The 288,358-nt window shown below is 44.8% G+C and overlaps 1 protein-coding gene and 1 non-coding gene across 3 annotated transcripts; one reads left to right on the top strand and one right to left on the bottom strand.

Moving 5' to 3' along the window:
• Positions 1-59,424: 59,424 nt before the first annotated feature.
• On the top strand, positions 59,425-246,215 carry KHDRBS3 (KH RNA binding domain containing, signal transduction associated 3). 2 transcript variants are annotated; one of them, XR_006782360.2, is made up of 11 exons: positions 59,425-59,905; positions 123,570-123,688; positions 143,540-143,656; positions 149,375-149,521; positions 161,391-161,530; positions 178,334-178,529; positions 202,964-203,046; positions 235,588-235,646; positions 237,517-237,666; positions 239,068-239,126; positions 245,951-246,215. XR_006782360.2 is itself a non-coding variant. In XM_045812200.2 (9 exons), exons 1-9 carry the CDS (start codon positions 59,818-59,820, stop codon positions 237,606-237,608), a joined length of 1,041 nt encoding a protein of 346 aa, XP_045668156.1. In that variant the 5' UTR covers positions 59,425-59,817; the 3' UTR covers positions 237,609-238,139. The 2 variants fall into 2 exon arrangements, 1 of the variants encoding a protein (XP_045668156.1); XM_045812200.2 differs by lacking the exons at positions 239,068-239,126; positions 245,951-246,215 and having other exon boundaries at positions 237,517-238,139.
• LOC123801934 (U6 spliceosomal RNA) lies at positions 175,736-175,840 on the bottom strand. Its single transcript, XR_006782373.1, has one exon. It is a non-coding gene; the product is annotated as a U6 spliceosomal RNA (small nuclear RNA).
• Positions 246,216-288,358: the final 42,143 nt, after the last annotated feature.

Genomic DNA, 288,358 nt, shown 5'->3' with positions numbered 1-288,358 from the left:
GGGGAGAGCCACAAACATTCTTCCTTAAGAAAAAAAAAATTAAAGACTTAATTTTCATTTGATCGGGAGTGTCCATGAAACAACCCTTAAAGCCAGTTTCAAACTTCAAAGCCAGTTGCAAAGCTAGATGAAGCATTCATTTGCTCATTCAACAACGAATTGAGAACCTATTACTGCCGGGAGCCGTGCTAGGTGCTGGGGCGGAGGAACTGGTGGACCAGGGTTGCTGCCCACATGAAGCTAGCGGGGACAGACAGGCCAGTAACTTGGCAGGAATGGGTGCTGGTCATAGAGGCATCTGTGGGTGTACAGAATTGGGGCACACTATAATGGAGGGGTACATGAAAAGGGCAGTCCCCAACAGGTAGAAACTGATGTTCTTTTGGCCTCCGTGGGTTTCGTTCATTTGTTCTTTCTTTCTTTCTTTCTTTCTTTCTTTCTTTCTTTCTTTCTTTCTTTCTTTCTTTCTGACCAGGGACTTACAGAGTCACACCTCCCTGAATCTTATTGTCAACTGGCACACCTTCAACCTGATGCCTTTCTAGCTCTTTTTCTAACTTTCTATTACTCCTGCTATGCCTGCTTTTCAATTACAAGGAGAGAATTCGATAGACCTATATTTTTGTTCTAAGGGTCATTTCTGTTGAATTATTTCTACGTTTCGAGAAAAAGTGATTTTGTGACTATTCTGTTATTTTGATTATCACAAATAATATAAAGAGAAAAATGTCAAATTGGAAAAAGTGCTGGAACTTTAAAGCAGAGAATCTTCATCTGTGTGATTAGCTGTGTGACCTTAAACAAGCCAGTCAGCCTCTCTGAGGCTCAACATCTCACCTGTCAAATGGGGATTAACCAGTGTCTGCCTCATTAAATGGGAACTGAATGAAATATTGGATGCAAGGTGCTTAGCGCCAGGACAATATTTGACAAATGCCAATTTCTCCTCGAACTAGAAATTATCTTGAAGAAATATTTTTGTGATCAATTCAGTTCTTCATTAAACATTCTTTTTCATTGTATACGAAGCAGAGTAATAGGGATAAGGAGAAGGATAGCACTCTGACTACCGGAGGCAAGTCCTTGACCATTGGCTCACTGGTACCCATTCTCATGGTCACAGGGTCATAGCACCTCCTTCCTAACTCCTTCATGAAAATTGTTCCAGTGTAAAGGATCCTCATAATTTCCCTGAGACCAATCTGACAGACACTGTCACTGCCCAGGCTAACAGCAACACCAACACCAATGATCACTGCCTCCCAATATCTTCACCCTGTATAAATCTCCTCCAAAATGTATTTAGGGCTGGCATTATGACTCCCTTTGACCAATAGAATGTGGTAGAAGTGATGCCATGTAACTTCCAAGGCTGGGTCTTAAGGTATATTCGGTTTTCCCTTTCCCTTCCTGGAATCCTCCCTCTTGGAACTCAGCCACCATACTTTAAGAAGCCCAGGCCACATGCAGAGGCTACATGGGAGAGAACCAAGGTCCTTAGTCATTAGCCGCAGCTGAGCGCCAGTGACAGTCCATACCAACTACTAAACACGTGACTGAGCTTTCTTAGATGTGATAGCCCAGCTGAACTCTCTTATGACTGCAGTCCCAGCTGGCCTCCCATGGAGAGGAACTGATCCCCCAAGCTCAGTCGACCCACATAATAGTGAGAAATAATGAAATGGTTGTGGTTTTAAGCCTTTATGTTTTGGGGTGGTTTATTACACAGCAACAGACAATTGAAACAGCTAGTGTTTGTCCTGTTCTTTGTCTCTTGTTAATCTGTGTTTGGCCAGTCTAATTCGCCAGCCCCAGCTGGAGAACACAAGAGGGGTGGAGGACGAGATCTTTTCCTCTCCTACAATGCTACGGGGCATATAAGACAACATCCAACCACCAGTATCCAGGCTGATGCCTTTTTGTAGGACTTCGGAGGGCTGATCTGCCTAGTGCCCACTGGGATTTGGGACATAAATGTCCCCATTCGCTTGACCCCCTGGTGGGAAAATGCTGAAGCATATGCTCTTCATCATTTCCCAGAGTTTAACCATGGAGCTAAGGTCCAGGACCTACTGTGGCATTTGGCTTAAAAATGTACCGTCTGGTGGCTTCCTTCTCTGCGGGAACCCAAATTAAGACCTCCATATGGGACAGACTGAATGGTTGTGTATAGATGTGCAGGCTACTGTAATCTTAGAACGGGTATCTATAAAGTCCCTAATATTCTCCCCACCACATAGGTGCCCAAGGAGAGTAATGTACATTTATTGAGCACTTACTGTACACACACATTCTGAGCATTGCACACATATGACTCATTGAATTCTTAACAACCCTCCCAGATAGGTATTATTATCATCATCTCCATTTTGTAGATGAAGAATTGAGGGTAAGAGACGTGAAGCGCCTTGCCACATGGTTACTCAGCCAGTAAGCAGCAGAGCTGGGATTTGAACCTAGGTTCACCGGAGGCTACCCTGTAAAGAAGCATAGTGCTACACAACTTCTTACCAACATAGCGCCCTTAGCTATTAATGGAAATGAAGTGACCCCAGGCTTTAAATGCATTCAAAATATTAAAATTTAAGAGAAAAAAGACAAAGCCTGCTGTTTGATTAAAAAGATGTGTTACCTAGCAGACAGCTGTATAAACTCAACCCAAACACGATTTTGACTTTCTCTGCATAAACCCAACGATCAAAAATGGAAGGTACAGAGCTGCAGACTTTGGCTCATTATACAGGAGAGCTTTCTAATGGTCAAAAATATTCGACAATTAAACAGGCTGCTTGAGCGATTTCTTGAACACTAAGAGCAGACATGTCATTTGTACTGGAGTTGTGGAGGGGTTTTATGATTCCAGTGGTGGTTATACGATAAAATGTTTAAGACCCCTGCCGACCCTAAAATTCAACAACACAAATTAATTGGTGCTTATGACCCTAGACTGTTACTTGTATGTGTCAGTGAGATATTACAGTCTCTAATGTGGAAATTAACACACTTCACACTTTCCTTCCAACCTCCCTTCCTTGCAGGGCTGTTACAAAGATAAGAAATAATGCATACAAAGTCCCAGGCACACAGGAAGCAAGCAGGAAGGGACCATCAGGTGGTGGCTATTATGATGTAGCCTGGATGCTGGCTCCTTGTGTTGACCACGCAGAAGGAGGCCAGATGTGCGCTCAGCCTTCAGATGAATGGTCCCCTTATTTTTCACAACAACCCTCGAGGTAGGTTTCTTATCCTTAGGAGCCAGGGCACTGGGGTTGAGAGAGGTGCCCAAGGTCACACGGCCAGTCAATAGTGGCACTGCAACTGCCTGATTCCAGAGCCCTTTCTGTTCCCTCCGTGCAGCCTCTGAATGACACCAATCAATGCGTATCCATCATGACTCAGGATCTGTTCTAAAACACCCTCTCCTGACTTTTGATAAGAATAACAGGAGTGACTTAATTGAAAGAAAGGACATTTTGCAGGAAGAAAAGGTTGTCATTTTGTTCCTTTGACTGTTGGCCCCAAAAACATATGCACGATTAATGAACTCACTGTCAGCAATCTTTCTCAAATTATTTTTCCCTGAATCCCACAGAAATTGTGATTGTTTTACAGTAACTGCTGCCGTGACACAAAGTGCCTTTAGCAAACATCGAACGTGGTTAATGCCTTCACCCAGGGGAACCGCTGCCTGTGGGATACCAGCCCAGCCAGGTGGGATGGCCAGCGACGGCCTTGGCCTCCTGATGGAGACCTTTGAACTTCAGCTATAACCCCGCCCAGGTGAGCATCTCTTGGAGTCAAATGAATGTATTGAAATGCAACCGAAAAATTTTAGTTGGGTAGTAAGGAGGGCACGTATTGCATGGTGCACTCAGTGTTATACTCAAGTAACGAATCATGGAACTTTACATCAAAAACTAGGGATGTACTGTATGGTGACTAGCATAACATAATAAAAATTATTAAATAAATAAATAAATAAAATTATAGTTGGGCAGATTTTTTTTTTTGCAAAAGGAGTTTTTACTTTATAATTTTGCTTAATGTTCTTCAAATTGCAGCCCTACAAAATAGGACAGAAGACTCCAGACCTGCTGTAGGAGCACTAGCTTCCAATTGGGCAAGTCATTTAACTTGTATGGCCCTCCATTGGTAAGGAATAAAAGGAGGATGGGGAGAAGGGAAAGAGAAAGAAGAGAAAAGGAAAGAGGGAGGCACAAGGATAGGAGTTGGAGGCAGGAGGAAGAGGAAGTGGAGAAGGAGAGGAAGACACAAGGGAAATCCCAGGGACTGAACATATTCCTCAGGCCACCTTGCATCAGAAGTCTAGATTCTCTGGTGACGTGTGAGCTTTAGTTTCCTGTGTCTGACATTGCGGCTGACCCAGTGTCTCAGGGCTCCAACTGTCATTGTAGACATTGCGTGCAAATGAGCCACGTGGCAATACTGTCATCAAGCCCTCAATCCCCTCCTGTCCCTGTAAGAGCAGAGCTATGATATCTGACCTCGAGCTCAGTGATCCCTCGACTGCACCAGTCATGGATGGCTCCAAGCTCCCACTCCCACTGCGGTGGTCCCTGCAAGCGCGTTCACTCTGCGGGTGCCTCTTCTCCTTCCAACTCAGACTCCCCCGACCTCCTCTTAGTTTCTGATCCCAGGTAGAAGCTAGACTGACCTCCCCAGTGGCTTTGTTCTTAGCTCTGGACCCACAGAGAATCCAAGAACTCTCTGTGTGACTGTAACTCTCTCAAGGCACAAAGAACTTGCCAGAACATCATGTTAAGAGACTCGGCTAAGCTTTAGCCTAGCTTCTACCTGCACTAAATTATGCCCCTAAAGGTGTCTCCAAGCTGAGTCAACGCTGCTAAACCACTAAATGTATGCTGTCCCAACCATGCTCAGTGAATCTTTACTTAGCTGCCTTCTACAATTTTCCATTTCCTCGTAGCCCTGCTAGTCCCTCCTTGTTTGCTCGTCCACTTCCCATGTCCTCCTCTTCTCCCTTCTCTGTTCTCCCTTTAGAAACCTATCTCCCTTGTCTTAGGTGGAGTTGAGCTCAGTTTAGCCTGGGGTCTTCCTCCCCTCCTGCAGTAGCTACACAAAGCTGTCTCCCCACCTTCCACAAGGGTCCAGTGTGCTTCTCTTTGACACCAGGGACCCCAGTGTCAGGGAGGTAGGTATCTTTCATCTCTGGGAATGCCACACTGGGATGTTTCCATTTCTTCCCTCAAAGCATCTTCTTTCCATCAAAGGATACTGTTGCCCCCCTGCCTGCCTTTGCGTGCAGCCTGCTCTGCTCTGGGGGTGGGGGTGGGGGTAGGGGGTCCTTTCTCCCATGTTCTGCCCAAGGAGCTCTCAAGATATGCAGCACCGAAGTCAGCCTCGGAATAGCGCCCTCCTCCTGGGAAGGGAAGAGCCAAGCGGGGCATGAGCATTCGACACCTGGTGAGTAGGGAAAGCGAAGGAGGTGTGGATATTGCAGGTAGAAGCACCAGCTGGAGAAAAGGTCTGGAAGCAAGAAAAAAAGCATGCAGGCAGGAAAATGTTAAGACATTTTAAGACAGGCCAGGCAGGAGATGAGACAGTCGAACTGAGCATGCCCAGAGCCACGGGAAGGCTGTAAGCAGGAAGAGTCAGATGCGTCTTTTAGAAAGATCACTGCCTTCATCCCAGGATGGCCGGGAGAAGGGGACGGTGGAGGAAAAAGATCCATCTTCCTGACTTCGCACGACCCAGCATTCAGCACAGTGAGTGGCACGCGGCGCTCAATGTATACAACTATTCCCTAATTCATTAGCAAATGTCTAAATGTTAGCATTTACCAAAGGGCTACTCTAGGCCTTATCCTCGGCTAGGTGTTGGATACACAGGTCTCATTTTATCTTCAAAACAAGCTGGTGGGAGTGACACTGTACTTAGCCTCGTTCTACTGGAGGTCGGGTGGGGGAAGCTAATGCTTCTTTTGGTTCCGTAATTCATTCAGGGTTACAGAGCAAGAAAGTGGTAAAGCTGGGATCGGAACCCAGGGGTGTGCTTTAAAGCATCTGTGTTCCTAACTCCTGGGACCCAGTGTCCCCAAGCCCCCTGAAGATAACAATCCTCCAAGGCGCTCCCTAAACCTCCAGATCACGGGGGGGGGTTCTCAGTGGGCTCCCAGAGTCTGCTACATTTTACTAGTCTGTTCATTATTACAGGAGTCCCAGAGGATGCTTACCCTTGGGGAACTTTGGAAAACAAGGGGAGAATTATGCATCCTTGTTGAACTGGTCCAGAAGGTGACAAAAATGCCTGGTGAGAAATGACAGTGCCTCACCGGAAGCTGATAGCTGGGAGGCGTGTCAGCCCTGGCCGAGGAGAATGCCAGGGACCCCTGGGTGTCAGGCTCCGCTCAGACACCCGCCCCCCCATGAACGAAGCAGCAGACAAGACCAAAAAAGGCAGAGAAGAGTCCTCCAAGCCATCGCTGAAAACATCCTAAGTTTGCAGGAAGACCTGGGCACTGCCCAGCAGTGAGGAGTTCTCCTAAGACCCTTCTCTGGGGTACAGACCCCGGGTGAGCCAAGTCACTCGGCGGAGGATGGGCTCCCAAGTCCTTCCAGGTACAGTCGAGGTCACTGCCTGGGACTCTTTCCCCCTGGGGGACCTGACCCTCTCCTTAAAGCAGCCCCACACATCCCCAGGTACCATCCCGGGGCGTCAGACAGGCCTCGGAGCCTCCCGGGCTTTGGTTGGTGATGTTCTTCCTGTCCCTCTTTGCTTTGTTTTTCTCTTCATCCCCGTCTGGGTTCCCTAGGCTCCCCACTCTTCATTTCAGCCCCCATGTCTGGTCACATTCCTGACCTCTCACCCTGACAACTGACTGGGGTTTTCTCGGTCTGGACTGCAGCATCCATAGGGACTCTGGCTCGGACACCACCCTCAGGTCTCTCTCATTTCTTGTGGGGCTCACCTCCTGAGCCCTGCCCACCGGTGCCCATGGACCTGCCAGGCCCTCAAAGACTGAGGCCCCTCTGCGAAAAGATCCGTTGGCCACTAACCCAGGGCCTCTTCTTTCCTTCTTTCTCTTTCTCTCTTTCTCTCTTCCTTTCCTTCCTTCCTTCCTTCCCCTTCCTTCCCCTTCCTTCCTTTTTTCTTTCTTTCTTTCTTTCTTTCTTTCTTTCTTTCTTTCTTTCTTTCTTTCTTCTTTCTTTCTAGACTTTATTTATTTATTTATTTGAGAGAGAGAGAGCGAGCATGAGTAGGGGAGGGGCAGAGGGAGAAGGAAAGAATCTCAGGCAGACTCCCCGCTGAGTGGGAGCCCCACGTGAGGCTCTGTCTCACAACCCTGAGATCGTGACCTGAGCCACCCAGGTGCCCCCAGGGCCTGTCTTATAGGCCATGGCCAGTGTGAGAACTATTTTGGTGAGGGCACAAGTGAATGTAATTGGAACATACTTTGCCTAAATCCAAGCTTTTTACATTTAATGTGCAAACAAATTACCTGAGGGGCTTGTTCAAATGTAGGTTCCTGCCCGAGAAGGGAACGGGTGGTGGTGGAGAGTTTTTACTGCTAACACACGCGCAGATGACCTCAGGCCCACGGCCCTCAGTTTGAGTAGAGAGGCGGCACTGCTTCTCAGGCAAGCTCAGCAGACAGAGGCCATGTTGCCCGGAGGCCCACCCTGACCTCTCCCTGCCCCAGCTCACCTGGACGAGGTGTCCCCGCTCTGCCTACCATTTCCATGGTAATCCCCACCTACCCAGCAAGAACCAGGAGTTCTCTGAAGGCAGGAATGGGATCTTCTGGCTCTCCCTTCCCAGGTCCTGGCACATTTCATATTAGCATTTGTTGCTTGAATGAATGAATGAATGAATGAATGAATGAATGAATGAATGGGTGAATACAGTTATGTCTAGGTAGATAAAGTTAAGTCTACCAAAGACCTAGAGCAAGGGTCAACAAACTTACACTGGGAAAGGCCAGATTGTCACCATTTTAGGCTTTGCGAGCCATAGGATTTCTGGCACAACCACTCAGCTTTGCCGTGGACGCTACATATGTGAATGGGTGTGACTGGACTCCAATCGAGCTATTTACAACATAAATGGTGGGTTGGATTTTGTCCAAGGACCATAGTCACCGACCCCCGGCCTAAAGAATTCTCTCTTTAATTTGGACAAACATTCAAGTCATTCAAATGTGGTTATTTGTGCTTTGTGTCTTCTTACAGTGTCAACCAGATTCTTGCTGCATTATATCGGGTCTACAGAGATTATTGGGTAGAGGATTGACTTATTTCATCCTCTTTAAAATGAGAACAAGACCCGTCAGCTTCAGGTCCCTTGATTCAGCCTCTGACACGTCCACCTAAAAGAAAGTGGTGTCCCTCTGTGCTTCACTGAAACCGGACCCTTGGATTTCCTCGAAGACCTGGCCTTGGTTCACTCCTCCAGCTCTCGACTTTGCTGGAAGCAACCGTAGGCCTTGGGTCCCGCACAGAGAAGCCACGTCTCCTTATGGGTCCATAGCCCAGACCAGCCCACTCTCTGTGGCCATCTGAGGGAGCTCAGGTAACTGTGGTCAAGGGAGGAGCTGGGAGGACACTGACACAGGAGGCAATCTGGCCACACCCCTTTCTCCACTCTTCCCATCCCTCTCCTCGCCATCCCCCTCCTCCTCCTCCCGTTGTCTCTGGAGGAGCACATCGCTGCTTGCAAGATGCTGGTTGGATAAAAGGGATGGCGGTCAGGCAGGGTCTCTTGGCTTCCCTGGGAGAGTGACAAGAAATGTAACAAGCTCATGGGTCACACCTTCTTGTCCAACTGTTCCCACCAGATTGGTTTCTCGCTTTGAAAGATTGCCCATGCAGGCGACACAGGACAGAGACACCTCGGCGTTGCTGTGCAACCAACTTCCACCGTAATCCTGCATCTCGGGTAACACTTGTCACTTCACACACTTCTCAGGGAGCCCTTTTCCCGACTCCCTGTTTCCCAGAAGCAGATCCGCGCAGACCTGTGAGGTTTGCACCAGTCCAAGGTGAAATGAGAAAAAGCGTCTGGAGCCCTCTCTTGTTACACCGAAAGTGAATCCCCGGTTATATCAATTCCTGTCATTCGGAGCTTTTGTCCAAATCATTAATTATAGATTTACGTGGATGGCTCCCTACCAGCTGATATTTTCCACGAGGAAAGAACCGTGTTTGTTTGGTTCACCTCCGGATGTGCAGCATGAAGAAGGATTTTCAAAATACGGGACAGCGGGTCCTCGCCAATCAGAGCGGAGGAGGGTCCGTTCGCTGTACCAGCGGGTCCCGGCGCCGATCAGCCCCGCCCAGAGCCAAGCACGGTGCCTGACGCGGGCTCAATCCTCCACCAGCATTTTGGAAGGAGTACATGACTGCAGTGTGTTTTTCACAAAGCTGAGTTGAGTCAATTTAAAGAACCGAGCTTTATTCTAAGAGTATGCTCTTCTCACTTTCCAATGTGGGAAATCAGAATACCCTTTCTAAAAGAAATTAGAGTGGTAGTCGATAGTAGAGTTTGTGTGGTTTTCATGTAACGTGTTATTTAGTAAAAATTTTTAAACAATTGGCAAACCTTGTCAGACCCCACATTATTTGGAAACATTGAAAGTTTAACAAATCCAGGGTTCAGGGAAACTCTGCCCTCGTCTACCTTTGTATTATTTTTGTTGCCGTTATTAAGGTACAATTCACATACCAGAATGTTTGTCCCTTTAAAATGTACAATTCAGTGGGTTTTTGCACGTTAATGGAATTAGGCACCCACCAGTGCTGTCTAATTCTAGAATATCGTCACCACTCTGACCACTCTGGTGACAAGAAACCCAGCACCTGTGACCACTCAGTTCCATTTCTCTCCCCTCCTCCCCCGACAATCACTAATTTGCTTTGCGACCCTGCATGTTTGCTTCTGTTGACCATTTTGTATAAATGCCAGCACATGGCAGAGAGTCAATGAATATGTGGTCCACTGGCCAGCACGTCCTTGTATCTCACACAGCCCCAAATACTTAATTTTAAAAAGCCTGCCTGACTTGCCCAGGCACTGAGAGGTGAGGTGAAGTATCAGGTGATTGATTACTGGCAGGGCTAGAAACCAAGCTTTTCCATTAGGCATGACTGTCCTTCTAAGGTGGGGTCCTGCTCTGGGCTCTGGTAAACAGCCCCGCTTTTACTCTATAGCCACAGTAAAATGCATCCGGGAGGATGCAAGACATTTGCAGGGAGGGGAGGAGATGATAAATTCACAGAACACCAGTGTTCAAAGACATTCTAAGACCTCCCAGCTCGGGACTGCAGATTGGGGCACTAACTTTACAGAGCCATCAGGCAATCGCTAACAAAGCGTATGCATAAGCAATTCCCAGCTATCCGCTCGTATTTATACCCTCAGATGAACCCTTTGATGTGGGCATGGAAGACGGGCACACAGAAGTTCATTGTCATGTGTAAAAGCAAACACATTGGAAACTCACCTGTCCTTCCATAAGGGACTGTATCAATGACTTACGGTCCTGAGGTGCCACGGGATACCACACAGAAGATTAAACAGATGTACTGATACACAAGGGGGGATGAGGGTATAGCTCAAAGCATACTGCGGAGAGAAAAAAGCAAGTTACAGAAAGACAAAAGAGACTGGATTGCTGCTTCAGCCAGGTCAGGCTGCCATAACAGAATACCGTAGACTGGGCGGCAAGAGCAACACAAAGCCTTCTCGCAGTTCTGGGGGCTGGGAGTCTGAGATCAGGGACCGACAAACAAATGTTTGTTGACTGCCTATATGCCAGATACTGTACCAGCACTGGGGACTGAAACAATAGGATGTGGTTTCAGCTCTAAAAACTTTGGAGTTTAGTGGCAAATAGATGTAAACCCCTCACTGTGTGCCAGACACTGTTCTCGGCGCTTTACTGAAATGGATGCATTTACCTCACAACATTGTCAGTCCCATTTCACAGATAAAAATACTGAGGCAAAGAGGTTTTGGTCAACTCCCTAAGGTCACACTGCCAACAGATGGAAGAGCCGGGATTTGATTTCTGGCTCCAAAGTCAAGTAAGGATAAACTATCCCCCTGATATGTAAGCAAACAAAGATGGGGCACTATGCTGAGCCGAAGACCCAATTCTCCAGAGGATGTGGGAACCCAGAGGAAGAAATGTTCTTGGAAGGCTGCCTCGAGGAAAGGACCTTTGAGCTAAGTCATGAAAAGGGCCAGAATTCATCCAGGTGAAACTGGACAGATGTTCTCCAGACGAAGCAGAAAGCACACGCAAGGACGTAGGGATGTGAGGGAGGAAATACGTTGAGGGCACTGTGAGCTATTTGGTGAGGCAGAGTCAAGACTGAAGGAGGGAAGATGCTATCCATCCTTTGCAAAATCCTTGCTCTATTTTTTTTTAATGAGGCAGCACAATATAGTTTAGTCACTCTAAGTGCCCACGTTTTAGACCCAAGGAATGTTTGCGTTTAAATCTCAGCCCCAAAGTTTCTTTGCTTTGGATTTCATGGCATCTCATTTCCTCACCTATAACATGGGGATAACGAGTTTCCTGCCTCAGAGTTGGGGTAAGAATTAAATGAATTAACATAGAGCTCTTAGAACAAAGCGGTCTGTCATCCTCATCACCGCCATCCTTTGGCTCATTCATTGTTTGGCATACTTGTCATGTCCCAGGGTCATGCCATGCAGGATGGAGTGTGGGGGCAAGTCCTGAAGCTCGTGTTTCCAGCTCTTCCCACTCAAAAGTAAATCCAAGGCTAGTGAGGGGAGGGACGCATTTTCAGCCTGTCACTTGGAGTAATGCAAAACGGCCCCACATGTCCCTTTCTGATGACAGCAAGCAAGGCCACTGCTGAAAGACAAGGACTTCTATTAACAAGGAGCACAAAGGAGCTGGGCATATTAACGTTTGACTTTGTGGAAGGAGAGACAAGGGCACGGAGTGGGTCTCGGAGGCAGATATGGCTCAGTGGAGAGTGGCTCCCAAGGGGCCTCCCACAGCAGGTGACCCTGGAGCCTGCAGGAAGGACCCAAATCGTAATCATCTCAACACTATCAGCATTGCTATTTTTAGCAATCGGGTCCTAACTTACATTTCTAGGATGTTTTACTTTCAATGTGCACTTACATTCATTAGTTTCTTTAAAGCTCATCATAACCTTGTGAATGAGTAGAAGCTGGGCTTATTTTTCCTATCTCGATTTGTAAACTGAGGACCAGTTACATGACCTACGAAGTGGAAAGGCTAGAATCATAATCAAGACTACACCCGTCAGTTAAAGATCTTTATATACACACACACATATATATATCCCTGCCCTGTGATTGTTCTTGAAGCACGAACAAGAACCATACTGGTTCCTGTGCCACTTAAAAAGGAGACTTCACAGTCCAGACTTCCAGATCCTGAGCGCCCGCCACAAGGGGAGCTGTAGGGAAGGAAGAAGTCCCACGTTCCACCCATCGGTTCCCAGAATTTGGAATTTGATGTATCAATAAAATTTTGGAGAATATTTTGAAGACAAACATAGGGTGACCAATTTTGCATTTTGTAAATTGAGAACATAAAAAAAAAAGTTAAAAAAACTCTTTCATACAATACCACAGAGAGAGGATATTCAGCATTCCCTCAAAAGCCCCCCAAAGTAGAAAGAACTTAACATCAGATGAAGGACATTCCCTGCAAAACATGCAAGAGGAGGGCCTTAGAAAATTGCACAACCCATTCGGGACAGCTGTGAATGACTGTACAGGTTGTACACTGCACAACTTCAGGGTTGGGATTACCATTCATAAGAATTAACCTGATGTGGCCCTTATTTCTCATGTCCCTACAGACCAGCAGAAATTTTTGTGGGAGATAAAATAGCAGATACGAGTCCCTTCTAGCATGTCATTTCTGTAACTCTTCATGTTCCAAAAGGACATATAAACACTATCGGGCCACATACTTCAAGACGTGTTTTGAGGATCAAATGAAATCCACCAAGTCTTCTCAAGGACCACTTAAGCTAAGCAGAACAATGTTCTAATTCCTTTTTTATGTAGTAGCCTTCCATGCCAACATTTCTCAAAGAAAGTGTTCTGCAGGGAACAAAAGTTGAGAAGCCTCTGGTCTTTTCCATGCCCCTAATTTTACAAAGTAAAACAAAGTCCCTGAGAGGTCCTGTGACTTCTCAAAGAACATGTGGTCTGTTAACGGTAAAACCTGTTTGGCAAGTGGCTGGAAAGATGGGGACCCCCTTTGGGCGCTGGGAGCTAACACATCAGTGTAGACCCTCCCTGCAGCCATCTCAACCCCACAGACACTCAGCACTGAGGGGGTCTACAAACACTGCTGCATGCTTCTACACACACCTTTCCAAGTTAAAAAAAAAAACAAAACATTTTGACCCCAAAAGTGACCCTATTTAGACTCAGCCTTAAGTTCAAGTCACAAACATTGATCACTTCCTTACTCTGTGGCGGGCCCTTTGCTGGCTAGTACGGCCTCATTCACTTAGAGTTTCCAGGTAATCAGAGATGGACTTGTTCCTCAGAATGAACTCTTGAATCCTTAGAAGGTCCCAGGAGTGCTATGTTGCTGCAGCATTGAAGGCCTAGGTAATGACCTCCCTGTATCCATGACCTTTACCCTACAACTTGTGGCTCCTTCTCATTCTCAAGATGGCCACATCCACGGGACGTACTCTGACCGTTGGGATGTTGGGAAACTACGCAAGCAAAGGCTCCTTCCCCTGCCAGCTGGCTTTCTGGAGGGACGGGGGAAAAATGAGGACAGTTGGATCATTTTATCTGAGGACCTTCTAGGTCAGCACTGCAGGGGACAAGTAATTGCTTGGAACATAATTTATACATAATAATAAAGATTATTGTCGTTTACCTGAAACTCAAATATAAGTGAGTGGCCTGTAGTTTTATTTGCTAAAACTGGCTATCCTATCCTAAGTCAACGGCTTCCAGAGAATGTGTCCGCTGACTGCAGGCCCACGAGTGAGCCCTGCCGAGATGAGCCAAACCTGGCTGGATTAGCAGAGCCGCCCAGCAATCCACAGGCTCATGAGAAACACCAAGCCAGACTTGTGGAGTGGGGTGGGCTTATTTTGCAGCGTTAGGACAGATACGTCCTCATAGCACCTTAGAAAAATCCCTCTGTTGATACGATGAGCTGTAACAGAAGAGAGCCATCAAAAAATCCTATGCGGGCAGAAACAAAACTTGCCCCATAAACAGCCTCTTGATAATTGTGGATTTTCTGAAAATCTTGCAGTCTACTGTGGTTTGTGTTACCATGGCTAACACACCGAGGTGGGGAATCAACAGAAGGTGTGTTAATAGTGCACGTGTCTTGTGGGCTCCTATGAATGTGTGTGGGAGCTCCCATATATACTCACCTCCAGATCTTGAGAGACACTGGCGGTTTATGTGAATGGTCACTATTGGTCTCTGAGATACACTTTTTTTTTAAATAATATTTTTTTATTATATTATGTTAGTCACCATACAGTACATCCCTGGTTTCTGATGCAAAGTTCGATGATTCATTAGTTGCGTATAACACCCAGTGCACCATGCAATACGTGCCCTCCTTACTACCCATCACCAGCCTATCCCATTGCCCCACCCCCTCCCCTCTGCAGCCCTCAGTTTGTTTCCCAGAGTCCATAGTCTCTTATGGTTCATCCCCCTTCTGTTTATACACTTTTGAGAGCTGAACGGTCAACCACTCCAGGAAGCCGTGATAACAAAGGTGGGGCTGTGCTTCAGACCTTCGTGGTTTCTCAAACCTGGGGGAGGAAGGGCTGATGAAATACGAAAGGCTCCCAGGTAACTTCAGACGGAATGAAGTCACCTTGATCTGGTCCGCCTTTCGTCTTCTTGTTTGCCTTTTTTCTTAGCATCGCAAGAAACATGAGTACAGTTTCACTGGGAAAATTTCCAGTAATACTACAATACATAGCAAAGGGCACAAAAGTCCCTCATATCCTGTCCCCTCCCGGATGGGACGGAGTTAACTAAGCGTAGCATGTACTTACCGTCTTTCTCCAAGCCCTCAAACGCACGGGAGATAACAACATAATCATGCTTCTGCAAATTGCTGTTTTCTCTTAAAATAAGTCTTAGCCATAGTTGCGTGCAGGGTCTGACTCTTTGCACAGATGCAGAGCCTCGCCCCGCCCAGCCCAGGTCATGGATTGTAGAGCCACTTCCCTTTTAACGGGCAGTTAGGTTGTTTCCACTCTTCAATGTTAAGAAACAAATTTCTAGTTAATATCCTGGAATTCATGTACTTGTGCCCAAGAATGATTCTCTAATTAGAATGTTTTCAGAGAAGCAGAGCTTGAGCCAAGGGTACATTTTAAAGTTTGATGGCTATTGTCAAATTTCCTTCTAAAAAGTCGTAATCAATTCATCCCCCATCAGCAATGCCTGAAAGTGCCTATCTCCGTACATCTTCCCAGCCCAGGATTTTTAATCTTTAATCGTTGCCAAACTGAGAGGTAAAAATGTTAACTTATTTCCATTTCAGTGTCTTTAGTAATTAGAGAAGTTGAGTGTTCTCTCCATGTGTTTCCTGGCTGTATGTGTTTCTTCTATGACTCTGCCTATTTTTCTATTATACTTCTTGGTTTTCTGTATTCTGAATGTTCATAAAAATATTTACAATAATCTATTCCAGCAACTTAATTGTCCATTGGGAACTTTATTCATTGTGGAATTTGTCAAATATAAGTTATTTTTTACTTTTTAGAAACAATTTTAAATTTAGAATAGTTTTAGATTTACAGAAAAATTGTGAAGATAATACAGAAAGTTCCCATATACCCTACAATCAATTTCCCTACTACTAATGCATTACATTAGTAATAGGACATTTGTTGCAATTAAACCAATGTTGTTACATACATTATCATTAACTGGAGTCCATGCTTTATTTAGATTTCCTTCATTGTTTTTTTTGCAACCATATCAATAATAATTTTACTTTTGTATGTGTGTTTGCTTTTTTAAAGTTTTTATTTTATTTTTATTTTTTTATTTTTAATTTTTAAATTTTTTTTATTATGTTATGTTAGTCACCATACAGTACATCCTTAGTTTTTGATGTAGTGTTCCACGATTCATTGTTTGCGTATAACACCCAGTGCACCATGCAATACGTGCCCTCCTTACTACCCATCACCGGTCTATCCCATTCCCCCACCCCCCTCCCCTCTGCAGCCCTCAGTTTGTTTTCCAGAGTCCATAGTCTCTCATGGTTCATTCCCCCTTCTGTTTACCCCCCCCTTCATTCTTCCCTTCCTTCTCTTACCGATCTCCCTGCTATTTCTTATGTTCCATAAATGAGTGAAACCATATGATAGTTTTTATTTTAATTCCAGTTAGTTGCCATACAGTGTTATATTAGTTGCAGGTGTATGATACAGTGATCCAACAACTCCATACGTCATTCAGTGCTCATCAGGGACAAGCGTATTCCTTAATTTCCATTGTCTATTTAACCCATCCTCCCACCAACCATCGCCTGTTGTCTATAGTTAAGAGTCTGTTTCTTGAATTGTCTCTCTCTCATTTTTTTCCTTTACTTGTGTGTTTCTCAAATTCCACATATGAGTGAAATCATATGGTATTTGTCTTTCTCTGACTGATTTATATCACTAAACATAATATTCTCTAGCTCCATCCATCTCATTACAAATGGCAAGATTGCACTCTTTGGGATGGCTGAGTAATATTCCCTTGTGTATATATACCACCTCTTCTTTATCTATTCATCTGTCGATGGACACTTAAGCTGCTTTCATAATTTGGCTACTGTAAATAATGCTGCTATAAACATAGGGGTGAATGTATCCTTCTGAATTGGTGTTCCTGTGTTCTTTGGGTAAAGACCCAGTAGTGTGATTGCTAGATCATAAGATAGTTCTATTTTCAACTTGTAGGGGACCCTCCACGCTGCTTTTCATAGTGGCTGCATGCGTTTGCATTCCCACCAACAGTGCGTGAGGGTTCCTTTCGCTCCACATCCTTGCCAACTCTTGTTGTTTCTTGTGTTGTGTGAGTTGTGTGCTGACCCCACATTGTAGCTTTGATTTGCATTTCCTTGTTGACTCGCGGTGTTGAGCGTCTTCTCATGTGTCTGTTGGGCATCTGTATGTCTTCATGGGAGAAATGTCTGTTCATATCTTCTGCCCGTTTTTTAATTGGTTCATTTGTTTTCTGGGTGTTGAGTTTTATAAGTTCTTTATATAGTTTGGATACTAACCCTTTATCAAATATGTCATTTGCAAATATTTTCTCTCATTCAATAGATCACCTTTTGGTTTTGCTGATTGTTTCCTTTGCTGTGAAGAAGCTTTTCATTTTGATGATATCCCAATGGTTTATTTTTGCCTTTGTCAGGAGACATATTTAGAAAGAAGTTGCTATGGCCTATGTCAAAGAAGTTACTGCCCATATTCTTTTCTAGGATTTTTATGGTTTCAGGTCTCACACTTAGGTCTTTGAACCATTTTGAATTTATTTTTGTGTATGGTATAAAGAAGTGGTCCAGTTTCATTCTTTTGCTTGCTACCCAGTTTTCCCCACACCATTTGTTGAAGAGACTGTCTTTTTCCCATTGGACAGTCCTTCCTGCTTTGTCAGAGATTAACTGACCATATAATTGTGGTTTTGACCTGATGAAATTTTTCTCTTCCACGATCGCACCCAGGATACCCCATCGCAGTGAGTCCTCACGTCTCCTTAAGCTCCTCTCGGCTGTCACAGCTGCTTGGATGTTCCTTGTCTTTAATGACCATGACAGTTTTGATGAATACTGATCAGGTATTTTGTAGCATGTCCTTTAACTGGAATTTGTTTGGTATTTTCCCCATGATTAGATTTTGGTTATGGGTTTCTTGAAAGAAATACTACAGAGGAAAAGCGCCATTTTTTATCATATTATTTCAAGGTACATACTGTCATCATGACATAACTTTTAATGTGAACCATGATCTTCTGGATGAAATGGTGTTTGTCAGGTTTCTCCACTGTGAAATTTTTCTTTTCCTTACCTTTTCATATTGTACTTTTAAGAAGAAAGGCACTTAAGGAGTGAGACTGTGCTCTACTTCCTGGGGGCAGGGTATCTACATAAATTATTTGGAATTCTTCTGCACTGAAGGGTTGTCTATTCTCCCCCACTTATTTATTTATTCAACCATTTATTTATATCGGTATGACCCATGAATATTTATTTTACAATTTGGGTTATAATACAAGGGTACTTTAATTTTTTGCTCGAATTGTTCCAGCTTTGGCCATTGGGAGTTCTTTCAGTTTGCTCCTGTGTCCTTTTGATAGATTCCCCTCCATCATCGTGACTTTAAAAAAAAAAAAAAACTTTATGGTATTATAGGGCTCCTCTGGTATGTTTCATGCTCCAGTCTTAGAATCAACTATTTCTCAAAGGAATCTTGGTTCCTTTTATTAGACAATGGTGTTAGCTACCAACATTGGGGTGGTAGGTATGCCTGTTGGTATTGTCCATTTTTTAAGAGGTTAACCACTCTAATAGGTGTGGAGTAGTATCTGATTGTTGACTGAATTTGTAATTCTCTAATGACAAATGATGTTGACTATTTTTCCACATGTTTATTTGCCTCCTGAGTACCTTCTTTAGTGAAGTGTGTTCAGGTCTTTTGTCCTTTTAAAAAATTATGGTAAAATATGCATAACATAAAATTTACCATTTTAACCATTTTTAAGTGTATATTCACATTCTTGTGCAACTGTTACCAATAGCCATCTCCAAAACCCTTTTCATCTTCCAAAACTAAAACTCTACATCCATTTAACAATAATTCCCCCAATCCCCCCATCCCACAGCCTCTGGTAGCCATCAATCTACCTTCCGTCTCTATGAGTTTGACAATTTTAGAAACCTCATATAAGTGGAACCATAAAATATCCGTCCTTTTATGTCTAGCTTATTTCACTTAGCATAATGTCTTTAAGGTTAATACTTACTATAACACGTGTCAGAATTTTCTTCCTTTTAAAGGCTGCATAATATTTCATTGCATGTAGATATTAGGTTTTTTTTTTAATCCACTCATCTATTAATGGGCATTTGGATTGCTTCCACATTTTGGCTATTGAAGATAATGCTGCTATAAACATGGGTGTATAAATATCTCTTCAAGTCTCTACTTTCAATATTTTGGGGTATATGCCCAGAAGTGGAATTGCTGGATCATATGGTAATTCTGTGTTTAATATTTTGAAGAGCCACCATACTGTTTTTCATAGTGGCTGTACCACTTTACATGCCTACCACAGTGCACAGGGGTTCCAATGGCTCCACATCCTCTCTGATACTTACTATTTTCCATTTTTTAATGGTACCCCCCCAACAAGTGTGAGATGGCAAATCATTATGGTTTTGATTTACATTTCTATAATGATTAATGATGCAGATAATTTTTTAATGTGCTTGTTGGCCATTTGTATACCTTCTTTGGAGGAATGCCTACTTGAGTCCTTTGCCCATTTTTTACTTGGGTTGTTTGTTCTTTAGATTGTGAGTTATTTGCTCATTTATTAAGTTGTTTGTTTTTGTATTGTGGAGTTACAATCTTTTGTATGTTTTGGTTATAAGTCCTTTTTAGATATGTGTTTTATAAGTACTTTCTTCTAGTCTGTGGCTTGGCTTTTCAAAATCTTAACAGTATCTTTCACAGAGTGAAGTAAATGAAGATTCTCTCCCATACTTTATTCTAGAAGTTTTAAAGTTTTTTATTTACATTTAGTTCTATGATCCATTTTGAGTTCATTTTTATGAAAGATATGCTGTTGTTATTGCTGTTATTTTGAATATAAACATCCAATTTTTCCAACACCATTTGATGAAAAAATTATCCCCTCTCCATTGAATTTACCTCGCTCCTTTGTCAAAGATCAGTTAACTATGTTTGTGCTGGTCCATTTCTGGACTCTATTCTGTTCTGTTGACTAACATGTCTATCCTTTCACCAATACCATGCTGTTTGATTATGGTAGCTTTGGAGTTTGTCCTGAAATTGGATATTGTTAGTCCTCCAGCTTTGTTCTTTTTCTTCAGTATTGCATTGACTAGTTTTGGTCTTTTGCCTTTCCATGTAAACTTTAGAATCATTTTGTTGATATCCACAAAATATCTTACTGAGATTTGTATTAGGTTGCATTGATCTACAGAACAAGCTCTAAAGAATTAACATCTTAACATTGAGTTAACATCTTAACATTGAGCCTTCCAACCTGCAAACATTGACTAGCTCCCCATTTATTTAGATCTTCTTTGATTTTTTTTTTAATCACAGTTTTGTAGTTCTCCACCTACAGATCTTGCACATAAGTCATTCATTCTCTGGTTGCTACTATAAATACTAATTTTTCAATTATAAATTCCCATTGTTCAATGTCAGTTTGTAGGAAAGCAATTCACTCTTTATATTAAACTGTATCCTGTAACCTTGCTATAACCACTTATTATTTCCAGAATAAGGAATTTTTTGGCTATTTTTAAGATATTCAATATCAGGGTTGCCTGGGGGTCTCAGTTAGTTAAGCATCTGCTTTTGGCTCAGGTCGTGGTCTCAGAGTCCTGGGATTGAGCCTGTGACAGCCTCCCAGCTCAGTGGGGAGTCTGCTACTCCTTCACCCTATGCCCCCCCCACACACACTAGTGCTCTCTCTCTTTCTCAAATAAATAAATAAATAAAGTATTTTATGAAAAGGATTTTCTACATCAACAAACATGTCATCTGTGAACAAAGTGAGTTTTATTTCTTCCTTCTCAATCTGTAGACCTTTTATTTCCTTTTCTTCCTGCCCGTTTTTGTCTTGTTGCGCTAGCCAGGACTTCCGGTGGGATGCTGAATGGGAATGGTAAGAGAGGCCATCTTGCTTTGTTCCTGATCTAGAGAAAAAGCACCTAGTTTCACGCTGCAAAGTAGGATGCTAGCTGTAGGGTACTTTGCAGCTGTTCACTATCAAGTTGAGGAAGTTCCCTTTTATTCCTAGATTGCTGAGAGTTTTTATCATGAATGGGTATTGTCAAGAGCTTTTTCTGCATAAATTAGCATGGTCATATGAGCTTTCATCTGTAACCTGTTGATATGGTGGTTTACACTGATTGTTTTTGAAATGTAGAACCAGCCTTGTATGTCTGAAAGGAATCCCACTTGGTCATGGTGTATAATTCTGTTTATACATGATTGGATTTGATTTGCTAATATGTTGTTGAAGATTTTTACATCTATGTTCATGGGACATATCGAGCTATAACTTCCTTTTGTTGTAATTTCTTAAACTCCTTTTGGTGTTTCGATGATTTTGGTCTCATAGTATGAATTATGAGTGCTCTCTCTGCTTCTATTTTCTGAAAGAGATTACGGACACCTGCTATCATTTGTTTCTCAAATGTTTGTAGAATGCACGAGTGAAACCAGTGAAATAAATGAATCTCACAGCACTATTTTCACTACATCAAACAATTTTTTATAAGTTTGATTCTCAATTTGATTTAGTTCAAAATATTTTAAAATTTCCCTTCAGATTAGAGGAGAACTCAAGGTGAAGGCATTCTGGGTCAAGGACACAGCAAGGAGGAGTGACAGAATGTGCCAAGTTTGTATAATGAAGATTAATTTTGTGTGACAGCTACAGAATATAGGAGTAGCACCCAACAACAGAAAAGAGAAGAGGTAAGAAGTCAGATTACTGGGGCACCTGGGTGGCTCAGTCATTAAGCATCTGCCTTCGGCTCAGGGCATGATCCGGCATTCTGGGATCGAGCCCCACATCAGGCTCCTCTGCTATGAGCCTGCTTCTCCCTCTCCCACTCCCCCTGCTTGTGTTCCCTCTCTCGCTGGCTGTCTCTCTCTGTCAAATAAATAAATAAATAAATCTTTAAAAAAGAAGTCAGATCATGAACACCCTCACCAGTCATGCTAAAGAGTTCAGATTTTATCTTAGAAGTAGTAGAAGATAAAACACCCTACTTATTAGTGTTGACCCCAGATACTGTACTTTAATCAAAATGCTTTGTTGTTATCTAGAACTTTTGCTTCACAGAATGTATCTATTCAGTGTGGGTTACAAGAGCCAATCTTCACAATACCTTCATGTCAGGAAAATGTGGAATGCTAATCTCTCTCCTGCCAATGAAGCCTGAACAAAGGACATAAGAGGAGTCTATTTTCATTTCCCAGATTACAGTAGGTTACCCAGCAGTACATTCTCAGAGAACTCCAGAAAGTATTCCTTATATAGCATGCATTGTGATTTTAAATAAATAAATATAATTGCGATTTACTGTCCATCTCCCCCTCCAAGGGGGAGGAGGGTACAGTGGATTCCCTGACCTTTCCTCCCTAGCACTTCCAATAACTGAGCAAGATTCTAATTGCCTGTATTAAATCCCTTCCTGCTCAGAACACCTGAAAGGCTTTATCTTTTTCTGAAACACACCCCAATAGCTTCAGTGTGTGCCACAGGGATGGATCCAAAGACCAGGACATCTGATGTGGGTTATATCTGAAGGCAGTAATGGCCTCATCTCCGGTAGAAAATCGAATGTTGGGAGTGCTTGGCAAATACTGGCTGTTTGACAAGGCATTACAAAAGCAAGATGTACTCAGGGGACCATTAGTTGGTTTATAACCATATAAGCAAAAATAAAAGAGAATAAAGAGAGTCCAGAAATGCGGGACCTTTGCAGGATTAGAAAAATCTGACTCTAGATTCCAGTTGGTAGAAAATAAGATTTAGAAAGACTTTTATTTAAAGAAGGAAGCAAGCAAGCAAACAATAACAACAGCAAAAATAAACCTTGCAACAAAGATAAGATTAAGAGTGTGGTTTTCCCACTTAATCCCAACAGCCTCATGTACCATGAAGTTAAGAGAGAAAGGTATGGGGGTGAAGAAGCAAAAAAGGAGAAGAAGAAGAAGAAGAAGAAGAAGAAGAAGAAGAAGAAGAAGAAGAAGAAGAAGAAGAAGGAGGAGGAGGAGGAGGAGGAAGAAGGAAGAAGAAGAAGAAGAAGAAGAAGAAGAAGAAGAAGAAGAAGAAGAAGAAGAAGAAAGAAGAAGAAGAAGAAGAAGAAGAAGAAGAAGAAGAAGAGGAAGAAGGAGAAGAAGAAGGAGAAGAAGAAGAAGAAGAATTGAAAATATGTTCAGGAGAGATTTTTGGGTACTGTTATTGGCTCATGGAACTGACTGGAAGCAAAAATATCAGAGAGGTCTACTAAGATTTGGGGAGGATTGTATTACCAAGGAAACCACAATTTCAGACTAAAAAGATCCCTGATGATTTGAGACTTAAAAACAACTCTCACTCCTCCAGCCTTCCATAAGCAAACAGCAGTCTCCAAAAACTGTACAGCCCCCAAGGAGAGCCTCTACTCAGCACCTACTTCAGATATGCTCACAGAAGAAAGTGAGCAAGAAAGGATTCCCCCAGAGGGTTAAAACTGGGGCCATTGAGGAAAATGGACGTGTTGGTTCTGCCCAAAGAATAGAACAAAAGTCTTAGGAACCTCTCTCTCTGCAAGGGCAAGGAAGTTTCACAATCTCTACACTACAGGATTTCCACTTTGGTATGGGTCAGCAACTATTATGTGCCTCCTTTCCTCTCCTCTTGTGAATGGGAGATTTTACTGTGGAATTTCTGTCCCTATTCCAGCATTGTACATCAAGGGAAAGAGATAATTTGTCATTTTAGTTCATAGGTCCCCAGATCCTTAATATCCTACGTGGTCTTCTATGTCCTTTCTTTCCCAACTGCATTTGGAAATGAACACTTAGGATGACCTTGAGAATCATGTACTAAAAATAGTATGCCCACTAGCCAGCCACTGGATTCCTGAATGATGGTAGAGAGAAAGTCTTCTGCTGACCCATGTTGCATGGTGATGTCAGAGAAATAAACATTTAATGTGTTAGGAAGCCAAGATTATGGAATTGTTTGTTAAAGCATCTAGAGTTAAGTATCCTGACTACTACCTTGAAAGATTATCTCAAGCCACATTGTAACTCAGAAAAAAACACACCCAGAGCCCAGGTCTCTTGACCCAAGTCCAGTAAGTTTTCCACTGGTAGAATATGTCTTGGGCTGACTCTAAAATGATAGGTCACTCCCTGAAGGCCCACCTTATTCACTAGAATGATGACATGGTCCTGTTTTTTCTTAGCCTACGATCTTGTCTAGGTCCACGAGCATGATGGAGGTATTGTCTGCTGTCCCAGTTTCCCTCCCTTCACCCTCATCCTTTATGAGCTCTGACAACCTCCCCCCCCCCTTTTATTACATTTACTGTCCTTGCTTGCCCAGGTGCTTTTATGACTGGGAGAACAATTGCCTCGCTCTTGAGAAACTCAGGATTATTCCTCAGTGCTTCATATAACTTGTCACAGTATTTTTTCACAGCTATTCTTCTCAAGTTTGCTGTGAGAGCCTCACGCGGTGTCCCCCCTGATGGCTCTGTGAGGCTGGAGGGCTCTGACAGTGAGGTCATCCCCTCGCAGTGACAGCAGCTACTTCTCAAGCCCTAGCCGGCCTCTCTGTTCCTCTAAACCCACCACCCATGGTCTCTTTGTGAATTCAAAGGCCTGAGGCCAAAGGCTGAAGGTTAAGGGCTTGCTTTGCTTGGGAAGAGGAAAGAAAAGAACACAAAGTATGTTCACATAGTCTGCACCCATAGAACAGTTTGTGGTGGGGCGTGGGGTATTATCTTTTGGTACACGATCTTTGGGATTTTGGCCACCCTAGGAAGATTCTGCTACCCCCAACCGCCATCACCCTATCTTATTTAGATGACTTTCTCTTTCCTTTGTTCTTCCATAATATCCTATGCTTATCGCTCTTGCAATATTTATCTGTTTTGAGAATAAAACAGCCATTCATCTCTGAATCGCGGACAGCTTAACCAGTGCCTGACACATAGTGAGCAATCAATATTCATCAAGCCAACAGTAATTAAGCACATACTATACACCAGGACCCGTTGTAGGCTCTTCAACACAAGGGTGGCTGATACACACAGAGCACCTGACCTCGAGAGGTTTCATTCATGGGAGATAAACAAGAACCAAGGTCACCAGGAAGAGAGTGTTGGGAGCTACTATTGTCATGGAGACAATAAGGCGCTGGTGGTCCAAAGTTGATCAGAGGCAGAGGGAAAACAACTCGGTCAGGGAGCCTCGTTGCAGAAGACCAGAAATTGAAACCCAAAAGAAGGGAGAGGGAGAGATCTGGGTGAAGAAAAGTCCAGGGAGAGGGAATAGTCAAGTCCTCAATGTGGTAGCGGAACAGCAAGGACGGCAATGTTGCCAGATGGGAACAGGCAGGTAGGAGGCTGGAGGGCAGCCGGGGACCAGGCTGGCACGGGGACCGTGGCTACATTCTGAGGACAGTGAGAAGCTACTGGAAGGTTCAAGCAGTGAACAACGTGATTCACTCCATATTTTTAGAAAGATCCTTCCGGACTGCTGGGCAGGGAATGGCTGGCAATGTTGAATGGCCACGGGGATGGGAGGGAGGTGTTTGCTGCTCCCAGCAGGGGCTGAGAGTTTGGGTAGAGGCACAGCAGTGAGGCTGGGCTGTGCTTTCGAGGTAGAGCTGAGGGAATCACAGCTCCCCCATTGAGATGGGGATAATCCAGCTCCCAAACACAATATGACATTTTTTAAAGCATCTGCTCCGTTCCAAGTGTTTTACATTTGTTACCTCACCCCTGCATTCATAAAATATTTATGGCTTATCCTATAGGCCAGACACTAGGAAGTAGAAAGTATCCCCATTTCAATACTTGGGAAGCTCGAGGACAGAAAGACAAAGGGCTCTAACCAAAGTCTTAGAACTGGGAACAGGATACAAGTCTCACGTCAATGTCCCTATCATTTCTATCACAGCAAACTATATTTCCCCCCACGGTTCTCAGGGAGCCAAGAACCCCCCCTGGCTTTATCTCATTCTTACAATTACTGGAACTACAAATAATAATCACACCTGCCATTTCTTGAGCACTTACTATGTCCTGGGCACCGCGTCTAGAGAATGACGTACGTCATCTCATTTCACTCTTGACACCCCTGGGAGGTAGATGATAGAACAGGCTGAGGGAACTAATTAGCCCACATTAATACAATTAATATAGAATGCTAGCAAGAATTAGTAAGTAGTGGGGGCGCCTGGGTGGCACAGCGGTTAGGCGTCTGCTTTCGGCTCAGGGCGTGATCCTGGCATTATGGGATCGAGCCCCACATCAGGCTCTTCTGCTATGAGCCTGCTTCTTCCTCTCCCACTCCCCCTGCTTGTGTTCCCTCTCTCGCTGGCTGTCTCTATCTCTGTCGAATAAATAAATAAAATCTTAAAAAAAAAAAAAAAGAATTAGTAAGTAGTGGAACCAGGTTTCAAAACCTGGCTCTGAAGGACTCTTTACCAACATGGTTTTCTGTCTCCAGTGATACGCAAAAAAGATTGGTATTGTCCTTTATAGTTTTTGGAACCCCCTCCCCCTCCAGGAGCCACATCACCTCTGCAGGGTTTGAACCGTGGGTCCGCAAAGCCTTAGGCAAAAGAATGCCGCAGAGATGCAAGGAGGCCCTGTAGACACAATGTCCGCCGAGACTCCTCCCTGTTGTTCCAGCCTGTGTTCCAGAGGAAAGCGGTAGCCCAACCCAGCATTTGCCCATGTGGGTCAACTTCCAATAAGCACATCAAAGCACCTGAAAATACACCGCAGACAGATATTTTGGACTGACACAGGAGAACCTTCCAGAATGTTATTGAAAACATTGCCAATAGAAGTGATGAACCACCTCTGCGAGTGACCCAAGACTAAAACTTTTTTTTTCTTCTTTGCCTAGAACGGCATCCCCTTCATCTGTCTTATATTGTAATCAGATACAACCTTGATAGAATGAAAGCAGAGGTCACACTGAACAAACTGGCACTTTACGTGCTCAGAAAAAGGCTCCTTTGTAACAGGGAAATTATAGCATTTCTATAGAGGGATTTTTCTTAAAAGGACAGGTTGCTTTGTTCAAATGGTGCTGATTTCAGCGCTCTGAGGAGAGGGCCCTTTCAGAGTGTTGACCTGCTGAAATTTGTGGGGTTCCTTTTGTTTGTGGAAAGCTGAATATATTACAGGGGGGTGTATTAAAATAGAAATGCGAAGCCATTTGACTAGGCAATGTTTTGATTGTCCAAAAACATCAGACCATTTTACATTTCGCTTATACAGTGTCAGATATCCTAGGAGCGCTGTGTGAAACGTGTTTTAACGGCTCTCTGTGGGTCCCGGGTTACACTTTCTGCCCATAGCATGTTGGTTCTCTTGGGAAGAGAGCCGACATTTTTAGCGACGAGAATCTCGATCACAGTGTTACATGTACATTTAAAAGGACAAACAACAACAAAGCAAGACTCCTGAGTTTCGGGGATGTACAGGCAGAAAGGAAATAAAACTTGGACCGGTGGTACTCTGCCATCCGCTGGAGCCAGGCCAAGCTTCAGGAAATCACGCTGCAAAGCAGAGTGTGAACACAGGAAATGTGTTTGAGCTAAAAAACAAGGTTTTGTGTCAATCGAAATGCCAGGCATGTCATGTCTCAACATGTAATGTTATCAAAAATTAAGCAAAGTGTTTCATTTTCCCGGTGTCAGTTTTAACACTTAACAATATTTTTGGCACGGCAATTACTGTTTTCATTCCATTAGGCCTTCTGTGAGTGGGAATGTTTTGTCTGCAATCCTAATAATCATACTTTTTATGAGCAGATGTATTGCTTCATTAAACCTGATTGTTTATAACTAATAATAAAAGTTTTACCAAACCTACTAAACCCCTTATTTGTGCTGCAAGTGCTTTCTTCTCTCCCCCTAAGCTATGCCATGCATATGAAATCAGTACCGCCACTTTTCCTGAAACAGCTGTGCTTGTGGTGGGGTGAAATGAGAGTTCTAATCTCCTCTCCCAGGTAAGAAAAAGAAGGAACTGCCATGTGATACTCTTTAATTTCATTCACAGTGTACAATGCATTATAATTTAAATCTGGGCAGGAAGAGGCTGCTTCCCCCAACCGTCGTAAGGCCACTGCATTATTTCCCAAGAAATAGGGTACGAGTTTCATCAATAGGAAAGCTATGAATGTTTTGTGCGGTCTAGCCCATAAATAAGGAGAAATGAATCAACCCAAAGACAGCAAGATGGGTTTGATTTTAGACTGGGTAAGCAAGACCTAGCTACAGCCCAGAGAAAGAGGACCCCCCTCGGGCATCCATTTTGCTACCCGGGGCCGGGTCTGCATGGCACATTGACTTTCTCCTTGTGAAGCTGCTGGGCTCTCAAAGTTCATGCGTTACTGTGGCGGAGCCTAGCCTATCCTAACCAACAAATACTCGCCTCTCGGGGTTGTGGCAAGGATCGCAGGAGAGGTGCTCCCAGAGCACCTGGGAGGGGGCGGGCCTGACTCTCGCACATGCGCAGTGAATGGTAGCCCCTCCGGCACCCCTCCTGTCCCCACACCTGAAAGGGGTCATCAGCGCAGAGGAAGAGAGGAAGGCTCAAGAAGCAGGTTGTTCCTGCCTCACCTCTCCGAATGTCATGACAACCTAGAAAATGTTATAAAGCCCACGTGGGCATATGCAAATGAAGCGTGTGACTGCCAGATTTATAGAAAGTTGATAACAGAGCTCCCGGGCAAACAAAGGCAGCTCTGGGGTAAAAGGTTGGAGAGCATTCTGATGCAAATGTGGGAAGAGGCATTTTTTCCCTCCCTGTCAAATCTTCCCTGGCTGAGATGATAAACAATGGAAGCATCCTGGTCCTGTCCCAGGGATGAATCAGATGTGGCAGCGGATGGAGGTGAGGTGGCAGGTCAGCCCTGGTGCTGGCCGCGGGCCGTGGGCACACAAGCCAGTGGGGGCCTACCGAGCCCCTTGCTCTGACTCAGGAAATACCCCCATGGCCACAGTAATGCCAGTAGGTTCAGCCTGGAATGGACTTACCCTGTTTGTTCCCTTCTGCACATGAAGGCAGGTGCCAGCTTCGGATCTTTCTTTTGCCTCCAACCAGCTGTGCGCTTGGGAGGGCTGTGCCCTCTCTAGGACTCCCTTCCCTCCCCTGCACCCCGGTGGATGGGAACAGAGCAGGGCTCAGTGTCATTCACGCAGCAACGGCAGAACCCACATTTCAAGTGAAATCTTGTGCAGAAAGGCAACATAAAGCATGAAACAGTAGAAATGTTTCAGTTGAACAAGGAGCAGGGGCTGAAAGGCACTGCACAGCCTCCTCGTGGGGCAGCTCCCCAGCATCCCCTGCTCTGCAGGCTTTGGTTTGAAAACTCCAGGTGCGGGGCATCTTGTAGGTCCTTTTGAACTCTGAAATCCTGCGGCTTCATGGTATCATTAATGCACGGTTTCCCCTCCCCCAGCGGGGACCCGAGCTGCCTGCTTGCCCAGCTCCTGCTTTCCAACACTCAGTTTTGTCTCTGGCTTTCTCAATCCTGAAGATGGGATTCTTTCTTTGAAGGGACTAGAAAGAAGTTCTTTAACAGCTTGGAACAGCCTCTGTTCCTGAGGACCCACCTCTCCCCCGCCACCTCTTCGGAGAAACAAAGAAGATACTGATAGGAAACTTATCCCGTGTTTTCATAGTACTCATAGTTTGGATGAGTAATTTTACTTTTTAATTTTTTATTTTTTTAAAAAGATTTCATGTATTTATTTATTTGAGAAAGATAGAGGGGAGGGAGGGAGAGGGACAAGCTGACTCCCCACTGAGCATAGAGCCTAAGGTGGGGGAAAGCATCCCAAGACCTGAGCCTAAATCAAGAGTCATGGGCTTAACCAACTGAGCCACCTAGGTGCCCCTAGAGGAGTCATGTTAAAGCCTGTCCTCAGTTTAAGAATATGGGAAAGGGTGAGGGAAGGTGAGGCCATCCCCCTTCACCTATTAGAGGGTTCCCAGATACCACTCAAAGAAAGACCCCGGGGCTCAGGGAGGTGCCTTACAGAGGCTGCCACAGAGTGGGGAGAACGGCGCTGCCCAGCCCCTTCCCCGGGAACTACACACAGCATGTCAGCATCCACCCCTGAGCTTTGAACTGTGTCTGAGAGCATCTGTGCTCTATCTCCACTTATTTTGTGCATCTTGGCAAGATGTGTCCTTAGTTATAAGAAAAGACCATGGAGGTTATTTCTTGGTCTGGGAATGCTCAAAACATTTTCCATATGAGTGAAAGGTAATTGCTTCTTTGCTTTACATCATTTTGGCTTATAGACGCTTTCATAGGAACACTCTGCTTTCAGGTGGCGGGGAACCCTGTACAGGGGAAACAGAGTGTCCCTGAGCACTTGGACAGCGTCCGGGAAAACGAATGGAAAGGGAACAGTAAAAGACAGTAAAAGAGGGGAAGAACAGTTCTGAGAGAGAGTAGACCTAGAATGGATGGAGTATTTTCCCAAGAGACTGAATGTACCCAAAAGGGCTGTTTTAGATGGGAAGAAACTGAGTTTATATTCTCCCCACCAACCACTACCCATTACTGTCTCCAACAGCAGGAATGAGGAAGGCTCTGGGGCAAGATGAGATCACCTACAGAGAAGAAATTAACATATCATTTTTGCACTTCTGAGTTATAGCGTGTAAATTCCAATTCTTCTACATAAACCATAGCAAGAACAAGGGGTAGAGAGGGAATTACACAAAAGGGAGGTGGACGGTGGACATTCTTAGCTGGCATGGTCAGGGCGACATTTAAGCGATGACCTGAAGGGCAAGAAGGAGTCAGACACACAAAGAACCTAGAAACAAAGATTCCCGGCAAAGAGAACAACATGCAGAATGGCTCTGGGGTGGACAGGTGCTTGGCATGAGCAGTGGGAGATGGAGGAGAAGGACGCAGATGGGATTGGAGGTGGAGAGAAGGAGCAGATCATTTCAGTGCCCATAACTACGGTGGAAAGTCACTGAGGGCTTTCAGTAGGGCAACGACAGAATCCAACTCATAATGTTTGAAAAGATCACTCTAGTAATGTGTGGTTAATACTGTAGGGGAGTAAGAGCAGAGCAGAGGGTGTGCAGGAAGCTCTGGGCGTACCCCATGCATGAGCCGTTGGGGGCTCTGACCCGGGCAGGAGAGAGAGGGCGAGACATGGATGGGTTTGCAAATACTTCGGAGGGAAACTCACCCAGATTTGCTGATTGCTGGGTTGGATTGGGAGGGGAAGAAGAGAGAGGGATGAAGAATGAGCCCCAGGTTTTTGCCTTGAGCAGCTGGGTAGAAGCTGTTGTCATTTACTGAGATGACGAACACTGGTTGTAGAGATATTAAAAATATGGCTGCAAATTGTTACCATCCTGCCCCCAGGAGGTGGGTTCTGTGTCCTCTCCCCTTGAATGTCATGATTGCATGGGCCAATAAAGTATAGAAGAAGTGACTGTGGTCCAAGGTCAGGCTGCAAAGACTAGGAAACCTCCCTCTTTTTAACTGGAGCTTGTACTCTTGGGTCCCTGGGCTGCCACTGTTCCAGTTACTATCACTGCAAAACAAGTTATACAGAATTTTCCTGATGTCTAGCAACGTTTTATTATGCTTATGGATTTTGAAGACCAGGAATTCACAATGAAGAATGCTTAGAATGCTGGTCTCTGCTTGGCCACACTGGTGACTCAAAGGCGGGGGGCTGGACTGATCCAAAAGTTCTCTCACAGGATTGGCACTTGGGCTGGGAAGACTTGAACAGCTGGGGCCTGGAGCAGCTGGAAGCCTTTGGGCCTGTCTGTCTGTAGTGTCTCTGCCTGTTCTCTCTGGCTTGGCAGCTTCAGGGTCACGGGGCTTGCATGTTTCAGCCCAGTACTCCAAGGCTGAGGGAGTGAGCCAGGCAGAAACTGTACCCCTTTTTTCTAACCTAGCCCCAGATGTCACAGTGCATCACTTTCATTCATTGGAAGCAAAGCACTAAGGCTAGTATCCCATATTCAGGGGGAGGGAATTAGACTTGACCGTTCATGCAGTTTATGAAGAAGATACATAGCCATGGCCGTAGGAGGAGTTCTCTTACCTTAAGACCACCGTGCTGGAGAGGCCACATAGGGATACTCCGTCAACAACAGCCCAGTGGAACCCAGGCTTCCAGCCATCCCCACAGAGCACCGGGCATGCGAGTGGATCCCCCAGAAGAGCCCATCTGCCAACTGAACATCACCTAGTGACCACCATCCAAGACACATGGACGAGAAGAATCACTCAGCTGAGTCCTACAGGAATTCCTGAGCCACAAAATTATAAGGTCTGGTCAAAGGAGAGCTGTTTTCACTAGCAAGTTTTGTATGTCGTTTGGACACAGCAGTAGATACCCATAGCACTGGGGGGGAGAACCTATTTTTGGACTCTGAGGATGGTGGGGGAGAGAGAATCTAGAGTTTACTAGGAACCTCAACGAGGTGGCTGGAGAAGTCCATCAGAGCCGGAGGGAAGGGCAGCCAGGAGCCCGTGGCATCGTCAGTGGACTGTGTCAGGGCAGCTGCCGTTGGAGGCACTGATTTAACACACGCCACAGAACTTGCTTGGATCCAGTTCACCCACACCTTCCTTCCCCGCACAGGCCTGGGACGCACTCAACCACTCTGAGCAGACAACGGGGAGTCCTGGGCTCGCGTGAACCAGTTCTGGCAGCACAAGGGCGTTCGGCAGAGCCTGTCTCCCTCCCTCTTCCATCTACGGCTAAGGGAACCTTATAAATGAGGCCCGTGTGAGGATGGAACCCCCACCCCAAGACGATCTACATGAAGTGGAGAAGGTGACTATTGACGTTACAAGGGTTATAGTCAAGGTGTTACGGGATAATAATGGGAAAAGAACGGAGCTCTAAAATAACAGGTACTTTAAACAATATTTAAAATCTCCAGGACTCAGGAGACTTCCCTAGCCCCCCACGTGCCCCTTACATAAACAATCAGGAAGCCCGGGTTCGTTTGTTTGTTTGTTTTTAACCCAAAACACCCAGAAAAAAAATCTCTTTCTGCTTTTAGACTCCTGAATGGTATCCACATCCCTCCCTATTATCCCTCAGAACTTCTTCTTTCTTTCAATTGTGATCGACAAATCTGAAAAGATCCCTCTGCACCAGAGACCTCCTTTAGGAATGAGAAGGAGTGGGGGCCCTGCTGGGTCCTTCTGTCTGTCTTCTTGTCTCTCATGCAGCCAACCCAGAAAGAGAGGAAGGAAAGTTACACACTGCGAAAGGCCATGAATGCAAAACAGCAAACAGACGCGTGGAAATCAAAACCAGGGTCAGTGACCTTTCCAAGGTGGGTCCTCAATGGTGATTGAACCTGGAGGGCACTGCTTTATTGCAGTTTAGCCCCTGGGGAGTAATCTGCCAGTGACATCACCCGCCCTCACCGCCGGACCCTCCCCCCCCCCCACGAAAGAATTTGTCTCACCCAAAAACAAGATAATAAGGCCATAATGGTTCTTTTTCCAGAGCTAAGGAAAACATCTCAAATCTATTATTGGTATTTGGGGGGAAAGGGAGATTTGGCTGGAGCCTCAAAGAGTGGAGGTGTATGCTAATTGTGTGTTTTCCGTTCAGTTCTCCGGATCCTAAACGCAGCCTGCTCCCTGGCACAAGCATCAGAGGTCTACAGAGGCTGCTTTGAGGCTTTCAGAGGCTCGGAGAGAGCCCTTCGGAGCCCAGGTACGATGATCACTGACTTTTGTCCCAGCCCCTCGGTAATGGAGCCTTTCTTCTGCAGAAGGGAGAGGTGGGGACAGCAGACAGCAGGCGCAGGACAGCCTGGCAGGCTGCCGGGAAGCCTTGGGAGGCTCTGGCTGGTGCTGGGCAAGCCAGAACTGCTCACAAATGAGCTCATCCCTAGCGTGGTGCCTTCCACCCAACGGCCACTGACCGTTTGGGCTGTTTTGAAGTAAGACAAATATATCTCCCAGCGGCTTAGAACAGAGGAGCTCGTGGTACAAAGACCAGAGCGACAAAGCACAAAGTTGAGAAGCTGCTCCTGCTGATTCGGCAAAAGGGAGGGTGGGGAGGTCCAGGGGCAGAGAAGACCCTGAGCTTTAAAGATGCTGTCGGGGAGCATGGCCTTCTTGCACCACTGTTCACCAAGGCCGGGAGCTCGGGGTTAGAAGCCGCCTTGGAGGCAGGCGGGGCCAGGGGGCTGCAGGGCCCGTGCAAGTCTTCTCAGGGCTGGGGAAGCTGGAATCCCATCCTCCTGTCTTCGCTGGAGTTCTTTTACAAAAGACAACGTTGCCCCCCGGATGGACACCCTGCCCCATATTTTCAAGGCTCGGAAGGAATTTATCGTCCTCCTGCTGCCCTTCAGACAGGTCAGGTGCCTGCAACCTCCGCACTCCCCACCCCCCCACATTCTCTTTAGATAATGACTGTCCCGCAACACCAAGATTGGCTTTGAAGGGTGAACTGCTGACTTTGTTTGCACCGGCTTTACGTGCGGATGCCCTCATGCCCTGCCAGGTGACTGGGCTAGCCCACTTCCCCTCGGGCTCTGCACTTTTGGCAAGTTGCTGCCCCTCTTCGCCACTCATCTGTCAAATGAGGGATGGACTGGGTGATCCTGGAAGGGGTTCAGAACAGCCCCCTCCCCTCATGTGCCCATTTGGCATGCAAATTATTCTGAGCTGAAGGCAATCAAGAGCCTGTGGACTCAAGAGAAACTTTTGCCCTCCCTTAACTACGTAGAAGAATCTAAACTGGGGGCGGGGGTGGTCTTTCCCAGAATAAGGGTTATTAGCAGAGATAAATGTTATGGGAGAGACCCCTCTCATCGCATTACTAAACATCTGCTCTTCTCCGTGTCATCCATGAAGTGACTTCCTCTCCTTTGACGTCCCAGACCACTGCCCCCTTTTCCTTAGTTCAGGATGACATACCCACCTCATGTTGACTATCTTTGGAATTTCTGTCTGTCTGGATTTCCAGTACTTATGCTATTACATTTATTTTCTCCTGTTAATGTCTGTCTCTTGTCAATTTGATTCTTAGTCCAGGTAGAAGGATCCTTGAGGGGACAAGAATTCCTGGTCCCGACACCCTCTGGTGATCTTGCATCTCCCATACCCAGGGACACCATACCTGGGCGCCACCGTCAGAACCTGGATATTGGGCTGATGGCTCCCACCCCGTGTGGCTCCTCTGATGCCAACAGGGTTAGTATTGAAGGCAAATTAACGGATTCCTCTAGAAGGGCTCAGAGCAAATGAAGGCCCGTTGTAGAGGAGATGGGAAGTCATCCCTCAGGAACCAAAGACTCCGGACACAGAGAGATGGATCTGTATGAGTTTCCCCTCGATGCTAGAACAAATTACCACAAACTTCGGGGCTTAAAACAACATTTTCATCTTCCAGTTCTGGAGGGTCAGCAGTCTGATATGGGTCTCACTGGGCTGAGGTCAAGGCACTGGCAGGCCGCCTTCCTTCTTGAAGCTCAGAGGAGAGTCATGTCCTGGCCTCTCTGGCTGCTGGTGCCTTCCTTGCTTTCCTTGCCTTACAGCTGCTTCCTCACATTCCAAGCCAGCAGAGTAGCCTCATCCCGGCTCCCTCTGACTCTGACCATCACTCCTGGGCCTCCGTCTCCCACTCTCAAGGACCCCTGGGATTGCTTGGGGCCCACTCAGATAATCTAGGATACCTCCCTTCTTGGAAGGTATGCTGGTTAGCAATCTTAACTATCTGCGATCTTAATTCCCCTTGCTGCATAACATGTTCATTCACAGATTCTGGGGGGATTTGGACATCGGCATCTTTGAGAGGCATTTCTTTCTTTATTTGAGAGAGAGGGAGAGAGAGAGAGAGGCAGGGGGAGGGGCAGAGGGAGAGGGAAAGAGAATCTCAGGCAGACTCTCCCTGAGCACAGAACTCAATGCAGGGCTCCATCCCAGGACCCTGAGATCATGACGTGAGCCGTTATCTGGACGGACGTTTAACGACTGAGCCACCCAGGTGCCCTAAGAAGCCATTATTTTACTGATCATGAGATCTATACCTCGGCTCTTAGACAAGAGAAGAAAAGGCCCAGGCCTGTGGCCTCCTCTGTGGCCTCTGACCCCGTAGGTGGGGTGAGGTCTCCTGCTATCAGCTGCATAGCTCCTCCCTTGCCCATCAGAGAGCCCTGAAGAGTTCATTTTTACTCCTTGTTGCATGGCTGCTCTCTTTCTTACATTGTAACTTCTGTGCTGCAGAAAACAGTGTCCACCACCCCCAAAACAGCGTATTAGTCATCATTTACCATCCACAAACACCTCCCACCAGCAAACCTCAGCAAGTTACAATGTTTTATTCAATGCCACAGACTGAATTCAGGTCTGTTCCATGTGTTTTCACATTCAAAGACCCAGACAATGGTGAGGATGTGTCATTCTCTTACGGAGAAAAAACAGGTAATAGAGAATAATAGTACATTCTACCCTAGCTGGGATCTATCAAAAGTATTACTTACCAAACAGACCACTAGATGAGCTCCATAGGTAGAAGAGGCAATAATTGAGAAAGACTAGGACGTTCCTGTATATTTTTACCTCTTTTAATCTTTATAACAAGTTTGCCAGAAGGTCTTAGAATTTCTATCTTCAGATGAAGCATCTATCGGTTGGGAACCTCCTCTGGAGTTTTGTGAGTGGGACCTGAAACCAGCCCCACCTGTAGAGGACGGGGAGAGACAGAAAAAGGAGGTGGGCCATTCTCACTGGGGGGGGCGGCCATCGAATAAGCGAGAGAACTTACTTCTGAGGTTTGTCTTCGGCACCGCAAGACGAGTAGATCTCTGCACCCATTGGCCAAATCTTAAGAGTTTATATAGAGGCTTGGGTTGTCACATAGACCATCCAGAAGGTCTCAGCACCACATCACTATCTCAAGGCCGTGTCCTTGGGGCAACTTCTAGGAGTTGGGGAGGCAGGTGGAATGCACATTGCAAGGACAGAGGAAGAGGTGAGCCTCCCCCTTTTTGGGGTCCAACTTACTGGTCAACTAGTGGCCATGTCCTTTTAGTGATCTCCCCCAACAGCACCTTTGTGCTGGAGTAAGAATTAAATCTGATTCTCTCTGGCCCTATCGCCCTGCCCCTCATCTGACCTATTTCCCTTGAATAATTATTTGGAGAATAGGGCATGCTAAAATGTCATCTTAAAGGATTGACATTTAGTATATGAGAATAAATTATTAGTAGTAGTGGTGGGTAATTTGATTAATATGAATATGTACTGTGAAAACAATAAGGATCTGATATATAAAAGTTTTCACGTCCTGTCTTACAAACGTGAAGTCATGTTTGTAGCAGGAGCTCGAATCCAGCTTTCTCATCCATTCAGATCCTTTTCAAACACTCTGTCTCTTTGGGCCAAAGCTTCTTTTCCCTATGGCAACATGGAGTAGTTGACAGGTAACTGGTGAAAATTGCATTTGCTTTCTACTGTCTACCAGGATATGAGAGTCAACGATTCAGTAATCCAATTGTCGGGTGCCAATTTCATTTGAAATAATTGCTGATAAAATCGAAAAGAAAACTTCAGCAAATCTGAAAACAGATTATGGCAGAACTCAGTGGCACAATGGGCTGATATTAAATATTGTTTCAGTACTTAGGATCAGACTTCATATTGAATCTCGATGAACGCTGGGTCACGGGATTTGGATAAAAGCCAGGCACAGTCAAGCTTCCCATCCTTCATGCTACTTGGATTCGGAGTGGGAGCTGATCCCTAAAGCCACTGCCCTCACCTGAGTCCACTGTGATGACGGATTTGATTTCAAGAATAGCACATATTGCAATGAGCACTGGGTGTTATACGTAAACAGTGAATCATGGAACATTACACTAAAAACTAGTGAAGTACTGTATGGTGACTAATGTAATGTAGTAATTTAAAAGAAAAAAAAAAAAGAAGGGGTGCCTGGGTGGCTCAGTCGTTAAGCGTCTGCCTTAGGCTCAGGGCGTGATCCCTGCGTTCTGGGATTGAGCCCCGCATAGGCTCCTCCGTGGGGAGCCTGCTTCTTCCTCTCCCACTCCCCCTGCTTGTGTTCCCTCTCTCGCTGGCTGTCTCTCTCTGTCAAATAAATAAATAAAATCTTAAAAAAAAAAAAAAGAATAGCATTGTCTGAAATTAGACTAATCCTATGGAATATTCCTCCTATATATTCATGCCATCCCTCATAAGCCTCACATCCCAGGAAGGGGGTGTTGCTTCCCTCACATAACAGAGGAGGAATTTGATTCTTGCCCAAGAGCAAGATAGTGAGGGACAGAGCAAGGGTGGAAACCTAGGTGGTTTGTCCAAGGGATGCGATCATCCCACTGGACCACACTGCCTCTTAATCTGTCCAGAACAGTAGTAGCCATATCATATAATTGAGGGTCAAAATCTACCTTGGATAATCCTGTTTAGGTTTCTATGCTGATTAGTTTAATTATATTGCTGCCACAGTCCATTTCATAAATGCTGCATAGAAAAAGCTGAATGTAATTAAAATAACCAACTATTCAAACAGATGTGCATCTGCAAAGCTGAGCGCAAATTGAATTTTTAAGCAACATATTGTGTTTTATATGCAAAAACATCTCCATTAATTTGTTCATTCAACAAACATTTATTAGTGCCTTGATGCCGGCAGGCACTATAATAGACCCTGGACACACAGAGATGGATGTGACCCAGCGTCTGTTTCAAGAAGCAGAGACCCCAGTGAGAAGTGACAGACCAAGGAAATCAGTTGCGAGGAGTCTCCCCCTCTACCTAGACCATCCCTCTTCCCGGGTTCCCATCTCGGAGCCACCTGCAGCTCTCGCCCGGTCTCTGTCATAATCCCATCAGTCTGCACCGTCCCGAGACCGCGCTGTGTTCTCTTGCCCACTGCAAGGGTCAAGAATGACGGTGCTATAGCATTGGCTTCTCTCCTGGTGTAACTCACGTGTCAGCCACCGTTTCCTGACAGACACGGACACAATAGTGTCAGCCACATTCCGGTCCTTCCCTGGCCCAGAAATCGCACTTGCCTGTGATTTCTGCTAAGTCCAAGAGCCTCCCTTCCACGGAGCTTTTTCAGCCTCTTGGGTCTCTCGCAGTCTGTGCTGTGTCTGTCCTCTGCCATGCCGAGCCCAACATGACAGCAAGCTCGTTCCCCATTTCTGCGAGACACACACCCCCACACGCATGCACGCTCCACTCACGAGTTTATGAGTTCGAAGCTTGAACTTTAATGAAGATTTCGCAGCTGCAGGAAGGGACAGAACCACATACTACATGGCTTCCTGCGGACTAAGGTCAACATACAGAGGGAGCTCCCTGTCCCCTTCCCTTCCCATCCTCAGTCTCAAGTTCAAGCTCAGTTTAGCAACATCTCCCAAACAGCAGCCACCCCCTAGGCCTCAGAGTGCCTGGAGTGCTGCCTGCCTGTAGGAGAACAGACCAGGGAAGAACCCTAGAGGCCCAGCGGGTGGATGGGTTAGTAGCTGTCCGGGCAGGGAAATCCAGAGTCCCCTGCACCCCAAACCCAGTCTGGCAGGGAGTGCGGAGGGTTCCAGGGGGATGCGAACCAGACTGCCCTGGTCTGGGGCAGGACTGTGCTCTCATTGCCTTGTCTCCATCCTTATGGGTGAGGAAATCAAGGCACAGGTTAAGTCACTCGCCCAAAGTCAAAGGGCTAAAAAGAGGCAGAGGCAGGATTGGAACTCAGGCAGCGTGGTTCCTAAGATTCTTAGCGGTTGTCTGACTCTCAAAGAGAGAGTCCCCTGCCTCCTGAATCTGAGGGCTCAAGAAAATGTGTGTGTGTGTGTGTGTGTGTGTGTGTGTGTGTGTGTGTGTGTGTGTGTGTTAAGTAATTACTGTTCCGAGTTCTGCAGGCGTTATATGCTACAAGAGATGAAAGCCCAACATCTGGGGTTGCCCAGAGGAAATACTCCCGAACTGACTGCTCTTGGGGGAGACAGGCTGGGCAGGAGGAGGTCAGAGAATGCTTCCCCGGGGACGTGACGTGGGGACTGAGCTCTGGGTCATGAAGACTAACACATGCAAAGGCTCAGAGGCATGAGAGCATGATGCTATTTTCCTAGAATATAGTAATAACTGTTATTTATATTTATTGAGCTACTTATTATTCAGCCTTCACTACAGCTTGTCAAGCAGGTGCTGCTGCTAACCCCAGACCGAGGAAAGATGAAACCAAAGCTGAAGTTCAGAGATGTCAGGCCAGCTAGTAATAGGGCCACCCTAGGTCACCCAGCTAGCGAAGGGAGCAGCTCTGATTGTAACCACTTCGCAGTGCTGCCTCTGCGTCATGAAATACTTGTGGAACTGGGTTAGTTGACTGAGGGGGAAGTGGCAGCCAGGGCCTCACCCACTAAGGAAGGCACCTCCCAAGCACGCCCCCAGAAATCCGGCTCAGGACCCGCCACCCACCAAAGTTGGGGAATGTCTTTGAAATGCCAACTTTGATCTGAACAATTCCGTCTGCACACTAGACCAAGGTATCTGGCTGTTGGTTGGTTGGTTGGTTTTAAGTTAGTAACAATGTTAGATTTGTTACCGTTAAACACAGTCCTCCCCAGGCAGGACATCTGTGTGTTGCAGTGTCCTACCTAGCACACTGTTGAGTACCCCAGTTGGGAGCACCAGTATGAGCGGCGGAGGCCCACTGAGGATATGGGGCTGATGGATCAGATTTCCCTTCTAATTAACTCCGTTTTTTTCTCTTGGACTATCTACACTGATCAAGTGAGCATACTTCCTTTGCTTTGAGGGGTGTATGCCGACTGGGTTCCACTGGCAGAAACTCTTATTCTTCAGCCCTGTGTGAGCTACCCTAATGATCTGTGTGGGATGAACATTTCAGAATCAAGCTTTTGTTGGAGCTCCTTGTATGTGTTCGGATCTATCCCCTATCACTTTACCAACTGATGGGAATGAAGCCTAAGGCAGCTGGACTGGAGGCCTGGGAACCTGAGTCCCCTCCTGCCTCCCGATGTGCCCAGTACCTTCAACTCCAGGCACCTCTCCCTGTGCCCTACTTTGATCTGCTGCCTTCACCTGGACGTTAAGATGTTTTCACTTAAAAACTTGACTCTCCAGGGGCGCCTGGGTGGCTTAGTCTGTTAAGCGTCTGCCTTTGGCTCAGGTTATGATCTCAAGGTCCTGGGATCGAGTCCCGCATCAGGCTCCCTGCTCAGCAGGGAGTCTGCTTCTCCCTCTGCTCCTCCCCCTGCTCATCTTCTCTCTCTCTCTCAAATACATAAATAAAATCTTTTAAAAAATTAAAAAATTAGGGGCGCCTGGGTGGCGCAGTTGTTAAGCGTCTGCCTTCGGCTCAGGGCGTGATCCCAGCGTTCTGGGATCGAGTCCCACATCAGGCTACTCCACTGGGAGCCTGCTTCTTCCTCTCCCACTCCCCCTGCTTGTGTTCCCTCTCTCGCTGGCTGTCTCTCTGTCACATAAATAAATAAAATATTTAAAAAAAAATTAAAAAATTAAAGCTTGAATCTCCAATGTTGCTTCTCCTCCTGTGTCTTAGCACCCGTTCTATCTCCTTGGTTCCTATGCAAGGACACCCTGCCTGCTTTCTTTGATCATTCCAGAAAGAGCGTCTGGGGTAGGTGGTTTCCAAGATGGCGTCCGTCCGTCCCTTCCCTCCCTGGATGTGCACGCAGCTCCCACATCGAGAGGTGCAGTTACTGCCCATCCTACTGAACCTGCTTGGCCCGAGTGACTTGTTTGGGTAATAGGATGTAGCACAGTGATATTCTGGAACTTCTGTGGCTCGACTCTAAGAAGCCTTTAAGCTCCACTTGGACATTCTTAGGAGGCTCATTCTGGGCATGCTCGCTGTTGGAATGAGCCACTCTGATGGAGAAGCTGAAGCCAAGTGGAGAAGGTGCGTGTCGATGCTCCTCTTGTCAGCCCCAGATGAGATGTCAGCCGACATCCACCATCAACTTACAGCCACATGAGTGAGACATCCTGGACGTCCAGCCTTCAGGAGACAGCCGCCCCAGCAGGAGACCCCCAGCCAGACCTGCACAGCAGAGCCTGGCCCATCCACAGAGTCATGAAATAAAATGATAAATTTGGGGTTGTTTTCTGTACAGCAGCATCTCCTGAACAACACTGTAGCCGGCCACCTTGTCCGAGGCAAGAGACTCAAGTATGTGTTATCTGAAACTGCTCACCCAATCCCAGGTGGAGGGATGGAAGGGAGCTAGGTCTTGTGTTGGCACAGTCGTTTTGCAAGCAGCCCTTCCACAGGGCTGGGGGGCATCTGTGGCATCTGGGGGGGCCAGGCTGCATACTGCAGGGGTGTAGTAACTCAGGAAAATGGGTATAGGTGCCTCGAGGGTAAAAAAGTCGTAAAGATTGTATATATACAGCCTGATGTTCAAGACATGATGGAGGGCAGGGTTCTCTGATATATCCCGCCCTCTTTCAAGGAGGAAGCCACACTAACTGGACTGGTCAGATTCCAGGTTGCTGACTTACTGCACCCTAAAGGTCAGGACAGGGGTGTGACCCTCTCTCCCACTCCCTTCCTTACTGATTGGGACTCTGTTGCCCTCTCCTCTCTTACACCCACAGCAGAAATACTAAGAGGCTCTCTTTCTTTGACTTGCAGGTGATGGGCAAAGGTGGATAAGACTGGAAATCTGGCTTGGGGATGAGGTGGTAGAAGACCTCTTAGGCCACACTGGAGGCCACTGGCCTAGCCCCACTTTCCAGAGTGCTCCTTTGGGGGTTCGTGTCCAGGTCAGCTGGCAATAAAATATTACACTAATTTCTGCCTTACGTTGTTTCTCATGTACGTATCTTCCTATGGCCCTCATTGGGAATGAGGTCTACGGCTGGCCTAGATTCAGATGTCCCCCCACTCCTTGGCCGTTATGTCATCTTCATGCCACTGAAAAACACCCAAATCCAACCTCTATTCCTTTATTCAATGCGTGTTTGTTGAGCACCTACTATGCGGCTGGCACTGGGAATAATACATCAGAGAACCAAGAAGATTGCTGACCTCATTCTGGAGAGAGAGGAAAGGCACTCAAGGGCAAAACCAAAATGTAAACCACATATCATAAGGTGAAAACTGCTGGCAGGTGTGAATGACTTCTGTCCGTGCAAATGCTGGGGGGGGGGGGAGGCAGGAGAGTGCCGACTCCAGAGATAACGGCTGCCTGCAGCGAGCTGGGGTGAGAGCGGCCAGAGCATTCTGGAGGCACACAGCAACCCACCTACAGTCCAGAGACTGGTCATGAGAAGTGGTCAGTTCTGGATCTATTTTGAAGGTAAAAGGAACTTGCGTTTTTGTTGGCTTGGCTGTGACAAAGGAGAGAAAAAGTCTTTCAGCCTTGCGATAGGCAGAAATGAAATGAAATGCAGAAAACTGTAGGGGGTACAGTTTTGGAAGGCAATTCCCTTGAAGCTCTTAATAAATATAGTAATTGTTATTTACGTACTGTTTGGAATTGGAACTGGGCTCTGCCTCTTACTAATAGAAGCAAAGTTAAATCATTTCCCCCTTTGACCCTCAGTTGCCTCATCTGTACAATGGGTATCATAGTAACCACCTTACAGGTTTGGTATATGGATCTGCCATAATGGGCTTAAGTACCATGCATGGTGCCTGACGCATAGCAGGTGCTCAACTGACGTTAGCTGAATGTGTGCTTGAATGGGTGATATTGGTGGACATGGTTAGTAGCAAAGCCCAGAATTATGTATACTACATGTTCACTCATTCATTTTTTTTTAGTGTGCACTCAAAAAACATAGGGGATTTGTAGGAAGCTTTGATTCCTAGTTCATCCAATATTCCACCCAAAAGTGCATCACTTTGATGGTAGATTTTAAACCTGTAAGGAAATGGGAAACTGCTTGGTGAGTTTCTTGCCCCGTCTCATTTGGCAACTGGCCATGAAGACAAAGCATTAATTGTTCTTATTTCTTCTCCAGTGCTCCAGACAGACAAGGCAGGTAGTTGGAATAAACTATTTAAACTCCTCTTTCCATTTGCATCCAGGGGAGTTTGCAGCTGGCCCAGTTTGTTACCGAGTAATGAGATGGATTAAATGATCTCATTCAAACATAATAGTTACTTCCTTGATGGCTAGAGCCCCATCTCAGTTTTCTCTTGTATCTCACATTGCAGCAACCCTGTGTAGGTACAGCAGGTGCTTAACACATCAGCTGGTGGAATTTTGATTATTCAGCAAACATATGCTAGAGAAGAGTGCCAAGCCTCAAGTCATGGCTCACAACGCCACCCTTCAAGTGGTGGAGGTGATGATGCCGTCGCTGATTGTGAACATGAAGTGGGCACCTACTAGGTGTCATACCCCACGGGAGACTTGATGGGCTTACCTCTGATCTGTCCAGCAATCCAATGGAGTATGATTACCTCTATTTTAAGATGAAGACCCCGAGGCTATGTGAGCGAGATGATTTGTCCAAGGTCCCACCACTGCTATGAAGAAAAGTTTGGATTTGAACCCTGATCAGCCCAAGACTGATCACACCATGAAAAGAAAAGCCTTATTCCCACTTGAATACTTATTTCTCCATCAGCTGCTTAAGCACAGAAGCAGGTTCAAATTCTGTGATTCTCAGCCAGCAAGTCTAGAGTTAACTCAGCTCAATTAGCTTCACTGTGAGCAGGCAGAGGGCATCAAGTGCCCTTCGGGGCACTGCACAGAGGCGAGGAAGACCTCCCCACCACGGCTGTCCTGTTATCTAGGCGAGTGGGGGCCCTAGGTCGTCCTGAGTCTGTGGGCACTTGTCGGCTCCACGCAAGGGTGCCAGTGGTGCCCCAGGCTCCGCTGCCGCAGGATGTTGCGACGTTTTGCTATTTGAGGGATATGGAGACAGGGTAGAAAGAGGAGAGGATCAAAGGAAGGGAGGAAGGGAGGAATAGGTGAGTTACCTCTACCAGGGAATTTCTGCTCAGTTTAAAACAAAGTCTTAGAGAGAATGGAAACAGCACGGGGAAATCTCAGAGAACAGTTAGTGGAGAGGTGGAGAAGACAGTATTTGGGAATTTGAGACATATTCCAGAGAAAACTAAACTTCTCTAATGAGGGCTCTGCCTATTTTAAGAATTTCTTTGCAATCAAGCATTATAGAGAGAAAAAAGAAGGGTCAGGTGCATTATGGGAAAAGCACTTTGTATTAGAAAAATAATGGTGTTGATATCCTTTCAACAGATCTTTAAGTATAATTTGTCCCTTTGCTTAATTAATTGCAGATTGAAGAGAACTTATTCTGTGATGGAGACTTTGTTCTATTGACACTACGATCTGATGAAATATAGATGATTTTAGACTATTTCAGAAAATGTCTTGCATATAGATTCTGATTACATAGATATTAAAATAAGCGTGGATGATCTGGCTATATCTTTCCTTCCCCTAAATTTCACCCACATGGATCTTCGATCAATTGTTTTGTGTCTGTACCTGTTAGCACAAAATTTCATTTCAGAGTAAAATTATGTTGTGTAAGAAAAAAGCAGTTTTTAGATATTATGAGAAAACAGTAAAAAAAAAAAAAAAGCGCATGGGTACGAAAGTAATTCCCCCAATGGAATCACCGTGATTGGTTTTCGTCAATGATTCATAATGAGATCAGAAAAAAGGGAAATATTCAAAGGCATTTCTTTGAGCGGAGTTAATCAAATAAGGTCACAGACTGCTGGAGGTAGAAAGATCTCAGAAATAACCTAGCCTTATTCTGTGCTTGTGAAGATGAGCCAATTAAGCAAGGCTGTGACTAGTGGGGAAATCTTGGGCTTTGGGAAGAGAAGATCTTTGTCTGCCTCATCTCTGTCCCTGGCCTTCTCTGAGACTCACGATGCTCAGGCCTCCATCTTCGCATCTGTAGAATGAGGACACAGGACAAAGTGATCCCCCGCTAGCCGTCACTTCCCCGACTGCCTGCCTTCAGTGGGTCACCCGCTCTTCTTCATTCAGGGCACTTACCACATGTGTAGTTTCCTTCTTGGTGTGTGAGCTTATTGGTGGGAGATGTGTCTTCCCCAGACAAGGAGCAGAGACCATAGCTCCCTGAGGCTGAGGCCATCCCCCTGGAGCTCCGTGGTGCCTGGCAGAGGGACCCCATGATTTGCTGAGTGGATGAATAAATGAAGGACTGAAACATACTCTGATGATCATGGAGGCAGACACGATCACCTGAATTTCCCGAACATTGGTTACAGGAGAAAAAACAAAAACAGAAACAAGATTTGGGCTCATACGGATTTCAGTCTTATTAACAAGGATGTAGATTTCATTTCTTAAAAAAGTATTGGCCTTCTAGACTGACATGTAACAAACTCACCAATTTAACACACTTTGAAACTCTCAGCCGATAAAACCCAGAAATTTGATGCTTCTCACAAGTACAGGAAAAGAATGCCCTGTGTTTGAAGCTCTTCCCACCTCCACTTCCGTAAAATTATCTGGGTAATAGCTATAGGCATTCATTTTCTACCTAAATGCTAAAACTAGTCATACATAAGCAGTTTCCCCGAAACCACCACCTCTCCAAACACATCCGCCTGGTATAATAGGTCGGATATAATGTATGCAGATGGCTTACGTGATGCATGTTAAACCCAATTTTGTTTAACTGATTACGTGGAAAGACTTGCCACAAAGTCACAGCGACAACAATGATGAGTCATTTGTTCATCTACCCAGCTGACATTTATTGAGCACCTATGGTCCCTGGGCTCCGGGAAAACACAGCCTGGTGGGGGTGAAGGCTGAGTGTTTGGAGGAGGTCGCCGTACCAAAGGAAGCCAGAGCCCTGGGAGCCCAGAGGAGGGGGACCTTATCTAGGAAGGGCATGCCGTCCAGAGTTCTCCAGCATGAATGGGAGGATCCAGGGAGGGAGGAGGAGGGTGTGGTGCGGGTCAGGGAACAGGAAAGGTGATCCTTTGGAATATAGAGCAAGAGCAGGAGAACGCAGCTGTCCCAGAGGCCAGAGCACAAACACGAAACAGACAAGCTGTCACAGAGCCCACTCTCCAGGTGCTTCGGACAAGTAGACAATTTTGTCGTAAGATGGACGTTTGACAGGGAGGCTCTGAAATGTGATAAGTCATGGTCTTATGCAGACCGAAGCTCAAACGATCAGTTTTAGGGACCACAGAAGGCTTACACTGGACCTGGCAAGACCAGGTGTGAACACACACCATGATAGTTGTCAGGGAAAAAGAGTTCCAGCATTTCATTCAATGCCTCCAGTGGCTTCGAAGCTGAACGAGCTTTGGCTACAATTTCTTTATCTGTCAAATGGCAATGACGTAGCCTGCAGTAGACTGCCCGAAACACTGATTCCAACGATTCCCCCCAACCCAATCCTAACAGCACAACGTTGTGGCCTCTTCACACCTCCCTTCTCAGAAACGTGTCCTAACTCTTATTTTAGAAAATGTGGCTTCCTCAGAAAAGGTGCTGTTATAACTAAGAGATTATTCAGCTATGAAGAAATAGTGCCATTCCTTCCTCCAGAATCACCGGGATCAATCTTCTGTCCGTGGTCTCCCTCCCATCTCGTTTAGTGTTATTAGGACTTGACAATTTAGCAGGTCTCCAGACCTCTAGAGTGGACAACAGGAGATGCAGTCAGGGAAGAGAGGGAGGCAGGCACAATTTCAGCCCTTTGGAGAGGTAAATCTGTTACCCTCAAACAAGAAAACATCTACGACGAAACACGACCAAGGCTCTGATTTTTCCAGCTCAGCTCAGATCGCCATAGCCCCGCGGAAGCCAGAACCTTCCTGAAAGAGGGGAACATTAATCAAGAGTAGGATTTAGCCTGATGAATGAAGGGAGCCTGAGAACACAAGAGAACACCCCTCTCCGTGCCGGCCCCCAGAAGGAAGTCTGTGCACAGGACAGGAACATGGAAAACAGGCTGAAGACAGTCTGGACAACCTACTGCTGGATAAAGCCGGGCAAGCTGTCACATCCTCAGGGCTCCTCTCCCCTGTAAGATGGGGGAAAAGCATAGAATCCTCTTTACTGAGACATCGGGAGGAGTAAAGAGAGAATTCATGAAAAAGGTGAGTTAGAATCAGTGTTCCAGCTATGTGTTAGCTATTGCAATGGTCCAGGCTTTGACAGAGTGGTGAAGGGGGAAAGACCCAGGGTCTGGTGTTAGACTTGTGTGGCTTCCAAGTCTGACTTACTGGTTATGCAAATTGTCCCAAGAAAGCAATCGTTAATTTCGCAGGATGCTTGGCATGGGGAGCAGAGGCAATCCAGCTTTTATTAAATGCGTACCATGTGTGAGGCTCCCTGGTTGGTGACTTACATGAGTTCTGTTATTTAAAATCTACCACACTGACATTATTTTCTTCGTTACTCTTACCTTCATGACATTGTCATTAAAACTGAGTCTCAAAGAGGCCATGAGGCTCACCTGAGGACACGCCCTGAGGAGCTAAAGAGAAGATGTTTGAACCAGATCTGTGTGCCTAGGACACCTGTACTGGTTCTGCTGTGTCCCAGACCCACATCCTCTGGCTCCGCTGATTCTCATGACTCCTTCACGTCTTGACCATTACCCCTGTAGAGGGGCCTTCCCTGATCATTCCACCTACGCAAGTTTCTCCGTCATTCTTCCTCAGGGCCCCAACTCCTCTCCTGCGGAGAACTGGTTCAATCTGCAGTCCTACATGTCTTCGTTCACATAACAATAATAATGCAAAACTGTTATTTATTGAAGACATTCTCCTGATACTATTCTAAGCCCTTTTCTTGTACTATCCCATTACAGCGCACATCAGCCGTATGAAGTCAGCAATTGACGTATGCTGCTTTGCTTCATTGCATAACAGTGCTGTGAGGGTGACATCTGTATTTTCAGTTTATAGGTAAACTGGACTGGGACACAGGGAGGTTAAGGGACTTACTTAAGGTCATAGAGCTAGGAAGTAGCATGTCTGTCTCCTGCACTAAACTGTAAGCTTTATGAAGGCAGGGTCCCTGTTCCAAAGCCTGAAATAGTAACTGACACATGATAATATATACTCAGTAAATACCAATCAATAAACAGATGAACACTAAGCATTATGAACTGGTGAGGAGATGTGCCCTTTGTTCTCAGAAACAGCTGCTGTATCTGTGGCCACGCTGATTACCAAGTGCTTGTTGAGTGTCCAGGGACTGGCTTGGCCGTGATAGTCTGGGGAGAATTGTGTGCTGCTCTGATGGATTGAGGCTATGGGAGGTTGGTTGAATCTGTCCTAGTTCCCCACCAGGATGTTCTGGTGGGAGGACCAGAGTGGGAAACATACCACCTTTGCAGCCCCCACTGGGAGAGGCCAGCCACAGAAGAGCTTTGGGCTTTGAATGCAAAGAAGAGGAGAAGAAATGAAGGGATGTGGGTCGACAGTCAGATCCTTAGGGGAGGATGGCACATGGGTTAACAGAGTCAGAGTCAGAGGGATGCTTGGAGCAAAAGAAAGGCATTGTAGGTTATGGAGCATAATGAATTCATGGTACATTCCCCCAAACCCATAGAGCCTTGTGGCTGGAGTGAGAAGAGACTCGAAAAGTAGGTGGGACCAAATCACATAGGCCTTTCTTGGCTGAATAAAGGGTTTTGGTCTTCATCAGAATCAACAGCAGTGGAGACCACTGCCAGGTTTTCAGCCAGAAGGAAATGACCAGACCTGCATTGGGAAAGATCAGCCTGGATGCAGAGTGGATAAGGGATAGGTTCAAGGCCAGACAGAGGGCAGGAGGCCTCTGCGGAGAAGGCAAAGCAGGGACAGAGAAGTGGGGGAATCTGGGGAGATTTGGGAGACGAAATCAACAGGAACTGCTAACAGAGTCACTGCGGGGCTGGAGGAGAGGGCAGTGGCCTCCAGGTTTCCGGAATAACAGAGAAGACACTCGATGAGAGAGAACACTGAAAGAGAACAAGATTTTGGGGGCTGGGGAAAAAGAGTAAAATAAAAGCTATTTTTCAAGGATAGATAACTATTTTATGAAAGGCAAAGAAGCAAATGCAAAATAAGACCACATTAATCTTTTAATCAGAGACTCGTTTGTTATAAGGGCTCTTAGGCTAATTTGAGGGGCCTGATATAAGAGCCAACTTGACGTCTTGCAGAAACTATTCTGTGGCTTAACTGCTCTGCACACAGCCTCAGATCCTCCGCCAATTTTCAAGATCTGCCTCGAAGCAACTTCTCCAGCATCGAGCATCTACTTGGACCTTACTTGAAGTAAATTGTCCTCATGTCATTAAAACCTGACAACTTCTTCAGCAGAGCTGGCGTTATTTCTTTGGAGTTTAATGTTCTATTCCATTCTGTATTTCAGGAAATCTAGAAAACAAATCATCAGCGAAAGAAATAATTTCTGTAGATTTTTTTTCTTTATCCACTTTACAGAGCCTGTTTGATTTGACGAAAAGCCTAATTTTCTATCAAGGGGGACATGCATTTACTGTAACAGTTACCGTTCACCAAGCCCCCACTGTGTGCTGGGCAATTTATGAACATAATATTAGTTAATCAACCTCAATTTTCCTGTAATATAGATACTTACAGTTAAGGAAACCGAGGCTTACAGAAGTTAAGTCTGTGGTCTTGATTTTTCAGAAGTGAAAAGACCCTTTAATGCTAAAAAAGAAAGAAAAGTTGTCCCTTGTTAAAGGAGTTGACAGGTTGAGCTCCAAAGTCTGCGCTCTTCCCGCTATGCCTCTGAGGTATGAGCCCAAAGCAAAACCACAGAGCCTTCTTATCCGCACAGCAAGAAGCATGCCTTGCACATGGTTTAGTTAAACAAACAAACCCTTCTGTAGACTTGGCTCCAAATTTGTTAACACTTAAGTCACGGAGCCCGTCTGTGACATTCAGTCTCCCAAACTAATTCTCTTCCAAACTTCCTCCTTGTTTACAGACTTCCAAAGACAAAAGATGGGAGGAAACCACTAGCATTCACTGAGAAACTGACGTGTGCCTGGAGGAATGTTTGATGCAGGAATTAGCAGCCCCGTTTCACAGAGGAGACGATGAAGGCTCAGAGAAAGGCAGCACATCTTGGCCAACTCACACTTTCAAGCTGGGCAGGGAAGAGGTAGGATTTCATTTCCAGTCTGCTAAATCCTTCGTTGGTGGTCGAGATGTATTGGCAGAGCTTTGTTTTGTCCATAAGACAAGAAAGAAAGAAAGAAAGAAAGAAAGAAAGAAAGAAAGAAAGAAAGAAAGAAAGAAAGAAAGAAAGAAAGAGAAAAAGAAAAAGAAAAAAGGAAGGAAGGAAGGAAGGAAGGAAGGAAGGAAGGAAGGAAGAAAGAAAAAAAAAAATCAAAGCCTTTTCAGGCTATAGAATGTGGAACAGTGGATCTCAGTGACTTATCAGTGAAGGGACCTCTTGATTTTGCTGACTTCATCAATTTCTATCTTTTATTCCTGGACAGACAGACACGGTTTTCTTTGCTCTCAGCCTGAAGGAGTACAGAATCTCAGACCAGTACTGAACACTGAGGAAATTGGTGAGCCAAAAACACTATATTTACCAGCTCTGTCCTGGGTGGCTGTGTGTGATACAGTTCTAATGATACGTAAGCAAGGGCCATTACATGGGGCTTTACTGTACAGAGGAGTAGACTCAACAGGTAAGGATCATTTTCCTGTTAGCCCTTCCCGTCTCCACTTTTTCCTCCCTGGAATGAGGTCGGATGCCCAGGGAGGGGTGGAGACATCCCACCCTGACACCCTAAGGTGGGTGAAGTGGAAAGATTGAAGGAGCCTGGCACACTGATGACATCTTGTAGCTACCACACGACTCCTGGGCAGCCAATTTTGGACTCCACCTGGGGTGAGACCGGGACACATCCATGTGGGTGAGCACTGACAGCTGGGGGTTCTATTTTGTGCCCTTGAACCTCTTCTTCTGTTCTGCACTGCCTAATACCATAGTCACTAGCCCCATGTGGCTAATGAGCACTTGGCTTGGAGCTAGCATTTGTGAGGAACTGGTGCTAATGGTATTTAATTTTAAATGAATTTGGATTTTTAAATGGAAGCAGTGTAAGGTATTCTTCCATTAAAGGCATTTTTATAGGGGTGCCTGGGTGGCTCTGATGGTTTAGCACCTGTCTTCAGTTCAGGTCATGATCCCAGGGTCCTGGGATCGAGCTCCACATCAGGATTTTCCATCAAATAAATACATAAATCAATCAATCAATCCTAAAAAATGCATCTTTATAATATTGAAAGACATTTTACTTTAACCATTTGCATGTGGATTGAGAAGTGCTGTAGGTGCAAAGTACACATCAGATTTCAAAAACTTCACATAAAAAAAGATTGTAAAATATCTCTTTAATATTATAAAAGCATTGATTAATGCTGAAATATTATTCTGGATATAGGGGGTTAAATAAACTATCTTATTAAAATGAACTTTACCTGTCTCTTTTCACTTTTTTTTTAAAGATTTTATTTATTTGAGAGAGAGTATGAGGGAGAGGGAGAAGAAGACTCCCTGCTGAGCAGGGAGCCCCATGCAGGGCCCGATCCCAGGACCCTGTGATCATGACCTGAGCCAAAGGCAGATGCTTAACCGACTGAGTCACCGAAGCATCCTCTTTTCACCTTGTTAACGTGGCTGCTAGAAATTTTTAAATTGCACACGCAGCTCCCATTGTATTTCGGTATACTTTACATATATGTCACCCATTCTGTGTGTGGAGTGCTTTACCTATATTTAGCTCCTAGCGATCTTAAGGCAAGCGTTTGTGGGGAATGATACTGTCTTCATTTCACAAGCGGGCAGAGAGAGGCCAGATGAGGCTACTTTACGCAAAGCACTCAGTTGATTCGGGGAGACCACAGCTGGGTTTGGTTCCTCAGCTGGTGGCCTCAACCATTACGTGCTCAAGGGTTCCGTACAACTGTGCACGGATCCCTGTGGTTGGTAGAACTAAGCTGCCGTGGCTTTGCGAGGCTGCTCCCAGCGAACGTGGCTAGGAAACCCCGAGAGAATTGATTCTCAAGCTAGGATTTACCAGAGGAAGCTGGAATTTCCCCCGCGTACCCCACGTACCAGCTGCCATCCCAGGCTGGATAATGTGAATCAAGATTGCCTGAATATATCTGGTATCCCACCCTCCTCCCCCATTAACAGCAAGCAAAGGATTTCGAGGTGTCTATCCAGCAGGTATAAATCCAGACAGGGTAGTGATGAAGGTTGCATATGGGGAAGCTAGTGCCATGTTATACAGACCCCAAAGAATAAAGTCCATAGAGACACTTAGGAAGCCCGTGGGTTCCTGACAACAGTCCACTTCTGTTTTTAGATGTTTTCTCACGCACGTCAGTGGACGTGCGTAGAGAACCTCCCTTCTTCCTCCATAGCCATTTTTGTTAAGATTAGCTCTTCATTTTTTAGCTACAGAAAACACAAGCAAACACTGACATTTTTTATGTGACCTGGATGTGTTTGCTTCGCAGTGGACTCTACAAATGTCATCACCCCCTAGAGGGCTGATTGGACACTAACGTGACACCTCCCAATATGCTTTGTTCGATCATGGCGCCGAGCTCAGACATGTGCGGGTTTATGGTAAAGTATTCTGCTAATGTGACTGGAATTGTTTTGTGGGTATCTCTATGCACACTGACAAGGAAGAGTGGGTTAGGAGATGGACATGGATCTTTTTACTACTGTGGCAATAATATTTTACATTTCAACAGCGACTTTCAAATCCCAGCATCTTACAAAGCACCAGAGGTTGTGATAATTTGATGCATTGTTGAAATATAGCTAGTGCGTTGGCAGTCCAACATCACATATCACCTTTTAGTCCAGGAAGCAGGGGATAGAAGGCTGCTGCTGCACAGAGGGAAATAATAAAACACACTCTGTGATGGTTATACCTGGGAACTCAGAGCACTTTTCAGGGTTTTCTCTGCAAATCTTTATTGTTCTCATCAGATCTCAATAAAATAGGACGAGAACAACAACTAGTAGCTACTCCTTTACAAGCTCAGAAATACAGAGAAAGAGTTGGATTTCAGAAAGATTACCCAGTCAGGCTGTGGTGGTGTCAGTCAAGGGGTGACCTGGCTCATTTGTACCCACCTGACTCGTGATATGCTGACCCTGGACACGACAATTCTTGCTATTTTCCATTACCTCGAGTGCTTCTCCTTGAAACAGAGGCTTAGCATTGAGAAACATCCCTCCTGGAAGCTTTCCTACTCCCTCATACTCTCCTCCTCTTCTGTGTTCTTCCTTTCTCTTCCTTCTCCCTCTGTCTTCTTCTCCCTCACATTTCCCCCTCCCTTTTCCTTTTTCTTTACCTTCCGTGTGTCACTCTTCCACCTAAGAAAATGCTTCACTCTCCTCTTTCATGGGAAGGAGTTAAATCCTATTTGGGATTCCCTTTTGGTGGCTACCAGGACCAACCCGAGTGGTTATCAACCTGGTTCAACTACAACTTTTGGGGGTATGCACTTCCATATTTGGCCACTAGGGGGAGCGTGCGCAATACTGTGGTTTTATCAGCGGCTGTAAGATAGAACCCGGAGGGCTCCCTCCCTGTTGAAAGAAGAGTCTGCTAGAGGGCCTGGAGTTTCCATCTACCAAGCAGGGAGGGGAGGGAATTGACTTTTGGGGAACGCGGGAATAGAGACAGATAGGTGTCTTCAGTATGTGAGTGCCTGAGCTGAAAGGTCCCATTCCATCTCTCCTTGGACGTGGTGGAGTGTGTGTGTGTGTGTGTGTGTGTGTGTGTGTGTGTGTCCAGTTCTCCACTTACTACCTTTGGGTCACTTAAATGTTCTGGGCAACAGTTTCTTCACCTCTAAAAACAAGTGACTTCTGAGCTAGCTAATCTCTGTGGCTCCTTCCAGCCGTATTTCTGTACGTTGAACGCAGGAGGTTTGGGGAGGTTGGTTGAGGAAAATAGGAGAGAGCCACTAACAGACCAGCTAGTCCTCAGGGAAGGCATTCCTGATTTATGAGTGGGCTTTGAACTTTGGAAGGCTCCAGATTTTGAGAACTGCCTCTGTCCTACTCTTCATGTGTTAAGCCTTTTTAGTCTACTCAAGGTTTGAAAATGCATTTCCTGTAACTGTCTAGAGCCAGGGATCAGAGCGAACATTCTTGGTGCCTTTCTCCCTGACATATAAATGACTGATTTCTAGGTAAGGCTGTGCCATCTTTTGGTGCTTGTCTTACATGACAAACTCATTTGTCTCAGGTAGCTGGGAAGTGGTGCTGTCAGAGGCTGTGTTTCAGCAGAATGGACTTGAATGGGTGTCATGGTCTTGCTGTGAACTGAGCGCCCAGCCAGGTGCTAGGGCTGTGGAGGCAGGGGGGGTCTGCAGATGACCGGCCCCCCGTGCAATGTGTGCTGTGTGCATAGGAGTACGAACAATGTTTGTGGGGGGTGGGGAGGAGGGAGAGTCAAAGCTTTCGGCACGGTCACTTAGTGTCCATGATGACCCTTATGAATTTGCTTTGCCACCAACCTGGGAGGTATGGATGTCCTCCTCCGGTGCCCAGAGACATCGAGTACCTGACTCACGATCACACAGCCAGTAAGCAGGAGAGCCAGGAGTCAAACCGAAGCGTCTCGGGCTCTTGGTCCGGATTTCAACTTCACCACCTGTGGTTCTGCAGGGTCTTAGGGGATTTGGGATAGGGCTCACCTTTCTTTTCTTTTCTTTTTAAAGATTTTATTTATTTATTTGACAGAGAGAGAGACAGCCAGTGAGAGAGGGAACACAAGCAGGGGGAGTGGGAAAGGAAGAAGCAGGCTCCCAGCGGAGGAGCCCGATGTGGGGCTCGTTACGCCCTGAGCCGAAGGCAGACGCTTTATGACTGCGCCACCCAGGCGCCCCAGGGCTCACCTTTCTTAAACCAAAGGAATAGGATGCGTGTAGTGTGAACAGCAATCTGGTAACAAACAGGACAACTTGCTCAGAAACCCGCTGCCCGCTCTTGGGTGTTCTCTGATACACGCGGTTGCTGTGGTGATATCTGAGGCTGGCAGGTACTGGTCCACAGCGACATGTGGGTGTGGTGGGTGGGAGCTAGGTGAGGATTCTGACAGACAGCCATGGTGGTGTTTGGCTGGAATAGTGGGGCTTGCTGTGGAACCACAGGCAGGGCAGCTCCTGAGATGGCCTGGGGACAGTGACACTTGATGAGGCTGGTTTTAGAAGAGCCCCCCTGTCTCCGGGGCTGGGAGGTGAACCCCTGACATACAAGTGACGGCCGAAAAGCTTCTTCCTACAGCTCAGGGCCTCTACTCCAGGCCAGATGCGAAGTATGCAGATGGGAGAAGAGGCCCCAGTGCCCCAGCCTGAAGTGGCTTTGTGGAAGTCTGTTTTGTTCTAGGCTAGTCCCTTGTACCCTGCCCTTGGCGTGTGCTCAGTAAGTACTCATGTGTGCCTGGAGAGAACTCTGGCCTCAAATTCAGGGGACCCGAGTTAGAGTACCATCGGCAACTGCTTGCAAAATAATCAGAACTGTGCCCCGCATCAGATTTCCTCATCGTCAAAGGGATCCGAGGGTTAGTGCCCTCAGGAGTGGCCCTCTCATGAAGAGTGACAGAGTCTGTGGCAAGGTGCGGAGAGGGCCCCACAGCCAGCAGCTCAGCCAGGTTGGTGGGTGGGGACAATTTCCTGAGCATCTCACAGAGACATCCGTCTCCTTCCTCCCTGGAGGACCCCATGTGGGTACTCATGGTGCTGGGCACCTGCCCTCTTGGAAGGTTCTGGGAGAAGGAGTGTCCGAAGCAGAAGATTCAGTGCCTTTGCTGTCAGCTTCCTGGTGTACAGCCCTCCTCCCCAGCTGCCAGCCAGACTTGTCTGCCAACCTTGCCGATGGAGGAGGGCTGGAGCCGGGCACGACTGTCACAAACTGATACCTGGGAAGGAAGAACGGGGAAGGGAGGGAGGAGGCCTTAGGGTCCACAAGTCTAGGATCCCTTACTGACAGCCGTGACTTAAGCAAAGTATCAAACTGCTCTGAACCTCAGTTTCCTCATTTGTAAGTGGTGATAAATAGTATCTTCCCTACAGGTTGTTGGGAAAACTGAAAATAGTGAATGAAAGAGCCTGGCCTTTAGTAAGTGCTTAATGAAAACAGCGGTTACTCAAAGTGTGGATTGTTACTGGGGCAGAGGGCCCAAACGGAAAGGAGACTGTAAGACCAAGTGATGATGGGGCAGCTGAGTGTCCAGCGTCTGGTCCCTGTTCTCCACCCCTGGGGCTCACCGACATCCCAGAACTCCCCTTCTCCCTTCCTCTCTTTAAGTGTGACCATGAGGGACTCACACCCTAGCATGTAGGTCCTGTGATGCGGGAACATAAGCTGGAGGTATGTGCATCCCATTCCAGTGCTATAGGAGAAAACATCGCCCCATGAATCCTTCCAGCGGCCCTCCAGGGCTGCTGGCATAACCCTGGTTTTGGAGATGTGGTCTCCGAAGCTCACATAGGTGAATTAGCCAAGGTCCCACAGAAAGTCAGGAAGGGGCTGGGGCTGCAATCATCCATGTTGCTGTCCCAGAAGCCCCACTCTGGGCCCCGGGTGAGAAACAGAGCCCTGGGGTCCCAGGTCCTTCACTCAGTCTGCGGGGGCAGTGCACAGTGTCCTGCAGTGAGGATCCCATGGGGTAGTGTTTGCTAAGTGCTCCTGGGAGCTACGGTTGAGGGGAAGGAGAGATTTGGAAGACCAGGAGAGCCAGGCACGAAGAACCCCAACAAAGACCAGCTAAGCACTTACTACGTGGGGGAGACTGTTGGGGGATTTCATTATGAGTTGCCTTGTTTAATCTTCAGGGCTTTGTTATAAAATAGGTCGTATTCTCACCTATACTTTACAGATGAGGAGACTGAGGCACAGGCCACAGCTAGTGAGCAGCAGAGCCAAAATTGCAAATCCAGGCTGTGGGGTCCCAGAGGCCACACATTTAACCTATTATTTGAACTCTTGAGAGTTCAGACCAAAGAGAGACATGAAGATTCTCACTGGGAACTCTGAAATGACATTTCCACTGGGAGCCACTGCAGTCTAGGGGTGGAAAAGGGGATGGGCTGCTTGCACCTGAGGGCAGTGGGTACTGGGGGCTGGGACTTAGAGCAGCTTAGCGCTCCTTGATTTCCGCTTTCAGCATTTCTGGCTGTGGAGGGCTTCATGTGCATGGGAGGAAGATTCTGCCCCAGGCAGGTGGCCACTGGAGTGGCATTCCACTGGTCTGTTCCTTCAACAAACATTTCTGGTGCCCCCACACCTGTTCCAAAGGCACCAGGTGCTCAGGACCCTCCCCGTGAACCAAAATTCTAGCTCTGCCCTTGGGATGCTCAGGGTCTCATAGAAACAGAATTACAGCTGTGAGCCATGGCTGACCAGAGCAGGGCAGAGCAGGGGAGTGGGGGGCGGGATGTGACTGCTTTGCAGAGGAAGTCTTGGAAAGCTGTCCAGGGAAGGTGACATTGAGGCCAGGACGTGGGATGGAGTTTGGAGGGGGACAGGCATGACAGACTCAGGAGCTTTGGCCTGCTGGGGGCCATTTTACTCCACATGTTCAGGAAACCTGGAAAAGTCCTGAGGGAGGGCTTGTTGGGGAAGGGGGAGGAAAGGGACGGAGGACATCAGCACTCACGTGCGTCCAGGGGACTCTCCCCACGAGGGGACAGGCTCCTGCAAGGCTCCCTCTTCCTCCTAGAGGCACAGCCGGTTTATGAGAGAAAAGAAAGAGAAGCCCGTGGCAAGTCGGTGGCAAAGACGCCCTGAAGGGCGCGCTTTTATGTAATCGACCTCCATACCTAGGGTCCCGCGTTAGGCGCCCAGAGCCCTGGCGCTGGGGAAGGACGGTGCGCCCGCGTATTTCCTTGCAAATAGGAGGGGACAGCAAAGCGAAATAAGTTAGGGAAGTCCTGAGAGCCTCAAAGAGCAGGGCGGCTCGCCCCGTTGCCTCTCCCCAGAGCCCGCTGGGGCGAGCCCGGGCTCCCCCCGCCGGACCTCTCTCCTGGCCAGGCCCCTGACTCCCCTCCCGGGAACGCTCGCCGGGTGACCTTGGGCGAACCGCGCGACCTCTCCGGGCCTCAGTTTCCCGGCCTCCGCGTATGGCAACACCGTGACCGCACCGCGGGACTCCCCCGCGCCTCCGGGTCTGGAGCAGAGCGCGCGGCGGGCGGCAGGCGCCGGGACGCCCTTCCCAGCTGACCGCCGCGCGGCGGGGGGCGGCCCCCCGAGGCGGCTGGCGGGGCGGGGTGGGGCGGGGGGGGAGCGGGGGCGCGGGAGCGGCGCGCAGGCGCAGGCGCGGCGGGCGGGGCGGCGGGCCGGGCTCTTGGCGCGGCCGCTCGGAGAGCGCGGAGCGGCGCGCGGCGTGCGGGTCGCGGCTGAGCTGGGCGCCGGCGCCGGCTGGCGGGGCTCGCCCGGGACTGCCTCAGGCTCGTCGAGCTCGCCGAGGGCCCGCCTGACCGCGCCGGTCCGCGCCCGCTCCTGCTCAGCGCGCTGCGGGGCCGCGGGGGCCGCGTCCCGAAGGCAGCAGCCACCGGCGCGGGGCACTCGGCGGCCACCCCCGGGAGCGGGGCCGCGCGGCCGGCGCCCGCTCCGTGCCGCCGCCGTCGCCGGGTCGACCGCCCGGCTTGGCTCCGCCGCGCCCCGGCCGCGGCGCCTGGCCCGGGCTGCGCGCCGCTGGGGCGCGGGCGGGGTCGGGGGTTGCGGGGCCGCCGCTGCTCGCCCGTCGCGCGTCGGCGTCCCGGGCCCGGCGGCCGGCGAGCATGGAGGAGAAGTACCTGCCGGAGCTGATGGCGGAGAAGGACTCCTTGGACCCCTCCTTCACGCACGCTCTGCGGCTGGTGAACCAAGGTGAGGGCGCACGCCGGCCGGCCGTTAACTGTCGCTGGCGGCCGTTGGGGCCGGGGGAGTGGCGGCCGGGGGCTCGGGGACAGGGGAGGGTCGGGAGCGGGTAGAAAAGCGGGGCGCTTGGGAGGCGGACTTGTGGGGTTGGCTGGAAATAGACCTGGGGAGGCGGGCGGGGACCCAGGTAGCAATCTGGGGGCATTTGGGTGGGGACCTGGGAGAACGTGGGATACCCGGGGCGGAGGGGGGAGGAGATGTGCCTTTGGGAGGCTTGGCAGGGGGGCAGAAAGCTGAGGCGTTGGGATGAGACTTGAAGATCTTTGGGGACTTGAGGATACCCGAGGGAAACTTGTGGGTGGGGGATGGCGAACATCTGGGGGCTTTGGCGGGGCGGGGGTTGAATGATCTCATTGGAGGGGAGTTTGTGAGGGACTTGGGGATCCTAGTGTGTTTGGTTTGTCCAGGGAACTGGAGAAAGAGCTGGAGCAAAATGGAAGGATTTGAGGGGATGAAATGCACACGAGGTGAAGGGAACAGGTGCTTGGATTGTTAGTGAAGTTTGCAGATCTTGGGGGAGGTTTGGGGTCAGACCCCGAGCATTTCAGAGAAGGACCCGGTGGTCCCAGTGGCAGAGCCCGGTTCCTCTCCTGTCCCTCTTTTTCTCCCATGCCAAGGCTGTAGCCACCCTGGCAGGGTGGTCCGCCCTCTCTGGGGTTAGGCAGCTCCAGCCAAGGCTTGCAAGCTGGCCCTGGGACCGGTTGGTAGGGGAGAAGAGGCCCACGCAATTGCCCCCCTTCTTGGCTTGCCTGTTGTCTCTTTGGGAAGCTCTGGGTGGGTCACCCTCACTGGGGGCTGGTTAGGGGTTGGGAAGACTGGGCAAGGAGTCTTTGGTGCCTGTGCCTTTCAGCCCTGCTTTAGCCAGTTCAGGGTGTGAACAGTCCTGGGAAGTACAGGGCACCGGGATACAGAGACATATGGAGGCGTGCCTACCTAGGACAGTATTTCCTGGCTTGTTCTTCCTCCAGCTTCTTGACTAATCTGGAATGGATGGTAAATCAAGCCTGCCTTCCCAGGAACAGTCCTCAATTCTATATCTGTTAATCCATGTTTCAGATAAAGATGGGTTTGAGGGCCGCTGGTCTGCTTTTTCTTTGGGTAATGGCAGGAACATTATCTGGTCAGATCTGTTACCTTTTGCATGAATCACTCCGTGCAGTGACAGTTTGTGGTTCCTGAGTTAAATCGGATCTGCCGATCTCAATGCCGGCCCTATCATTGCCAGTGAAAGATGAGGCAGACATATTCTATTTGTATATAGATGTCTGTATTTTAAAACGGCATCCTCCAGCATTTGCCTATTTCTACCAGTTCTTCAGGGTAGGGTGTGTTGTTGACTGATGGTGGTAGTGGAGAGACTCAGTGTCTCCCAAGAATTTAAGCATGCATGTTGTTAAATTGTTGAACAGAAATCGGTTTACAGAGCTTTCCCATTTTATTTTAATTGCAGGCTTATTTTTATTTCTTTAATAAAGTGGGCTTGTGAAAAAGTAATGGGTTTACATTCTTAAATTAGAGAATTTTCAGCTTTATTCCCATGCTCTTCTGAACAGTTCTGTGCTAGGGTTCTACTCCTTGCTCTTTATGATTTACATATATCTTTTGTTGCCTGCTGGGCTGTCATTTCTGTGAAAGAAATTTCTTTGTACATTGTGTGAGATCAGTGGCATTAGAAATATTCTAGATTGTGGAATCAAGTGCATTTTTTTTAAATAAAGAAGCTGACAAAGTTATGTTGTACTCAATTAAGGAAACAGCTAAACTGTAAGTGTAATGAGTTATCTTATTTTGAAAGTTAGAATTTTTTTTCTCTCTGTGCCATGTTGTTACAGTACCGTGTTGCTAATACATTCATAATTCTTTCAGGTTTCTGTTTGTACTAGTGTTAATGGCTTCTAGTTACTTGAAACAGATATTAGACAGTGTTGCCATTGAGTATTTTTTTTAGATGTTAAATCTGATTACCTTACTTTTCCATAAAAAATGTAATTTGGTAAGAAGTACATTTTTCACATTGAACAGTTACGTAAAAGAAGGAAAAGGTGCTACCGAGATGCTGTTACTACTGTTAATTTTGGTGACTTCAGATGAACATGTTTTCCCCTTAAATCATAAGCTGATACCCAGAAAGCAAAGCCCTATCATTTAAAATATTAATCATGCTCAATTATGTAACGCCCGAATTACAAGTGCATTTTTAGAATAGTATCTTAAAACTGAATTTGAATGGTTATTAGCAAACTTTGATTTTGAATCTGATAAGCGTCTTGTTATTGGCTATAGAAAAGTATTTTTATTCTTATTTAGCTATATTTTTGACCCTTTGCCTCGAAAAGAAACTATTTTTTTCAGAGTTTATTCTGAATCTTGATACTGCATGTTAGTGTTCTGGCAGTAGCTTGTACAGTGACGATGGTCAGCAGTGAACGCGATACCTCATGTTTGTGTGGAGTATGTTCAAGGTTTCAGGGCTCTTTACGGTACACCATGTCCAGTTCCTGTCTCACACTTGCACTCCTGTGAGGTCGACACTGATGTCTCCATTTTTCTGGGGAGGCAGCTGAAGAACCCAGTTACGCAGGCTTGTGGGCAACGGAGATTTAATTTGAACTCAGGTCTTCTGCCTTCTGTCTCCTGAAGCTATTGTTTTGCTACTTATGCCTTCCAACAAAGACAGAATAAAATACTTCGCACATGCTAATTTAAAACCCTGCAGAAATCAGTATGATAAATATGCTTGTTTCTGGTTGACTTATCTTGATTTTCTAAAAAAGTTTCTTTCTATACTTATCTAGTGGTCTTTTTAAACATTGGTAGCAGATTTATCCTACAGGATTTAAATGCTCCGGCCAAGAGGCACTTTTGAATTAGAGCCCTCCTGTGACCAGTTTATTACTTTTGTAATCAACACATTATGTTAATGAAACAGTTTATAAATGAGGTGTTGCCATTTTTTAAAAATTCAGTAGTTGTAAACATTGTCAACCTCCTAGCTGAATTATTTTTTTTCTAATAATCTTTAAGAACTTGAGCTGGGATGACATCAAGATATATGCTCCCGTGCTAACATAGTTCCGCTTTTATACATTTTCCAGGCTTGTGTTTCATGATGGGCATTAAGTTGCTGACTTTTTATTTTCTCAGGCTAACTGGCTGTCCTCTCCCTTTCCCCTAAATGCTGAGTACTTTTGTTTCTCTACCAAATGTAATGGTTAATGTTTACTTGATGTTAAAACTGAATCAAAGAAGATAGGCTTTGGTATCCCCCCCTTCCCCCACTTCCATGCCTATAGAGAATTGACATTGCCGTTTCTTGCCAAGGAGGTTAATTGGAGATGAAAGTAGCGTCCCATGTTTTGTATTATATTTGCTAGGAGGGGATGTGCTGACTCTTACTAAAAACATCTTTAGAAATGTCTTATGCATCATAATTTAATCCAGTTCTCTGGTACTGCTTTGGATGGTTTTCAATCCAAGCCAAGTAACCATTAAATAAGATTACATAACCCTGTATTTTTAATTATCTGATATAATATATGGATTGGTGGCTGGTTCACTGCCAAGTTATAGTTAGTGTTTGGTTACAAGAGGAAGTGGAGCAAAGGATTCAAGATTAAGGTGGTCTATTTGTGTCCAGATTGATAAAATTCTCTGTTGGTATTTCAAAATAATAATTTTTCATCTTACGTCAGTTTCTCTAATATCAGTACTGTTAACATTACTCAGGATATATGTGAGGGTTAAAAATGTGTAAAGGGAGGGTCATTACTTAGCCCGATGTACCATAGGTCTCTTTGTTCAACAGAATCTGATGGCTTACCGTTTCATTTTTGGTGACCCCTTTTGGAAAATGTTTGTGATTTGCTTGACTGTTGTCCGACGTGTGGAGTAAGAGAGACGAATGAGAATGGAAATTGCAGAATTATATTTAGATGTAATGTGTGATTCTCTGTTTCATCCGAAGGAGGCTGTGGTTTTTTAGTTTTCAATAGTTTTTCTTAGGGTTTTCAAAGTTTTTGATTGTTTTTTGTAAGAAAATGGATGGGGTGCCGTTTCCGAGGTTCCCGTAGCATGCTACGATTTGAGGTGATCCAGTCATTGTGAGTTACAGTGTTTTGATATCTGGTCATTAGTGACATGTTGCTTGAGAAGCTGCCATGCCAGGTCCTGGGGCTGAGTCCAGCAGGTGGCCAGGGAAGAACATAGACTCTGCTCCTGAGGAAGGAGTGTTCTTACATGCATTAATTTGAGAGTGTCAGGTTTGTAGATGCCCTCTTCTTTCCCAAGGAATGTCTTCAACTATCCTTCAGCTGTCCTTTTGAAGTGCTGAGTGACTTAGATGGTTTAACTCAGTCAGCCTAGGGACATTTTTGAGGTTCTTCTCTGTGCTGGGTCATGTCTGTAATAGCTCAGAAATGTAGAGGTTATTAGCCCAATTTTTCAGTTGTAGAAACCAAGACTCCAACAGCTAAAGTGACTTACCCAGGGTGACTTACTTGCAAAATGTCCCAGTGAAGGTGCAAGCTTTCTTCTTCTTTCTCGAACCTCACCGGCCCACAGAGGGGTGGGGTCCAGCTGGGCTGGCAGTTCATGGCTGTGCTGGAGTTGAAAGACAAGTTATATGGCAACCCTTTTTATACCTCGCCCTTGGAATTTCTGCTCTAAGGGATCTCCTGTGATCAGTGAATCCTTCCCCTCAAATGGATTGATGGCCGATTTTTTTCCCAAAGCAGCCAGTGCTTACCTCTCTGATGGTGTGTGGTCGTCCTTACACTACGTTATTTGGACCTCTGTCTTCCATGGAAGAGTCAGCTTCTGGGCGGCTGGCCTGGGCTTCCGTGGCTTGGTCTTGAGCACCTCGTGCGGCTTTTGCAGCCTTCCAGCCCTGTCTTCATTTCAGTGTTGTGCTGTGATTTCACGGAGGTGGAAGACTCAGTGTTGTGGCTGTAGGGCAGCTGACAGGGGCACAGACACAGATGAAAGAGGCTTGAGTGAGATGCGGCCTGAGACCAGCAGCAGAAGGCCCCGTACTCTTTGCATGGGCTAGGACTGCGGGCTCTTCTCCAGGAGACCACGAGATGTTAGCAGATCTGCTTTGCCTCAGATGTGTATTTACTTTTCTTCTTCTTAAGGAACTTATTAAGCCAGTATGCTCTAATACAATTAGCTCTCCTTCCATAAATTCCTAATGACAGACTAAAACCAGGAATTTGAAGCCCTCGTTACATGGCAAATAAGCCTCCTTACCTGAAGGAGTTAATCCGCGATCTCAGATGGCCCACAGACACCCCAAACCAGAGGAGCAGCTGGGACTGAGGACTGAACGCCCGGAGAGGCTTCCATAGCACAAGACCCTTTTGCTTGTTGTCATCATTCCCACTGAGTGAAGATAGAATGGTTTATATTTTTTACCAAAAAATAGAAGCGTTCCTTAGCATTGGGGATAATGATTATGATAAAAGCTGCCAAATTGAGGGCCTCTTTGTGCCAGGTGCTTCCTATGCATTATCTGTAATCCTCACAAAGATCTTGCAAGGTAGGTGGTTTTTATCCCCTGCCTGCCTCTTTTGTTTTTTTCAAATGATTCATCTGAGTCTCAAAAATGTAAAGCAACTTGCCCAGTCAAGGTGAACAACTGAAATTTCCAGTCTGCAGTGTTTTGATAGGGTACTTTAAGGAAACAGATAAAAGGACAGAAGTTGACATTGTTTTTAAATAGAAGTTTTATTATAGTAGAAGCCAGTTAGGAATTTCCACTGGCGATGATGCATTTTTAAAAAGAGGTCCCCCTAAAATGTGTTTTACCAAAAAGGCAAGTTCACTTTTTTCCTGTGTTCTCCAGCGCACTTTTCAGTCTTCAGGCATTCAAATTAAGGAGTTTTAATTCTGTGTATTTCAGTGCTCAGGGAGAAAATAGGAAAACTTTCCCTGTGGAAAGTTACTAAGACAAAGGCCCTGGGTGTCTTGAAGGAACCTCTCAGAGGCACAGAGCTCTTTATATTTTAATGCTGTATTTATCACAGAAACAGTTGGTTGAAAGGATGATATCAGGGATTTGTAGTCAGTTTATTGTATGTTTAGGAATTCTCTATTTTCTAAAAATAGGCTCAAAAAGTGGGGAGAAAGAGTGCCAAGAACATAAAAGAACATATTCTCACAGACAATGGTTTTGGCTCTCTGATGGCAGCGGGCTGGGGGTGGGGAGGATGTTTGAATATCCTTGCTTTGCAATCGCTAATCGTCATAGTTACTGTTTATCAAGAACTTTTCCTGGCTTAGATGGTTTAGGTGCATTATGGCACTTCATTTTTCTCACAGTGTTAAGAGTAAATCGTTTTACCTTATTTTACATGTGAGAAAAGTGAGGGCATGAAGGACAAATTATTTGCCTAAGGTCAGACAGCTCAGTGGTAAACCAGAATCCAAATCCTCACCTGCCGGCCTCCCAGGCAATAGACGGTTCACCCCGTGAGCACCAAGTGGAGGTGGGAGCTTTCCCTGCAGCTGGATTTTCATCTTCGACTTCCGTGGGAAATTCTCTGCCATGCAGCTCTTGAGATCAGTTGCTTGGTATCGTAAGGGTGGACTGTGAGTAGGGTGGACTGCGGACTGTGCAGAGGGGCAGACGGTGGTCTGACCAAAGGGGGCAGGAACATCGTGACCAGTGGCAGCCTGGAAGGTGTGGTGGGGACTAGTGTTAGTAAGGGAAGAGCTGCAGAAGGAGCCATGTGATGACGGGAGGTGAAGACTTCCTAGCCAGAGCCTATGCAAGATACTTATTTCTGGGAGCCTCAGTTTCCCATCTTTAAAATGAGAGCGTTTATACCTCCTTTGTAGGGCTCTTGTTTCAGGCATGAGATGAGTACAGTGTCTAACACATGACAGGTGCTTGGTAAGCGTTACCTGCTCTTTTTACACGAGGGCCTGAGACTGATGTATGTGCTGGCTTCACATTCCAGACATAAAACGTATAAAGCTTAATCCTCTAGTTTCAGTTCTCAGGGTGATTTTTTTTTATTAGAATTAGTTTAGTTTTCCAGTGCAGGAAATGCTGAAGGGCAGACTCATTCTTGGGAAGCTTCCTTGGTGCTACCCGGGCAGACTTAGCCGTGCTGGTTGATTGTCCCCGTGCTGCTGGAGGTGTGGTTGCCCCAGACGCTTCCAAAAACAGCTTTGTGATTGCACCTCTTAAAACATAGCTGGACACTCAGCAGTTCCTCTCTACAAGCACAAGCTTTCTTGCTCTGAATTGGTAAGCTGTACATTTCCATCATTTTTTACGTTTCCGTAATGTTTCACCAATCAGCCCCTGCTGCTATTTTAAGAACTTTAAAAGGGGCTCCTGGAGTATCGCTGATGTTCTTCCTTGGTATGACAAAGAGCAAGAGGCTGTGAGAACACCCTGTTTGATATACATCTTCGGGGGCGGGGGGGGGCGTCCCCGTTGATTGGAGCTGCCCTGGAGATCTTAGCGGTGGGGAGCAGGGGCGGTTTGCCTGCTCCGCCTTCTCCCTTGAGCGGCACCTGTGCTCTGCTCCGGCTCCACTAGATGGCGCTGCGCACAGCTGGTTGCCCTCTCCATCCTCCCGGGAGCTTCCCGAGCCAGTGCTGGCTCCGCCGCAGGCCGCGTGGCTTTTGATTTTCCTGCATCGTGTTTCACATTTCTGATTGTAAGGAGCATACTCGGTAGCTGCCTGCACTATTCACGGAGAAGCATGACTTCTGTTCCGTAGGCACCATCTCTAGTGCTTCAGGTGTCCAGGTGCGGCTCACAGGTTGCTGCCTTTGTCCTGGGACCGCCCTGGAGGTTGGTCTGTTCTCAGCTTGCAGAGAAGTCTGCGGGGGTGCAGGGGTAGCTAGGGAGGGAGGGTCATGGTCTGGGGCTTACCATCTCTAGAGAAAAAATACCCCAAAGCGTTTGAACTGAAAACTGTATTGAAGGTGAGTGTTAGGGCAGTCTGATTGATGGGTGGCCGCTGGCCACAAATTTGTTCAGTTTGTGGGGGGAAATTATAGTTCTGTGGTTTGCATTGGAGCATAGGAGTCAACATTTTTGATTCGTGTGAGGAAGCAAACAATAGTAACCAAAACTTCGTCAGCTGCCCTAGAAATTTCTGCTTCCTCCTGGGGGAAGGGGCTTGATCAGTACCAGGTCCAAAACGTGGGCGAGATTTTGGACAAAGGCATGATTACATAGTAATTTTAACAGAGCTGAATACTGGGTAGAGTCCGTAAGCCTTCCACAATGTATACTGAAGTTTCTTTCGTTTTATTCATTTATTCAGCTAGTATTTGTGAAGTACCCACACTGCTCAGTGCAGCTGTGTGTTCCGGGCCGGGCATTTCCCCGAGCCTGTGTTTCCTCATCTGTGCCAGGCAGTGGTGCCTGCCTCATGGGGCCTTAGGGTGGAATGACAGTGTGATATTTATTTAGTTTTACTTTAAGATTTTAACATACAGGATATATTTGTTACATCTAATACGAGTTCACTACACATTTATAGGTTTCTCTTCCTCATGTAGTATCTTTAATATCTGAATTTCCTACCTCACCTCTTGGTTATCTACCAGGGAGTAGATTATCTGCTGGCAGTTTTTTTAGGGCTGGCTTTGTCCTCCCACCTTGTGCCCCTCTGCTCCTTGCTGTGAGTTTGGGTGTGCTCAGCAGACAGGAACAGAGCAGAGTATGTAGAGAAATCCCTCTCGCCCTCTGTTTGCCTCCCAAGTGCAAGCTGCGGCTAACTCCAATAGGGGGTGGGGTGCAGACTATTTGGGAGGAAGGAGAGCTTAGGGATGGTTTTCAGTCAGAGGGGTTTGGAGTTCCCATCTCAACTCTGCCACTTCCTGTAGTGACCTTGGGTACATGATCCCCACCCAGCCTCAGTTTCCATGACTGTAAAATGGTCATTTAAAATAAAGAAGTGAAGCTGGTTGGAGTCTTGGAGTAGTTTACATGCGCTGCGTGGGGAGCTGCGTAGTGTCACGTGGGACGTGTAGTGAGCGCAGGGGAAGTGGCTGCTGCCATCATCATCATCATCTTCGCCATCGTTTCACGTTGTTTATCCAGCGTGTGTAATCCAGAGAGGGAGTAGGACCTGTAGCGGGAACGATTCCCAGGGGGGAGTTAGCGCTGTGGTGGGAGGAGGTGGGGGTGTCTGGGGCCCAGAGAATGTCCAGCTTATCCAGGGCTGGGAGGAGTGCTCTTCAGAGGGGACTTGGCTGGACGCGGCACTCCCGCAGGCGGGAGGGGGACTCAGGCAGGGACGCAGACCTTTCCTGTCTCCCCCAGGTCATGACTGACTCCCGTCTGCCCTGCGTTCCCACCAAGGCTTTGCGTTCACCCTCGGCTGGGAGCTGGCATAGTTCTGTGCGTCTCTCTCCTCTTTCCTTCCCCCTCCCCTTGTGAAGACCTTTAGTTCTTATTCCTGACATTAAAGACTTTTATTTGGAAACAGTTTTAAAATAAAAGAGTTGAAAGAACAGTGCGGAGACCCCATCCGGGCATTTGTCTGGATTCACGGATTGTTAACATGTTCCCACGCTGGCTTACCGTGTTGTCCGTGTGATTGTGTGTGTTCCTGACACCCCGGGGGTAAGGTGCTTGTGTCACCCCCCCCGGACCCCTATGAACCTAAATACCTCGGTGTGTGTTTTCTAAGAATATGGACTATGAGAAACAAACTGAGGGCCTCAGAGGGGAGGGGGGTGGGGGAATGGGATAGACCGGTGATGGGTAGTAAGGAGGGCACATATTGCATGGTGCACTGGGTGTTATACACAACTAATGAATCATCGAGCCTTACATCGAAAACCAGGGATGTACTGTATGGTGATTAACATAATATAATAAAAAATCATTATAAAAAAAATAAATTTTTTAAGTTACTTAAAAAAAAAAAAAAGAATAAGGGCTTTCTCTTACGTAACTGCCTAACTGCCGTCGTCGAGAACAGGGACCAGATTGCGGAAGGTAATCGCTGCGTCCTACGACCGTCTGGGCTCGGCTCTAGGCCGCGCGCTGGTGTTGCTCCCGTTGGTCTCGTAGACGATGCAGGTCAGGATCACGTGGTGCCCTCGGCTGTCAGGTGTCTTCAGTCTCTTGGTTTGGAGGAGCTTCTCTGTCTTCCTTTACTGCTCAGATGTGCATTTTTGATGACTACACATGCCAGTGTTTTCTGGTAGAACGTCCCTCAGTTCGGCTTGTCTGTTCCCTTACTGTTGGAGTCACGCGTGGACACTTGAGGCCGGCGTGCTCGGAGGTGTGGCGTGTCCTCCTCCGTACTCAGGCGGGGAGGCGCACGGTGTCACTGTCACTGTCCTGTTACCCATGAGGCCGAGTTTGGTGACTTGGTGCAGGCGCTGCTGGTGGTCTCCGCTGCAAAGATACCGTTTTCCTTGTGTGAGTCGTTGTGCTTTTGCGGGGAGCTACTCTGAGACTCTGTCAGTCCTGCTCCCTGTTGTAAACTCTTCCTCACAGATGTTAGCACCCGCTAGTGTTTCCTGGCCGAATTATTCCTGTGCTGGCTGTGAAATGGTGATCTTCTTGTTCACTCACTCTGTCTACATGGATTGCTTGACACTGTGCTGCAGGGGACATGTTCGTTGTTTCTGTCCTTCCTTCTTCCGCCCTCTCCCCTCCCTCCAGCTGTCATCTGTCCATGTAAGTTCTTGATTCAACTGGGTATCCTTTACTGTCACAGTATAAATTGACAATTACATTGCCCCAGATTTGGCCACTGGGGAGCCCTTTATCCTGGCTCCTGGCTCCTATCGACAGGAGCCTCCCATATGTCTTTTGAGTATTTTTTTAGTTCCTAACAGCATTTCGTTCCAGGCATGTCTTGTAGTTACTGTGCCGTGGTTCAGAAATCAGCCATTTCTTCCACGGTGCCCGGTTTCTCATAGTGTGGGATGGTCGTTCAACATCGGGATCTGGGCCACCGGGGTGTCCTTGCATCTGGGCCCTTTCACTGGACAGAGTGGGAGGTGGGTGTGTGTCTGCAGGGCTATTGCCACTGTCTTCCCGTGAAGCTCCGTGCAGGCAGCGGACTTCCTGTGAGAGGCCAGGAGGGGGTGTTCTGTCGGCTGTGCGTGCCGCTCAGCTCGCTGTGGCAGCAGAAAAGCAGCCAGAGACAACGTGGAAACGAACGTGGAGGACTGGGTCCTGGCAGCACTTCAGTTAGAGATACGGGCAGCGTGCTGTAGTCTGCCCGCCCTGCCCTGCTCTCAGCTTCTAGAGAGCGCGGGCCAGGCCTCGTCTGTCTTTTCCGATGCCATCCACACTGAGGCCACGGTCAGAGTGTTGCCTGTTGGGTGAGGGAATTAATGATTCATTAATTGTTGTTTCTGTTGCAGACCACTCATTCCTCTTGGATATTTTGGATATCCATTTCTTATGACATGTCTATTTGTTGGGGATTTAATTTGCAAGATGAGAGCCTTTTAAAAACATAGTATGTACAATACTCAATAAGAAAAAATAATTTCATAAAACTCCCGAGGGTGTTTATCTCGCCATGATAAAATGATTATCTTTTTCTTAATGAAGGTGTATCTCAAGACAGAGCCGTGAGGTGTCGTGGGCCTCACACGTGGCCTCTGCTCTGGTCTAGCACAGCTGCTGTTCCAGCTGAGAGGCAGAACTCCAGCCCCAATTGACTGGGTGAGAAATCTCCGAAGTAGGCTCCTTTTTTGTCTCAGAATAGGTTTGTTTCTTCACAATTTTCTTTATGTAATTTATTGCTCTGGTTTATTCAGAAAGGACTTCATTATAGCAGTGACAAGTGGGTTTCATCGGGGAGTGAACCCATTCTCAGAGAAAAGTATGTCATTAGGAAGGACCACCTGTTGATGCCCACTGACAACAACCCAGGTAACGTGGGACCCCGAAAATACCCAAGCACCGGAGTACTACAGACAGCAGTAGCGGAAGCAGGGAGATGCAGATTGAATCGATTTAAAGCGTCTCTGATGACTCTGAAATAAATGAGACTTTTGGTTATTGCTTACATTTTTTTTTAATTCCCCAAACTCAGAAGTCAGTTGTCAGCGTGTTCTGTTCGTCGGCAGGCTGTGTGAAGATCGGAAAAGCACGAGGTTGTTCTCAGTCTTTTCTCAAGACTCCAGAAAGATGGTTTTAAAGTTCTGCGTCACAGAGCAGCTCATGGCTCTGTGCAGAGTCCTAGTCTGGAGGAAAAGGGAAGCCGAGCAAGTCTCCTGCCCCCCTCCCCCCCCCGGCTTTTGTCTCCTGTGTCCTGAGATGACGTACAAGATTTTGATTGGGTTAATGAATTTTACCGCTTTTCACTGTTCCGTTGTTTTTAAGTACGGGAAGTTGTGAGGAAGTTCTGCCTCAGTGTCTGTGTGTGTCTCACACACGAAGAAAGCACTGTCTGCACTTCGGACACGTTGCCCATCACATAGGCACCATCAGTTCAGAACAGAGAGGAAACCCAGACTCCCTGCCCAGTATCTGTATGGTCTGCAAGGACTTAGAAGAACACAGGGATGAAAAAAAAAAAGTCATCTGTCTTAACAGTCAATTGACTGTATTCTGTATTGTTTTTAGTTTCCTTTTGACTCTGTCAGGGTTTTGCTCATAAGTGGTAAATGGGGGTGTTACTTTTGGTAATAATAAGCTCTTTGAGCCTCAGTTTCTCCATCTATAACATGATCACGAGACAATCTGTGAAGTGCCTGGCATCCTGTGGCAGCCCAGAGTTGTTCAGGCCAGCAGTGCACCTGTCCCTTCTTTACACAGCCCCGCACAGGCACGGGGGACAGACTGGACACCCGTTGTGTACTTCTCGAAGCGTTCCTTTAGAAGGCTGCACGCGAGTTCTTGGCTCCCCAGTGGCTGTGAGAGTGCCATGTTACTTAGAGTAAAGGAGTCACAGCAGAGAACAGCGTTTGGGCTTGGACCGTCTGTGAGATATGGCCCAGGAGCAGCCAGATCTGCTAATGAGACTTCAGACTTTTACTCTTCCCGGAAATCACTGTGCAGCTTTCAGGGACGCTTTGGGAGAGTCCTGGCAGGCTGCGTGTTTCTCCAGTGCCCTTCCCCCTGGACCGCAGGGTGTTAGGTTCTTCTTCAGAAAGGATCACGCTCCTCAGCGGGGCTAAGTGCCGGGACACAGAGTTGGGTTGTACGTGGTTCCTGCTGAAGGAATTTTCAGCTCCGTGGGGAAGCAGCCAAGTTAAAAGACACTTATACTTCAGGGTAAGCACTGCAGTGAAGACAAGCGCAGGGCCCTATGGCACTGCCTGGGAGTGGTCCATGATCCCAATCCCGGGAGGGAAGAGGGACCCACGTGTGGGTCCCAGACTTCTTGTGCGGGGTTAGTGACATAACTCGAGACTGTGTAGAAGAGAGACTCCGAGCTGCTTGGATCTCCAGTGCTCAGAATGGTGCCTAACACACAGTAGGCACTCAGTGTTTATTGAATGAATAGTACATGTGAAAGCACCTTCTATTAGTTTGTCTGGAGTATAAAGTAAAAGCAGGAATGTATTGAAGTGGGGTAGCGGGATAGGGACTAGAATGTGCAGGGCCTGTAGATGGCTAAGGAGTATGAATGCATTTTAAAATTTGGAACAGTTGACGGATAGAATGAGGGAGAAGGACATGGTCAGTCAGCTACATGTTTTAGAAAGATCATTTGGGATGCTGAACAGTACAGCTTGAAAGTGTTTGAAGTGTGTGAGTTCAGAATTACATGTGGTATTCCTAGACGTCTGCGTGCGCTAAGAATGCATTGTCCTGTGTCTGAAGTCGTGGTCCAGGAGGGGGCTCCCTGGGGAGGGTGCGCAGAATCAAAAAAGAAAAGGACAAAGAGACCCTTGTGGCCGCACCAAATCTGGAGTTTTGGGCAAAGAAGAAACCCTCTGTTGTTTCCTTTTCTTACTTCATGAAGAGTGTGGAGTCCATTTGTGTAAATCACACTTGAAACCGTGTATTTTAAAAGCTTTTTTTGTGCATGTGTGATGCATTTCTTTTCAAGTAGGAATCTTAAGGTTTGTCACTGCCAGTGATGCTTCAGCAACACAGGCTCTCTGTAAGTTCCTTGAACCCAGAGCTGGTAACTGGTTGAACTGGTTGGTGGACCAGTCAGGTTATCACAGGCTGTCTGTCCGTAGAGCTTCCTGGCTCCTGTTCGCTGCTCGTGTTCCTGACCACACGTCTTCCAGATGACTGCTGACTTGGCTCATGCTTACCCAGTAGAGCTTAAGTTTAAGTGAAATGCTTTGTGGCTTTTAATTCTCACCAGCAAATGCATGTTGAAATCGCTGCTTTCTTTGTGCATGTTTGGTTGGTGTTGCTAGGGTCAGCAGTAAGGGTGGGTCCACAGTGCATCCTGAAGGGGAATCCCCCTGCCTAACCAAGAGCCGAGCCGTGCCCCGGAGGTTCCCTGGGGAAGCGTGCAGAGGGCAGAGACACCATTCTAGGCCAACATACACTCTCGCTGTTAAAGAACTGGGGCCACAGACCTTTGACACAGGAACTGCAACAGGTTGATTGTCCCACCTCCTCTCCTTTAGGGCCTAGGGAAGGAGCAGACTCGTCGTCTGCTTCATGCCGCCTCCCCTAGTTCTTGTTTGGTCTCTGGCCTGGGTGGCAGGGGCCTGTCCAAAATGGGTAGAGCTGTGTGGCTTTCTTATTTCAACAGCCAGGTGGTAAAAATGGGCTAAAAATGGCAAGTTCCAGGAGAAAAGCCTGGTAAGGTCCCCTCATCAGACGATTTTTTGTTCTCTTGTCTACTTGCCCTGGAAGTGTCACCTTCTAGTGCTTGGACCTACTTGTGGCCCAGACGAGTCTATGGGACCACAGTTTTTTCTCACTGGTGGTGATGTCACAATTTTGGGGGGGATGGCAGGGATCCTTGGTATCCTCAGAGATTTGGGTGTGTCAATGACACTTTGTATTTTAGCTCCTTTGCAGTGGACCATACTAGGAATTAATGAAGCACCAGGTACTAATTTACGGTCTCAGGTTGTCACTTTCTACTTGAGTAACCTTTGAAAACCCTTTCCCAGAATAGTTTTGCCATTGGCTTGAAAAATATCAATAATAAACCTTTCTGAGTACCTTGATTCGGGGTCCTTTTTGGAGAGAATATTGGCTTCCACTGTTACTACATCTAAGTCAAAGAAGCAGTATTTCCTCTGATTAAACAAAAATCACAACATGCAGGATAGGTTTCAAACCATAAACTTTGCCTTGAGACTTAACATACAGTATGCTTGGAGCTGGTATGCCCAAGGGGAGTCTGTACCATGTCTTGCTTAGTGTTGAATAATAAAGGCTTCTCCTGAATTGACTGCTTCTTTTAACACCAGGTACCTCTATGCAGTGGCTTATATCTTAATTATATTATTAACACCATTGTTCCAAAATGATAATGAGTCCATTTATATAGTTTAATATCTTAAGTTCTTTATGACAAAGGCCAAGAATCAAGCACTGTTCAGATCACTCATCAGTATAGTTCAGTAAGAAGTGATTTTCTTTAGAGATTTCATTTAAGGCGAGGCTCATCTGCGTAGAGAAAACAAAAATAATTTGCTTTTTCCTTTTTCCGTTTTCAGATTCAGATGTTATTTGTGACTTATTTACAATAAAACTGAAAACCCGGAAAGGAGAATGTATCAGTGTTCTAAGGCTTCTATAACAAATTGCCAGGAATTTCAGTTCTGGAGGGCAGGAGTCTGGAATGGTTCTCACTGGACTAAAGTCAGGCTGTCAGCAGAGCTGTGTCCCTTTCTGGAGACTCAAGGTGGGGAATCATTCCCTAACTCTTCCTGCTGCTGGAGCTTCCCATGGCCCTGGGCACCTGGCCCCTTCCTCCATCTTTGAAGCTAGCAGTGTCAGGCTGGGTTCTTTCCACACTGCTGTCCCTGTAGAACTCTCTCTCCTGCTTTTCTCATCTGTTTGTAAGATTCTTTGTAATTACCTTGGGTTTACCTGGATAATCCAGGATAATCTCCGTAATTTTAAGGTTAGTGGTTAACAACCTTATTTCTATCTGCAACATGCAGTTTTCCTTTGCCATGAAACTTAACTTTCACAGGTTCTGGAGATGAGGATGTGTGGAGGTCTTGGAGGGAGACATTGGCTTTTTCTGCCACAGAGGGATGAAGGGAGGCTGCAGGACACTGATGTTTACCTGTTACCAAGGACCTCTTCAGCCTGGCTTTAGGGATTTTCATGGGTTAGGGTATTATCCCGAATTATACACCAGGGGTTCTGGAGATACTAAATAACTTTTTGGTGTCACATAATTGTTAATAATAATGAGCTATTACTTGTTGAGTTCTTGCTAAGTGCCAGCAGATGTACAGACAATAGTTTCCCCAATTCTTAGTACAGGTCTCTGAGATGAATCACATAGATTCTATTTGACGGGGGAGAAAACAGGCTTTTGTGGAAGTTGTGGCTGAGGAGCCTGGCCTCATGGCACATGGCCAGCTTTTTAACTGAGTGCTCTGGACTTTTTCAGTCCGCTTCCCTATTCCAGCGGATTAAGATGTAAGGGCCTTAGGGAACTCATCATCGTACTGAAGTCGTTACCGGATAATATTCAGAGTACCTGTCGAAGTATTTGTCAGAGATGGTTTGGTTCATGTGTCAGAATGACCAAGCAGTTAATCGACAGAAGCTTCTCTTTCCTTCCCTCTACCCCGTCTACTTCTTACCTGTCTGTAGACCATTCCAGCTTTAACTACTGTTTAAGCTCCTCCTCAGTCACGGCTTCCCGTCTAGTTTCCATGTTGTTTCGTGCGTCACTTTAATTTCCACAACAGCCTTATACAGATAGATATTAATGCCCCCATTTTATAACAAAGCTGGGCCTGACAGAGGTGAAGGGCAAGATTAAAGCCAAGCTGTGTTTTGACTCAAAACTTGGGCTCTTTTTTGCTGTGCTACGAAAGGCGTATCTTATTTGCAGATGTTTGCTTCAGTCCTACATATTCAGTATGATCGCTTGAAATAATTCCATAAAAACTGAGGAAAATACAGAGAAAAGAAACTAACCATGGCTGACATAGCAATTAAACTGAAAAAGAATGCCCAAAGAGCACAAGTTTATATATTCAAAAGTAGGGCTAAAAGGTGCTTGGTTTATACTGACACTGGTGAGCTCAGTGACATGGAACAAACTAGAACTTGATTTGACAATTTGTGTCAAATTTGATTCAACAATTTGTTTCAATTAATGTTTGTGTGAGCTGAATGGTGTTCCCCAAATTTATCTACATCCTAAGCCCCAGAACTTATGAATGCTACCTTATGTGGCAAAAGGGACTTTGCGAATATTTTTAAGATCTTGAGGTAGAGAGATTATCATGGATGATCTGGGTGGGCCCATATAATTTCACTGGTCCTTATAAGAGGGATGTGGAGGAGCAGTCAGCGTCAGAAGGCATGTGGCAGTGGAAGCAGTGATTGTAGTGACGTGGCCACAAGCTATTGGAATGCTGGCAGCCTCTAGAAGATGGGAAGGACACGGGACAGAACTCTCCCTTGGAACCTCTACAAGACATGCTTCGTTACATACCCATTTTAGACCTTTAAGTTCCAGAACTATAAGGTAATGTGTTCATGTTGTTTCAAGCCACTCAATTTGTGGTAACTTGTTACAATGGCAATAGGAAACTAATACAGTGTTCTTAAATAATTATGACTTCCTTAACAATAGTTGGAGGCTTCAATACACTTTTACAGTAATGGATACAACAACTAGTTAGAAGATCAGTAAGGAAATAGAAGCCTTAAACAGCATCATAAGCTGCCTAGATTTAGCAGACATCTGTAGAACACATTCCCTTGACAGCAGCAGAAACAACAATTTTAAGTCACACGGAACATTCCAGGACAGATCAAATGCTGGTCCATAAAACAAGGCTCAATAAATTCTAAAGGATTGAAATTATGCATAGGATATTCTCTGGCCACAGTGAAATGAGATTAGAAACCAATAACAGAAAGAAACTTGGGGAATTCACAAATATGTGGAAATTAGTAGACACCGTAATAACTGATAAGCCAAACAAGAAACCACAAGGAGGATTAGAAAATACTTAGAGATGAATGAAAATGAAAACACAACATAGCAAAATTTATGGGATGCAGCTAAAGCAGCACTTAGAGGCAAACTTATAGCTGTAAATACTTATATTAAAAATTAAAATAACTCTCAAATCAGTTCCATCTTAACACTCTGTGAAAAGAAGAAAATTATATCTAAAATAAGCAGAATGAAGGAAATAATACAGATTGATCTGTCCTTGAGAATGTTCCATGTGGCTTAAGAAAAATTAGTTTCTGCTGCTGTCAAGGGAACATGTTCTGTAGACATCTGCTAAGAATACACATTAGAATGGAAATTATCAAAAGAGACTAGAAAAACAGTAGAGGAAATCAACAAACCAGAAGCTGGTTATTTGAAAGATCACCAAAATTTACCTTTAGCTACGTTGACTAGAAGAAGAAGGAGAAGATTCAAATGACTAAAATCAGGAATGAAAAAGGGGACATTCTACTGACTTTACAGAAATCAAGGTGATTGTAAGGAAGTACTATGAACAATTGTATGTCCGTGAATTAGATGACTTGGTTGAAATGAGCAGATTCCTAGAAGGATATGACCCACTAACACTGACTCAAGAAGAAATAGAAAATATGAATAGAATGGTGAAGAGATAAATTGGTAGATAAAAAATACTCACTAAAAAAAGCCCAGTACCAGATGGCTTTACTGGTGAATCCTACCAAACATTTAAAATTAATTAATACAAATTCTTGAAAACTCTTTCAAAGAAAAAAAAGAGCTATTTCCCAGCTCATTCTATGAGACCAGTATTATCCTTATTCCAAAATCAGACAAAGACATCCCACACACACAAAAATTCAGACCAGTATCTGCTATACATATAGACGCAAAAATCCTTAAAATACTAGCAAACCAAATCCAGCAACATATAAAAAGTATTATACAGTCACAGGATTTATCTAGGAATGCAAGGTTGGTTTAGCATTGAAAAATCAGTTAATATACCATCAATGAAATACAGGACAAAAAACACATAATCATCTCAATAGACACAGGAAAAGCATTTGATAAATTCTAACCTTTAGTGATAAAAACACTCAACGAACTAGGAATAGAAGGGAACTTTCAAACCACATAATAAAGGACATCTATGAAAAACCCACAGGTAACATCATAATTGTGAAAGACTTTTCCCTTAAGATCAGGAAGAAGCAAAGATGTCTGCCTTCACCCCTCCTATTCAGCATTGTTCTGGAGGTTCTAGCTAGGCAAGAAAATGAAATAAAAGGTATTGGCATCCAGATTGGAAAGGAAGCAGTACGATTAATAGTATTCTATAGATGACGTGGACTTTTGTAGAAAATCATAAGGAATCCACTAAAAGTCTATTAAAACTAATGAGCTCAGGACCTTCCTTTCTTCCTCCGTTTTTGGATTTAAATTTAAAATTGAATATTTTTCTGATAATAAATACAGTCTGTGTTGGACTATAAGTTTCATGAGACCAGGGTTCATGTCTGTTTTGTAGACCACTGCATAGCTAGCTCCAGCACATGTGCCTGGTGCATCGAAAGCCCTCTTTACACATCTGATGAGTGATTGCTTAGTTTGGAAAAAAATAGAAAGTATAATTTTTTTTTTTTAAAGTTGCACTCCCCAGAAAGCAATCATTTGGGGATAGTCATTGTCAGCATTTTCGATAGTTTCCTTCTCCATGTAGAACTTTAGACTTCAGTGTTTAGTTTAATGTTCTACCACAATCATTTTCTTAGGTCACTGCAACATTGGAAACACTGGTTTTCGTGGCTATGTAGTACTCCATGTTATGTATGTCATCATATTCGGAGCTGATTCTTCACGAATGAGCATTTCCAGTTTTTGGAATTATAATTCGGAATTGTCTGTCCCATTGCTTTGCAGAGTGTCCATTTCTGCCCTTGCCTAGATTGCTGCGGCAGCTTGGATCTGCTTCCTTACCTCTAGTGCTGTTCTCCTGTTAAGATTTGCATTTTAAAAGGAAGAGTGCAAAATGCAAATCTTTTTAACAGTCACTCCTTTGTTTAAAAGTTTTCACTGGTATTTCATATCTTCATGATAAAACCTCAGTTTCTCAGGATGGTATTCACCCTTACTTTGGTCTCCAGTCTCATTTCTCTCACCCCACCTCTTGGGTCCTGAGGTTACTGGCACATTGGATTTCTTGTCTGATTTCGTGAAAGCCACATGCTCTTGAAGGCCTTCTGTGTGCTGTGCTTTTTTAACAGAAAAGCCCTTTCCCCTCTTATGTGCTTATTAATTCATTTATATTCTTAGGGATTCAGCTGGGGTATCCACACCTAGAGGAAACCTGCTTGCCACCCACTCTCACCTCTGGCTTGGGTTCCCATGCTGCCCTTTTCTGCCTCCCTCTGTCCTAGTCTTTGACACTGGATTGGGATTTCCTTCCTGCGTATCCCTTTACAGGATAAGCTCCTCGAAGGCAAGGACTGTGTATCCACCGTGCCTAGAACGCAGTAGGTCTCTTTGCACCTAAGTCTGCAGTGGTCATTCAGACAATTTCTTGAGGACAGTTTTCTAGAAGTTGAGATAAGTAGGTCAGAGTTTATCAACGTTGTAAAGGTTCTTGACCCACATTGTCCGATTGATTTATAGGTGAGTTGTACCAGTTAAACTTGTGCCAGTCAGTAGTGTGTGTGCATATATTTATGAATCATATTTTTTTTAAAAATTTCATTCTTAATAGATTTCTTTAAAAGAAACAATGAATTTTTAAATTCTCGTATAATTAACATACAGTACTGTATTAGTTTCAGGTGTACCATATAGTGATTCAACTGCCAGGATAGTTTATATTGTCTGCCTAGGCCATGGTTATTTAGGGAGATGCCAGGTAGAAAGCGTTTATAGAGGTTCTTGGCCTGTCACCTTTTATAATTACTTGGTCATGGGAGCATACTTTACTAAACTAAACTAAATATTTACATGGTATTACATGTTATTGGGTATTAGATTAACATATAAGTTCAGAGTTACTTGTTGAGCAGATGAACTTACAGTAGCTAAAGTTGTCCACAGGACAGAGAGAAAATAATTAGCAATTATGTATCCGGTGTTTGGATTCGCATCTGATAAAACCTGCAGTAGAATTATAAAGCAATTTACAGTGCCTCCCTGGGAAATAGGAAATGGTTCAATTTATAAGGTTTAATACTAATGAAGAGGGAAGGCAGAACTGAGCTCCGCTTCCCAGACTGGTTTCTGGGAGAAACCTTGTGTTCCTCTGAGATAGTTCTCTGTCTGCTATATGCCCAGTTGTCCTTACACCTCCATGGTGTGCCATCCTTTTTGCCATCTCTCTTTCTCTTTTAGTTTGTGTGTGTGTGTGTGTTTTGTGTTTTGTGTTTTGAGATAGCATTAGAAGCTGGGAAAGCCTACTGTCTGAGATTCTGATTTCCTTGATGGGCAAGTGTTAGTCTGAGAGAGAAGATAGCAGCTGTGCTCTGGTCCAGTTGTAGCTGCGAGGGCTTGTACAAGTTCATCCACATCTGCGGGGGCAGAGCACTACCTCACTAGTGGTGTTTTTTTTTTTTTTTAAAAGATTTTATTTATTTATTTGACAGAGAGAGAGAGACAGCCAGTGAGAGAGGGAACGCAAGCAGGGGGAGTGGGAGAGGAAGAAACAGGCTCCCAGCAGAGCAGGGAGCCCGATGCGGGGCTCAATCCCAGGATACTGGGATCATGACCTGAGCCAAAGGCAGATGCTTAACAACTGAGCCAGCCCGGCGCCCCAGCGCTGCTGGGAGGTGAGAAGGTCAGGGCGGTACATAAAACATTTGTCAAGAGTCTGACTAGTGCCTGGCATGTAGCAGGTGCCCATCCAGTGTTTATACTTTCTTTTTCATAAAGCTCTGTCAGATCATTTAGAAAAGAAAGGTCATTAAATCGTGGGGTTTTGTTATGTTCTTGTGCTTGTTCCGGGGACAAAATCCTTTTTTTTCTGTTCCCCTAGCATTTCTAGACATTGTCTCCCTCCTCCCTGCCTCTCTCTCCCTCTCTCTGTACCCCTTTCCCTTTTCAATGGTGGTTTTCTCTATCAAGATGTCGTATTTACTAATTCAGTCCTCTTTGCACCTGGCTTATGTTTGAAAGTTGCTGATCATATTTTAAACCCTTTTCTTTCTTTTAAACATGTGGCGCAATGCTCAGACCTGTCGGAAAACATTTCAGACCAGTCGTTACTATAATTGCATCGTTGTCCTGCACCAGACCCGAAGCACGATGGACTGTGGCAGATAAGCACCCTCGGCTGCCCTGGGTGCATGTGGTGTGGCTTGCAGCTGCCCGCACTGGCAGGTAGTTGCTGTCAGACTGCGGGGTACTAAGGCGCTTTCATGGCGGCTGTGGGGGAGCGCCGAGGGCTTTTTGTACTTTAGAATCTTTGAAGCTAATTAGTTTTTGGAACTAAACAGTATACAGTATACAAATCAGATTCATGCTCTGAATTCAAATCATTTTATAAATGTCCTGTGCTAGAAAGGTGTCACGTTCAGGTGCCTGATTCTGCCACTTGCTGGGATTCCTGCTGCTCACCTGCTACAGAGCTGAGCTTGCTCTTCCGTGTCCTGGAGACCTAGGTGTGTGTGAATCCAGTCATGACCTGCTCTTTCTTGCTCCCCGTCCAGGGCTGTTAGACTCTCGGCTTTGGGGCCAGTACAAGCCATGTCTAGACGTGTAGAGCACAAGTGCACAATCCCAGTTTGTTTTGATGTAAGATAACTTCGAATGTCCAGTATTTGGGAAGACGGTACTGGATTGTGACTAAGAATGAGGCCTCTGGAGCTGGATTGCTTAGATTCAAACCTGTCTTGTCACTCCTGCTGGCTGACTGCGTGTCCCGGACCAGTAATAAGCCCTCCTTGCCTGGATGTCTTCAGGTGGGGTCCCTTGTGGCATATGGCTCTGTGGGTGGGGTAGAGATGAAACCCGCTGACCTGGGAAGCTCTCCTGGCCTGGGAGGTGGTAGCTGTCCATGGTAGCCGCTGCTCTCTTGTTACCATTTCACAATTAGCATTTGTGGAGGGCTGTGCTGATGCTGGCGGCTGTGGTCTGTGGGCCTGCGAACCGCAGAACTCTGTATGGCGTGGTGAGTGCTGCACCGACAGTGCCTGCTTCCCAGCTCGGTTACCCTCCTCGCTCTGTTCCATTTCAGAGCACCCCTTTACCGTCTGACATACGGCCCATTTGTCGTCCACCCCTCCCTGTTGGAATAGAAACTGCATGTGAACAGCATGTCTGCTCGGTCCTGTCGCTCCAGCAGTGATGGGCGTGTAGTAGGCATTCAGTAAGAGTCAATGAATGAATAAATGCGGACGAGAAAACCCGGAATTAGCCTGGATGAGACGAGGGAAGCAACAGTAATTTTACGTTGGACCTCGGAGGATGAGGAAGATTTGCCAGCTGTGTGCAGAGTTGGAGGAGAGCTGCCAGCCAGAAGAGCAGAGGTTTAGAGGTGTGCAGGTGGTGGGAATGAGGGGAGTGGGTCACACGCGGTGCCACATCACCCAATGGCCAGTTTGCCTGGAGATTGTAGGGGTTTGTTTTCTGTTTGGTCACTTGCTTAGTTGTCGGTACCATTTCCATCCAAACTCTTGCTCTGCTCCTTGCAGGAAGGGTTTTCATGTAAGGTTCCATAATGGTAGCTTAATCTTTTTGGTGGAAGTTAATTTCTAGAATATCAGCCATTCCTCAATGATGTAATCAAACACAAAAGGACCAAATGATGATGGTGATGATGACGATGATGATGTCATTTGAAAGCATTTTACAGGGCTTTTACCAAAGATTTTCACTGTTACTTCACTTGAGACTCTTAATAGCACTGTACGATGTACAGGATTGGTGGGCATCCCTGGTTTCTATTTTTTTTTTTTTCATTTGCCTAGGCACTCAAAATGGATAGCTTACAAAGATATGTCAGGATCCCTGTATCAGTACCAGAGGCCGGAGCTCCTGGGTTCTACCTGGTGTCTTTGTTACTGACCTGTGCCAGGCAGTAATACCACTCTTGGCCCTGGGCCCTGGGAGTAAAGAACAACACGCCTGAGCAGTGTGGTTCACGTGTTCCATGTTGGTTCCCACACAGCTTTCTCACTGTCCACAGGCTGTCCTGGCTCAGGGTCAGCATGCTGACCTCATGGTTTGAGAAGTAAGTGAGGAGGTCCGTGAGACTCAAGTCCCTGTCCAGTACCATGTATAATGCTTTATTTTTCTCTCTAAAGGCATCACCCCTTGGCAGGTCATAAGCTCCCTGAGGGGCAGGCCTTTGCATTATTTACTGCTGATGCCACATGGTCAAAACAGTGCTTGGCATGGAGAAGATGTTCAGTGAACACTTTGGATGAAGGACTGTGAAGGCGTGGTGGGCTCATTTGTCTACGAGAAGCCCACTTGCCCTAGGTTCTTCTCTGAGCTCCTGTTTGTGATGATGAGGAGGTCGGAGGAGTGGACTCCCCCCAGAAAGCAGAGGCTTGCTCCTAGGTGGGGAGCATGTCCTCTCTCTTTCCTAAGTGAGAAGGGTTAAGTGGTCTGCACACAACTGAATGACTTTCTCAGCTCCCTCAGGAAGGCATGTCGATAGCTGTTTATATGTAATCTGTGCATATTTAGGGACCTGTGTGTTGTGTTTTGTCTCCCAGGTATTTTCAGTATATGAACACAGTTCGAATAATAACAGGGATGTTTACCTATGTAGCAAAACCCAGTCTTATATGGTGTATATTTATTATAAATTGACTTGATTAATTGTGACAGAAATAGATTTGCAGAAATACTGTTATCAGATCTGATCAAACATGAATCATACTGCAGGCAAATACTTATTTTCAGAAGCATCTCTGATGAAAGAAAAGCAAGTAGTTCTTCTCTTTTATTCTGTCTCTCTTTCTAGAAGAGGATGGTTTGAGCTAATTTGTGAAAAAATATTTTTCTCTTCTATCTGGTATTTTGATCCTGAACCTTTAGATGTATGTAAAACAAGTTTTCTTCCTATATTCTTTCCTTTACGTTTGTCTTTATTTTTTTCAACATTTTAAATCATTTAAACATTTTACACCTAATGCCTAAGGATAGTTCTCATTTGACGTCTTTTGTCAGTGGTTGTTAATGTGCTTACATTTAGGGTCTGAGAGCACAAGTGTTGTGTCTCTGCTTGGTGTTGATTTCCTAGCACACAGCGGGCTGCACGTGTTTGTGGAAACCGTGGGTTTGTTAGATACCTGTTGTATTAGACCCTGCAGGAGCTGGATGGAAGAGGCAGGGGGTGTCCTGGAGGAAGGGTGGCCCAACTGCTGGAGGAGCAGTTGGGGGGTGTAACTCAAGGGTATGTTTGGAAGGAGACTTTATAGACTGAATTTAAAGCCTACATAGGATTGAAGGAGAAGAGGGGGACTGGATAACAGCCCGAACTCATGGAACCTGGAGAGAGCACAGTAGGTCCTGGTTGGTGAGCAATTCTGAGTGGATGATTGCAGTAAGGAAGAGAGAGAAGGATCCGCTTGCCTGAATTTCAGTATCTGTGCTAACAGATAGAACATGGACATTACCCTAAAAGTAACTGGAGGAGTCTTTATAATTCTCAGGCTTAAAGGATTGTTTTAACATTGTTGACCCTTGTCCCATAGAAGTGCTTCAAAAATGATATCTTTTTAAAAATCAGTGCTAAAAATTTCAGTTTGAATGTGCCTTATTTTCAGAAATGGTTGCTATGTGTGCACAGGAATAGCTGTGCGTGTGTATATGGGTATATACGTGCGTATATGTATGTTGGATACTAATCTTCAGAAAAATAAATACATTTATAAAAAATAACATATATAGTTCTACATAAAGTTGTGTATTTAGTTTTATGTATTTAATTTTAATTTGTACACTTGCTCATACTGATCATGCTTTGCTAAGGGAAAATTGCTACCATATTCATCTCAGGAAAGAACTAAGAGGGAAGTGTATTTATAAATCTTCTGTTATTGCCAAACTATTGAATAATCAGCTTCATTAGGTATACATGATGGGTTTCAGGAGACATCATGTTTCTTTCAGTTATCAAGCTGTGAAAATATCCTTCTTATTGTGACCAATCCTGCAGCTTGGCAGAGATAAGAAGTCCAGAGACCTACTCCAAATTCAGCTTATTAAGAAAAACACTTTAAACAAAGATTAAATTATGCCCCCCTCCTTTTTGCTTTGACTGCTGTTTGGATTCATCATCCAGAGATTAGAGAAAGTTAAGGATAGCAGGTGTCAGCCTAGAGCTCAGCGTCTTTTCAGAAAATTATGCCATCCTCAACAGTAGAGAGGGTTGAGGGGCACCTGAGTGGCTCAGTTGGTCAGGAGTCTGCCTTTGGCTTGGGTCATGGTCCCGGGGTCCTGGGATCGAGCCCAGTGTTGGGGAGTCTGCTTCTCTCTCTCACACTTGCTCTCCCTCTCTCTCTCAAATAAAAAAAATAAAAATCTAAAAAAAAAAACAAAAACGAGAGAGGGTTGAGAAATAGAGAAGACGAGGACGCAGGGCTGCTGGTGTTCTTGGCGTGAATTTCATATCTGATTGGGAGTCTGGCTATGAGCCCATGTTCAGTGAGAGGCTCCTAAACCATCCTGATTGGAATTGCACAGCAGTGTAACTTACGCGGAAAGAGGCCATGTCTTGATTATTACTGTGGACTAAGTGTATGGTTAGTTCCTGCTCATACTTGATGCTTAATGAATGTTCTGAGTGGAGGTTGTTCAGTGTCTGTGCTCAGTTAATCCTGAGTTCAGGTCCCAGCAATGCTGATTATTATCTGTGCATTGGATAAGTTACCCTTTTTGAGTGTTCTCTATTCTGAAAATAAGAGATGTCATGTGTAGAGGCCCAGTAAAGTGCCTGCAGGTGGTGATGACCAGCCAGAATACAGAAACAGCTATTTTAACTTATTATCATCATCACATTATAGCTGTAATATATTTACAGGACTTCTTATTTTCTTTGATAATTCTGTCCAACCCCTTTCCTCCTCCTCCTTTATGAAGTATGCCTCCCTTACAAGGCCGTAGTCCCCCATAAGATCAGGGCCTGTTTCTGTTTGATTCCCTTCTGTCTCTCGTGCTGGGCAGAGAGCAGGATTCCGATCCACTTGGTGATCAATGGACACACTGCATATCAGTCATGGTGCCCTGTTGCTTTGGCCTGCGGTATTGACATGTGTGCCTTTCCTCTCTCGTTCCATGCTGCCTGTATGTAAAGCCTCATCTGTAATCTCATGTAGATGCAGAAGTAGTTTAACATTTCACAGTTGCAGGGAACTTAGCATGGTTCCAGCCCCTCCCCGTGCATCAGGACTTGTATTTTTATCTGGGGAAGATTGGGGTTCTTACTTGGGAGAGAAGCTGACGACTTATTTCTGCACGTGGAGAAGCACCTTACAGTCCAAGGCCAGTGACTGTTGGTTTTGATGACCTATCCAGCTCTGAAAAAGAACATGTCTACCCAGTGTCCCTTACTTTTGACATATTGTCTGTAACTTGGGTTTGTAGCTTTTTGCTGGAGGAAACTGACTAACCTTTGTTAAGTGCAGTGTTCTGGTTCCGGAAATGTTACACGCAAGAAAGTCCCTGCCCTCCGTGCCTCCACGCCTGCACGCGTGTCTGGTAGTATAGAGCCCATCTTGGAACCTTGTGATGCAGATAGATTACTTCTCTGCTCTGCCTTCTCCTTCCTCACCTCTAACACGGAGATAATGGTTGATAAGTTGGAAGAATGAGAAAGACTCTCAGTGTGTAAACTGTAACACAAAGCCAAAGTGCTTCGGTTTCACCATTGTTATCTTCAGAGCTGTTGATACACGGGTGTGGGATTCAACATATTTTATAATTAGCTTTGAAAAGTTGAATAATATGAAAGTGAGTGACTAATACAAGTTATTATGTAATCAGTGTTAAGAGGAAAGCCAGGGAGCAGAGTGAAGGCATATTATTGAGAAAAGCAAGTGTCACTGGGAGTAGAAATTCTGAACTTCAGTGTCTGCCAACATTAATAGTGAATAATGAGTAAATGTTCTCTGTTTTTTTGTTTGTTTTGTGTTGGAATTTTTAAAACCACTTCTTTGTGTAATACCTTTAGAATTAAACACAAATCATTAAAGCAGGTGATGACAGTAATGGTATTAGAAACAAATGGCACATAGCATTTGATTTTATTTGTGTATCTAATATTTATGTAATATGTGCCATGTGCCCCTAGGTAGGTGTACTTATTTTGAATGATATTTTAGAGCGAAGTAAATAATTTTTAACATTTTATCTTCATCAGTTCCCAGACAGAACCCAAAATGTACAGTAGGGCCACTTTCAAAGTTGTGGGATGTAGGTGGGGGTGGGGCGTGGGGTGGGGGTGGACAGCAGAGGTGAGTCAAGTGGGGACGTCCAGTGGCTGGGCAGGGCAGCTTGGCTGTGGACCCCTGTCTTGTGGTGGGAATGTCAAAACTTCCCTCCTTGGGTTGTTGCAAAGATTAAAGAATTGCTGTCAGGTGCCTTAGGTGTGGAAAGTACTCAGTCCATGTTGGCTGGTGAGACCACACCTGGGACTGGTGCCCATGAAAGAGGTCCGGCCCAGGGAAGATGGTGACAGATGAAGTTGTGAGAGTAGATGGAATCCAAAAGCCAACCGTAGAGGCCCCGGTGAGAAAGCAAATGTCTGACCCAAAAAATCACAATGGCCACTTATGAACTTGTAATAAAACAGTATAAATATGATTGAAGTAAAGTAATTACTGAGAAAACTAAACATAATGGGATGATAATTTGCATGGGCCACCATGTCTTATTTCTCAAGCTTCATTCAAATTGAAAAAGAATTTTTTTTAAAGATTTTATTTATTTATTTGTTAGAGAGAAAGTACAAGCAGGGGGAGGGGCAGAGGGAGAGGGAGAAGCAGGCTCCCACAGAGCAGAAAGCCCGACATGAGGTCAATCCCAGGACCCCAGGATCATGACCTGAGCTGAAGGCATACTCTTAGATTCAGCCACCCAGGTACCCCTAAAAAAGAATTGTTTAAAATAGGAATTTTTCCTAGCAGCCTGGCTGGTGGCTTGTACAGGAGGTAACGTGCTGACCATTATGGAAATGGTCCTTAAATTATGGTCCTTAAATACCATGTTTCAGAACATTGTGTGTGCTTGTGAAGTGTTCAGGGTTTGAAAATGTCAGTGTATGACAATACTTTGTAATCAAAAAGGAAGACAATTTGGGAATGCCCATTTATTCATGTAACCTGTATTTCTTGTCCTCCATGTATTGGCCTCATTCTTGGCACAAGGTCCACAGTCATGAGCAGTGTGGCCAGGACCGTCCTCTAGCAGAACTTGAGTTATAGCAGGAGGATGGCCACATAAAGGGAAACCCAGAGCAGATATCCAGCGAACAGGCAGTTCTCTGAGATCCAAACTAGGGCATTTCAGTGAGTGGGGTCAAAGGGACTGTCCCCTACCCCATGTAGATGGAATTAGAGCAGAGGGCTTCACAGGAGCACAGAGGCATGCACATAACCCACACCGGGGTGTAAGAAACGGCTGTCTAGGAGATGGTGATGCCAGGTTGAGAATAAGCTAGGTGTAAGCAGGGTGGGGCTGGAGATGAGGAAGGCCTCGCTGCTCTTGCCCGCACTGCTGTGGGATTACCTGGAAGCAGGGGCACCAGAGAAAGGATGAATAAGCTAAAAAGTAGACTTACCTGGAGGATTTTCCCAGCCTCATCTGATCCATAGAGCTCCCTCTCCTGCTCCTCAGACCAGAAAGAGAAGGCTGTTCTTGGAGCTTTTTCTGTGGATCCCTGGTACCAAGTTCAGATTTTGGGCTGCCTTTAAGTCCAGGATGGGAGAAATAGGAGGAAAACAAAAGAGGCACTCACACTGGGTGGATCTTACTTCAGTTTCTGGTTTCCTTCCCCAGTTCTCCTGCTGCCATTTGCTTTTAAAGCCCTTTAGATGACTGCTTTCTACACTCTGTCCAGGTTTGGGCCACATTCCTGGGAGATACCTGGTAGAATGTGCTTAATTCCAGTTTTACTGAAGCCAGAATCAGACCCTTCTTTTAAAATGTAAAATTTTGTTTTTTTTCTGAATTAAAAAAAGTCCTATAATTAGTAGTTTACTGAATGATTTTCATTTTACAGAAATGATTTCCAGTGCTCCCTATTTTTATAAATAACACTGCAGTGAACTTCTTTGTGCATTAAAAAAAAAACTTTGTTTTTTTGACTTTGTTTTTGCTATTTTGTAAGCACAGAGTCATATAATATTAAATATATGCTGTGTGCTAGTAAGTGCTTAGTGCATTAGCTCATGTGATTCTTCTAATAACTCAGCGGAGTAAATACTCCCCTTGGTTGTTAAAGAGTTTTTGATTCGGTTCTTCAACCGAGTGGCTAAAAGGTTGGCATCTCAAAACTGAAGAATGGGTTGTGTGTTTTTCCAAATATTTGAGAAAATTAATTCAACTTCGTTTTGTTTTTTTTAAGTGTAAACATTTAATGTAAGTATTCTCCTGAGCAGAAACTGATCACAATAGTGAATAGAGTTAATACAAAAGTATCTTCTTGTTGAGTAAGTCATTTTCACAACCTGAAATAAAGTTCCTTTATTATGGCTTCTGGTACTTTTATATCTATCACTGGCTTAAAATATGAGGAAAGTTAAAATGTTTTGAAGATATGAAGAATGTGTAAGTAATATATTTGAATTTTATAAAATACTTAGCAGTCTCCATCCAGCCTGTATATTCTAAATCAGGATTCACAGTCTTCAGCCTGTCAGCCAAATCTGGCTTTTTTAAATACTCGCAAGCTAAGAGTGGTTGAAAAAAAATGTTCTTAACATGGGAAAGTTACTTGAAATTCAAATTTCAGTGTCCATAAATAAAGTCTTAGTAGAATACAGACACATTGATGTGTTTACCTATAATCTCATCGTATGTTTTGTGCTATGACAGGATTGAAGAGCTCTAACAGACTTATGACTTGAAAAGCCTAAAATATCTACCATCTGACCTTTCACAGAAGTTTTCTAACCCTGTTGTAAATCAGATTGTTACTGGGAATCTGACACATCTTTCAATGGAAAAATCACATTACTAAAGCTGTGAGTCACCCTGGGCTTTGGACTCAGCATATGCAGTTGTGTTTGACCAGCCTGTGACTCACTTTGTGAAATACGGGGGGTTGTGAGCTTTAAATGCCATCATGAAACCACAATGTGCAAGTCCCAGTAAGTGTTCAGTACATGGTAATGTATTAATAGATGTTGATCTTCTTTCTTACTTCCCCTTAGTTTCCAAGCTAACCTGTGGATTTCTAGTTAACCCAGTAATGTAAATGAACTAATGTTACCAGCATAGACTTACCTTGCCTCCCCTCCCTCTTTGGAATAGAGTCCCTTCCTTTCCACATTGCCCTAGGAGTGAGAAATGCTTTCTCAACACAGCTCTTGGTGCATCTGAGAGCCTCCCTACTTTCTATCTGGCAGGGACAGTCTCATTATGATGCTTCTAAACACTGTTACTTACCTAGAGAGAATTCTTTGGGTTTTAGAAAAAATGAGAATGTTTCCCTTTCCAAAAAAAAAAAAAAAAAAAAAACAAGATGACGAAGATGAACTGAAATTCATACATTCAGTTAGCTAAGCTTTATTTTCATGCAGGTGAATATTTAGTCTGGGTAAAGGTACACGTTGTGTATGTGTATGTATATTTCATTTTTAACTTACAATGTAAGAAAATTGGTTTGGTTATAAAGCTAAGGACCAGAGAGCCCCAAGAGATAAGATCTTGTCAGTGGTCCTATTGGTTGGAGGCCCAGGGGAGAGTTGACATAGTTTCATCAGTAGATTAATGCAGGGGTTCTCAAAAGTGTGGTCCATGAATCCCTGAAGAGGGTCTGTGAGGTCAAAACATTTTTTCCCAAGAAGATGATGTTTTTGCCCTTTTCACCGTGTGAACATTTTTACTGGTAATGCAGAAGTAATGCAGGAAGATTCCTAGCCCCTTAGCACAAATATCAAGACAGTGGCATCAAACTATACTTGATAGTAATTTTATTCTTTACCACTACCGGGTGCTGGCAGGGAAAAAACAATAACAAAAAAACAATTTCAAATTAAGAATGTTCTTGTTGGAGCAGTAGAAATTGTTAATGCCATTGAATGTCACCCTTTGGATATTCTTCTTTTTAATATTCCTGGTGACAAAAAGGGAAGCCTGTGTACAGTCCTTCTTATGGATACCTTCGTAGTAAATAATTGTCTAAAGGAAAATCACTTGTGTGGGTGTTTGAGTTGTTAGCTGAACTAGCCACTTTTTTTTTTTTTTTGTAAAAATCCATCTTTACTCAAAAGAAAGATTGACACTGACAGATAAGTAAGGCTTATTTAAATTTGACAGACTTTTTCTCAAAAAATGAATGAAATGAGCCTTTACTTCAGATTAAGTAGCTCATAGTATTTGTTGTCATGATAAAATTTGAGCTTTCAAATGAAAATTAGATTTTGGGAAATTCTAAGCACATGCTTAACTGCTTCCAAATACTTAAAGATTCTGAAGGGAGTAGTGATATAAACACATGTGCTTTTTTAATATTGTAAGTGAAATGTGTTTGCTTTTGGAAGATCTACATAAAAAGCCGGTATTTTTCAAATGATCATGTGTGATGTTACGAAGTTACGCATGAGTAAAGATTCATTCTAGTACAAGAAAGACCAAATAGGTTATAGTTTAACAGAGTGTGGAAAGTTCATTGATACAGTTTCAGATTCCTTATTGCAACTCACCTCTAAATTAGTGCTTATTGAGCTGTGTACGAAGAATATCCACAATTGTCTGGAAAGACACCTCCTTTTTCCAGATCATGCCTGTGTGGATTTTTTTTTATATGCTTTTATAACAACATGTTGCAGTAGTTGGAACACAGAAGAGATGAGAATTCGGATCTCTCTCTCTCTCTCTTTTTTAAGACAGGCATTAAGGAAGTGTGCAGAAGTGAAATAGTGCCATTTTTCTTGCTGATTTTTTCTTCTTTTTCTGTAAACCGTAGTTGTTTCCATGAAAATATGTTTTTATGTTAAAATGTAATCATTTATTTTTGTTATTTTTAAATTAATAAATGTTTTTAAGCTTCTCAGTCTTAATTTAGAATATGGTAAATATTAATAGATTATGACATGCAAACAAAAAGCTCTCTGAGGTTCTTAAATATTTTTATGAGTCTAAGTCTAAAGGGGTCCTAAGATCAAAAAGATGGGAAACTCTTGGATTTGTGAAACCCATGTTTCACATCTAGGATAATGCTTAGTACATTTGCAGGACTCTGGAAAGTCTTGTTCCATGAATAAATTAAATTTCTTGGCCAATAGCTGCTCACACATTGCTAGATGCTATTTAGTAGTTGCTTACTCTGTATAAGCTACTATCATAATGTAATAAAGTAGGCTATTTTATAATTAACTCTTCTACATTTAAGAATATTTTGGTAACAGGAAAAGTCACACTAACTTTATAAGGATAGGTTTTAATATCTACTGTATGTTTTCCCTACCTACAATCACCCTTCTTTGATTATTTGACAAACATATAGATTGGTAACCCGACAAATCTCAAGACTGGAAGTACCAAATGGAATGCTGATAATCATTTGTCAAAAACCAGGGATGCTATAATGGATTAATATGACATAGTGGATATAGAAGCGTTGTGAGTAGTGAGTTCTGCTGAACGAATATACAGGATTATTAGCATAAGATCTGTGAGTTGCAGTACTTTGCCCTATATTTTTTTCAACTGAACTTTTGTAAAATTTAAAAAATGCATTTTTCATTTACTTTCTGATGGTAATTAAAAGTACTTGTATATCTATTGAACTAATCCACTTAGAGAAACCTCTGTGTATGGAGAGGTAAGGTGTATCAAAGGAAATGGGAAACAGAAATGGAATATATAGGTTTGTGTTCTATTTCTGGTTATTTTTTGTGTATGGCAAGCTTGAGATGAATTGGTTTGCTTATGTATATCTGATTGTTCTAGCACAGTTTGTTGAAATGACTATCTTTCTCTACTGAATTGCCTTTGAATCTTTGTCAGTAATCATGCATATACATTTTTAAGTTAACTTATCAATTCTGCAGAAAAATTACTGGGATTTTGATAGAGAATTGCATTAAATTTATAAATCAAATTTGGGAGAATTGGCATCTTTCAATCTGAGTCTTCTGACCCATGGACATCTATTTCTTCAATTATTTAGATCTTTTAAAATTTCAATGTTTTGTAGCTTTTAAATGTTTAAATTTCAGTGTTTTGTAGTTTTGTTAAAAATCCCTATTTCATATTTTTGATGCTATTGAAACATTATTTAAGTTGTGTGTGTGTGTCCACACGTGCGCTTGTACCTAGAATTGTAATTGATTGTCACACAGTGCCCTACATCCAGCAGTGTAGCTAAATTCACTTAGTACTTCTAGTGGCTTTGTTGTAGAATCCTTGGGATTTTCTAGATCGTCTTGTCTGTGAATAAAGGCAGTTTTACTTTTCTCTTTCAGTCCGAATTATTTTTATTCTTTTTCTTGTTTTATTGCACTGGCTAGGATCCCCTCCACCTCTTGTCCCACCACCCCCAAATCAGTGAGTAGATGTGATGAAAGAGGACATTCTTTCCTTGTTCCTGATCGTGGGGGGAAATCAGTTTTGTACCATCAATTGTGATGTTATCTGTAGGTTTTTAATAGATACTATTTGTCAGATTGAGGAAGTTTTCTTTTATTCCCATTTTGCTGAGAATTTTTATCATAATGGAGATTTAATATTTTGAAATACTTTTTCTAGGGGCAACTGGGTAGCTCAGTTGGTTAAGCTCCAACTGTTGATCTCAGCTCAGGTCTTTATCTCAGGGTCATGAGTTCAAGCCCCAGGTTGGGTTTCATGCTGGGTATGGAGCCTACTTAAAAAAAAAATTAATTAAAAATATAAAATACTTCTTCTAAATCTATTCAGATATCCATATGGCTTTTCTTTTTTTCAGTTTGTTGATATAATGAAAAACATTGAATTATTTTCCAATGTTAAGACTTTATCTTCTTGGGATGGTCCACATTTGGTGATCATGTATTCTCCTATTTAGATATTGCTAAATTCAGTTTGTTAATATCCTATTAAAAGCTTTTTCATTCTTGTTCATGAGGGATATTGATATGTAGTTTTCTTCTAAAATCTTTGTCTCATTTTTGTATTAGGCTAATGAAATGAGTTTGGGAGTGTTTATTCTTCCTTTCTATTTTGGATGAGTTTGTGTACAGTTGGTATTATTTTTGTCTTATGTGTTTAGTAAAATTTACCAGTGAAACTATTTGGGCATTTAAACGATGAATTCAGTTTCTTTAATAGATAGAGGCTTATTCATGTTATCTTTTTCTTCTTGAGTGATCTTTGGTAGTTTGTGTCTTAAGCAAATTGTCCATTTCACTGAAATTATCAAATTTATTGGCATAAAACTGTTGATAATAATTTCTTTCTTTATGTTGTGTCTTTTTTTTTTAATGATATGGTAGTCACCGTACAGTACATCATTACCTTTTGATGTAATGTTCCATGATTCATTGTTTGCATGTAACACCCAGTGCTCCATGTAATACATGCCCTCCTTAATACCTTTCACTTGGCTAGCCCATCCACCCACCCCCTCCCCTCTAAAGCCCTCAGTTTGTTTCCTGGAGTCCATAGTCTCTCATGGTTCCTCTTGCCCTCTGTTCCCCCCCCCCCACTTCATTTTTCCATTCCTTCTCCTAACAATCTCCCTGCTATTCCTTATGTTCCACAAAGAAATGAAACCATATGATAATTGTCTTTCTCTGCTTGACTTATATCACTTAGCATAATCCCCTCCAGTTCCATCCATGTTGATGCACATGTTGGGTAATCATTCTTTCTGATGCCTGGGTAATATTCCATTGTATGTATGGACCACATCTTCTTAATCCATTTGTCTGTTGAAGGGCATCTCAGCTCCTTACACAGTTTGGCTATTGTGGACAATGCTGCTATGAACATTGGCGTGCACATGGCCCTTCTTTTCACTACGTCTGTATCTTTGGGGTAAATACCCAGTCGTACAATTGCTGGATCATAGGGTAGCTCTGTTTTTAACTTTTTGAAGAACCTTCACTCTGTTTTCCAAAGTGGCTGTACCAACTTGCATTCCCACCACCAGTGTAAGAGGGTTTCCCCTTATCCACATCCTCGCCAACATTTTTTGTTTCCTGTCTTGTCAATTTTTACCATTCTGACTGGTGTAAGGTGGTATCTCAATGTGGTTTTGATTTGAATTTCCCTGATGGCCGATGTTGTTGAACATTTTTTCATGTGTCTGTTAGCCATTTGTATATCTTCATTGAAAAAGTGTCTGTTCATATTTTCTGCCCATTTTTTTTTATTTGATTATTTGTTGAGTTTGAGAAGTTCTTTATAGATCTTGGATACCAGCCCTTTATCTGATCTGTCATTTGCAAATACCTTCTCCCATTCCGTGGGTTGCCTCCTTGTTTTGTTGACTGTTTCCTTGGCTGTGCAGAAGCTTTTTATCTTGATGAATACTTTCTTATCCTTTCAATGAATGTAACATTTCTGGTGATGTCACTCTTATTCCTGATATTGGGAATTATGTTTTCACTTTTTTTTTCCCTTCATCAGTCTGGCTAGAGGCTGCTTATTTTTATTATGATAAATTATGATTTATTATATCACTATTGAGCTTCTTAAAGAATTAGCTTTTGGTTTCATTGATTTAGTTTTGTAATCTCATTGATATCTGCTCTTTATTATTTCCTTCCTTTGCTGCTTAGGCTTAGTTTGCTCTTCATTTTCTGGTTTCTTCCTTGGAAGCTTAGATCATTAAATTGAGACTTTTTTCTTTCAAATCTAAGCATTAATAGCCGTGTTCCAGTGCAGGATCCCGAACAGTCTGGTTTCCTGCCCTTCCTCTGGTAGCAGATGCATTTTGCCTGCTGTCAATACAGTACACGTGTTGGGGCTGAATTTTGTTCATTAGCTTTCTTTGTTTTGTTTGTTTTTAAACAGACTTTTAAAATCTTCCCCAGGGGGTTCTGCTCACCCCCCACCATCTCCAGTGAGCCAAGACTTTGCAGGCAGAGAAGGGCATGGTGAGGGTTCCATACCCTGCCTCAGTGGCAGATGCCTTTGCTCTATGTGAGAGAAGGATCTGGGATGCAGCAGGGGTTTTCGTTTTGTCTGCCTCCCAGTGGCTTCTTGTCCCTGCTGTCCCACCCAGAAACTGTCCTTGAAGTCTGCCCTGCCCTGCTCTGGAGCAGCCGGTGGAGGCCTGCAGGAAACTTGGTGAGTAGGCGCATTTCCCCAGGCATTTTAAACTGTCCTGCTGGCTCACAGGCAGCCTCTAAGACTTTGTGAAAATGTCGGGTGTTTTCTTCATACTTTTATGTAGGGCTGCCCCTTCGTGCTTTGCCAAGGGTAAAGCATTTCTTGGGTCCCATCTCTCCTTGGGAGAGCTTGCCATCCTTTAGGATTCGGTTCACCTAGTTCCGTACTGCAGCTTTCTGACTGGCTCAAAAATTATTTCGTAGATCTTCCAGCTTCTGTCAGTGTTAGGTAGCAAGCCCTGTTGTCCTGCTACTGTCTCCATCCTGGGTGTAAGCTGTACCTCAGCCTGCTAGGCTTTGAAATGTAAGCAGTGAATGACCTCCAGGACCCCAGGGAATAGCTGAACTACAACTAGAAGAAGCACAGCACGAGTTTAGTCGGGATCAGCGCGGCCTCTGAATGCAGTTACCCCACCGTAGTGTTTGTGGGTCCTTTGTGATTTCGTGTTTCCCTTCCTGGGTTGTATCATGATTTCGTGTCTATCGGTCTGTTTGTTGTAACCAAGGCTGCGTGCCTCCAGGCCAGAGGCTGGTTCATCGGTCTGGTTTCCCTGGTGGAGGCACAGTCCGTGGCACCGGGACGGCGTGACTGGGTGTATCACTGGGTGAGTGTTGGGACAAGAGCAGTGTGTGAACAGTCTGTATTTTGCCTCAGGGAGATGATTAGAGAACATCAGAATTGAATCACTGAACTATATAGACGTTGCATTTTAAGCATAGATGTGTGGTATTTTAAATATTTTACGAAGCATAGTTTAAGCAAGTAAATATTCCTTTTGAAATGTAAATATGAGCTACAGAGAAAGTGTTCCTCGTCCCAGAACTCAGGGTCCCCGTGCTAGACCCTGCAGATGAGCTAAGGGCCAGGCTGGGGATGGAGCTGAGGGCACATTAACTGTAGACAGGGACAGATAGGAGCATGGATGCCGAAACGGGAGGAGAACTGCAGGGGACAGGAAGGTCATGCAAGCAAAGAGAAAGCTTAGCCAGAAGACAGATCAGTGAGTTGAAGAAAACTCTGCAGAAGCAATTGTTGTTGTTGTTGTTATTGTTTAATTTTTTATTATGTTAGTCACCATACAGTACATCCTTAGTTTTTGCTGTAGTGTTACATGATTCATTACTTGCGTATAACACCCAGTGCACCATGCAATACGTGCCCTCCTTAATACCCATCACCAGCCTATCCCATTGCCCTACCCCCTCCCCTCTGAAGCCGTCAGTTTGTTTCTCAGAGTCCATAGTCTCTCGTGGTTCATTCCCCCTTCTGTTTACCCCCCCTTCATTCTTCCCTTCCTTCTCCTACCGATCTCCCTGCTATAACTTATGTTCCATAAATGAGTGAAACCATATGATAATTGTCTTTCTCTGCTTGGCTTATTTTACTTAGCATAGTCTCCTCCAGTCCCGTCTGTTTTGCTGCAAATGTTGGGTGATCATCCTTTCTGATGGCTGAGTAATATTCCATTGTATATATGGACCACATCTTCTTAATCCACTCATCTTTTGAAGGGCATCTTGCCTCCTTCCACGATTTAGCTATTGTGGACAATGCTTCTATGAACACTGGGGTGCATATGGCCCTTCTCTTCACTACCTCTGTATCTTTGAGGTAAATACCCAGTAGTGCAATTGCTGGATCATAGGGTAGTTCTATTTTTAACTTTTTAAGGGACCTCCACACTGTTTTCCAAAGTGGCTGTACCAACTTGCTTTCCCACCAATAGTGTAAGAGGGATCCCCTTTGTCCACATCCTCGCCAACATTTGTTGTTTCTTGCCTTGTCCATTTTTGCCATTCTAACCGGCGTAAGGTGGTATCTTAGTGTGGTTTTGATTTGAATTTCCCTGATGGCTAATGATTTTGAACATTTTTTCATGTGTCTGTTAGTCATTTGTATGTCTTCATTGGAAAAGTGTCTGTTCATATCTTCTGCCCATTTTTAGATTTGTTTATTTGTTTCTCGTGTATTGAGTTTGAGAAGTTCTTTGTAGATCTTGGATACCAGTCTTTTATCTGTAGTGTCATTTGCAAATATCTTCTCCCATTCCGTGGGCTGCCTCTTAGTTTTTTTGACCGTTTCCTTGGCTGTGCAGAAGCTTTTTATCTTGATGAAGTCCTACAAGTTCATTTTTTCTTTTGTTTCTCTTGCCTTTGGAGATGTGTCATGAAAAAAGTTGCTGTGGCCGCTGTTGTTTTTTTTAAACAAGTACCAGGGTTTTGTTTGTTTGGTTGGTTTTTAATCTGCCAAATTGAACATGGGGGAGGCTGGTTAATACTTAGGCAAGTGGCTGCCTTGGGTAATATTTCTTAACTTGCAATCTGCATGGCCTGGTATATTCGTGCTATTTATTGCTGTGTAATAAACTACCCAGACTTTAAGTGGCGCAAGACTGTACTGGTCCTGCGCGTGGTTCTGTGGGTTGACCGGATTCAGCTGCTCCCCGGGGGTGGCAGTGAGATGGTGGCCCAGCTTGCAGCATCTGAAGGCCTGACCGAGCCAACGTCCAGACTGCTCCCTCCAGCAGCCGGCAGGTGCTGCTGGCTCTTGGTGGGTGACCAGGCAGCCTGCCTGTCGCCTCCTCAAGGCCTGGGCTTCTTAGGGCTCGGGGCACAGGGTTCCCTGGGGGAGTGTCCCAAGAGTGTGCGTTTCCAGAGGCTCAGGTACCACCCGAAATGCCTCTTAGGACCTGGCCCTGGAAGTCCCACGTCCCTAAAATGAGCCCAGGTATAAGGGGAAATTAGACTTCCCTGTCTCCCTGGGGGAGTAGCACAGAAATTGCCCCCGTCTGTATGATTTGACGTGTGAGGAAGGCCAGCTCGGTTTCGTGCTGGTCTCGGCACAGCAGCAGGGTAACTTAGTCCTCCTTCACTGCAGGGTGGGCCCCGGGTGCAGCTTCGGGTGCAGGAAATCCACTGTGCTCGGGAGTGCATGTGCCGGAGGTGCTCCGTGTGCTGAAGGTAGGTTTGTAAGGGTATTTCTGAGAAGAGGGTATGCTCCCAGGACTGGAGCAGCCTCTCCTGTGTGCCCTTCTTTCTTCTTTATGCTTCACTTGAATGGCTGTTTTGAAGGCTTTCCAAGTTTGTAAATGTTTCCTTTCTGCATGAATTCAACCTTCTTACCATTAACATCAGCATCTCTGTGGTCTTTACTAATGCAAGCAGCATACCTGAACCCTCCTTTCTTAGGCTGGGATGGGAGTGGAAGGTGGGTAATTTGTTAAGCGTATCAGGCCATGTCTGTACAGTGAAGAAATTGTCAATATGCTTTAATGTAAATGTCTCTAAAAGCAGCATTTATTAATATCAGGTATTGTGGTGAGTAGGTTTTCTTTATGTACTAAACTTACGTTTTTCAGTAACCCATGAAAAGTTAGTAGAATTTTCTTCATTTTTACAAGTGAAGAATGTGTAACCAAGTGGATAAGTACTTATCTGAGGTCATAAGGCTAGAAATTAGCCATTATTTGGGTACTCTTCCATCTGAGTTCTCAAGAATATATGATTATTCCATGACTAATTGGGTCACTATCAGGTGATTTATATGTGATTGTAAAACAGGAAGCAGCCTGGCCTTTGGCACTAAATCGCCATGGCACAGAACACTTTTTTCTTTATGCTGCCCTGTGGTTTGTGGTCCGATTCTTATGCTCATGTGTTCATTTAGGGATATTGCAAGGCTCTCTGGGCTTCAAGATGTTCACAGACCCAAAGATGAAGAAAACCTGGTTATGGTCTATCCACATTGCATTGTCTGGAGGGAGTGAAGCCGTAGGACATGAGATACACTTTCTCCGGGGGTTCTGGGGTTGATGAGTATCAGCGCTTTTGGTCAAATTAAGAAATGTGTCTGCAGCAGTGTCCTACGTGGGTCACCTGCCTTGCTGGGTTGGTTGATCCTCACCTGGCAGGTGAGAGCCGGATTGATCTTGTAACGGTCACAGCAGAGCACGTAATTCTTGTGTTGAAAATCTTTCAACAGGTTTTGGCTTCCACGTGCCGCCTTTGACCCTGAGGTAAACTGGATTGAGCTCTTCTGCTCATGTCTTTCTTAGCCTGTGCACTCAGCTGTCAGGACACCCAGCAGCCTTTGCTATAATTATCTCCCTAACGTTTGCCTTCCTTGCTCTTTAAGTTTTTTGATCACTGAAACTCTTTCTCTGTTGTTTCTGAAAGAGCTCTGCAGCCAGCATGACCCCTGGCATGTGAAACACATTCAATAAATAGATGAATGAAGTGACTTTGAACCGATGAGTGAAGCATGCGTTTCTTCTTCTTTTTAATAACGGAGTACACATATGCTAATCATGGATTCCTTTAGTTATCTGACATATATTGAGCGCTTACTCTGAAATATAAAGACTACAGAGGAAAGAAAGGCATTCCTCTCCCCCAGCCACCCCCTCCCCCCCAGGCTCAACATCTGGAGTGGGGAGGAAACAGGCACTGACTGGTTCCTGTGGTGGTGGCTTTGGCGCTCTCTTATCTACCTGTCTCCCTCTGTCCTGATCAGTACTGGGTATTGTCCTTTGAAAGAATCCTGGTTACTGTAAATGCAGGTTAGATCTAGGTCAGACTGGCTCTGTACATCCTGCTTACTCTTAGGATTGACTTGCTGTTCATTTTTCTCTTACCCTACACCACAGGTCAGTTTTGGTGCCTGTTCTAGGTGAATGATGTGCAGGAAAGCAAAGAGCGTTGCAGATTTCAGGTTGGGAAAAGTAGGTATTTTCAGTGTGTGTGTAGTTTTTTTTTGTTGTTGTTGTTTTGGCAGGAGGGGATAGTACTTAAAAGTACATAAATATAACAATATTAATAGGTAATAAAAGTATCTACTGCCTGTCAGGCATAATTTTATTTGTTTTCTGTTTTAGTTGCTTCTGACGGTACCGCATAGTGGCCATCAGTGTCTACGTTTTGCCAGTAAAGAAAGAGAGTGTCAAAGATTAAGCAGTTGGACAGCCTCGAGGTGTTGGGGATGCCGTTTAAATCCACTTGCACCTGTTTTTAACTCCCGTCTTCCTACAAGTCTACCTTGATGCCTTTAAAACTTCTGATGCACTTAGCTCTATGTGGGTCTTGTCACACAAAACTGCAGCTCTTATCTGTAACTTTGTTTTTCATTATAATTTCTTCTTTCCGAAGATATAAAATCCTAGATACAGGATATAGCCAGCCTGTCATGTTTTTGTTAAGGCACAGTATCTACGCATCTTAGTTTTTATTTTCATCACACTTTTAAAAACTATTAATTTTTACTCTAGAAAAACATCAGAGTATCTTAAGCTCATTTATCTTTTGCTTCCTGAGTTTTTAGCTTTTCCTGGAGGAGGAGATTTACTTGGATTTTTATTTGATCAAAGACACTTTTTGTATTAGGTGGAAATAAAAAAATGTTTTGAGCAGTTTCCTTTTATCCCGCCTCCTCCTTTGCTAGAGCTCTTACCCCACTTACACTTCCACAAAGTTAAAACGAAATAGAAAACATTTGTTACATTTACAGTAAAGTTTACTTTTGTTAGTTCTACGATGGAGTTAAAACTGTCGTATATTGGCTACAATTACCTTCAGGATTTTTCCACAGAAAATCATGTTGCCGTATATAATGATACTGCATCTCTTAATTGAAGAGAGTTTATCACTGATCTCAGAAAATCACCGCAACTGCTAAAGTCAGACTTAGCCCTAAAAACAGGAACAAAAGGATTTCAGGAAGAGACAGAAGTAGTACAGTGGCCAGCGAGAGAAATGCAGTTCATTTTGAGGTCTGATAAGCCAGGATCCTGTAGAAGTTTGGTTTTAATTTTTTTTTTTTTAAGTAAAGTGATTAGGTGAAAGGAGGTGATATTATTGGAGATGATTCTGTGTGGAGGAGACCAAACAGAACTTGATCATCGAGCTCATAGGGCCAGTGGAGGCTGATGGGAGTAGGTTTTGAAATGCACAGGAACAAGGGCCCCTCAGAGGAGGGGTTGTCTGGAAAGGAAGCATATGTCACCATGCCCTTGTCCTAGAGGCTGTTAGTCCCAGTTATAGGGATAGGCTGGCTGCACTGGGGTGGAAAGAGGTAGAGAGGTCAGAAAATATTTCCTGGAAGAAATGGAAAATAAAACTCCGAAAACTTGTAGTTTGCTAAAGGTCACTTAACTACTTCATGGTAGAAATCAACGGGGAATTCGTATCTTATGATTGTTGAAGAGAATGTATTCATTTATTCATCCAGTATTTGATACATCCACGACACTGTCCTGAGTGATGGAAATTAGCCATGATTAAGGCAGAGCTAAACAATGATGGCAAATGCCGCAAAGTAGCATTGCATGAGTGCTTTGGGAAGATGGGTAAAATGATTAACCAGGGATTAGTGGAAGCTTGTATTAAGTATATTGAACTTGAATTACATATTCTCATTGCAGAATGTGATGCTGTTGCTGTAGGTAAAAGCAGGTGTGGACTCAGTACCTGTCACTTCCATTGATTGCCTTGATACGCAAGAGAAGACCCTCCTGGGTTTGTTACCTCCCTCAAAGATTAATTAAGACAAGATATTTAAAAGTGCCTAAAATGTGCTTGTCTGGTATTCAGGAACCTCTCAATAAATGCTGACCTTGTCTCTTTCTCTGCTTACACCATATGCAGTAATAATGTGTGGCTGAACAAACACTTAATTTATAAAATAGACATAAACAGCACTGGCTGATTTTTGGAGGCCTGTTCCCTTTATTTTGTAATATTTTCTTTCTTAGAATTTAGGGCCTTTGAATATATCTGATTGGTGACTCATGAGCATACATAAAGGTGTGATGTTCTGGCATTAAGACTTTTAAAAGTCCACATGAAATATCAGTCATGGCATGGTTCTTGTTTCAGGCAAAAATATGCCCTGTTAACATATTATTTCTATGAGTTGTAAAGGTCATTTTGAGAAGAATCACAAGAAACTGAAACAGTATCAGAGAATGTTTAAGAGATCTAAACGCGTTTGAGAGAGGTAGGGATGAATTCCAGAGATTTGAGCTGCAAGTAGATTAGAGGAATAGACACCTGAAATCCTACATTTCTACCCATCCTTCAGTAAGATTTATATTTGTTTACCGGATGTCCCAAAATGTAGCTTAGTCTTTTTCATCCTGTCTTGTAGAAAAGTGGTAACGTAGGGATTTCTTTTTTTGTTTGTTTCTTCTTTCAAAGGTGTCATATAACAGAATTTTCTTTCACATTTTAGTCTCAGAATAAAATGACCTTGTAGTGACAAGAAGACATTTTGGGGTGCTGCTGTTTGGGGATTCTCACTTTCTGCAGTCTTCAGCCTCTGGCCCTAAGTTTAACATATAATATGTGAGTTTTTTCGTTAAAGTTCATACCAGCACATCTCGTGCTTTCTGCATGAAATTGTTGAAGTTTTTAATTTGCTTCCCTCTTCTGATGTGGGTAGTTACCATATAGAGGCCTAAGGAGGTCTCAAACCCACTTTTTCTTTATCGTATCTTTTCATTCCTGTACAGCCTTTTTGTGGCATCTTTGTTCACTAAATTAGTTTAGCCTTAACCCAAATAGCCGTGGACACAGAATCATCAGTTGGAACAGAACAGCCATGGGGCACTGCTGCAGGATGCAGTTTCTCTCCTCCTCTTGCTGCTCCTGCCCCGTGTAAGTGCCCCAGGCTTCCCAGCCCGTCCTGAAGGAGCTGCTACTTACTTAGCACAGCACTGCAAGCCCTTCCTGACCTGCCTGAGGTCTGCCTGCCTTTTCAGCTCTGTCACCAGACCCCCTCCCCCCAACTCTGTACCTTCTGCTTCTGTCACTCTGCTGCTTCATAGTCTTTGCAGACATTACCGTAGACCCATCTCCAAAGTTTGGCTCATGCTGCTCCCCACGCATAGGACGCCCTTGCACATATCCGGGCCCGCTCATTTAGGCTCTGCTAACGTACTGCTTATGCTCAAGTTCCTCTTGATCTTGGACTAGAAATGTTTAGTGCCTCCTTTAAATTTTGTAATATATCATTTGTACTTTTCTTAAAGTGATGAAAATGTATACATTGTGTTGTATCCACATGTATGTACTTCTTGAGAATGGGGTCAGTATCATGACAGTTCCGTAACATAACCACCATTTATCGAGCCCAGGGCTGCCTGACACCAGAGTCCATGGACTAGTCTGACCCATCCAGGTGTTTGCTAGGGAGCATGTCGTAAGGGCTCAGTCGATTGTCGTTGCATAAAAAAATAAAGGTTTGAACTTCGTTTCATCTCTTTCTGCCGATCACATACCTTTTCACCTCCTTTTTAGTTTTCAGTGGTAGTCTAATTCTGTGCCGTGGTAACGTCTGCTATTTAAGTTTATTTATTTTTTATTTTTTAAATTGTTTTTAAGATTTATTTATTTATTTGACAGAGAGAGAGAGAGTGAGAAAGCCCACCCGGGCACACAAGCAGGGAGAGCGGCAGAGGGAGAGGGAGATGGAGGCTCCCCGCTGAGCAGGGAGCCCGATGCGGGGCTCCATCCCAGGACCCCAGGATCATGACCTGAGCCAAAGGCAGACACTTAACCAGCTGAGCCACCCAGGTGCCTCGGAGCTATTCAAGTTTTAATTAATTAATTAAAATGAAATAAAACAAAAAATGCAGTCACACTAGCCACATTTCAGTTGCTCAGTAGCCACATGTGGCCTGTGACCACTGTGTTGGACTGCATGGATATACATTTCCACCATCACAGGAAGTTCTCTTGGGCAGTACTGGTCTGTGTGGTTTTGATTGCCGTCTAGAGAGTCCTGCGTACATGTGGTGTGAGTGTGTGATGTCCTTCTAGGGTAGGAATGACGTGGTGGACAGACTGTCGTGTGGAAATACACCTGTATATGCTCTTATACACTTTCCAATTTGATATTATTTCCTTGTTCAGTCATCCCAGAGACACAGTTTTCTATCGATACTGTGCCTGTGCTCCGCTCTCTTCCCTGTTCTCGGGAACTGTTCCTTCGCCCAGCATACCATCTTCACTGCTCTGTGGGGGGAAGCAGACGTGTCTTTCCTCAGGTCTGAGCTTAGAGAGCTGGCCAAGCTGTCAATGCGGAATGCAAGGCTCCCCTGCAGGCCTCGTGTAACTGCAGTTATGATCTGTGGTCTGCAGCTTCTTGTGCTGCTTAGAGCTAGCCTCCCAGACGGGGCTTGCCTGGGCCCTTGCCGCCGGTTCGTGACGCTCGAGGAGCTCTTGCAGGTTGCTGACTGGTGTCACATTTAATTTCCACCTCAACTAAGTGAGATACTAGGTGACCCCCGATTTGCAGGTAAGGAAATGGAGTCTCAGGGAGGGTAAGGCACTCACCCGAGTAGACCACTTGCCCTGGGTGAGTCAGGACGGAAGTGTTCAAGCATCTCCAGCTTCATGTTCACGCTCCCCTGGTGTGACCCTGCCGGGGTCCTTCCCAGTGGACACCAGTGCCACTGCTCAGATTGCTGACCGCAGAGAATCAGGAGTTGCTGTGACTCTGGTCGCTCTGGAAGTCTTTATCTCTAATGCTAAGTATATTAATATTCAAACTTTCCATTGAAGTTTCATTAGCCTTCTCTTCATATATACCTCTGCTCACATTAATGTGCAGAAATATGGAATGTGTGGGAGGTTGGAATTTGCTGTGCGCCGTGTCGAGACGTGGCACGTGACGTGTGTGATTAGTCCTCCGAGCTGCAGAAGTCGGTGTCAGTGTCCCTGATTGATAGTCACGGGGACGGAGAGCCCTCTGACTTGCTTTTTTTTTTTTTTTTCCTTTTCTTTCCCAATGTCCAACTGTATGTAAGTGCGGTCTGCAATTTGAACCCGTGTTTTTATTAGTTTTTATCACTTCAGGTCTCACTAAATTAAGCTGTTCTTTCCATATCATCATTAATTTATACTCTTCTTATTGCAGGTGTCAGAAAGCTAGACAGCGGTGCTTGTCTGGAGCTGTAGGTTAATATGCTGTTCTGGGAGTGCCATAAGCAAAAACAGGTGACAAATAACTCGATTAAGCATTCACTTAGGGCTATTTTTGAATTTTCCTCTAAGCAACTTAATTTTACATTCATTTTATGCTCATGTTTTGCCTTCATTTGTTCGCAGACTTGCGATCATGGAATTTAAAGGACTTAGCTGGTTGTAGCATTTGTATGTAATACCTGTGATACGGTTGCTTTGTCAGAGGCATAATTAACAATATGATTTGTGCGTCTACTGCCTTCTGGTATTCACAACACAGTTTGTAAACTTAATTAGTTCTTGGAATAGCAAATGTTTTGAAGATGATAAGCACTTTCCCTCTGAATAATGTGTTGAATGGTTATATATTCATAGGAATTTACTCTCTGTTACTCAAATTAGAATGCTGATAGGTATGCTTCTCAAGGTAAACATCACCTGCAGTTGCATATTCCCAGATTATATTGTGTTTTTGTGCTTTTCACAGGGGAAATCAGAAATTTAGCTCAGATAATTCAGCCTCCAGGATATTCATTATGGTTCCATTGTATGGAGAACATCTATGCTAATGTCATTACACAGATGCCATTTTTCCCAACTCTGATGTGATCATTATGGTGTAGACGGGGCGTGGAGTAGGGAGCGAACCACCGCAGTGCTGCTTCATGCGCCAGCCTCTGCTCTCCGCCTTCTCGGACCTCTTTAGGGCCGAGGACGTAAGGTCGTGCTCTCGGGGTAAAGCAGATGCGTGCTCAAGTATGCTGTATGCCTAGGAAAGCTGTCTGGCCTTTTCTTCAGAGCCCTGTTGCTATTATAAATCACTGGTCTAAAATTTAATTGAGTTTCCAGGCAATACGGAACTGGAAGAATCAAATTAGAAGAGGCTCAGTGCCATTAGATTAGTGACTCCCAACCCCAGGTGTCGGGGACAGGTCTCAAAAGCCTGGGTTCCCCCCCATATGTATACGTGAAGAAGTAAGGGCTCAGTGAGGGTAAGGGACTTGCCCCAGATGCTCTGGTGTCAAGCTCGGGCTGCCCCTCCAGCCCCTGTGCTCCCTGCCACTTCTCTGCCTGCTTTGTGCTCAGTGGGACCCTTGAGGGCCCTCCTGAAGGCCCAGCATGGGACCTGGCACATAATACTTAAGACCCCGAGCCTGCTGATTGGCAGGTCCTTTCCACTGTACTTCCAGGAATTTCCAGGATCGTATATCAGTCAGGTAAACAGAAATCATACCAGGTATTTTCATAGAGAGGATTTAGTATAAAGAGTTGGTTAGACAGGTGCCGGGTGGTTGGAAAAGCAAGTGTGGACACAGAAGTAACACAGACCAGTCACACTAGTCAGACCCTCACCCTTAGGGCATGGGGAGCCGAGGAAGAAACGGAGGAAGCGCTCCGTGGAGCCAAGGTTCCAAGGCCTAGTCAGTGTGAGCCTGAAGAGGCGGCTCAAGGGCCGGACTCAGGCCTCTGAGCAGAGGGTCCTGGCTTGCTGAGGAGTGAGAGTGGCTCTGGGATGGTGGGGGAATCGCTGTCACTGCTCGAACTGGAAGCCCCAGGCGGCATGCTGCCAGGAACTGGAAGCAAAAGGGGAAGAGTCAGCACCCCCCCCCCCCCGGTCTCTCCTGTTCAGGCATGTCCACGTCCAAGTATAGACCAGAGACCACAGCTTAGGAAGTGGCAGAGACGGTTTGTTTATAGGAGAGAGAGACAGGTGCCTTTCGTCTTGGTTAATTAAACCCGTGGGGATTCTTAAAAGTTCATCAAGTCTTAACTGTGCCCTCCATGGAGAATCCCATCATTCTCTGTCATTCGCTCAATAAATATATTTTGAATGCATGTTGTATTTTTGGTGCAGAACTAGGGACTGGGGCTATGATGATGAGGAACAGGTGTGTGCGTGTGTAAGAGCTGGTCAGGGACACAGACGATAAGGGTGTGTGTAAATCTCGGGGTTGAAAAAAACCTCTGAGTCCAACTGCCATCAGATGATTGAGTCCGGTCTGTGACACCCTGGCAGCTGGGACCCGTCTGTGTCGGTCAGGGCTCTGTAGGTGAAGGTTAACTCTCCTGAACGTTGCTCCTTCCATCTTGGAAGCGTGCCGTCGTTAGAATCTTCATCTTTTTCTCTCTCTGATTTCTACCTTTCAGTCCTAACTGTACGACTGGCCCTCTCACTGACCAAAGCTAACCCCTCTTACATGACGTACAGAAATATCTGTGTATATGTTTCATTTTCTCATGAGTCATTTATCCTTTAGGATAAGCATTTTCAGTTATTTTGGCTGGTTTTCCCAGACAGTGCTTTTCAGCTTCTCCGCATTATTTCTTGCCTTACAGAGTCTTGTTAGATATTTTCCCCCTAACCATTCCTTCTCCCTGTGCCATGAGTTAGCAATACTTCACGTCCACTGTGTATGTTTACGTGCTGTGGCCCACAGTTGCTACACAAATTGGTGGATTCTTGAAACTGGTCTAGGGGAACACTTCTCTGGATTCCTGGCCATGTATTCACCTTAGTGTTCTTATCTCAGTTTGTTCCCTCATTTGTAGACTAGAACAACAAATTATCCCACCTCCAGTGTTGAAGACAAGAGAATAGAAGACTGTCAGACATCAACCTAAGATAGTAATTGCTAGTTTTAGTCAAAGGAAAGCCCTCTATCCATCCTTTGATTCTGTCTCATTTGCCTGGACAGGCCACGTGGGGCAGTTCTGTGAAGTAACAAGTCATCTGTATATTCAGCCTTAAAATAAATCAGTCCATTGTCAGGAGATTTGACAAGTGGAACCCCCTAGCCTGTATAATTGCTTAACTAAATTCTTTGTGGTTGAAGGACAAAATGAAAACAAGCGAATGCAGTTGACTGCCCTTAGCATGGTTGAGTTGTTATATCCCTAGAGGATTTTAATGTATATACTGGTTTAGAATGTAAAGATCTATACCCAGCTTGACAAATACCTTTAAGAAAATCCCCAGTGGGAATGTCCACTGTGAAGAGGTGGCACCTGACTCCTAAGGAGAAGCCGTGTACAAAATGTAGCTGGAGAATGACCTTGTGTGGGTCACTCTTCCCGGCTTTCCATTGACATGGGAAGCCAGTCCTCATTTCCAGTGGCCTATATGTCTGTACTGGCATGTTCCTGTCCTCGGAAGATGGGACTGTTACACTGTTTCCAAATAGACTTTTTATCAATGTCTTAGCTTCTATGATGATGAAATTTGAGTGACAAAATTTTTCTCTCTGCTATTATTGTATTTTGTTTTTTAAAAAGTGTTTTATTCCTGTTTGGCACTTTTCAGGTAGCTTAGAAGAACATTGAGTTATGAGGGAAATATAGTATTTTTAGGCATCTTGTATGTTTTGTATTAATATTAAACTGTGTCATTTTTTTTAAGCCGTGTTCATTATTCTAGTGTATCTCATGGCTTTGTTGACATGCCTTTTAAATAGTATCAGAGTAGATGTGTTCTTTGGGATCTGCTTGCAATCCTTGACCGTGCTATTTATTTTTTTGTATTCTTTTTATAAAAGTGACCCTGTATCAGCTTATGAAAAATATGATGTAATATCTTAAGAATCGTTTTCCCCCAATTACTCTGACTTTTTGCTGTAAAATAGGGACTGATGATGATTATGAAACTGGCCTAAAAATGTCTATCTAGACATCACATGATTATATCCTACTTTGAATTTATTTTGAATAGTCTGTCATAGCCCTAGAGTCTGTATGTTGTATATCTAACCAACAGAAAATATTCATTGGTGATCTTATTAGATATGAAAGTAATAGAGAGCAAAATGCTTGTGTTATATGGTTGTTATAGGATATCATTAGTACAGTCGTATTTCTATCTCCAAGTGTGATAATGCCAGCAGGATAAATGAGAACGACACTGAATCCTCACACAAAGGAAATGGGTTTTATAATGAGTACAGTCGGAACAGAGCTAATCTCTTTCTTGGATCATTACTTCACCTAATCATAAAACCTTTTTTAATTCAAATCCTTGCAGGGTTCTAATTGGTGACCTCTGGAGCCTGATAATTGTTTAAGATAGCTGGTCTTTTGCAGTATACTTAATGATGTTTGCAATTAAAAGTGAGAAATGTGGTGTAACCCTAAGGCAGGTATAACTAAAAAGTAGGTTTTCCTCTTTTCAGTCTTTAGTAGTTACTCCCATCCCTCCTTTCAGTAGTTACCAACTTAAATCATTACTAACTTGAATTAACCTCATGCAGTGTTTTCTGCATTTAATCTGTGGGTTTACCAAATCTTCATTGGACAAATGTGTTGGGTTCTATTAAGAATAGTCCTGAAGCATTTGGAACAGCCACAGGACTGGTCTGTTTGGAAACGCAAGAACTTCCTAGCCTCTTTCTCTCATCACCTTCTTGGTCCGTCTTCCTGCCTCCCTTGTTTGGGTGATTTAAGTAGAAATGGAACCATTTTTTGCAGCCAATGCCAAGTAATACTCACTTCTGAACTTTCTTTACTACCAGATGAAAATGGATCAATAGAAGAGAAATTCGCCAACATTCACCTTTAGAACTGGTAGAACCATGGGTGAACCTAAGCCCTGGTCATTTGTTGTCTTCAGCACTCTGCATAGCAGAATGCTGGAAATGAGTTTGTCCTGTTGTACGTTTATTATGTTTTTAACTCCCTCTGTTGTTTCTGTCATATTTCTCAGTAAATAGTGGGCATTCCATAAATGCAGTTGGTGGATTGTTCCTGAAAATTCTATTGATTTATTGGTGGTAGAATTCAATCTGTTGTGCTCACCTGTTGGCTTGGAAGGTTTTGCTTGGTTTTGAAGCCAAAGTTGTATGGTAGTTTGGAGAAGAAGCAAAACCTTTGAGAGTCCATAATCCTGCAGTCCAACGTCAGCTCTGCTGCTGATCAGGTATAAGAGGAAAGGGGTTGATAATTTCTGCCCCATCGCTCTGAGAAGTTGTGAGGACTAAACGTAGGTAAAGCCTCCAGTAGAGTGTCTAGTGTATAGGAACTGTTTAACCTGTTAGATACCTTCTACCAGTTTTGGGGAGCATCTCAGCTCTGATGTACATGCTTTGGTCTTTATTGATGAGGTTGGGAATATATGAGGTTCAGTGGGGTGGAGTCAACCAAGAAAGAATTCTTGAGACGTCTTTGGTGCAGAATGGTGGTTTATTAAAGCACAGGGACAGGACCCCTAGGCAGAAAGAGCTGCTGCCCCGGGTTGGGAGGGGTGGCTGATTATATACCATGGGGTTGGGGAGGTAAGGGAAAGGGGAGGCTGAGAAAGCACTTTCATATGTTAAAGAAGACTCCCAGGATGCTGGAGGCCCCGCTGCCACTGCCACCATCAAGCCAAGGCTGTTCACACTATCACTGTGTCCTTATCAATGAGCTGCAGGTCCAAAGAAATTCCGTTTTATTTACATTTCCTTCTGCCTCAGCTTCCCTCAATTTTATGGAGGGTATGATAATGTTAGGGCTTCAGGAAACTGAATTATGGGTCTTGCAGGACTGTGATCTCTGTCAGTTAACCATTTTTTTTTTCCTTTCCTTAGTTTTCCAGCAGGAGTGGCAAGGAATGTTGCATACATCCTGGACTGGGCGGGGGGGGGGGGGGGGGGGGGGGGTTTGCAAGGTGTCAGCTTCTGCTTTGTCTTTACCTTGCCTTCCCTTCCCCCATCATTTATTGTTTTAAAATCGTTGGGGGGGGGGACAACCTTTTGCAATTAGAAGTTTATTTTGAAAATTGTTAGAATTTAGAACCAAAATCCAGTAACCTACCTATTTCCCCTTGAGGCATTGAATGATCATTCTGTATCTTTGTATTGCTCTTTTTTTCTGCCATGATGCCCTTTGTTTGGTGAATGACTGCGTGTATTTCAGGGGGAATTAAGGTGCCAGTACACTGGAAGCATTGTTCTTTCCTTAAAAAGAATTTGACGAAATGTTCATAATAATTCCGAGTAATGCTCAGAATTTTTTAATTATCTGGATTTGATTCTTTAGAATCATATAGCTTTCACAAGTTCTTTTTGAAATCTGTTCTATAATGAGATACTTGTAAATAAATCATTGCAGATTAAACACTGTATTAAGTGAGGAATACTAGCCTATATTTGTTCTATATGTTACAATTTTTAAACACTGTGATATACATTATTTCTTTTGATATTTTCAGTCGCTTGGTGACTTTCTGCAAAAATGAAATAATCCAAAGCATTATTTCCGCAATCAAAATCAAGATCCCTGTACTACAGGAGTACCAGAAATTGGAGGGAGCATCGCTGTAGGGAGAGATGAACTGTGGTTGGGATCCTGGATCAGGGCTGGCTGTGGGACCTCCGCTGTGTCCCTGGATGCCTCCAAGCAGCTATTCCCTTCCCATACAATGAAGATTATAGCTACTTTGCTGCAGTGTTACAAGGATTAAATACCCGGAAGATAGTAAATAAATCCCGGCTGCCTGTATTATTGGTCTATTTTTGTTTATTACCTATGATGGGTAGAATTAATTACTCCCTTCCTCTTTATTAACCTTTTTCTTTCCTGGAGGAGTTTACTTTCCTTTCTTTCTATATATGTTTTAATCTTACGTGTTGTATGTATATTTAAGGATATTCCTGTCTAAATATTTGCTCTGTCTTTATAAAAATAGTTTATTTCCAAGCATTCTTAATATTTAGAGTATCAACTGTGTCCTGCTTCCTGGATGGTGTATGTGTGTGTGTTTACGATGAGTCTTTTCATCCTTATTAGACAGTGACATGCGTCTCTACTCTGCTGTGCCATTTATTTCTGTTTATGGAACATTATTTGTAAGATCATGAGCTATATGAATCAATCTAGTCTGGGCAGGTTTTAGTGTACTCAACTCTGGTTTGAGTCTAATAGGCATTCAGTTAGGTTTGGATTTGCTTAAATAAAATAATTCCTTAGTGAAAACATTTGTCATGTTGGGTGTTAAAAAATTTCTTTTCAGGCCAGCAGCCACAGTAACGTTTTAGTAATCTGTCAAATAGAATTTACAGTGGCTTTGAACACTATTTATATATCTTTTAAGATCAATTTAAGTCCTCCAACTGGGCTGTTGTATTATTTTGAAATAGATTCTGAATGTTGAGCGTGTAGTTTTTCTCCTCCTTGTGTGGGCTTCTTGTTACCATCGATCCAGCCTAAGTCCTGTCCTCTCTGATCAGCTCAGGCAGGCTACGGTGTTGGAAAGGGGGTCTGCTGACTGTATTTCTGTCCCTACTCAGGCTTCGTTGTGCAGGCTCATTGGTGCTATTGACCTGCACTTTTATGACCCTTTGAAGTGATTTTTTTTTTTACTAAGTAGCTTTTATTTATTTGTTTATTTTCAGAGAGGGAGAGAGAGCAAGTGCTCATGCATCAGTGGGGGGAGGGCAGAGGGCGAAGAGAGGGCAAATCTGAAGCAGGCTCCATACTCAGTGCAGAGCCCAAGGTGGGAGTCAGTCCCACGACCCTGAGATCATGACCCTGAGCAAAAATCAGAAGTCGGACACCTAACCAACTGAGCCACCCAGGTACCCCTGAAGTAGCTTTTAAACAACTAGTAAGATGGTTTTGACATTAGATATTCCTTGATGTCAATTCTGACTCAACTTCTTATTACGTAACTTTTGTCCAAACTTGTTAACCATTTGATTCCTCTGGTCTTATTCTGTAAAATAGACGTGATAGATCATAGATTTGGTAGAATAAAGAGAGACTGTAAGTCAAACACAGAGTCCTGTACCTGGTGAATCATTGTCAACAGAGTAATGACAATAGTCGCCTCGTTAGCACTGGTTTAAGTGTCCTCTGAAACAACTTTCAGCATTTTGCCGTGTTAACGTTCCATGTGGTAAGCTCACATGGAAAGGAGACATCAGAAATTCTTTAACGACTCCTTTGGTTTTTACCGAAGATATAGGACTGGAGAGCTGCTCTTTGCCTTACCATGTCCTCTTTCCACCCTCTCCGCTCTGCTCTGTGGCCCGGAGGCCGGTGTGGATGGCAGGGGGGTGGTCTTAGCAGACACTCTGGCTTGTAGCTGGGTCAATACCTGCCCAGTGGAAGGCACCAGCCGACGAGTGTCGGGAAAGAGAGGCGAGATCAGGGTGCTTGTTCTCTTTGGCTCCTTCCCTGTCAGGTTACTGCGACTTGTCTGCTTCCGTCTGTGGGAGTTCTTGACCCCGTCAGGCTGCCCTCGCCATACAGCCTCTTTCCTCGCCCCTTGGTGCTTCATGTCTTGGGGCAGTAACACCCCCCTTGCTAGCTGATCCTGGAGTGTTACACCATTCTTTGTTGCTATTGCAGATTCTCTGCACCTTTAATAGATGGGCCCTTAACTAAACCCTCTTCAGATTACCCAGTTTGAATGCCATATGTTTCCTTCTGCAATCCTGTTTCCTGCGTCATTCACCCAGGGAAAGGACAGAAGCTCTAGGAATAGGCAGAGGTGCAGAGTATCAGGGTTTCTGGCTAACGGTTTCTGACCTAACAGTTGAATTCCATATGGGCTCGTCACAGGAATGTGTTGGTTCGTTAGTGCGCTCTTCCATTGACCTGTTTTGTAAAGAATGTGTAGAAACACTGTGTGCTGCAAGCCCGATGGGGCTGTTAGCTAGACAAAATGTTTTAATGGCCTGTGGGTGGAATATGTTGGGGAAGTGTCCTGCATTCAGAGTCCTCAGTTTGAGTCTCGGTAATGTTGCTCGCAAGCTGTGTGACTTTTAGAAACACATTTTCAAACTTCTCTCCTGTGTGAAATGTGAGTAAGGCTCACCGGTCCTGGAATATGGTCAGGATGATGTGAGATAAAGCAGCAAAAAGACTGAATAAAAGGTGAGGCTATAAGCATGTGTGTTTGTAACGATGAGTTCTTTTCACCATCCAGTCTCACAGCGTGTACCGGGAGCCCTCACTACTTTCCAGTCACCATGAAAGGGATTGAAAGGGGGTAGCTGACAGTCTGTCGGAGAAGCCAGATGTGAAGTAGGAGGTTAGACCTGTGGTAAGCATCATGCTAGAGTGCTGTGTTTTGTTTTGTTTTTGGCAAACTGGTTGGGAATTCAAGGACAGCGCTTCTAGGAAGTAGAATTTAGTTGGAGACGACAAAGAGAAGACATCTCAAGGCAAAAAGCCCACAGAATGTTCCAGTTGTAGAGAGCAAGTTCCAAAGCCTACCTATGGCATGGTGGGCGTGGTGCTTTAGAACCTGTGGACAGCGGTGGGTGTTGTGGAATAGAGAAGACAGCACGGGGACAGGAGCACAGGTGTGTCCTGCGAGTTTTCTCTGATTGGATATTCAGTAGGCTTGACGCTTTCTCTAAATATGAAGGCTTTGCCTCTGACGGCTTTCTCATTTGTCTTCAGTCCACGTCAACTATAAAGAAACTGTCTGGTGCCGTCCCACAGTGGTTTTTCATCCTGACAGACTGTTTTATTATCTAGCTATGTTTTAACCTGCCTCTCTCTCTCTCTCTCTCTCTCTGCATCGCACCCATGTCACTTGCTCCTGAGCTGCCAGATTGCCTTTCCTTAAGGATGTTTCCCATCACAACACTCCTCACCTAACAACTTTCAGTAGCTCCCTGTCATTACTGATCTGTTAGGATCTCAGTTTTGACCTTAGGAGCGTGGCCTGCCCTTTTATGCTTTTGTCCTCACTTCTTCTGTGGGCTGGCCCAAGAGAATGACCCCTCCTCTCACCCTGAACCTGTTCTGTCTTTCTGTAGGAACCCAGGACATGGGGCCAGGAAATGGAGTTCATGCCTAAGCTTGTTCCCTGATGGGCTCTGTGATGGCAGGATCTTGTCGTCCTTACTTGTCTGATCTTTTCCATTTTGTACTATTTGAAGAGAAAAGGGAAAAATAGGTTTTGCTATCTTAGTAAAACTCCATCTATCACCTGTACAGTCTGACTAATCGAATGAGCGAATGTGAATTAGTAGTGAAGAATTCAACATTTCCTTGCCTGGCAAACTCCATTCCTTACCCTGTAGCACATACTTGCTAGCTTTTCAAATAATTGTTCCAGTTCCAAAGCTGCTAGTCCCTTTCCTGCAGCACTGTGTGCATTATATTAAATTTGTCTGTTTCCATGCCACACATTCTCTATATTCTGTTCCCAGCACCTAGTACATTTCCTCAACATATCAGAACCCAGTCAGCGCTTTTGGGCAGGAGCCAGTCTTCACTGCTCACCCAAGTGAACCCCCTTGCATTTAAAATATTACCGGATTCTCAAAATAAAATGTTTTATGTGTAATTTTTGGAAATCTGTCTGTTGCTTCAAGTGCGATGAGCGGCCCAGGTAAATTCCCCTACAGTTTCAGTAAAGTAACACAGGAATGCAGAACTTATAGTGAGTGATCAAGAGAGAGAGTAACACTCTGGGTTACTAGCCTAGATGCAAAATATAAACATGGCCATTTCAGTATAAATTTTTATTCTCTTCTGTTTCAGTATTTTCAAAAATTTTATAAAATGTTTAAAATTTACTTTTATGTGATTTGAATGGGTGAAATAGTCATGTTTCAAAAATTTAGAACAACATAAAAGGTAAAGTCCTACATGTTGTCCACTGATTCCATCATGCCCGCTAGTTAGCGCTGTTGCTAGTTCTTATCTGTAAGTAGAGAGACATTTTCTGTGCATATACAAGTGAATATGAACATATATTGTTACACCGTTTCCCCCTGTGTGTGTGTCTGTGTGTCTCAACGGTGTATCTGGTGGAGGCCTTTTTCTATCAGAACATAGAGTTCTTGATCTTGTAAAGTCTATTTCATAGTGCATGTGTGCCCTAACTTCTATAACCAGGTTCCTGTTGATAGACGTTTAGATGATTTTCAGTGCTTTGCTATTAAAGACAATGCTATAAGCTTTGTATATAATATTTGACATTTAAGTATGTCTGTAGGGTGAATTTGTAGAAATGGAGTTGCTTGGAAAAAGGAAAATATCAGTTTAAATGTGCTCGATTCTATGAGAGAATTTAAGCATTTTTTTTTTAAAGATTTATTTGAGAGAGAGAGCAGGGGGAGGGGCAAAGGGAGAGAAATCCTCAAGCAGACTCCCCGATGAGCCTGGAGCCTGACATGGGGCTCAATCCCACAACCCTGAGATCATGACCTGAGCTGAAATCAAGAGTCGGATGCTTAACTGACTGAGCCACCCAGGTGCCCTGAATTTAAGCATTTTTAATGTAAATTTACAGTGCTCAAATTATTCAATATTTTAAATAAATACTAAAAATTTAACACATGTAAATCCAAAGACGATTTGGCTGTTTTTTAGAGGATTATTGGATTTTACTGTATTTGATGGGCTAAAGTAAAAAAGGTGAGTGGCCATTGCTTAGGAAGCTCTGTAGTCGCCCAAGGCAAAAACAAAAAAGAAATGAACAAATAGAAAAAGACATCGTAACTGACACTAGATTTCTGGGCTGACAGAAATGTGATGTTTATGGTTTGCAAACATAACATTTTAATCCTCTACATTATCTAAAACCTGATCACACATTTGCTTATTATTTCTGAGCTGGGAGATGGCATTGGTACATTGAACTGTGTGGTAACAAATGTAATCTGAGGATTAGTAAAAGTCAAATCCCTCATGCATTCGACCTCAGAAACCTGATTGGATTTCCTCTACGGTTGGCCATCACTGGCTGCAGTTAACGAAGAGGTTCTATCCCCGTGGGTGGTGTCAAGGACCTCCCCTTCCCTGGAGAAGATCAGAGAGGTGGTCACATGAGTTTTGGAAAATGAAACTCCCAGAGGGAGGGGCATAAACACCAGATTTATACATCATGTTGTACAATCCCCCCTCCCTGTGCGTTTTTGGTTTTGTTTTGTTTTGTTTGTGTTGTATTTTATGGGACTTCGTGAAAACATCAAACTACTTACAATCCTCAATGACATGGAAATTACAGAATTGTTGATTGAATGAACAGTCCCCCCAAAACACACAGAAGTTTTGACCAGTTTTTAATTTGGTAGCTGCAGGGCCCGGGAAAAGTTCAGCAGCCGTGTTTTAAGCCAGGTGCGTTTGACCCCAGGGATTGGGGCTCCTGCTGCTGCTGTGTGGGCCGTAGGTCCGGTCCGTGCAGACACGCACGGTTCACAATTTTCAAACAGATCTTAAACAGTGAAGTATTGGAACATAATTCAAAGCTTACTTAAGGTAACAAGATATTTTAGCAACATAAGATTTTCAAAGTTGACGGTCTAGAGAGGAAATTAGGTATGTTATATTTATTTTTTTAATTTTAATTTTCCAAAATCATAGTATATCTCAAACTTCAATGTAATATATTATAAAATACATATTTTTTTCTAATTTTTTAATCTTTACGAATTTCTGTGTTGATTGAACTGTTTACTGTCACTGATGTGAGGAATGACATTTGAATGCTGACTATGGAGCTGCATGTCATGTATACGTTCAGTGCTCAAAATCATAAAAATGCAGTGTTATCTGACAATAGGTGATTACACCTATTTTAGCAAACGTCTATGTACATTAAAAGTTCTTTTTTTTCTTTCTACAAAGTTTCAGTATATCTAATTTTGTTGAATCTTCTATGCTAAAGGCATTTCAAATTATAGCATAAATGCACAAATAAAAATGTGGAATTAATTTTCTTCTGATTAAAGCTGAAGTCGTGAATTATTATACTGATGGAGCAGATGACATGTGACTTATTGTTCTTTACTGAGGAAAACGAAACTAGTTTAGCTCATCTACACCATTAGTCCTACAGTTTTTAAACCCTGTGTGTGTGTGTGTGTGCGCGCGTGAGCTTATATATTCATGGAAAACTTCTGAAAGAGTATATGATATTGTTATAGTCGTTGCCTCTGGAGTACAGGTGCAGGAGAAACCTTTTCTTTTGATTTTGCATCCTGTTACACTGTTTTAAATTTTTATCTTGTATATATTTCACTTTTATAGGAAAAAATCAAAATTAAAAGTACTCTGAAAGATGTTTTCAAAAACAATAACAAGGATTATCTAAGTAAATCTTCGCATTTCATATCCTTCTACTTTAATGTACATTGTTCCCATACAGATTCTGTTTAGAATCCGTTTTCTGGATCAAAACCTAGGGTACTACAAGAAAGCAGACTGAATAATCAGTTTATTTGGAAGTTTTGCATTATCTTGAGGGCCTTTCCTGCTTGCCTCCATCTCTCCCCAGCACTCTTTTTTTTTTTTTTTTAAGATTTTATTTATTTATTTGACAGAGAGAGACAGCCAGGGAAAGAGGGAACCAAGCAGGGGGAGTGGGAGAGGGAGAAGCAGGCTCCTAGGGGAGGAGCCTGATGCAGGGCTCGATCCAAGAACGCTGGGATCATGCCCTGAGCCAAAAGCAGACACTTAACAACTGAGCCACCCAGGCGCCCCCTCCCCAGCACTCTTAATCCCTTTTGTGTAGTGTCCCCTGACACCAGCCGGTTCTCCAGCATCAACTGGGTATCCAGCAGTTCAATCCAGTTCAATTCTGACACTGACTACTGGAGTTAGGGGGGGCCCCGCAGGAAGAGGGCTGTGTCCCACAAGACTGCCCTGACTCCAGACATCAACTGCAGGTGGGGTGCCCGGGCTGCCCACACTGCTGCCTGATGAGCTGCATGTGGGGGGTTCCGCAGCTCCTCCTCAGGTTCGATCACTTGCTGGAGTGACTCACAGGACTCGGGAAAGCACTCTACTTCCTATTATAGTTTGTTATAAAGGATACAAGTCAGGAACAGCCGAACAGGAGAGGGGGTGCGGAGGCAAGGTGTTGGGGGAAGGACACGGAGCTTCCGTGACTCTCTAGGCACACCACCCTCCCCGCACCTGGATGTGTGCACCAGCCCAGAAGGTCTCCAGACTCTATTGCTGAGGGCGTTTTATGGTGTTTCATTACGTGGGCACAGTTGATTAAAGTATTGGTTGGTGATGATTGAACTCCATTTCTAGCTCCTCCTCTCTCTCCACAGGGGGGAGAGCTTAGCCCTTGCTTGGTGTTTCTGGCAGTCAGCTCCTTCTTCCTCCAAGAGTCATCTCGTTAGCATAAAGGCCTGTAAGGTTGAAAGGGGCTTGTTCCGAATGATAAGGTGCACTCCTATCAATCAGAAAACCCATAGGGTTTTAGGAAATCTGTGCCGGGAACCTGAGACAAAAACCAAATATGTATTTTTCATTATACGTCACATACATACTAACTTTTTACCATGCATTGTTAAAGAAAAAATTATTCTGACACTTGTTAAAATAGTAAGGAAGACTTCATTCAGGACTATCATGATAGGTGTCAAGACTGTCACTGTGGAGAAGGGAGATCAGGTTCAACTCCGAATACAAGCGGGACAATTAGGGGTTTAGGGCTAAAGAACAGAATGAAGGGGAAGGTGGGGGGGCATCAGGGCCACTGGGCTCTTCAGTGGGAACTGAAGCCTCCAGCTGTCAGCAGACCCTCCATTTATCCTAAGGTGCCGTGAAAGTCTTATTTTCTGTCTTCTGTGACATAAAAATGGTGTCAGAGACTGCAGCGGCACACCGTCTTTGTCGTCAGACAAACCTGGAGGTAAAACCTGCTTCTGCTACGAGCAGAGTAACCTTTCTGAACTCCCTGTTTGCCATCCCTTGTGAGGACTGAATTATGTCGTGAATGTGGCACATACTAAATTCTGAAGTATTCCGAGCCCGACAAGCAGAACGAGGGAATACGCTTGCCCTCATACACCTGAGGCCGTGTCCGGGCCCTCTCCGTGCTGCGGTTCCCTCCTTGAACCTGCATGTCTTGTCCGTGTGGAAGGAGCGGTGCGTGCACACATTCAGCACCCCTTCAAGCGCCGTTTGTGTCCCTCTCGGCCAAATGCTATGGGCAACAACGTGAGGAAACAGCATCTGAAATTTTCCAAGATCTGGAAGGTGCGCGTAGTGTGTGCTTAGTGGTAGGTGTTTGTTGGATCAAGAAACAGATTTTGACCTAAGAGAAATTTATGTGCTGGTGGGACGGTATCATGGTCCACCTGGGCTGCTAGAGCAGAAAACCAGAGGCTGGGGAGCTTACGAACAGCAGACATTTATTTCTCACAGTTCTGGAGGCTGGAAGAACGAGATAAACATGCCTACAGATTTGGTATCACATGAGGGCCCACCCCCTTGTTCATAGAGGGCAGTTTTCTTGCTCTGTCCTCCTGGGGCAGAGGGGTGAAAGAGCTCCACGCGTAGGGTCTCTTTTATAAGGCACTGATCCTTTTCTTCAGGGCTTTACCCTCATGACCTCATCACCTCCTTAGAGCCCCCACCTCCTAAGACCATCACATCAGGGATTAGGATTTCAGCATGTGAACGGGAGGTTCCAGACTTCGTCTGTAACAGAGATACACTGTGCAGTTACCACATTTTGTTTTCAGTAGGAGTCATAGTAGACCCGTACGTAAAGTGTTTGCTGAGCGTCAAGGTGGAAGTGATTGATTCTTTCCTTCCTGCCCTATGGGCAAAAGGGATAGTCACACATAAAAAATAGTATTTGATGTGGCTGAATCTTGAAGATGTATGAAGTTGAAATAATAATAACAGGCAGAGAAAAGAACGTTAACGAAGACTTGAGTGTGTAGTTGATCCGTGTCCCTCGTGAGGAGGGTAGATTTGGTTGGGGAGGTCAACGGACAGAAGGTTATCTAGGGCTTTTCATGCCATCTTGAAGAATCGGTTCCTGCTGGTGTAAGCCTCGGAGAGCCTGGCAGAGCTGATGGATAGGGATGTCAGTACTTTGTAACCCTGAATGGAGAATGTTTTCTGGCTTTCTTAGCAGTATGAGCAGCCTCTCTCTTGGATTCCAGAAGGCCCCAAGAAACTTACTTTTGTTTGTGTCTGTTTTTTAGCTAGTTCATTGTTTCCTCCATTAGCATGGGCTGTTGAGGTTTGACTTTGCAGAGCCATGGTACATGCCCTTTTTCTACTGTACTGGCGAAGAATGATTGATAAAATGGGAAATATGTCATTACTTGAAAAACTCCTGTTGATCTGATAGTCCATATTTCTGTATTTGATTTCACGCCACAGTAGAGCTAACAGAACTTCCAGCCTCTGGGGTTCTACGTCAGACACTTCATGGTTCTCTTTTTCCCTCCACAGAAATAGAGAAGTTTCAAAAAGGAGAAGGCAAGGATGAAGAAAAGTACATCGATGTGGTGATTAATAAGAACATGAAGCTGGGACAGAAAGTGTTAATCCCAGTAAAGCAGTTCCCTAAGGTAAGATGGTGAGGCTTGCAGGTGTGGCAAACCTAATCACAGGGGAGCAGATGTTTAATTTATATTCCGTTTGATATTTTCTCGAAGTGTTCTCCCTTAGCATAGCGCTCCCCCACCTCACACCAACCCAGATACACTTTTAAAGTTAATTAAAAATTAAAAACTTATTTAGTGATCCTATCCTTTCTGTTTGACTTTAGTGTGAGTTAGGGAGCCCTAAAGAATTATGCTTATGCTTCTGAATCATCCTAGCAACGTGACTTTGGACAACCTACGTAACTTCTTTCTACTTTAATTTCTTCATTTATAAGATGAGGTTGGATTGTTAAGGATTAAATAAGATTATCCATATTAAGTGCTTAGCTTAGGGCGTAAGCACATAAATGTTCAAAATATTATCTATTCTACTTCTCTGTTCCAGAAAAATACACTGTTTTTCATTTATTGCAAGTGTTACGTCATTGAACATGATTACAATAGGTGCTTTAAAGTTTCTATCTGATTCTAAATCTTGGTCATTTTAGATTTGGCATGACTTGATACATTGATACTCTTTCTATCTTGTTTTTCTTTCTTCTGAGTGTTCATGTCCATGATTTATGCATACTGTTGTTTACATTCGTAGTTCATTTCTTTTGATTGCTCACTAGTAGTCCATTACTTGAATATGCCACAATTTACTTATTCATTCACCAGGGCAGTTTTCAGTTTGGGGTTATTATAGATTAAATTGCCGTGAACATTTTCATACAAGTTTTCATACATTTTTATACTTTTTGTGATTGTATGTTTCTGTTTCTTTTGAGTAGATGCTTAAGATTTAACTTGCGATGGATTTAATTTTACAAGAAATTCCCATACTTTTTCCCCAACTGATGGTACCTTGTTGCATTTCCAGGAACGGTGCGAGCCAGCTGTAGCGGCTCTATATCCTCATCAGTGTCTGTTCTCAATCTGTTGCATTTTTAACCATTCGGATCATGTTGGTATTTTCCTGTGGTGTTCATTAGCATTTCCCTGATTAGGAATGATGTGTTTGTTTCATGTACTTACTGGCCACGCCTGTATCTTCTGTTTTGAAGTGTCTTTTTAGGTCCTTTGCCTATTTGTAAATGGGCTGTATGTCTTCTCATCATTGAGTTGTAGGAGCTTTTTTAAATATCTCAGATATAGGTCCTTTGTTAGATGTGTTCTGTGAATATTGGTTCAGTTGTGGCTTTCCTGTTATTTTCTTCATAGTGTCTTGCGATCTGCAGAAGTTTTTAATTTCGTGATGTCTGTCTAATATATCAGGTTTTTCTTTCCTTTTATGATTATTACCTTCTGTCAACTAACAAGTCTTTGCCAGCTTCAAAGAAATGCTAGAGTTGTTTATAAGTTATAAAGCTAGTCTCCTGTGTTTCTCTAAAAGCTTTACCATTACAGCTTTTTCTTTTAGGTCTGTGATACATCTCAGATTGCTTTTTGTGTATGTTGTGATGCAGAGAGTTCAAAATTTATTTTTTCTCCATGTGGATATCCAGTTTTTCCAGTACCATTTGTTGAAAGATGTTTTGCTCCCACTGATGGTGTTGGCATCTTTGATGAAAATTACATGACTATGTAAGCGAGGGTCTATTTTTCTCATGTTCTTTTTTGTTTCATTCATCGATTTATGGATCTTTATGTCACTACTACACTATCTTCATTACTGTAGTTTTTTATAATAAGACATGAAGTTAAGTGATGCAGTCCCTTCAACTTTGTCCTTCTTTTTCAAGATTGCTTAGATAGAGGTCCTTTTCAATTCCATATAAATTTAAGAATTATTTTATTAACTTTCACAAAACATTCTGCTGGGATAATGATTGTAATTACACTGTATTGATTATTTAATGGAAATATTACATCTTAACAACACTGAATCTTCGCTTCTTTGACATGGTACATCTTTCCATTTATAGATTTTTAATTTCTGTCAGCACTTTATGCTTTTCAGGGTTAAAGTCTTACTTGCCTTTTGTTAAATTCATTCTTAAATATTTTATGTTTTTTGATACTGTTGTACAATGGATATTTTAAAATTTTATTTTCTAATTTTTTTTCCTCCTAATAGAAAATTTTGTATATTGACCTTGTATTTTGCTACCTTGTTAAATTCACTTGTTTTCATGACTTGTTTTATAGATTAGTTAGGATATGCTGTGTACACAATCTTATCACCTACATAAATAGTTTACTTCTTTCTCTCCAATTTGTGTGCTTTTTACTTATTCAGCTTGCATTGTTGTATCAGCTAGCATGTCTGTGTAATGCTTGAGTACAGGTAGTGAGATTAGGCCTTCTTCCATTGTTCCCAGAGTGGAAGGCATTAAAAGTGGTAACAGCCAGAGGGTTTTGTAGATGCCATTTGTTAGGTGGAAGAAGTCCCCTTCTATCTGTTTTGCTGAGAGATTTGATCCTGACTGGGTGGTGAATTCCATTGAATGCCTTTTCTGCATCTATTGAAATGAACACAGAAGGTTACTTTTTTACACTGTTAATATAGTGAATTACATCGATTGATTTGTCTGAATTAAACCAGCTTTGCATTCCTGGGTAAAACCCTACTAATGATCATCTCTTTTATATATTGTTGGGTTCAAATGCATCTATGTGCATGGCTGATACTGGCCTTTAATTTTTTTTTTCATGTATCACATCTTTCTCAGATTTTGATATTAGTGTTATGCTGGTTTCATAAAGTGAGGAGTGTTCCTTTCTTTTTTTATTTTTTTATTTTATTTTTTATTTATTTTTTATTTTTTTAAAGATTTTTATTTATTTATGTGACAGAGAGACAGCCAGCGAGAGAGGGAACACAGCAGTGGAGAGGGAGAGGAAGAAGCAGGCTCCCAGCCCAGGAGCCTGATGTGGGACTCGATCCCGGAACGCCAGGATCACGCCCTGAGCCGAAGGCAGACGCTTAACGACTGTGCTACCCAGGCGCCCCTCTTTTTTTATTTTTAAACCCCAAAGTATTTATGTCAGTTTGATGCTGTTTCATCCTCAGTATTTGATAGAATTCACCAGTGAAGCCCTTTGAGCCTTAAGTTTGATGATGAGTTCAGTCTTTAATTGACATGGCACTAATCACATTTCCTATTTCATCTTTTGTGGTCTTCCCCCTCACCCCAAGGGATTTGTCCATTTCATCATAATATTTTAGCTATTACTTTTTCAAATACTTTTTTATGACCCTTTCTCTCCCCACCTTTGAAGACCAGTTACACATATGGTCAATGTTTTGATATTCTCAAAATGGTTCCTGTATCTCTTTTCTCTTTCCCCCCTCCCCACCCTGTTCTTTAGATCGGACTTCACCTTCTCTATCTTCAATTCATGGGTTATCTCTTACATTATCTTGATTTTTCTGTTAAGCCCATCAGATAATTTTTTTATATCAGGTATTGTAATGATCTGTTTCAGAATTTATTATTTGCTTCATATATAAATATGTGTATGTGAAAAAAAATTTCTCTGCTGGGATTTCCTGCTTTTTATTCATTACAGGTGTTACATTATTTTGTGTCATTGAGTGCAGATAAAACAGGTGCTTTAAAGTCTAATTCCAAAATCCTCATCATCTTGGATTTGACCTGGCTTGATCAACTTTTATCTTGATAGTGAGTCACAGTGTTCCGGTATTTTGTGTGTGGAGTAACTTTGGATCGTGTTCTGGGCGTAGTGAGTGTTGTGTTGTCAAGACTCTGGATGCTGTTCTGCTGTTTGAGGAACAGTGGTGATGTGGCGTTCAGACTGCAGACTTGCTGAGCAGAGTGCAGACCTCAGTTCAAGTCTTCTCTTAGTTTGACTTCTGCATTTGCTTGTGGCATACAAGGTCCTGGGGTCAGCCAGAGATTTGGGTGGATTTTTACACAAACTTGGAGGCCCCCTGTCTCTGACTCTGTCATTCCTAGTGTCTGTCACTCACGCTTCGGCACTGGGGTTGCCTCAGATTCTGCCACTCAGGCTAAAAACTGTAAAACCAGTCAGTTTGCCCAGTCTCAGGCTTCCCCATCTGGACTCCCTTCCAGAATCTCCTTGTTTTTGATCATTCTCCAAAGGCTTCAGACAATTGATTTTTGTGTTTTGTTTAGAGTTTAAGAATTTATAGTTGCTATCTGTAGATGGTCATCCTGTTAGGAGCCTACACAGCCGTACTTGCAGAAGTGAAGGTATGTATTTTTAGTAAAGAGAAAACTGTGTTGTGAACATTTCATAGACAGACTCGTTACTGAACAAAGCATGGTTTACAGAACCTTTGTACATTGATCACTCTGCTTGATACACTGTATGCACGATATGCAGTAGGTAGAAAGATGAACAGACACTCTCCTGTCCTTAAATAGTTCATAGTCTAGTAGATGATTAATCTGGAATTAATACTTTGTGTATATGAGTGAGTATATGAAATAAAGTATGTGTATAAAATACCTGAAATAAAATCTCAAATATTGTTTTCTACTGTCAGCTTTGATGAGAGTGGGGGAAGACAAATTATAATTTCTGTGTCTGACAGAGAGCAGAGTCTATTTCAAGTACTTAGAATATCTGAAGTAGGCTGCTTAGAAATCCACTGCTTTCAGAATGCTGAACACAGATATTTCTGCTTAGCCTAACTGAGCCTGGGAGTTTCAGCCAGACTTTTGTAAGGCTAATTTGGCCCTTGTGGCAGTTCTAAGCAAAAGCTTTGGTGCTGGTGTCAGTAGACGAGCTGGAGGAAGCTGGTGGTCGGCCTTCCGGAGTGGCAGTGGGCAGAGTGCAGCTTCAGCTGCTGGGGCAGGAGGGCAGTGCTGCTTGTGAGACTCCGTCTCATAAAAGGATTTCCATTAATCGAATATTTTCTCTTACTGACCCACTTCCAGCACTCCCTTCCAGTGGACAGCACTGAACGGGAGTCTTTTAGTATCGAGAGCTAAGGCGCCTTCGCCCCCTGAGTTATATGTGTGAAACTCAAAGTAAACACTGTTTTATGGGGTGTCTTTTTAAGACTCAAAGCTGTAGAAATTGTTATCCAGAGTTTTCCTGTGGACAAACCCTTACCCTTGGTTCTGAGCAGTGGCTAGATACAACGTAAGTGCCAAATCAGCATTGGAACCCATAGGTCCTTTGTGGTCTAGATTTTACAGTCTTTTGTTGTTGTTTCATACATCATACATCCCTTCATATACCTGATATTTACTGGAAAAACAGAAGTGATTAAGACGTGGTCCTTTGTCACAGGAAGATCTGTTCTGTGGGGAGTGCAGATGAACAGCCTAACGTCTGTGATACAGCGTGAGAAGTTCAAGGTTAGGTGCTCTGGGAAGACAGAGAGGAGGATCACGTTGACACTCTGGGAGAAGCCTTCCTGAAGGCAACGGTCTCTGAAGGAGTTAGCTGGGTTTGGGTCAGAAGTGAGACAGGGTGAGGTTGAGGGGTGGCCATGACAGGGGAACACAGGGCAGAGGGCAGTTGTGAAATTACAAGCCATTTTATTTGGCTAAACAGGTTAATTTCAATAAAATGTGCAGATTTTTATGGAGTAGTAATAGGTAAAGCAATAAGGGAGCCGAGTGTGGGGTAGGGCTAGCCGGTGAGGGCTGCAGAGGTCGAACAGGAAGTGACGTGTGGGCTGGATCGGAGTATGAGGCAGGCTTCTCCAGCTGGGTCCGTGTTGGGAACTGTTTCAGAAGCAGGGCACGCTGCATGCAGAGTCGTGCTGGGGCGGAAGACTCCTGTGAACCCATTGGAAAAGCAGAGGCTCTAAGATGAAATGAAATACGTTACATCTCTGTGTAACATTACACACGCATGCATGCTCTGTGCTTGGTAAGATGTCTGCTACAGTGCTAAGTAAGAAAAGAAAAAACAACATGTAAAGCAGATAATATCCCAGTTGGACCATTATTTAGAAAAAAAAACAACTAGACTCTTAAGAGCAGTTACTTTCTAGAGGGTAAGGTCATGTGACGCTTTCTGTTTTACCTATTTCTGTACTTCAGTGTTCAACATTTTGGTGCAAATTTTATAACTGGGATAAAAAAAAAAAAAAAAGGTTTCCATTTTAGGGGAAAAAAATGGTCCTGAGATTGTTAATTTGGGAGAGACCTTTGTACTGTGATTGTTAAGATTTAGTGTACTGAGTTCAATTCTGTCAGTTTCAGTTATAAGTTTAAGTTAGAGTTACTAGTTTTCTTAATTTACTAGTTGTTTAATCCCTAAGCATTCTAATACATGCAGACTATTTTCAAGTAACATTATATTAATCAACATGGTTTGTTACATTGAATGTTTTCCTATTATGGGCATATTTTAAATCTGATATGTTTGTGGTTTCACAGAAGCTCTTAGGTTGGGTCTTGAGAGAGAGGCGAGAGAAGTACTTAGAGAAACATGTGCCCTCCTGGAGTTTGCATTAAAGCTCAGGGAAATTTTCTTTTTAAAAATTGGTTTGCATTTTTCCCCTATAACATGTTGCAGACAAGTAAAAAATCCATGAATTTACTATGGGGTAGAAACCTATTCCATAGAAATCGTGATGGGTTTAAAAAGTTCCCACAGTAGTAAATATTTTGCCAGTTATGTTGGTATGTAAGCACTTGCCTTTTCTGTGACTCCTAATTGATTTTCAGAGGCATATAATATTTTTTCCAGAGGCTTTATGTGAAAATCATGTTTATTTTTGGTGTCCAGGCGGTAGTTTACCTGCAGCCATAAAGTGATAATAGACTTGTACGTTAGTTCTTGATGTGTAGGTACCATTACGAAAATTGATGGTGGTGGCCATTGGGGATTTTGAAACTTGCTGACATCACGGAAGCCTGACACTAAAAATAATCACTTTAAGACACATGTATTTGTGATAATTTGCTAGTGTCCCTCCTGGTATCTGTTACATTTTGGGACCCCATGATGAAGTAGGAGGACCACTTTGGACTCTAGAACCTCAGGGAATGTACTGACCTGTAAGGCTGTTGTTCGACCACACACCATCCCGGTCAGCCTTCGCCCACCATCTCAGCAGCCCCCCGGGGAAGCGGGAGCTGTGCGGTTGTAGGTGGACTCGGAGGAACACATCGGCAGAGGCTGTTTTCCCTCCATTGTGATCTTGTGACACATGCTGCTGTCATGACAATTAGAAAGTTATTTAAATTGGTATTTGTAAATAGGATAACATTCAGAAAATATTATGAAGGAATTTCAAATCTTATGCTGTGACTTTTCCTTTATTCTCTTTAAAGTTCTTGATTATTGGCCGTAAAGTAGCACTTAAAGCTAGATTTAGATTTGTTATGTGGACCCCAAACCAGCCAGACATAAATTGTGGGGTTCCTGAAAGAATTTATGTTCCATCCCTCTTGTGTTACGCCCAGCTCTGTCATTTACTAGCTTTCTGACACCTGCTGTGTCCCCTCGGTGCATGTCTCTCTCTCTCCCTCCTCTTCACCTCCTCTCCATCCCCATCAGACCAAGCACCTCCTGGGCACCTCTGCTTGGATGTCCCACAGACCTCTTACATTTGGTGTGCCCAAAAATGACCTTCATTCCTCCTCTTCTTGGCAAACCTAGACCTTTTTCTGTGTTCCTTATTTCACTGAATGACAACACATACACCTAAGTGCCCGTGCCTGAAATCAGTGTGTGATTTTTTTCTAGTAGCTTCTACTTGATTTACCTCCTCCCCCTCCACTCTTGACATACCATGACTTACACATTTATTATTTCTACTTCCTCAATTAATGACAATTCATCTCTGTGTTTGCATTCCATTACTGCTCCTTAATTTATACTGTCATCCCTCACCCATCTTATGTAACAGGCTCTTGTCCAGATCTGTTTCTTCCCTTTAGTTCCATACTCTCGCAGCTAGACTGTTGAAGTCTGGGAGTTTCTAGTTAACAATTTCAAACTCATTATTGAATAGTTTGCTTTTTTTGTTTGTTTTGTCATCTGCTGACCCAAAGAATAGAATCCAGCCTTGAGCAAATAGAGATAGAAAGTATGTAGATTATTTCACATTGTACATTATTTTGTATGCTTGTGTGTATGGATTTTGCCTATATCATCTCCTGGAGAAGTTCTTTGTACACTTCATTGATTTTTAGAGTTGCTGATGTCTAAGTAAGTTGAGCTGTTTGCCATTTAGAAGTAGATACTATGTTAAAATTACAATCAATGTAGCAACACCAAATAATCTCCACTACTACCAATAATACTTAGTGATTTGTGTTGGCAAATTAATAAACTTAATTATTTTTACCTGTAGCTTTAAGAAGTCACAATAATTTCTGCACCAAAGAAAAATCAATAAAAACTGTGTTGACTTGTGCCATTTGATTTGGGGTTAAAGTTTATTTAATTCCACAGGATTTCTTGAGAAACTATTCTGTAGGAAAAATGATGAGTAACTATGGGTCCCAGTTACTCCCAAGGGATTGATACTCTAATGGGAGAAACAGAGTACATGTCACTAAATAATATAGAGTAAATACGACGTTAACATAAAGCAGGTAGACAGACACTACAAGAATTTAAGTATGTAAGACAGAGAGCTATTTTTGGAGAAAAAAATACAAATGGGATTAAATTTAGGCCTTAAAGTTTAAGTTCAGGATGTTAACAAGTAGAGATCAGAAGGGAGGGCAGAGTGACTGTTGAGCCAGAACGGTTTAATTATGGGGAATGGTAGGTTGTAGCAGTCACTGGAATGGTGACAGCTAGTCTGGAAAGCCTTCAGTGCTAGACTTGGGCATCAGAGTTTTATGTAGCCGGGAGGGAGCCCTGGAGACTGATGACATAGAGACAGATAGACAATCAGAACGTATAGGGGAAGGTGCTTTGTATTATAAAAGAACTTACTCTCTCTCTCTCTCTTTTTTTTAATTCCTCTTAAAATTTAGGAATGATTGACTTAATTACAAGTTTGGAATGTTTAAACAAGTTTAAACAAGTTTGGAATGACTTTTATTCTTAGGGAATTCGTCTTTGTAGATAGAAGTGATTGATGTATCAGAATCATAGAAGTTGTTGTCAGTGATCCAAAGACTTAGTTACTAGCTCTGCTAAGAGACAAGCGTGGTATTTCTGAAGACCCACTCTACTTCATGTGGATGCCATGGTCCCGGGTCTGTTACTAGGTTTACTATTGTTTGGAGGTTGGCATTTATGACATTGGTTTAATTCAAGTAAGATCAGTATTCTGAATATCAGCTAAATTGTAGGTTTATTTAACTAACCATTGGGTTAGTGGTTACATTATTGGAATCTAAAATGGCCCATAGAGCTAATAAAAGCAGTGATCTGGTCTTTTGTTTCATGAAAAGGCAGGTAAGACAGATCTCATTTACTCTTTACTTTCCATTCTTGCCCTTGGGCAGGAATCAGAGGAGTGTGGAGATTATGAACAAAATGTGTTTCTTGAGGGTTTAATTCTCTTTCCCCGTTAAAGTGAAAGCAAATGCTTTGGTGATGTTTTCCAAAGAGGGATGTATGCACAACAATATATTTGGTGCTAGAAGCCCTTGCTAGGACTTCTGTTTCTATATATATATATATAGTCTATGGTTTTCTATGTGTCAGACACTGCTCCAGCATCTTACATGTATTAATCTTTACAACTTTAGGAGGGAATGATTATCTCCTGTTCACATATGAAAAAACTAAAGAATAGTGAAGTAATTTGCTAAGGGTTATGCAGTTACTGAGTAACAGGCATTTGAATCCCAGAAATCTGGCTCCAGTGCCCATGCTCTTCATTCAAGAAATTAAACTTCATATTAGTATTTAGTACCTAGATGAATGCTGGTTCCATTACAGGGTTCATGTGAGTGCCTACAGTTCCGTGCACGCTGAGACCATGTCTTGCAGTAAAGGTGTGTGGGGCAGGGAGCGGATTCCACAGGGCAGGTCTCATCAAGTCTTAATTTGCTTTCGGTATGTTAGGTCATATAACTGTGATATGTGCCTCGTTATGGATGCATGGGCTACATTACCTAGTTTTAGTTAAACTTACCTTTAAATGGGCATAGATCATTGCAAAAGAAACTGTGAATTAAAGGTCTACAAATACATTCAAAATGAGCAAGAAAAATGGCAGCGCTGATCCTTCCCCTGTGCCTGGTCCAAGCTCAGCCTTATAACAAAGTGAAAGCACCTGTGATCCAGCTGGATATGACAAGAATCTTCTCAAACTGGAACTGTTTCTCTCCAGTATTGTTAATGATGAATCTTTTGCCCTAAGTGTTAGAATATTAACCAAGATAGAATGGATACAGAATTTTAAAATAAATGAGTGCATACATACATACACAGATACACATATGTACACACACATATACAGTTTACGTGTGTGTGTATTTATATATCTCTGTGAGAGCTGTGGGCGCCAGTGGCGGGGGTAATTCTTCGCTGCCTAACGTAAGATCTTGGCATACTTGAGGCAATGGCCCAAGGGTGCATTTGCGTTTGCCGTCACTGGTGACCTGCTCCCTTTGGCCTCCTTCATCTGTTACATCTTCTTAGCTCTTAAATTAATGAGATATATACTTCATACCGTATCCAAGCATTTAAAAAAATTCTTTGTATCCTCTCTTTTGTTTCACAATCCTACTTCAGACCCATCTCTGTGTTACTGAACTACGTTGTCTATCTGGTACGTACCCTATTATTTTGTAGTCTTTCTCAGATGTCTTTTTAAGCATTTTAATGAACGTTTAGATTTTATAAGACACTCAATTATGAGATGCTGTTGGCCAGTTAGGACCCATATACCGGAAATCTACCTTCCATCTGTGCTTGTGTGGCACATTCTAGGTTTTCTTTAAGTTAATTAAACTGTGTTAAACCCTTGGGTAGTGATTGGTATACTCTGGACATTAATTTTGATTGACGTTCATTATTCTCTTTGAATGCATGAGACAGTGCTTGCTAGAAGCGAGGTGCGGTTGTAAGCAGTTTTGCATTGTTGCACAGATGAATGAGACAGGGTCTCTGCCCTCAGAGGGTCACAACCTCTGCCTCCCTTAGGGAAAATAGGTAGGCAGGTACATTGCTAGGCCTAGAAAAGACTGTGATGTTTGAGGCTATGAAAACTTTTTGGTAAATGACTGCTTTGTCCTTGTTCTCTGTGCTGGTGCTCTGCCCCAGTGATCACTCCCGGCCCTTCCTTGAGTCTGTCCTGACCTTGCAGCTCCCGTCCAGTGAGAGCTTGCAGCAGAGCCCACGTGATGCTGGCTTCAGGGCGTGTGCTTTAAGGGGAACAGGAAGCTTCTGCTTTTCTGATCTTGGAAGCCCAGTGCCAGGAAAAAGCTCTGCCACCTGAGGCCACCATGATAAGTGGGAGCCTGGGAGCCCAGGATACCCAGGTGGGGTAGAGTCGATGAAACCAAGGAGAACTGAGGACCCCAGCTGACAGCCACCATCAGCAGTAACAGACATGGGAACAAGCCATCTTGAGAGTGGGTCCTCCTGCCCCAGCTGATCTGGCCATTGCCGCATGAACTCCTGCAGGGCTCACATTGCTGAATTGTGAGCAGATAAATCAGTGGTTATTGTTTAAAGCCATTAAGTTTTGGGTTAGTTTGTTACGTAGCTGTAGATAACCAGGGTAGCGTTACAGAGTAGCTGTTGCGTCCTGCTCCTCTCGCTTCCAGGTCAGGCCGGGCGTGTGCAACGACCTACGTGTGCACGTGTCGCCTGCAGGTCAGGGTTTTAGGGTTCGAGTGGCAGGGCTGTGAAGGGGAGAAGGGCCATCGTGAACCGAAGATGTTGCTTTTAGCAAGTGTCAGGTTTATCCTGGGATTTTATTTTGGTGGTGAAATAGTTCAGTGCATTTAAGAAAAGCCGTGGAGGTGAAGGCAGCACTCGAAAGTTTAGTTCCCGTCAGGGAAGGTCCCGTAACACTTGTGTTTCTGTTTGTCACCGTGAGCAGAAGGGACTCCACCACTGACAGCATGTGTCGCTTTGAAGCATCTTGTGCCACAGAGTGCTTTCCTCTTGTGCCGAAGAGCGCTTTCTGTTTTGTGATACAGCTGATACAGCTGTGGCTTTCTCAAAATAAAGCAACGATAGCCGGGAGACTAGAGTCCTAGTCCCAGGCCCATGAGCTTATTCTTTTCCTTTTGTTGATTCAGTACTTTTTTTTTTTTTTAAGATGACTCCGTGTTGAGCAGTGTGTTGAGAGTGGAGATGGGAATTAAGATGTTGATTCAGAGTTGAGCAAAACACATTCCCTCTTCTCAGGAATCTAACACAAAAGACAGTATCTTAAAATATGGCTTGGTGAGTGTCACCTGGGAATGCAGGAGGAGAAAGAGTGAGTGTGGTCCCGGGATGCTGGGAGGCGCCCCTGGAGCAGAAGCCATCTGCGCCTGGGAGATGATGTGAGCAGGGGCTGGCTGTGAGCTGGGACTGGCTGTGCACGTGCTTCGTCCCCTGGAGCTCTCTCTCCCTTCAGTGTAAAGTTTTGTCATCCTTAAAGGAGTCAGTTCCTATCAACAGGGAACAGTTAAGCAGTGATCAAAATACAAAGAGAAAATGAAACCATCCAGATTGCCATCTATATTTTAAACTCAGAATCAAATCCGGGTTCTTGACAATGGCCTACCAGGCCCGCTGGATGTCTGTCTTTGACCCTCTTCCTTCCCAGCCCTGACTCGCTCTGCTCCCCTCACGCTGCCAGCTTCTTGGTTCTCAGAAGCGCCTTCATGCCCAAGGGCCTTTGCACCTGCTGATCACATGCAGGAAGCACTCTGTCCCCACGCCCTTGCATGGGACACAGCTCCCGTGCAGGCATCACAGTCCAGGCCTCGGGGACACCCAGGCGCTCTGCAGTTGCTTTCGTCCAGCTCCATGGATGCTCAGTGCCAGTTAGCCAGCATGGTCGTCTGCGCGTAAGCTGCACTTGTCATCTGGCTCTTACTGCTGGACCGGGAAACTCCGTATGAGCAGGCTCACCATCTCCTTCTCTTTTCTACTTGGGCCCTAGAACGAGCTTGCCTCTTCACCAGTGTTGCAGTCGTCCTAACACGTGCTGAAGGCTGGAACCTGATCTAACGACATGCTTTGTTGACTTTGTCAGTATTTTAAAAAACAAAGCAAAGTGGTCTTGTTCTCCTTGCCCCTGCAGATTAAGCTTTTGTTCAGGGCGGTGATGAGGACATGGGTCTGAGCAGATCTCAGCGGTGACCGCTTCCTTCTCCCACATGGCACCCAGGGAAGTAGCCTTGGGAGTCCTCTCCACTGAGTGATCTTACCTGTGAGCCTGTAGAGGTTGGGGACAGGAGTGTTGAATTCCTGCACAAAAGACCTTTAAGGAAGTGTCGACTCCTGCGGCTTTTAGGGCTTTGTGCTCTCAGGTGAGCCCATCCAGGTAAGCCCAGGAGCAAATGCTGCAGGGCCTGAACTCTGCCCTATGTGTGCTTGGTGTTTGCCCTCGGGCTTGGGCGTTAACCTGTATTCTGTCCAGTTTTCTTCTTGTCTTAAAGGGCAAGAGTGAGGTTCTTTTCAGCTCTACATCTGAGCTGAAATGGGTGTTCTTGGAACGTGGTAGTTTCGAGAAACAGCAGTGGCTAAAGTCAAAAGCAGGAGAGTAGTAGAGCCAGAGAGGCAGGCACCAGGCGGCTCAGGAAGGTCCTTTCTCAGCAGTCAGGACACTGGGACTTGATTCTGAAGACAGTTGGGAGTTGTATTTGAATCAGAGTGTACCCGAGTGAACTTTGTGTGAAGAGCTCTGGGCTGCTTGAGGAGGTCGAGGTGGATTCAGTGAAAGGTTCAGCAGGCAAGGTGAGTGAGGTTGGTGGCCGGGGCTAGGAGCTCGTGGTGTGACTGCAGAAAACTAGAGTGTGTGAGAGACAAGGGGGTGAAATCAGTGAGATGTGAGTCCAGTGAGCGTTTATCAGATGCTCTCTCTGCACAGGTGTTGGGGCGGTGAGCCCAAAAGGCCCCGTCCCTGCCCTCATGGAGTGACTGCCAGGTTCCTGGCTCGAGCCCGGGCACCGCTGGCGGGGCCGCTCACTGGGCTGAGGAGCTCTGGAAGACAACATCTGATGCTACATGGGCACAGGTTACGAGTTCAGGGTTAGGGTTGAGTTGGAGGTCAATAAAGCATCCCTTTGTTGGACTAACCAACTTTTTGGTGAGCACCCAATTAAGGAGACCTTGTAATGGAGACAGTGACATGTTCTTGAGGCTTAGTTGTTTATGAAATGACAGCTTAAGTGTAATTGTTCCCTGAGGAACAGTGTCACGTCACGAATATAGTTTAAACCAATTAAAGCTAGTTCAGAACAGCATTTGGTCTTTACCAACAAAGAACATAATTATGGGATCTTATACATTATGCAGTGAAAATTCCATGTTGGTTTACTATCTTTGAAAAGTTTCCTATTTACAATTGTAAGGCTTGTAATATGATAATATATTTGTATAATGTAATAATTGACATCTGGAAAAGTATCATGTGTCTTGGAAATAACACTTTCACCTTTTTTTTTTTTTTTTAAAGATTTTATTTATTTATTTGACATAGAGACAGCCAGCGAGAGAGGGAACACAAGCAGGGTGAGTGGGAGAGGAAGAAGCAGGCTCCCAGCGGAGGAGCCTGATGTGGGGCTCGATCCCATAATGCCGGGATCACGCCCTGAGCCAAAGGCAGACGCTTAACGACTGTGCTACCCAGGCGCCCCAACACTTTCACCTTTTATTCAAATCTAGACACAAGTGAAATTATTAATAAAAATGAAAGTTAAAATGTATTACATTCTCATTTTAGAATATAGTTATCAAAAACCAGATCCTGACTTTGGTTGAGGAACAACTTTATTTGAATGTATTATTACAAGAGCAGGGAGGGGGCCTTGTAATAGGGAGAAGATCTGCACCTCATGAGATCAGTCAGACGGCAAAGGCTCTGCTTTTATGAGGAGAGGGCATGAGGCCAGCAAGGTGGGGGAAGTGGGAGGAGTGGTGGAATCGGCCTGAAGGGACAGTAGATCAGATAAGGTTCACCCCGAGGCTGGCTCCTGAAGCGGAGGGGACTTTTGGGGTTGTATGCTGGCCCAGGTTGCTGGTGGGTCACATTCAGGGGTGTGAGGAAAGCGAGAACTTCCCTGAAGTTTGATCAGGTCAGGTTAGTGGACGTTTTCTGATTGATCAGTGGGGACAAATTGGTCAGCTAATCTTTTGTGGGGTAAAGAATGCATATCGAGAGGCTCTGCATCTGGCCTTGTTATAGGTGAACATCGGGTCATCCACAGGTCTTATCTGAATCACTTGGGGAAGAGTAGTTCTTTGCAGTGAGCCGTTCCCAGGAATGGAAAAGGGCCTGAGCTTGTCCTCATCAGCACTGCTTTTCAGGAGCACAGGGTCATGTTAAATTCAGCATCCTCCCGGTGCTCAGCGCTTACCTGATGCGTCTTAATCTTCATCATAACCCTTCGGTGTGAGGACTCTCATAAGCCATGACTTGGCTTCCTGAGGACCAGGAAGGCTAAGGAACTGCCAAGGTCACAGTGCCAGTAAGAGGGTGCCCCGCTGCTTCAGAAGGCTGTGGCCCAGGAGCACCAGTGGGACGGCCTTAGTACTCAGAGCAAACGAGACCTCCGTCCGTGCTGCGTAACTTGTGTATGTATCGTTCATGTCTGAAGAATCCAAAACGTATATTCAGCCTTTGTCGCTCAGGCCTTTTCTTGTTGCAAGTATCAACCTGGGCCAGCTTAAGATTTGTTTTGTTTTGTTTTGTTTTTTGAGGTACATAGGGTACCTTACAGAATCCATGGAGAAATTGAACTTGTAATCTGCAAGAACGACAGCAACAAGGACTGAAAGCCTAAGAAAGAGAGAGGAACCGAAGTCAGTGACTCCTCTCCCTGGCGGTGTTTCTCAGTAGGGACACAGCTGACATTGTACACAGGATACATCTTCGTTGTGAAGGGCAGTCCCGTCCATTTCCAATGTGTGATATTCTTGGCCTTTGCCCACTAAATGCCAGTAGTGACCTGCAGTCATTGTGACAACCAAATAAACATGCTAAGTATTTTAAATTCCCTGGAGAGGTGATGCAGTCAGGGGTTGAGAACCCAACCAAGCAGCTAAGCATATTGCCATTGTTTGTGACTCCGTGTTAACGACACTGAGTGTCCACACTCTTAGTTCTAAACCTCAGACTCCCATGACTTCCAGTCAGAGGCCAACTCCATGACCCTTTGGGGTGGCCTGGGCACAGTCCTGCTGTTCAGGTGTGCTGACTCCCTTGGTAGCCCTGCGGATGGGGGGGAGTCCATTTTCAGTAATAGTGGGTCCTGTTCACATAAATTTCTGTATGTCCATAATAGTTGAATTCATCAATTTATTACTTACTAATTTGGCGTAGAGTATGCACCCTCTGTTGGTCGCTCTGTTAGATGATTTTTTATACCTTCCTATATTTAATTCACATTTACTGATTCATTAATCAGTAGATCGTGTGATCCCTGTGTTGTGGGTGAAGTCTGGGACTCATGCGGTGACTTGACGTGGGACGTGCGACTCCTGCAGAACACGTACGTGAGCAGAGAAGGGAGTGAAAGTGTTTCTGACGGCCAAAACACTCATTTATGCCCGTTCTGTGAATGCAAGACTAGTAGAAGTTAAGTGGAGAAAGAAAACTCCTAAAGGCATATAAAATCATAAAAATGTTTTTCCTTCTTCTATAGAGTTCTACAAGTGACCTTGAATAGATCATATCATTCTGTGGACTTCAGTTTCCTCAGTATAAAATTAGATGTTTGGGCTGGATGATTTCTAAGGTGTCTTAGTTTTTTTGTTAATGAGGAAATATTTAGCTATTAAAGGTGTGAGGTAAATATGGCTGCTCGACCACAAATTTAGTCTCATGCCATCTTTGAAACCCGCCAAAATGAATATAAATGAAGGAAAAAGGCACACATCCTCAAAGATGAGAATGGAGGGGTGAGGCACTAGTAGGCCGACGATGGAGTGCAGTTTTGGTGGTTGCAAAATAAAGGGATACATGGTAATGACTTAGGTGACAAGAGAAGGCAGGATTCAGGCTTACAGGACAAGAGAAAGTGTCCCAGAAACGTGTCCCGTTAGTACAGAAATAGCTCGGCAAGGCTCAGGAGTCATGGACACCAGTTATTGAGAAGGTGGATTGATGGGCAGAACTGAAGAAGAGGAGACTTGGTTCAAAGTTTGTGCGAGAAGTGGTTAGACCACTGGATGCTCTTCCTGGCTGATAAAACCAGGCATCTGCCTTCTTAACCTACAGCAGGCTAGAGATTTCCTGAAGGGGTGGAATGAAGAAGGCCTGGGCTCTAAGACCCAGATAAATACAACCAAGGGTTAGAGACGCCACCCTGAAAATGAGGGTATTATTTCCCTTAAATAAAGGTGTGTATACCTACTGGTGGGAATCCCAGCATTCCAGCAGCCAAGCTGATTCCTCCTCCTGGGAGGTTGGGGAATTCCTAGTCAGGGTACCACTTACCTAGGCCAAGAGAAGAGAAACATTCTGATACTTGAGTAACTTCTGATGAAAAATCTGCCCTGCCATCTTAAAGTGAATCTTCAAGTTCAGTTGTCAAATCCTGTGGATGAAAGCAGGACTTCCAGGTAATGTTTTAGAGCTTCAGCCTTAAATTTTTAAGAACAGGCAGCAGAGGATTACTGGTAACTTGAGGAAAGCCCATAATGTAGAAGGAGACCAGTGCACAAAATGTGAATCTGTTGGAAGAAGCAGATACTGTAAGCTCCAAGTTGGGGAGTGGGTGAGGCACACTGCCATTAATATCCTCAGAAATACACGAATTATATCACTTCCATAAAATATTTTTAAAATGCTGTAAAAAAAAGAATACAAGAAAGTACTATTAGTAAACATTTGATAGCAAAAATGAAAAAATCAATAGATAGTAGGAAATGTACTTAAATCCCCCCAGAAAGTAAAACAGAGAGAGAAGGTGAAAGGGAAAGAGGAAAAACAAGAGGGAAATTTAGAGTTCCAACTCAGGAGATCCTAATAGCCAAATAATAGAATTTCCAGAAAGATAAAGCAGAGAAAATGGGTAACCAAGAATAAAGTAGAGATGAGTGGGTGGAGACACTGATTTTTTTTTCCTATGTTGTATTATTTGATATTTTTAACTCTATATGTATCATTTCTATATTTTTAAAATGTAATTGACTTCAAATTAAATTTAAAAAACAGGGGCGCCTGGGTAGCGCAGTCGTTAAGTGTCTGCCTTCAGCTCAGGGCATGATCCCGGCATTCCGGGATCAGGTCCCACATCGGGCTCCTCCGCTGGGAGTCTGCTTCTTCCTCTCCCACTCCCCTGCTGTGTTCCCTCTCTCGCTGGCTATCTCTCTGTCACATAAATAAATAAAATCTTAAAAAAAAAAAAAATGGGGTGCCTGGGTAGCGCAGTCGTTAAGCGTCTGCCTTCGGCTCAGGGCGTGATCCCGGCGTTCTGGGATCGAGCCCCACATCGGGCTCCTCCGCTATGAGCCTGCTTCTTCCTCTCCCACTCCCTTGCTGTGTTCCCTCTCTCGCTGGCTGTCTCTCTGTCACATAAATAAATAAAATCTTTAAAAAAATAAAAAAATAAAAAATAAAAATAAAATAAAAAATAAAAATACATATGAAGATTAAAAATACTGTAGATATTTGAGTTTTCATTGAAGATCAATAAAATTAAAAGTAGGCAAGGAAAAAATACCGTTTTGATTTTTTAAAAGTACGTATTTTAAAAAAATTACTTCAATTACCATAGAGAAATTGAGGAATAATTTTCCTTTAAAAACAGCAACAGCACAGCAGTGGCATAGATCATGGAGGAGAGCTGATACCAAAAGCAGCAGCTGCATGAGTTTGTAATCAGGAATCTTGCCAATGAGAACAGTTTCCCTCCTGGTCAGTAGGGCTGACTTTCTTTCTGGGAACCAGAAGTATTCATGACTTACCTTAATTATGTTAAGACTTTTAAAATTTGTGTGAAATTCCTAGTAACAATCCTTTCATTCAAGGTGTATTTATTGTCTATTCTGTGCTAAGCATTGTTCTGATTCATTCATGTGGACCCATTTAATCTTCCTAACAGCCTTTTGAGGGCAGGTTCTGTTGTCTTTCACTGTTCTCATCTTACAGACGAGGAACCCAAGGTACAGAGAGGTCAGGTAACCCGGTTAACTAGCTGGGTTGCTCAGGTGGTAAATGGAAAAGCCAGGTTTTAAACCAAGGCAATGTAGCCTCAGGGTCCATACCCTTAATGAATTCACTTCTGCTCTGCTTGTTAAGTAAAGAGCCCTAAGAATCAAGACTAAATAATTTGTCAACATTTTCCTAGCTAGTTATTTTAGGAGAGATAGATGGATTTTGTCGTAAAGCTTTGTGAGTCAACGAATCCTTGAGAACTCATCCAGGCCAACGCACTCCCTGGTTGACTAATCAAGGCTCAAGTGGTGACTAGGCAGAAGGTACCCAGACACTCTGTAGTGACCAGCCTAGAGCCCCTTGCATCCTCCCCACCTACATCCTCGTCATAGCACTGTTCATGGTGGAAGTCAAATGTGTGTTAAAATTGTCAGGAGCAACCTAGGATTTCTGGGAATTAGCTTAGTTTATAATGTGTGAAATCTAGCCATCGTTGACATGATTGGTTTTTACTTTACATCTTTTAGCCCTGTTATATGTGGTTTCTGGAAAACTGTACAGTGTGAGGCATACAGCAGGGACTTAAATATTTGGCATTATTAGCGATGTGCCATGTATTGTAGTGTTTACTGACATTCATGATTAATAAATTACTTTCAGATATGAATGTTACAAATTTGGTTTGTTTGTTTTTTCCCTAGTTCAACTTTGTGGGGAAACTTTTGGGTCCCCGTGGCAATTCTCTGAAGCGTTTACAAGAAGAAACCTTGACAAAAATGTCCATCCTTGGGAAAGGTTCCATGCGAGACAAGGCAAAGGTAACATTCATCATAGACAATGGCTACTTTGGAGACAAGTTACATAATGTACTTTTAGATTATGCATTGTGTTAATACAAACTATATTAGAGCTAGCTAGGGTCACGAATGAAATTACGTGAAAGTGTTGTATAAGGGGATGAGTTTGTGGTGCTGTGTAGAAATGAGTCACCCGGACCGGTTTCAGAATATACGGTGTCCTACGTGCACGTCTGTAACTGTTACCTTCATTTAGTATCGCGATACTGAAATTACCACGAAGAGAAGTAAGAGTTACCTGCGGTCTCAGCACCTCTGTTTGCATCTCCGATGCGTTCTTGGGGGCCCTTTTTCTATGCCCGTATTTCAGATAGTTGTAAAGTATACACTCGGATTTGCTCTTTTTGCCCTTCGTTTGATACCCTATACATTTTATCAAGTTAAAATTGATTTTAAATGTTTTAATAGTGGTTTTGTATCCTCACACACAGTAGCTCTACTTGGCTCTATTCCTGCCAACTGCCTTTTTTTTTTTTTCCTGTAATAAGCTAAAATTACTGAGTTATTTTTATTGATCACATTCTTCAATGTCCTGCTTCTGAAAGAAGTTTTCACGTTTCCTAATGTGCTATCCCATTGCTCTCCATTGTCCTCTTGTTGCTCTGTCACTGCGGAAAAGATTGATGCGACTGGAAACCAGAACCGCATTCGGTGGTCACTTTCCATGAAATGTTGAGCAATGATTGTGTCACACAAGAACGCTATTTAGACAAAATCCAGCCTCCTCACACACACACAAAAGTCCATCTAAACAAAGGCTTTTATAATAAAAAATGGCTGCCATTTCTTTGTCGAACAGCTACTGCGAGTGCGTTACTCCGTGTTATCCCTAGAAAAATGATGGAAGATACATAACATTTTCCTTATTTTACATGTAAAGAAACTGAGATTTAGAGAATCTGAGTATATTATCTGGGTTAATCAGGGAAATTAAATTATTTGATTAAAACAGGGCTATGTATCATACACACATGGAATGCTGCTTAAAAATATAGATTCCCATACAACCTTTTGAGGGTAGAACCTCAAAATGAATTTTCAGTGGGTGTTTGAAATAATTCTGCTGCATGACCAGGTTAGGTTAACTATTCCTTAAGCCTTGCTGACTCAGATGATGTTACTTTGATTCCCTGACTCATCTGTTCTGGCAGTTCGTGGAAATGGTCAGTTGGTCAGAAATTTTATATAACTTGTAGGAAACTAGCCCATCCTTGCTGATATTTTTTTTTATTATGCTATGTTAGTCACCATACAGAACGTCATTGGTTTTGGTGTGGTGCTGATATCTTAGGTCTTCAGTAAGGGCCATCGGGTCATGAGGTACATGATAGGACCAGTGGAATTCATCAACATACTGCTTATTTTGTTTGTTGTGAAGGGAGATATTTTCGTCAGAAGCAGCGTCCTGTGGCATCTGGTGGCAGGGATGACGGTGCCACAGATAGTTTTACAGGTACAAAGGAAGCAAGGAAGGCAAGTCTTTAGCTAGATTATATGTCCAAGTAATGGCAAGTGCCTGGCTACCCAGTTACTGAAAAGGATTCTAAATATTATCACCTTGCTATCAGGGCTTGGTGGTTTTTCCAGATTATGTTGTCATTTTAAGGGCTGCCTCTGCTGTTGGCATATTGGGCATTCAGCAGGGCAGTGGCTAAGAATCCTTTTAGAGGGGAGTCTGTTGTGAAGTAATATTTAACCTCTCTCTCTGTCACCACAGACACTGGTCAAGTCCCTTGAGTAGCACCGAGGTGGCTGGGGAATGAGGTGCTTTGACACCTACTGAAATGAGTCCCTTTGTCTCCCTGGTCACTGAGTGCCTGCTGTGCATTGCATGGAGTACCCCGTTCTCTTAGACACTCAGTCGGTCTCGGCTGCTTTCCTAGACCACTTACCAACCCTTCACTAATCCTCTCATTTCTGTGTCCTTGACCACATTGGTCTGAGAATCATTATTGAGATTCTGTAAGTGGCTGATCATTTCATTTCATCAAGACACCCAGGAACTGGGGAAGTAGCCTACATTCAGGGTTTACAGTCCACTGAGCTGCTGTCAAGGGATAGGATCAGAAGTCCTTTATCTGTTGACCCTGTAGACCCCCCTGTCATCAGTGGCCCTCAGCGGAGCAGCATCTGCTCAGTCAGGTTTGTTAATCCTCAGGCTTTTTGGGTATTTCTTCTTTTCAGTGCATGGTCGCTCTAGTAAAAGGCCCCAGATGCTTGCTGGGAAGACAAGGAAGTGTCACATGTACACAAGGAGGTGTTCACAGCTATTATTAGCTTTCTTATTCTCTGCATCCCTGCGGCAAGCAAGGATCTGAGCCTAGGCCAGGAGGTCATGCCAAGAAACAGTAATAAAGTGTGACACCTGGGTGGCTCAGTCAGTTAAGTGTCCACTTTTGACTCAAGTCATAGTCCCAGGGTCCTGGACCCGAGCCCAGTGTTGGACCCCTTGCTCCATGGGGAGACAGCTTCTCTCTGTCCCTCTGCCCCTCCCCCCGACTTGTATTCTTTCTCTCCTCTCGCTACCTCTTTCAAATAAATAAATAAAATCTTAAAAAAAAAAAAAAAAGCCTGAGAATTGTCCTCTCCTTTCAAGGAACTACCTCAGCTATTTAAACAAGGTAAGAGAAGTCTCACCAATAGGCTTCTGCCAGTGTGGAAGGCTCAGTGGGGCCTTCACATTTGAATACTAGGGTCTTTTGAATCCTCCCATATGTTGCCAGTCCAGTTCTCAGATCTTCACTATTCTCCAGACATTTTCCTAAACCCCACAGGAGAGGTGGCTGGGCAGTCGGCCATCCTTCGGGAGCACACAGGCTTCAACTCTGCTTCTCCCAGTCGGCTCCATAAGTAGTGAACCTTCTAGGCTACTTCTGGCTCTTTGAGACTTGAACTCATAATGTCAAGTCTTGAGTCTGTCATTTTCTTTTTGGAACTCCAGTAGAGTAAGCAGCAACCCGTTTCACCCCACTCCCCCACCTTGTTTTCCTCTCGCACATCATGCTGTGGCTGTCCTCTGCCACACGTGGCCATTGGTCACATCGTCAAGAGCATTTCACTGACGTCACCACAGGTGATAATCCAAGTACCAGGTTTGCTACGGAAGTGGGTACACTGGTATCCCATGTCCTGTGCTGCAGTCGGGTCCTCACTGCCTGTGCTCTGGAATGCTGATTTCTGTTGATCCTTTTAGTCTGCAGAAATTCTCAGTTAATAATGTTTATTTTTAAAGAGATTTCCATTACTTTGTATTAAAATCTCATCTTTTAGCTTTTCAAAGTGTTCACTATCTAAATTCTAATGAGACCATAATTCATTTTATTCTTGTATTTTCTACATTGATGAAATTATGGGAGTCATTACTGACTTGCGTCAGTTGGTTACATAGCATAGTAATCACTGTAATGCTGTGGTCTGTCGAGCCTTCAGTTCGTGCCAGCGTGCTAGCTGCTCTGCCCTTGTCATCTATATTATAGAATAATAGAATAATTAATGCTGTAGTCATCATTTATTGTTTATTATGTACTAAGCATAGTTCTAAAGACTTTTTGTGTCCATAAACGTGAAACTCTTTTTTTACTACAATTCCTTTATATTACTAATAACTCCTCATTACTATGCTGACGATTCCTTTATTGCTCCAACAACCCTGTGAGCAGTAGTTCCTATACTGTTGCTCTGCACTTAAAATCCCCTCTTCAAGATGAAAAGGTAACCCGGCCAAAGTTACACAGTAAATGTGGAATTCGGGATTTGAAAGCAGAACTCCAAACGAAGTCTGTGTTCTTGCCCAAACACCATGTCGCCTGTCCCTGCTAACCCAGGAAAGAACCTGGTAAAGCTCCTCGCTGTGTGGAGATGAGTGACAGCAGGCTGGGCTAAGAAAGCCTCGCTTCCCACCTCCATCTGGGGTAGCAGTGGCGGGGCCACGCTGTGAATCAGTTACAGACGCTCATTAATGTCTTTAGCGTGATGCTGTGTTTGAGAGGTAAGCAGTGTTTATGTCAGTAGTTTATACTTTCAGAAGTGAACTGTTGAACATAAAATTCGATTTTATGAAGTTTAAAACTTCAGCTCTGAAAGGCAGAGTCCCAGATCAAGTGATGGAAAGTGTTCCGATTAGAACAAGTAGTCTACCGTTGGCCTGAAAGAATTGTGCTTTTTATACGTGACCAACTTCGAAGGAAATGCAGAGGATATTACGGTAGCTTGTATTTGCTCTCCTTGCTTCAAATATTTTTCCTTCTTTTCCTTCCATTTCTGACCTACTTTCCATAAATGCGAAGGAAAGTGACATTTATTGAGTCCTAGCCTGTGTAAAGCAGTGTGTACCTGCTCTCGTTTGCGAGGCATTTACAGAAAGTTGGTCCTTTTCACTCTTCTCAACGGTCCTGCATTAATATACTTACGTTAACACCAATTTGATTTTGCAAATTAAGGGTTGGATTACATTTAATCTGTCTAAACACACCTGGTGTCTGGCATGGCTACGATTTGGGTATTTCTGACTCAAAACCCCATTTCCTTGTCATGCTCTAGATCTCTCTTTTCTTTAGAAGGAATCATATTCGTGAAGTAGTACAAGCCAGAGTCTTACATGGTGGAGTCGAGGGTGCTTGTGCGTCTTTGACCTCCTGGCCCGTGGTGGAGTTAGACGGTGCTGTTGCCAGGAGTTCTGGGGTTCTCCTTCTCGTGGGCTTGGTGCTTTACAGAGGCCAGGAAGGTTCCCCCTGTTTTGGAAATCACTCTAGGTGTAGGTACTTACTCATCTTAATCTGTCTGATTTGAATGTTGGAAACAAAGACTTTTAAAAGACCCAGATTCTGTCATTTGCCACTAGAATGAATGCTGGTTAGGAGAAGATAATGGACCAAAATCATTTGTTTCTTGCTGACTGATCTAGGTTTTTTTCCTCCTCTTTTTTCCCCTGAGTTTCATTATGTAAACAAAAAAAAATACCTTTTTTTTAAATGTGTATCATAATTATGTAAAATCATGTAATAAAGTCTTTCATTTATTTTATTCACTGTTTTATCCTCAGATACAGTGCCTGGCATGTAGAAATGTTTTTTGAATGACTATACGAATGAGCAAATGAATATAGAAATGAGTAAAAACTGTTTATCTATCATTCAGAAGTATTTGTTGAGTGTCAGCTGTATACCAGACACTTTTCTAGACAAGTTTGAAAATGAGCACCAAAGAAGACAGTCATGGTTTTTGTTCTGTTGTGATCACCTCCAGTGAGGAAAATTAGATAATAGTCAAGAAACAATAGGTATTTTAGGTAATTTGACGGTGGAAATGGTTTTGGCAGCATCACAGATGCTCGGCGTTAGCAGCGCAGAAGGAGTTTAGGAGATCAGCCAGTTGACCAGGGGTCTGAGCAGCGCCTGGAGAGGGGTCGGGCTGGGGGGACGGGAGGAGACAAAGCCCGGGCACACAGCAGAGGGTCTCCCTTGAGGCCAGTAGCAGGAGTTGAGACTTATTCCAATAGCAGCAGGAAGCCTTCAGTGTTTTCGTAGAAGGTGCGATTTGTGTTTTAATCCTCATCCTTAGGGTGCTGCTTGCCGTTGAGGGAACCTTCTGTGACAGCTGCATGCCAGAGGAGCTCTGTGTAGCCTTCCTGTTTCTTTTCTTATAAAGACACCCTTTCAAGCATGGTTTTTCTTTCTTCAGGAAGAAGAGTTGAGGAAAAGTGGAGAAGCAAAGTACTTCCACCTCAATGATGACCTCCATGTTCTCATTGAAGTCTTTGCTCCACCAGCAGAAGCATATGCCCGGATGGGACACGCGCTGGAAGAAATCAAAAAGTTCCTCATTCCTGTTAGTACAATTTTCCTTGATAGTTCATTTGTACTTCAAAGTCCGTCCTTTATTTTAATCCTTGGTAATTCTTATCAGTAAGTATTATTTGCACAATACTTTATTTGTTAAAAGTATCCCTGTGAATTGGCATTTTTCTTTCTTTATAAACAAGGCAAGGGTTTTTTAGAAGAGATTAGATAGTACTGGTAAGGCTACCCGGCCAAGAAAGTTGAAGAACATAATCACTAGTTGAGGTTTTGGGACTCACACGTCCTCAGCCTTTTTGTGACACTGAAGTCACCTACAAAGCCATTGTGCTCCAATATAAATGCATCAGAGCCTTCCGTGCAGCAAGCACTGTGTGGTGTTGGACCAGCAGCCATGAATAGAAGCAGCCCCCACCCTCGAGGACTCTGTAGTGTAGGGGAGGAGAGAAGCGTAAGCCAATGATGTCAGTAGAGCGTGGTAAACATGATGACAGATGTAAGCATGAGGAGCTCAGAGAAGAAGGGCACTGTGCTGATAGTTAGCTGGCTTCTGTCAGGTGTTTTATGCTTTGTTTTTTTGTTTATTTGTTTTTTTTTTTTTTTAAGATTTTTATTTATTTGAGAGAGAGATCATGGTGGGAAAGGGAGAAGCAGGCTCCCTGCTAAGCAGAGAGCTGATGCAAACCTCAATCCCAGGACCCTGAGATCATGACCTGAGCTGAAGGCAGATGCTTAACTGACTGAGCCACCCAGGGACCCCTTATGTTTTGTTAATATAACAATTGCTATTCTGTTTTAACCCTTCCGCGACACTTTGACATTGCTAAGAATGTGATAATTTGAAGAGAATACATCCCTACCTCCATTATGAAAGTTAATTTAGGTTTTTTATATTATTTGCATGTACTAGATTTAAAAAAGCTAAACCATTGAACACTGTGACTCTTCAGACATTTTATTTAGAGAAGCTGTCCCACCTGCCCAACAGCTGCCTGAGGTAAGACTGTCTTCGGCAACCCCAGGTTGGTCTAGGAGATGGACTTACATACCACAGCACATGTATCATGACTATGTTGTCTGTGGGGAAAATTGTTGAATTTATAGGGAAAGGATATTTTAAATCATGATTTCCCTGGAAAACCGAGCCATGGGATTGTATTAAGTCATTTTACTTGGGAGCTGAAAATGATTCAATTTCCTTAATTCCCTCAAGCCAACATGATGATCCATTTATGCATTTAGCTTTTTGTTTTGTTTTGTTTTTGTAGGGAGGAGAGAGAGGGAGGTGGGGGGGGGGGTCAGAGGGAGAGGGAGAGAGAGAATCTTAAATGGGCTCCACACCCAGTGCAGAGCCTGATGTGGGGCTTGATCTCACAACCCAGAGATCGTGACCTGAGCTGAAATCAAGAGTCAGACGTTTAACCGACTATGCCACCCAGGTGCCCCTATTCATGTAGCTTAGAAACAAAGTTTTTTAGTACTTTCTATGTGATAGATACATGGGAACTAATAAAAGACGTTATTTTTTCTGCCCCTGTGGTGTCCATATAATGGGAGAGACAGATAAGAATCAGATATTCATATAAGCAGTTATAAAATTGCTACTCTGACAAGACTGAGGAGAGGTTTAATGTCTTAGTGGTCATTCGGTGTGGACTAGGGAGTGCTGACCTAGCCACGTAGGCTGCCACAGGACCTCCCACTCCACCCCTTTATGCTTCTCCACCAAGACATCGATCTGACTTCTCTCCCCTTGAATCTGGGCTGACCAGGAGAACTCTTTGCTTAACCCAGGGTCACAAAGATTTTCTGCTGTGTTTTCTTAATATTTTATTAGATATAAGCTCTGTCACTTAAGTCTATGATCAATTTTAGGTTAATTTTTGGATATGGTGTGAAGTTAGGATCTAGGTTTGTCTATCCAGCACCATATTGTCCCAGCACCATATTGTCCCAGCACCATATGTTGAAAAGACAATCCTTTTCTTATTGAACTGCGATACCATTGTTGAAAATCCACTGAACATAAATGTATGGATTTGTTTCTGCATTCTCGGGTCTGTTCCATTGATTTATATGCCTGTCCGTATGCCAGTGTCATGCTCTTAATTACTTTAGCCTTCTAGCAATTTGGTTTGAAATCCAGGTTGTTGATTCTTTTTTAAAGAAAAAGTTCTGTTCCAAAGTTGTTTCGGCTATTCTGGTTCCTATGCATTTCTACATATATTTCAGATCAGCTTGTCAATTTCTACAAAAAACCCTCCAAGGGTTTTGACAGAGGATTGAATCTATAGCTCGATTTGGGGATAATTTCCATCTTAACAATATTTAGTTTTCCTGTCCACGACTATGAAGAGTCTCTACTTAACAGATATTTTTTTGTTTCTTTCAGCAGTGTTTTATAGTCTTCAGGGTGCCAGTCGTAGATTTCTTTGTTAAATTTATTTCTAAGTATTGTATACTTTTTGATGCTATTGTGAATGGAACTTTTAAAATTCATTTTCAGGGGTGCCTGGGTAGTGCAGTGGTTGAGCATATGACTCCTGGTTTCGGCTCAGGTCATGATATCAGGGTCCTGGGATAAAGCCCCACATTGGGCTCCACGCTCATTGGGGAGTCTGCTTGAGATTCTCTCTCCCTGTCCCTCTGCCCTTCCTGCTCGTGCTCTCTTTATCTCTTTCTCTCTCTCAGATAAATAAATAAACCTTTTAAAAAAATTCATTTTCAGATGGTTACCAGGATATTGAAATGCAGTTGATTTTTATACACTGATCTTGTATCTTACGACTGTGTTGTTCCATTAGTTCTAGTGTGTTGTGTGTTGTTTTGGTTTTTATGGAATCATTAGGATTTTCTACATACAGAATCATGTTATCTGTGAAGAAAGTAAGTTTTACTTCTTCCTTTCAAATTTTAATGTCTTTTATTTTTTATATTATTTTTCCCTTACCACACTGACTGGGACTTTGAATGCATTGTTGAGCAGGAGTGGTGAAGATGGAACATCTTTGCTTGTAGATTTTAGTCTTTCACCATTAAATATGATGTCAGCTGTAAGGGTTTCCTTGCTGCCCTTTACCTTGTGGAAGAAGTTCTCTTCTGTTCGTGGATTTTGAGAGTTTTATCATAAATGACTATTGGATTTTGTCTTTTTTTTTTTTCAGCCCATTGAAAAGATCATGTGATTTATCTCCTCCTTTGTGTGTGTGTGTGTGTGTGTGTGTGTGTGTGTGTGTGTGAATAATAGTATATTGCATTATTTGATTTTCAGATGTTAAACCAACCTTGCATTCCTAGGTAAAATCCTGCTTGGTCATATTACATGTTGCTAGATTTGATTTACTAGTAGTTTGTTGAGGATCTTTATGTCTATAATCATGAGGGATACTGGCTTGTAGTAAAATATTTTTATAATCTTTGTATTATTAACCCTCACATTTACCATTTCTGGTGCCCTTTGTTTCTTTCTGTGGATAGAGTTGCCATATGGTGATACATCTTTGCAGCCCAAAGAACTTCCTTTAGTCTTTCTTGTAATCTAGGTCTGCTATCCCTCAAGAAAATTGTTTTTTCCCAGAATGTCTTTATTTCACCTATATTCTAAAAGATAGTTTATGTAATTCCTGGCTGACAGATTTTACTTTCAGGTGGTAGGAGGCCAGTCTGCTGCTTTCTGGTCTTCACTATTTTTGATGAGAAGAATCCTTAACGATTTTGTTGTTCTGTACGGGATCTGTTGCTTTTCTTTTGCTGCTACCAAGATTCTGTCTTTCATTTTTGTTAATTTGACTGTGATTGTGTATGCTTATTCTCCATACTCATTAAGCTTTGTGGATCCATAGGTATACATTTTTCTCCAAATGTGGCATGTTTTCAGCCTTTGTTTCTTTAAAATTTTTTGCCTTTGTCTTTCTCCTGTGCTCCTGGATTCCCTGTGCAGTCCTGGATTCCCGTGATTTTTATGTCAGTACACTTGATGGTGTCTCACACATCTCTGAGGCTCCTTTCTCTTCATCCTTTCTTCTGTGTGTTGCTAACCGGGTAATTTTAATTAGCTTATCTTCAAGTTTGCAGGCTCATTCTTTTGCCATCTTAAATCTGTTGTCGAACTCCTTTGGTTAAATTTCATTGTAAATTGCTATACTTTCTCTTCTTTCTTTTTATTCTTATTTTTCTTTTTTCCTGAAAATCTCTCTCTCTTTTTTTTTGTCCAACATCTGGGCCCTCTCCGAGACAGTTTCTTCCTGCTTGCTTGCTTTCCTTCTTTCTTTCTTTTTCTGTGTATGGGTCCCATTTTCTTGTTTCTTTGCATGTCTCTTAGCTTTTTTTTTTTTTTTGAAAACTCCACACTTCAGATAACATATAGTACATTTGTAATGTGATTCATTTTAGTCTCCACGGGTTTTTGTTTTTTTTTTCCTTCGTTTCTTTAGTAATTTAGTTGGACTAAATCTAACTGGACTTGGACTAAAGTAGCAGAGTCTGTCTACTTCATGGTTTACGGCTTTGTTCTTTTTTTTTTCCTTCTCACTTTTATTTTAAGCCTGGCCTGCTGGGCGCATCCCCGTGTCAGCATTGTTCAGACATCACCAGCATTAGTCAGAGGCTGTGCTCAACACACCTGGGTTAATAAGACTTCCGCCCTCTACTGATGGAATTGTGGGGGAGCACCCATAGGCTAGTCAGTTGTCACATTTGCCCTGGCCTTTACTTTGCCTGTGACCAAGGTCTTAATCCCTGCATCTCCTTTGCACATGCCCAGAGTCACTGTCAGGGAAGGATGTGTGGGGAGCTTTAAGCTCTCTCCAGTCTTTGCTGTACGTGTGCATAGCCTTCCATTCAGCAGAGATGTGCAGAGAACACATCAAGGCTCTGCATGGCTGTTAAGCTTCTGGCTAGTCTGCCAGTCTCTTGCTTGCCCCACCCCAAACCTGAATATTAGGCTTGCTGATTCACTGGACTTCTATGTACTTGCTACCAAGTTGTTACTGATATTGACCATGCATAGGGCTTTTTTTTCCACGCTTTCTTCCAAATTAAGTGAATCCCCCCTGCAGCAAATTATTGGTTTCCATGTCTTTCCCCCATGGTGGAACTGGCACATCATCTGGGTTGGAGAGGGGGGATGGCAGCATCCCCAGACAAAATGCTACAGATTCCCACTTTTCATACCTGACACGAATAAGTTTACTGTGTTTTCAGTTTATTACGTAACTTCGGTCAGTTCCCAGAGTTCTGGAATGATTGTTTTTAACTTTTATTGTTGTTTAGCTTTTATTGTTGCTTTTTATGGAAAGGCTTTACTAGGCTCCGTGTTTAGCTTAACTACAAGTCCTATATTCTCTCATTACATTTATTTTTTTTAAATCTTAGATTATTTTGGACCTCTGGCCATATGAGGATGTGTAAAATTTCTCTTCATTCTTTTTAGTGTCTGTATAATATTTCATCGTATGCATATTCTAGAATTTATGTAATCAGTCTTCAAATAATGAACATTTATGTTCTTTATTATAGATTATAACACAGGCATTGATCCCAGGATTAATCTTTGACATAATCATTGGCATGTTTGGGCAAATACATCTGAAGAGAACATTCTTGGCAGAGAATCCACTAAATTTCAATGAATTTTTTGATGATTTCATTTAAAAACTTTCTTCCCATTCTCTAGGCTAACATATTTAAATATGTTCTAAATTTACTGGACAGTAAAATCCTATGTATACCTGTGTAATTAGAATTCTGATCACTTTTCTCCTCTTCACAATCGACATGTTAGAATTAGCATGATAATAGTTTCACTTTTCTGATAGGGAGTTAAAATGATAATTTACCAATGAATAGCTTAAAATGTAGAATTATCGTTTAGTCTGTATGCTAGCATATGTCACTTGGTTACCCTCCTGATTTAAAATCATCGTTAAAGACCAAGAAAATTGTAACTACAATGATTTTATCAATAGTTCTATCAGACAGAAACAGTCACCTAAAGTTTTAAAAAGTTGTCTAACATCACGAAGCTGGTGAGTCCAACTGGTTAAATTCAGGCTTAACCCAGATGTGTTGACTCAGATTCCATAATTTGTTTCTAACTGCACAGTTTGTCTTCTTGAAAATGTAGTTTTGCAAAGATTATGTTTAAAATGGGCTTTCATTCTAATTTCTGTGACACCATTGTAATCACTTTACTTAGAGCAATTTTTTTTCCTTTTTAAATTTTTAATGGTATTTTTGGATGCTGTGTTCTTTTCCCCATGAATCTATTTTTTTTTTTAAGATTTTATTTATTTATTTGATAGAGATAGAGACAGCCAGCGAGAGAGGGAACACAAGCAGGGGGAGTGGGAGAGGAAGAAGCAGGCTCATAGAGGAGGAGCCTGATGTGGGGCTCCATCCCGTAACGCCGGGATCACGCCCTGAGCCGAAGGCAGATGCTTAACCGCTGTGCCACCCAGGCGCCCCCCCCCCATGAATCTATTTTTGAACCACATACAATTTTGTGTCACACCTCCTAGCGCTTTTCAACAGGACAAATATTTAGCATTTATGTAGCACATTTTTTTTAGCATGTGCTTTACAAATAATTTATTAATCTTCACACATTTTTAGTAAAATGGTAATGAACATATTAATAGGCTTGTTTTAGAGAGGTTGAAATAATGATAGATTCAGATGACTCTTTTGAGATCATAATGCCCTAAATAAGTGAGAGAAAGAACCTCTATCTGCAGGAAGACCCAGACTCCTGGTCCTGTGCCTCTCCCGCTAATCATAGCAGGTTGAATTGGTCTTCATTTCTCTTCCCTTCCCCCTCCTCTGCGAGTGTTTGCTTACTATGGTTTCAGCTTCCTACTGACTCCTTTTAGACTGGTGTTTGTGCTACTTTTCCTTTCACTACAGGTTTCAAGTCATTTTTTACATTCTGCTTTTGAAAAGTAAGGAAGAAATAGCAGAGTTTTTTGTTTTTTATAAATGTACTAAGTCTATTTCGTAGCCTCTGAATCTTTTATTCACACTCAGAAAGCTTGTTTCTTTTATCGCAAGAGCCTGCCTTCCTTGCTCAAGTGGCAGTCCCTCCTCTTCCTCTTCCTGGAGCCACACAGCTGGAAAAGTTGCCCGCCTGCACTGTGTCTGTGACTTTCTTCCACTCCCTCTTCCTTCCCCTGAGATGGATTCCAGCTCCACCCTTCCCAAAACGACCTATGCTGAACTCAATATTGGCTTTACTATTGAATCCCATGGGATGAGTACCTGGCTGCTTGACAGAATGTGAACGCAGCACTGACTTCCTGTGGCTTGCATGCTAGGATGACCTCCATGCCCTTCTTAGGTGCTTGCCTCCCCTTTACTGTCTCCCCTCTGTGGCATTTCTTCTGTTCCTTTATGTCGATGTCCAGAGCCCTTCTTTCACTCCAGGAACGTGCCCCAAACAATCCTGCCTATTGCTGACATTTGTATACAGATGAATTCTTGCTAGAGGTCCCCACAACCACCTTCAAACTCAATAATTCTCTAGAAGGACCTATAGGACTCAGAAAATCGGTTATACACTGTGATTATGGATTATTTCAACAAAAGGATACAGATCAAAATCCGCAAGAAAAGGAGCACAGGGCAAAGACCAGGAAAAATATGGCCTAGGCTTCCAGGTGTCCCTTCCCAGGGGAATTACACAACGACACATTTAATTCTTCCAGCAACGATATGGGACAACACTCGTGAGGGGTTGCTAACCAGTGAGGCTCACCTGCGCCACTGTTATGCACGGTTTTTATTGGGGATCAGGGACGTATGCATCCAGCACCCGTGCACCTGACCTCTGCTACTCCCAGTCCAGCACCACCACCCCACTTCCTGAGCCAAAACAAAGGTTCCCCACTAATCCATTGCTAGGGCAGACTTATCTGGCCACAGTGGGACAGCATGGCCTCAAGCCTACGCATGCAGAAACTCTCTTAGCAGGCAGTCCCCTCCATGGGCTTAGAGGTTATCTGCCAGGGGCCGGCCATAGGCCAGCCTTGATGACAGGCCCTGCTTGGTGCTCTGTAGGGCCTGAGTAACCCTTCTTTGTCTACTTCTGCATCCATATCTTTAACTTCTAAATTTCCAGTTTTTATGTCTGATTGCTGTGGGACACCCTCATTATTAATATGTCATAGGCCATTAGAGATTCAGCCTGTACCAAACTGATTACAACATGGTACCACTGTTAATTATCCTTCTTCTCTTCCAGATGCCCACTGACATTCTTGACTTTGCTGATATACCTCCCACATCCAGGATATTACCATTTTTAATAAAATTCAACATTATAAATAACGCCAAATCTACCTTTCCGTATCATTCCTGCCACTTCCCTACTCCAGTTGTCTTTACCACATACTGGAATTACAAGCTTCCATCTGGAATTTCTGCCTCTAGTGTGCTTTTTTCCTTTTAATATCTTTATGGAGATACAAATCACGCAGCGTAAAATTCATTCCTATAAAGTATACAATTCAGTGGCTTCTCGTGTATTCATAGAGTTCCGCAGCTGTCACCATAACCTAAGACCATTTTTATTACCCCCCAAGTAAACCTCATAATGAACAGTGACTTCCCATTCTTCTTCCTCCCTAGTCAACCACTAATTTACTTTTTTGCTTTTTACGCAGGCTTTATGGAGATATAATTCACACACCCTACAATTCATCCATTAAGGTATACAGTTCACTGGATTAGTGTGCGTTCACAGTTACACAGCCATCACCCCAGTCTGTTTTAGATCTTCATCCCTCAGAGCAACCCCATACCTGTGAGCAAGCACTCCCCATTCCAGTCCCCTGCTGTCCCTCACTTCTCTGTCTCAGGCCACAGGTAATCCGTCTCTATGGATTTGCCTGTTTTTGACATTTTGTGTAAAACAGAACAGTATGTGTAGTCTTTTGTCCTACCTTCTTTCACTTAGGCTACTATTTTCAAGGTTCATTCAGGCTGCTTTAATTGCGGGATATTGCGTTGTATGGATATGCCATGTTTTATTTGTCCATTATTAGTCAAGGACTTTGGTTGGGGTTATTTCTGGTTTTTATAATATTTCCATTATTTTTGGGCTATTATCAAGAAATGCTGCTGTGAACGTTCATGTACAGATTTTTGGGTTGGATGTATGTTCCCACTTTCTTGGGTGTGACCTGGGAGTGGAATTATTAGGTCACGTGGTAGCTCTGTGTTTTAACATTTTTGAGGCGGTGCTAACTGGTTTTCCCAAGTGGCTGGATCAGTTTTCATTGCTGCTGATAAAGGCTTCCATTATCTTCAGTGTTCTCCTTGTTATTATAGTACCACTTATTAAAGAGACTGTTTGGACATCAATCTATAGTAACTTACGTCTGGCCTCCCAATTCTGTTTCATTGATCTTTATGTCTACCCTTTAAGCCAATACTACACAGTCGTTGTTACTATGGCTTTGTAGTAAGTTTTGAAGTGGGAATATATTAGTCCTCCAGCTTTTTCTTTTTTCTTAAAATTGTTCTGGATATACTCGGTCTCTTGGATTTTCATATAAATTTTAGCAAAGAAGCCAGCTGGGATTTTGATAGGGATTTCCTTGACTCTGTAGGTCAGTCTGGGAGGTGGAAGAGTAGGGCAGGGATATCGTCATCATAATAGCATTAGGTCCTCCTATCCATGAATATTTGATATCTCTCCATTTACTTAGATTAAAAAATGTCTTCAACAGTATTTTATAGGTTTCAGTATACAAAGCTTGTTCTTATTTTGTTGATTTATTCTTAAATATGCTGTTCTTTATGATACTACTTTAAGTGGAATTATTTTCTTAGTTTTAATTTTGTATTGTTCATTATTAGTGTAAAGAAATAAAATTGATTTGGGTATATTGATCTCATTATATCCCGAAACCTTTTGTAATGTTATTATTTACTCTAATAATGTTTTTTGTGGATTCTTTGTGATGTTCTATATACAGGATTATGCCATCTATGGATAAAGGTTGTTTTAGTTCTTCCCTTCCAATCTGAACATTTATTTGTTTCTTACATTATCGTCCTGACTAGAACCTCAAGTACGATGTTGGTTAGAAGGGGTGAGAGTAGACATCCTTGTCTTATTCCTCATTTTAGGATGATTCTTTTACTTTTTTACTATTAATTATGATGTTAACTATGGGTTTTCCTAGTTTGTTGAATGTTTCTATCATTAAATTTTAGATTCTTCTCACAAATTGTTTTTTGTATTAAAATGATCATTTTTTGTTCTTTATTCTGTTATTATGGTATTACATTAATTGATTCTTGTTATTAAACCAACCTAGCAATTCTTGTGTAAGTTTTACGTGGTTCTTGTGTGTTTTTCCTCCTTTTATTTTGTTTATGCTGTTGGATTTGGCTTCCTAATTTTTTTGAGAGCCTTTGTATCTATATTCATAAGGATATTCATCTCTAGGTTTCTTTTCTTATAATGTCTTTGTCTGTTGTGGTACCCAGACGGTACTGGCTTTATAGAAAGAGTGAGGAAGTACTCCCTCCTCTTTCATTTTTCTGGAAGTTTGTGAAGGATTAGCATTAATTCTTCACTAATTATTTGTGGAATTCACCATTAAAGTGTTGTGGGCCTAGGCTTTTCTTTGCAGGACATTTATTGAGTACTCATTTAGTCTCTTGGCTTTTCTGTCAAATTTTCTGTTTCTTCTTGAGTCAGTTTGGTAGTTTGTGTCTTTGTAGGAATTCATCCGTGTCATTCTGTCATCTTAGTTGCCTAATTTGATGGCATACAATTGTTCATAATATTTCTAAAACACAGACCTAGATTTGCAACTCTCCTCCTTCAAACTATTAAGTACTTTTTAGTACCCTTAATTTTAAACCTTTAAAGTTATATTGAAAATGACTAAGGCTTCCTTTAATTTGGTTTCTGCTTTCCTCTCCACTTTGAGACCATATACCCCCATCAAACACACTCCAAGTCATTCTTATAATTCAGCCACATAGCACTTCTTCCTGTTCCCTAGACGCCATTTCTTTAGGCCTTAATATGCTTCTAGCCCCAACTAGAGTACTTTACTGCCCGTCTTCTGGTAATTAGTTCACACTCATCCTTAGATGACACTTCTTGTAGAGAACCTGCTCTTATTGCCCATAGCTGAGTTAGAGGACTTTCCTTTTTGACCACTTAGACCTGAACTTTCCTTTTATTGTGAAACAGATCACACTTTCATTTATTTACCACATGTCTTTCTTGATGACTCTTGAATGGGGTTGGAGATACGCAGGAAAGGAGGAATCAAGGATGACTCCCAGGGTTTCTCAGATGAATGTTTAAAAATGTTAAAAGAAGAGCAAGTTTCCAAGAATAAGATGTATTCAGTTAGGAAAATGGTGCACTTTTCTAGTATAATATCCAAATGGAAATGTACAAGAAGAATGTGTACATGTGGTTCTTAATTTCAGTATAGCTATCCTGCGGTATGTATGTCTTCCTCCTCTGTTAGGTTGTGAGCTCCTTGGCTGCAGGGACGCGGGCTTGCTCCTCCAGCTCTGTTAGAGGACTTCATAGATCACAGTAACTGCTAGTTGAATTGAGTTGTAAATAACAATGCCATGTGTCTGTATATGGTATTTTAATTTTATTATAAGTATCTTACTTGGGAAGTATGCCCAGCAGAAGGAGTAATGGCTGATTGTAGAAAATTTTAGTTTGCGAAAAATACTGTTTGTTTTTTTTTCCTTTTTTACAACAATTTATTGAGGCATTTTTATTTCAACAAACTCAAATCTTATTTTATGAATTCAACTATTCCTCTCGCCCTTTTTTTCTATTAAAAATTGTTTTATTGTCCTAAATACTTTTGTATTTTTCACATAAGGTGAATTATATCTTCTGTCTTTTTTTGTAGGACTATAATGATGAAATCAGGCAAGCACAGCTCCAAGAATTAACATATTTGAACGGTGGTTCAGAAAATGCGGATGTACCAGTTGTTCGAGGGAAACCCACCTTGCGTACAAGAGGTGTACCAACCCCAGCAATAACCAGGTAGGTGTAATTAATTGACTGACTTTTTTATTGTTAGAATAGGGTACCATGGCAACAGTTTTGATGTCTCCTTTATTAATAGTCAAACAGCTCTATCAGTGTATCAGTACAAAGCCTGTAAGAATATATTCAGACATTATGATGTCCTAATTAAGGGGATTCACTTTGCTTGGTCTGAGATATTCCTGGGTTTAAATAGAACCTATACTGTTGACTGGCTGATGACTACAGACAAGTTTCTTTATCACTCTAACATTAATTTTTTAAATTTTTTGAAATGAAGCTTGTTTTAAAGTAATAGCATTGATATGCAAATTGAGGTTCTGGAAGCATGTGCCTTCCCCATTGAGTACAGGATTAGGCCAGGTCTTTGCCACATCTCCAGTGTTGGGCACAGTGTCAGGTACCAAGTGAGTGTCCAAAAGCCTGTTGTCATTTTATTCACTGTGAATGCTTTGTGGTATCTGAAAACTCCTCAACTGGGCCAGGTACACAGAATTTTTTATCTGTCTTTGGATTGATGACTACTTTTAATATGAAAAATGAAATCAGAGAGGGAGACAAACCATGAGAGACTCTGGACTCTGGGAAGCAAACAGGGTTACAGAAGGGAGGTGACTGGGTGATGGGTATTAAGGAAGGCACATGTTGGGATGAGCACTGGGCGTTATACGCAACTAATGAACCATTGAACACTACAACAAAAACTTATGATGTACTATATGTTAGCTAACTGAACATGATGAAAAATAAAATGTTTTAATGAATTCGTAAGACAGTTTAAGCAGAACCATATATTGAGATATGACTATCTCAGATTTATTTGAAAATTATTTTTAATTCTTTAATCTTTGCACCCAAAAGAACTCAGTAGGAAGAAGTAACAGATTTTTCACTGGTGATTATATATATTTTTTCAGAGAGAATTTTGCATGAAATAATTTAAAATAGCATTCTCTTATATCTCCAAGTTCATTTAGGGAAATAGAAAGTCAGTTTTCTTATTGAGTGTGACTGATCAGTGTATGGTCAAAGAGAGCAATTACAAATAGCTGTTATTGCAATGTAAAATAAACAGATCTGCTCATGGTACCAAGTGGGTTTTCTCTATAAAAAAAGGCTAATAATAATGGGATTGATGTTGATGGTTTAATGAAATAATTTTGTAGGTGTTCAGTAGATGGTAAATCCTTTCATTTTCATTTCTTCTACCACTACATTTACTTTAAATCATAAGAAATTACAGTTGACCCTTGATCATTGTGGGGGAATAGGGGTACTGACCCCTTGCTTAGTTAAAAATCTGTGTATAACTTTTGACTCCCCCAAAACTTAACTACTAATAACCTACTGTTGACTAGAAGCCTTACTGATAATGCAGTCGATGAACACATATTTTGTATATGTGTTAAATACCGTGTTATTGCAATAAGATAAGCTAGATATAAGAAAATGTTATTAAGGAATTCACAAGGAGGAGAAAATACATTTACACTACTGTACTGTATTTATCGAAAAAAAATCCGTGTGAAAATGGACCCGTTCAGTTCAAACCCGTGTTGTTCAAGGGTCCCCTGTACTTGCTTCATTAGTTTCCTGTGGCTGCCGTGATGAATTGCCACAAATTTGGTGGCTCTAAACAATAGAGATTTATTAGTTCTGGGGGCTAGATGTCCGTAGTCAGTATTGGCCAGACCACAGTCAAGGTGATGGTGGTGTTCTCCCTCTAGAAGAGAATCCTTTCCTGGCCTCCTGCCAGCATGCATTGACTTGTGCCCATCTCACACTGGTCTCTCTGTCTGCATGTTGATTTCTGTCCTGTCTGTCTTTAACCTCCATTTTCTTCCCTCTTCCACATGATAGTACTTAGGGCCCACCTGGATGATTCAGAGTACTCTTCCCGTCTCAAGATGCTTACCTGATAATCACCTGTGCAAAGGCCCTTTTTCTAAAGAAGGCAACATTCACAGAATGAATCTCCTGGACAGAGGGCGTAGAGAAGAGAACCCACTCAGTGCCACTGTTGAGGGCACTTTTTAGGGGATGCTGTGTTCCTTAAGCCAGATCTGTCATTTTGACTGAAGATAATTTCTAATTTCGCTGTCAGCTTCTTTTTTTTTTTTTTTTTTTTTTTTTTTTTTTTAAGATTTTGTTTGTCAGAGAGAAAGAGAGCACAAGCAGGAGGAGTGGCAGAGGGAGAAGCAGTCTCCCCTCCGAGCAGGGGTTCGATCCCAGGACCCTGGGGTCATGACCTGAGCGGAAGGCAGATGCTTAGCCTACTGAGCCACGCAGGTGTTCCTCACTGTGAGGCTTTAAATTAAGTTGAAAATGTTATGCTATGAACGGATGAGGAAGGCAGAAGCTTTCTGGTTTTTAGAATATACTGTCTGGAGAAACACCTCCGTCTGCCCAGATGAAAAATTATTCCTCTTGATGACAGCATATACATTGCTTGCCATTGAAAGCCTTTCCGTTGTCTTGACAGTCAGTATTGTCTTTGTGGTGGAGTGTGGCAGGTCAGCGCTGGACACCGGGCAGAGCACTTCACACACACCCTGCCTTCTTTCCTCCGTTTGATGATGGGCTTCCTTGGTCCCAGATCTTTCAGATAGCTTTCTTTTCACAGTGTCATATTCCTGGTCCTAGAAGAGGTACTCCAAGCCCTCCTGTGCTTTCTTAAGGCCTCACGCCGTTTAGTCTTCGTTGATTACTTTGCCATGTTTCCTGTGCGTTCCAGCCCCGGCTGGAAGCTGCTTGTTCCATGAAGTTGCTGCTCACGTCCTTCCAGTACCTTTGTGCACATTGTTTCTCTGCCCACAGTTCTGTATCCCTTCTCAGCCCCTCACCTGTTGACATCTGACTTTTCTTTATGTCTCACACCAAAACTTATTTTAACACTTATACTGCATCTACTATGGATTGAGTACTTTTCTAAGCATTTACAGATATAAACTGGGTTATACCTCATAACAACCCTGTAAGGGGGACACGGGTGTGTTAACTCACCATTTTACAAGTGAGGGAGGCGATTACTTTCCCAAGACTTGTAGACCCTGGTTCTACAGCCCGTGCCTGCCCCTCTCTTTAATCCTCCCCTTGCATTTTCATCTAGAGTCCGGTTTTCTTCCATCCATTCTGCCACTTCATTTCTTCCATCGAGCTTTGATTCTGTCACTTTTATTGCATTTTTATTGCAGCCCGTGATGGCACCTTTAATACAAGCTATGGTGAAAATACTTTTATGTTTTTTACTACTTTTTCTCATTAAATCATATATAGTAACTTGCCAAACTAGTGTGCACATCTCACAGAATAAAAGTAAATGGATGTGGAAATTAGGACAGAGAGTTGCAAAACCCCAAGGGTGAGGTTAGTACACAGGAGTACGTGCTGTTCTGTACAGTCGCAGGGTTGGTCTTCGAGTTATGCTTTGGGCTACCTTGTAGCCAAAGCCAAGGAAAACATGGGCATGGAATGCACACTGTCTCAAGGTCTAAAAGAGTCATAAAACAGAAGAGAAACGTACACTTATCGAAGCCCAGGGCCTTGTGGTCCTCAGACCTGTGAGGAATATCTCCAGCGCACAGTCATCGGTAAATCTTTGCAGTATCCAGTCCCTCAGTACGCTATTTTGATTTTACCTCTAAAATACGCCTTAAGCCTGGTTTTCATTCATCCCCTTTTCCATCCCCCCCCAATCTAGCCACATTGCTCTTCCACTTTTCCTTTGCAGTCTTTAATGACCTGTTAAAATTAAAGTGGATTTTGTCTTCTCCCTGCCTCAGTTTCTTTGGTGGCTCCCTTTGCAGCTACAAGAACACCCAGACTTCCTGCCATGCTCGATGACACATCATCTGACGATCTCCCCGCCCCTTCTGACCTTGTGGTTTTCTGCACTGTGGCCAGGCTGGTCTCCTAACTGTCTGGTAAACTGGCCAAGCTTATTTCCCTCCAGGCCCTTTGTGTTCACTGCCCCCATGGCCCCCACCTCGGGACGCTCTGTCTGGGTATCACATTGGAGGCAGACACAGGCACCATGCCCGGGAAGCCTTACTGAGCGCCTTGCTGAAAGTCATCGTCCCCCAGTCCAGAAGCTGGGGTGCAGCCTCCTGTCTTGGTCCCTTAGTAGCACTTATCACCCCGAATTCTGCCTTTTTTATTTGTTCACATTTTCATTGGCTTCTACTCATTATAACGTAAACCCACAAAGGCTCTTGTGTCCCTAGGACCTGGCATAAAGGAATCACTCAGTAAGTAATTGTTACGTGAATACAGTACAATAGCAAATCCTTTAGGCTCTTGCCGATCAGGTGTCGATCATTTACAATATTTTGTGTTAACGTAGTTCACTGTCACATGACTGAATGTACTAGGGGATTAGCTTTGTGGGAATGGTCAAGTGGTGATCACCATTTTGGAATTTCAGAGTGGAGTCTTCATGAACGTTCCCCACTGTTACCAGTAAGTTCAGGATACTTTTCTGCTAAAAGATGTAAATGACCTAAAATTAAATCCTGCAGTGGGAAGTAATAAGTGTTTTAATAAACCTTTCATTTCAGTTTCAAATGAGAGAACTAAAGGTACACCTGTTTTAACTCAGGAGGTCGGGCGGTTTCCGTACTTGCAATCTGTCCTGTGCCTGCCTTCGGAAATGCTGCTGTGAAACGGGGCCTCCCGGGCTCTTCGCACAGACCCCCGCACAGAAGGGAGCTTGGAGGGGAGGCCACTCCCGGCAGCGTGCTTTGGGCAGGTCCTCTCCTCCGCCCGGACCTGCTGCCCCGCAGTCTGGGCTAGGCAGTCTTGAACCCGCGGGGATGCTCCTTCACCCCTTCTTCAGAACAGCCGACTTGTTCTGTGTTGCTTTTCTACTGACCTTTACTCCGGCCATCTGGCCCTTCCTCCCAAGTAGCAGGCAGTCTTACCTCCTGATTTGAGATCAGGAACAGTAGGAAGAAGAGCAGACCAAGCAGACGAACCTGCCTTTCTGAGCGGTGAATACATGTTCCTCAGTACTGGGTGCTGAACGTGGTGGTTTTGACCTGCGACGTGAAGCCAACACAGTCACTCAAGGCTTTTTATAAGCGCTCATTAAACTGGGGAAATTTTCAGCTCTGGTTTCTGTAAATGTTTTACCAGCCCCTTTCTCTCTTCTCTTTCGTGGACTGAAGTTCCACATTAAATCTTTGGTTGCATTTTCAAACTATATGCCAAGGTGCTGGGGTGCTGCAGCGTTTCCCGGGACCCCGCAGTCCTCGGCATCTCCAGATCCTGCTTGAGCTCTCAGCTTAGGGTAACTGTAGTTTCAGCATTAGATTGTGCCATTTCGGCAGTTGCTGTGTTAAACAAAAAGTAGCCACGATTCCTTTGCTCTAGGGCACCACATAACTTCTCAGACATGGGCTTGGATGGGACAGTGTCACTCACGTGTCCTCCTCGTCCACATGGATTTCCACGTGATCTCACTGTTTTTTTTTTAAATCGATCGTGAATGATATCGTAGATGCTAACAATTGTTTTAGTGATTGAAAGTGATGTATTTTCCCCCATAGTGTATGAAATTATGAGAAATGTTATCAGGAAAACTGAACACTTAATATAAGGGTCATAAATATTTTACCAGTATGTGATATGATTTGTGTTAATCTACCAGTTTGTGTTAAAAATCTTTTTTTTTTTTTTTACTAAAGGTATAGGAAAATGACAATATATTTCTTTTTCTACTAGCCCACATTATAGATAGACATTTTCTATATACAATGGAATATTACTCAGCCATCAGAAAGAACGATTACCCAACATTTGCAGCAACATGGATGGGACTGGAGGAGATAATGCTAAGTGAAATAAGTCAAGCAGAGAAAGACAATTATCATATGGTTTCACTCATTTATGGAACATAAGAAATAGCAGGAAGATCGGTAGGAGAAGGAAGGGAAGAATGAAGGGGGGGTAAACAGAAGGGGGAATGAACCGTGAGAGGCTATGGACTCTGGGAAACAAACTGAGGACTTCGGAGGGGAGGGGTTGGGGCATTGGGATAAGCCAGTGATGGGTATTAAGGAGGGCACGTATTGCATGGAGCGCTGGGTGTTATACGCAAACAATGAATCATGGAACATTGCATCAAAAACTGGGGGTGTATTGTATGGTGACTAACATAATAAAAAAATATTTAAAAAAATAACACTTTCTTGGGATTTAATTTAAATTATTTGATTCCTTGTTGAACTTACCTTCTCAGGACATTCTGCCACCAAACTGTCAGAACAGAACACCTCCTCCTCTCCTTCCTTCTGATCTAATAAAAGCCTAGGCATTGGTACGTGCCCGTGTGCCCCACTTCCCAGGCAGAGTAGTAGAGGACTTTCCTGGCAAGTGAGTTTCTCTTCTTTTCTTGCCATAGGGTTCCTGGATTTCTCCTCCTGAGCTGCTCCCTCCTTCCCCAGTATCTGCTTGTTTTCTGTTCCAGCGGCCCCTGAGGGCGTAGTAGAGAGTGGCCATACAGGAGTGGATTAAGGGGAAACAAAAGGAGAAAATGGAAAATGTGTGGTTTCTTTTAAAATCATTTTAATATGCGTTGGGAAGACAAAAACCAAGGCGGATAGTGTTAAAAGTAGTGTGAGAACTTCGTACAAGGGCTTGTCGTTCCGAAGCCAGCCAGGGGCAGGCAGGTAAGAATGGCAGCTAAGCGCAGTTCTCCTGGTCACAGCGTGTCTGACCACGTACATGTCAAGTGCAGCAAACGGCCAGATATGGTTCCCGGCCCTCCTGCAGGCATCAGTGCCAATTGGAGAAGGTTTTTGACACCCAGTTTGCCAACTGCTTTTCCCTACAATAACGGTGAATGAGATCTACTAAGCAGAGACGTTTGGGGCGGATGGAATCCACGAGTGTGTTCGTGAGCAGTGGGAATCTCCTCCCACCACACCCTGGTTTTTCAGAAACTTTAACATATTTCTTCCTCTTTGAATATCAGTCTATTCCTGCTGTTAGGTCATTTCATGTCACAGAGTTTGAGCTCTTTCTGCGACAGAGACTGAAGTTACAGAGATGGCTAACTCATTTTTATTTCAGGGAGTTTAAGAAGCAAAAGTCAGAGAAACAAGTAATTATGGCAAATGGTGTAAAAAAGGGTTGGGAGACAGGAAAACAAGTGAAATGGAAGTAAAATGAGAGTGCAAATAATTTTTTAAAGATTTTATTTATTCATTTGAGGGAGAGAGAGCACAAGCGGGGACGGGGGGCAGAGGGAGCAGACTCCACGCTGAGCAGGAAGCCCAATGTGGGGCTCAATCCCAAGATCCCCAGATCATGACCTGAGCTGAAGGCAGATGCTTAACCGACAGAGCCACCCAGGTGCCCCATAGGGTACAAATAAGTTTGAATGGGGAACATGGGTATAAGGCAGGATAGTGCCAGAGGGAAGTCATCCCAAGCAGAGGGGCAGAGACTGGAAAGCAGAAAAGATGGGGACTGTTTGCTTGGAATTAAGGTGTGCCTGTGTGGGAAAATCAGTCCCCTGGCTCTTTTGAGCTGTAGGGCCTCGGGGAATTTTTCCCTGAGCTAAGCCCTGGTTTCCTCCGCTATAAAATGGAGCTAGAACACTGAGCACACGCTAATCCAAACCCTGCCTAATTTTTATCATGTCCATGGGTTTAATTTATTCAAGCCCAGCTGTGCATGATTTCTTTTCTGATTACGCAAAATGATCCCACACCACAACTTGAATTCTTATGGAGGACCTTGGGCCAAGTACACATCTCTCTTCAACTCCTTTACTGTTAATTCATTGTTATCAGAGAGAAGAAGACTTGTCCTGCATAGTTGCAAAGACAGAAATAAGACTGTTAGAAATGATAAAGACTTTTGCAATTTTTATTTTTAAATAAAGAAGAAAAGTAAAAGCATGCTAACAGTCATGTGACAGGCTTCAAAATAAGGAATGAGTTTTCTGTCTTCAGGAGTATATCACTGACAGGAAAGAGAAGACAGATGCATTTCTTGCACTTTATAAGAGGTTGTGTTTCTCACACTGTCTTATATTGTCAGTAATTTTACTAATAACTAGTTGGTAACTTCTTGGAGAAGAAACGAATTGCCTTAGATTTATTTTATACTCTGTACAATGTAGGACAATGAATCAGTTGCTCATGAATTTTTTTTAATTGTGTTGGCGATGGGGTGGACCCCAGAATGAAGAACAGGTCTGTAAGTTCTGGGTCCAAACCAGAAGCAGCAGCACTCGAGAGCTTGTTGGAAATGCAGGATGTCAGTCCCCACCCCAGACCTCCTGGCTCCTAACTCTGCCCCGACACAGGTCCTCGCTGGGTGATGAGGACGCACAAGAAGTGTGGACATGCTGCCCTAGAACCACATTTCAGATTATCTCTTGAGGTGTGAAGCGTCAGGGCTGCCAGAGGATCTGGAAGCTTCGGTCATTCTTGGCTTTGACTTTCTTTTCCATGTTCCGAGGGATTCTAACCACAGGCTGCATTCCCCGTTTGCTTTTATCTAGCCTCTCATTCACTTATCAACCTCTGGCAAGAAGGGGAAGTCTCAGAATGATTAGGCTTCCCTCTTAGAAAACCACAGAGTTGTCCGTGAGTTTGTTAGGGGGTCTGTGGGAGAAATAAGTTGCCCCTTGCGTGGTTAGTGCGTCCGGGCATGGGCCTCAGGTGGCCCTCTGGGAAGGTGAGCTTCCCACTGTGATACTGGTGCGCCAAGCTAAGACCCTGCCATCGGCTCCCTCAGGCACCCAGCCGGTGATCAGCTGTGGGTCCTACCCAGTTAATCGTGCTGGGGTCGGCTTGAGCATTCTGCTTCTGCCGCCAAAGTCATTATTTTACCCGACGCTTTCTGTTCCTCATAAAATTTACAGACAAAAGCCAAACGGTGTCGTAGTGTATGTTTAGACTCTTTCTCTCCCAGTCTGCATTATTGCTGCAAGAGGTGCAGAGAGCACATAAAGGTGCTGTTGCTGACTGATCTGACCAGTACCTTCTGTCTGCTGTCTCCTTGTCCTCCGGTAAGCCGCCCGAGGACGGTGTCAGGACAGATTCCACGTAGAGGACTGTCTGATAATTACCACTTACTAAGTGCCCATGTTAGGTGTGTTATGCCTCCTGTGTGTAACCCTCATGACTGTCTGCAAGCGCTAGGTATTACTGAGGCCATTTTACTGGTAGAAAACTGAGGCTTAACAACCAAGTGACAGAGCAGATTTGAGTATGGGAATGTTGGAACTCAAAGCATGTACTTTTTCATCACATCCTAAAGCCTCTGCCAATCTATAAATAATTAGTTCCTGATCAATCAGTCATTCAAAGCATTGTTCCCATGAGAGTACCTGTTCACAGATCTTTCTAGATTATTTCCATATCTGATTTTCAAACCAGAAACCAGGGTCTCGCTGCTAAAGAATGCAAACACAAAGACCCATGACCATCACACCGATTCGTCTGCTTACGAAGCTTTCTATTCAGGTGTGTGATCTTCCTGCTTTTCCCACTAGCCTCATTCTGAACAGAGTGGCAACGTAATTTTATCAATTTGAATCAATATTTCAAATTTAAAAATAATAAATTCCTACTAATTATCATTATCTCATCTAATAGACGTTTTTTTCTTCTTGTCCCCATGTTATTAGTCCAGCTGTTAAACTTTACCCCGAATTTCATTGGTAGCATTCAGTGGATACTTGCAGTATGATGGGATTTTTACGTTAGCCTGCTACTTGCCCCCATGTCTTCCTCTCACCAGAGTATTTTGAAGCAGTTGTGTTGCTTGACACCGGTCTCATGGAATTTCAAAGACTTAAAAACAGATCTTTGAAGGACCTTTCATAGATAAGTATCCAGAGCTACATATATCAAATGACTTGTCTGAAATTCTGTAACAGACAGTTTAGTATGATTCCATATACCCAGAGGGCACATAACCAAACAGTGTTGATGATGCTGGGAAAGAATTGTGAGCTTCTTGAATATATAAATTTGTGTCTTTCAATTTGATGGAACATTTATAGATTCAGAAGACATGCAGAATGTTTTGTGGTCCATATAGTACCTTGGATGGCAGGGGTGGGTATTAGATAAGGAAGCAGGAGTCTTAGTTTGAGTAAACAGTTTAACTGAGGGGCGCCTGGGTAGCGCAGTCGTTAAAGTGTCTGCCTTCCGCTCAGGGCGTGATCCCGGCGTTATGGGATCGAGCCCCACATCGGGCTCCTCCGCTATGAGCCTGCTTCTTCCTCTCCCACTCCCCCTGCTTGTGTTCCCTCTCTCGCTGGCTGTCTCTGTCACATAAATAAATAAAATCTTAAAAAAAAAAAAAAACAGTTTAACTGAAATATCACTATGGAGTTAGATCTACTGTAAGTGGAAACTACTCTTTTCTCTAATCATATTGGAGATGTTTCTAGATGTATCCTGGAGATAAAAAGAGGAGTAAGACTAGAAATTATTGTGCTGTCATTGCAATTCACAGTGATTGAAATCTACTTAAGTTGTTGGTCTTGATTGAGTAGGAGATGTGCTAGGTACTTTCTGTGTCCTGTGTCGTTTTTCCTACACAGTACCACTAAGAAATGGGATGTGTAACCCACTTCTGGAGGAACTGGCTTGGAAAGTGCAGATTTGATTAGTTTGAATGTTTCCTGGAAGGCAGAACTTAAGACAGTAGGTATAATCAGTAACTGAATTCAGGTCTGACCCCAGTGTCCTTTCTCTTGACCACCACTTCTACCGTGCTGATTTTTATGGCCTAGGATGAACAGAAACAGACCTAATTTACAGTACTTGGAAAAGGAATAATGCAAGTTACCTAAGGGTGAAAGTCTTAGATTTTGCATCTTTTCAATGGCTTTAAAGTTTTGAGAAGTACTGGTCAGGTTTTTTGAAGATGTCGCTGATTTGGGATGGGTCTAATGTTTTTCTCAAGATTAGCCTGGGGTTATGGGTCTGGGGAACCAAACCCGCAAAGGTGAAGTGTCATTTCATCACATTGTGTCCAGAGTGCCTACTGTCCACGTGACTTAGTGCTGCTGATGTTACCTTGGTAACCGGGCTGAGGTCATATTTGTTGGGTTTCCCCACTTAAAGTTAACCCTTCTCCCCCATGAAGGGTAGAATATCTACATAAATTATCAGAAGATTTTTCTCATCTCTCCAGTTTATTATTTCAGTCATTTGTTTATATTAGTGTGGACTTATGGATATTTATATGTTTTATACATTGGGTTAAAATCCAGTACTGCCTTATTCTTTTTACTCACATTGTTTTAGCTTGGCCATTGGATGTTCTTTCAGTTGGCTCCTCTGCTCCTTTCATATACCCTCATAATTTTTATAGGTCATTCATTCATTCATTCATTCATTCATTCATTCATTCATTTTTGAGTATGTCCTTACTTTCTGCTCTATGAGTTGCTCCAGCATCATCTTGCATACTTCCTACTCTAATCCTGGAATCAGCCATTTCTCCAAGAAGCCCCGGTTCCTTTTATTGGAGAAGGGTGTGAGAGACCAAGATCTGGGTGCTGGTTCTGCTTCTTGCATCAGGTGTGTCCTTGCTTCCAGGTCCTGTCAGCTGACAGAGCAAGGAGACATGTATTCTACTAGCCCATGTATGTATACACATCTGTGCATGTTTCTGTGTGTGACCACCTGTACCCACAGTAAATGAATCAGGAGTTGATACTGATGTCTCCAATTCCAATCCATTACCACAATGTTCATTCTAGCCTCTTCCCCTTGCTTACCTGTAACCTTCACTCCAACACAAGAAGTGTGGCGTCCATCATCCAGCACCCATTTAATTGCTCGAGTCCAGTGTATGTATAGAGTGTATCAGAATCATTACATGTCCCTGCACCCCTCCTCACGGGAAATAAGCCTATCACCCAGAGCAGTGCTTATGTGCAGCTTCTTTCACCTTTAGTCTTACAAGCCTCACTCACTTCTAAATTTATTTTACCTCTCAACTTCATAAAGGTGTTTTATATGTTTTTAATGCAGTTAAAATATTTTGTCACATTTAGCATTACATCTCAGAAGCCCTCAATTTCCTAAATAATATATATATTTTTAGTTTGCATACATTAAAGTTCACTTTTTGTGCTATAAAGTTCTGTGGGTGTTGACAAATGCTTTGTGTCACATATCCACCATTTCAGCATCCGGCAGAATAGTTTCGGCCCCCTAAAGTGTTCCTACGGCTTCACCTGTTCAACCTTCCCTCCTCCCCTCAACCTGTGTCAACCATTGTTGTTTTTGTTTTTGTTTTAACTCATCACTAGTTTTTTTTCTTTTCTAGTATGTCCTATAATTGGAGTCATACAATACGTAGCCTTTTGAGATTGGCTTCATTCACTTAGAAACATACATTTGAGGTTCATCCATAGCTTTTTCTGGTTTGTGAGCTCGTTTCTCTTCATGGCCAGATAATATTCCTTTGTATGCATGCACCCCGGCTTGCTTATCCATTCACCCCTTACAGGGCATCTTGGTTGTTTTAGCCACTGTGCATAAAGCATCAATAAACATTCCTGTGCAGGTTTTTGTGTGGAAGCAAGTGTTCAAATCAGGTGGGTAAATACCTAGGAATACAGTTGCTGGATTGTATGGTAATACTGTGTTAACTTTGTAGGAAAGTGCCAAACTGTCCTCCTAAGTGACTGTACAGGTTTGCACGCACCCTGGCAATGAATGAGAGCACCTTGTCCTTCACATCTTCACCATCATTTGGTATCTTCAGTTTCTTTTGATTTTAGTTATTCTAATGTATATGTTTTAATTTGTAAGTCCCTAATGACAGATGATATAGAACATTTCTTTCCTTTGGTAATTTGCCATCTGTGTAACTTCTTCAGGGAGCTGTCTATTCTTTTGCCCATTTTTTAATTGGATTTTCTTATTGTTGAGTTTTAAAAGTTCTTTGTATATTTTGGACGTTAAGTGTTTTTTATCACATATGTGTTTTGCAGATATTCTTTCCTTTCCTGTGACTTGTCTCTTCATCTCCTAACAGTGTCCTTCTCAGAGTAGACGTCTTTAATTTTAAGGAAGTTCAACTTACCAATTTTTATTTCATGGATTGTGCTTTGATGTTGTATTTAAAACTTGTCATCGGGGGCACCTGGGTGGCTCAGTCATTAAGCGTCTGCCTTTGGCTCAGGGCATGATCCCAGAGTTCTGGGATCAAGCCCCACGCTCGGCTCTTCCACTATGAGCCTGCTTCTTCTTCTCCCACTCCCCCTGCCTGTGTTCCCTCTCCCACTGGCTGTCTCTCTACTGTCAAATAAATAAATAAAATCTTTAAAAAAAGAAAAAACTTGTCATCAAACCCAAGTCACACTGATTTCTTGATTTCTTCTGAATTTTCTTTAAGTTTTGTATTTTATGTGAGGTCTAAAATCCATTTTGAGTTAATTTTTGTGAAATATGTGTCTAGGTTCTCTACTCTGTGTGTGTGTGTATGTGTGTGTGTGTGTGTGTGAGAGAGAGAGAGAGAGAGAGAGAGAGAGAGAGAGAGAGAGAGATGGATGTTCATTTGTTCCGGCAGTATTTGTTAAAAGACTTCTTCACTGAATTGTCATTGCTCCTTTGTCAGTGGTCGCTTTGACTACATTTCTGTGGATCAATTTCCGGTCTGTGTCTTTTGTTCCACTATTCTGTGTATCTATTTTTTCCATCAATAACTTACTACCTTCATTATTGTATCTTAATAATAAGTCGAAATCAGAAGCTGTGACTCGTCCAAAATTTTCTTCTTCAGTATTGTGTTGTCTGTTCTGGGTCTTTTGCCTTTCTGTATATTCTCCAGAATATGCTTGTCAGTCTACAAAGTGGCTCTCGGGGATTTTGATTGGGATTATACTGAGTATATAGGTCAAGATGGGAAGAATTGGCAACTGAATAGTATTGACTGTAACAATCATTTTAAGCATGAGATATTTCTCCTTTGATTTATTTCATTAGAGTTTTATGGTTTTCTACATAGAATAGTTATACATATTTTGTTAGATTTGTACCAAAACATTTCATTTCTTTTGTTGCTTTAATAAATCTTATTATCACTCTGTATTTTAAAAAATTTTTATTATGTATTTTTTTAAAGACTTTATTTTTTAGAGCAATTTTAAATCCACAGCAAAATTGAGGGGAAGGTACAGAGATTTCCCACAGGCCCCTTGCCCCCACGTTTGCATAGGAAAATATGCAACACTTCACAAATTGGTATGTCATCCTTGAGCTGGGACTATGCTAATCTTATCTGTATTGCTCCAGTTTTAGTATATATCTTGCCAAAACAAATGCTGTTAAATTATATTTTATTTTCAGATTTTAGTTGTTCATTGCTGGTATATGGTATATATTGTTGAGTTATTAACTTTGTATTCTGAGACCTTAGTTTTGTGCAGTAAGCTCTAGGAGTTTTTGTTTTGTTTGCTTGTTTGCTTGCTTCGTTTTATTTTGTTATGATTGATTGGGAATTTTTACATGGAAATGATGTCACCTAGAAATAAAATTTTATTTTTTCTTCCACAATCTTATAAGTTTTATTCCCTTTTCTTACTGAATTAGGACTTCCAGTAAAATTTGAATTGGAGTAGTAAGAGTGGCCATCCTTGCCTTATTCCCAGTTGTAAGGGGAAAGCATTCAGTTTTGCACCATAAGTATGATAGTAGTTATAGGTTTTTGTACATTTTTGTTTCAACTTGAGAAAATTTTCCTCTATTCCGGGGCGCCTGGGTGGCACAGCAGTTAAGCATCTGCCTTCGGCTCAGGGCGTGATCCCAGCATTATGGGATCGAGCCCCACATCAGGCTCCTCCTCTATGAGCCTGCTTCTTCCTCTCCCACTCCCCCTGCTTGTGGTCCCTCTCTCGCTGGCTGTCTCTATCTCTGTCAAATAAATAAATAAAATCTTTAAAAAAAAAAAAAAGAAAATTTTCCTCTATTCCTTCTTTGCTGAGAATTTTTATCAAATTATGTTGCATTTTATTAGATGATTTTGTGCTCTTTATGATTGTGTGATTTTTTTTTTCCCCCTTAAGCCTTATTGATGTGGTAGGTCATATTGATTTGCTAGTGTTGAACCAGCCTTACACACCTGGAATAAATCCCATTTGGTCATGGTACTTAATTTTTTATTATATTGTTGGATTGAATTTACTACTGTTTTTGAGGAATTGTGCTCCTTTGTTCTTGAAAAGATACGGATTCATAGTTTTGGTTTGTTTGTTTTTCATTTCTTAATGTCTTTAATGGCTTTGGTTATTAGGAGGCCTCATCCTTTTTCCCCTTTGGATGACATGTCTCTTCATGGGGAGGTTAGGTATCAGCTGGGCCAGTTCCTTGGCATCTTCCCTATACTAATATATGAAAGAATGCACCAGTGAAACCATCTGGGGTTGGTGCCCTTTTTTTTTTTTTTTTTTTTTTTAAATAGAGGGATGGGGAGGGGCAGAGCCAGAGGGAGAACCTTAAACAGGCCCCACACCCAGTGCACCTGATGTGGAGCCCGATCTCACAACCCTGAGGTCATGACCTGAGCCAGAAGGGACAAGAGTCAGACACTTAACTGACTAACCCACCCAGGCACACTGGTGCTTTCTTTTTTGAAAGGTTATTACTTTTTCATTGAAGTTCTTTAATAGACATAACTTTATTCAGATTAGTTAATTCCCCATTTGTGGGATTTGGTCATTTGTATATTTCAAGGAATTAGTACAGTTCATCTGAGTTCGCAAATTTGTGGGCCTAGAGTTGTTCATAATCTTCCTTTACTATCCTTTAATGCCCTTGAGGTCAGTAGTGATGACCCCAATTTCATTTCTGATATTGTTTATTTTTCGTGTTTAGCATATCTAGAGGTTTGTCAATTTTATTGATCTTTTCAAAGAAACAGCTTTTGGTTTTGTTAATTTTCTCTGTTAAGTTTTTAGCTATGTATTTGCTATCCCAGTCATACTGAGGAGATAGGAGACGTGTAGGCAGCTACGTCATCTGTGACAGTTCTTATTTGGGGGATGTTGTCTGGGAGGTGGATCAGGCCAAATCTCTATTCTGTGGTGTAGCCTCATTTTTCTGTCTTCATTTCTTCATAGGTCTTGCACGTTTTCTCAAGTTTTTGCTTACATTGAGCTATTCTTGATCGAGCCTCCTTCTTCCTTCCTCTCTGACTTGAAACCTTAAGTTTTATGTTAGAAATACATAAATATGTTGAATTCTACCTCAGAAAATATCTGCTTATTTAACTTAAGAATGATATTTTAAATTATTGTGTGTTCAATACATTTTTGGGGAAGGTATGTTTAATTTTCTCTTTCATGGAACTCCGATCTGATGTATACTTTGGTTACTAGCTTTGCTGCTGGTGTGTCGTCAGTTTGAAGATCTCTCTAGCCTCAGTTTCCTTGTCCATAGACAAGCAGAATATAGCCCACTTCATCGTGTAAGCATGAAGGTTGGCTGTGGCCCTGGCCTGGCATCAGAGAGAAGTCCTCAGTAGATGCAGCCTTCCCACGTGTCATAGCTTCCTACTGTATTTTAGCCAGAAATCGAGAGTTGGGGTTTCTTTCATGTTATAATATTTATCACTGCTTGGATAAGCCACTTAAATGACTTAACTTCCTTTTGGTATGTAGTAGTTTCTCATTTCCTTTAGTTTTCATTTTGCATATGATTTCCTTATTTCTTTTTATAGTAATATGGAACATTGCTTTTCCTGAGATCTAAATGCATGTGAACCATGGAATGGGGGAGAATATGATGAATACTGCTAACTTGAACCTCTTTCTTGCAGGGGAAGGGGAGGAGTCACAGCCCGGCCAGTTGGAGTTGGTGTTCCACGAGGGACGCCAGCTTCCAGGGGAGTCCTTTCCACCCGAGGGCCAGTGAGTCGGGGAAGAGGACTTCTGACTCCCAGAGCAAGAGGAGTTCCCCCAACTGGGTACAGACCTCCGCCGCCTCCCCCAACACAAGAGACCTATGGAGATTATGTAAGTGAGGGGTCACAAGGCAGCTATGCTGATCTGCACTGGATGTTGTAACCAAGTACGCACCCTTACTTGGCTGTAGTTCTCCAATACTCTACCTCAGTTCCACAAACATTTATTGAGTGCTAAATAAGACATGATCCTAGAAGTACAAAAAATGAGAAAACAACAGCCTCTTTTGCCAAGTAGCTTACACCTGTGATGGGGAAGATGAATTTGGGTGGTGGGGAAGTTCGAGCCCAGGATCAAGGAGACATGTATCCAGCTCTTACAGGTTTTAATGTAACATTCCTTCATGTTCCACTCCAGGTTGCCTCTGAGTAATTCAGTCATGTAAAAAAGAATCACATATACCAAGTTGTTTTTACCCTGAAGTGTTTCCTCTTAAGCACTGCTGTTGAATGTGGATTCTTAGGTGAAGTTTTTTTCGGTGAAGAAAACAAAAGTTCCCAATTTTTTTATATTAATGCAAGTCAGTCAGTGTTTCCATTTACCATTCAATAATTCTTTGATACGGTTTATAGACTTAGTGAACATAAAAGAAACAAAATATATCCGTGGAAACTGGGTAGAGGGGAAGGGCAGAGGAGTTCTTCAACAAGAATACAAGCCCCCTGGGATTCTTCCTGTGGCTTCCAAGTTTAACAGAAATAAAGAAAATAAGTGGTGGATAGATGTTTCATGTTAGTGGTTGAAAGTCTTAAAGAAACAGTACATGAACTGTTCTCAGAGAGAAGCAGTGATGGGTGGTGGGGATGAAGTGCAGGAACCGATGGGTTTTCATGTTTTATATCAGGGAAATCTCTTGCTGGGTGCTCGGCACCTCTCTGCATGGTGTCTGGAAGGCTGCGTTCATTCTCTGGGCCGCAGACAACATCTTCAGCTACATCGGCAGCCACTGCAAAGATCAGAGTCTGTGTCCTGGATGTGCTGAACTTTGTGTCATTCCCTGGGTATGCTGTGTCCTCTTGGGCTTCCAGACCTTTGTTGGTGCTGCTCTCTCTGCTCGGAATCTCCTACTTCTTGTTTGTCCTTGTAAACCTAGGTCAGCCGTCGCTAGGGAAAGTCAGAGGAGGCAGGAACTGCCATACTGAGCATTACTACCGGAGTCACATGTCTCTCTCCTGCCTACACAGGACTTCTGGAGGGGCAAGGATGGTTAGCTTCTCTCTCTCTATGACTGGCAGAGAGTGGATCCTGGGAACTCAGTGAATTTAACAAATAAATCCCATAATACTTTCACCATTTTGCTATTCAGTTGGGGAAGGATGTGGCCTCTATCTCTTCTCCTTGTTTTTTTCACAGTTTGACATGTTCCTGTGTCCTAATATTCTGACCACATTGACAATAATAATCATGCCTCGAGCTCTTCCACAAACGCTGAGTCTCTTGAGAATAGGCCGCAAAGGGAAGAAAGTGCTGTTTGGTTTCTTTTAGGCCCAGTGTCTGTTGTTTCCACCTGGGCTTACGTCGAGTTCTCGTAGGTTTGCATTAATGTAGTTCTGGCTAGATGGTGTCGCCGTAACCATCAGGCAGAGGGTGTGGGAAACCCAGATCCTCAGCCCCACTGCACCATCTGTGTGGTATGAGTCAGGCAAGGTGCTTGTCTGGCTTCACAGCCCCATTTCAGAAAGAGCTGTTGCCTTCTCTCCATATATTAATTCACCTTTCCACTCAACAAGATGGATTGAATTCCCACTGTGTGAACAAGACACACATGTCCTCTGTCTCTCTGTGTACACTCTAGTGAATCTAGAATGAAATTAGATGAATACAGGGGGCGCCTGGGTGGCACAGTGGTTGTGTCTGTCTTTGGTTCAGGGCATGATCCTAGCATTATGGGATCGAGCCCCACATCAGGCTCTTCCGCTATGAGCCTGCTTCTTCCTCTCCCACTCCCCTTGCTTGTGTTCCCTCTCCCGCTGGCTGTCTCTATCTCTGTTGAATGAATAAATAAATAAAAATCTTTAAAAAAAAATTAGATGAATACAAATAAACATTTCTTGAAAGGTTCAAGTCCAGGGAAAAGGGGGGAGAAATTTAAGTCACTTTTTTGTTTTGTTTTGTTTTTTGTTTTATCTACTTGTAGCTCTGATTTTTTTTTTTGGTAAATGATGAGAAAAACAATTGATTTGGAAAGTATTCTGTTGAGTTAATTTACTTCCTTTTCCATTGACTACCATGGATAATGGGACAGTGGCCGTGCAGAAGAATACGTGTGTCCTTTCAGGGGAAGACAGGGTTTGAGAGCTTCAGGGGGAAAGGGAGCCTTCACCGTTTGGGTCCCACACTCACCTGGCAGTCCTCCAGGTGCTGTCACTGTGGCTGCAGTTCCAGCATGGTGGCCTCTTACTGCCACACCGCAGTATAGCCTTCAAGTAACCGACAGCCGTGATTGCTGTCCTCGTTTGAATTTATCTGGAGTGCAGCATTGGCAATTGTTGTCACAGTCATACAACAACTCTTGTACATGTGACTGCTTTCTGAGCGTGCTCTAGGCGGTAGGACACACACACAAGAGAAATATGACTGACTCTTGAACAACACGGGTTCCAACTGCATGGGTCCACCCGTATGTGGATTTTTCTGATAATAACGGTATAGTACTATAAATGTATTTTATCTTCCTTATGATTTTCTTAATATTTTCTTTTCTCTGGGTTACTTTATTATAAGAGTATAGTATGTAATACATACAACATACAAAGCATGTGTTAATCAACTATTTATGTTATTGGTAAGGCTTCCGGTCAGCAGCAGGCTATTTATTAATAGTTAGGTTTTGGGGTCATCAAATGTTGTATGCAGATTTTCTCTTCATGGGAGTCAGTGCTTCTAACCCCTCATTGTTCAAGGGTCAGCTGTACTGTCATGAGTACACCCTCTTCCCCAAGTTGAATTACTGTCATGAGGAGTTTGGATTATGTGCTCTGCCTTTTCCTCTTGATTTGTATCTGTTACTCCTGGGAACACTTATTGAAGTTAATAGCCAAGAACAAGGATTTTCCCCATTTTGCCTAGCATTTTGCAAGCCTTCTACACTGTTGCAGGGAAAGCTTCAGTAGCTGAACACGGTACCTAGCAAACAGTGTTGGGAGCTGGTGTGAGGAGGAGACACAGTCCCCTCACCTCCGCGGCTCGCCTCAGTAGCTCTGCCTCTCAGGTGTGTTCTTTGGACCTCATCTTCGTTTCCTGACCCAACTGGAATTTAATTTTTTACTTCTAGCCCTTCTAAATATAGCTTTGCTGTGTCTGGCTTATTCCCAGACATTGGCCATTGGTTCTAACTGCTTGAAATCCTAAGGATTATTCACAAAGCATGCTTAGCTTTGGAGCATGGGAAGGAGAAAACGCAAACTTAAAGGAAAATTAAAAAATCTGTAGGACTTTATATGAGATGGGTTTACTTAAATGGTATCCAACTTAGAAAGCCTGAGATCCTGTAACCCCCCAAAACAGTTACTCATTCATGTGGCAAGTGGGAAAGTGGAAGTTGATCTTTTTTTTTTTTTTTTAAGATTTTATTTATTTATTCGACAGAGATAGAGACAGCCAGCGAGAGAGGGAACACAAGCAGGGGGAGTGGGAGAGGAAGAGCAGGCTCCCAGCAGAGGAGCCTGACGTGGGGCTCGATCCCATAACGCCGGGATCACGCCCTGAGCCGAAGGCAGGCGCTTAACCGCTGTGCCACCCAGGCGCCCCTGGAAGTTGATCTTAAACTAATTATTGCATTAAACTGGGATGATCATAAAGTAGCCTCTAGACTCCTGAGAGTACGGATCCCTCATTTGCCATTCACCCCATATTCCCAGCGCCCAGTATGGTATCTGCACGTAGAAGGTCTTTAATAAATGTTTGCTGAATGAATAAATGAATGTGCTCAAGACTGAGTTTTAAGGGGCGCCTGGGTGGCTCCGTCAGTTAAGCATCTGCCTTCGGCTCAGGTCATAATCCCAGGGTCCTGGGATCGAGTCCTTCATCAGGCTCCTTGCTCAGCAGGAAGTATGCTTCTCCTTCTCCCTCTGCTGCTCCCCCTGCTTGTGCTCATTCTTTCTCTCGGTCTGACAAATAAATAAATAAAATAAAAAATGAGTTTTTTTAAAAAATTGCCATGTGTGGAGAACCCACACCAGGTGCCTCCTGTGTGGTTTTCATTTTTACACATTTAGCAATTTGTATATAACTTAATTATTAGCATATAGCCGTAGAGTGCCATCATTAGTATACATCTGTTTCTCAGCAGATTATAAACTTCAAGGGAAAAACACTGTGTCTCTAGCCAATAGCTTACTTTCTGGCACATTATATGCACTTAGTAAATCTTTACTGGATTAGAGACCTGATAAGTTTTCCTAACGAAGGTTACCATTGATCTTTTCCAAGTCATTACTGTAACCATCCGGTGGGAAGCAGTGTGATAGTTGGCATTTGCAAAAACATCTTGCCTTAGTTATCCTTGTCTTCTGATGTTCAAAGGGCAGTTACAGGTTACAAAGAGATAAGACTAATTCTGTGTAGCTCCTGAAAGTAGTAGAGTAACATAATTCTATCTCAGTATAAGAATGAACTTTCCAGAGCGATGTAATATTTAATGAGAAACTACTCTCCACAAGGCACTTTCATATGTGTTATGTCATGTTCTTCTCATAGCCACTCAGTGAGATGTTACGATTCTATTGTACAAATGAGAATTTAAGGTTGGGGAAGTTAAGTGTCTTGCGTAAAGTCACATGGCTGATAAAGAAGGAGCAGATGTGGGATTCAGAATTCAAGGCCTATATTCTATCTCGAACAGTCAGTGCTTTATTCAGAACTTTGCGCCAAGAGCTGAGATTAGAGGCTCTTCTCCTCTTTGGAGAAAATTGCAGTGGGTACCGCATCTTGCCTCCTCAGGACTGGGGGGGGGGGGTGACAGGAGATTGCGTTAAATACCCCTGTGGCTTGGGCTGTGTAACCAGCTGCTGGTGTGAAGCTACCTTAAGTAGATACGTGGAAATTGAGAATAATTAGGAGAAACAGGATAGGATTAGGATTTTTAAAATAACAAATGGCAATATTATTGTATTTATCAGCAAAATGAAAAGTACCTTTTTCTTTAAGAGTTTCAGAGCATCTGTAACCCTAAAAAAGACTTGTCATTCCTTTGGAACTCAAACATGTTATTTTTAAAGATCCTCCTTGAAATACATTCATAGTGATAAATGTTTTATTTCTGTGAACTTGGTTGGTTCTATCTAACCAATTCAGTTTGCTTTTCATTTTAACTTCCATTTAACATTTATTATCTGAGCACATTATTTCCAGAATAAAAGGCAAAAATCATATCAGTTGCTTATTTAAACAAAAAAAGGGGGTAACGTCCTATTCCTTCAGATCCTGCCACAGCTGCTGCTTTCTTGAGAAAGCGCATATTTCAGTCCTTAAAATACCCCATATTCTTGAGCGTACGTGCCCTAGCGTGAAGGCATCCGGCGTAGCGTGAGGCTCAAACACTCAAGGAGCGGCGTGTGTTACCATTGTCGTACGTAGTTTCAGGACGCCCGTGACAAGAGTATGCTTGATTAGCCCCAGTGAAGACGCCTGATGTCTTGCAGGTATTTGCTTGTCAAAATGTGCCTGTTGAAATTTGACTGATTTTTCTCACAGTGTGTTTGTGAAGATATTTGATCATTTATAATGTCACCTGAGCCAACTGTTCTTCTTCACAGTCTCTGTCACGGAACACTCCCTGAGCATGTGTCCTTGAGAAGAGCATCTGTTAGCAGATAAATTTGTTGGTCTGGGAGGCGATGAGTGTTAGGAGAGGGCAGGTGACGCAGTGGCCGTGCGTGAGGAACAGACTCGCCGTCAGGGAGACCAGATCCTCCCGTCAGTGAATGCTCGTCTTTTAAGAATACCTCTAAGGAAACAGGAAAATTCCACATGATTAGCTTTTTTTCCAGGAGAGAAGAAAACAGATAATGGATATGTTTTCAACCATTTGCGAATAAATTGGGACCTTCTGCTCCACTTTTAACTTAGTAAAATTAGACATAATTACTGTAACTTCTCATCTCTTTTTTGAGAACAAAAAGTACCTCTTCCCCAGAATGACATTGATTCATTACTTGTGTCCAAATAATTAAATAACTGACAAAGTAATTAGCATAGCCCAGAATACATTCAATGGGAGCACTTTAACAATTCAAAATGTTGGTGTAATTACACAGAAAGACATGTTTGATGCTTCCTGGCAGAGCCAATTTACATATGAATTTCTAAAATGAAACCATTTTTGATAAATCACTTTAGGCTCCACATGCAGAGAAAACACACAATCAAAATAGATGTTCTCCAAACACTCAGTATCTTTTACTGTCTCTGAAGAATGTTGTCCGTTTCCATGATTTCACCTGACACTACGTGTTCATAACTACTAGCTCTAGATCTCTAATTCTGGCCTCTCCCTTGTGCGTCCTCCAGTATCCACTTCCCGTGTCCTTCTGTCCCTCAGTGCTCCACAGTGTGGTCAGAGCTGTGGTCTGGGCCAGTCCCGCGGGCTCGGAGGCCAGTGAGGGTGGACGGGCACCGGCCTTATCCCCAGCAGCAAGGGCTCACCCCGTGCCTCTCCTCATTCCCTGTAAACAGACAACAGACCAAGTCTTTCCATGTCTTTTCATGTCTGCGTAGCTGTTTGGTTTCCAACTCCTTGCATCACCCCAGCTTTAGTTAAGGTGCTTGCCCTCCTCGGGAGACACCCGTCTGGCAGTCTCCAGCTCACGTGCTGTGACCATGTCTCCCAGAGCACCTGCACTTCTCCCAGTCTGCACCTGTCTGTAATGCCTGTCCCCATGTCTCGCCTGTCCCCAGCTTTCCATCTGTGTTCATGCTTCTGTTCCTACCACCGAACACACAGTAGTCTTTCAGTAAATATTGGTGGTTTCGATGGGCGGAGGGGCGGGTGTGCAGACGGACATGTGGATGAGTGCCATCGCCTGCTTAGTCACACCCCTGCTTACAGCCTTGTCCTAGCTCCGGGTCCTTCCCTTCAGTAATGTATTATTGACACTACTTCTAGGGCCTTTCCAGTGTCTACAGTCTGATAGTGCTGCTGCCTCCCCAGCTCTAGAACAGAGCTAGTTTAGAATTCTAGAAGGATAAATTTGAGATTCTTCTGAGTGACATCTGAAGGCCTTCTTGAGTGTCCTGACTGTTCAGCCTCCTAACCCTCTACCATCCCCCCATGATCATTTTACGTTCTGTTGACCTGTCGTGGTTCCTTAAACACAGCAGGGACCTGAATGCCTCCTCGCCTTGCATGTGCAGTCGGTTCTCTTGGAATACCTTTCTCGGTTTGTCCACGCCAGCTGTCTTCCTCGATTCTCTCCTCTCCTTTCCTCGATCTGATCTGATCTGAGTTTGCCCAGAGCCTGTCACCGGGCCTGGCAGTGTAGAGATCATACATAAACGTGGAGGGTGGCCTGTATTACTGCCAGCTAATTGTGTCATTCCGTGTCTCATGCACTGCTAAGTGTCTGGCACCAATTTTAGCAACATACCAGGGCTCATTTAGTGAACTAATAAATGTGAAAGACAATACAATTTAATGAAGAGAATGTTATTCTGAGAGGTGAAATACTTGGTTTCTTATCTCCCTTCTTATCAGTATCACCACTGTTGGTTTCTTATGCAAATTGTTTAACCTTTTTCACCTTTGATTTCTGTGACTACAAAGTGAGGTGATGGGACTTCTCCTGAGGAACCAGCTGGTTAGGCCAGACACGGTCCTAACTTCTTTTTCAACTTGAAAATTCTATAATTGGTTGTTTTCTGAAGCATACTTGGTTCTCACTGTCACCCTAGAGATGCTTTTTCTAGTAAGGAACTACATTTTCATCAGATAGAAATCTTGATAGTGAAAAGAAAGTTACAGAAGAAACAAAGCAAACTAAATTTTAATGAGAGTAACAAGCTAAAAGTGAAAGTGAGTGGCTCTGAGTCTCTTGAATTCTAGAACAGGAGTTTTGAAAAATGTTTTAAAAAAAATGAGACTTCTTTTCAAATCACAGTCACCATTCAAGGTGTATAACCTCAAATCGTCTTAGAAACTTTAATCATATTCCTTTCTAACTCATTTAATTATGCCTGTGTCACCCGTCTGTTTCTCATAGGAGAACATGCCAGTCAGGGATGTCCCCTGATAGCTTCATGTGTAATCGCCTTAAGCTTTTGAGGCTGAGCTGATGGGTTGATCCCCTTTAAACCTAAATAGGGAGGGCATTCTAGAAGTCCTACAACGTGGTCAGAACATGGAAGCCGTGCAGGTGCTGGATGTGCTCTGATTGTCCCGCTGAGGTGCCTCAGCCGCGTGGTGCCGTAGTGACTGTGCGAGGGAGGGGGAGGGGGTTGAGGGACACCCGGCCCATGAAGTGCTCTCTGGGGGCCTGTGCTCTGCCCCGGCTACACGTCTTCAAATGCAGAGATGGGGCCTCTTGAGATGCCTTCCTGCAGCTCCTGACAGGTGCTTCCTCACAGCACATCTGCCATTTGTTAACTAACCCAGGTTTAAAACGCCAGAGACAGTTTTGAATGGGAGCAGAAGTCTAAACCGTGGGTTTCACAAGCACACATGCCTCTGCCTGTTCTCCGGCAGCATGGCTCATGAACACTGTAGAGGATGAAACCTGCTTTAAGATAACACTGCTCCTGCCATACTCGGTGTCCTCCTCCAAAACATGGCCGCACGGGGACTGCCATGGACGCCTTTGCCAGAAGAATAAACTCTTCCAAATTTTCAGTGACCGGACACACCCGTGAAGACCTTTAGGGAAAACCAAATATAGTTTTTAAATGTACGTGTTATTCTGTAATGTAGATTTTTGTTTTGAGGACTCAGTGAAGCCATAGTCCCTCTTTCTTTTGTGAGCTCACCTGAAGTTTTGATTACATGACTAGTTGGGGGACTTTAGTTACCAAAGAGGGTTGTACTGATGGCAAATTTTCCCAGTACAGTGACTACTGGCATAATTTTTTGACAGTTAACTAATCTCTAAATTGTTTCAATTATCTTGTTTTCCATAGTGAGAAATTTAATTAAAACAGAGTACAGATTGTGAAAAGGTTATTTATGAAAATGCATTTTAAATGTGAATTGAAAAGCCTAGGGACACCTTTTTATTTTAGATAAAAAATGAAGGTTCCATAATTTTTTACATCCATTTTACCAGAAGCAAGAATAAGAGCCACATGCAATTTACTTGAAATGTCTATCAGGACCTTCGTAAGTCGATCTCTTTCCTAAATTGCTTGAAAGGTTGACCTATTTTGGAAATGTAAAACTTTAAGAAATGATTTCAGATTTTAAATTTATGTATTTAGAGGTTGTTTTTTCTTCTCTGTATTTTAAACAGAACAATCAGAAAAGCGTTTTAAGAGCATGGAGGACTTTGGAATGACAGTGTCTCTAGGGCATGGAGAACACATTTTGCCTCTATAATGAGGCTTGCCCATTGAAGTGAGCGAGCGATGATGGTTGTATTTGAGCTGCCATGATGGAGGGGTCATGTCCCTCAAGTGGGTTAGGGCTGAGGCAGGGAGGGGACTTGAGAACCACTGGAACACTCCTCTGTTATCATGGATCCCCTGCAAGAACCTGCCATCTTAGTTTTAATATGTTGCTTGTGCATTAACCAGCACTCACTGAGCTCAGTCTTGCCGTCAAGCAGATCAGGGTCTAGGAAGAAACACCGTTATCATCCCCACTTTGAATCCTCCCATAATCCCCTCTCTGTTTCAGGTGGTGGTTCTCTGTTGGATCCATGTGTAGACACCCTACTTAAGATACTTTCATGAGAACAATGTGATCACTGCCCTTAGTTATACCATCATTTCCCTTACATTTTAAGTTACTGATGACAGGCGCCATGCCTTTTTATCCATAGGGCCTAGCATGTAGTAAGTAATCAATATTTGATTTCTTGATACAGGAAAAAAAAATACAGAATATTTCAGGAGGGCCAATCAAGGAAGACTCTGCTTGATGGAATATGGAAACGCTTCTAGAGGAGACAGCAAATCAAACTGGGGAGGGTGCTAGCAGCATTCAGGCCGGAAGAGCTGAGAGGTAGTCCGTGGGGATTCAGCATGCTGTTCACAGGCAGAGACCTGTGGGCGGTGTTGGTGGATGTGGGGACAGCGGCAGAGGTGTGGCGGGTACTGTCTCACTGATGAAGTTTATCATCATTTGTGTCTTTATACTCTTGCTTTAATTCAGTTTGTTAGCAGAGTGTAAGGTGCATAACGGGATGTGGAACCTTGAAAGATACTTCAAAGCTAAAGCAGTTTAAAATAAAACCTCCTGGTCAGGTTGGGTGACATATGCAGAAGGCTGTCTGGCCGTCCGGATGTGTCCTCGGAGTGCGGCATCATCCCGGGAGTTGATTACAGTACAGGGTCTGATCCTCTGTTTTACGGGGATGAGCAATACATTTATAACCGTAGTAACAAGCAGAGGCAGGAGTCCAACTGACTAGATTCAAATCTTTGCTGTGTCTTTAATTGCTGTGTAATTTTGGGTGAATGTCCCTGATTCTCAAATGGAAATATTAGTACTTATTTAACACATAGTGTTATGAAGATTAGACAAATTGACATATGGAAAGTATTTAGGGGCTCCTGGATGGCTCAGTTCCTTAAACAGCTGGCTCTTGGTTTCCATTCAGGTTGTGGTATCTCCTGGTTGTGGGATGGAGCCTGGATAGAGGCCCCCCCAGTCAGGCTCCATGCTCACCGGGGAGTCCGCATGAGGATTCTTTATCCCTCTGCCCCTCTCCCTGCTCCTGCTCTCTCTCGCTCTCGCTCTCTCAAATAAATCTTAAAAAAAAAAAAAAAAGTATTTAAAATAGTGCCTGCCACGTAAAAAGTGGTATATAAGTAATTTTGGTTTTGGCTCCGAAATCGAATTCTTCAGTTTACCAAGTAGCTCTGTCTCTCATGGCAGACCCTTGCTAACCGTGTCCCAGACATTGATACAACAGTCCCTCTTTATCTGTGGAGGATATGTTCCAAGACCCCCGGGGCATGCCTGAAACTGCGGGTAGTAATCAACCATATGGTCACTGTCTTCTTTCCCAGACACACACACACCATGATAAAGTTTAATGTATGAATGAGGCACAGTAAGATTAACAACAACAATAATAAAATAGGACAGTTATTGCAATATGCTGTAATAAAAGTTATGTGAATGTGGTCTCTCTCTCTCTCAAAATACCTTACTGTGCTGTTCACCCTTCTTCTTGGGAGGATATGAGGTAATGAAAGGCCTACATGACCAGATGGAGTGAGGGGAATGACGCAGGCATGTGACGTAGCGGGAGGCTACTGTTGACCTTCTGACGAGGGGTCACAAGGAGGACCATCTGCTTCTGGACGGTGGTGGACTGTAGGAAACTATAACCACAGACAGCGAAATCTTGGATAAGTGGGGATTACTGTATATGATAAGCATAATATGCAGTACTGTTCACATCCACGAAAATAGTTAAAATTAAAAAGATAGTTTTCAGTTTTAACTGGAATGGGGTGCAGTAGGAATTCTCATCCGCTGCTGTAGAAACGAAGACTGATACAACTACTTCGGAACAATATTTGACATCCCCTGTTAAAGCCGAACACCTGCTTCCCTAAGACCCAGCGATGCTACTCCTGGGATCTGCTCGACAGAGGCGCAGACAAGGAAGCGCCACAAGACTTGTGCAAGAGCCAGGGGGGCAAAAACTAGCAAGAAGCAAAATATCCATCAAAACAAGAATGGATAAACAAGTCACGGTAAGATGGTACAGACGAGTGTTTTCAGGCAGCAGAAAGGAACCAAGCATTGAAGCTATGTACGACAACGTGCGCGGATCTCACAAGCACTGTGTTGGGTGAGAGAGAGCTGGCACAGGATAGTAGGTACCCTGATGCCGTGGATATAAAGCTCACACGCAAGCCAACCGTACTTGATCGTGTTGAAAGTCGGGACAGTGGCTGCTTCTGGGGGGAAGTAGTAACTGCGGACAGGTGCCAGGGCTGCCTCTAGGTGGGGGGAGGTGCAGGGTGGGTTACAGAGCTGTGCTTACTCGGTAAAAATTCACTGAGCAGTGCACTTAGGGTTTGTACCTTTTTATGCTTGTTTTGTACTTGGATAAAGGGTTTTAAAATGTGACCGATGTGTGTCTGAAGAATGCTATGCTGGACAGACCCGATGTTCCTGTTGACCACACAACAGTACGTCTTCCCGCAAGCCTGTCTGCCCTTAGACCAGGTGATAATCTGAGCGAGGAGCGGTCCTGGCACTAACAGTATAAAACTCTGACAGCCCGGGGCTTCTGGTTTCCTCGTAGAGACACCCCTTCACTGTGATCAGGTGGCGTTTTTGTGGGCCAGGAGGCCCTTCTTCCTGGTGACACTGGAGTCCCCTGGTGCCTCACTCCTGGCCAGTTGTCACTCACCCAGGGGCCGTCTTCTCCCTGGGAGGAGTGCGTGAATGAATCCACGACTGTTGGTCATTCATGATTGATCCATTCATTCAGAAAGGATTTACTGAATGTTTCCTCCTGCTGGGCCCTGGAGGACATGGGAGCCGCAAAGGCAGGTGAAGCCCCTGTTCTCAGGGAGACCCCGCTGATAAGAGTCTGCTCCAGACTTGCTGAGAGCCATTAGGACAGGTGCAGCAAAAGCAACGAAGAAAACATCTTTGAAGGCGTAAGAGCTAACAAAGTACAAACAAAACAAATACTGGCCAGCATCTTGAAGAGAACGAAAGCCAGAGGTAAGCTCAGCCTTTCTGTCCGTTTTTTCCCTGGGGACAGCGACTCTCAACTGGGCTTCCTCATCTGAATCACGGAATAGGGTGCTAGGAAAAGTACTGCCTTTCTCGATGCAGAGGAGACAAGGGAATTCACTTGGTACACAGTGGGCTTGGGGCGTCGGGCTTCATTCTCTGGTAAAACCCTGCTTGAGAACCCCTGTCAGGGCTTCTGGCAGTTCCTGAAGAGGTAGCTGAGAAGCTAGTTGAGCTTTAAAGAAATCTGGAGTTAGGAAAGGTTACCAAAAAAAAGAAAAAAGTTGGAGTTTAAGGCCCCCCAGATTTGGGTGCAGAGGCTTGATAACCCTGTGGGCTTTCCACTGGAGCTCAGAAAAGCACCCACACGGCACGGCTGTCTGGTAGTCCCCGTCCCTTGTGGGCTGAGGCCAAGCTGGAATTGCTAAGTCATCCTCCCCCCCAAAGCAAATGTAAATTCTCTCTGGAGAAATACGGAGTGTAGACTTTAAATTTTTTCTGTGATTTTTTGTATATAAATACAAGTTGAAACCACCATAACAAAAAATGAAGAAAAAAATAGAGATAGTAGATTCAGATAGCAGATACAAACTTTAAAACATCTTCTTTATACTCAAGGGATTAAAAGATGAGATTGATGGTTTAAGCAGAGAACTAGAAAATATACAGAAAGCCGATATTCTAGAACTGTAAAATACTAAAAAGAACAAAGTAAATGGTTTTCAGCAGACTAGATGCAGATGAAGGAAGAAACAGTGTTGAGGAAGTCAAGTCAGATGAAGCAGAAAGACAAATCCCAGACAACACAGAAACTCTCATGAGGCCCAGAAGCTTCTGGTGGCCACCTCCTTCCCATCAAGCCCCACAAGCCCCAGGTGACCTGGCTCCTGTCCTCCCTCTGCCTCACTCCACCTGGATGTCTCTACCTCAGGACCTTTGTGCTTGCTGTTCCTTCTGCCTGAAATCTCTCCCCTCCCCCTTAAACAAATCTGCATAAGCAGCTCCTCACTACCTTCACATTTGCGTGTGGAGTCCTTGCTTAAGGCTCCTGTGACTGCCTCCCCCACCTCTTACCGTGTCCACATACTATCTTTGGGATGCTTGGTTTTGTCTCTCTGCCCCCCACCCCACCCCCCCATGGGGACAAGGACGTGGTTTGGTTTTGTTTGTTCAGTACTATATCCCCAGTGCTTAGAGCAGTGCCTGGCAAGCAGTATGCATTCAACAAACGCCTACCTCCCTTGGAAAGTGGAAAATTTTATGTAAAAATCTTCTGAATGATGTACATAATGTGGCCTTAATACAATTAGTAATTCCTCTTTCTTCCATCCTCATGGGATTTCTGGTTTCATTTGGTTTTCTCTAATTTTCAGTTTTCCCTTCCCTTGCTTGTGGAATTGCTGGGTTAACCTCTTTGTTATCTAATTTACCTTTATTGTATTTTTGAGCACCTTGTCAGATTCAGACCAATCTAATTGCGTCTGTTAGGTACGAACTGAGAGGAGAGAAATCATTCTGTGAATAACTGACTTAGCTCTGTGTTCACAAGCTGTGTTCACTTGTGGAGAGAATCACAGCCGATGTGGGCAGCCTTTCTTCATCCAAAACCATGGCGGTTCATACTAACATTTGCTGAACGCACACGCAGACATTGCAGCTTTAGACAAAGTTCTATAAAAGACGAACACGTGGATAGCTCTGCTGTTTCTCTGGCCTAATAGTTTGAGAGTGTTAAAAGGGATAGATCTTTAACTAAATCTACCTTTATTGGGCAGGTTCTGTGTCCAGCAGCTTTCATGTATACTTTCTGGTTACTCCATCTGCAACCATTGGAAATAGCCATAACATGAATTATGATTCCCATTTGGCAAATTATAAAATTGAGTTTTGAGGAGGTTAGGTGATTTTCCCGAAGTTGCACAGCTTAGTAAGAGGCAGAGCTAGAATTTGAATACAGGCATCAGACTCCAAAGACGGACAGGAAGAATTTGTATGAGTCTAGAAGCTGCGTGATATATTCCTCATAGCCACAAACAATACCTAGGGATGTGATTTGATTGTTGAATTGATGATATTTAAATTATTCTGGAAAAGAGTCTTATTTAGAATTATTAATATTGTGATTTTTGTCCTTAATTATAAAACAACTTGGTTATGTGATATGTTCATGGTCCTTGGTGATACTTGACAAGGAACCCAGGGAAAATGCACTTCTGAAAAGACTCTTTTTAGCCTAATGTTTGTTTTATAAACTCAAAATAATAAGACTACAGTTTTTTGTTTTTTTTTTAAGATTTTATTTATTTGAGACAGCACCGGAGCACGAGTGGGGGGTGGGGCAGAAAGAGAGGGACAAGCAGACCTCTCACTGAGCAGGGAGCCTGACATGGGGCTGGATCCCTAGGATCATGACCTGAGCTGAAGGCAGACACTTAACTGACTGAGCCACCCACACGCCCCAAGACTATAGATTTTAGTACGTCTTAGTCCTGTATTATAAATGAAAACTTTTTGCATTTCAAAATGACCAGATATCACCCTAATTAAAGTGAGTTGTTTATGGGGTAATTGTTCCCTTTGAAAAGGACTTAAAACTGAAGCATTATTTTTAAAATCACTGTCTTTTGTTAATTCTTCTGTTTAAAATGGCTTTTCCCAGCTTAAATGTTATGTTTGATTTTACTTGTGACAGAAATAGAATTAAAAATAGGTCATGCTGTTTCCTTTATCCCGGAAAATCTCTTCTTTTCAAAGCAAGATTTCTTTGGTAATTGGCCATGTGTCGGTTGGAGTTTTCTAGGTCGGGAATGGCCCACGAAGATCTCCACCTGTATGAGACCATGTTTCTCCTTACTGTAGCCCTGGTGTCTGGCAAGTGTCCAGGTCACCCTCTCAGTTAAATTCCACATAGACGTCTTCACTGTCAGAGAATAAGTAACTCTTTGTTAATGAGGCAAGACTTTATATTAATATACATTTATTTCTTTTCCATGTTTGCTGTTTTTAATAATGTTCTGACTTTCAGAAATAGCATACAGAGTTTTAAAGGGAGTTTTTGCTGAGGACAGGCAATGTGAGACTGGTAGGTAATGTTTGACAGAAGAATTCAGGTGAGGTCTCATTACCAACATTTATCATATTTTATAATAAATATTGCATTTGATCCTGCAGTATCTCCTTAATTTGCATTCATCTTAAAGAAGCTATTGCTATATTTCCTGCCACTTGGTCTGTACTTAGTTTTTGTTGTCATTTGGTTATTCGACATGGTCACTGTGAGCCTCCAACGTGCCGGACGTTGAACATACAGGAGAACAGGCGAGGCCTGGGCCTTACCCTTGAGGACCTTGCTGACTCAGGGCGAAGAAGGAAGGCGGAGGGATAATTCCAGGTCCCTTGTATAAGCAAGTTATCCATGGTTGTGGAAGCACAAAGGAGGGTGTGAAATTTCAGCCTGAGGTCTTCTGGTGGAAAACGTAAAAGGTGGTAGCAGAGGGAGCAGCAGGTACAGAGCATTGACAGCATGAAACAGCGAAGCTTCCAGAGGGTCCTCAGCTGGGTGCTGCCGCGTGCCTGCCCTGTTTCGGGGTAGAATGCCGAGGCAAACCCGCGAGAGACGTAGCAGTGTGTGCTGTATTTTGTAGGAACAGGAGGGGTGGGGAGTGGAGATTTGTAAGCTGGGAAGCAATAAGCTCAGCCTCACATTTTAGTGGCTAATTCTGGAGGAAGGTTTCGATGTGGGAGCACTTCCAGGCAGATGAATTAGAATGTTATATGAGTCCAGCTGAGAACTTCGGGACGATTGTGCCGCAGTCACCGTGGGAATGTAGAGATGGCAAGGGCATTGCCTTCTGGAATGGTGGTGGGAGGGGAAGGCAGAGGCACCGATTCCGCCCAGATGAGGGGAGACCGGTGGTTTCTTAGCCTTCTGTTAGGGGTGTGTGTCTCCTGCACTGCCCCACTCACAGGTACAGGACCCTATTTTAGAAGTGCAGCAAAGGAGGTAAAACTTCTTTGCGCTGCATTTTAATAATGTCAGGGAGCTCTTTTAAGCTTCTTCCAGAAGAAATTCAGTAGGTTCTTAGAATACACAAGTTCGTAATGCCCGTGCGCAGGGCAGGAGACAGGACCGGGTGGGGGTGGGTCCGACATGCTCTTTCCTCTGCGGGCACTCAGTCCAGCAATCGAATGAGCATTGACGTATCGAGCAGCCCTTCCGAGGCTGCAGGCACTGTTCCTACTCTGTGTGAAAGAAGAAACAAGACATGATCCATGTTCGTAACGGTGGGGGAGGCCAAGAGCCACTCATTTCCACGCCGTAATGGAGATGTGTGTCTGATCCATCACTGGCCTCACACGGGGGTGATAGACTGGTTCCATGGGACTGAAAAGATACAGCAGGAGACGAGAGTCCTTTAAGCCTCACAGTGAAAAATTCCGCTGGTGGAGGGGGGCGCGGAGGCTTGTCGGGAGCAGCATGTGGACTGGAAGTAATTATTGCCCTAGAGGCTCAGGACGCATGGCAAAAAATGAGGCTGACATGTTGACTGGGCCATGTCACAAAGGAGAATGTTCTCTAGGAGAAAATGCAGAAATGTGAGAAATTACCCAAAGATTTCAAGTGTAAAGAAAATCGTTCAACATGTCTGAGCGCTGCCAACAGGGACATAGCGAGTCCCCCACCCCAGGGTTGGCAGGCCTTGTAGAATAGATTCTCGGCTTAGCTGTGTGATTGAACCAAGTCTGCTAGATTTATGATTTCTACTCAATTACATGTTAACTTGCATCAAGTAATGCATTCACTATTTGTTAAAATTCCTGCCCTGGCCTCAGAAAAATCCAAAGAGGAATTTCTTAATATCAAATTAAATAAATAAGAAAACAAGCAACCAGTAACTGGGAACATTTAGAGCATTCAAAAAAAAAAAAAGAGAGAGAGAGATTGAGAGACACAGAGCTGCTGATGCCCAGATCAGTCCTCAAAGAAGCCTAATGCTGCAGGGCTCTTACCCACTCCACCCCCTGCCCTTCCTCGTGGTAACGGACTCTTGAGTCCTTTCTGATTAAACCCCCAATTGTTGTCTGCCAGCGATCTCCTCGGGTGGTAGATGATCAATAAGAATTCCCTCCACTCCCTCCTAGAAACTACAACTTGCACCTACACTCAGCTTTTCTTCCTCCTCTCCCGTCGCATGGTTCTTCACGCGCCCCTGTATTTTTCAAGTGTCGTCCGTTGAACAGACAGTGTTTGTCATGGGAGTAGCTGTGCCCCCATGACCAAATCCACCTGTGAAATCATGAAAGAAATTATGTGAGAATTGCAATTTTAATCCTTTAAAATCTTCACTGTAAAAGTATGGAAGTCAATAATTCAATGACCTAAACAATTTGAAAATTCAAGTAAATTTCTAGCATTGTAATATGCGGCAGAATAATTGAACAAGGAATGAATGACATAACTGTAGGCTTAAAATAACATAGCACTCAACATTTCAGTTATTTAAGAACGTTCTACTCATTTACAATCTTGATTCTTTATATTTAATAAGTATTAAAGTAGAATTCTTCACCCGGTGAAGCCACACTCTTGTCAGGCTGCTAACAAATCTGTGAAGAACCGTGAGCTCCACGTTGCCACACTGCGCAGTGCCATGACCTAATTACAAGCCCAGCCTTCCAGATTCACCCATGCTCTTCTGTGCCCACACCCTGTTCCCTGGGCGAGAGTCCTAAACCACAGTGTGGATCATGTCACTCGGAATCCAAATCCATGCTCCTTAACTTGGCCATTCATGATCTGGTTTATGGGTTTCTCCATTTCATTGCTGTCTGCTCTTCCACCATGGACCAACAGCAAGCTGCTTGCTTTCCCGGATGAGAAGGGTTCTCAGATGTCTCTACCTCTACTGTTTTGCACCTGCTGTTCATTCTGCCTGGTTTTTATTTTTAATGAATTTCAACAGTTGCTTTTGCTTTTCTCAGCTTTTGAAACTAAGTGCTTGCATTGGCCCTTCAGGGTCATCTTCTCCGTTCCCATTCCCCTTTGTGCAATTTTGTGCCCCCTCACTGCTCACCTTTGCCACAGCACTTGACATATTGTGTTATCATTATTTCTTTAGTAGTCCGTCTTCTCCTGCACCACACCAGAGTAGACGATGATGCGCCTTTTCCATTTATCGTGTCTAACAGAGTGCCAGGGAGAGGGTAGGTGGCAAGTGGAAGGGTTTTGTTTAATTTAACTTAATATTATTTAATATTACTCTTTCCATTAGGAATACCAGCTTCTTTTAATTTATTAACCCACCAGAATTATCAGTAATACCTGCATTACATGACTTACTGCATTGTTAAAATCCCATCAATTTTGTTGTTATGTTTTGCTTATATCTTGTCTGATAGCTTTCTCCTACTTGCATTGGTCATTGGAAGATCACCAAATTAGTAATCTGCCTTTAGTGACTGTGAGGAACACTGTGGTTTTTATATTGTGTGCTAACTGTATTCTTCACTTTTATTCTTCCTCTGCCCCTATTTATTCAGTATTCATTTTATATTTTATTCTGTCTTGTGTACTGGACAGGTAGCTCTTCAACAAATATTAAGTTCCTGCTTTGTGAAAAAACATTTTAAAAAATTAGGTGATCATATACAAAATGTATTAGCCTTATTCCTACAGAGACAGTACTGTCTCCTAGTATTAATATTTGTTTTACAAAATGGAAATCATTATAACTTCTTATTTAGATATTCATGTTTACCTAAGCCAAATAAATTGAGGTCTAATATTTAATAGATGCTTTTTAAGAGAGAATAAACTAAGGTAATCACTTTAAAACCAGTTATTTGGCTCATACCCTTGGATGTAGTGGCTTCTAATGTTCTTCATCTGTTAGTTGTATTATTTTAGAAATCCAGGAGAGAGGTCTTTATGGGTAATGCTTTAATATAATAATTAATTACATAAGCTGTCCTTCATAAAGTTCTTCATACATGCCACGTGTTTTGCTGGAATATGTACATATGTGTGTATATATGATTTCTCATCCCTTCAGAATGCTTGAGGGATTCACAATTTATAGGTAAAGAAACAGATTCTGATATGGAAGTGACCCTGACTAAAATCATTGATAGTAAATTATGGAAGTCCATCTAACTTCAGATCCTTTCTCTTACCCCTTGGCCACATTTCTCTACTTCAAGAGATCTGGTGGTAATCATTAAATTGATTAACATTGCCAATGTTCCAAAATACTTAGATTTTTTTCAGGCTCATTTAAATATTAAGTAAATACCAATTAATCCAGTGTCACTATGTAAGTGACTAACACCAGAAACCTGGTAATCAGTTTCAAGGTTGGAGTCATACTTTCATGGACATAAATGTCATTGTAAGGTATCTAATTTGATTTTATAAAATCTCATTTCTCTGGATCTTTTTGAATTCCACAGTACTATTAAAAATAACCACCGTGTGCTTGTTATTACATCTGCAGAATGTCCTCAGTTTGAAGCCTGTCTCCAGTAGCACTAGGAGGATGGCTTTTGCTCTTGTTGTTGTTGTTTATTGTTGAGTTGTAAGAGCTCTTTTTATATTCTGAATATTAGACCATTATTAGATATGTGATTTGGAAATATTTTCTCTCATCCTGTGGTAGTCTTTACACTGTCTTGCTAATGTCCTTCGATGCATAAGTTTTTCATTTTGATGAAGTCTATTTTGTATTTTCGTTGGCTGTTTGTGCTTTTGCTGGCATGTCTAAGAAACTAATGACTATTCCAAAATCACAAAGATTTACACCTACAATGTCTTCTAAGAGTTGTATAATTTTAGCTTGTAGACTTTGATGTATGATGCATTTTGTATTAATTTTTGTATACGGTGTGAGGTTACAGTGCAGCTTCGTTCTTTTGCATGTGGGTATCCAGTTGTTCCCACACCATATACTGAATAGACTATTCTGTTCCCCATTGACTTGTCTTGGCACCGTGTTGAAAATGAGCTGAGCATAGCTATAAGGGTTTATTTCTGTACTCTCAGTTCTGTTCTCTTGATCTGCATCTCTACCAGGACCTCACTGTTTTGATTACTTAGCTTTGTAATGAATTTTGAATTGGGGGAATGTATGATCTATCCTGGAGAATGTTCCATGTGTAATTGAGAAGAAAGTGTATTCCACCCTTACTGGATAGAGTGTTCTATAGATGTCTGTTACATATGATTAATTTGTTTTGTTCAAATCTTCTTTTTTTTTTATCTTTTTTTTATGGATGTTCTTTTTATTATTGAAGTTCCCAGCTATTATTGTTGGATTATATATTTCTCCCTATAATTGTGTCGGTTTTTGCTTCATGTATTTTGAGCTCTATTGTTACATATGTGTATACATATGTATACATTTTTATAATTATCATCTTGATAGACTGACTCTTTTATCATTATAAGTAAATGTGCTTTTACTCTGGTAACAGTTCTTGTCTTAAAGTCCATTTTGTCTGACATTAGTGCAGCTATCGTACCTCTCTTTTGATTTGTATTTCCATGGTATATCATCTCCATCCTTTTTCTTTCAATGTATTTTTATCTTTGAATTTAAAATGTATTTCTTCTAGACAGAATGTGGCTGGATCTCTTTTAAACATGATGCTAATTTCTGTTTCCTTTTATTCCATTGATTTTAATCCATTTACATTTAGTGCAATTGCTGATAAGGTAGGATTTACATCTGCCATTTTGCTATTTTTTCCCCTCTGTCTTATGTCCTTTTTGTACTTTACTATCTCCTTTTGTGGTTAGATTTTTTTTTTATTGCATCAATTCACTGCATTGTCATTTTTTCTTTTCTTGTTTTTTTTTTTTTTAAGATTTTATTGATTTATTTTAGAGAGAGTGCAACACACATGTGCAGGCTGGGAAAGGGGCAGACGGGGAGGGAGAGGGAGAGAGAGAATCTCAAGCAGAGCCTGATGCAGGCTCAGTTTCACGACCCTAAGATCATGACCTGAGCTGAAACCAAGAGTCAGGTGCTCAGCCAACTGAGCCACCCAGGCACCTCTCTTTTTTTTGTTTTGTTTTGTTTTGTTTTAATTATTTTCTTAGTCTGCCCTGGAGATTACTATTTACTTTTTAACTTATGTCTGTCTTTTTCATAATTATACCAATTTAATGTTAACAGTACACAAAACTTTGCTCTTCTTTAGCTCCATTCTTACCTGCCCACCTTTGTGTTGTTACTGTCATACAAGTTGCAGTTTCATACATTGTGTGCCTGTCAACACTAAATTGCAGTTATTTCTTCATGCAGTTGTTTTTTAAATCAAACAAGAGAAAAAAGGAATTACAACAAAAACACATTTATAGTTTTCTATTTCCCTAAGTACCTACCTGTATCACTGTTATTTATTTTTTCATGTGGATTCAAGTTACTTTTTAATGACCTTTCACTTTATCTTAAGGACTCCTTTTAGTATTTCGTGTAGAACATATCTGCTATTGATGAATTCTCTGTTTTTGTTTACCTGAGAATACATTAATTTTTTTTCCATTTTTGAAGGATAGTCTTGCTGGTTATAGAATTCTTGGTTGACAGTCTTTTTCTTTTAGTACTTGGAATGTGGAATCCCATCGTCTTCTGGCCTCCATGGTCTTTCTTGAGAAATCAGCTTTTGATCTTATTGAGAATCTCTTGCACATGATGAGTGGCTTCTCTCTTGCTGCTTTAAGATCCTCCATTGGTCTTTGTCTTTCAACATTTTGATGATAATGTGGGTCTCTTTGAGCTTACCCTGCTTGGAATTTTTTGAGCTTCTTGGGTATGTAGATTAAAGTTTTTCATCAAGTTTGGGAAGCTTTTAGCCATTATTTTTCTATATAATCTTTTTGCTCCTTACTTTCCTCTCTTTCTGGTATCACATTATGCATATGTTCCTGTTTGATGGTGCACAAGTCTCTGAGACCCTGTTCATTTTTCCTTATCTTTTTATATCTTCTTCCTCAAACTGGATGATCTCAATTGATCTGCCTTCAGGTTCACTATTCTCTCTACTGCCTAGTTGTATCTGCTGTTGAACTTCTCTGGTGAATTTTTCATTTCACTTTTTATACTTTACAACTCAGATTTCTTTGGATTCCTTATTTTCTGTATCTGTATTAATATTCTATACTTGATGAGGCATTGTTTTCATACATCAGTTCTTTAGACACAGAGTATCCTTTAGTTTCTTGAATATATTTCAAATAACTTATTTAAAGTCTTTGTCTAGTGAGTCCAGTGTCTCAGCTTCCTCAGGGACAGTTTCTGTTGATCACTTTTTTCTTGTGTATGAACCATACTTCCATGTTTCTTTGCATATCACTTAATTTCTTTTTAAAACTAAAGATTTAGGGGCACCTGGGTGGCTCAGTCGGTTAAGTGTCTGCCTTTGGCTCAGGTCATGATCCCAGGGTCCTGCGATCGAGTCCTGCATCGGGCTCCCTGCTCAGTGGGGAGTCTGCTTCTCTCTCTCTTTCTCTTGCTTGCTCTCTCTCAAATAAATAAATAAAATCTTTAATAAAAAATAAAACTAGAGATTTAACTTAATGTGTCAACTGTGGAAATCAGATTCTCCTTCCTTCCAGTATTTTTTGTTTTCCTTTTTTATTTAGTGACTTTTCCAAACTAATATTGTAAATTTTATTATGTGTTGTCACTGAAGTGCCTCCTGTTACCTTAGTGGTCAGCTAATGACTGGACAGCGATTTTATTGAATGCCTGCAAACTAAGTCCCTACCATGTTGGAAAAAGTCATTAAGACTCAGCCAGTTGGTTTACAACTGACTCTTTCCTTGGCCTTGCCTTTCCTTCTTGTGCTGAACCTGCAGGTCATCCCAAGGAGAGAGATCAGGACCTTCCCAGGTCTTTCCTGGGGTTCTGCATGGTGCTATGCACGCATGTAGCCTTCTAGATTCCCAGGAGTATGTCAGAGCTCTTCAAAGGGCTAATGGATATCTCATCCTCCCACTTCTCTTGCTGGCTTTTGATTAGACTGTTGTTTGCTTCACCATCTCGAACAGCTAAAACCTTATGTAATTGTCTCTAATTATTTTCTTTGAATACCCTCAGGGAAAAGGCATTTTGCACTGGATGAGCTCCAAGTCAGGCCAAATACAATCCTCTGGGAATGAGGTTTTGGAAGAACTCTACCCTTTTCTGCTTCCTCCAGTGGCCTCCAGCCTGCTGGTGTCCACTGTGGTTACAGCTGTTGGTTTTCAAGGCTCCTGCAGAGCTGGGAATGGTGGGCTGGAAAAGGACTCATTAAAACATCACAGAACTCACTGCTTGTAACAAGATTCAGCCAAGTTTTTAAAAATAAATGCTCCTTAGATCTCTGCAAACCTTTTGTTAATTTTCAGAGTTTTGAAAATGTTGATTCTGACAATTTTCACCAGCTTCTTTTTGCTTTTTTAGAGAAAAAAAATTGGGAGGTTCTTACTTGTCATTTTCACTGATATTACTCTTTATGTTTTTCTTTACACTATACCTAGATATATATTTAAGTGTAGCTGAATTAATAAGGAGTCCCTAAAAGCAGGGTGGTTCTTTTTTTTCCAGAAACTTTTCTGACCTTTTTTTGTACTTCTCTAATTTTATTTTAGGACTATGATGATGGATATGGCACTGCTTATGACGAACAGAGTTATGATTCCTATGATAACAGCTATAGCACCCCTGCCCAAAGGTAAGCATTGATCTCTGATTAGACCCTATTAACAGACACTTTTGCCCATCCACATATATACACTCTGGGATGATCGGACGGCGAGGGTACTGTGACTTGGCTTGCTTTGTTTCTTGTTTGTTTTAATTGGAGAAGCACTCTCTGTCCTACCAACTAGCATGTATTACTCCTCCAAATTTATTGTAGTGTTAAAGCAATGAGGCTTGAAAAATAAAAATTGAAATTTTTTTTTACTCTAAAAATTTAACTTAGTGTTCAATATATTCTGAGGAGGAACAGTGTCTACAAAGTCTGTGGCTATGCAAGTGCTCGGGCTTAGAATCACATCAGCAATGTGTAAATATCCTACACTGTAAGTGCCTGAGGTGGAAAGGCCCAGAAGTTTTTGTTTGGCATTCAGATAACGTTTCTGTGTCTTAGCAGCAGTGATCCTGTTTTCTAACAACTTCAGATTCCTATCTGTGAGTAATGAGGTGGCTCCAATTCATTTTCTAAAGAGGTATTTACCCAGAAATAAGTAAGTGTTATCAGAGGCAAAATAGAGCTTTCTAGTTACCTCTTGTGATAATATACCTTGATGTTCATTGATATATGAAATCAGTGTTTATTCCTGTGCAGAATGTTTTCTTAAATGTCTAGAAACCTCTTGCTTTATGTTTAAAATTCTAAGTGGAGGACAAAGGCAGACATATATACAAGACAAAATGTTGGCTTTATGAAGCATAAAAAAAATAAGGTCTATGTGGTTGTTTTGATGAACTCATGTAGTTCCAGGTAACTTCGAACAAGTAGTTATTCCTGAGCTCTGGTACTGAGGTTGGCAGGGATATGAAGTTCTTTCTTGTTTTTGGCTCATGTTAGATTTTTTTCTCCTATAACTTGTAACAGTTAAGAACCTTCAAACTTGGACTCTCAACGGGTCTTTTTGAGTGGGAGCCTGGACCACTGTGCTCCATCCTTGAGAGTGTTGGCACAGCCTAGGGGACTGGCGCTGATGGGTGCAAGCCAAGACTTTACATACGGTACCTGGTGTAAGTGTCCCGGCAGCCGTATCAAGTGTGTGGCACCGTTCCCACTGTAGAGATGAAGGATTGAGGAATGTGCCAGAAGTCCCATGTGGAGTGTAAGCCTTTACCTACAGGTCTCATTTAATCTGAATGGTGACAGCAGGAGTCACTGTATCTCAGAGAAGTCAATGACCAGTCCAGAATGTGAGCCCAGACTCAGAAAGCTTGTAGCCTTTCCAGTTTAAGCTGTGATAACGATAATAATGATGATGGTGACATTATTAATATGATGGATCACAAGCACTCACTCCTTCAGTCATTTATTCCGCTCACATTTATTGAATGTCCGAGTGTGTTGGGCTCTGTGCTCAATCTTGGAATACAAAGATTATTGAGACAAAGGCTCTTTCTTTGAAAAGCTCACGGGCTAGAAGGAAACGACAATAACAACAGCAGCAAAATACGCCAAAGCGACGTAGTATGATCATCGTTGTGAGAGGTCTGAGGAAAAATTCCGTATTTCCAGAAGAAGCCAGTGCTAAAGTCTGCTTGAGAATCCTGAGCACGTTTCACTGAGAAAGGGAAGCACGAGTGGGAGTCTCTCGGGTACGAACAGGGAAGGGCATTTCACAGAGCTGGAATAGCAGGCCATGGGGTTTGGAGCAGTGAATGGTGTCTGGAACTGCACTTCCTCTGTAGAGCTGGGAGGTGTGCTGCACGGGAGGGGGGCAGGCCACACACTCCCTGCGGGCTGCTGAGGCTCGGTGCTGCAGCCAGCCAGCCATAGGGAGCCCCGAAGAGTTACACGCCAGGGACGGTGCGTTTTGGCTTGAATTCAGTGTCATTCCATGGCAGTGGAGGGGCTGGACTGACAGGTGGTGAGCCTAGAGGCAGAGACCAATTAAGAGGCTGGTACATTATAAGTCCTTTAAATGTCAGGGAAGACTCACTTAAAGAGACATCTTGCCTGACAGCCAGTCTGCCTTCTTTGAAGTGATCTTTTCAGTGTTGCAACTCACCACAACTGAAGGAGGGCAGAGAATTGTGTGAGAATTGCCCACGTTGACAAATGTAGAAGCCACTCTTTGTTAGGTATTCTGAGTAGTCATTTAATCCTCATGACCTGTGACATAAACATCAGTACTTTTCCAGAGGAAGGAAACTGTGATTTCCAAGAACTAGGGAACTTGTCTGGGATCCCGCAGCTTACAAGCAGAAGAGCAGGCTTTGCCCCGGGGTCCACGGCCGCACGCGTCCTCCCCGCAGCGCCTCAGGCACGACGGAGCAGCTGCCGTACTGTAAACGCAAGGGGAAGCAGCCGTACTGTGGGGTAGGATGAAAAGATGCTTTTATGGACTGTATGAGTTTGCTAGAGTCACTGTGACAAATTACCACAGTCCAGGTGGCTTAAGCCACAGAATTTTATTTCCTCCCAGTTAGAGAGGCTAGAAGTCCAAGGTCCAGGTGTTGGGGGATTTGCTGTTGTCTGGGGCTTCTTCCCTCAGCTCACAGATGGCCCTCGGCTCACAGATGGCCTCCGCCTCGCCGTGGCCTCACATGGTCTGTCCCCTGTGCATGCACATCCCTGGTATCTCCGTGTGTGTCCACGTTTCTTCTCCTCTGATGGTACCAGTCATATTGGATTAGGACCCACACAGGGCTTCACTTGAACTGAATCACCTCTCTGAGGGCCCTGTCTCCAACCACAGTGCCATTCAGACGTACTGGGTCTGGGGCTTCAACATACGCTTCGGACAGGGGACACAGTCCAGCCCATAACATGCACATACCATAACACTGGGTTAAGCACAACACTCTGTGTCTCAGAATTAGAAATGCAGTGTAAACCCGTTAGGGTAGCAGACTTTCAGCTCCTCCCCAGGACCGGAGAGTGAGTACTAGCAAGGATCTTCAGCTGTCGTGCATTACTCTGTGCCTGGTCCTCTCGGTCCTCTCTCCCCTCTCAGCACGCCCTGAAATATTGCAAAACTCTGGTCTAAACATGTCATCCCTTTACATACAGGCTCAGGTGAAGTGGCTGATCCACACTCAGCAGACTGAGCAGTGGTCCAGACCCAGCTGGGCCCCACGGCATCCCCTTTGTCCTTTCTGCCATTGCCTCTCCATTCTCCTCTCATCATGGCTTTGATTTCAGTGCTGGCACGAATTCCTACTAGTATTTCCCATATACAGTATTCAAAAATCTAATACTTTTTTTTTTTTTTTAAGATTTTATTTATTTATTCGACAGAGAGAGAGCCAGCCAGCGAGAGAGGGAACACAAGCAGGGGGAGTGGGAGAGGAAGAAGCAGGCTCATAGCAGAAGAGCCTGATGTGGGGCTCGATCCCAGATCGCCGGGATCACGCCCTGAGCCGAAGGCAGACGCTTAACCGCTGTGCCACCCAGGCGCCCCAAAATCTAATACTTTGTGATGCCTTAGAATCCCATAGGAATTAGGCCTCCATCCGAGCTGGAAGTGTTGCCTTGTCAGACTTGGGCTACCTTAATCAAACCTAAAATTTCATTTATGCTGTGTGTTAACGTTGTAGGCCACACTAATGAAATTAAGAGTCTTATTTTTCCAATTTTACATTAGATCCTTTCAGCAAATAGCATCCAGTGCCACTACTCTCAAGGAGCATACAGCCTCAGTGTTCACTAATAGATAATACCGTGTGACACTCAACAATCTGTGGTCTACAATTCCTTGATTTTGACACTTCAGGGTCTGTAAAATTAATTTCGTACTTCAGTAATTCTCTCAATCAGAATTCGAAAGCGCATTCTGTGCCGTAGTTGTCAGGTGCAGTATGACTGCAGGATTCTGTACCTGGTCTGCTCTGAGATGGCCGAGCTCTCCTGAAAATGTTCTGTGACGCATCACGGTGTGGAAGCACGGGCCTGAGCACAGCTCCACCGGCACCGTCCACGCGGCAGCCGCTCGCTCGCGTGGCTGTGCAGACACACCGGAGTCCAAAACTCAGCATGAAATAAAGAAAATAAGATAAATATATTACTAAAATTAATTTTATCTGTTTCTTTATCTTTTCTTCTTCTTCTTCTTCTTCTTCTTCTTCTTCTTCTTCTTCTTCTTCTTCTTCTTCTTTTTTAAATGTGGCTGCTAGAGAACTTCATATTACAAATTGTTCTTGGATAATGCACTTAGAGACTCTGGCTCGCTCTCTCTGTGGCACAACGGCACGCTGTAGTGCCTCTAGATTAGGGCCCACGCCCTTGGGGGAAGCAAGTCAACTCACCGGGTGCAGAAAGAAAATTAGAGTGGGTCAACCCGTATTCATCCTTCTAAAATTTCCATTGTGATGCTTCTTGTGACGTGTAAACAGAACTTGTTGATACTCTAGTGCGCGTGTTACACAAAGACAGTCAACAGTTACAAGACCAGAAGTGTTTTCTTTCTGATACGAATGTGTTATCAAACCGTTCTGGAGATCTGCGACACAGTGGGTAAGAGTCTGGCTGACCTGTATTTAGACCCCGCTTTAGTGTTTTCTGGTTATATGGCTTTGGGCAAGTTACTTGACCTCTCTAAGCCTCAGCTTGTAAAATGTATAACTCTGTTTCTTCTGTAGATGGTCAGCCTGAACGCTGAATAAGGCAGGAAAGCCCACACAGTCTGTGGGAGTTGTTGGCGGGGAGGGAGAAGGCGTGTCATCCACGGTGTCTTTTCTGTGAGAGAACTAATGAGGTAATCTAGGTAAGGCAGTTAGGGCATTGTGCTGAGTAAATCCTAGTTCCTGCCCTCCTTCCCCAGGTCTCAGTTATTCTGCATCTCATCTCACATAGGAAAGGCACTAGAAAATCTGGAAGGGTTGTGTGAGTAAATGATTTATGGGGAAAATGAGAAGAGAGAGGGGACCCTTTTGGAGGGCTACTCCCCCCTGGGATGGTCAGCTTCAGTATGTAACATAAACTGGGATTAGTAAACTGAGCGGCTATAATGTATTGAAAACAAAATGGAGCAAGACAGCAGGCTCATATGGCTGCCCGTTGGGTGTTGTCACCTGCTGTGCAAAAGGGTCCCTTTCAGTAATGACGCTTAGACTTTATAAGCTGGAATCATTTTATGACACTGGTTTGTGGTAGACCTCTCAGGGGGTTTTACAAATTAGGAATTTTTTCTCCCAACTTTCAAATACCTTGTATTAAAATTAGAGTACAAATGAGAATCCCTGCAGAGTGATAGAAAATTCAGTATAGTTCAGCTACATTTCCCCATTGATTTTTGTAATGACCTTGATAGTGCTAATATTGTAGTGTAAAACATAGCATTGTTTCTCTAACTTCACGCGTTTAATGAATAACAAGCTGTCAACACAATTACTGTGAAGAGAAGTATGGACTATTCTTTATAATATTGGAATTGTTCTAATATACATTGACTCAAAAATAGTTATCGGTTGTTTTCTTTAGACACCCCTCCTGAATAGCAATGGTGAATAAAAAGTGCAGGTAATAGATGACCTCAGGCACCTGCCCCTCCACTGATATGACTTGAGACTTCACAGAAGTCCTCACTTCAACTCTGAGAAACCACATTCTAGATTAAACAGAATCCGTTCTCTATTGGATGTTTCATTTCTAGTCCTGAAACACTTGCAGCTGTATGACACGATGACCATAGTTAATAACACTGTATTGAATTCGGGAAGTTTGCTGGAAAAGTAGATTGCAGGTGCTCTTACACACAAGAAGGTAACTATGTGGAGAGAAAATATATTGAGGTTTAATGTAATAATCATCTTGCTATAAATTTGTAAATCAAGTCATCACGTTTACAACCTTTTATATAACTTTTATTAAAATTATCACAGTATCTTAGTTCGTGTGCCTAGTAATTGTAAATTCTCAAAGGAGTATTTGATTCCTATTGTGATCATAAAAACAACAAAAAGGGTTTCAAAAACAGTGTTAATACCCCGAGCATAGGTGGCTGGCTGTGTGGTAAGAATAGTGAGTTTCCGGATGAATTTAGTACGACGTTCCAGTTTCCCAGGAGCTTTGTGGTTTGACCGTACTTTACATATTTCATCCCATCCTCCAAAATCTCTGTGAAAGCACTTAGAATTTCTGAAAAAAACAGGAATTAGGAATAATAGCTGCCAGCGTGGGAGGATCTGTTGAGTCTAGCACTCAGCATTTTTGTTCTGTACATACAGTATCCCCAGTTTCCACAGTGGCCCTCCATGGTGAGTGTCCCACACACAGAAGTTGAGGACAGCAATGTTTAGCAACTTTCCCAAGAATACGTAGCTGAGAAGTACCGGAGCCAGGTTTTTGTCTGATGCCAAGCACCATTATCCAGCTGAGAAAAATTTTTTAAAACGTAAAATCATATTAACTTGTTTTTGTAAAACAACACCTAAGCCCCTTTATCCAGATAGGCGGGGTGATGGAAGCTGCCAGAGCCGTGAGTACTCTTGGTTTGTTTTCAAATACCAAATCCAAGGAAAGCAATGAGACAAAAACTAACGTTGCCACATGCCTGCCGCCTCGTTGCTGTTGCTTCCGTTGGCAGCTTTAGGATCGTGTGTCCAGCAACGCCTTCCCAAGGGCCGGCTACGGAGGTTGGAAGAGGATTTGGAATTTTCACTTTAGAAATGACCTGTTGTTTAACTTAAGTTGTAACCATGTAAACATCAGTAAAGCTGTTTCTCAGAAGATAATCGCTGTGCATGTGGTGTCATGGTTGCCCGTCTAGGACTTTTAAAAGCAGGACTGGTTTGGCGTGGGTTAAGAGTTTGCTCACTCTGCCTTGAGAGGTATACTTTCACCTCGCCCGCTCCTCTGGGCTCTTGTCTACTTGCTGCAGTTACCGACGATGCCTCCTGGCGCAAACTAAGTGTAACCTGTCGACAAACGTGTCCAGTCTGAATTGTGTAGACATTGGCCAAAAGCAGAGATATGAACCCAAATTACACCGTAAATGCATAAATTCTTTAATTCTCAGCCAAAGACTCTAGTAAGAAAGAAGGGAGAGAGGGCTATCGTAAAAAGGTGAAGGCATCACCTAGAAGGGAAGGGGGAAGGAACAAGCAGGCTGAAGTGCTGGCAGGAACGAGAACTGCTCTGATGATGGTCATTACGCGCTGAGCGCCCACTGCAGAGCGTTGGTTACACTCCGGGGTGTGTGTGTGTGGGGGGGGTCTGTCTCCTCTGATACTAGCTTTAACCTTAACAGGTGGAAATGATCATCCCCGTTTTATTCTTGAGAACACCGAGACCAGAGAAAGATTTAATAAGTGGTCCAACTTACCCCCTTGGTGACATTTGATTTCAGAACATTTTCTTTCTGTTATGAGTGTTTTTCCAAAAGTATACATACCACGGATGCTTCACAACACGATTTCAGATGGCACACAGGCAGACCTTTTTTCCTACAGTTCTAATGATAGATTTTAAAGTCAGGGGGAAAATAGCATGTCAAGCACATGATTTTATGAATATTGCTGTAATTCAGGTGTACGTTGAAGTGAAAACGAAGTCAATACAGAGAGTAATGTGAAGTCACTGGTAGGATGAGCGGTGCACATGGGCGACAGAAGTCCTGCGAGCCGTCTGGGAGGGACTGCAGTGTGGCCATCAGCGCACTCCGCGTTTGTTTACTGGGTCCTGGCCCGCTGGGGTGTGCCGTTGCTGAGACGGCGGGGCGGTCAGTGGACCGGCGCCAGGATCGGGCCTCCCTTGGGGTTACTAAACTCGATACTTTGACTGTATTGAAAGCAAGCCCACAGGGGGGTACGCTCCACATGTCCAGGGCCAGGTTCTTCTACCTGTGGCCTCCAAGCTGAGCAGAAGAACCGGAGCTTGGGCTTGAAGAGAGCCGGCGCGAAGCCTGACTTGTCAGCTACGTGCCTTTGGTCAGGCTCACACTCTCCGAGCCTCAGCTTCCTCAGTCGTAAGAGTCAAGCCTGAGATGGGACGGTGGTTCTCAGGGATAAAACCCCTCCTGTGCTGACCGCTCGGAATCTTCGTGCGTGACCTCGATGCGTCCGCGGGAGCACAGGCCTGGGGCAGACGCGGGCGGGCGGCCGTAAATCACCTGCCGCTGTCAGTTCGCTCTTTCGCGTTCTTGAGAATGCACGAGATTTATCACGGAGGAATTGCAGAATAATGGCAGGATGTGAAAACAGAGTCCACCGGGGAGATGTACTACATCATTTGGATTTAGCGCTGCCATCTGCTCAACAGCGTTGAGAAGACTAACGTGGTGCTTATGATCAGCCATTCAGAGCCGCCGCAGGTGCTGCGGAGCGCACGCACGGGGAGTCGCTGCCGAGATGCGGGGTGTGCGACAGGGCTTCCGTAAAGTTGGGGTGTTGCTCACCAGACCCCGATTTTAAACCTTCACTATGACACGTGAAGGTCTGTTAGATCAAACCACCTGCTCTGACGCTACCCATGTTGCCTTTCGTCATGTCTCACACATCCTTAAAATGTATTTTTATTGATTTTTAGAAGAATTTTCCAGACAAATCCTGTATGGATTTAGTTATTTTGGGATGTGATTGAGTTTAAAAGACTGTGGACTATAAAGCCAGGTGCACCTGGGTTTGAACCCCAGCCCCATCACTTCCTTAGCTGCATGATTTTGGCCGCATTACTTAACTTATTCCAGTCTTTTCTCATCTGTGAAACGATGACAATATCTGACTTACGAGATTGTGATTAGATGGAAAGGCAGCTGTGATGTAAACAGCAGTTCAGTCAGCTCGCTAACGTTGTACAGACTGAGCACCCCACACGGCGCCCTTTACAGCCTTAGGGCAGTGGGTGGCTATTATTATCCCATTTTATAGATGAGGAAACGGAGGCACAGACTTTGTGCGACATGGGAAATAAGTGCTGGGGCTGGCCTGGGAGCCCTGATGGTCTGAGCACGCTGCTCTGCTGCCTCTCTGTGCACCTGTTAGGAGTACAGTCTCTGCATCTAGAAACTTGTTCAGCCTTTTTCTGAGGAAGACTGCAGTCAGTAAAATCCCAACAAATTAACAATCTGAATAAAATTATACATGTCATTTTGATTCCCCATTTGCGAAATAGAGAGGTGTTGAAGGCTTCATTTAATTTAGATTGTTTGGAATCAGAACATGTTTGGAAGCACAGACTTGAGGTCAAAGCTTGAAGTTACTTGGGAAGGATGATTTATAATAGAGAACGTCAGGGTGCTTGCATTTCTCAGAATCTAGTCAAACCTCATTTACCGGACTTACGACTTTAGAGGCTGACATAATTCAGACATGGTAGAGATTGGATTTTTCCCCTCTATTTGTCATCATGAAGGGATATGTTCCTTTCGGAAAGTAATTTACAAGTGTTCATCAAGAGCCTCAAAAGTGTTTGTAAACTTTGACTCGGTATTTGCACAGCAAATGCCTGAACTTACTATATACAGTGAGTGTCTGACAGTGTGAGCGAGTATGTTTAAAAGCTCTTTAAAAAGAATAAACAGTTTTGGAAAGAGATACGACAGTTAGATATAAGGAAAGAGACCTATCTGTATCACCTTGGCCAAAGTAACAGAGATGAAACGGTACCTTTATGAAGGCCAAGTCAGGACTTGGTCAGTGAGGGTGGGGGGCCAGTGGATCTGAATCCCGGCTCGGCGCCGGCAGGCGGTACAGCTGAGGCCCTGTTACTGGACATGCCCTCCAGGTTCCACATCTGGAAACCGCGGGCTATAGTAGCAGTAAGCACCTCGTAGGATGGTTACCGAGTTAAATGAGTTAATAGACACAAAGCTCTTTGAACAGTTCTGACACATTGTAAATGCCGTCGTTAGCCATCATTACTTCAATTATCTAAAATCCTGGGGGCTAAGAGTCTTAGATTCCGAATTTTTGAATTTGGGAAGACAGTATGGTTACATACCATATGTTCTACAATTCCAGCAGAGTCTGCTTGTGCTTCTCCAGGGTAGTGGTTACCCCTTGGATCATTTGAAGTTTATGATTAAGGAAAATGTGATTACAGAGGGGTGAAAAGCATGTATGGCAAATTGAAAAACAAGATTTCTGAAGAGGGACATGGTGTTCAGCCTTGGCAGTTTGTAATCTTACCAATATAACAATATTGTTAGTGCTAGCAATTAATTTTTAAACAGGATGGACTAAAGGATTGGGAGAGGACCATCCCATCCAGTAGGAGCCATTATGGTAGCCAGGCCACTCTTGATTTGGCCCCGATTTTTATCTGTAGCCTCACGTCGGGTCACCCACCGATGGTCTAACCTTATATTGAATTGTGGGTAATTCACTCAATACTCACGAAGTAGATGTCAAAGCATGAAGTATGAGAGTAAATTTATTCCTTCGTGGCTCCTTCAATTATTTTCTTCACACATACCTTTTAAAGACATTGTGATTATATATTTCTATAAAAATTACATGCATTTCTTTAAAGACTTTTCCAAGATGGCACAAACAGGGTAACTTGCTTTTCTTTACATTTTCATCCTTGCCAAATTGCTTGCAGTGGAGTGGCGGTTCCTTGAATCTGTGGTTTTGCCATCTAGCAGCCTTCTCCGACCCGCTCTTCATGGCACATCCCCTGTCCAGCACTAGGCTGGTCTTCTGTGTTTTCAAAATACTCTCATCGTCTCCATTCTCCAGTAGTACCTACCAGACTACTGAGAATCTGTCTCCTTGTTATATAGAGAGGCTCTCCGTAGCGGGGACCCTTTGTATTCGTCTTTCTGTTCCCCATACCTCCTGCAATACCAGTCAGAGAAGTGATCTGTCTGTGATTTTCAGTTTAATGGATAAGATTTAAGAAGTCTATATCTGTTTTAAAAGTTTCTTTACTGGAAACACAGTAAAAAGTCTGATAGCATTGAAAGTCTCCTGTGAGAATGCATGTCGTCCTCACTCTGGCTGTTTAGAAGTATCACTGAAACAGCCTTAAAACAAACAAACAAACAAAAAAAACAAGCAAAAACAAAGTAGGTGCCCAAACCAATCTTCTGTTTGTTATTTTTAATCTGGATTTTGGTGTAGCACAGCTATCGGAAAGTTTTTAAACTCTACAGATAATTTCGATGGGCTGCCAACATTGGGAACGATCCTTCTGGACTAGTAAGCGTTATCTGATGAGGTGTTATGTATAAAGCCCTTCTCGCAGTGCCTAGCAGGTAGTTGCTAAGTCAATGTTTGTTTCCCAAAGAAATGCAGTATTGGAATTTCTATAGAGTCTTCCACTCTTTCGTTCGGCAAACAATTATTGAGTACTTACTGTGTTCCTAGAAGTATCCCAGGTGCTTAATAAGTATCCATGAACAAAAAAGGTAAAGATCATGCCCTTGTAGTACTTAAATTCTAGTGCTGCTCCTGTGTCACTATGACAGCCGTGCTCAGCTTCATGGAGGAGGTGATCAAAGACTTGAAGGAGAGAACAGAGTTGGCCCGAGAGCACATCTATGGGACCAGCCGTCTGTACAAAAGACCTCTGAGCGGTCTGTCTGGTGTCTTCTGGCATCCTTAATGTCCATTGTCTTCCATTTGAGTTTGTAATTTTAAATTTTTTAAAAGGAAACTTCAAATTTCCCTTTGGAATAAGATATTTTTGAATAATTTGGAACAAAATGTTTCAACTGTCCAAGAATATATTGCAGTAATTCTTCCTGTCTGTTAGTCTCAGTATGATTGAAGGAGCTTGCAGACTTAAAACTATGAAGATACAGGAGACTGTTGCCTTGGCCTGTGACAGCTTTGGTTTGCAGGATAATGGCTCTCAAAAATACCCACATCCTCATCCCCAGGACCTGTGGTTATGTTCCCTTACATGACAGAAGGGACTTTATGGATGGGATTAAGGATCTTGAGATGATGGGGAGATTATCCCTCATGATCGTAATTGCAAATTCCTTTACCAAAATATATTAGCAAATCAAAAATCAGTTACTTTATCATGACCAAATAGAGTTTCTCTCGGCAATGCAAGATTTATATAATACATGAAACTAAATCAGTGTAATTCACCACATTAACTAACGGAGAAGAATCATGTGATCATTTCCATAAATGCAGGAAAAAATTTGACAAAATTTAACATATACTGATGATTAATAACAAATAGAGGTCTGAGCAAACTGGAAATATGGGACAGTTTTCCCCAGCTTGATAGAAGACATCTGCGAGAACACACACATACACACACACACACACACACACACACACACACCCTCAAGCTAACATCATTCTTCACTGAAACATTCCATACGTTCCTGCTAAGAGGGGGGACAGAGCAGGTTTGCCCACACTCCACTTGCACTCAGCATTGTGCTCAGAGGCCTGATTTGTGCAGGAAGGTGAGCGAAAAGGAGCAATAGGCATACAGATGGAAAAGGAGGAAGTAAACTGTCTTTAGTCACTGATAACATGATCAGGTAGTTGGAAATCCTAAGGCACCCACTAAAAAAACTACTCAGACTAATCAGTCAGTTTGCCAGTTGTGATGCAGTCAGTATACAAGTCCTGTATTTCCACGGACTAGCAGTTAGCAAGTGGAAGACAACCCCCAGAGAGACCGTGTGCAATAGCGTCAAAAAACATAAAATACTTAGGGATCACTTTTGGTAAATTTACAAAGTTGTGTGATGTCACCATAATCCCATTTGGGAACTTTTTTTTTTCTTTTTCATCACTGCAATGAATTCCAACTCTTATAATTAATCCCTTTGGTGGCCCCAGCCCCATCCCACCACTAATCTCATTTTGTTTTTATAGATTTCCCTTTTCTGAGCATTTCATTTAGATGTAACCAAAATATAAGATTTTTTACATCGGTATTTTTCACTTAGCATTATGTTTTAGAGGTCCATCCGCATCATAGCATTTATCGGTATTTTATTCCTGTTTTATTACCAAATGGTGTTCCATTTATGGATATACTGCATTTTGTTTATACTTTTACTAGGTGACCGATACTGTTGTTTTCACTTCTTAGCTCTCACGAGCGACGCTTCTGTGAACATTTATGTGCACATGTGTGGAGCTTGTGTTTTCGTGGGTAGATATCTAGGAGCAGAATTGCTGACTCAAGTGGTAATTTTATGTTTGACTTTTTAAGAAACTACCCAACTGTTTTTTCAAAGTGATTCTACCATTTTAAATTTCTACCAGTGATGTGTGAGGATTCTTAAGGATAATTATAACAAAAATGTGCAAGATCTCTTTACTGACAACTGTTACTAAAACATTGGTTATAGAAAGTAGTGAAGGCCAAACTAAACGGCAATGCATAGCCCACGTTTTTGCATTGGAAGACTCAATATTGATAAGACGTTGATTCTCCCTGAAATTATCTGTAAATTCAGTACAATTACAATAAAAACCCCTACAAGTTTGTTTGTTTGTTTTCGTTTGGTTTGGGTTTTGTTTGTTTTGGGGGGTTTTGTTTGTTTGTTTCTTTTTTTTTTTTTTTTTTAAAGATTTTATTTATTTATTTGACAGAGATAGAGACAGTCAGCGAGAGAGGGAACAGAAGCAGGGGGAGTGGGAGAAGAAGAAGCAGGCTCATAGTGGAGGAGCCTGATGTGGGGCTCGATCCCATAACGCCGGGATCACGCCCTGAGCCGAAGGCAGACACTTAACCGCTGTGCCACCCAGGCGCCCCTGTTTGTTTGTTTCTTTTTGGTACAAGATGATGAGGTGGTTCTGAAATAAAAGAAATTCAGAGGACCTAAAATAGCTAAGGTAGTCTTAATAATGAAGAACGGGTTAGGAATACTGACTTTTCCAATGTATAAAACCCCGGTAGTGAAGCCATTGTGGTACTGTGGAAGGGTGGAGGAAAGGCCAGTGAATATCCAGAAATGGACCCACACAGAATTGCTTTCAAGGGCAGCAAATTAATTCAGTGGGTAAAGAATTGTCTTTTCAGTAAGTAATGCTATAACAATTAGAGATGTGTGTAGGTGGGGATAGCTTTGATTTCACACACACACACACACACACACACACACACACACACACCCCTCACACCATTTACAAAGGTTAATTTGAGATGGTTCGAGATTACAGGTTAAAGTTAAATTTATAAAGCTTGTAGAAGAAAATATTGAAACAATAGAAATCAAGAACAGATTTAGAAATTTGACTTTATAAAATTTCAAACATATTCTAATCAGAGGACATCATTAGAAAATAAATAAATAAGCCACAGTCAGGAAAACATCTTTGCAACACATACATCTGACAAAGTACTTTTTTCTATACGAAATAAACTGTGCAACTCATCAAGAAAAACATAACCCAATTTTGTAATAGGCGAAAACCTAGACCAGAAATTTCACAAAAGTGTGTATTCAAGTGGCCATGAAGAATATGCAAAAATGCTCAGAGTCACGGGTCATCAAGGAAATGCAAGTGCAGATTAAAAGCTCAGTGAGAGACCACCACACTGGCGCTAGAATGGTTAAAGTAAAAATCACTGAGCGTCAAGTGTTGACAAGGTTGTAGGGCAACTGGAACTCATACAGCACAAGGATGAGAAGTTTGGCAGTTTCTTTAAAAACTGAACATATTTGTACCCTATATACCCGTAATTCTACTCCTAGTAATTTTATCCCAGAGAAATAAGAATATGTATCCAGAAAAAGCTTTATGTAACAATGTTCAGAGTGACGTTATTTATGAGAGCCAGGACCTGGAAACAGCCCAGATGCCCTTCCACGGAGGAATAAACTGTAATGTGTTCAGACCATGGAACGCTGCTGAGCAGTGAAAATGAAGGGAATCATGGCACCTGCAGTAACATCGATGAAACTAAGAATACTTGTAAAAAATACTTGCTGCAAAGCTGCCAGTCTGAGTTGGTGTTTAGTCGTCATCTACTTAACCGTCGCTGATAATAGATGGCCATTTTACCGGGCATCTGGCATACCAGAAGGGGGAGAAGGAAGCAAGCCAGTGGAACGGTCCAGTGAAGGGCACTGAGTTGGTGTGTGCTGGTAATAAGTAGTCCTCAGCGAGGCTCAGGCCTCGAGTGCCTCAGGAAAGTGCAGAAAGTGTCCAGAGAAAGATCGGTAGAGGCCAGTTTGTGGCAGACCCAAATACCAGGCTCAAGGATTTTACACGATTTTTTGACCCTTTTAGACCAAGGTGTTCTGCACACCCTCCACCACCATGCCGGTCCAAGCTCACCTCCTCTTGCTTGCTTCTAGAATACCCGTAGCCTCCATGCGGTTTGCCCCACCTCCACTTGCAACCATTTTCCTGTCATTTCTCCGTACTGCAGCTGAATGATTTTTTTTCAAGTGCTGTAATTATATTTTCTCATGATATTAAGCAATTTTCCTTCATAACTACAATTTTATATTGAAGTAATTTCTCTGATCAATGTCTGTATGCTTGACGTTTTTTCACTGTCATAACCCGCCCCCCTCCCAGTGCCTAGCACAGCACCTGAAACAGAAAATGCTCAGTAAATATTTATTGACTAAAATGGGGAGGTAGAGAATTTAACTTCACGTCAGTAATTTTAAAACAGAGTATTTGATTTGAACTTCTTAATGTTGGATTTGAATTTAAATATAATTGTTATGTGTAGTGTACTTGAAATCATCTTAATTCTACATATTGAAGAGTGAGACTGAATAATTTGATATGCACATTGATGCAAGTTCGTGTCTACCAGCTTCTCCAGAAACGCTGAAAGCCATTTGCTAGTCCTACGTTGTCTCACAAGGATGCTGACAATCCCATAAAAAGTCAGATGAGGTTCCTTCCACACTCACACACATGATATTTCTCATGCATAGATATTGCTGATCACAGTCAAATTTCCTTAAAAGTAATAGATAATGGCTTTGATATCCCACTATCAAGTATATCCGAAATCTCTTCCAAAATACAGCTCCATAGAGCAGATGGGAGCACTGGCTGCAAAAACAAATTCAAGATCCCACGAACAATTCCATTAACAAATGATTCCATGAAATACTGTAAACTGCTCATAAAATGTGGATGGGCCGTTTCGAATGCGGTGGAAAGAGCCAGAAGAACCAGTACTGAAAGATGATGTGCTTGGCACACGGTGTAGTTGGACATGGTCCTCACGGATGCAGGGAAATAGGCTGATAAACCCAATCTTCATTTTGTTCTCTGTCCAAAAAAATCATCTTATATTTTTTAAACTTGTAGATACATATTTCATTCTTTTGAAATTACTTCTCAGCAACCTTCCCAACCTCATCGTCACGTGGGGACCCATCCCTGACCCTCTGCCTTCGCAGGGCTCCCCCCAAAACCCCATCTGTTGTGACAGTTACGTTCCATCATATTCCGATAGACAATCTTGATGCTTCATACGGAGAAGTCTCATTAAATTTTCTTGGGACATCTAGTGCTGATGTACATAATTGATAACAATTTTTATATCTTTTGCCAGAAAAATGTTATAAAAAACAGATCTGTTTCCTTGTGTTTTTTCATAAGAAATCTTAGCTCTAAATGTTAGTGTTTCTGAGAAATTAATTCATTGTTGCAGTTAACAGCTATAGTACAAATACTGAAGTGTGAGTCAAAAGACAGGTCTAACTCTGAATCCCAGCTCTGTCATCTGTTGTGTGAATTGAGCAAGCCAACAGGAAGCCTTATGAAACCTTATATTTAATTAATAAAGTGAGTGGACAAAATAGTACTTACCTTTTGGAAAGGTAAATAAGGCTATGAAATTGTGGAGTACTGTGCAAACAGAGGGAAACTATTAGCTGTTGGGTTATTTTTTTTGTTGTTAGATTTGTATCACTGAAGGTGAGGTCCTCTCTTTCTAAGCAGAAGTAAATTATATAACATCAAAACAAGAACACTGAGAAAAATAATACTTGTTTTAGAAAGAACCTCTGCTTTAATAATATCAGTAACGACTGTGCTGGAGGTATGTACGTACTTCATGATTTTCTGTGAACCTCGCAACAATCTTAAGAAAGATTTAGTTTTTTGGTTTTTTTTTTTTTTTTTTAAGATTTGATTTATTTGAGAGAGAGAGCGAGAGAAAGCACAAACAGGGAGAGGGACAGAGGGAGAGGAAGAGACTCCCCACTGAGCAGGGAGCCCGAGGTGGGACTCGATCCCAGGATCATGACTTGAGCTGAAGGTAGATGCTTAACCAACCGAGCCACCCCAGTGCCCCTTGAAAGATTTAGTTTTAAAACTTGTCTCCAAATGAGAAAATTGGATTAACTTTGCCTCAGTTTACACACACAGTAAATGCTGGAGCCTGGCTTCTGATAATATTCAAAGCCTAGTTCGTAACGATTAACTCTAGGCCGTCTTCCAAAATGGTGACAGTAAGATAAGAAACCTGCTTAAAAATGAAAGTGTGAGTCTCTAAAGTAACGGTAGCAGCGCGTGGACATCGCGGCACCCTGGCCGTCTGTGGGGTGGGAAACAGGCACATGACATCCCCGAGACTTGGGCGCATGCACGACTCAGGGGTGTTGGAGGAAGAAAAAAGGCACAATGCGAACTAAAGATACTCTTGTAAACAAATTCTTTCCTTTTTCCTCTTTCCTTTTTCTTGGAATCTAATAAAAATTCAGTTTTTTTAATTATAGAGAACCGTCTGCAACCTTTCAAGCAGGGTTTTGATAGGAAGAGGTGGCATAACAGAGGGGTTTGATGTTCCAATAAGAAAGCCTAGCTGGATACTTCTGCATCAGAATAAGAGATACTCAACATCCCTTATTTCAGAATGCAGTGCTCTATCTTTTAGGACTGGGAAGAGCTCTGAATTACCCACAAACCCAAACAAAGGAGAGGTTTCTTTTCTCTCATGTAAGAAGGGAAGCAGCTGCAGACTTTTGGGACACGTCTTTATGGTTACTAATTACCCAGGCCTCTCCCTTCCTTTTCCCCCACCCTGTGTGCTAAGGCTCCTCCCAGTCTGGAAATGGCTGTTGGGGATCCACCCATCGCGTAGGGATTTGGGCAGAGAGGAGGAGGACGAAGAGGAGAGCGCCGTACCTCCTGGCTGGGTCAGCCTTCTGTTAGGAAACTTACCACTAGCACCTCACCCCCGGTCTTGCAAGGAGTCTTTTGGTGGGAAAGAAAGGAAAAGTGTGTGCGAAACAGACAACAAATGCCTATTGACCCTTACCTTTTAGCAAATAAATTAGGGTTTTGTTCTCTGAGGCTTTTTTCTTTCTTCTGAGACATAATGTACATAGAGCAAAGCACATAAATTCACACCTATCTGGAGCATATGGTTCTGTGACTACTTATCTGTGTACACTCATGCAACTAGGGGGGCATGTCCGGCACCCCAGAGGCTCTCTGGCTTTTTTGCTTTTGGCTCTGGGATAGCTAATCCCCATCATCTCAGAATTACATGGCTTTTTTTACAAAAAAGTACTCAAACGTATTTCCTATTTTTCCAAGAATATAGTGACACAATTGTTGGAGAGTGGTGAAAAGCAAGTGGTGTGGAAAGAGTCTGTCTGGGGGGTGATGACACTAGCTAGACTTACTCCTGACTCCATGGCACTCTAGGCACGTGACTTTAGAGAAGTCACTTCCTGTCTCTGTTTGGCTACTTTCTCATTACCAAGCCAGACAGAATGTTGCTGTTCTGCTTGGAATGCCTTTCTCCTTCTCCTTGGCTGGCTCTTCTCTCAGGTGCTGAGGTCAACTTAGACTTTTCTTCCTCTAGGAAGCATGCTAATGTCCCCCAAGACTGATTCAGGCACCCCGCCTCTGAGTTCCTTTAGAGCTTTGGGTGTCTCATTTATCACATTATTCCCTGATTTGCACACTAGACCAAACGGATTTTATCACAAAACCCAAATCTCAGGGCGCCTGAGTGGCTCAGTCGGTTAAGCATCTGCCTTCCGCTCAGGTTATGATCCTGGTCATGATCCCAGAGTCCCAGGATCAAGCCCCATGTTGGGATCCCTGCTCAGCGGGGAGTCTGCTTCACCCTCTCCTTCTGCCCCTTCCCCTGCTCCTTCTCTCTCTCTCTCTCATTCACTCTCTCACAAATAAGTAATTAAATAAATAAAATCTTTAAAAAAAAAAAATCTTTCTCACTGCTGCATCCCCAGTGTCCGGGACATTGTTGATGTTTCATAAATATCTGCTGAACAAATGTTCAGTGAAGATGGTACCTGGAATCTCATGAATCTCTAACTAAGATCATCTGTTTTGGGAGATAACAAGTAAGAGTTTCTTCTTCTTCTTTTTTTTTTTTTTTTTAAGATTTATTTATTTATTTATTCGACCGAGACAGCCAGCGAGAGAGGGAACACAAGCAGGGGGAGTGGGAGAGGAAGCAGCAGGCTCCCAGCAGAGGAGCCTGATGTGGGGCTCGATCCCAGAACGCCAGGATCACGCCCTGAGCCGAAGGCAGACGCTTAACAACTGCGCCACCCAGGCGCCCCAGTACGTGTTTCTTCTTAAATGGAGGAAAAGTGTTACTGTTTTTAACCTAAACTTTTTAAACAGAGATAATGCCCAATTGCAAATTGGTTCTAAAGATGAAAGGTCATTTCTAGGGAGTACCTAGCACAGTATTATGGCTCACAGTAGGCATTTGGTAAATGTTGTCTGTTATTACTGTTAGATTAAATCTTTGTGGGTCTGGCCACCCGAAAGCGAGCATCGGCCAGTCGTGGTTGTTGAAGTAGGTCCTTAAGTCAGGCTTGCCAAGCACTTCGAGGGCATTGGGTTCCTGGCCGCTTTGTCTGTGCAAATCTGTCTTCCTGAGCCTTCTTACACGGAAGGTGGGACTCTGCAGCAGCTCCGTAGAGAACAGAATGAAAGAAAAGGATTCTGAGTGTCTCACGAGAGTTTAAGGTTAAACATAAAACAAGTACTTTCTGGCAGGCCTGTTCAAGTGTGTTACTGTGGCAAGTTATTCAGGCTTCATTTCTGGAAGTCTTTGAAAGTAGAGAGAGAATCATTTCTCTCAGATGATTAAGACAATTTAGCCTGAAGGCAGGGGATGGGCCACAGGATCTCTCAAGGTCGACATCTTCCCTTTGATTCAGCGAAGTACCTCTAAGTTCCTGTACTTTGAAGTGAGGGCAAATTTAGAAGTATTTCACAGTGGAGAAGTGGAAGATCACCTACAAATGGCAAACTCAGTCTCCGATTTTGGGCAAACCTGTGTTAACATTTAAAATCTTTTTATTTGACAAAGTAATTGTTACATCTGAAATGAGGCTTTGCAAATGTAATTACAACAATAGGGTTAAGAATAATAGTTACCATTTATTTTGTACTGACGAAGTGGCAAGCCAGTGAAAGGTGCTTTGTGGGCATGAGCTGACTTAATTATTCCTCATCCATTACCATGCTCTCCGCAGAGACCCAGCTGCTCTGTCCCTTCCTGAGCGGAAGCTGCGAGCCACACACTTCACTCATTCCCTCCTTCAGCGTTTTTATTGAGCACCTTTTTATTTTCAGACACTTCCAGAAGCTGAAACTCAATAAGCTACCTGCCCAGGGTGACACTGCTTCTAAATGCGAGGACAGGATTCAAAACCCGGGGAACCTTTTTAATCCAAAATCTGCACTCCCTGCATTTGCCTGTGATCCCTAAGTGGTCTCTTCATCTCAGGGTCTTAAGTACCTTTTGTGATGACAACTCCAGATTTCTGTCTCCAGTGCAGCCCTGCCTGCTGACCCGTGGCTTTCCCTTCCCAGAGCTCAGAGAGGCTGTCACACCTGGCGTGTCCCAGGCCTGCCTCCTGAGCACCCTGCCCCAGCACAGTTAATGGGAAACTTCCAGTAACTTTCCATCTCACTTGAGGTATCAAACAGAAACCGAAGGCTTTCTGTGGCCTGAATGACCATGTGATCCGCCTTCTCCTCGACTGTTGGACCCCCTCCCCACCCAGGCCCGCTGCACCAGCCGCACTGCCCTTCTGGCCCCCAAACGGACCAAGAATGTGCCCACCTTCTACGCCTGATGGCCCCCCAGCCTGGGATCCTGTCCCCTCAGGTTGCACCTCCTTCATGGCCTTCAAGACAGTACTCACAGAACACCGTGTTCCAGAGGGTTCTCGGACTAGGCTGTGAAGTAACAGCTCCAGTCCAGGCCTTTCTGTGTGACTGTTGTCGTTCTCACCGTGTTTCGAGACAAACTGTTTATTGTCCGTCCCTCCCAGTGTAATATAAGCTTTATGAAAGTAGTGATTTTTTTTTTAATTGAATGCATGAGTGAATGAAGGAAAGCGTGCCTGAAGTGCTTGGCTCACGGCGTTTGCTTCAGAAATGGCTGCACGTGGCAGAGCCAAGACCCGAGAGCCGGAAGTTGGGAACCGGAAGTCGCCTGCTGGGCGCGTGGCAGGTGCAGCGGGGCCTTCCCTCCCTGCCTGTGCGCCTGCGTGCTTCCAGCGGGGTGGGCCTCTGAGCCCAGCAGCGACAAGACTTGCGCTAGGTTAGGTGAATGTATGCTTCTTATAGAATTTATGGAAATGTAAACTATTGTTAATGTCACAGTAAAATTCAGATTGTAATAGCCTCAGTTTCACAAAATAAGGTGACTAATGCATATTTAAATACAACTGGTTTCATTGATTTTTTTAAACGATTAATTTATTAAAGAAGAAAAAGCTCTGTTTTCTCATCTGTCATTTTAAAATCCTGTTTTGTCTCTGAGGGGCACCAGGGTGGCTCAGTCAGTTGAGTGTCTGACTCTTGGTTTCGGCTCAGGTCGTGATCTGGGGGTCATGGGATCTGGGGAGTCTCCTGTTGGGCTCCATGCTCAGCAGGGTGCCTGAGGTTCTAGCTCTCTCCCCTCTCCCATCCCCCTGCTCACTCTCTCTCTCTCAAATAAATCTTTAAAATTCTATTTTGCTTCTGAAAACAATAGGAGGTAAATATTCAGTCACAATTTTTAAAATATGTTTATGGTGTATGTATTTGGTATCAACCCACTTTTAAAATAGGATTCCATTGTAAACTGAAATTTGTTAACTCTTGTTTGAATAGGGAGCAGGAATAATTCCCTACAATGTTTAAGCCTCATTTTCCACTTACTCTTTTTATCAAATCTTACTTCTGAGCTTAAGAAACATGGTAAAATTATTTTTAAAGATTTATTTATTTGAGAGAGAGAGAGACAGAGCACGCACATGTGTGCAAATCGGGGAGGGGCTGATGAAGAGGGAAAGAAGCAGACTCCATGCTGATTGAGCATGGAGCCTGAGACAAGCCTCGATCTTAAGACCCTGCGATCATGACCTGAGCTAAAACCAAGATTCCAACACTTAACCGACTGAGCCATCCAGGCGTCTAGCAAAATCATTTCTTAAATCTGCCTTTGTTTTCCCTTCCCTGTCAGCCTTGTGATGGACTGAGCAATGGAATGTCTGACAGTCAGGTTAATGATGTCAACTCTGAAAGGTCTAGAATTCCAAAAATCAGACCTTAAATATTTGTGCTAATAGAATTACTGAACCTTCCTCTCTGAGAAAGAAGGATTCCCTGATTAAACTATAAATTATATCTGGCCATTTAAATTAGATATTTAAATATTCCAGTTATGGGAAAATGTGTATAATTTTTAATTCCTAAAGAGAATTATTTATGTCAGATCTCAGCATATGTTTCTGTTTTCTTACATTCTAGGCACTAGAAAGTGACATGTACCAGTGAGGGGATTGAAACTGCCTTGTGTTAAAACTGTGCCTGATGGGTCTGGGGGCATCTGCATATCTTCCTTGCTTATAAGAAGTTTTAGTTTCCCCTGACTCTCTTGCCTCTCTGCCCCGGAAGACCTGGGTTTTTAATCCTGGTATGTGTGAGATCTGGGGCCAGGCAGTTGTGACATTGAGCTCTGTCCACTGGACTAGTTCTGTGACTGAGCCCTTCCTCCCCCATCATGACATGGACAGTGAGATGTTTTTCCAGATTAAAAAAATCATTCTTCAGGCAAGTGTATGATAGTAACTCTGCCTTCCTCAGACTTCCTGCGGACGAGAATTCCATGCCTGTGGTTACAGGTTTTGGTCTCAAGTCTCCTTTATACTTTATAGTCTCAAAAATTAGGAAGGGCCACAAAGTGGTTTGGTATGGGTGGTTTGTATTTGTTAGCATTTACCATATTTGCTATTAAAACAGAAACATTTAAAAATGGTTATTAATCATGAAATATATAACAGTAGTCAACCCATTGCATGTTAACACTAAATAATCTATTTTTATGGAAAATCACTATTTTCCAAGACAAAAAAAAATTAGTAAGAATTGTGGCATTGTTTTGCAAATCTCTTTGCAAATCTCTTTAATATCTGGCTTAACAGAAGCTAGCTAGATTCTTATATCTGCCTCTGTATTCAGTCTGATGTGATATATTGTTTTGGTTGAAGTAGTTGCAACAACAAATATGTAGTTGGAAAAGAGAAAAGTGTTTTGACAGCTTTTCGCATAATTGTGGATATTCTTTGATACCCCACCAAAACTTGGCAGGTGGTAGTTTCTTAAAGGTTAGTTGGAATGTGGATTCTGAAACCATGTCGATAAACTTTTCATACTCAGTTACGTTAAAATACCTTGGTCCATTTTACACTTGGTGGATTTGGAAACATCATGAATGGGTTATTTTAAAAATACTGGTTCCCTGAGTTGTGCATATTTTCACAATGCTGTGACACATTTCCTTGGGCAGTATCAAGAAATCATATTCGTTATTACCACCACTAGTCTCAACAGAGAAGTCTTTAAGTATTGGCTTGCTGTCCATTTACAGGGCTAAATATTAATTTTTTTCAAATTTGTAGTTTATACCTGCAAGCTTGAATTTTATCATTGGTAACAAATACTGTCATTTTTTCTTGAAGTGACAGGCTCACTTCATTTTTGAGAACACAGCTGCTACATTTGTAAGTCTGCATAACCATGGTCTGTCTGCGCTTCATTCCTGCAAGTAGAAAGGGGCGCTGTGAGCAGAGCCTGAACTCAGCCCACACTGCAGCCAGCAGCAGAGCTCCCGTAAGACACTTCCGTATCATCATGCAGAATCATGAAAAGGCGTGGACTTAACAGTTGAGATTTTTTAAAATTAGTAATTCTTACTGCTTCATCAAGACATTTTTAAATGAAAGTACTTTTCTTAATTTAACTGCTAGTATAGTTTGGTGCCACTGCCTTGGTTCTTGCTAAGGCACTGACAGTTTACCTACCGCATTGCTTGAAATGTGAGCACAGTGAAAGAGATGAAGAGCATCAGCTTTTTCTTGCAATAGTAGTTTGACTTGTATTTTGCACTAGTAGTTTGACTTGGTGGGCCCCCTGTAGGATGGCAAGGGCTCTTAGGAGTCCACAGGCCATACTTTAAACACCACTGCTCTAGGCCATTTTGCAGATGCAAAATGTATTAATGCTCTAGGAGAGTGCTGAGTTAGAGATGCATTTAGCAGCAAGAGAAGAATGAAGCAAGTTCTCTAAAGCAATTTAACCCTTGTGCAGCCTTCCCTTCCAATGAATTGTCCTCACACCGTAAGCTCCCTGAGGGCAGAAGTATCATCACTGCGTGCCTGTCCCACAGTGGGATGCTGTGAGTACCGAGTGTGCCCAGGAAGAGCAGTTGGCCCTTGCCTCCCTCCCACATCAAAGCTACCTTGTCCAGATTTGCAGTCCTCAGGGAAAGTGGGGCAAAAGATTAACAGCCTTGCATTTAGTGCAACACACTTAGCAGAACACAGAAGAGAGGATTAAAGTCATGCTACCGCCATCTCTCCCATCTTAGAGGGCAGTGGTTCCGTTCAGAGAGCAGCCCCCTGTAGGCACTGGAGTGACCAAGCATCTGGGGGAAAGTCCAAATGTAGCAGAGCAGTGGGCAGACGACTAGACTTCTTCCATCCGACCTGTGCAGCCCAGTTTGAAACGTATTTATTCAGCATCTTCCTGGGAAAATATTATTAAATTTTATGAAAGGAGTATTCGAGAAGTAGGGCTCTTACTGAAAGCAGGTTGGAATTTTTGTAGCCACTTACCCGGAAGGAATTTCAGATCTTTCAGTTATCTGTGATAATGGGAAAATAAGAGTAGTCCCAAAATTTCATTTTAAATATTTATTTTCACTTATTCTACTTTACCTGTAAAAACTCTTAATGGTTGCCTGAGGATTGCAGACTTCGAGCAGAATGGAAGCACAGGCCTGGGGGCTGCTGGGCTGGAGCTAATACCCAGACCACATGTGCTCAGTTCTGCAGTTTTTCCCATCAGATTACAAACACTCACTAAATGTCTGCTAAAATATTAATTTTTATCAGAAGGATTATAGATAAAATTTTATCTCAAAGAAATGGGCTAAAATAATCCAGAAAAACACCAACCCTTTTATGTTAAATTTGAACAGCACAGAATTTACTAATTTAACTTTGGCAGAGATCCACTAGAGATGAATTCTGGGATGAATTCCAGATTCACCTCCCACCCCAAAAAATTTGCCACAACCATTGCAACAAGATATCCTTATTACAGACTCTTAATTGAGACGTGGACGGCGTTCAGTCCTAGTGTTGCTGTTAGTCTTCCTCTGATCTCTCTGATTTGGGGACGCTGCTGCATGCTAGGAACCAGCACCACAGAGAACAGCTACGAGTTAGACATGGTTCCCATCTTCTGACCTCATTTTTCTCACCTGTAAAATTAAATAATATGTCTGCTTCAGACAGGGGCTTTGAGGATTAAGGGATAATCTAGAATGCATTATAAAACTAAAAAAGGATTTAAAAAGAGACAGGAAGGTTGAATCAAGAGGATGGACTGAGAACACATACCGGCTCCACTCACCCTCCGCTTTCCGAATCCCACGAAGTGACAGAAACAAGTTTTTGGAAGGTTCCTGAGGAAGGGAAAGCAAATGGCAGGAGATCTGTGAGAAAGCAAAATGGAAGCCCCATCCATGGAAGAGGAGCGTGCTGCAGTGGTGGGGAGCTTTAGGGAAGACGTAACCCCACACCAGTGGCTGTGAACACGGGGCACCAAGAGAGTCGGTTGGAGAGCTGCTTTTGGAGCAGCCAGGCTAGGCTGGGCCTGCCCTGAGGGGTGCTCAGCGGTGCAGAGTAGTGGTGTTTATTCCCAGATTGCAGCTGCAACCATGCAAAGCCAAACCTCAGACAGTGCTACCCGGTAGGGCAGCCAGGAGCCCCAGACACAGGAGACAAATTACTTGCATATCCCACCCAATAGTATATTCTTTCCTCTTTCCATAACTACCAGAAGAAAGCTATTTTAAACAAGAGGTCACATCCCAGACAAGCAAACTGAAAATCTCAAATCAAAAAATGAACACACAGCCAACATGTCCTAAGCATTTAAAAAAACAGACTCCGCAAACTGAAAGAGTAACACGTGGGCAGAACAGAGCTCAAAGACTAGAAGGTGATTCTAAAGTAAGCAGTTAAATCTTCATATGGGTAAGAAGACATGGAAGCCACAAAAGGCCAAACCAGTTAGGGAACCTGGGATTCAAAGTCAACAGAATGCTGTTGAGTATCACCAAAGGATGAAGAGCCCACAAACATGATAGAAAAATTGAGTTGGAAGACAGAACCCAAAACTTCAAAAGTAAATCTAACTGGGGTTACCAGGATGGGAAAAACTAAGAAGATTAAGGGAAAGAGAGAGAATTTTGTAAAAGAAAAAATTGAGAAATTGGAGACACAAGTCATTATTTACATTGAAGGGCAAGAGAGCTGTGAATGTAGCATGAGGTGACTGAAAGAACTAAGCCAGGAATAAACAGACATTCCTAACTTTCCTGTTGGAAGGATTAAGTCCAAACTCCTTAGCATCATAGAGGAGGAGGACGCAGCTCCTGTGGCACCAGACAGACCTGACTTACAGCTTTGGGCCTTACGTACTCCTGATGGTCCTTGGATAGTTTAGGTAACGTTCAGAGCTTCAAATTTTATTGTATATAAAGGGATAGAATAATACCTACTGCATCAATTTGTCATGAGGTTAAATGAGAAAAAATACATATGCGTGCACACTGCCTGTGCCCCTGTGTGTACCCGCTGAGCTAGTAGAGTAATTCCCCTTTTTCTGAGAGTTCATGAACTTCTTTGTAGTCTGACTCCCACTCACCTGTCTCTTTTTCCCTCCTCATTCAGTTCCTCAGCCAATCACGTGTTACCTTCCTCCCTTCCTCTCCCCTCCCAATGTAATAAGACTCTGATCCCAAGGTGGTCTGGACACACCTCTACGCTCATACACACCTGTACCCTCTAATGTGGAGATGTACTCGTTCGCCTCTGTTAGCTTCTTGAGAGTAGAGATCACACCTTATTTATTTCTGTATCTCCATTTCGGAATGGTGTCTTTCACATAGCAAGTACCCAAAAGTCTTTCCTAAATATATGACCACACTTGGGCTTAGTGCTTCTTTTTAATTGTATTTTTCAAGTCTATTCAACATCCAAAAAATATTAAGTCCTTTAAGTCCTTCCATTTTGCACCTTTAAAAGTGAGGCGAGAGGAGTAGGGTCTTGTTCACCTTTATTCACTAGTAACACTTTGTCTTTTCTTGCATTGTCTTGGCACATAATTGTTCAATAAGTTTGTTGTAATTAAGTCAATGTATTTAACAAATTTTACTGAGTGTCTGCCTTGTACTAGGTATTGTTCTAAAGGAGCTCGAGGTATGTCATTGAATAAAACAGCCCCAAGTCTCTCCCTGTAGAGCATCTATTCTCATTCAACTGAGAGGAAATAGTCAGTATAATAACTAAGTATGTAGGACGATGGAAAGTGACAAATACTCTAGAAGAAAATAGAGCAGAGTTCTGTGGATGAGGGTTGCCAGAGCAGGAGGATTGCAGTCGTAACCTGAATGGACCTTGTTGAGATGGCGTCATTTGAGCAAAGTTGAGAAAGATGCAGTTAGCCATGCAGATCTCTGGAGGTAAGAGCATTCTAGGCAAAAGGAATGGCTGGTGGAAAGAATGACTGCACAACTTTTTTTTGCCCTGAGCACACTAGAAACTCTGACCATATAGGGGGTTTTGCCAGCGGTGGGCTGTGAATTCCAGGGGGCACAGTGAAAGGATTGCAGGGTTGGGTAGGAGATGAGGATAGACAGCAGTAGGTGGGCAGGACATGAGTCCTGGGGGTAAGAGCAACCTAGTGGTCTGGAGCTTGCTGAGCTGACGTAAATACAAGGAAGGGGCCTAATGAGAGTGGTTTCAGTGACTTTAAAGTAGAACTTGGTGGAGTCTTGAAGAGGTTGAAGGGGCAGGGGACAGGTAAATGTCGGGATTGCCTTCTTGATCTCACAGGGACAGGGTGATATGGGGACTCAGAGTTTCTGTCCTCCTCTCAGACCCCTGTCAATGGAGAGTAGAAGGTCTAGCGAGTGGTGGACTGGGTCCCAGGGCTACAGTTTGCTCCCTGACCCCAATGTTGTCTCTTGGTGTGGGGGTCTATTTCTTGACCAGCCAGGAGTTGGGCTGCATCCTCGTACATCCTTTGACCACTGAGGTGGGGTGGAACATGGAGGAATAAAAGTCCCCTTAGTACCAGCAAGAGCAGCCCGCTCTTGATCTGTTCAGGGACCAGCTTCCCTGGATCCCTTTTGATGGAGTTGAGGCCTATTTGGCCTGTTTTCTTACCTATTATTAATGTTATATTATAATGCTGTGTGCATAAGCGAAAAGATTTTTCGTGTCTTTTCCCTTTTGTCATATGTTGGGTTTTTAGTTTATCCTTGGGAAATAGGACACATCTTTGGTTAATAGACATTTGAGGGGCACGAGCTGAAGTGCTGGCAAAGCAATTCAGTGGAACTGACAGGTCTGAGAATGGGGCTCAGCTGCTCCCGGCTTCCTGGCTTGATGACAGTCTTGCAATAAATAATCAGAAACTGGGTGAAATGATAGCAAATGTCAGTTTAAAGTTTTCACTTGTCAAAACTGAGATTGTCTTATCACCAAACCATTGCTGGACCAAATTATGTTCCCTCTTATCCTCCTGTTCATTGGAAACATTCTTCACCCCTGATTTTTTTATGCTGAATGGCTTTAGGGCACTTCACAGACAAATGTCCAGTCTATACTGATGTGCATTACTGTTCAGTCCATTTAATAAAGACTCGGTTGGGTCAAAAAGCGATTGTTTGACCTCTCTGTTGGTCAACTTCAGTGCCTGCCATTTACAGCTTCGAGTTACACAGTGGGGACCTGTCTCTATAAAGGAAATTCTTTTAGGCCTATGAAGACATAACTCACTTTGTGCAACAGATAAAATTCTCAAGAACATCAAGGTTTTATTTGTCTAAGGAGCCATTATGCTGTAACTTCTGACCTTTGGAAAGAGGACTGAAGTTCATTTAATTTAGTGTTGAGTTTCTAGGAAACATTAGCCAATTTATTTTCAACAAAATGAGAAGTTATTTTGACGACTTTGTGGCCAAATGCTGTGCACGAGCCATCGAGAATGTCAGAGCTGCCCGGGGTCTGTGCAGCGCCTGGAGCAGGCCTGTGGTTTGACGGACGGAGCACGGGGACAGCGGGCAGGGCGATCTCCCAGGGAGCCTGGCAGGTGGAGGCCCCAGCTCAGACTCAGGTATCTTGACCAGTATTTGACAGTGACATTTCATCAAGAGGTTAGTTTCTGAATGTCTGTCCTCAAGATGAAAAAAAATTATTCTACTTTCAAGGCAGTTCTCATATTTAAAGCTGTAAAACCTTACGAGGCAGGAAAGCAGTATTACTTCTTTTATCTCTTGTTGTTGCTGGATTTTTGTTTTCTAATATGAATGTGTCTTTGATCCTTTTTTAGCTAGTCTCTCCCATTTCCTTCTCACCATAGATAAATTTGCTGCCTCGAGAGAAAATTAGGGCTATTGAAAGGGAGAGAGGGAATTTGAGACCAGACAGCGAAGTGAGGCGGTGGCAATTCACCGTGATCACATGGCAGTGAGTTCTGTGTGGATCCTTACGTTTCTGAGCAAGAGGAGGGATCCTGGCAGCCCCAGAGATGGCAAGTCAGACATTCCGGAAGAGTGACAGAGCAGGTCAGAGTGAACAGGGACCACCACCACCACCACCACCACCCCCTCGCCTCAAGTGTAAGGCGGCCCCACGGTGAGCACAGTCCACTGCTGGTATAGGTCTTCAGCACACGGCGATGGGGGCATCCTGAGCTCTGAGTGTCGGTGCTGTCCCTTCTGAGCTGTGTGACTCTGGGCAGGTGGCTCAGCCTCACTGAATCTCGGCTGCTCCATCTTCAAGGATAATGATTTTAGGGAGATGAAGAGCGATCGCACACATGGAGACGCAGTCAGTGAAGGGGTCTCACTGAGCAGAGTGCCCTTCCTCTCACGCTCCCTGCCTTTCTCCCACGTCCTCTAGGAGTGTCAGCTCTCAGTCTGAAGACCTTTTCCTAAAACTCTGTAGCTACGTGCACCTCCTTAGAAAAATTGCATGTTGCCACTTGGTGTAATAGGTTATCTGTAGGAGTGACTATTCTGTTCCTGGGCAACATTTAAAAAGCCGTGGAGCTTAACACAGCACATTCCAGAGAGCTTATGTTCTGTCTCCATGCCGGAGACCTCCCATCATAACCAGTATGTTACACTGTGTTTAATTAACTTGTGAGGATGTGATTAAACCAGGATAACAAGATCTGACCTATATTTTGCACATGGAGGAAGCAGTTTATACTGAGGAATATTCTAGCCTCGGCATTTTATCAGTGCTTATTAACTCTGTGTGATGGAGGTACTTGTAGACCCCCAAATTGTTCAGGCTGTTCCGTGCATCTGTGCCTTACATGTGCTGTTTGCTCTGCCTGGAAGGCCCCTGCCGCCATCCCCCTGTCCATCCCTTCTCCGCACCCCTTCCTCAGCCTCCCCCTCCTGGTTGGTGGCTCAGAACTGCTCGAGCATTATGTTCTCCAGGAAGCCACGTGATGCGGCCAATGGTGGAGGCGTGCCTCGTCTGTGGATTCCCTCAGTCCATGGACAGTGAGGTCTTGGGGGCCAGGAGAGTGGGGAGAAACAAGGAAGTGTGCCGCCCTGGGCAGCCAGCCTAACTCTGGGAAATCGGGAGGGTTCCCCGAGAAGTAGCATTTTGGCTGCAGACTGAGTAGCAGGTAGCTTGGAGGAGAGGAAAGAAGACCATTTCTGGAAGAAGGAGGAGCCGCTGTGAAGAGCCATCTGCACATGCTTGAGGCAAAACGGAACCTGCTCCCCTTGCTTACCGCTTCCTCCTGGTATCGCCGTGCTGTGCTGCAGCCAGCAGAGTGATGGGTCTCTGGTACCGCTCACCTGACAGAGGAAGCATGGCAGGAGAGCCAGGTGTGGGTTTGACCAACGAGTGTGTCACCTGTCTGTGCTCTGTGAGGTTTTAGGCTGGTGTCCCGGCTTTCTGATCTGCAGGAGCGTCCTTAGCTCTAAAATGGGTATGACAGTCCACTTACGTCAGGGGCTGCCGTGAGGACGCCATGGGCTCTCGGCGGCTGGCACTCAGCATCTCTCACACCATGGATTTTATTATTCATCTCGAAACTTCCTAAGGTGTTATGCAGCCGAGCCGGATCATTTTCCATTTTGATGAGAACTTCTTACTTGATTGCATGAGGTTGGAATAATGAAAATGTTTATTTCCATGACAATCCAAGATAACAAATTCAGGACGATTGTTTCCCTACAAAATTAAGTAGAGTGGGAAAGCGCAAAGCCTGAGAGGGTGAGTGGAAGCTCTTCCTTGGATCCTCAAAATAGCATCATAAACTAATTGCATCTGCCATGGTTTAGTAATCTAGATTTTCCATAGGTTTGTTCCTATATAAATGATGCCTGGTTCAGATACGCTGTGTGTATGGAGCCTGTTTTGCGTGATCTGCAGAATGGCCGTGGTAACAGCCCCCCGTATCTCGAGGATGCTGTACATGAGCACACAGACGTGCCTGTGCTTTGACAAGATGCTCAGCCTCCATCCTCACAGACGCTGCGAGGGTGCCGTGACTGGGTGGCGGGGAGCCTCCCTGCCGTCCTGTCACGACACAGCCATCACACTGACTTCCTGACGGTAATGCCATAGTGCTGGCGAAACAGAGCCTTGGCTCTCAGTCCCTGTTCTAACGAGCTGTGAAGCCCTCAGATCACACAGCAGCGGGTTTTCTGGTAGGCAGGAGTTAAAGAGGAAGGAACGTCCTTGCCTTCCTGCTGGTGGACAGCCCTGGCCCAGAGCACGGCGGTTGTCCCCTGCACACCCATCACTGTGCAGACCCTGTCCTTCCAGGACACGCAGGCTGTGTACCCGTCGTGCACGGAGACACTCACTCTGTGCTCGTTGGCCGATGGCTGTGGCTCCAGTGACAGACACATTTATTAGATATTACAGCTGGAAATCTTTGAGATTCCCAAGGTCTGAAGTTTCTGTGGTAGATCTCTGCCATCTCAATGGTAATTCTTTCTTTCAGTGTGTAGCCCTGCCCTTGATTGGTTATCTGTAAGTTTTAGAATACGTCACTGAATATGATTTAAACTCACAGTCAAGTTATTTTGTCCTGTTTTCTTTTTTTTTTTTTTTTTTCCTGTCTTTTGTTTTGTCCAATGCAGTGGTGCTGATTACTATGATTATGGACATGGACTCAGTGAAGAGACATACGATTCCTACGGTGAGTAACTGGCCAACGTGAACCAGAAATAGAGCGGGGGAGGAGTGATCATCGAAACACCTTCAAGATCGGAATTGAGGAAAAATCCATAAAGACATTTTGACTGAAGCAGCAGCTTCCCTTTTAGCTCATCTGTGCATATCTAGCTATTTTCAGAAGCTCCTTTAAGATTTAAATTTAATATTTAGAGAGGACTAAAAACTCATAGAAAATTGCATAGATTCACATTCTCAACTTAGATTTTCTGTTTGGGTTGATTGCCATGTGCTGATTTTCTCATTTATAGAGTCATTTGCCAAACCGCAGACACTTGATAGCTCGGGTCTTTTTGAAGTGTCTTTGCTTCTTGACAGTGAAGGAAAATGAAGCCGTTGAGACTGCAGCTCTCAAAGGATTGTCCCACTCCCTTCTTCGTTTTTTAATTCACCTCCAATCCCAAACCCTCTAAAAACATGACAGTGGGAGTCATTCCATAAAGGTTAGGAAAGCACTGAGCCAAGGAGGAGATGTATGGCTCTCTCCAGCATACAGGGAGACAGCTAAACCCCACTTAATTCAGTGGGAGCTAGTAGAGATGCTGGGGAATCCATGTCCAAAGTCTCAATATGCAGAAGGAGGACAAGTTTAATTAAAAGAATTGGCAGCAGCAACATAATGATAGTACGAGGCTCCTTTGCTGGAGGGCAAAGAGATCAGAGAACAGGAAGCTTCAATCAGTTGCAAAGCTCTGATAAATGCCTGGTACCCGGTGCAAGTGAATCAGGATCCTGGTTAATGGATGTTCTGACATTTCTCTGAACATAACTGAAAAACCATTTTCCGGTGTTCCTTTTGAAGTGCATTTTGTTATATCACCTGCCCCAAGCCGTGATGACCTCACCTTGGATTTTTTTTTTTTTTTGTTACTTGTAACAAACACTTAAGAGAAATACCTTGGTTTGCTGAATGCTGTCTACTTAAATGAATGCAAGTTAGCTTGAGGGAATGACGTTGATTGCATGTTTGTATCAAAAGAAGAGGTCATTTTAAGTATTTTTCCTTCACAGCCTTTTTAAATTGGTCTCAGTGGATACATGGCTTTTAAATTGCTGTATGTTGCAGCAGAGATGTTAACTGTTTGTTGTCAGAGACTTGTAGATTACTTATTGAAAGTGCTGAGATGGAACGGGTGTTTAATTTCAGGAGATCTAGATGATGGAATGCCTTTTGTTACTCGTACACCTGTCTGGTACGGATTTAGTATTATGAGGAGTGAAATTGGACATTCTGTCGTTAAGAACTTATTTCGTATGTAGGAAGTATTGTTGAGGCTACATTTCCCCTGAACATGACTTCCATCCACTCTGTCCGCGGAAGGACCTAGGAGACACGGTGACCAGGACTGTCTCCCACCCTGCCCCTCCCCTGTTGCTGGTCATGTCTGCCTGCTTTTGCCTGCACAGATATTTATCTGTGTTGTCTTTGTTTTTGCCGTCAAAAGAAATCTGAGTGATCCTCTTCCCATTGTCTTTCCCATTTATAAATGTCTTAACATTTAGTAAAAAGCAGTTCAGTTTGCTGTTTGAGCATATGAGCTTTTGTTAAAATGGTGACCGAAAGGATAGTTCTTGCAAAGTGGGGTGCTATTTAAGGTACAAAAATCATTTTTCTTCCCATACTGATAAGTTTTCTTAGTGGGACGACCATTTTCCATTGTGTTTGTAATTTTTCTCTAAGTAAATACCCTTGCGGTTTTTCCCCCTAGTACATCAGGGATATGTATCTTCAATATGACATCTACCACTGGTTCAGGGTTAAGTCAGATTCTGAAAAATGAAGCCAGCGGGATCCATGGCAATGATCTAATTGTGATTCATCTTACTGATTTTAGGGCAAGAGGACTGGACTAACTCGAGACACAAGGCACCTGCAGCAAGGACCGCGAAGGGCGTCTACAGAGACCAGCCCTACGGCAGATACTGATTGTACTGTCTGGTGTTGTGAAATAGCCAGTCTCCACCAGTCCTGTGTACTGTTCAAAGTAATGTTTTTCTATGAACAATCCCTTTTTAAATAAATCAAAATGCTTAAAATCTGAATGGATGGAACTTTAAAACTACTTTGTGGAAACATCAACCTGGGCAGAAAAAAAAAAAAAAGACATGTAAAATTTTGTTATTTCCAGTCTGTATATGAAAAAATAGGTCATCAAAAGGAAAAAAAAATAACTTTGATTAACTAGTGTTAAACAAAAAACTAGGTTTACTAAATATGTTAATCCATCCTTTTAACATAAGCCTCACCTTTCATTTTAAAGGTTTCCATAGCAATTTAGTTATTTTATCTTTCAGCCATATGCTAGTTTTTTTTCTCTTGCCAACATGCGTAAAAAGGGAAGCCAATTACAAGTGCAAATAATGTGGTATTCTTTTGTAACTCAAGTCTTGAAATGTTCTGTAGTGTTGAGCAAAGTCTCCTCTTGCTTGATACTAAATAAACTTTTGAAAGAAATTCCGTGTGTGTGAGCTAACAATTTCATGTTTCTCTTATTTAAAAAGGCCTTCATAAATAGTTGTAAACAGGGAAAGAGTTCATTTAACAACGCTTGTCATAAAAGGGTCACACTAAACATTGTACAACTGACTTAAAAAATGGTATAAAATTAAATGTACCATTCTATACTCACCGTAGATTTAAATGCTGTTTAAAGAGTCCACATGGTGTTAAGCTGCGTGAGTAGCACGTTAAAACGACGCAAAACCAAATCTTGTTTAAAAACTGGTTTTAAAATAACTACTGATTTTCTGAAAAAGATGTGATCAGTTTTCATCTTGTTGAGCGTTTTTTCACTAGTGCAACTTTGGATTTTTTATGAGAATTTTGGTACCTTAATGAACACCTCGCTCCATGCTGGAAGCAATAAGCACAAAGCTTTTAAAGACATTCTGACTTGACTAATTGAGGTCGCACTCGCCAAGGCTGAGGATGTGTAACCCTTAAACGGTCTTCATTGTCAAAGGTAAATAAATCAAATAAGATTTTAATCTCACTTAATTTATCTTAATATAACTAATAAAACCAGGGAGATTACAACTTAGCAAGTTTCATTATCCATTTTAGAGAGGTTTTAAGATCACCTAAATTCTCATTTTAAAAAGTTTAATTTGTTTCAGTAATCTAAAAAGCCTTAGTTCAGTCAGTTTAATTGGGGCCAATTATTCCCTATTAAACAAATGTAAAACCTCATAACTAGTTGTTTGTAATACATTCTTTGGTTAGTAATTGAGGGCACTTCTTAAAACTGACAAATATTTCATAAAGTTATTCTTTAATCATTTGGCTTAAGTTTTTTGTTTTTAATTATAGATTATGTAAAATGTTTAATTTTTGTTTCTTAAGAGATTTCCTTCTCTTTGAGTAAAAAGGTCTTTTCTTTTGTTAGGAAATGTCAGCCATCTTGGGACGTCAGAGGAACTGGTTGTGCCCGAGGAGCAAACAAAGGTAAGTGCCTTTTGTTCCAATTATTGTGATGTGTTACGGGAGTTGAAGACAATTTCATGCTTATCTAAAGTCACACGGAAAATATCCCCTGCTGGTTCCTATCACCAGCACTAGTGATGACGGCACATTAGCTCCTCCAGTCAGAGGAGCAGCTCCCTGAGTGTAAAGGAGTCAGACCCGGCTGCCTTGTTGGGGCCGCAGAGGGCAGAAGCGCAGGTCCTCACAGCACTTAGTCCCTGCACTGCTTTCTGCAACAAAAACAGAAGCCCAGTCAATAACATGGAAAAAATGTCCAAACTACTAAGGGAAAAAGAGCAGTTTATCAAGCCTAATGTATAATATGACCCCAATTTTATTTTTTAAAAACTGTGTGTACTCTCTGTATACCTACAGGTAAAAAATTATCCTGGTATGCTGCAGATTTTTGATGGTAATTATCTTAGGCTTGTGAAAGTATGATTCTGTGTGTGCACTCTTCTGTCCTTTCTGAATTTTGCAAAGCAAATTACTACTATTCTAAGACAAGTACTATAATGTGTGTTTTATAAAATTATTTCATAATTTTTTTTAATAAATTTAGGGATCTGTCAAGGAAACGTATCATTAGTTTGGTCTCAGGGTATTCTTGTTTTTTCCTAAACCATCAGAAACACTACTTAGGCCCTGACATTCCAGAGAGTCTTGCTTTTTAAAAGTAGTTGTATCTGGCCTCTGCCCCTGACTGTGTACCTTTGGGCATCAGCACGAGGACAGAATGATTCTTAGCTTGTGTAGTTGTTACTGAGAATTGAGTGAGCTAATCTTGTGAGTGTTTTCTAACCTGAAAAGTGATACAGTAAATGTGAAGTTTAATTGTCAAGTTGAATACCCATATTTAATATGTATGGGAAGTAGCTGAGCTTTTTTCGCCTCCAATAGCCAAAATTAACCTGAAATAATTAACTGACTATTAGGAAGAAAATCGTTCTCTTTATTCTCATGGACAAAAATAAGATTTTCGGTTTTGAGGGGTTTTATTTGGGGGGGAGCTTTTCTTGCACAGAAAGAGAATAGGACACATCACGCATTTTTTCAATGGTGTTACACTGAAATTTTTCACTGTTCTCCTCCTTGTTAAGTAATTTTGGAGGGGGGATTAGCATATTGAATAATAACGTAGGTTTCTTAAGTGAGAGATTATAGATAGGTCCCTAGAGGGTAAACCCCCAGATGGTCTTCAGAGCTAGTTTGTAGGAATTATTATTCAATTTTTATGTTTATTTTCATTTTTTAAAGAACCCGTAGCTCCATTGGACTATAAAAAGGGATTGTGAGCCAGAAAGGTCAGGAACCACCAGGAGTACTATTGGACAAGGATCCTCCTGTTTGGCTTCCAGGGGCTTCCCATTTTCGGCCCATGGTCCGCCAAGTTGTACTGCTTCCCGTTTCAACATGATGGGAAGACGTGTAGACAAGCAGTCTTCTCCTGCCCCTCAGAGCACATTTCATGGTTCCCAGAGCTTTCCCCCAACCTTCGTCTACCCTCTGGGGGTTAGCTTCTTTTCTCCTTTTACAATACGTACTGAGCACGAGTCCTGTACCAGACACGGCGGAGGCACCGGAACGCGGAGATCTTTAGGACGTGGGCCCTACTTAGAGTGCAGTAACTCAGGACGGGATGGAAGCGTCCTCGGCCTGCTCCTTCACCCACAGAAACCGTGCCAGCTCCTCAGGCCCAGTGCCCTCCCTGAAGTAGCATGCGTAGTTTACACTTACTCCCGTCAGTGACTTGGGTCGGTTACAAGTTGCCATTATGACCAAGCATGAGCTCATCACTCTCAATAAATGATTACATTGAGTCCTCACAACTGCAAGAAGGTAAGTGTGGTCTCCATTTTACAAAGGAGGACACTTCAGCTTCAAAATGTCGAAATCATTTAGGTAGCAAACTCTCACCCTGCAACTGGCAGAGCGAGCCATCCGCTTGAATCCAGAGTGTTGGCTGTAAGCCGAGCTCTGGACAAGTGCTGACTCCCCCATCGGATGACAGGCTCTTTGGGAGCAGGGGCTAATCTTCATATTGCCTGTATCCCTGAAAGTGACCCCGGCAACACTGAGCATTATCAGCACGTTGCGATTGTTAAGTACTCCCTTCTCTGATCCACGCCTGCACCACATTCCTTCCTGGAGAGATTCTTTGGCAGTATTTAGGTTCTGAATCGTCTTATATTCAAGATATTCCAGCTTGAGTCAGTATCCGTTTCCATTCAGATACGTTGACTTAATGTCTGCTGTGCTGCAGACACTGGAAATCCAGAGCCGATGACACAGTCCTGTCCTTGAAGACGCACCAGCCTGCTGGGGAGACGGGCAAGGCAGGAGCAGTAAGACAGGTGCAGGTCCATGGAAGAGAGACCTGTCTGCCAGGCGGGTGGTTGGAGGTGGGACAGGTGCCAGCAGGGGCACGAACACCAATAGGAGACAACCTAAGCACATAGGGGAAGGTATGCCGGGACACCTTCGTATCCCAGCTCTGTCATTTACCCCCTTGATAACCTTGATGAAGTTACTTAACCTCCCTGGACTGCAGTCAAGATGGCAGTTCCCCACCCGTAAAATGGCACAGTAAGGCTAGCTACCTCAGTATTGCTGTATAAGGATTAGAAACATGTCCGGCACTAATGTAGGTGTCTGCTCTTGTTTGCTGCTTAATGTAAATACATGGAATTATAAGAAAGTACGATTATCTAGGAGACGTCGGTTATATTAGGTAATCCGAGAAAGCCACAGATGATGCTGTCTGGGAGGCACATAATGAAGGCTCTCGCAGGTTCTGCTAAGAAACTAAGACACAATGACCCCATTTTCCATTGGAACACCCTCCTCACCTCTCAGCTTGCCCTACTCCATCCGCCTAGGCAGAGAAAGTGCCTTGTCAGTCCCCGCTCCAACAAGAACTTTGTATGAACCTCTGTTTGCACTATCGATCCGATATCCAGACACAGAGTGTCTTAAAAAATAGGGCCCTAACCTTTTATCCTCTCAGTCTCCTCTCAGCACAGTAAGTGTTCGGCAAGTCAATGAATATGAGAGTGACATTGTCAGTGGATCAATAGGATTCCTAACAGACAGTGTTAGGGGTGGTTAGGAATAGTTAGAAGAGACGAAAAAAAAAAAACCAACAAAAACAAAAACCCCACTCATGTCAACAGGATTACAGTTCAGAAGGTCTAGCTCCATTGGTTTAACTCAAAATTAGACAGTGGTTCTGGTCACTGTGTACAGAGAAATGAATCCCAGAGTCCAAAACTAATAATCTGGAGAAAAAAATAAAAATGTAATCAAAAATCTAATTAACCAAAATAGAAGCCACTTTATAGGGTTTAGGTAATTAATATAAATAATAAAGTTTGTTCCTTTATGCAAAGAAGATCTATTTACATTGATAATTCAGTGTCTTGGACAGATAGAAAGGAAAAAAAAACTATGATTATACTGAAAGTAACAAAATCTACTCTGTCTTGATTCTGTGTCCATCTTTCAGAAAGGCTGTAGAACATTTTCGGATCTGAATTGCATCCTCCTCTTATCTAATGGAAAATCCCATCCAGTTGAAGTTGACTCTCCATGGGGTTCGATGTCAGTGATTAGCACCTAGCGCTGAAATTGTTTCAGACCTTAGTGGGATGAGCCCCTCGGTGGCCCCTGTGTCGTGCAGGGTAGAGCTCAGGCTCTGGGCTCTGCACACAAGCCCTACGTGATGTTGGTCCTGCCTCGCGGCTGCTTCAGCCTGGCTACTAACCACCCCTCCCGCTGCTTTCCCGTCCGGTCGTCCTCTGCCTGAAATCACGTTCCCTTACCCCTCTCAGCCAGCTCTTGGCACAGCTAGTCCTCGTGGTCTGTCCAGCTTCGAAGTGACCCGTGAGGCTTCCCTTGTCCCGGAAGCCTTCCTTGGTGCTCTGTGTCCACGTCGGGCCTGGGTGTCGAATCCCTGCTGAGAACCCTTGGAGCTGCCCGAATTTTGCAGAAACAGTGTCCCTCCACGGACTGTTCACGCTCCTTTCCACCCACCCCCACCAGCGTAGAAACATCTCTAGGGTATGTCCCGTGTCCCCGGAAGGGGTCCGAGAACGAGCAGTCGAATATGGGAGTGAATAAAATGAAGGAGGTGTCTTGGTGTCTCCATAGTAGAGGAAAGTGGATTAGGACGTCCTTGGCCTTACCACATGGAGTTAGAGTCATCCTTGAATTTGGAGAGAATTTGACAGGTTTTTAAATGGGGTCATTCGGATGTAGGTAGAGATACCTAAAAGTCTCATTTGACCACCACTGCTGGCACAATCTGGGCCTTACTCCTGTCTCTGTGTCTGCGGCCTAAGACAGTTCCTCATACCTGACAGGCCCGAAAATGGGGAGACAGAAGAAATGCGCAGACGCCGTGGAAAGAGAGCAGGGCTGGAGGCATTATCCCCAAGCTAGATCTCTGCTGTACTCGACGTGTCTTTCTCACCAGCTGCAAGACGAAGTTCTTTAAACACGGAACCATGTCTTTCTTGACTCGGAACCATGTCTTACTTGACTGGTCCACCCAGAGGCCAGCGTCGTGCCTGGCACACAGTGGGGGCTGACGAGGTGTTCAGTGTGGAGGAAGTGAGGAGTGAGGGAGTCAATGAGCCAAAGACCCTGTAACTTTTAAAATCCCAGCCCTGAGCACTTTGCACTATTAGTTTGGTTTCTCAGTGGAAATGAGATGGTTACTTCTGCAACCGTTGGCTTGTTTAGTGGAAGGAAATGGGAAGCTGGAAAGCCAAAATATGTCCTGTATTTAATAGGTAGTCCATGTGCTTGGTACAAAATCCAGAACTCCATGGAATATATGATGAAAAGCTGGTCTTCATTCCCACCCCTGCCTCAGACCCCCAAGCAGCTGTTTGCATTGGGTTTTTTGTATATTTTTGTGGAGATACTTATGCAGAGGCAAAGCACATGTTTCTTTTCTAATTATTACTCTTTTACATATGAAACAGTGCACTGTTTTCTAGCCCCGTTGTTTCACTTTAGAGTACCTCTTAGAGTTCATTTTCTACCATTTTATACTTGAAGCTACCTTTTTCTTTTTATTGGCTAAATAGTAGTTACTTAATTTATAATTTAAGCACGTATGACGGACATGCAGTTCACGTCCAGCATTTTATACTCATTCATGAGAGCGCTAGAAAGCACAGCCTTCCATCCCTGTCATTGTATACGTTTGTATACATCTAAGAATACGTTTCTGAGGTAGGGTCATTGAGCCTTGCCGTTTTTTGTGAATATTACCATATTGTTCCCTCGATGTGCTTTCCTGAGGACACTTGAACGCGAGGTGCCACGAGCACTCCATACCGTCAGTGGTTAGCGCCTGTGCCACCCAGAACACTCTGCTCCAAGTGGGTGCCCGGCCCGGCGGTTGGCACGGGGTGGGTCGGTCCTGGTGCGGATGAGTGAGGCATGGGGGGGGGCGCCGGACCCCGTCACAGCAGCTCCTGGGGCGTGTCTCGGGACAGGGACAGCTGACAGATGCAGGTCCCGGAGCCCTTCCTCAGACTGCTCCCCTAACCCCCGAGCCTGAGCGGATGTGCTCCGGGGGGCCCGTGGTGGTGCTTCACAGGTCCTTGCCCACCTTTTCCTGTGCTCTAGTCTCCCAGATCCTGCCAGTTCTTTGAGATCTTCCCTCTCTTCTTTTGCCAAAAGAACCCTTTATTCTGTTCACTCTGAGAGTACCGGCTGCTGGCACTCGATTGGCAAACACCTGATTGGGAGCTGCCAGCCAGCATCCCTCGGGGTCAGGAATGAGTCCATCACGTCGTGCGCACTGACAGTCATCAAGCTGTTCTGAAAGTGCTCATTGATTAAACAGTACCCCAATTAATAGATTTACTACAGTCGACGTTTACCTTTTACTGTATTAGCCTTTCAATTCAGGTTGCATCGGTGGGTCCTAGCCCCCAGACACGGCAGGTGGCTCCGTGTAGCCCCCTGTCTCTGGCCGCGAGCCACGATCAGAGGCTACGTGAGGGCAGAGGTGGTGCAGCCAGAGGGAAAGGGGTGAACTCTGGGTGGGGGATGGGGAGGAAAAGGCTTCACGGAGAATGGCAGGTGTTGGCAGGCCAATGCAGGTGGGCGAGGCGGGTGCTGACCAGGGCAGGAAGCTGCACCGCGTCGGGAACGTGAGCAGGTGCCCAAGCTGGGAGAGGAACGGGGGATGCTGGGGAGCTAGGAAGGGCTAGGTCGTAGGGCGCCGTGAACAAGCAGTGTGGTGTGGACGGGTCCTCTAGGGCCGGGCGTGTGTGACCAGAGCTGTGAGGAGTAAGCATGGTGACGGCCACTTCTCCATTGTGATTGGGTTGGCTTTTCTTCCCACTTGATCACCACTGCGGTTTTGAAATAACAGTTGTATTCTGTGTAGCACATGAAAATATATTCCTTGGTGTTAGTTAATAAAAACTTGTAAATGTATCTGAAAGTTGGGTCTACCCGTAGGGACCTGTGTCACATTTTGATATTAGTGGTTCCATGTCAAACAAGGCATTGCCGTTCTGAAATCAGACCCGTAAAGGTTGTAGTGGAGAATATTTTGATCCTCCTCATACTAATTCACCATTCACCTGCCTTACTGAACACAAATATTTTATGTTCTTAAGTTTCTATAATTCTGTTTTGCCTTGTTTTCCATGAATATCCTTATTTCTATGAAGTTTCTGCTTGCTTCCTTCCTCTGCCTAAATCCCGCCATCCCCAACAGAACATACATAATTATTAGTTTCTTGATGTATACAAATATATTTCATTTTCCTCTCTTTCAGGGGCTTCCCTTCAAATTATGGACTGCTTATGAATCGTCAACTCACCAACGTGCCTAGTCAGTAAATGAATTCACTTGGGAGCTTGAAAATCATCTGAATTTTGTTTCACAATTTTATGTCCTGTGAAATGTTTTATAAAATGGTATGCTTTTTAATTTGGAAAGCCTGTTTAAAAAAAGGAAAGAAAATCAATCTTATTTTGTGGTCTCCTAACAACAACAAACAAATGATTTGTGTGTTACTTAATAAAGGCTGCCCGTTTCAAGCTCCTGCACTTTACTATAAACCTAGAAAAACAAAGTCTTATTTCAGCAAGCTCTAAATTTTGCACACTGGAGAACCATCTAGGGCTGCAACTCACTGCAAGAAGTCCAGATTCTATACCTAGTCCACATTTGAAAATGGTTTATCCGTCTCAGTTATGGACCAATAAATGGGGACGTGTTCTGCAAAAAGTATTCTGTCACGTAAAAGGTTAATTATAAAGGCTTCTGCAGGAAGCAGAGTGGTACTGCCAGAAAAGCTGATTTTCATGCCTCTCTGTAATTTGTTATGGAACATAAAGGTCATCATCCCTGTGGACAGTATTATTCTGTTCGTTCTCTTTTCTTCGTTTACTGGTGCATTGTGATTTTAATTCAATATGCCCCAGGAGAACGTTTTATTCCTTCTGCTAGAAGCACACACAACATGTTGCCTAGTCTTGGAATTTCAGGAACGGTCTTGTGCATTGTTAAATTGCGAGTCTCTTACCTCAAAGACACATTTCCTCCAAGGCATTCGCTTTGACGGTGTACCGTGTGGGGAGCATTGTGTTAACCACAGAATAACTTCGAATAAGCTAGCTTTTCCTTATCCTCTCATGATGCATCCGGAAAACATTCTCCGCTCCTGCGGGCCTGCCTTTGCGTTTGTCAGATGCGCAGTTGCGCAGCTCAAAAGTGCAGGGCCGGCCGGCCCGTGTCGGAGAGGGCGCGGCAGACGCCGCGGGCGGCGGGTGAGCGCCACGGCCCTGGGGCTGTGAGCGCACACGCACACTCGGGAGGGCGGTGCACAGTGACGATCGGCTCCAGGGACCCTTTTGTGTGAAATTCACTGAAGCACCGGAACTTTAGAATATAAGCCGGATTGTTATAAATGGAAAAAATTTGAGCTCCCTCGTTGCTTGCAGCCTTTCTACCCACCAAGTCAGGGACACTAGTCATAACCTACAAATAGAATCCCAGGGACTCGAACGCTCCAACTCTTCTCCCGTCTGTCCCCTTCTCCTCGCTCCCCTTTGGCCTCTTACTGCGCTGCCTCCGTTACTTAATTCATTAAACGCACACTTGTCAAGAATCTCTTCTACGCTGGGCACTGCCCTACACGTTAGATTGGGCAGAGAACAAATCAGGGAGCCCGTCCTGGAGGAGCTTACTTTCCACGGGAGGGCACAGGCCATGAGCCACACGCCCAGAGAAGGCCTGGTGGTGGTTGTGCTGTCGAGGAACTTGAGAGCATCGCCACGGGAGGGGGCGGTTAGAGTTTAATCTGGCAGAGGACTAACAAGGTAACAGGGTAGCAGGGACCTGGAAAAGGAGGCAAATGTGCCACATCAAGACCCCAGCAGGTGCAAGGATGCCGGTGTTGAAGTGATGGAACGAGCAAGGGGCAAGGGAGACTACGGTGAAATCGGGGGGGGGAGGATGGAGCGTGTAGGGCCACCTCTGAGCTTTACTTCAATGGGAGCTTTGTGGGGGAGGCATTTGAGCAGAAGAGCGACATGGCCAATGTGTATTCTAACAGTCACTTCAGCAGCCCCGTTGAGAATAGGTTGACCTGGGGCCGGGTGGAGATGCCCCCAGAGGCCACTGCAGTGAGGGGAAGAGGGTATATGCTAGCCCGGCCCCGGGGCAGCCATGCAGACTTTGAGCACCGGCCAAGCTCCAGACGTGCCTGGAAAGTAGAGCCGCGAAGCCTGTCCGTAGGCAGGAAGGTAGCACTGGACACCGCAGAGAATTCGACGTAGAGCCACCGAAAAAATAAATCCCCTCCCTGTGACCGGAAGACATAGAAGGAACAGGGAACATGTTAGGGACTGACGGTGAGGACAGACACACAGAGGACTTTGACCGTGGTTGACTTCACAGAGTGAGACAGTTTGCAGATTCTAGAGTATCGTCAGCTCCATCAAGGAGCTTCTGGAAGGAGTTGCTGGAGAGGCCGTGTGGTTGAGATGAGGGAGGTGGGAGGGCGGGGAGAGAGATGAGGGGGAGGCTGGGCACCAGCAGCACAGGGCGCCCCGGGAGCAGGGTGGGAAGTGGGGGGCCAGCTGGGGCTCTGCAGGCGCAGGTCTCCTTGCTCTGGGGGGTCTGAACCCTGGGACAGACTTCCTATCTTTTTCCCAGCTCGGCCCAGGGCCCAACCCGGCCAGGGCTCTTTGGGCGTCCCCATGGATCACACCTCGGGGTTGGGGGAAGGCCTAACAGCGAGTCGCTCAGCACAGAAGCACAACTGAACAAGGGAAGCCTTTAGATGTGAAATCTGACTTGACGTTTCTGCAGCTGAGTTCCTTTCGGTCCGTCTCAGACAGCTGGGGTCCGGCGACGTCTTCTCTCCTGTTCCCAGCAGCTTTCCAGGCACGGCAAGCCAGAATAACCATTCTAGCGTTTGATTGTAAAGGATCCCAGGGACTTCCCGTGGTCTTAAAAATAATAGCTGGTGGCTTTTTCAACACACTGAAATTAGATCCTGAAGCTAGCTTTTCAAAGTGACACCTTCACGGAGTTGTCCACATTATGGCTCCCTCCACGCCAAAACATCTCTTTCTGGTAAACCTGAGGCTCTGCAGAGAGACCTGGGCCAGGTGCTGTTGCATTGACCGATTGGAAGCTCTGAGAAAAAGGTGCTTTTGTGTGAGGCTGACAGCCCCTCCTCCATGTCCCTGCTCAGTAGTGACTCCTAGGGTTTGCATTCACCGCAGACCCTTCGATGAACCCCGAGCTCTGATCTCTTTCCCGATGATGTCCTGTGTCCCACCCGACTGCCTGGACACACACCGAAACGTACACGTCGGCACTTCGCACACAGCCTGCCCCACGCGGCTCCTTTTCATTGCTCTGCCCTTGACCCGAGACGCCCTTCCTCCAAAGCGTCCCTCGTTCGGGCTTGTGGCGAGAACAGTGCTTCCCTGTGCGGCCCGTGGAGTCGGAGTGGTACTAACCAGAGCGGACACCCTGGCGTCTTGGTCACCAGTTCCTGCAGAACACACCAGCCCGACGGTAGAGGTGTAAAAGAGCAAACGTGTACGAGGCCCTGTGTTTTCTGAGGGTCGGGAGTCTGGGCCACATTCTGGCTCAGTTTCTCACGGGATTGCAAAGTGTCCGCTGGCTGCGGGAGCCTCTCGCAGAGCCGCTCACGGGCAGTTGGCCTGAGCTCCCCATGGGCCTCACCACGTGGGCCTCTCCACAGGCTGCCTCCGGGTCCTCACAACAGGGCAGCTGGATTCCCCAGAGCAAAGGGTCCAAGGGGGAGGCCACGAGAGGGAGCACCCAAGACGAAGCCACAGGCTTTTACACCCGAATCCCAGAAGCAACAGCATCACTTCCCCCACGGGCTACCGGGCAAACACCAGCCCTGCTACAGCACCAGGTGACCCCACACACCGGGGGGGGGGGCACCAGGAGGCGGGGATCTCGGGGCCCCCCGGAAGCCAGCTACCCTCCCACCCTGGGCAAGTTACTTTTCGTCTGTGTGCCTTAGGTCCTTACCTACAAAATGGGGAAGGTAGCGCCTCCCTCCAAGGGGTTGTCAGAGTGAGGCCCGGCACCTTCTAAGCACTTGATATATGCTAGCTGTTGACTATCATGGAAACACCCCATCGAGCGTGCACACACACACACACACGCACGCACACGTACGCACTTTCAATGGCATCTGCCACCCTCCCTATTCTGCTGGTGTGAAAACCCTCAGCCATCACATCCATGTCCCCTCCTAGGACAGTGACCTCCTGGGGTTCGCCCTCCCCCACATCACCCACGCTCCGCCCACAAGCAGACGCCCAGTGAAACGCCTGCCAGGTGAAGGATGAGCCTCAGCAGCCCCTTCCCTCCCGCCGGCCAGTGGAGCCTCGAATCTGCCAGCCACCACGTGCTCTGTACTTGGTGTGCGGGGCTCAGCCTTTGCCGCCCTGCCAGCCCTCACTCATGGCCTTCCCCTTCACCCCTGCAGCCCCTCAGGGGGCTTTGGCCTCCGTTTCCCTGCTCATCCTCCATCACCCACCTGCAATGGTTCCAGACCTCTCCTCTTGGCTCTCTTCTGTCCCGGGACCCCACCCTGGACCTGCTTGCTGGGCCCTGCCTCCAACCATCGACCCCACTGGAAGCGAGAGGCTGAGCGAGTAGCTCTTCTGCCCATTTCTTCCAGATCGGGCCACCTGGGTTTCAGGCAGGGTGCCGTGTTCCCCGGCTGTCTCGGGTAGCCCCTGATGTCCTCTCACCAGATTGGTCCTCCAGAGCCAGGCCTGTGTTTTCAGCCTCCTCTCCTTCCCCATCAGCCGAGTGATGCGGAAGACCTGTTTCTGAGTCTTGGTGCTTTCGTCCGTAAAATGGACATTCTTCAGGATGGCCCTGGAAGGTTGTTGCAAGACTCTCAGAAGCTTGGGGTTGGTGAAGATAGAGCTGGGCCACGGGCGGGACGGAAGGGAAGTGTAACTGCAGCTGGCTTACTCACCGGTCCAGCGCGGGCTGAGCACCTGCGGTCTGGCCGCAGTATTGGGCCCCGGAGCTCTAGCGAGGGAGGCTGTGCTCGCCCCCGAGTAGCTCACGGGCTGAGTGAGGAGAGAAGGTGGCAGGAGGGTCTTGCACACATTTTGTAAAAACCAGAACCCACAGTTCAGATCGCTAGGCTCATGCGGTGTTTCTGGTGGACGAAATGCAGGACGATGTCCCCAAACAAAGCACTGTGACATGCTAACTCTTTCTCCCGAAGCCCTGCCCCTGGGGCAGCAGCCTGAGCTGCGGGAGGTCGATGCCAACACCCAAAGAGAAGGCATCGCGCAGCACAGCAGTGCAGACAGAGGGAACTGGATCTGCTTCCCATTTGCGGCAGGAGATTCATGATTTCCCAAATGCCAGATGATCACCGAGGCAAGATCCACTCTCCACAAGAGCGAAGCCGAAGGCCAGCGAAGCCGGGGCAGCGGAGTCCAAAACCACATCTAGCCCCTGCGGCCACAGTGCTGTCTGCGAAGCATCTGTGGGGGGGGGGGGGGGTTAAATCCAGAAAATTCCAGGAGTGAGGGGCAGTATAGTCCTCTCGCCTGAACCCTCTAGATTGGGAGGAATCCAGTGCTCCTCACGGGCCCCCATAAGCTATTTTCATGGTGAAAAACACATGTTGCATTAATCACGCCGAAGACCCCACAGGCTTGACTGAGGGCAGCCGTTCCTTCCAGGACTTAATGTCTCCATCTTAAGCCAAATAGTGCAAATGTATGACAGAATATTTATTTCCCTCGGACCTTTTTTCCTGCAAATCCGTAATACTGAATAATTGAGGTCAAACTGTGGATACTCTAGAGAAATTTTTCTTTTCATTACACAATATTAAATGCGATGCCTGTCCCTCTGCTTCTGCCCAGCCAACCAGCTTCCCTTGGCTGCCACAGTCCTTCGGCTGATTTTCACCCGTTACCAACCAGCTCTCCACAAACACCTGAAAAGCCCGGCTTTTCCTAATAAAGCAGATGATCCGCAGAGTCAGCCCGCGGGCCGTACGGCCCCCCCGTCCACCAGGCACGGAGCCTTGGGCGGCACAAGCCCTGGGGCAGCCCCGGGCCCCCTCCCCGGTCAGCTCGCCCCCAGCCTGCTGGGTGCTCAGAACGATGCGGCCTGCTTCGCATTTGGCCTCCACGGCCCCACGGGAGGCATCTTCCCGACTCAGGTTGTGTGGCCTGAGGGAGTCAAGTCAGCCAGAGAAAGTGGCAGCTCGGGCCTCTGCCTGGACCATACTCCGATGGTGACTTGAGCCACTCAGCCCCACGCACGCCTTCCTTGTGCCTGTGTCCTGGGTCCCAGGCAGCTCAGGATGCGGGAAGGGAGCCATCCGCGTCGCTGCTCCCCGGGGTGCCTGCCCTCCCCTCGTTGCCCGCCCCATGGCCCCAAGCCCGGAAGCCTGTCAGGGGCACCTGGCTACAGCAGCCCCTGGGGGGAAGAAAGGAGGGGCCCCGCCACACTGGCTCCAGATCAGGGACAGGAGAGATACTGCCACCAAAGAGCCACATCTGACCCTCCCCCCCACCCTGGCCACCCAGCACCCCACCTCCCCCACATCCGGCCACTCAGGCACCCAGGGGCTGTCTGCCAGGCGGGCAGGTTCCCATCCCTGCCCCTGCTTTACGGCTGTCCTGCCCAGCGCTTCTGTGGAGGCAGGACCTCCTGGGGCTGGGACCCCCTTTGCCCTTGACAATCAGCGCCTACGGCTTTCTACATGGCTTCATTCTCAGGAGGTGCCAGAGACGATCCCCCAGCAGAGAGGGCCGGCCTCTCCATCCACTGCTGAAGGGTTCCACCAGGCCCCTGGCAGGAGCTCATAGCACACTTGGCTGGGGGGCGGGGCGGGGGGTGAATCTAGAACAGAGAGGCTTGTCATGGAGAGTTTGGACCCCTGAAGGGGCGGCAGCCAGAATGTAGAGTCAGAGACCAGCCACTGCCCAATGTCCTCGTCGGTAAGGCCTAGATATGCAGTGGGATGTTTCCAGAACTCAGTAGGTCCTCAGAACCTGGGAAGGAGGGGAAGAGGCTGGGAGGAGGAAGAGCTGTGGAGGGAGGACTCAGCATACTTCTGATCCCACACGGGCTGTGCTGGGTGCACGGAACACGTGTGCGTTGGGGATGGCCATCCCACCCAGAGCTGTCCTCCCTGTAAGGGCCAAAGCCTCGGCTACCAGAAGGGAGAAAGCCTAGTGCCCGTGAACCCAGAAGTGTCGGAGGGGGTGCTCAGAGCTCAGCTTGGGAGCAACCTGGGGCCATGCTGCCCGGGGACTGGCTCTCCAGGAAAGGGACCCCACCCTTCCTGGCGTCTCTTCAAGATGCCAGGGCGCATGGCAGTTGTCTCCACAGATGATGCCCCGGTGGACATGACGTAGTGTGTGCGGTGTGAGGGAGACTCCCTCCAAGACCCACCCGCCACCCCTCTCAGCTCTACTGCCCCCTGGCTTCCTGATTTGGGGACAGTCCCCTACCCTCTGCGACGCGGCTTCCCCAGCTGACAAACCAGAGTGATGGCCCCAGCCTCACAGGGTTGGTAGAGAGAATCAAAGCGAAACCTGGCTGCAGCTGGCCCAGGTCCCCAGCCATGGGCGGGTGGGACAAGAAGGAGGGGGGGCAGGGCAGGGAAGCAGAAAGGGGGACAGAGAAGGAAAACAGAAGCTGTCCCAGCTCTCCCAGGACAAGCGCAGACACTTGTCTGCTCATAATGACTTTCTACTTTTAGATGGCGGTGCTCTCTGTGACCTGCTTTGTAAATAGATGCTCGACAGTACAGATTGGACATGGACGGTGGGGGGGGTGCCGGCAGGTGCAGCAGGGCCCAGCTCCCTCCGTCTCCAAGATGAATACCCGCCTGCAGTGAAGAGCTGTGAGAACATCAAAGAGGGGATTCCCAAGCGGCACCCCAAACTTTGTCCCCCTTCTCTGGGGCCATTTCAAGAGCACTGGAGCCATTTCGAGGCCATCACTGGACAACAGTTGTTCGCCGAGTTTTATTAGAAAGGCAGTAAGTACAGCCAAAAAGGCCGGGAGGAAGGGTCAGCTGGTCTCAGCGGAAGCGAGAAGAGGCAAGGAAACGCTTCTCTGCTGGAGAACTTTATCAGGAACTCTTCCAAGCCCCTGACTTTAGCCCAGGGAGACCTGGAGAGACCGTCTAGCCACAGAGCTCAGACAGGGTACGTCTGGGTGGGTAGGCCGCGGCGTCCGTGGTGATTTGTTAGCAGTCGCTAACGTGCACGTCCAAGACCACTTCGGTGACCCCAGAGCGCGTGGCCAATGCTCGGGCTTCGGAGCGGGGCTGGCCTGCCTGGGATGTCCTGGCTCCACGGACAAGCAGGGGGGCTTGGGGTGACGTAGGCAACCTCTCCCTTCTGACTTTCTGACAGATTTCTGAGGTTGCTTAAGAGAAGCCTCGTCAGGAGCTGGGTGGTAGGAAGGAGCCGGAGCAATTTGTTTTTCATGTCTCTTAAATACCACCACCATCTGACATTCTGTGAGGAGAAGACACACCATCTCATTGCCTCTCAGGGAAAATACTGCTCCTATTAGTGATGTAATTGGATTCATAGAAGTCGGTGGATTTTTGCAGTTTCTTTGTCCTTGTTTTGGCGCCAGTTTCATTCCACATAGAAGGACCAGGGGATGGTTTCCTGCATGCGTGCTGTACCAGACAGAGGAGAAAAGGAAAGGATGAGAAAATGGAGGGGGGTGAGGAGGAAGTAAGTGGGCTCGAGATCATGAGAAACAGCCAGAGGAAGGTGAGATTGGAGAGGAACATATACCCTGTAAACCCTGAGATGGGCCTCTGAGCATCCCAGTGGCCAAAGCAAAAAGGGAGTGAGGCCAACTGCAAGGCTCAAGTGACCACAAGGTATGACCTTCAAGGAGAACACACAGGAGTATCCCATCAGCCTGGGGCAGGGGCAGCGGAGAGTGTCAGGTACAGAGGGCGGGAAGGTGGAACCAGGACACCTTCCTGGAGGAGGCAACGCTTGAGCTTTATCTTGTCGGTTGAGAAGTGTTGGCCAGGGAAGAATGAAGGACAGGCAAAGAGCAGCATGAGCAGAGGATGATGGGGAGAAACGGAGAGTGCGTGCGGCAGACGCAATCAGGTCTGCGCAGCTGGAGGAGGCGATGAGGCAGGGAGGTGGGGAAGGACCTGTTGAGACGTCCAGGAACACCTGCTGCCTTGCCAGGGAGCTAGAACTTGACTCTGAAGCAGTGAAGGGCCCCTGGTGGGTTTCGTCTGGGGGTGGCATCTGAGATCCAAATTTTAATAGTAGCTAACTGCCTTGTGGAAGGGGATGAAGGGCCACCGGAGGCAGCCCAGGGCTCCAGCAAGAATCCTGGGAGAGAGAACACCTCTTTGAATCCAAAGCTTGCTCTCTGCCCCCTCCCCCATTCCAGACTGCATGGTAAATCGTCTAAAGGGCATGGAAGGAGAGGGAAGCAAGGACCCACATATACCCCTGAAGCCAAGCCCCCCCACCCCCTTGCCCATTCTCCAGCCCTCCTGGCTCAGCCTGGTTCTCGGAGACCCAGGCAGCAGAGGGAGCCCAGGATGTTCCCGGCAGTGTGCAGGGACACTTTGGCCAGCAGTGGCCAGTTCAGAGAGCCTGGGCTGTGCAGAGACCCCAGCCCCAGACAGTGCTGCCCCCTGGTGCCTGGGAGGCTCTGTCCACAAGAGCGGTCTCCCTGGGGCTGAAGGAGCATCTTCCCCCACCTCCTTGGTCTCTACAGGTGGCCAGAGGTGCTTCTCTAGGACGGGCCAACCCACTTGTGCGCCCCCAAACTGGCCCCACTCATGGGCTCCTTCCCCTGCCCCTGAGCACAGGGCAGCAAGGAGCAATCACCATCCCTAACCCGCCTGCCACTCCTCCTCCTCCCCATGCCCCGAAAGTTGCCAATCCAGGGAAGGTGGATTTTCAGGTCCCTAAAGGGGAGATGAGCACACAGAGGTGAGGAGAGGGGGTAGGCTGTCCTTTCTAGAGCTGAGAGGGCTGGGGCCAGGATCCGACCCTCCCCTAGGATTTCCAGAGCAATGCTTTGTCGCCGCTCGATGAGCACAGGCTCTAGAACTGAACCGCCCAGGAAAACCCCATCTTCACCTCAGGCCTATCCGTGCTGCCAGGGGCAGGTGAGGTCATGTCTGCGAACCTCTTCTCCTGCCTTTGGGGTGGGATGTACACAGGACTCAATTCAGAGCTGGGTGCGGACTCGATGTCAGTGACTACTGTTGTTAGTATTTCCCTGATTAACTGCAGTGCGAATCTCAGGGAGCTGGGACGGGGTCAAGTGGGAGTCCCCTGGGAACCCCATAAAGGGTAAGGGATCCAAACCCTTTGAGAGGTAGCAATGTACCAGTGTTTTGCGTACGGAGATGGGACAGGCGCTCTGGATTCTCACTTACCCCAGTTTTTGAGATTTGTTTCAGGGGCCTTTTATTTACACATGTCAGGAAAATCCAGAACACACTGGCTTTCGGCCAAAAGGAAATTATTGACTCCGGTAAGCAGAAAAGTCCAGAGGGTAGAACTAGCTTGTTTCTTGGGGCTGATTCTGGACAGGCCGGTCCTCAGATCTCAGGGTGCTCGGTGTCCTTCCAGGTGAGATGTGGGCCACCCTTATCCACTAAAACTCTGTGATCACTCAGCTGGGATGGACTTGGGTCCCATGTTGCCAACCCCCCACCAACCTCTGCAGGCAGGAGAACGAAGACTCTGATTGGTTCTGCCCTGAGTCTGGGTGCTCTTGGGGGTGGGGGATGGGGGAGGCAGAATTGGGACACAGTTGCCACAAACGGGGGATGGCTGGGGGTGACCGTCCACGGTGCGGTTGGTGTGGGCTCCAGTGGACAGGGAAGCCTCAGGTTTCTGAGCAAGGCAGGGGTTTGCATCAGCCCGGAGGACCGTGGGCAGGGGGAGAGGAGAGCAGGGCAGGTGGGAGTCAGAGATAAGCTGCCTGTGCATTTCTCGTCACAGGACATCCTCTCGCCAACACTGGAGTGCGCCCATCTGAGTGTCTGGAAATTGGGTGCCTCTAGGCTAGGGCTGCCCGACCTAGCAAATAAAAATACAGGATGCCCTGCTCAATGTGAATTTCAGATAGGCAACAAATAAGTCTTTAAGTATAAGCATGTCCTTTGCAATATTTGGGACATAATTCACCAAAAAAAATATTCCTTGTTTATCTGAAACTCAGATTCATCTGGTGATGCTACCGTTTAGGTTCTCCGTTTGTTCTGAAGCCTCCCAGACCCTTCCAAGAGAGATTATGCTTGTCCGTGTGGATGTGGGCCGAGCTTATCCCCAGCAGGCCTCACCCCCTCCAGAATGATTTCCCAGCTCAGTGTGATAAGGAACCTTTCAGTAGTCAGTCGTCCAGTGGCAGAATGATTGGGTTTCCCAAGAGGAACACGGGTCCCCCCCTTTATATCCCCACGAGAAGGAGCTCCCCTGCACTTTCTCAGCTGGGGGCTCATCTGTTAGAATCCTGTGCACACCGGGATCTTCTCTCTTTTCTTCCATCTATAGGCAGGACCAGAGGGAGGCAGTGATCTGAGAGAATATGCCATCAGCGTAAAACTAGACTTTCTCTTAGGAGAGAGGGGGACCATCTCAAGTTCTAGACTTGGATCATCGGGGAGGCAAAAATATTGACAATTGTGTTTAGACACATGCTCCTTTAATCAAGCTTACTCACGAGGAACCAATATTTAGTTGTATATAATAGAAATCCCCAAATAACTGACTTAAACATGATAGAAGTTTGTTTCTTTCTCATAAAAGATGTCCTCATATAAGTGAGGTAACAGAGGGCAGGTATGATGACTACAGGGCCCTCAGGCTCCTGACCTTACTCTCCTCCACCCTCAGTACAGACTTTTCATCTTAACCCCAACATGGCTGCTAGGGTTCTAGCCATTGCCTCCACATTCCATGCTGGCAGCAGAAGGTGGAGGAAGGACTACAGGGGTATCTGTCCCAGTGAGGGCAGCTCCTCTCACACAACCATCTTGGAAATCTGACACAGCATTTTGCTTCCTGTCTTCTCCTCCAGTACTTAGGAATTTGGTCACTCCTGGCCAAAAGGGATGCTGGACAGTGTAGTCTTTTTAACAGAGCTCATGAGATAATGTTATGAAGGAAGAAGGAGAGAAAGAACAGTGTGTGACGACCTCCAGTCTCTGTGTCAAGAAACAGAGGGTGCATTTCAACCTCCACTCACCTGACTTATGAGTTCTCAGTTGGCTCCGACACTGGATGGGTGAGATGGGGGCTTCCCACCAGCCCGGACGACGCAGGAGTTCAGACAGCTGCTGGATGCCTCTTCTGGTCAGGGAAGGGATGCCTACATTTCTCCAAGCAGACTCTTATCCAGCGGACAAACACTGAAATAGGAGCTACACAGGCCCTGTCCTGGAGCCCGCCGGGCTGCTCTCCTGTGCTCACTCCCAGTAAGCCCCAGCTGCATGAACAGTGCTGGGAAGCCATGGGATCAGCCAGCCTCAGAGGCCCCTTCGTCCCTGAGGCCCAGTGACCCTTAGGGTTGGTCACCATATGGTTTTCTTTCTCGAGAGTGACTTCAGATAGAGGCCTCCTACCTTTCTGGAAGGGTCTATCATGGGGTGCCCTGATTCCAGTTAGAGGATCTCTGGGGGGTCAGGTTTGCATTTGGGGATTAACTATGCCACTCTGAATGTCCTTACGGGGTAAGACTCCAGGGGGAGCTCAGGACTCCCCTGTACCCGGAGGCTGGGTCAAGGCCCAGGACACAGTGAGCACAGCACTGGGGTTGGGTGGTCTCGGAGGTGCTATGTCTCCTTCCCACAAGAAGGTAAGGCCACAGCCTGCACCCTCCCCTGCCGGCCCTTGTCGGCACTGGGGTTCTCAGCCCTGTCTGTATCGCCCCTCGAGCCTGAGAGAGGCGGCCTCTTCATCCTGCCACATTCGCTTGAAAACCAATCAGGAAGCCGGGCAAAGCCTTAATATGGCCCTTTGTGTCTGCCTTTCAGACTCTACCTAATCGAGTCCGACTCACAGGCTTAGTGTCCAGCTCCGGGGTCAGAGGCCAGCGCCCTACCTGTGTCTGTCTTCATCTGGCTTCCCTTGGCCTTGGGCATCTTGACGGGCTGGTGGGGGAGGTTTGTGGAACACGGCTTGGGCATCTCGGGTCCCAGATATCCCTAGTCTCTTCACCAGAGGGTGGGCTAGGAACACCTCGCCCGCACACCCACACGTGCACACGCTCCAGGGGGTGGTCGATGATCAACGGGAGCGGCTTCTTTCCCAGGGCCCAGAGAGCGAGCTCTGTAGGAACCCTCTCTCCTCATCTGGGTACCCCAGGGCCCAGCACACACCAGCACATAGTAGGTGCTTCATACCCGCTGGGTGGGCATTGGCCAGCAAGGGGTGAATGGTCAGGGCCCAGTAATGAGCGGTGCATTTGCCTTGAACGGCAAACACCCACGAAGGAATGAAAAACTGGTTTGGAAAAGACATTTGTGTCCTTTTTACTTATTTATGTGTTTATTCATTTATCATTTATATTCTGTCTACCCCTTGGAAAGGATTTGAGGAGTCTTACAATATTAAGACACATATAAAAGAAGCAAAAAAAAAGAAAGAAAGAAAAACCCATCCTACACAAAATAAAGATAATTTAAAAGCAGCAGAGAAAATAGGTGTAACAAGCACTTGGGCTGAAGTCGCTCCTGTCTCTGAGCTGTTCCTTTAGCTCCCAGGTGCCGGCGAGGTGGGGAGGGAGGGGACATCGCCATTCCGGACAACACGGGAGGACCCTGAGACTCTTACGCTGAGGGAGAGGAGTCAGACAGAGAAAGACAAACACCGTACGATGTCACTCGCATGTGGAATCTAAACACAAGACAAATGAACAAACAACAATAAGATAGAGACACTAGAGACACTCGTAAATACAGAGAACAAACGGGGCGTTGCCACAGGCTGGGGGTGGGGCGGGGGGGGTGAAATAGGTGCGGGGGGGGTGTGAAGCGGTACAAACTTCCAGCGATAAAGCAAATAAGCAGAGCGCAGGGAATAGATCGATAATATCAGAATAACGTCGCATGGTGGCAGGTGGCGGCTACAAGGGTACATGTTGTCACGTACAGGATTGTCTAATCACGTACGCTGTACACCTGAAACTCATGTATGTAAACTATGTCTCAATTAAAACAAATCACGCTGTACAACCTCAAAAAGAAGAAAGGAAAAGGCGGAGGGCGTCCGTTTAGCGCCCTGGCTGCCCGGCTGGCGGGGCCGCGGGGAGATGGCACACACAGGCCGGTCCTCTCCCCGCCGTCACCCTGCAGGTCGCCGCTCTCGCCTGCGGCCAGTTCCGCACGGAGCTCGCGGGAGGATGCGAACATCGGCCACCTGTGCTTTTACTTTTGTCTTTGTTGAAGTGATTGGGAACGGCTTCAGGAACGCTGCCGTAGCGGGCGACCAGAGGCAGGCGGAGGGCTGCGAGCTGGAGCAGGGGGAGGCACTGCTCTGAGCCGGGCAGGAGCCACGCGGACCGCCCCTTGCACGGGCACGGGCAGCCCCGCAGGAAGGGTGGAAAGGGTCCTCTGAGGCCTGGCAGAGCTGTTCCTCTGTGTCCCTGGGTGCTGGTCACTGGGGAGCTGTCAGAATGGCCCGTTCCCAAATGCACAGCTCCGGGCCTCCAGCACATCTGGGATGGGGAGGGGATGAGGAGGAGGCGAGGACAGGGGGACAGTGAGAAATGGTCTCCGGGCGCTGCAGGAATGACTCCTCCTGCCAGTGGGACAGGAGCCACACAGCTGAGGGGAAAGTGTGGGGATCGTTAGGAATCCATGAAGATGGGATAAAGGGCCCTACAGTGAGGAGAAGCCGAGGCGCTCTTGGGGTCTGCGAAGGCCAGGACTCCTTGCCAGTCAGCAGTCCTGGCCACAATGGGGACGTGCGAAGGTACAGGGAATGTTGCCCCCCCCATCCCCCACCCCCGACCAAAGCCCTTCAACCTTGGGAGTGATCATGCCGCCGACCTTCACTGTAAGACTGCCCTAAACTTGTCAGACCCTGGCTATAAGCCATGCACCGGGCCAAGAGCTTTCCCTGAGTTATCTCAGTTAATCCCGAGGATTCTACGACTTACTATAACCATCATCTTTGACCTGTGAGGGGCTGAGGGCCCAGAGGTGGCACGTGGGGGAAGTGGACCCACCCCCAGGCCCCCGTCCCCTGCCTGATGCCCCACGGTCCCACCCTCCCTGGCCTGTCATGTGCTGCACGAGATGCAGGACACCTGCCTTGTCCCATGTGCCCCTCCTCCAGGCCCAGCCAGGAGCTCAGGGCAGGACGCATGGCCTGAGCCCTGCTCTCTCTGCGGCCGCTGCCCCATCCCAGGTTACAAAGGTGCACGGACCAGGTAAGTCCGGGCCCAGGCCCCGGTTCGTCATCATCTGCACGCCACTCAGAAAGCCCCTTGCATCTTAAGAAGGGCGAGCTTGGTGTCATGCAGCCTTTTTCTCATGAGAAGGAATAGCCAGGGCCTTTGGATTGATCCAGAAATCCAGAGTCTGGCTCCTTTCAGAAGCTTCCAGGTCAGGGTTTCTGTGGGCAGGACAGCAAGGCTATCATGATGAAGGCTGACCCTGGGCGGCCTCACTGAGCCAGAGGCAGTTTGCAGGGTCCGGAGTGTCTTGATGGCTGCAGAGCTCGTCACATGGCCTCTGCCACTAGGGAGATGTCCCCAGAGTGGAAGGAGCAGATGCTGGGCTCCAGGTGACTGGGGAGGAATCCTGGATCCTTCCAGATGGCTGCTGGCCTGGCCCCAGAGGTGGCCATGACATGGTCCCTTGGTGAGAGGGGAAGGCTCAGGCTTCAGGACATGATGGCAGATGGATCTCATAAATGGGTGTCTCTGCCCCCCACACACACTTAGCCCTGTGCCCAGGTGCACCCCCTGTTTCCAGGCCCATGGGCCTGCCCATGCTCGCATGGCCAACCCTGCCTGTTCTCCAGGAACGGTGACCTGTATGGACTCTCGGAACCTCTGAGCTCATTTTCCCTCACGGTGGTTCCCGGAGGCAGGTTTGTGTTCTAGGCCATCGAACAGTTGCGGTGGTAGAAACAAGAGACGGAGTGTGGCCCCGGTTCCCCAGCTGGTGAGCGGTTCACGGGGTTTGAGCCCAAGCGGCCAGTTCCAGCACCCACGCTCCTCAGCCCCCTGGCTCCCTGGGGTTGGCCTGGGTGCCGCCTGTTCCGGGAGGACTGCTCACACCTCCATGGAGTGGACCCCACCCTCAATGCTTCCCTGGTCACACCACTGTGATGGTGTGAACTCCCTGTGTTTCTGTTTTTTCCACCAGCCTGGGAGCCTCTCTGGGGAAAGAACCGTGTTTCTCTCCCTTCCCTGTTTTCTTTTTTTTTTTTTTTAAGATTTTATTTATTTATTCGACAGAGATAGAGACAGCCAGCGAGAGAGGGAACACAAGCAGGGGGAGTGGGAGAGGAAGAAGCAGGCTCATAGCAGAGGAGCCTGATGTGGGGCTGGATCCCATAACGCCAGGATCACGCCCTGAGCCGAAGGCAGACGCTTAACCGCTGTACCACCCAGGCGCCCCCCTTTCCTGTTTTCTTAGCACCAAGAGGGCCTCAGTTACTGTTCCTTGTAGCTGCAGGCGAGCTTCTCAACCTCAGATCTGACCCGCAGGGTGACAGGCTAGTCCCCGAGGGCCACGAGAGGTCCTGCTGGTCCCCACACACCGCGGGCGCCTGCAGCAGCGGGAGGCCAGTCCGGAGGTGACCGTGTGCGCACGTATGTGTGTGTGCGCATGTGCGTGCGAGTCTGTGTGTGCGTGCGTGTGTGCACGCGTGTGTGTGTGCGCGTGTGAGTGTGTGCGCGCGTGTGTGCGTGTGTGTGCGTCTGTGTGTGTGCGTGCGTGTGAGTGCATGTGTGAGTGTGTGCGTGTGTGTGAGTGTGTGCATGTGTGTGAGTGTGTGTGTGCGTGTGTGAGTGTGTGTGCGCGTGTGCGATCTATTCCTTGCTTTACTTCATAGTTTATATAACTTACGTTTATATCCCCAACAATGTATTACTTAATGTCTTAGTTGTAAAAACTTTATATAAATGTGATAGTACCTGATATATTCTTCTGTAATTTACTTCTTCAAAAATTTTCGAGATTCCTCTGTGTTGATGTGTTCAGCTATCATGCCATCCTTTTCTTTTCTGAATATTCAACTGCATGAATAAATTGTAATGTAGTAATGTTTTTATCTTTAAAAAAAAAAGAGCATTGGGTTTCATAACCTCATGCAGAGCTCTCTTGGGGATCTGGGGCGAGTGACCCTGGGCAAGGTTAGGGTTTGGCCAAGCTCAAGGGTCAATTCCCTTGCCATTTCTTGTTCGGTGGCATCAGTCCCATCAGAGGCACGCTGAACATTTTACTTGCCCAAGGAGAAAGGAAGTGGTCATTAAAAAAGAAGAAATAAAAGCCAACTCGAATCTATGAAAGCCGAGAAAGACCACTGGTAGAGGCTTGAGCTAGTTCCTGATCTCCTAGTCGTATTACAAAGTCTGCCCTGAGACCTAGTCGTGCTGTGTGAGAACCCGATGTCTAGGACAGGCCAATGATGTGTGTGATGCAGGAGGGCCCAGATGAACTGGACACCTTCTATCCTGAGCTCCCTGTCCCGGAGGGTATTTATTCAAATACTTGGGAAGAGCTCACAGAGGAGGCAGCAGGACAGCTAACTAGAAAGGGAAAGGCCATCCCCTGGCAAATTCTGTAGCAGATTAGCTGGGATGGTCCCTCTGCCCCACCCTTCCCCATCCACCCTCTCCCATCCCATCATCCCATCCCAGGCTGTGGTTGTGAAATCTCGCTCCTCCCCCTAAGAACACCTGCAGGGGTCTCCGGGTTGGCCACCCAGGCTTGCGGAGGGCTGTGGCCGAGGAGCTGCCCTCCAAGAACTTCACAGTTGCTCATCTCTGCTGGAAATGTACTTTGGAACCATGGAGTCCCACTTGCTTATGTCAGCAATGGTTTCAATACATCATCATTAAATTGGCTGACGGTGGGCTGGGAGGGGAGGGAGAAACCCATCAAACGCTGGTTGTCAGTAAATGTCAGGAAAAAGGTACATCAGCAGAAATAGCCAGGCACACTTAGGGACTTATTTATTTATTTTCTTTTGCTTAGCTTTGGCTGAATTTCCAAACTCTGTTTTTCAATTTCAATCTCAATGCTAGTTGCAACATGCAGGATACAAGGAAGCAAGAGGAGAGAAAGTCGATGTGAAATCAGGTTTTTGTGTGTGCATGCACTTTTATTTTCCAAAATTACAAGTGCACAAATGGAGGGGAAAAAACCCAGACAAACAGGTAGGATTTTTGGTTTGAGCTTTGGGCAAATCTGTTGATAACGAATAGAAAGATTCCCGGTAGTGGTTTGTCACTCATGCTGGAAAAGAAAGACTTGGGGCTTCATCATTCTAAATTTTAGGTTGAACCATATGAGAATGCTGGCCTTATAAGTGAAAATGTCCTGATGTTGGCATTTTCACTGGATTCAAACTAATTGTTGGAGGAGGTCATTGAGAGGACAGGATAGCTGGTTGACCTGTGGACCCGGGCAATCAGAGGCTCTTCACCCCTCCCCGTCTTTGAAACGTGCGATCTGCCCCCCGTTTCCATAGTGGAAGCTGTTCCAAGGATTCAGCCTTGAGAGAATAAAGTGTTGTTGAGACCATGTGGACTGTTACGTGACCGAAGCCCATTCAGGCCTCTCTATAAACTTTTAAGATTCTGGAGGGCAGGTGCAGAGATCTCCTCATTCTGTATCCACCGAAGACAAGCCTTGGAAGTAGGTGCCTTTGCTTATTAAACTGCCACTTACCCATCCCGAGTGGGCCGCCTCTTTCTTCTGTCTCTCCAAACTCCATGTAGAAAGGACAGTTTCAGATGCCACCCAGGGCTCTCCTGAGGCTTTGAACCAGCGCTGAGACATTGATTTGTGTGATAACTTGATCAATATCTGTGTCCTGCACTGATAGGAAAGTTCCGCAGGGACAGGACCTATGTTTGTTTGTTTGTTTGTTTGTTTGTTTTTTACTGAGACTAGCATGATGTCTGGTAAACAGGAAGTGCATATTAAATATGTCCAAAAAATGACAACCTGAAACCACAAAAAAGGGAGTCACAGGCCTGTGGGAATATTAGCCACCTGGCTGGGATATGTGGTGAGGCCAAGAGCAGGAGTCCGGGATTAACGTGCCAATAGTCTGTGAGATAATCAGCATGTTAGGCAGATATGCTCTTGGAATCAGCATCTCAGAGGCACAAATGTGGGCAATTGCCTATCCGGTGACCTCTGTCACCGGGGGCAGACAGCCTCATTGCATTCCTGAAAACTCCTGGGTGCAGCGGGCTTCCCAGCCCTAGAGGAAGGAACGGGAGCTCAGAGTCCCTGAGGCGGAGCTGAGGTGTGATGGGTGGTTTCAAGGGGAACTGGGGGTGTCCCGGTGTAGAGTCATAAATCCCACTGTTTCCCGGAGCCTGGGGACACAGGCTAGGGGTTCCCGAGCGCTAGAGAGCAGAGATGAGACCTCTCAAAGACAGAGAGACACACACAGACAGACAGAGACACAGAGACAGACAGACAGACAGACACACACACACACACACATACACACGGACATACAGAGAGAGAGAGAGAGAGAGAGAGAGAGAGAGAGAACCAAAGGTCTGACCTGGAGAAACCAAACCTGTCATTAGTCCAAAGAACAATTGCAAGGTTAGGCTCAAAGGACACAGACAGTCATTAGGGGGCTGAATAAATGTTGCAATGAGCCAGGGGTGAGTGTGAGCACCAGGTGAGGGGGCCCTGACTTGTTCTGCGCTGGAAGGGCTGCCCGCAGATTGGCGTGGCCCGGGGTGGTCTGACTCAGACTGTACCCGTTGTAGTGAGGCTGGAGGGGAGGGACTGCTGAGTCCTCCCTGAGAAGCCAGGGAAGGCTTCCTGGAGGAAGTGAGACTTTCTCCGTAATCCTCATTGTTTCCCTGCATTGAATTGGTTCTGCTTTCCCCTCTGAACTCATCTACCCCCATTTTGTTCTTCATCAGCACTGCTTCTAAGGTCGGAAGACGGTGTCACTGTGCAGTGCTGCCCTCACTGGGCTCTCACGGTAATGATCGATTCACACATGACTTCACACTTCCAGTACCTTATGACGCCTGTATTATTAAACCCATTATGTAGAAGAGAAAACTGAGGCTCAGACCGAGTAAGAATTTGCCCAGGGCTCTAGAGCCAGTAACTGTCATGACAACAATTCCTCAAAAGTAGGCCATCCCGACCCCCAGGCTCGTATCTCTACTTCCCCGCTGTGCTGCCGGGCGGTGGGGGCAGGGTGGGGTGGGGGCCCTGTGACTGGTATCACTGTCTTGGGGACAGAATCTTGCCTTTCCCTCCAGGGACTAGCAAACCGCTATTACTGCTGCAGGTAGTGATGCTGTTTCTTAACCCTTGTCAAGAAGATCAATTAGCCAATCTCCATAGTTCCAGCTCTCTGCAAACTTTAATCATTTGGCAATTATCAGGTCTTTCAGCCCCATAATTATTTTCCTTGCTGATCTCTTTAATTTCTCCTGTTCCCCTGGTGACCTTGTATGCGGTGGTGATGAGGTGACCCACAGTAATATTCAATTCTGTGTCGCAGGGGCGTCGGCGGGGGGGGTCCTGGAGCATGAAGAGAGCACGGCTGAGCTGCGTGCACTCCGTCGCACAGCAAGGACGGGCCAAGGCGTGCCAGGCGCTCCTGGGGGCAGGCAGGGGACCAGGTCTGAGTCCCCGCTCTGCTTCTCAGTCTCAGGGCACATTTCCTCATGTGTAAAACGGTGATGACAGGCCTCTGCTCAGGAAGTGGGGAAGATCCTATGAGGTGACAGCTGGGAACAGCGGGGGAAGCAGCGGCAGCTTCTCAGACGTTGGTGTCCCCGAGCACGCGCATCAGCAGCGATCCTGTTAAAATGAGGCTTCCGAGCCAACAGGACGAGGGCAGGGCCCGAGACTCTGCATTTCTGACAGCCCCCCCCCCCCCACCCGGTGATGCTGCTGCCTGTAGACCACACCTACAGTAGCGATGGTGTGAAGTGATGCCCAGATGGGCAGGGGTGAGGTGAGACGAGGAAACCCAAAGCACAGAAGAAGTTTACCAACAGAAAGGAAAAGCACAAACTGGGGCCCAATGCAGTAAAGGAGAGAGAGAGAGAAGTGGGGGAGGGCATCCCAAGCCAACAGTATGAACAGACAGGTACACAGGTTGGGGCTGGTGCTTGCACTTTTTAAGCTTCTACCAGGTTCCAGGGGTTGTTGAGGGATACACAGACACCAGGGAGGGAGATACTTTGGGTCCTGTTTCACCACTGACCCAACTGGTATGAAAAAGACTCAGTGCCTTGCCCAGGGTCAGGAATAAGGGGTTAAGCTGGGACAGAGCCTGGGTTGTCAGGCCCTGAGCTCATGGCCTTTCTCAGTTTGGAAAGGGGAAGGGGGCTTATGTGACAGGAGCACTGACATCCCCTGGGAAACTGGCGATGGGAGCCATTGTTCCTGAGATAACACACCCACTGGGCGTTCTCTTCTCACTCCACAGGCCCCGGGACGCTGCCCGGTTTTGATGTGGTTTGGGAATTTCGATGAGGTTCAGTGGGGTGGAGTCCAGAGCCAACGACCAGGAAAGAATTGTTGAGATGTCTTTGGTGCAAAATGGTGGTTTATGAAAGCACGGGGACAGGACCCCTGGGCAGAAAGAGCTGCTGCCCGGGGTTTTAAGGGGTGGCTGGTTATATATACTTTGGGGTTGGGGGAGGTGAGGAAAAGGGAGGTTGAGAAAGTACTTTCATATGTTCAAGAAGACTCACAGGATACTGGAGGCCTTGCCATTGTCAAGTTAAGGTGGTTTTTCCCTGGAGCAAGGCCTTAGGGTTAAGATGGTTGGGGGCTTCCTGGAAGAATGTCACATAGCCCACTCAGGGGAGGGGGTAGGGGGAGGTTGCGGGGTGTCAGCTTATAGTTTGTCCTCAGCTTGCCTTCTGTTCCCTCATCAGTTTCCCTGCCGAATCACTGACCCACCTCTCTGTCTGCCCTCTGCACCTGCAGGCCTGGTGACAGGGTAGCATGGACTCCCTAGCAGGGCCACAGGTCTGTGTCAATGTAACCCTCTTACTGCCTCCCTCTGGAAACGACCAGTACCCAGACTCACAGAACAGGTGTGGGGCCTGGGGGATGGTGCTAATTATCCCCCATCCTGCATCTCATCTCCTGTGGGCAAAGTTCCAGCCAATGGGTGAGAATGGAAGGGACCTGTACGACCTCTGGGCCCCGTGTTTTAAAAGGAAATTGTTTGCCTCTCCCCACTTAATGTCCCCTTTCCTGCAGCTAGATCTCGGATGTGGGAGGTGGCCGGCTTCAAGCAGGCAGGGGACGGCAGGCACCCGGCCTTGGAATTCCCCGTGGAGCCAAGCAGCCCGCTGCCAGACCCACCCTGCCCCAGACCGATGGAAACATGTCTCCCTTGACTTCCGGGGCTGTGAGCCTCTTCGGTACAGCAGCTCAGGCTGCCTGACTAACACATGTCCGGCTGGGAGTGCAGAATCTTAGCACAGATCTTCCTTCGTCATTCCCGTCTTTCCTTCCGCAGGGGTTCTGTTTTAACCTTCCTGACCCAGTCAGTCCTCGCCGTTAGAGCACTTATAATTTTTGGGGTGCCTGGGTGGCACAGCGGTTAAGCGTCTGCCTTCGGCTCAGGGCGTGATCCCGGCGTTATGGGATCGAGCCCCACATCAGGCTCCTCTGCTGGGAGCCTGCTTCTTCCTCTCCCGCTCCCCCTGCTTGTGTTCCCTCTCTCGCTGGCTCTCTCTATCTCTGTCAAATAAATAAATAAAATCTTTAAATAAAAAAATAAAAAAAATAAAAATTAAAAAAAAAGCACTTATAATTGTGCATTTATTGCTCTCATTCCGTCGTCAACACCCCTGGGCCCTGAAGGCAGGAAATTCATCTTTCTTATTGGTGCTTACCATCACTCATCCCTCGGCCCAGTGCTGGCGTGACTATTTCTGTGAGTGAATGAATGATGAGTGAATGAAGGGTGAGTGACTGAAGGGTGAGAGGGACGATGGGAGGAAGGAAGCTGCAGTTCAGTCACCCCCTCCCTGACTCTGCCACAGCCTTCCTCCAATCCCTCCGCATGGCCCCACTCATGCACTTTTCCTTATTTCTTTTTATATCAGAAACTGCAAACTGACAAGGTTGGAAGTGTGGGGTACATTTCTGGAACCACTTAAGAGTCTGTCCCTGACCTGCTACTGGCATCTGTGAGTAGTACTGTGTATATTTCCTGAAACAAGGCCACAAATGCATGCACCTGCCCCCGTGCCTCACTTGAGCCCCTCCTCGGACGCTCTTGGATTTCCGAGTTGTCCCAATAACAACCTGTAGAGGAGAAGGACTGCCTGTTGTTTTGCTTGTCACGTGCCTTTGGATTTCTTCCTTTCCCTGTGTTCGATGGCCTTGACACTTTTGAAGCCCGCAGGCCGCTCTCTTGTAGACATCCCTCCCGCTGGCCTCCAGTTTCCTCCAGTAGGCCCGGGGCGTGGGCCTTTAGTGAGAACATCACCCAAGTCCTTTGTGTGCATGGCTTCGACTTTCCCTGTCACTCTAACATTTGAGTAAGATGGGATGTCCCAAGCTTCTCCTGTAAATGACTTCCCCTTTGCAAGTGATAGGCATTTTGTGGCGAGGTTACAGTCCAAATATGTGGGTATTGCTTTCCTCAAGAAAATTTCAATGTATTTGTTTATTCATTTGTATCAGTATGGATTTGCGGCTTCCTGGGTTACTCTACCGGTTATATTCTCATTTTCATGTATCATTTTCTCTGGCCAGTGGGGGTTCCTTCGAGCTGGCTTCTGTATTCTTTGGGCATGTTTCCATCATTCTTTTTAGAGAGAGCTCACTCCTGTATGTGTGCGAGCGGGGTGGGGAGGGGCAGAGCGAGCGAGAGAATCTTACTAAGCAGGCTCCATGTTCAGTGCAGAGCCAATGTGGGACTTGAACTCACAACCCTGACATCATGACCTGAGCCAGAACCAAGTCGGATGCTTAACCGACTGAGCCACCCAGGCGCCCCTCCATCATTCTTTTAACACTATGTCTATTTCTGGCAAGGCTGTTGTAGGCTCATCTTGTACAGTCCCTGCCTTAGCCCTGGAAATAGCCATTGCTCAAGAAGCCCTGGTTCTCTTTAGAAGAGCACGGTATCTAGAAGCCTAGATGTGGGTGAGAGGTGTGCTTGGTGTCAGAGGTCACTGATGGGGTGCGGCTGCTGGCAGACGCTCTCATTGGACACTTACGCTTATCTCCAGATCTAGCTGTACGTATGGAAAACCAGGAGTTTATGGTGATGCGTCCAGCTCTGATCCAACACCAGGGACTTTATTCTAGCTTTTACTCTTCTCTGTATTTGTAAGTCCTTCTCTGAGAGAGAAACCTGGCTTCTATCCTCCTGTTCACTTATGTGACAAATTGTCCTGTGTGTCAAACCTCTCCTGCCCACGGCCACCACCTCCCCCACATACGTCCTCCTATTCTCGCCACCCCAGGTGTGGGTGTCCTCCTCACCCCTCCCGAGGCTCTGACACCTCGCTCAGGGCTCCCATCCCAAGCATGTAGGTCCTCCTCTGCACCTGCTTTTGAGGACCTCTTCTTTGTGCATTTGTCTTCCCCATTGGGTTCGGCAACTCTTCAAAGCTTGGAATTGGTTTACTTTTTTATATGCTATTACCTGCTGCCGTTCCAGGTATACAGAAGGCACTCCATAAACGCTTGTTGTGTATATGAAGGAAGGACAACATGGGTAAAGGAGGGCAGAAGCGAGCGGGCTGGTGCTGACGCCGGAGCAGCTCCAGAACAGGCAGTGGGGGAGCTGGAACGGAGTCCGAGTCAGCCCACAGGGAGCTCAGAACTCCGTGGAAAGGAGATGCTTCCCGTTCTCAGGACAGCGGAGAGCCAACAGCCGCTTTCAGCCTGCGCGGGACAGGCCAGCCCCGCTGTTTCCGAAGCGGCTCTCCGGCCGCCCCTGGAGCAGGCACTGGGTGGGGAAGTGAGGAGCCAGACCCTGGGCTCCGAGCGGCCGAGGGGCGGTGCCATCACCACCTTCCCGCTGCCTTTCAGTCCTGTAGCTCCTTCTGCAAATGGAAATGCAGCCTCTCCCAGATGCGCGGTGCTTGATGCTCTCCTGTATAAATGCATAAAAAAGAGCTGCTTTTCATACTTCATCTACTTTCTTGTCAGCCCCAGCTTCCTTTTCAGTTCCCTACTTCGGTGTCCTCATTCCCTTCTTGATGGATTGCTTGATTCCACCCTTGTCTGCTGAAGGAAAGCACTTCAGGCTGGGGCTTCTGTTTTTCCTCTAAAATCCTAGAAGCAGCTGGGGAACGTGCGAAGTTGCGGGAAAGGCAGGATCCGGCGTCCGGGTTGTGTTTCCAGGGCCCGCACAACATCGGGCCAGCCTGGCGTGGGGCTGCCTGCGGACCCCTGAGAAGACTACTGGGGGCCGGGCGGGCGGAAGAAAGGGTGCTGGCCCTACCGACATCCTCTCCACCCAGAAGAACCCACGCGCTACCTGCGGTCGAGAAGGAAGACAGGCTCGATGGGACCGTGGGCTGGGGCAGGGGGTGGGGCGGGGGCCCCGGTAGAAAGTGTGGGTAATGAACATGCCTCTTGCCTTGCCTCCCCCTCTTCTTGCCAAAACGTAAGAGGCACACCATTGCCTCCCCAGTGCTAAGGGCGTCTGACGTACAGCAGGTGCTCAGTACTAGTCACGAAATGCACACGATCAGGGCTAAAAATGACTGCTCTCTGGGAAAAACTCTTTTCGTGTCAAGGCCAGGAAAACTACCCTTTGCAACTGACCTTGTTCTTTTTTTTTTTTTTAATTTTTTTATTATATTATGTTAGTCACCATACAGTACATCCCTGGTTTCTGATGTAAAGTTCGATGATTCATTAGTTGCGTATAACACCCAGTGCACCATGCAATATGTGCCCTCCTTACTACCCATCACCGGTCTATCCCATTCCCCCACCCCCCTCCCCTCTGAGGCCCTCAGTTTGTTTCTCAGAGTCCATAGTCTCTCATGCTTCATTCCCCCTTCTGATTACCTCCCCTTCTTCCTCCCTTTCTTCTCCTACCGATCTTCCTAGTTCTTATGTTCCATAGATGAGAGAAATCATATGATATTTGTCTTTCTCTGCTTGACTTATTTCACTTAGCATTATCTCCTCCAGTGCCGTCCATGTTGCAGCAAATGTTGAGAACTCGTTCTTTCTGATGGCTGAGTAATATTCCATTGTATATATGGACCACAACTTCTTAATCCAGTCACCCTGTTCTGAGGGGAAATTTGCCATGAGGTCCAGTTCAGATAAGCAGATCCAGGAAACAGCCGGATTGGGGCCCTGTCGAACCTTCCCTGAAACACCAAAGAAGCAGGGCACTGGTGGAGTGCAGGGCTGGCTGAGAACAGTGGAGGAGCTCCTCACTTGAGAGCACGAGGACGCGCGTCAGCCTTGGGAGTCGTGTCTATTCTATGTGACGCAGTGGGGAACGTGCAGCGTTGGGCTCACACATGGCTCGTTATCTACCTGTACGGCCCTGGACGAGACTCCCCTGAGCGTCCCGCTCATGGAGAGAAGCATGGGGTAATAGCAGCCTGCCTTTCAGGGCTGTCTGAGAATGTACTGGAGAGAGCCGTAGAGGGCTCCCAGGGCGCGGGAGGCATTCAATAGGCAATAGTCATCATCATAATAGTTATTACTCCTTGGTCTTAAAAAGCTACCTTGCATTTAACGGGTGTTCAATTAATTATTCTGATTGGTTTAATTTCCTTTTGATTTTCAAAAACACAGGAATGTCCTGACTACAGACAAAAAGTCTTGTTCAGTGAACTCCGTGTTTCGAAGAACCAGGAAGGGCAGGGAAAGGGCATTTCTTTGCTTCACGTGTTTACGATCTCATCATGCGCTATGGTTTTTAGACGGGAACATGTGATTGTCAATTAAGAATCTGAAAAAGAGTTCCCTTTATTAAAACACATACACGCAACGTAAGCACTATATTTCACGCTGAATCGGAGCTGCTGCCGGCTAGCTGAAATTTACCGCCTCGTGTCCCAGCGGAGAGAATCTGCAGCTGGATTAATGCCCCTTTCTCTGGTAGTGAATCAATTTCATACGTATGGCCATATTTCCGCCCAAGTGACAGGCAGCAATGGCTGCTATTTTGTAGTCACCGTAGGAAACCCTGGGGTAACTCCCAAGTTATTTGGAACCTCCTCTGTGAATCATAGAATTACGAACTTTTCCTGGAGAGAGCATTTTAGAGCGCTCAGCCTGGTCATTCCAAAGATGGGGTAACTGAGGTTGGACCTTCAGGTAAGCACACTTCATCTCTCCCTCCAACAAATTCCTGACCAGGGCCTCTGAGGCCACGTGGGACCATCTAGAGAGCCTTCTGGGGCCACTGTCCCCTTTGCTTCCCCCATTCTGGGAGCCCTGGACTTCTTCCAGGGGCTGCACGTCCTCTTCCTCTGCCTGGCCTGTCTTTCTACCCATAGAGGTGTCTTCAAGTTTGGGTCTCCTGTTGTGTGCTCTCATCACCTAGAAGTTCTCCAGCAAGGCACTCACACGGGTATAATTAATCACTGCATAATTACTCGATTGACGTTTATGTCTGCCCTCCCTCATGAGTGTCTTTGTTCTGGAGACTCTAAGCTCCATGAGGATAAACTCCCAGAATCCCCTGCACCGAGCCCAGAGCATTAGTGCATCTTTGTGGAAGGAATGAATTAATGATAACTGAATGAATGAAAGGGCCAGATGTGGAGACTTGTGACAACAACATCTGGGGGATGGTTAAGTAGCTCGCTGTATTTGGAGTGGAAGGTTCTAGTGGCAAGAGGGGAATGATGAGTCTGGAGAGGTGGGTGGGAGGGCGGAGCGGAAGACCATGTCTTTCAGGGTCCCGAGAGGTGCTGGTCCGGAAGACACGACATGGGTGGGTGTGTGTTAGCACAGTGCCTCTCACACCTTGTGCATGGGAAGCCCCAGTCTGTAGGTCTGAGTGGAGTCGGGGGGTCACCATTTCTAACAAGCTCTCAGGAAGGCCACTGCTGCTGGACCCGGGACCACAGTTCTAGAACCCTCACTCCTGGCAGTTGGTGGAGGATGGCCTGGAGGGCGAGGGAGCCTGAGGCAGGGAGGCAGTTGGGAGGGTCCAGAGCCAAGGAGCTGAGAGCTAGCCTGAGGCAGAGCAGTAGGGACAGAAGGAGGGTCTAAACTCCAAGGCATGGAAGAGGGCGGCCAGCAGGACTTGTGATTAGCTTATTTAAAGTGGAACGAACTAAAATATTTTTTTTAAGATTTAAAAAATTAAAAAAGTAAAATTTAAAGAACTCCATTTTATTGAAAATAATGCATCATAAATCCATGCCGTTCTCCTTAACCATGGCACCTGAACTCAGAGCTCAGGCTTCCCCAGCCCTGTACTGGGCAGAAGACTGGAGTCGGTCCTGGTTCCTTTTTTTTTTTTTTTGAAGATTTTATTTATTTATTTGACAGAGACAGCCAGCGAGAGAGGGAACACAAGCAGGGGGAGTGGGAGAGGAAGAAGTAGGCTCCCAGCGGAGAAGCCTGATGTGGGGCTCGATCCCATAACGCTGGGATCACGCCCTGAGCCGAAGGCAGACGCTTAACGACTGAGCCACCCAGGCGCCCCTCGGTCCTGGTTCCTGACCCGACCAAGTCCAGCTGTGGGGCTGGAGCCCTGGCCCTGAACCCAGCTCCCGTTTGGCACTTAGACCCTGCTCCGCTGGCCTGAATGCTCCCTTCTCACCCTACGTTGGGTGTAGAGACTACTTAAAAATAATTTTTAAATTTTTTTAACCCCCCCCTTCAAACTCTCATTTTGTTAGTGGGAGCAATGACCTGCTGAGAAATTATATTTCTCCCCAGCCCTGCGGTTGGCTTTGGCCATGTGACTGAGTTCAGTGAATAAGGTATAAGTGGAGGTTGTTGGATAGGCTTTTAGAAGTGCTCCTGCCTTTACCCATTTTCCGTCCCGCTCCCTGGAAGGAGGATGTAGTGGCTGGAACCCGAGCACCCACGTTGCATGTGGCAAGTAAGTGATTTATGACCCACGACCAGTTGCAAAGATTTGTCTTTATTTTTTTGGCATCACGGGCTGCCCACGTAGGTCTCTTGTATTCAGTCTGGCAACTTGTTACTTTTCTGGGCCTTTTTCCGTGACAGCACCTCACGTCTCTTTCCAGAGGATCCTTGGCTGGTTCCAAGCCTGCTCGAGAAACTTTGACAGTGTCAATTCCCTGCTGGCCCTTTGCTCTGCCACCCCAGCCCTCGCTCTCTCCGCTGCCCACAGATGTCTGCCTCCTGTCTCAGCGGCGGGAAGAGCAGGTCCAAGGCATGCCAGGCACTGTGCTGGGGGCTTTCACACATTCTGGGCCAATCCTTAAGCAACTCCTGAACATAACAAGTCTATTAGTTGCATTTCTTTATATACACGAGAAAGTGGCCTCTGAGAACTTATACAACCGTCCCAGGATCCTTCATGTGTTCACTCACTTAGTAATTCATTGTTGAGCTTCTCTTACGTGCAGACATGGTTTTCATTGTTGGTGACACCCGCGGTGGTGTGCTGCTTTCTCAGTTGGAGGAGGTGGCAGGCAGGCTTGGCCGCGCTGTGTCGGAGTCACGTTCGTGTATGCAAGGAGGACGCTCACCACGCCTCCGGATACAGGAGTCACCCGGCAAAGCAGTGAGAGCATCGAGCAGAGGCCAGCTCTCCCCCTTGCGGAGCTGCTTCGGAATCAGACTGGGTTACAGGGAAGACAGGTCAAGACACCCCAGCTTTGGCTCAATTTGAAAATAAATAAGTTTCCAAAGGCAAAAACGTTGCAACCCTCTATGATGAGAGGTCCTAATCTAATTTCGTACTCTCCCGACAGCTGTGGTTACAGCTTCATCGGTGACCACACTCTCCGACTTTAAAAGTTTTCTGTTCTTTTTTCAGAAAATGCAGGCGCCTCGGGCATCGCGAGTTCTTCGTGAGGAGCTGGGGCTGTTTCCACTGAGTGCTCGGTGCCTTAATGGCTCGGCATCGATCGGGGCTATCGACCTCTTGGTTTCAAATAACTGACACGGTTTCCAGTGGACCCAGATAATTAAGACTTCTCAAATGGCAACTAATAATTTGCATCGGCCGTGTAGGAAAGCCATGCTGGTGGGACATCAAAGCAAAAGCTCATCCTGGTGGTCGTCTGATCCTTGCTAATGGAGTCTTAGAAAAATCATTTCACCCTCCTGACCGACCTTGCAGAAGCTATTGAGTGAGCTGGGGGAGCTATTTTCATTTATCGGAAAACACTTGGGACTGGCTCACAGCATTAGGGAGTATAAGCTGCTTCTTGAATTCCTTCCTGCTCTTCAACCCTCTGTCACTCACGAGGGTCAGGCCTGGAGTTCCCAGAGGGCGGACTGCAAGAGGTCTTCCTGCTTCCAGACCCTCCCTCCTGCAATCCCTCCTTTGCAGTGTAACCAGCATGATCTTTATTCCTCTACCTCCACACCTCGACTGTGTCCAGAAAGAATTAAAGCCCAGATTCCTGCAGGAGATCGGTGCCAGTTCTTGGTACCCCCACATCCTACATCCATACCCTGGCCTAGACCTAAGTGGATGCAGCGAGTGTACTTCCCTACACCTTGACTTTGGGCTTGGCTGGATGCCTTTCCCGAATGGATCAGATGTTAGTGGTTGATCTGTGAGTGGAGGCTTGAAGGGTTGCGTCTTGTATTGGTGGGCGATCTGCCGTGGAGAAGAGCATGTCCTGGCCAGCTGCTGGTCCAAGAAGGACGGGAGGAGTGTGAAGCAGATTGGGACCTGATCTACAGCCCGGAGCCAAGCCCAGCCAAGCCCAGTGTAGACCAGCTACACCATGGTCCAGCCACAGAACGGTAGTGTGAGAGCAAATGCTTGTTTCCCACTGGGTTTGGGTGGCTCATTCTGCAGCCGTGTAAGAACACTAGGCCAGAGACCACAACTGCATTGTTTCACAATTCCTGAGGACTTGGTTTCTCCCCTAAGAATGAGATAGCAAGGGCAAAGACCATTCTCTTCCCCATCTAAAATACGGCTGAGTCCGCTCGACAACAGGACTCAAAAATTGTTGGTAGAGGTTAAACCGGTCCTATGATAAGCCACCAAAGACAGGAGAGCAGATTTGGGAGTGGTGTGGTGTCTGCATCACACGTGTGACAATGACCCCAGCACTGCATCAGCACTCGCTGTGTGCCTGGCAGGGTTCTCATTCTTTCCACCCTTCTGCTCTGCCCATGCTCACAGCCCCTGGGGAAGCTGCCACAAGCACCCATGCTTGCTTTTCAGGTAAGGGAACTGAGGCTTGGTGAGGCTAAGGGGTTTGCCCGAGGTGAGTGGTCACTAAGGGGAATGAAGGTGCCTTCCAGCCCCACGCCTGCCATGTGTCCCCTCCTTTTACGCATCGAGGGGGCTGGCCTGCCCCACCCGCCAGGATGGAGCCACGAGTCCTGCGGGTGCCAAGAGGACCGCCTAAAACATGGTAGAACCAGGATTTGAACTGGTTTCTCTTTGCTTCCCTAACCGTGCTGAGATGGGAGTGGTGGCCAAGCCATCCAGGAGCAGGAGGACGGAGAGAGGGGGCCAAGGAGAGGAGGGGCGGAGCGTGGGAACAGTGAGCAGCCAGCCTGTGCTGGGCCTGGCTGTGGAGGAGCAGGTGGCTGGCAGGGAGAGTTCCATGGGTCCTGGTCGGGAGGTCCTGGCCCTCAGCTCCGTCCTGAGGCCCTGGTTCCCGGGCCCACCAGAGGGCCTGACTGGCATCACAAGTTCTGCAGGGCTGTGGTCCATCTTGTTCGTGAGCCTGCCTCCTGGAACACACATTCTTCCTCCCGTTAACTCGTGCAAGCCTCCCCCCAACAGGGAGGAGCTGTTCTCATCTCGCTTTAAAGAGAGGGAAACTGAGTCACAGAGGTCAGTACCTTCAAGGGTAGTTAGTAGGTGGTAGAGCCAGGATTTGGCCCTGGGCAGTCCGACCACAGAGCTGGGCTCTTACTCACCAAGCCATGCTTGTCAAGTGAATACAGGATTCCCCCTGCCCTCCCCTTTTCTCCTCTTCCCTCCCAGCTACCCCTAGGATGCATTTTTGTGATTCAGAAGTAGGTGCCCTTTCTGTGGGGCAGACGCAGCCCCTCACAATGGTGCATGGCCTGGTGAGCGGAGCATGGGCTGGGGTTCAGCTCTCCTCAAACTGTTGTTTAGAACACAACCTGCCCCACCCCCTCCGTGTTATCAACTGAGAACCGCTGGCTGCATTTGATGCAGGACTGTCCTCCACGCTCCACCCAAATGGCCTCTGTTGTTTCCCCCATCCATGCTGGGGTGGTGGGCAGGGAGGACGCAGACCTTTCTCCGTAGTCCCAGCAATCCAGGGTGCTGCACAAGGACAGCCTTACTTGGGGACGGTGGGTGTCGGGGGAGGGCAGCAAGGAAAGAAGGAGCAGGACAGGGAGGGCTTTGGTCTGTTTTAAGTTATGGAGAATCTATATAATTTAGTTTGGGAAAAGACCGCAGTTTCTTTTTCAAATTTCAAATCCACTGGAAGACCATGCATTTTTGGGTCAGACAGAATTAAATTTAACTCCTAACCAGCCCTTCTGCTGCATCTTTTTGATAACAACAAAATGCTGCCTGTTCCTCAAGACTTCTCACTGCCCTCTGCTGAAAAAGTGTCCCAAACTGCCATGATGATTAACATAAATGGCATCCTTAGAGCTGTGCAGTGCACAACTTGTGCAACTGTGTATGGCGGCCCCAATCCTGACAAGTCACAATATTTATGAACCTTGTTATCTTTACCCATAAAATGCAATTTTATATTCTTAGAGAAATGGGTTAGTGAACGTTAACAGCTATTATATTATTATCATTGCTCTTACCAGATTTCAATTCTGATAAAAATGACTATGATATTGATGAAGACACTTGGTATTTATAGAGGATTTATACTTTTCCTATGGGGTTTCGAATTTATTTTCCAGCTGTCTGGTACAGTCACAAAGCCGTCATTCTTGTCCCCCTTTTACAGGTATTGTCCCAGGGCTTGGACAGAATAAGACCATCAGGAAAATCAAGAGGAACATTCCAACCGCCCTAATTCTCCTCCTGCTCTTCATCACACCCCTCTGCCCTTCTGAAGTAGTTGTGCTGGGGGTGCTGGGGCTGGCGGGCGGGCGGCGGTGATGCGTGTGTGCGCCTTTGCTCAGAATGTACCTTTGCTGAAAAGTCTTAGTAAGTTGCCTTCTGTCATTGTTCCAGATTTACTGCTTTAATTTGTTTTGGCTTTTTATATACAGGAGCTGCGTTTTCCTTTGTTCTAGCTCAGTTTCAACCTGCCTGTAGGGTATAAAAATATTTTTTTATATTTTACCCTCTATAGTTTCCTTCTCTGGTGACCATTGTTAAGCAAGAAAATGATTTACTTTGGACTTGAGGGTCAGCAAAATGTGGAGTCGTTTGTATCTGTAGTACTCTTGTATTTATGGGTAAAAGCGCGGAGACGTGAGCCTGGACCACGGAAGACCAGTGGAAGCTGCTGGACGAGCCGGGATTTTCGGGGGACTCTCTGAGCCCAACTGCTTCACTGTCATCTCTCTACAGATCAGTGAGCACGGGCGGGGGTTCTCCCCAGTGCAGCGCCCTCTCCCTTGGTGGGTCCCCCGGACCTCTGCAGATCCCTCTTGTCTCCGCTCCTGTGCACGCTGCCTGGGCCCATGGGAGCCGGCCGTGCAGGGTGAAGTCTGAGCGTCTGTCTGTCCTTCCTCACACCCCTTCACAGAAGCTGCCTACCCATCGACCCCGTGGTCTCCAGAAAAATGAACACAGTGCCGGGGCACAGCAGGCCATTCAAAACTTTTACAAAACACACAAGTACTGATTTTCTGGGTGGAGCCATGGAAGGAAGGAAGGAAGGAAGGAAGGAAGGAAGGAAGGAAGGAAGGAAAGACAAGGAAGAAGGGAACAGGGGGAGGGGGGAGAGAAAGACTGGAGCCTGAGGATCTGAGCTTTCAGAGACAAAAATCATGTATTCCTGTTCTTCCTTTAATCCTCTATACAGATTTATCCCCTTCTCCACCGTCCCCCCTTTCCTCTCTCTGTCTCTCTCACAGGGGACACCCCATAGTCTGGCTCATGTCTTCCACAGCCGCCCTCCCATCCTGTGATTCTCCTGCCATTTCTTGCCTGTCCATCTCCTTCAGACATGCCCCCCCCCGCTTCCTCAGGCATCTGTTCCCTGATCCCCACCCAGCTGGGCCGGGCACCCCATCAGTCATCCTCTCTCACTGCCGGCAGAGCACCCGCCGTGACTCCCTGGGCCCATGTCACAAGTTCCCCAGGGTCCACGCACCTCTGAGTGGAGGGGCAGCCTGCTGGACAGCACAGGGAATCAGCGTCCCGTGGGGACAGCCACATCAGCCCCCCCCCCCCCAGGCTCCGCAAAGAGCAGGCACATCAGAGAAGTGTAGCGGACCTCATCTCTCGGGTGTCCACGCTGCGGGGGTGCGGGATGGGTCGTGCTCAGTCTCCCACCTGCTACCTGTGGCCAACTTTTCAGGAGGACGCTAGCGCCTTCTCCCACATCCCAGCAGCATCGCGCAGCTCTTCGACGGTCCCCTCCTAGAGGCATGCCTGTAGCACCCTGTCCTTGCCTTCCCTGCCCCCACTCCTCTTTCTGCTGCTTGGGAGCACTTCCCAAGTCAAATTTGTGTGCCCAAGTCCTTGTCTCTGGTTTACTCTTGGGAAAATTGAAACTACGATGACGATACTGTCAGGTTGTGGTTTTATGGGTAGGAGCTGCCTTATTAAATGTTTGTTTCCCTCCTGAGTCCATGCGCTCTTTGGGCTCTCTGTGTGTCCTGTTTGCCCACCACTGTCTCCTGAACACAGCTCCTGACACATAATAGGTGTCAGTAAATACATACAAAATGAATGAATGGGTGACCACTGTATTATGAGGTCGTATTGCCTCAAGGTGATGCCATCGTCCCACTTCCTTCTGAGAAAAGCAGTCGCAGGTGTAAGACACCCATTCTTTGTGCCAGTGTGGCCTGCCTATTCTGGGTGTTATGGATTGGATCTGACCTTAATTCAGCCACCCATGAGCTGACCAAAGGGAATCAGTGTCCTAGGAGGTGACCTGGCCAATAGGTGCGCTCCATCCTAGAGAACTTCAGGTCTCAGAGGGAGTCAGCAACACTGGTTGAGGAGGTGGGAAGAGAGACAGAGGCACAGAGAAGGGAACTTGAGAGAGGAAGCTCATGTGTCTGCTGGGCACTGGGCTGGTGTCTATCCAGCCTGGGTTTCCAGAAACGGAGGCCGTTTTCTGCGAACTCACTTCCAAGGAGGCGCTCAGCCAGCGCCTGCTCCTGTGGTCTCTGGCTCCTTGCAGACTTTTTACTTTGTGATGAGTTTACCTCCTGGTGGACTGGGTTCTTCCTGCAAGAGGAAGCCTCGCCTGAGTTTTCTGAACTTCTAGGAAGTAGGTCAAGAGAAAATTAACATCCTGGAGCAAAGTGGGCTATGTCCCATGACCACCCCTGCACCCCAGTGAGGCGGACGTCTGTGCTTGGACACAGGATGGCAGCCCCCCCCCCCCACTAGAACACCCTTCCACCTCTGTCTTGGCACCTGATACCTCCTGTCACCTTGGCTCAGTTTCAGACCAAATAGCCTCTAGGGAACACCCCCTCCCCAGCTCCAAGGACTCATGATTTGCACTAAGTGGTCCCAACCCCTATACTCTCTGCCCCTCTGGCTCAGTCTTTGTCAGGGAGCCAGAAAGGAGAGCAGGAGTGGTTGAAGGGTGGTTCAGGGCTGGGGCCAACGATCCAAGTCAAGGCTGTGGCCGATTGGCCATGACTTTGCCCATGGTCTGCCTCCTTCTCTCTTCCCTATCCCCTCAATGGTCCTTTTCTCAGCACTGTCTTTTTGAATCTTGTTCCCATCCTTTGCTAACTTCCATCTCAAGGTGCCATGCCATATTAGCTGGGGTTTTCCAGAGAAACAACCAACAGGCAAGACACACACACACACACACACACACACACACACACACACACACACAGATTTCTCATGAAGAACTGGCTCGCTTCGCTATGGAGGCTGAGAAAGGGAGAGAGAGAGTGTGCCTCTCAGGGTCTCAGATCCCTCTCCTTTCTCCCTGAGAACAAGTCACAGGACACGGGGCCCACCCTAAACCCAAGAGGATCTCATCTCAAGATCCTAATTCAAGTACATCTACAAAGATTTTATGTCCCAATAAGGTGACTGCACAGTTACCCAGGGTCAGGACGAGGACGTGCACCTTTTGGGGACACAGTTCAACCTACCAGAGTGGGTGTCGCAAGGTGAGGTACCCCTCAGCCTCTCCATCTCCCCCTGCCCCTCTCTCCAGTTTGCACCCCAGTCCTTTTTTTTTTTTTTAATATTTTGTTTATTTATTCGACAGAGATAGAGACAACCAGTGAGAGAGGGAACACAAGCAGGGGGAGTGGGAGAGGAAGAAGCAGGCTCATAGCGGAGGAGCCTGATGTGGGGCTGGATCCCATAACGCCGGGATCACGCCCTGAGCCGAAGGCAGACGCTTAACCACTGTGCCACCCAGGCGCCCCTTGCACCCCAGTCCTGATCCAAATCCCTCACTACTTCTTTTGGGGTCTTCCTATGGGGGTTTCCACCAGGAAAGGCATCCCATTAGGCTGGTGGCCACAGCTCAGTGTCCTGGGGGCTGGGCCGGGAAACATTTGTAGGAAGCCTTCGGGGGATGAGAGGCCATCGGTGAGACCAGCCCGGGAAGCTGGTGAGATCAGAATCCATTACGGCCCCACAATTTTCTTGCTCCGAAGAAAGACTCTCTGTGAGTGAGTTTTCCCAGAAAAGATTTCTAAAACGATGGCCTAAAAGCTCTTCTCAAAAACCACACCTAAAAACAGAAGCCTTCCCTCTAGCCATCTTGACTCCTTGGCGAAGAAAAAAATGAAAAAGGCAAAGGAAAGTAGAGTGAGTCGAGAAGGAAAGAGCTAAGAGAGGATTCTAGCTGTGGGTTTGTGGGGCCAGGGCTCTCCTGTGGGGGGCAGGCTTCTCCCCTTCTCTAGTTTTTGGGGGGTTCTGGACCAGTTTGATTTTCATTTTTAAAAAATTTTGAAAGAGAGAGAGAGTGGGGGAGGGGCAGAGGGAGAGAGAGAACGTCAAGCAGACTCCCCACTGAGTGTGGAGCCCAATGCGGGGCTCCATCTCACGACCCTGAGATCAGGACCTGATCTGAAATCAAGAGTCGACGTCTGACTGACCGAGCCATGCAGGTGCCCTCTCCTCTACTTTTTTAAAGAGAGGGATCACGTTGGTGTCAGGGTCTAGACACCAGGCCACTAGCTTCAGGCAAGTGGCCGTACCTACTCCAGGCCTTACTCTCCTTGTCTGGAAAACGGGTACAATAAAGTCTGCTTCGCAGGATGGTCCAGAGGGTAAATAGATAAGATTGGAAAAGAGTCCTGCTCGATGCCTGACACATGGGAAGTGCTCAGCCGTATTTGCTATTAGAACTTCCCTTAAGTCCATGAACACCTACCACCTGTGAGGGCCAAGGTGAGGTCCCGCAGGGGTGACAGACCCCTCTCTTTGCAGACACAGAACTCGACAGTTTGCAGGCCTCATTTCCAGCCCAGATGTTGTCAGTGTCCCTTGTCGTCACTAAGAACTGGCAGTAGCCCCCACCCCAGCCCACAGTGTCCCCGGCCCATCTTACAGAGGTGCCTTGCAGACACGGTTGTCCAAACCCTCTCCACGCCTCACCTGAACTCTGGGCTCTCTAGAAAGGAGCTAAGAACATCGACAGTTTTTCTGGTCTGCTTCCTTCCTCTTTTTTCCCCACTATCAATGGAAGAGGCTGTTTTAAATTTTTTTATTATGTATTGATTTAATGTTCCTAAAGGGAGACAGTTCTCCAGAAAAGGGACATTTGTTCATGCCACCTGACCTTTGCACGTGCTGTTCCCTCTGCCTGGGTCCCCCTTCCTCCATTATTTCGCTGAAGTCCCACCAGGCCTTCGATATAGCAGCTCAGCCATGGTGTCGCCGTCTCGTACAGCCCGGCCTGGCTTGGGCACTCTGCTGGTGGTTTTCATTTCCTGCCCGCGTAGGGCTCTGAACTCTGCTTGTCCGTGTCCTTGTCTCAGACAAACACCAGCAGCGGGGCCTGTGTCTTCTCCCTCTCTCGGTTCCCAGTCCCCACCGCCATGGAGAGTGAGGGAAGGAGGCGTCACCCACCTGTCTCTGCTCCCATCAGCCCTGAGGACCAGCCACGGAGGCTCCGGAGCGCAAATCAAATGTGTCTGCTTCAAATTAAGCCCATATTCTGGTCTAGTGGGGGCAGAGCTGTTTCTTAGCCAATAAATATTAATAAGAAAAATAAACCAATCTTTTAGGCTTCTTCCCCCCAGCTGCCACCCCAAGGTTATAAATTATGTACTGCCTGAGTCTGTTTTGACAGTTGTGATAAAGTGGGTTTCAGATCCGGGAGCGTTTCTCCTGAAAGATTGCAGCATCGTGCATTTTCCATACAGCAGCCCCCACCTTGCCTGCGCCCACCTTTTTCCTGTCTAGGAGGACAATTTGACGAGAGTAGCTATTTTTCTACTCCGGGGCCTTCTCTGTCACCTCTTTGCCAAACAGACACTGTGATTTTTTTTTTTTTAAACTTCTGGCCCTTATCACAAAAACCTGGAAAGATCTTAACAGGCACAAAGGATAGCCTCCCTGCAGTGGGTGCGACAGGCCGCCGCAACAAAATCCAGCCCATCACCGAGGGCCCGGGTGAAGGTCCCACTTCCTTCTGCCCCTCTGAGCGTTTCCTGTCCCCTCCCTGCCCTCCTGCACACTCACAGTTAGGACGAAGACACGCCTTTGAATCTTCCCTCTTCTTCGCGGCTTTCCATCTGCTTGGTGGAAGGCCGTGCCTCTGCCTTCCCCAGCAGCGGTCGGGAGTGCTCCTGTCCGTCCTCCTGCGTGTGCCCAGTCGTGCTCCTCAGGGCTCACCTGCGCTTGCTCCCTCCGTCACGGATGTGTGACTTGCATGGAGTACGGGGCATAGGCTCGCGTGTTCCCCCGGTGAAGATTTACATGTGACTACGCGTGTGTAACCTCGAGTTCAAGCAGAGATGTCCAGCACCCAGCAGCTCCCTGGTGCCTGCTCGGGGTGAGCCAAGGCACACTTATCCCAACTCCTGTCAAGATCACCTCCCCCTGCTCTCAAAGTTTTATAAATGGAATCATACAGCATGCACTCTTTGTGTCTAGATAGGTTTTTCTTCTCACCATGATGTCCGTGAGATACATCAAGTTCGTTGTATTGAACCGTAGATTCCTTTGTCCTTACAAGGAGTATGCCACTATCTTAGTTCTTTCCAGCTGCTGTAACAAAGTACCATAGAACCTCGGAGACTGCTTCTCACAGTTCTGGAGGCTGGAAGTCTGAGATCGAGGCGCTGGCAGATTCAGTGTCTGCGGAAGGACCACGTCCTGGTTCATACAGGTGTCTTAGTGCTGCGTGCTCTCAAGGTAGAAGCAGCAAGAGAACTCTCTGGGGTCTCTTTTTTATAAGGGCATCAATCCCATTCATGAGAGCTCTAGCCTAATGATCTAATCACCCCTAAAGCTCCCACCTGATACCATTTCATTGGGGATTAAATTTCAAGAGATGAATTTCAGAGGAACGCAAACATTCAGTCTGTAGTATAGATAGATGATAGATAGATAGATAGATAGATAGATAGATAGATAGATAGATATCAGATAGATAGACAGATAGATATCAGATATCTATCTATTCCCCTATATATACTGGTTTTTATGCATTAAATTGTGAATATTCTTGCACATGTCTTTCAGTGGAAATGGATTTTCATTTCTCTTGGGAAAAAGTGAGGAGTAGAATTTCCAGATCGTAGAATATCTCTGTTTCTAAAGTAATTGAAACCGTTGACACTCTCACCAGCAATGGAGGAGAACTCCAGTTATTCCATATCTTCACCAACACTTGCTAGTGTTAGACTTGTGTGCGTGTGCGCGTACGTGTGTGTGCATTTGGTCCGTTTTTTACATCGCATCCTCAGTCTTCGATTTGAAGGAGTTATTTGTGTATTTTGGGTAGGAGTCCTTTTCCACATTCAGCTGCTGCAAGTATCAATCCCCAGTCCCTGGCTTGTTTTCTCACTCTCTTAATGGTGTCTTTTGATGAACAGAAGTTCTTCATTTTAATGAAGTCCCATTTATCAATCTTTTCTTTTATGGCCAGTGTTTTTTGTGGCATGTTTAAGAAATCTTTGTCTACCCAAAGGTCATGAAGATATTCTCCTATGTTTTCTTCTAGAAGCTTCATTGCTTTACCTTTCACATTTAAGTTTATGGACCATGTCAAATTAATTTTTATGTACTGTGTGAGGTTCACCTTGACTTTTGAAATAGCGTCTTCCCTGGTACCGGCCTCAGCTTCCTATCTTGAATTAACCCAATTGTTGTTGCTGGCGTGGTCTTCCATTCTAAAGCCAGGTCTGATCACATGACCTTTCTGCTTAAAACCATACTGTATTTCTCTGACCATAAAGTCTAAAGTCCTTAGCATGCTGTCAGACAGATACTTTTAGGCTCAGATACTTACCTTTCTAGATTTATCACCTATTAATCCTCTCCATGGATATCGTACCCTAGCCAAAAAAAAAAATTTCTAACTATCTACTGTTATCGGTTAAATTGTTTCCCCTCAAACTCCAAAGATATATTGAAGTCCTAACCTTTAGTACCTCAGAATGTGACCTACTCCAGGCAAAAAGATAAGTAGTTTATCTTGGCAGTCTTTCTCCTATCGGCAACATCCAACACGGTTCTTGTTTTAGATATCTACTACCAAGAAACGAAATACCCCAAAAGCTAGTGACTTAAAATGATAATTTTTTGTTACCTCTCATGATTCTGTGGATCAGCAGGTCTCAACTGGGTGGTTCTGGTCTGGTCTTGGATATGGTCGAAGTCAGTTGGCAGCTGGGGGTGGAGTCATTTGAAGACTCAACTGAGCTAAACAGGTAAGGTGTCATCTCCACCCACGTCCGGTGACTCGACTGGGATGGACAGAGTACCTGGGGGTGGACGGGCTTCTCTCTTCATGTAGAGACGTGGGCTTCCTCACATCATGGCAACATTATGGTAATCAAACTGCTTACATGGAATCCTGTTCCGTGAGAATGAGTGTTCCAAGAAGCCAAGGAGGAAGTGGCAAGGTTTCTTCGGACTCAGCCTCAGAAATCAGGCAGAATCACTTTCTCCACAGTCTGTTGGCTGAAGTCATAGGACCAGCCTAGGTTCAACGGCAAGGATTATGCAAGAGTTTGAATACCAGGGGGGCATGACTCGCTAGGGCCCATGGAAAGACTAGTTAGGATAGCTCTTTGGTGTATCCTCCTTTATCTGTAGACAGATGATCTTTTGTCCCCAAAAGGACATTTATTAGGCCAGTAATTTATTCTGTAGTCAATTTCCTATTATAGAAGGCATACCCGTTCCTGATATGTAGATTAAAAAAGGACAGAGACAAGCCTAAACGATGGCCTAAACTCTTCCTTCAAATAGTCTAACCTCAACATTGTGGGCATGTCTCCCAAATTGCTGTTCAACACACCGCACTGTTAACTAATGGCCCATGAGGAGGTATCCAGAATGATTTCAGTGTGCATTTTGAAATATAGAAAACAGAACAGCTCCCAGTCATTACCTTGGAACTTCAGATTAATAAACAGCAGAATAGATGATCTCATTCTAATCTCATTGTAATAATTAGCATTTTCATTATACTCAACAGAGCTCATCAAAACAAGCATGTAATGGAGCTAAGATGTATTGTAGACATTTTATAGGAGGGTAGATGGGGTTTCAGAGAAGTAGACCGATTTACCCAAAGCAATAGCTCTTCATGGCTGAGCTGAGGTTCAAATCTAGTGTGATTCAAAATCCACTGTGTCTTTGACTCTAGTAGGTTTCTTCTGACAGCAGATTTGTGTCATGTCTGACATTACCCCCCATGTCTGCACAGACATCACTAATCAATCATGGGTGTTTATCCTGCTGAATTGAGACATTGTCTCATAATCCTTCTCAACCCAGCACTCACCTGATCACTTGAGGCTCAAGATAACATCTTCTTACCACCCTGATACTCTACGTGCTGTTTGGAGGGTGAACAAGACCCTAACAGGATCTTAGGCTATGTTCTTGTGGCTCTCTCCACATTGGAAGGATTGCCTCTGCTTTTCAGTATTATTAAACATGAAGGATATTCTCTGTTTACTCAGTCCTAAGAAGCACATTCATACACACACACACCCCCACCCACCCACACACACACGCACATTTTAACATTTCCGACTTGGGGTGTATCTTCTAGTGAATGT

The sequence above is a fragment of the Ursus americanus genome, chromosome 9 (genome assembly GCF_024610735.1).
Source record: "Ursus americanus isolate L20-20 chromosome 9, mUrsAme1.1.p, whole genome shotgun sequence".
NCBI classification, from domain to species: domain Eukaryota; kingdom Metazoa; phylum Chordata; class Mammalia; order Carnivora; family Ursidae; genus Ursus; species Ursus americanus.
The sequence above is the reverse complement of the archived record's forward strand: the minus strand, read 5'-3'. Positions and strand labels throughout refer to the sequence as shown.

Coding starts and splice junctions, on each gene's coding strand:
- KHDRBS3 (XM_045812200.2), top strand. CDS start 59,818: ATGGAGGAGAAGTACCTGCCGGAGCTGATGGCGGAGAAGGACTCCTTG. Junction 59,906..123,569: donor TCTGCGGCTGGTGAACCAAG/GTGAGGGCGCAC, acceptor TTCCCTCCACAG/AAATAGAGAAGTTTCAAAAA. Junction 178,530..202,963: donor AAGAGACCTATGGAGATTAT/GTAAGTGAGGGG, acceptor ATTTTATTTTAG/GACTATGATGATGGATATGG.